We start from the raw sequence: 231,584 nt of genomic DNA, 5'->3' as shown, positions 1-231,584 counted from the left end.
TGACCTGTCATTATACACTTTTCCTGCTATCTCTCAGTGAAAATTCCCTGTGACTTTTTGTTTCAAGTTCCTGGGTGTCAATGTCCTTGAAGACCAAACATGGCCCCAACATATTGATGCAGCTTTCAAGACGGCAAGACCGCGGTTACATTTCATCCCGAGTTTGAGGAAATTCGGTTTGTCACCTAAAGTACTGGCAAATTTCTACAGGTGTACCGTGGAGAGCATTCTGCATACACCGTCTGGTTATGGGCGGCGGCTACTGCACAGGATCGAAGTAAGTTGCAGAAAGTTGCAAAATTAGTTTGCTCCATCATGGGCACGAGCCCCCGTAGTATCCAGGACATCTTCAAGGAGCAGTGTCTCAGAAAGGCGGCGTCCATCGTTACGGACCCCCATCGCCCAAGACACGCCCTCTTCTCGTTGTGACCATCGGGAAGGAGGTACAGAAGCCTGAAGGCACACACTTAGCGATTACATCGAATATAGAAATCTACAGCACATTAAAGGTCCTTCGGCCCACGATGTTGCGCCGACCATGTAACTTCCTCTAGAAACTGCCTGGAATTACCCTACCGCATAGCCCTCTATTTTTCTAAGGTACATGTACCGATCCAAGAGTCTAGTAAAAGACCCTATTGCACCCGCCTTCACCAGAGTCGTCAGCAGTGCACCAGTGTCTGTGTGAAAAACGTACCCCTGCCATCCCCTCTGTACCTACTACCAAGCACCTTAAATCTATACTCCCCCCCACACCCCGTGTTAGCCATTTCAGTCCTGGGAAAAAGCCTCTGGCTGTCCACCCGATCAATGCCTCTATTCAAGAAAGGGAGTAGGGGTAGCCCAGGGTATTATAGGTCAGTGAGTCTTACTTTAGTAGTTAGTAAGTTGATGGAAAACATCCTGAGAGGCAGGATTTATGAACATTTGGAGAGGCATAATATGATTAGGAATAGTCAGCATGGCTTTGTCAAAGTCAGGTTGTGCCTTAGGAGCCTGATTGAATTTTTTGAGGATGTGACTAAACACATTGATGAAGGTAGAGCAGTAGATGTAGTGTATATGGATTTCAGTAAGGCATTTGATAAGGTACCCCATGCAAGGCTTATTGAGAAAGTAAGAAGGCATGGGATCCAGGGGGACATTGCTTTGTGGATCCAGAACTGGCTTGCCCACAGAAGGCAAAGAGTGGTTGTAGATGGGTCATATTCTGCATGGAGGCCGGTGACCAGTGGTGTGCCTCAGGGATCTGTTCTGGGACCCCTACTCTTTGTGATTTTTATAAATGACCTCGATGAGGAATTGGAGGGATGGATTAGTAAATTTGCTGATGACACAAAGGTTGGGGGTGGTGTGGATAGTGTGGAGGGCTGTCAGAGGTTACAACGGGACATTAATAGGATGCAAAACTGGGCTGAGAAGTGGCAGATGGAGTTCAACCCAGATAAGGTGGTTCATTTTGGTAGGTCAAATATGATGACAGAATATAGTATTAATGGTAAGACTCTTGGCAGTGTGGTGGATCAGAGGGATCTTGGGGTCCCAGTCCATAGGACACTCAAAGCTGTTACGCAGGTTGACTCTGTGGTTAAGAAGGCGTACGGTGCATTGGCCTTCATCAATCGTGGGATTAAGTTTAGGAGCCGAGAGGTAATGTTGCAGCTATATAGGACCCTGGTCAGACCCCATCTGGAGTACTGTGCTTAATTCTGGTCGCCTCACTACAGGAAGGACGTGGACACCGTAGAAAGGGTGCAGAGGAGATTTACAAGGAAGTTGCCTGGATTGGGGAGCATGCCTTATGAGAATAGGTTGAGTGAACTCGGCCTTTTCTCCTTGGAGCGACGGAGGATGAGAGATGACCTGATAGAGGTGTATAAGATGATGAGAGGCATTGATCGTGTGGATAGTCAGAGGCTTTTCCCCAGGGCTGAACTGGCTAGCACAAGATGGCATGGTTTTAAGGTGCTTGGAAGTAGGTACAGAGGAGATGTCAGGGGTAAGTTTTTTACGCAGAGAGTGGTGAGTGCGTGGAATGGGCTGCTGGCAACGGTGGTGGAGGCGGAAACGATAGGGTCTTTTAAGAGACTCCTGGATGGCTACTTGGAGCTTCGAAAAATAGAGGGCTACGGGTAAAGCCTAGGTAGTTCTACGGTACGGACATGTTCGGCAGAGCTTTGTGGGCCGAAGGGCCTGTATTGTGCTGTATGCTTTCTATGTTTCTAAGTAAGTTTTTTTACGCAGAGAGTGGTGAGTGCGTGGAACGGGCTTCCGGCGGCTGCGGTGGAGGTGGAAACGATAGGGTCTTTTAAGAGACTCCCGGTTATTCAAGTGAAATGAAATCTGATTCTGATTCTGTATCAAATAGAAAGCAAACCCTGATCAGCTGTGTACATCACCGTAGGGAGAATATCAGATCCTTATCACTTAGCAGGGTTTGTTAACATAAGTATGCACATGAAATTTTTGCAATGGACAGGCTCTTAAAACACATATGAGATAGCTGCTAGGTTTATCCTGATTGTTTCAGGTGCCTCCTGTTCACGGCACTAAGACCATAAGACAAATCCCACCACCACCTCCCCTCTTCTATTCCCCACTCCGGCCATTTACCTCTTCTCACCTGCTTTACCACTTCCCCCTGGATCCCCTCCTCCTTTCCTTTCTCCTATGGTCCACTCTCCTCTCCTATCAGGTTTCTTCTTCTCCAATGCTTTACTTTTCCCACCTTGTCACCTTGTCGTGGTGGAGAAGCTTGTGTGGTCCTGTGATCCCGAAAGCAATGCCGTCTGGAGCTATGCTCCTGGTAGGGTCACCCATGGCGGTAAGGTCGAGGGTGAGGTCCCTGACAAAGAACAATCCAACCAAGACCTCAGTGGTGAAACAGGCGGACGAAGTTATTTCAAACTCAATGGCTGTGAAGGCGGATGAAGGCTGTAACAAATTCATCATCTCCAAACGTCGTGGTTTCCATGCCATTGGAAACAGTTGGTTGATTTGTGAAGTATCGTGTGCTTCTTGGAGTGCAACATCAAGTACACGTTAAACAAATACATGCACACTCTGTGGGCCACTTCTTCAGAACAAAGACCATCATCCTCGGCCTCGAGGGATAGCCACGACTTTTCCCACCCACTAGGCTTCACCTATCACATTATAACTAGCCTCTTTCCCCTCTCCCCACCTTTTTATTCTGGTGTCTGCCCACTTTCTTTCCATTCTGAGGAAGGGTATTCAGAGTAAATACAAAGAAACATAAATAAAATCAAAGAAAAACACACGCAACAAGATGAACAAACAACCAATGTGCAAAAGACAACAAATTGTGCAAATAGAAAATAATAATAATAATAATTAAATAAACGATAAATAGCGAGAACGTGAGATAATGGTCCTTAAAAGTGATCCATAGATTGTGGGAACATTCTGCTGCCTTCTCCCCGTAACATTTGATGCCCTTACTAATCAAGAACTATCAAACTCTGCTTTAAATATGCTCAATAATTTGGCCTCCACAGCCACCTCTGGCAATGAATTCCGCAGATCCACTACAATCGCTACAACCTTTCATTCTGTAAATGTCCCCTGCTCCCTCTCCAATACCAGCACATACTTTGTTAGATAAGGGGCCCAAAACTGCTCACAATTCTTCAAGAGCAGTCTGACCAACGCTTCATAAAGCCTCAGCAATGCATCCTTGCTCTTATATTCTAGTCCTCTTGAAATGAGAGCTAATATTGCATTTGCCTTTCTTACCAATCCGTAAGAGATCTTTAGGGAATCCTGCATGAGGACTCCCAAGTCCCTTTGCATCTCTGAATTCTGAAATTTCACCCCCTCCCATTCCCCACTCTGACCTTGTACTTCTTCTTACCTGCTTATGACTTCCCGCTGTCCCCTCCTCCTTCCCCTTCTCCTATTGTCCACTCTCCTCTCCTATCTCCTTTCTTTTCCAGCCCTTGACCTTTCCCACCCACCTGGCTTCACCCATCATTTTCCAGCTAGCCTCCTTCCCCTCGCCCCACCTTTTGAATCAGGCACCTTCCCCCTACCCCTTCCCTCCCAGTCCTGAAGAAGGATCTCGGGACAAAACGTCGACTGTTTACTCTTTTCCAAAATGCTGCCTGACCTGCTGAGTTCCTCCAGCATTTTGTGTGTGTTGCTTTGGACTTCTGCAATCTGCAGATTTTCTCTTGTTTCTGAATTTACTCCCCGTTTAGAAGCAAGGTATTGATTTCTCTCTACATGTGGAAGAATAAACTTTAGTAACTGGAGCGAAAAAAAAGATGCTGGAAATTTAAAACCAAATCTGATGTTGGAATCACTCAGCAGGTCGAGCAGAATCCGTGCGGAGAAAGACAGCTGGTGTTTCAGGCTAAGATCTTCCCTCAGACCTTGAAAGCTGCCATGTAGAGAAATGGAAGGTTGGTTTAAGATTGTCACATGTACCTAGGCGCAGTGAAAAGCTTTTGCTTGCGTGTCATCCCTAGACAGATCATTTCATAAACAAGTACAGGCAAGAAGGGAAACACAGAATGCAGAATATTTTGTACGATCTCCCCGTGACCGCGTGGGATTAAATCGGGGGGTTGCTGAGCGGTGTGGCATGGCTAGAAGGGCAGGTAGGGCCTGTTCCGTGGTCTACCTCAGTGAGTAAATATAGGCGGCACAGTAGCATAGCACTTAGCGCATCGTTCTACAGCGCGAGCAATCACCAATTGGGGTTCAATTCCCGCTGCTGTCTGTAAGGATTGTGTCCATTCTTCTCATGACTATGTGGGTTTCCTCCAAGTGCTCTGGTTTCACCTCTCACTCCAAAGGCGTAAGGGTTAGGTTTAGTAAGTTGTGGCATGGGCATGTTATTTGGCGCCGGAAGCGTGGTGACACTTGCAAGCTGCCCAGCACATCCTTGGACCGTGTTGGTCATTGACACAAAACGGCACATTTCACTGTGTGTTTTGATGTACATGTGACAAATAGAGCAAAATTTTATCTTTACAGTTACAGAGAAAATCCAGTGCAGGTAGAAGAATAAACTGAAAGGGCCAAGGCACGGCAGCTTGAGAAATCAAGAGTTATCTTCCGAGTGTGGGAGGTCTGTTAAGAGTCTGATAGCAGTAGGTGTGATGGTACACCTTCATAGGTTTTTGTATAGTCATAGTCATACTTTATTGATCCCGAGGAAAATTGGTTTTCGTTACAGTTGCACAAACCAAGAATAGAGTATAAATAAAGCAATATGATACCATAAATAATTAAATAGTAATATGTAAATTATGCCAGGAAATAAGTCCAGGACCAGCCTATTGGCTCAGGGTGTCTGACCCTCCAAGGGAGGAGTTGTAAAGTTTGATGGCCACAGGCAGGAATGACTTCCTATGACGCTCTGTGTTGCATCTCGATGGAATGAGTCTCTGGCTGAATGTACTCCTGTGCCCAACCAGTACATTATGGGAGACAGTATCCAAGATGGCATGCAACTTGGACAGAATCCTCTTTTCAGACACCACTGTCAGAAAGTCCAGTTCCATCCCCACAACATCACTGGCCTTACGAATGAGTTTGTTGATTCTGTTGGTGTCTGCTACCCTCAGCCTGCTGTCCCAGCTCACAACGGCAAACAGGATCGCACTGGCCACCACAGACTCATGTAACATCCTCAGCATCTTCCGGCAGATGTTAAAGGACCTCAGTCTCCTCAGGAAATAGAGATGGCTCTGACCCTTCTTGTAAACAGCCTCAGTGTTCTTTGACCAGTCCAGTTTATTGTCAATTCGTATCCCCAGGTATTTGTAATCCTCCACCATGTCCACACTGACCCCCTGGATCTCCTGCCTGACAGGAGAAGGGAGAATGACTGGGTTGGAAGGAGTCTTTGATTATGCAACCTGTTTTCCCAGGGCAGCAGGAGGTGCAGGCAGAGTCAGTAACAGCTGTTAGCATGATGGATGGAGAGAACAGAAGGGACGTCTGTAATTGGAGCAGATTTCTGCCTATCACCCTTCACCCCTCCGTACATCTACCACCTCTCTTCATGCCATCTATCTCCACCCCGCCCGATTGACAAATCCTCTCCCCCCACAGATGTTGCTTGACCTGCTGAGCTCTAGGAACTTGTTTTTCTGCTTCTGATTCCAGCGTCAGCCGTCCCTCATGCCTCCATCGAGCTGTAGTAACGGTACTTCAACTTCTCTTCACGTGTACAACAGCACCCGCCTACACACCGTGCGTCACACTTGTCCAAAGGCTTTCCTATACAGAATGTTGTTGAATCACAAGTTCAGGACCTTTTGATTTCTCACCCAGATCCCAACTCTGGATTGATAACAGGGTTAGAAGTTTTCTATAGTACGAATTACAGTTCAGTAGGCAATTAAAAAGCTGATAGAAATCTCAAGCAAATGTAATATTCTTCGAAGTTCAAAAGTTAAATGTAAATTTATTACCAAAGCACAGATAGGTCACCATATACAACCCTGGAATTTATTTTCTTTTGAGCATTCACAGTAAATAGAAAGAAACACAATAGAATCAAAGAAAGACCTCGCACGACAGAGAACGACAAACAGCCACTGTGCAAAAGATAACAAACTATGCAAGTACAAAAAGAAAAGAAAAGAATAAATAAATAAGCAATAAATATGCAGAACACGAGTTGTAGGATCCTTAAAAGTGAGTCCGTAGGTTGTGAAATCAGTTCAGGGTTAGGGTGAGTGAAGTTATCCACACTGGTTCAAGAGCCTGATGGTTCAGGGATAATAACCGTTCTGAACCTGGAGTGTGAGGTTTGAGGCTCCTGTGCCTTCTTCCTCATGGCAGCATGGGTAGGAATTCTTGATGATAGATGCTGCTTTCCTGCGTCACTGCTCCATGTAAATATGCTCAATGCTTAGAATGCTTGACAGCAATTAATATATAAATACTTTGACCTAGAAATTCTTTGATACCTGGAAGAATGTGCTAAGTGGTTTAATGTGGCAGGCCACACTGCTGTGAAATTCTATTTGGACACCAGGCGCAAGCCCCCGTGCAAGTAATGTGGCATGCCACAGTCATTGTCCCTGAAGGGTTTCTCTACATTAATCTTACTCTTTAAGCACAATCCGAGGCCCATATATCGATCAATGCAAACCAGGGCATTGGCACCGTTGTCTGTTGACAGGGCAGATGCATCATGGTTCAGGATGGTAAAGTGCACGTTTTATTGTGCGCACAGTATTCTCCAATCTTATTTCACCAGTGAGTTTTCTGAAAATTTGTATATCAAACATAAATGTTTATAAATATAGAATGCATCCTGAAGCTTCGGAAAACCCAAACTCTACACCTCCCGCTCCCTCAGTAAAGCCTCTCCCACCCTGGACATTGTCCCTTCTTCCCCCCTTTCTCCCTCCCATTGGTCAGAAGAATTGAGCGAGGCTGGATCGCCTGGGTGCCGAGCCAGTTTGGAGATGTTGAGAACTGCTCCTTTGGCAGCGAAATCCAGGTCCGGAGCGACTCACGGGGCCAGGTCCTAGTGGAAGGTTCGGACAATTTAAACACCAACCCAGCTGGTCTGGGTGCTCCTCTCTCCAGGACGCTAAGGGTGTGCTTTATGTCTGCAAGCTTTGCGGTGATCTGCTCCACTAGTTTGATGAACTGAATACTGAAGCTTTGGAACTACTCCGGGAATTTGGATCTGAGGACTCAGTTTAGTTCGGAATGCTGTTGTTATTGCTTGCTTCTATTGGTTATTGATTTGTTTTGTGTGTGTTTTTTTTCTCTTTCTCTGTCGGCACGGGGGGTTGCTCTTATATTTTTTAATTGGGTTCTTTTGGTTTCCTTGCTTTGCGACTGCCTGTAAGCAAACAAATCTCAAGGTTGTACAATTTATACATTCTTTGATAATAAATGTACTTTGAAACTTGAAACACAAACCATTAGGCACAAGAACAACTATGGTGACATATACATACCTTGGTAATAAATTTAAACTGAACTTTTTTGAAATTTGGGCTGCTATCACTACTATAAGACTATGAAAGAGTTCCCTAGTACAATAAGATTGACTCTTAATCTTATAATCTGCTTTATTATGGCCTTGCAGCTCATTGTCCGCCTGCACTGAACCTTCTCTGTAACTGTAACACTTTATTCTGTATTCTCTTATTGTTTCACCTTGCACTATGTCAACATAACAATGTTTTGAAATCATCTATATTGAAGGCATAAAAACAAAGTTTTCACTGTACCTCAGTAAATCAGAATCAGGTTTATTATCACTGACCTATGTCGTGAAATTTGTTATTTTCTACATGTGTCAGTATTTACCAGTTTTAATTTTCTTTGAATGTAGTAGAGGGGGCTGTAAAAACAGAACAATCCACAGTTGTCAACAAGATAAAGGCTTTGGTTTAAAACTGCACATATTCAGAACTGCCAAAGTGGATGTCAGTTCCACAGTGTGACGAGGGAGGAGGCGGCCAGTTTCTCCATCATTACAACTGTTAGTTCAGCAGGGCACTGAATATTAACTGCTTTAATTGGGCCCGTTCTCCTGCAGTCACTGCTGGCAAGTAATACAGTACACTATTTCTTACACTGCTGTGTTCCATTATAAAATTCCCTAAAGCAACAACTTACTGTCTGAACAAAATGCAGCGTTCTGGGAGAACTCAGCGGGTCAAACAGCATCTATGGAGGCAGGAGGCTTAAGCTGGAATTTCAGGCTGAGTCCCTGCGTGGCGTGAAGCATCCTGTGCCATGGCTTCCTGAGCAGATTGTCATAAATATTTGTCAGACCATAATACGTTGGAGCAGAATTAGGCCATTTGGCCCATCGAGTCTGCACCTCCATTTCATCATGGCTGATCCATTTCCCTCTCAGCCCCAATCTCCTGCCTTCTCCCCACAACCTTTCACACCCTGACTAATCGAGAAAGTATCAACCTCCACCTTAAAAGCACCCAGTGACTTGGCCTCCTCAGCTGCCTGTGGAAACAAATTCCACTGATTCGCCACTCTCTGGATAAAGAAATTTCACCTCATCTCTGTTCTAAAAGGGTGCCCTTCTGTTCTGAAGCTGTGTCTGGTCTTAGACTCTCCTACAAAAAAAATATCCTCTTCATATCCACTCTGTCGAGGCCTTTCAATATTCAGTAGGTTTCATTCAGATTCCACACCACCCCCAACCATTCTTCTAAACTCCAGTGAATACAGACCCAGAGTCATCAATCACTGCTCATACATTAACCCTTTCATTTCTAGAATAATCTTCATGAACCTCCTCTGAACCCTCTCCAACGTCAGCAAATCCTTTCTTAAATAAGTGGCCCAAAACTGCTCACAATACTCCACGTGAGGCCTCAACCTGACATCCTTGCTTTTATATTCTAGTCCTCTTGTCTTAACTAGAACAAGGACCAAAGCCTTGCTTAGTTGGCAATGATGGATGCCCTCTCATTGCACTGTCTGAGCTTCATTCCCAATGCGCACAGGCATCAAGAATCAGAATTGGGTTTACCTGTCATAAAGTTTGTTGTCTTGTGGCAGCAGTACATTGCAAGACATAAAAATATTACTAACCTGCAAAAAGAAATATTTAAAATATAAATAAGTAGTTCAAAAAGAGCACAAAGGTGAGGTAATGTTCAGGGGTACAGGAACCTTTCAAAAATCTGATGACAGAAGAATCAGAAAATTGTCATAAAATTTGTAATTTTGTGGCTGCAGGACACCACAAGATAAAACATCACTATAAGATACAATAAAAGAAAGAGGCACTGCCTATATAAAGTATTCACCACCTTTAGAAGTTTGCTTTTATTTTGTTTTACAACATTGAATCACAGTGGAGTTAATGTGGCTTTTCTTGACACTGATTAACAGAAAAAAGAGATTCTTTTGTGACAAAGTGAAAACAAATCTCTACAAAGTGATCTTTACAAATCTCTACAAGCTTAATTACAAATATAAAACACAAAACAATTGATTGCATAAGTATTTATCCCCTTTAATATGGCACATCAAGTCATCACTGGTGCAGCCAGTTGGTTTTGGAAGTCAGATCATTAGTTAAGTGGAGATCACCTGTGTGCAGTCCAGGTGTTTCAACTGATTGTAGTAAAAATACACCTGTATCCAGAAGGCCCAACTGCTGGTGAGTCAGTATCCTGGCAAAAACTACACCATGAAGACAAGAGAACACTCCAAGCAACTCCACATAAAGGTTATTGAAAATCACAAGTCAGGAGATGGATACAAGAACATTTCCAAGTCACTAAATATCCCTTGGTGTACAGTTAAGTCAATCACAATAAATGGAAAGAACATGGCACAGCTGTAATTCTGCCTAAAGCAGGCCATCCTCAAAAACTGAATGACCCTGTAAGACGACGACTAGTGAGGGAGGTCACCAAGAGACCTATGTCAACGCTGGAGGAGTTACAAGCGTCAGTGGCTGAGATGGGAGGGGCTGCACATACAACAACTCCTGCCTGGGTGCTCCATCATTTCCAACTTTATGGGAGAGTGACAAAGCAAAAGCCACCATTTGGAAAAAAAAAACTCACATGAAATCTTGGCTAGAGTTTGCCAGAAGGCACGTGGGAGACTCTGAAGTCAGCTGGAAGAAGGTTCTATGGTCTGATGAAACCAAAATTGAGCTTTTTGGCCATCGGAGTAAATGATATTCTTGACGTAAGCCAAATACCACACATCATCAAAAACAGACCATTCCTACCGTGAATCATGGTGGTAGCTGTATCATGCTGTGGGCATGATTCACTGCAGCAGGCCCTGGAAGGCTTGTGAATGTAGAGGGCAAAATGAATGCTGCAAAGTACAGGGAAATCCTCATGCAGACTGCAAGAGAATTGTGTCTTGGGAGATTTGTTTTCCAGCAAGATAATGACTCCAAGCATAAAACCAAAGCTACACAGGCATGGGTTAAAAACAAAGTTAATGTCCTGTGGTGGCCAAGTCAGTGTCCAAACCTCAGTCCAATTGAGAATTTATGGCTGGACTTGAAAAGGGCCGTTCACTCACGATCCCTATGACAGAGCCTGAGCAGTTTTGAAAAGAAGAATAGGGAAACATGCAGTGGATAACTAAGGAAATAAAAGAAGGCATCAAACTAAAAGCTCGTGCATACAAAAGTTACCAAGAATAGTGGGAAACTGGAAGACTGGAAAAACTTTAAAAAGCAATAAGAACCACAAAGCGAGCAGTAAAGAAACGGAGGCTAGATTATGAAAATAAACTAGCACAAAATACAAAAACAGATAGGAAAAGTTTTAATAATAATAATATAAAGCAGAAAAGAGTGGCTAAAGTGAACGTAGGTCCCTTGGAGGACGAGAAGGGGAAATTGATATTGGGTAATGAGGAAATGGCCGTGACCTTGAATGACTATTTTGTGTCAGTCTTCACGGTGGAGGACACATCTAACATGCCAAAGAAAGATGTTAGGATGCAATGGAAGGTGAGGACCTCGATACAATAGCTGTCACTAAAGAGATAGTGCTAAGCAAACTTGTGGGCCTGAAGATGGATAAGTCCGCTGGTCCTGATGGAATGTATCACAGGGTACTGGAAGAAATGGCTGAAGTTATATTAAAGGCTTTGGTGATAATTTACCAAAATTCTCTGGACTCTGGGCAGGTCCCGGTGGATTGGAAGACAGCAAATATAATGCCACTGTTCAAAAAATTATGTAGGCAAAAGGCAGGTAACTATAGGCCAGTTAGTTTAACATTTATAGTTGGAAAAAGCATGGATTCAGCAAAGGGAGGTCCTGTTTGACAAACCTACTGGAATTCTTTGAGGATATAACAAGCGCAATGGATAGAAGGAAACAGATGGATGTTATTTACTTGGATTTCCTGAAGGTGTTTGATAAGGTGCCACATGAAAGACTTATCTATAAGATAAGGATGTTTAGAGTTGGGGGTGATGTATTAGCATGGATCGAAAATTGGTTAACCAATTAAAAATGAAAGCAGGGAATTAGGATACGTGGATGTGTCTCTGGTTGGCAATCAGAGGTGAGCAGTGTGCCGCAGGGTCGGTGCTAGGCTCCCAACTGTGCACGATATACATTAACAATCTGGAAGAGGGGACCGAGTGTAGTATATCTAAGTTTGTTGATGATACTAAATTGAGTGGAAAAGTAAATTGTGCAAAGGATACAGAGAGTCTGCAGAGAGATATAGATTAAGAGGGTCTGGCAGATGGAGTACAATGTTGGTAAGTGTGAGGTCATCCACTTTGGAAGGAAAAATGGAAGAACAGATTATTATTTAAATGATTAAAAAACAGCAGCATGCTGCTTTGCAGAGGGACAGTGCTTGTGCATGAATCACAAGAGGTTGGTTTGCAAGTGCAGCAGTCTATCAAGAAGGCAAATGGGATGTTGGCCTTCATCGCTAGAGGGATTGAGTTTAAGAGCAGGGAGGTCATGCTGCAACCGTACAGGGTACGGGTGAGGCCACACCTGGAGTACTGCATGCAGTTCTGGTTCCCTTACTTGAGGAAGGATATACTGCCTTTGGAGGTAGTTCACAAGGTTGATTCCAGAGATGAGGGGTTAGACTATGAAGAGAGATTGGGACTGTGCCCACTGGAATTCAGAAGAATAAGAGAGCTTATTGACACATATAAAATTATGAAAGGAATAGATAAGATAGAGGCAGGAAAGTTGTTTCCACTAGTAGTTGAGACTAGAACTAGGGGACATAGCCTCAAGATTCGGGGGGAGTAGATTTTGGACAGAGATGAGGAACTACTTTTCCCAGAGAGTGGTGAATCTGTGGAATTCTCTGCCCAATGAAGTAGTGGAGGCTACCTCAGTAAATATATTTAAGACAAGGTTGGATAGATTTTTGCATAGTAGGGGAATTTGGGGTTATGGGGAAAAGGCAGGTAGGTGGAGATGAGTCCATCGCCAGATCAGCCATGATCTTATTGAATAGCAGAGCAGGCTTGATGGGCCAGATGGCCTATTCCTGCTTGTATTTCTTATGTTCTTGTGTTCAGATGTGTAAACCTGGTAGAGACCTATCCACACAGACTCAAGGCTGTAATTGCTGCCACAGGTGCATCTAATAAATACTGACTTTTATGGGAGTGAGTAATCATGCATCAATTATTTTGTGTTTAATTTATTGTAGTAAATTTAGACCAATTTGTAAACATTTGTTTTCACTTTGACACGAAAGAATCTTTTTCTGTTGATCAGTGTCAAAAAAGCCACATTTAAATCCATTGTGATTCAATGTTGTAAAACAATTAAACATGAACATTTCCAAGGGAGGTGAGTACTTTTTATAGGTACTGTAGCTAGATAATTAAGAAGAGGAATAGCAAGATATTGTTCATGGGTTCATGGATTGTTCAGAAATCTAATAGCAGAGGGGAAGAAACTGTTGCTAAAACATAGAGTGTGGATCTTCAGGCTCCTCTGAGGACAAGACGCTCACCCATTATCCTGTAGACTGTGCTTTCACAAAGAAGATCTGGAAGAAGATGCAGTGGTCCGTGTTGTGGTTTATCCTGAGTAGCAGCATAACAGAGGACTCTGTACCCTATGGGAAACATATCCACAGACATCAGGTGCTGCTGGAAGATCATCAGCTTGATGAAGGCTTCATTATGATCGAAACGTGTTGGCCCACCAGTACAATGCTATGGTGTGCAAATCAATGCCATTGATTTGTACATTCCAGGCTGCAGGAGGACATGCTAAAGAATGCATGGAAAAGTGCAGACAATGGAAGAAGTTGTGGGGAAAGACTGCAGTCTAGATTCCTGCCACCATTGGGCACTGAGGGATTGCGTCCCGTGCCAAAGTCTCGCAAACATTTCAAGGGTGCACTGTACATAGAGGCCAAACAAGTGGCATTGGTCCTTTGTACATAGAATGTACTGTTAGATCCTGATACCTTGGTGATCCAAAGGTTCTTCAAAAGTCAAGAATGAGGCATAAAACTCATCGCTTATGTTGTTTTTTTTTCAAATGTAGCAAGAACAAAAGACGGGCAAAGAAAGAAATGAAACAACAAAGGAAAACACAGTTATATTTTTCTTGCACTCAGATGAGAGATAAGCAAAATTCCAGTGATAACTATTAATCTATAAAATAACCAGTGGTGTGGCACCTGTTACAGAAAACTAAGAACCTTCTAGAAAAATACAGAAGCCGTAATTGCTGGAAAATTCACTAAACAATCACATATATAGGTGATTATATAATACAAGCACGGATAGGAAAATTAAACTACAAAAAAAAATTCTTCACCCTAAACACAATGGATTGTGCAAATGCTGGAAATTCAGAGAAAAGCACACAAAATGCTAGAGGAACTCAACAGGTCCAGTGGTATCTATGGAGAGGAATAAACAGCTGAGATCTTTCATCTGCCAGAATTTTGTGTGTGTAATTCTACACTCTAATTCAACAATACTATCTTGACTACTCTAAGAAAGTCAAGCACTATTTTGTATTTCATGTAGGTATTTTTTATAAGTACATTTTATTTTTTGAAAAAAATAAGAACTTATTCCCCTTGCTGTGTACGCTTAGCTGGCTGTAATGGATTACCAAGTCCCTACTATTAAAAGATGCAAAACATCAAAATGAACCATCAGGGAATTAATTGCATGGTCGGAATCTGATTACATTATCGGCATCCCTTAACGAAATTAATTTGTACCGTTTATGTCCAGACGATTCCCCCACTCAAAACGAGTGTTCAAGATGAAATTGGGGGCATGGTAATACATCGTATCCTACCAGGGGCTTCATACAAACAATAAGCAGAAAAACATTAAGAAACACTGGGCTAACTTTCACGTCTAACATTGCAAAGTAATTATGTTGTAAAATGTCCAATTCCATAAATCACTGCATTCATGTTTGCTTCAGGGCATTTGAGATGAATAGTATTAATAAGATGCCAAATATGAGAAGCTCTTACTTCATCTTTGTCAAAAATAAGAATTCAACAAAGAAAAAGTCATTTTCAATTAAAATTGTCTCAACCCCCACACAATTCTGGGTCATTGTGTGAACACAAGGGTAATACACAGTAACACTGGGGTGAAGCTACCCTAGTGCCCTCTAGCAACCTTGTTTCTCTTTTATTGTCATTGTTTTTGCTGTAATGTTAGCAAAACTCCTGGCATTTGCCCTTAAGGGTGGATGTGTAGAGGATGTTTCCTATCGAGGGGTGTTTAGAACCAGAGGACACTGCCTCAGTATGGAATGATTTCGCTCTAGAACCAAAATGAGGAGGAATTTCTTTAGCCAGAGGGTGGTGAATCTGCGGAATTCATTGTCGCAGACAGCTGTGGAGGCTGAGTCATTGGGTATATGTAAAGCAGAGGTTGATAGGTTCTTGATTTGTCAGAGTGTTGAAGGTCACGGAGAGGAGAGAGAACGGGGCTGAGAGAGACAATAAATCAGCCATATGGAATGATGGGGCAGACTTGATGGGCTGAATGGACTAATTCTGTTCCTATGTCTCATGGTCTTATGGTCAAATCCCACTACTGTCTGTAAGGAGCTTATACGTTCACCCCGTGAATGTGTGGGTTTCCTTTGGGTACTCCAGTTTCTTCCCACACTCCAAAGTCGTACAGTTCAGGTGACTGAGTTGTGGGCATGCCATGCCATGGAACCAGAGTGTAGGAACAGATGTAGGGGAGAAGGAAGAGAAAGAAAATAGTAAAGTTGTTTGCACCGTTAGTGATAAACAGAGAGTAAGAGGTGGAAAATTTCTTAAATGGATTTATTTTAATGCGAGGAGCAGTATAAGAAAGGTGGATGAGTTTAGAGCATGGATTGATACCTGGGAGTATGATGTTGTAGCTATTAGTGAAACATGGTTGCAGGAGGGGCGTGATTGGCAACTAAATATTCCTGGATTTCATTGCTTCAGGTGTGATAGAATCGGAGGGACAAAAGGGGGAGGTGTTGCATTGCTTGTCAGAGAAAATATTACAGCGGTGCTCTGGCAGGATAGATTAGAGGGCTCATCTAGGGAGGCTATTTGGGTGGAATTGAGGAATGGGAAAGGTGTAGTAACACTTATAGGGGTGTATTATAGACCACCTAATGGGGAGCAAGAAGTGGAGGAGCAAATTTGTAAGGAGATAGCAGATATTTGTAGTAAGCACAAGTTTGTGATTGTGGGAGATTTTAATTTTCCACACATTGACTGGGAAGCCCATTCTGTAAAAGGGCTGGATGGTTTGGAGTTTGTAAAATGTGTGCAGGATAGTTTTTTGCAGCAATACATAGAGGTACCAACTAGAGAAGTGTTGGATCTCCTTTTAGGGAATGAGATAGGTCAGGTGTTGGAGGTATGTGTTGGGGAGCACTTCGGGTCCAGTGATAACAATGCCATTAGTTTCAATATAATTATGGAGAAGGATAAGTCCGGACCCAGGGTTGAGATTTTTGATTGGAGAAAGGCTAACTTTGAGAAGATGCAAAAGGATTTAGAAGGAGTGGATTGGGACAAATTGTTTTATGGGAAGGATGTAATAGAGAAATGGAGGTCATTTAAAGATGAAATTTTGAGGATACAGAATCTTTATGTTCCTGTTAAGTTGAAGGGAAAGGTTAAAAGTTTGAGAGAGCCATGGTTTTCAAGGGATATTGGAAACTTGGTTCGGAAAAAGAGAGATATCTACAATAAAAATAGGCAGCATGGAGTAAGTGAGGTGCTTGAGGAATATAAAGAATGTAAAAAGAATCTTAAGAAAGAAATTAGAAAAACTAAAAGAAGATATGAGGTTGCTTTGGCAAGTAAGGTGAAAATAAATCCTAAGGGTTTTACAGTTATATTAATATGAAAAGGATAGTGAGGGATAAAATTGGTCCCTTAGAGAATCAGAGTGGACAGCTATGTGTGGAACCAAAAGGGATGGGGGAGATTTTGAACAATTTCTTTTCTTTGGTATTCACTAAGGAGAAGGATATTGAATTGTGTAAGGTAAGGGAAACAGGTAGGGAAGTTATGGAAACTATGATGATTTAAGAAGAGGAAGTGCTGGCGCTTTTAAGGAATATAAAAGTGGATAAGTGTCCGGGTCCTGACAGGATATTCCCTAGGACCTTGAGGGAAGTTAGTGTAGAAATAGCAGGGGCTCTGACAGGAATATTTCAAATGCCATCAGAAATGGGGATGGTGCCGGAGGATTGGCGTATTGCTCATGTTGTTCTATTGTTTAAAAAGTGTTCTAAGAGTAAACCTAGCAATTATCAGCCTGTGAGTTTGACGTCAGTGGTGGGTAAATTGATGGAAAGTATTCTTAGAGATGGTATATTTAATCATCTGGATCAACATGGATTTGTGTGTGGAAGGTCATTTTTGTCAAATCTTATTGAATTTTTTGAAGAGGTTACTAGGAAAGTTGACGAGGGTAAAGTGGTGGATGTTGTCTATATGGACTTCAGTAAGGCCTTTGACAATGTTCCACATGGAAGGTTAGTTAGGAAGGTTCAATCGTTAGGTATTAATATTGAAGTAGTAAAATGGATTCAGCAGTGGCTGGATAGGAGACGCCAGAGAGTAGTGGTGGATAATTGTTTGTCAAGTTGGAGGCCAGTGACTAGTGGTGTGCCTCAGGGATCTGTACTGGGTCCAATGTTGTTTGTCATATACATTAATGATCAGGATGATGGGGTGATAAATTGGATTAGTAAGTATGCAGATGATACTAAGATAGGTGGTGTTGTGGATAATGAAGTAGGTTTTCAAAGCTTGCAGAGAGATTTAGGCCAGTTAGAAGACTGGGCTGAAAGATGGCAGATGCAGTTTAATGCTGTAGAATGTGAGGTGCTACATTTTGGTAGGACTAATCAAAATAGGACATACATGGTAAATAGTAGGGCATTGAAGAATGCAGTAGAACAGAGGGATCTAGGAATAATGGTGCATAGTTCCCTGAAGGTGGAATCTCATGTGGATAGGGTGGTGAAGAAAGCTTTTGGTATGCTGGCCTTTATAAATCAGAGCATTGAGTATAGAAGTTGAGATGAAATTGTATAAGGCGTTGGTAAGGCCAAATTTGGAGTATTGTGTACAGTTCTGGTCACTGAATTATAGGAAAGATGTCAACAAAATAGAGAGAGTACAGAGAAGATTTACTAGAATGTTACCTGGATTTCAGTACCTAAGTTACAGAGAAAGGTTGAACAAGTTGGGTCTTTATTCTTTGGAGCATAGAAGGTTGAGGGGGGACTTGATAGAGGTATTTAAAATTATGAGGGGGATAGATAGAGTTGACGTGGATAGGCTTTTTCCATTGAGAGTAGGGGAGATTCAAACAAGAGGACATGAGTTGAGAGTTAGGGGACAAAAGTTTAGAGGTAACATGAGGGGGAACTTCTTTACTCAGAGAGTGGTAGCTGTGTGGAACGAGCTTCCAGCAGAAGTGGTGGAGGCGGGTTCTATATTGTCAATTAAAGTAAAATTGGATAGCTATATGGACAGGAAAGGAATGGAGGGTTATGGGCTGAGTGCAGGTCGGTGGGACTAGGTGAGAGTAAGCGTTCAGCATGGACTAGAAGGGCTGAGATGGCCTGTTTCCATGCTGTAATTGTTATATGGTTATACATAGTTATATGGTTATATGTTGGCACTGGAAGTGTGGCAACACTTGTGGGCTCCACCCCACCCCCAACACAATTCCTCCTGATCTGATGTGACGCATTTCACTGTATGTTTCATTGTACATGCAACAGATAAAACTAATCTTTGTCTTTGTAGCTGGATGTTGTAGTTCCATGTGAACTCATCATCTGGCTCTGCTTTCCATCTTCTCTCTTGGCCACCCCACGACTTGTCTGATATTTCCTACATTGCCTAGCTATCAGCAACATGCTAAAATGAAAATCAAATGAGCTCCTGTAGTGTATTTAATATTTAAGTAATATTGTAAATGTACTGTTTGATTAAACATTCTTTGTTGTTTACATAATTCATTAGGGGTTATATGTAAAAGTGCGTGAATTGCATACATCATAATACCACCATGTTATAGGCCTCTTCCTAAAGAAAAGAAACTAAGTACACACGTAGAACCCCAAGGCATTCTACAAGAATGTGAAGAGCATGAGGATAAGACATGAGAGAATAGGACCAATCAAGTGTGACAGTGGAAAAGTGTGTATGGAACTGGAGGAGATAGCAGAGGTACTTAATGAATACTTTGCTTCAGTATTCACTACGGAAAAGGAACTTGGCAATTGTAGGGATGACTTACAGCGGACTGAAAAACTTGAACATATAGATATTAAGAAAGAGGATGTGCTGGAGCTTTTGGAAAGCATCAAGTTGGATAAGTCACCGGGACCAGATGAGTTGTACCCCAGGCTACTGTGGGAGGTGAGGGAGGAGATTGCTGAGCCTCTGACGATGATCTTTGCATCATCAATGGGGACAGGAGAGGTTCTGGATGATTGGAGGGTTGTGGATGTTGTTCCCTTATTCAAGAAAGGGAGTAGAGATAGCCCAGGAAATTATAGACCAGTGAGTCCTACTTCAGTGGTTGGTAATTTGATAGAAAAGATCCTGAGAGGCAGAATTTATGAATATTTGGAGAGGCATAATGTGATTAGGAATAGTAAGCATAGCTGTAAAAAGCAGGTCTTGCTTTACGAGCCTGATTGAATTTTTTGAGGATATGACTAAACACGTTGATAGAGGTAGCGCAGTAGATGGAGTTTATATGGATTTCAGCAAGGCATTTGATAAGGTACCCCATGCAAGGCTAATTGAGAAAGTAAGGAGGCATGGGATCCAAGTGGATCCAGAATTGGCTTGCCCACAGAAGGCAAAGAATGGTTGTAGATGGGTCATATTCTGCATGGAGGTTGAGACCAGTGGTGTGCCTCAGGGATCTGTTCTGGGACCCCTACTCTTCGTGATTTTTATAAATGACCTGGATGAGGAAGTGGAGGGATGGGTTAGTAAATTTGCTGATGACACAAAGGTTGGGGGTGGTGTGGATCGTGTGGAGGACTGTCAGAGGTTACAGCGGGACATTGATAGGACGCAAAACTGGGCTGAGAAGTGGCAGGTGGAGTTCAACCCAGATAAGTATGAGGTGGTTCATTTTGGTAGGTCAAATATGATTGCAGAATATAGTATTAATGGTAAGATTCTTGGCAGTGAGGAGGATCAGGGGGATCTTGGGGTCTGAGTCCATAGGACACTCAAAGCTGCTGCACAGGTTGACTCTGTGGTTAAGAAGGCATATGGTGCATTGGCCTTCATCAATCGTGGGACTGAGTTTAGGAGACGACAGGTAATATTGCAGCTATATAGGACCCTGGTCAAACCCCACTTGGAGTACTGTGCTCAGTTCTGGTTGCCTCACTACAGGAAGGATGTGGAAACCATAGAAAGGGTGCAGAGGAGATTTACAAGGATGTTGCCTGGATTAGGAGGCATGCCTTATGAGAATAGGTTGAGTGAAATCAGACTTTTCTCCTTGGAGCGATGGAGGATGAGAAGTGACCTGATAGAGGTGTATAAGATGATGAGAGGCATTGATCATGTGGATAACCAGAAGCTTTTTCCCAGGGCTGAAATGGCTAGCACGAGAGGGCACAGTTTTAAGGTGCTTGGAAGTAGGTACAGAGGAGACGTCAGAGGTAAGTTTTTTATGCAGAGAGTGGTGAGTGCGTGGAATGGGCTGCCGGTGGCGATGATGGAGGTGGATACGATAGGGTCTTTTAAGAGACTCCTGGATAGGTACATGAAGCTTAGAAAACTAGAGGGCGAAGGGTAACCCTAGGCAATTTCTAAGGTAAGGACATGTTCAGCACAGCTTTGTGGGCTGAAGGGCCTGTATTGTGCGTCGGGTTTCTATACTTCAATGTATCCCAGCTCCCATGTTTTCCTTTCAATTAGTTTTCAGAATTGCAAAATATAACAGAGGTGATACGGAAGTTTTAAAGCAAACCCGAGATGAGGACCTGCCTGTTGAAGTACAGCACATGTTTCTTTGGAACGGAGCAGACAGTCGAGTTTAAAAAAAAGGCCGAAAATTGATGAAATTCATGGGTTCCTATGCAGTATGTACCGGGTAATAATAATAATAACTTTAAAAAAACAGAAATGGCTGGCTACATCATAAAGATAGATGTGCTCAACTGCACAACAGATAACTGGCTGTTATATACTAAATAAATTGAGCAAATTTTCAAGCAAATGAAATAGCCAGTGAAGATCGAGTTCCAGTGTTACTGAGTACAATTGGTGGAAAAGAATACAGTTTGCTTCGGCATTTAACTGCTCCAAGCAAAGCAGCTGATATGAGCTTTGCTAACATCATGAACATACTACAGGAATACTTAGATCCAAAACTATTGTTGACTGCATAACACCCTTAGTATCATAAGTGGAATCAAAAGGAAGGGGACTCTGTTTCAGCATACGTGACCAAATTGAAGAAATTGTCCTAGCAATGTTAGTTCTGTGATGGGCCTAATGACGCACTGAGAAATTCAAAGTAAATGTTATCATATACAACCCTGAGATTCATTTTCCTTTGGGCATACTCAACAAATCTATAGAATAGTAACTGTAACAGGATTAATGAAACAGCAACCAGAGTGCAGAAGACAACAACTGTGCAAATGCAAATTCAAATAAATAGCAATAAATAACAAGAACTTGAGATAATGGAATAGAGTCCTTAAAGTAAGATTATTGGTTGTAGAAACATTTCAATAATAGGGCACATGACTGTAGTTATCCCCTGATAATTGAAGGATAGTAACTGTTCTTGAACCTGGTGATGTGAGTCCTGAGGCTCTTGGACATCCTACCTGATGGCAGCAGTGAGAAGAGAACATAACCTGGGTGGTGGGGATTTCTGAAGACGGATACTGCTTTCTTATGGCCGTGTTTCATGCTTGGTTTATGGAATCTTACAAGAAATCAATCAAAACAGGCTCCTATCTGAAGCACAACTGACATTTAAAAGAGCAGTTGAACTCACTGTATCAATGGAGGTAGCAGCCAGAGGCACAATTGAGTTGCAGTCAGGAAAGAAGGTGAGCATGGACAAAATTATAATGTCTAAACAGAAACCTGCCTGGCCAAACAGACCGTGTTATCGTTGAGGCAGGGGCTCACATACACAAGGCCAAAGGAGGTTTAAGGGTAAAACTTGTATAAAATGTAACAAAGTAAGACACAAGCAAAGAGCATGTCAGAGAGACGTAAATAAATGGATTGCACAGGGAAGAAATAAAGATAAAAAGGCAAACTGCAGTTTCACAAAGAGCACTAATCTGCATGCTGTTGATGAAAAATCTGATAATGATTAGGTCAACGGCAGATGCAATCTCAAAGTTCTCCACAGGGCTTTAGACCACCTGGACAACACAAGCACCTACGTCAGGATGCTGTTCATTGAATATAGCTCAGCATTTAATGCCATCATTCCCACAATCCTGATTGAGAAGTTGCAGAACCTGGGCCTCTGTACCTCCCTCTGCAATTGGATCCTCGACTTCCTAACTATAAGACCACAATCTATGTGGATTGGTGATAACATATCCTCCTCGCTGACAATCAACACTGGCGCACCTCAGGGGTGTCTGCTCTACTCTCTATATACAGAAGTATGTGTGGATAGGTATAGCTCAAATACCATCTATAAATTTGCTGACAATACACACATTGTTGGTAGAATCTCAGGTGGTGACAAGAGGGCGTACAGGAGTGAGATATGCCAACTAGTGGAGTGGTGCCACAGCAACAACCTGGCACTCAACGTCAGTAAGATGGAAGAGCTGACTGTGGACTTCAGGAAGGGTAAGACAAAGGAACACATATCAATCCTCATAGAGGGATCAGAAGTGGAGAGAGTGAGCAGCTTCAAGTTCCTGGGTGTCAAGATCTCTGAGGATCTTACCTGGTCCCAACATATTGATGTAGTTGTAAAGAAGACAAGACAACGGCTATACTTTATTAGGGGTTTGAAGAGATTTGGCATGTCAACAAATACACTCAAAAACTTCTATAGTTGTACTATGGAGAGCATTCTGACAGGCTGCATCACTGTCTGGTATGGGGGGGCTACTGCACAGGACTGAAATAAGCTGCAGAAGGTTGTAAATCTAGTCAGCTCCATCTTGGGTACTAGCCTACAAAGTAACCAGGACATCTTTAGCGAGCAGTGTCTTAGAAAGGCAGCGTCCATTATTAAGGATCTCCAGCACCCAGGGCATGTCCTTTTCTCACTGTTACCATCAGGTAGGAGATACAGAAGCCTGAAGGCACACACTCAGCGATTCAGGAACAGCTTCTTCCCCTCTGCCATCCGATTCCTAAATGGATATTCAATCTTTGGGGACTACTTCACTTTTTTTTTAATACACAGTACTTCTGTTTTTGCATATATTTTAAAAATCTATTTAATATATGTAATTGATTTACTTGGATACTTATTATTATTATTTTTCTCTTTCTCTGCTAGATTATGTATTGCTTTGAAACGCTGCTGCTAAGTTAACAAATTTCATGTCACATGCTGGTGATAATAAACCTGATTCTGATTCTGAATCATTTGCATGCCTCATCCCCTGCCGTAGAGTCAACTGAAAGTCAACTAAGAAGGGCACTGTATAATGCCACAGCAGTGTTCATGAGTGGCACTGGAAAACTCAAGTATATCAAGGGTAAAATAGTGTTAAATGAAAATGCCACACTCAAGCTTTACAAAGCCTGTCCGTTATCTTATACCATCTGTGATAAGGTAGCCAGTGATCTAGATTGCATGGAGGCTGAAGGAATTCTTTCCAAGTTTGAATGGAGTCCATGGGCAATGCCAGTGGTCCCAGAAGCCAAGAAAGATGGGTCTGTAAGGATCTGTGGTGATTTTAAGGTTACCATGAATCTAGTACTAAAAGTAGATTAAGATACTCTGCCTAGGATAGAGGATACCTTTACAAACCTTTCCACTGGGAAACAGTTCGGCAAAGTGGACTTGGCTGAGGCCTACCTGTAGATGGAGGTAGAAGAAGAGTCACCATAAACGGGGGCTACAGGCATCAGAAAACTGAGTGACTGTCAGGAGAGGGAAGGAAAATGCCCGGATAGTGGAGAGCACCCCTGTGGCCGTCCCCCTCAGCAACAAATATCTTGTAACACACATCAAAGTTGCTGGTGAACGCAGCAGGCCTTGTTCTGGATGCTGTTGAGGGGGATGACCTGACAGGGGACGGCCACGGTGACCGGGTCTCTGGCACTGAGCCTGGCGCTGTTGTGCAGGAGGGAAAGAGGGAGAAGAGGAATGCGGTAGTCATAGGGGATTCCATAGTCAGGGAAACAGACAGGAGATTCTGTGAGTCTGACAGAGATACCCGCATGGTGTGTTGCCTCCCAGGTGACAGGGTACAGGATGTCTCGGATCGGGTCCAGAATATTCTGAAGGGGGAGGGTGAGCAGCCAGTTGTCTTGGTACATGTTGGTACCAATGACATAGATAGGACAAAGGAGGAGGTTCTGAAGAGAGATTTCCGGGAGTTAGGAAGGAAGCTGAGAAGCAGGACCTTCAAGGTAGTAATCTCGGGATTGCTACCTGTGCCACGTGCTAGCGAGGGCAAGAATAGTCAGATCAGGCAGATGAATGTGTGGCTGAGAGACTGGTGCAGGGGGCGGGCTTCAGATTCTTGGATAATTGGGATCTCTTCTGGGGGAAGTATGACCTGTTCAAAAAGGACAGGTTGCACCTGAACCTGAAGTGGACCAATATCCTGGCGGGAAGGTTTAATAGAGCTGTTAGGGAGGGTTTAAACTAATTTGGCAGGGGGATGGGAACCGGAATGATAGAGCGGAGGAAGGGGAAAACAGAAATAAATCTAAGATAGTGAGCAGTAAAGATGTCAGGAAAGACAGGCAGGTGATGGGGCAGATCTGTAGCCCCATCATGCAATAAAGCATGATGGGGCAATAAAGTGCAATAAAGTTGCAGTGAAATCAAAGCGAAAAGTACCAAATACTGGATTTAAGGTGTTATACTTAAATGCACACAGCATAAGGAATAAGGTGGATGATCTTGTCGTACAGCTGCAGATTGGCAGGTATGATATTGTGGCCATCACTGAGACGTGGCTAAAGGATGCATGTCTCTGGGAGCCGAACGTCCAAGGATACACGATGTATCCGAAGGATAGGCAGGTAGGCAGAGGGGGTGGCGTGGCTTTATTGGTAAGAAATGATATCAAATCATTAGAAAGAGGTGATATAGGATCGGAAGGTGCAGAATCTTTATGGGTTGAGCTGAGAAATCACAGGGGTAAAAGGACCCTGATGGCAGTTATATACAGGCCTCCAAACAGCTGCAGTGATGTGGACTACAAATTACAACAGGAAATAGAAAAGGCTTGCCAGAAGGGCAGTGTTATGATAATTGTGGGGGATTTTAACATGCCAGTGGATTGGGAAAATCAGGTCAGCACTGGATCTCAAGAGAGAGAATTTGTGGAATGTCTGTGAGATGGCTTTTTAGAACAGCTTGTTGTTGAGCCCACTAGAGGATCGGCTGTACTGGATTGGGTATTGTGTAATGAACCAGAGGTGATTAGAGAGATTGAGGTGAAGGAACCCTTAGGAGGCAGTGCTTCATCGGGCCGCTTCTTTTTACATTGTACATCAACGATTTGGATTATGGAATAGATGGCTTTGTGGCTAAGTTTGCTGACGATACGAAGATAGGTGGAGGGGCCAGTAGTGCTGAGGAAACGGAGAGTCTGCAGAGAGACTTGGGTAGATTGGAAAAATGGGCAAAGAAGTGGCAAATGAAATACAATGTTGGAAAGTGTATGGTTATGCACTTTGGTAGAAGAAATAAACGGGCAGACTGTTATTTAAATGGGGAAAGAATTCAAAGTTCTGAGATGCAACAGGACTTGGGAGTCCTCATACAGGATACCCTTAAGGTTAATCTCCAGGTTGTGTTGGTAGTGAAGAAGGCAAATGCAATGTTGGCATTCATTTCTAGAGGAATAGAGTATAGGAGCAGGGATGTGATGTTGAGGCTCTATAAGGCACTGATGAGACCTCAGTTGGAGTACTGTGGGCAGTTTTGGTCTCCTTATTTAAGAAAGGATGTGCTGACGTTGGAGAGGGTACAGAGAAGATTCACTAGAATGATTCCGGGAATGAGAGGGTTAACATATGAGGAACGTTTGTCCGCTCTTGGACTGTATTCCTTGGAGTTTAGAAGAATGAGGGGAGACCTCATAGAAACATTTCAAATGTTGAAAGGCATGGACAGAATGAATGTGGCAAAGTTGTTTCCCATGATGGGGGAGTCTAGTACAAGAGGGCATGACTTAAGGATTGAAGGGCACCCATTCAGAACAGAAATGCAAAGAAATTTTTTTAGTCAGAGGGTGGTGAATCTATGGAATTTGTTGCCACGGGCAGCAGTGGAGGCCAAGTCATTGGGTGTATTTAAGGCAGAGATTGATAGGTATCTGAGTAGCCAGGGCATCAAAGGTTATGGTGAGAAGGCGGGGGAGTGGGATTAAATGGGAGAATGGATCAGCTCATAATAAAATGCTGGAGCAGACTCGATGGGCCGAATGGCCGACTTCTGCTCCTTTGTCTTATAGTCTTATGGTCTTAATGGGCCAAATAGCCTTCATCGACTCTTGTGTCTTATGGTCTTATAACAGAAAGCACAGCTTCATGTTAAGGGGGCAGTGTATTCTTGCCAGTTAATCATCCAGATGCAAAGACCCGATTTTGCAAAGAAGTCAGCTTCCCCTTTCCTGTTCAACCATTGGAAGAGAGAAAGACTGACCCTGCTCCCATTCGACGTTCTTCTCTCTATTTCAGAGGCAGACTACACCGTGCTGAAGTGATTTTTGTTATAGCACATTTATCACTGCTGAGTGCAAATGAATTTTAGGCAATCCTCCTTTATCTAAGCTGTTTGTTCTGCCCCAAAATATGTCTCTTCTTCCAGCCCACTGATCTCAGTAACTACTCTGCATTTGATTTTGCATCATCAAAATCGGGCACATGTCTCCTCCTTACAATCATCAGTATATTCCTGCAAACTGTTGCCAAAAATTATTGCAACTTCATCTGTTAAAAAGCTCTGAGCATTGAGAGCCCTGTGCTGGTTCCCTGCCAGCGTTCTATTTCAGTGAAATAAGCTCCATCTTGAGAAGTCTGATTGAATTTTATTTTGGTTGGGTATTTTAATTATTTATAAAAGAAATTAATTATCCCCCAGTTTAACAGCGTAAATACTTCTCCACAGAGAAATGACATTTCTTGTGAAGACTTAACAATGCACAAAAGGTTGAAAATGAGGATAATTTTTCAAAAGCTCACAATTACCCATGTCAGAAAGAAATGAGCACACTGCCTGGAATTTTCATCCATTGATTTTTAGCAGAGAGGGAGCACAGTCAGAGCTTCCCTGAATATGGGTAAAACTGTTCAACGGCAGGAGGTTACATCACTCAATAGATCACAGGCAATCTCTCCCCACCAACAAAGATATGTATTTAAGACCATAAGATACGGTGGCAAAGTTAGGCCACTCGGCCCATCGAGTCTGCTCCACCATTGCTGATTTATTATCCCTCTCAATCCCATTCTTCTCACATAACCTTTGACATCCTCACTATTCAAAAGTCTATCAACCTCTACTTTAAATACAACCAATAATTTGGTTTTTACAGCTGTCTGAATTCCACAAATTCACTGCCCTTTGGCAAAAGAAATTCCTCTTTATTTCTATTCTAAAGGCATTATTCTATCCTGCAACCGTACTCCACTACAGGAAACATCCTCTCCACGTTCACTCTATATAGGGCTTCCAATGTTCGATAGGGTTCAATGAGATCCTCCTCCATTCTTCTAAAGTCCAGTGAGTACAGGCCCAGAGCTATCAAACGTTTCTCATTCATTAACACTTTACATCTACATGAGGTACTGCCTCAAGACGGCAACATCTATCATCAAAGATCTCCACCATGCCATCTTCTCACACCTACCATCAGGCAAGAGGTACTGAAGCCTGAAGTTCTACACCACCAGGTTCAAGAACAGCTACTTCCCTTCAGCCATTCAGCTCCACCAAATGACTGCTTCAGTACAGCAACATTATGACCACTTTGCTCCACAATGGATTTTGCGATTTTTTTTGTTCTAATTGTGTTCTTTCTAGTATGCTTTATGTGTAATTTATGATTTTCTTGCTAACGTTATGTACCTAATGCTAGGTGATGGTGATGCTGTTGCAAATAAGCTTTTCATTGCACCTGTGCATACATGGACTTGTGCAGATCATCAGGCAGGCACCACCTGAACCTTGCTGGGACCAGGGTCCTGGTGAATTGCGTAACTTGGGCTGCAGGTAGGACTCAAAATCTAAAGAGTAGGGAGGTGGATTCAACTCCTTGTAAATGTATGGATAAAATAAAAAGGATGGAGAGTGCAGGAAAGGTTGCTGAAGTCTCCAGAATAAACAATAAGACAAAAAGTTTAGAAAAGGATTTAGAAGCAGTGAAATTGTTTTGAAATGTAAAGACTTTTGCATGTGACTGTTCCAGCATTTTACAGTAAACTGTTCCGTTGTTAAACTCCATCCTGGTAACTTCAGAGATGTTTTAACCGGATTGAAAGAAGCCATGAGCACCCCCAGTCAGAAACTACTGTTGGATCCTGATGCTTTTGTGATCCAAAGGTTATTTGGAAGTCGAAAATGAGGCAGAAAACGTGTTGCTTACAATCATTTTATTAAGTGCTGCAAGAGCAAAGAAGAGGAAGAAGCATGCCATGAGACAAAGAACAGAGCAAAACCAGAAGTAGTGTGGTCTTCTCATACCAGACTGACGACATCAGTAGCAATACATACAAATGCTGGAGGAACTCAGCAGGCCAGGCAGCATCTATGGAAAAGAGTAAGTAGTCGACGTTTCAGGCCAAGACTCTTCATCAGAACTGTCCAGATTTCCAGCACCTGCAGAATTTCTCGTGTTGCTGATAACAGTAATTCCTTTGATAACAATAAAGTAGTCATGTCAAATAATATGACACCCGCCTTTGAAAACAAGAAGTTTCCAGAAAATTACAGAGGCAACTATATCCAATGAAAAATACACTGAACAATTAGATGTACAGAATGTAGGTGACATTGTATTTTATAAAAATGCAAACAAGTTAAGCTACAAGAAGATAACAATTCTACACCCCAATCTAACAGGCCATTATTCATAAACATAAGAGATTCTGCAGATGCTGGAAATCCAGAGCAACACCCACAAAATGCTGGAGGAACTCAGCAGGTCAGGCAACATCTATAGAAATTAATAAACAGTCGAGGTTTCAGGCTGAGATGCTTCATCAGGATGGAGAAGTAAGGGGGAAGGTGACAGAATAAAATGGTGGGGGGCAGGTAAGAAGGACAGCTTGAAGGTGATAGGTGAAACCAGGTGGGCAGGAAAGATAAAGGGCTGAAGAGGAAGGTGTCTGATAGGAGAGCAGAGTGGACCTTAGGAGAAAGTGAGAGAGGAGAGAGGAGGTGATCCAGGGGTGGTGATAGATAAGTGAGAATAGGTAAGGGGCCAGAATGGGGAATAGAAGAAAAGGGGAGGGGGAGGGAACAGTATCTGAATCATGAGTACTTGTATGCTTGATTAACTGAGCCTGAGGGATTTTTAACTTTGAGATTCAATCCAATATTGATTAGACCAGGTCCAATCCTAATTGTAGCTCTTTTGACTTGTGGCAATCAAGTGTTGACAGCAGAAATTACTTGTCTTCATCAGAGACAAGCCAGCACTCAATTGCAGGAGCACAATTCATTCCAACGATCACAATGATGAAATGATGATCCTTCATTACTAACTTGAAAATGGTTTTTACTTCTCCAATTACTTAGAAAAATTGAAAAATTACAATGTCAAGTAGTAAGGTTAAAGCTTTTGCATTACCAGTTTCAAAGGCAAGATGTGCAGGGGAAAGTTATCCTCTAGGCTGCAGTGGCTTCTTTTACAATATAATTAGTGGAGTTAATTATTTAAAGTTTCGATCTTTGCTTCACTTGAATGATTCTGTTGCGTTTTCTTTTCTCTCCTGTAGAGGTCTTCTTCTTTCTTGGGATATTTTTGGTCCTTTTTGGCTTGAAATAGATGTTGATTCAGTTTCTGCTAGAGAGGTGGTCCAGTTCAATGTTCATTGGAACATCCAGGACTGATACATATAATCACAGCCAGAAAGGAGGTGATAAGTTCCGTTTCCCCTCTCCAAAACAACATTGCCTGAAACCAAGTTCAAGTTTATTGACATTTCATCGGTATACGTGTACACCACCAAACAAAACAAAGTTTCTCCTGACCAAGTGCACAACTCAGTATGTATATCTCACATACAACATATGAATAAACAAGTAAATTAACGAATAATAAGGTGTATTTACATCACAAGTTAAAACGTAAACAGAATAACACTACTGGTACTACATGGATGGTGAAACCCTGGTGGTCACAAGGAGTTCAGTAGTCTCACAGCCTGGGGGAAGAAGCTGTTTCCCATCGTAAAATCCTTATCTGAAGGCTACTGATGGTAGGGGTCAAAGAGATTGTTGGACGGATGGGAGGGATCATCTACAATGCTAAGGGCTCTACATACACAGTACTCCTGGTAATTATCTTGGATGGGTGGAAGAGATATCCCAACGATCCCCTCAATGCTCCCCACAATCCTTTGTAGGGTCTCCTAGTCAGCTGCATTGCGACTCCCATACCAGACAGTGATGCAGCTGGTCAGATAATTCTTGATGGTGCTCCTGCAAAAATAGGTTGGAATGTGGAGGGGTCACTATTTGCATCAATCTCCTCAGGAAATGGAGATGTTGCTGTGCTTTCTTGTCTAAAGAGGTGGTGTTGAGGAACCACATGAGATCATCCATTATGTGCACTCCTCGAATGATTTTTGGGTTTAAAACACATACATTTAACAATTGACTTTGGCTCCCAGTCTTCACATCTGAAAATGTATTGTGCATTTTATTTGGGCCGCAGCTCTGAACAATGGGTTCCTAAAAGCTGTGAGTCCCAGTCCAGAAAATGCTGATTAAAATACATTTGGATGTCTGTGGTGTGAATATGAATCAGGTGGTGTGAAGGTTGTATGTAGTTTCAAAGAAAGCATTGTCCATACATTGTAAATATGGAGTTGTCCTTTGATGTTTGGCACATAAAATATCAAGCTCCATGTTGGGCCAGTGAGACATATCAACTGAAAGCATCTCCCTACGTTGCCTGCTGTACCTTGTTGTGTCGAATAAAGAAGCTGCTTTGTATCTACCAGTAATTCACGCAATAACAGTTACCCCCAGAAACTTGATGTTCCTAGCTCTCTCCTAGGAGAAGCTGTGTACGTGCAGTGAGGAGCGGCCAGCCTGCACGATCCTAAATTCCACAATCATCTCTTTATTCTTATTCACGTTAAGACTGAAGTTGTTGTGCTCGCACCATTTTACCAGCCACTCTAGCTTCTCTCTGTAATCTGGAAATCTATGCCTGATCACTACCAGTAAGTGACACTGTATGATCGCATTTTCGATTGTACTCTGAAATTCATTTCCACTGAAGCTGATGAAATGGATTTTGGAAATGAAGTTCATGCACTTGCCAATATTTAGCTCTGCACTCTGGGGATGAATTTTTATGTTAAAATAGATTTTATCAGTCTTATAAATTTTAGAATAATAATTCCCCCCCCTCCCATTTTGACAAAGGGTCTTCAATTTGTATCATTAACTCTGTTTCTCTATTCACAGATGCAGCTTGACTCAGTGAGATCTTCCAGCATATTTTTGTTCTTATAAGTTTCATCATGCAGCAATCATCCACTAAATTGCATTTTTCTGGTGAAATATTTACTTTCATCAAGGCAGTTATATAAGTCATTGGTGAGGCTATACTTGGAATATCGTGCAAAGTTTCTGGTCATCTGTTTTAGGAAAGGCATTATCAAGCTGGAGAGGGTGCAGAAGGGATTTATGAGAATGCTGCCTGGACACGAAATCGTGAGTTAGAGGGAGAGTTGGGCCACATTGCACCTTTATTCCCTGGAATGAATCAGAATCAGGCATTAATATCACTGGCATGCAGTATGTCACAAAATTTGTTGTTTTGCGGTATAATGCAATACATAATCATAAAAAAGCTATAAATTACATGAGAAGTATATTTAAAATTTCTATTAAATTAATGCAAAAAGAGAGGATGAATAGTGAGGTAGAGTTCATGGATTCATTGTCCATTCAGTAATCTGATAATGGAAAGGAGGAAGCTGTTCCTGAAATGTTGAGTGTGTATCTTCTTCAGGCTCTTGTACCACCTTCCTGATGGTAGCAATGAGAAGAGTGTATGTCCTAGGTGATGGGGGTCTTTGATCATGGATGCCACCCTTCTGAGGCATCACCTTTTGAAAGTGTTGTGGACACCAGGGAGGCTAGTGCTCCTGATGGAGCTGTCAGAGTTCACAACTTCCTGCAGCTTTTTTTGATCCTGTGCAGAGGCCCCTCCATACCAGACGGTGATGCATCCAGTTAGGATGCTCTCCGAATCTGTAGAAATTTGTGTCTTTGGTGTCATACTGTCTCCTCAAACTCCTAATGAAATATAGCCACAGTTGTGCCTTCTTTGTAATTGCGTCAGTATGTTGGGCCCAAGATAGATCTTCAGAGATGTTGACACCAGGAACTTGAAACTTCTCACCTTTTTCTCTGCTGATCCCTCGACGAGGACTGGTGTGTCTTTCCTCGACTTCCCCCTCCTGAAATCCACAATCCCTGGTCTTATTGATGTTGAGTGCATGATTAGAGTTGTGACACACTCAACCAGCTGATGTATCTCGCTCCTGTGCGCCTCCTCAACACCATCCGAAATTCTGCCAACAATAGTTGTTCATCAGCAAATTTATAGATGGCATTTGTGCTGTGCCCAGCCACACATTTGTGGTGTAGAGAGAGTAGAGCAGTGAGCTAAGCACGCATACTTGAGGTGCATCCATGTTGACTGTCAGCAAGGAGGAGATGTTATTTCCAATCCACACAGACCGTGAGGAAGTCATGGATCCAGTGGCAGATAGAGGTTCAAAGGCCCAGGTTTTGGAGTTCATTGATTAGAACTGAATGTATGATGGTATTGCACGCTGAGCTGTAATCAATAAATAGCAGCCTGAGGTAGGTATTGTGGAGTGGAGAGACAATGAGACCACATCCACTGTAGACCTATTGTGGCATCAGGCAAATTGCAGTGGGTCCAGGTCCTTGCTGAGGCAGGAGCTGATTCTAGGCATGACCAACCTCTCAAAACACTTCATCACAGTAGATGTGAGTGCCAATGGGCACCAGCTGTTGAGGCAGCTCACTCTGTTCTTCCTGGGCAGTGTATGATTGTCATCCTTATGAAGCAGGTGGGAGCCTCTGATTGTAGCAATGACAGATTGAAAATGTCTTTAAACACACCCACTAGTGTTCAGAGATCTACGAGGTACATCATCCGGGCCTATCACTTCGCGAGGCTTCACACTCTTGAAAGATTTCATGATGTCCGCCTCTGAGACATAGATCACATGGTCACCAGATGCTGCAGGGATTTGCACAGATGTAGCTTCATCTTCCCTTTGAAAACAATCATAAAAGGTGTTGCGTTCATCTGGGAGTGAAGCATTACAGACTTTCATGATGCTAGGTTTCACTTTGTGGGAAATGATGGCCTGCAAACCCTGCTAGAGCTGACGTGCATCCAATTTCATCTCTAGCCTCAACTGGAATTAATTTCTTTGCTCATTAAATAGCCTTCCATAGGTCATACCTGCACTTCTTGTATGGTTCTGGATCACCAGTCTTGAATACCATAGATCTAGACTATGAATCTCCTGGCTCATCCACATCTGACAACTGTGGCATATTCAGATTCAATGGTGAATCCCTGAATATGGTCCAATCCATTGACTCAAAGCAGTCCTGTAAGTCAGTGGTCCCCAACCTCCGAGCTGCGGACCGGTACATAGCCATGAAGAATGCAGTGGTGCAGTGGTAGCCGGAACGCACCCAGCACATCCCAGGCAGCACCTAATTAATTAGCTTGTTTATTTCGGCTTTTTTCTTAAAGATGCGCTGGGTGCGTTCTGACTACCGCTGCACCGCTGCATTCTTTGCGGCAATGTATCTGTCCACGGCCCAGAGGTTGGGGACCACTGCTGTAAGTGCTCCACCACCTCTTTTGACCATAGCTTCTTGGTCCTCACCACTGGTTCTTTGGTGGCAGTGACGGCACACCGGCCTACAGGGTTTTTAGTTTCTGTCTATATGCTTGCAGTAGAAGTACAGCCAGGTGATAGGACTTTCTAAAGTGTGAACATGGAATGGCTTGGTAAGTGTTCTTGATGGTGGTGAAACAGTGGTGAAGTGTATTGGGTCTTCTGGTTCTATACACGATGTGTTGATCGTAGTTGTTCAGGGACTTCGTCAAGCTGGCCTGGTAAAAATCTCCTGCAATGATCAGGAGGGTATCAGGGTGCCTTGGTTTGTGTCTGCTGATCGCTGTGCTCGACTCTTACAGTGCCTCCCTGACGCTGACCTGAGGTAAAATGTACACCACTACCAGGACAATGGTGGAAGACTCCCTTGGCAGATAAAAAGGATGTCACTTGACTGCTAGATGTTCCAGGTTTACTGAGCAGGACTACTGAGACAGAACCACCGCACCTGTGCACCTTGAGGAGTTAAACATAAAGCATACTTCACCTTTAAAAGAGCTACCCTGTCTTTGTGGAAAATGGTGAAGCCATCGGACTCCAGCACTGCATCCAAAATTGCTGGTGTGAGCCATGTTTCCCTGAAACAAAGTTCACAGCAGTCCCTGATGTCCATCTGGTACAGCCATCTTGCTCTGAGGTCTTCAGTTTTATTTTCTAGAGACCGTATATTCACCAGCAAGACAGTCAGGAGTGAGGATCTAAAGCCTCTGTGTTTCAATTGTACCCTGTAGGCCAGTGTGCCGTCACAGCCTCCATTTTTGTAAAGGGGAACTGCACTCACAACCTGAGTCTGCAATCCAGGATCTATTGATTTTGAGTATCGATAGATTTTTTAAACTGTCTTAAAATGATGTTGCTTACTGAAGTACCCAGGGCTGACCTGAGGATTTCAGCTGTGGTAGGCCTGAACGGGAATATTTGATGATTCCCATCGGTGTTGTATGCAGTGAGTTGTCACTTTATCAGGGTTATCAATGATCAGGCAGGAGAATGAGAGGTGACCTCATGAATCAGTTGGGCTGAATGGCCTGTTATGTGCTGTACACTCTATGACTCCGTGACTTTGCTTTATTTTTGAGTTGTGTTTACTGGGGTTCACAGATAGAATACACTTAAATTAACCGTACTGTTTGCTGAAAGAACAAACATTGGTATCAAGTAGACTGATTAATATATCCCCCACCCTATTTTCCACACTGACGTTTTACTTCCCATTTGTCTATTACTTCCCCCGGGTTCTGTCCTCCTTCCCTTTCTCCCATTGTCTACTCTCCTCTCCTATCAGATTCTTTCTTTTCCAACCCTTGAACTTTCCCAACTACCTGGCTTCACCTGTCACCTTCCAGCTAGCCACCTTCTCCTTTCCCCACCTTTTTATTCTGGCGTCTTTCCCCTTCCTTCTCAGTCTTGGTCCAAAACATTGACTGTTCATTTCCAGAGAGGCTGCCTGACCTGCTGAGTTCCTCCAGCATTTTCTAAGTGTTGCTTTTGATTAACACACCTCCTCTCCCATATCTTAGTCTCCTTCCAACTCAGTTATTGACACAACGGTGCCAGTAAATGAGTGGTTATTTCAGAGATTTTAGAATATCCTGTTTTATTCCATGGGTGACTCCATTCCATGAATTAAATTTTTGCATTTCACTTTTAGAAATCAGTGTCAGAATCAGGTTTAATATCACTGGCATGTGTCATGAAATTTGTTAACTTTGCAGCAGCAATACAATGTAATACATAATAACAGAAACCAAAACTGTGAATTACAGTAAGTACTGTATATATATATATATAAAATAGTTTAATTGAATAAGTAGTGCCAAAATAGAAATAAAAAAGTAGTGAGGTAGTTCATGGGCTCAATGTCCAATCAGAAATCGGATGGCAGAGGGGAAGAAGCTGTTCCTGAATCACTGAATCAGAATCACCAGCATGTATTGTGAGGTTTGTTAACTTAGCAGCAGCAGTTCAATGCAATACATGATATTTTTAAGAAAAAATAAGTAAATAAATTGCAGTATACGTATATTGAATGGATTAAAAATAGTGCAAAAAACAGAAATAATATACATTAAAAAAAGTGAAGTAGCGTTCATGGGTTGAATGTCCATTCGGAAATCGGATGGCAGAGGGGGAGAAGCTGTTCCTGAATCATTGAGTGAGTGCCTTCAGGCTCCATTACCACCTCCCTGATGATTACGATGAGAATAAGGCATGACCTGGGTGATGGGGGTCCTTAATGATGGACGTGGCTCTTCTGAAGCACCATTCCTTGAAGATGTTTTAGATATCAACTCTGCTGAAGGCTAGATCTGTGGCGTTCAAGTCTGGCAACCCAGGCCTGTACCAGAAAACCAGGTATGATTTTCAGAGGGCTACTTCACAGGCGAGGAGACAATTTTGAATGAGGTTGGAGGCGACATCGGATGCACGGCAACTCTGGCAGGGTATGCAAGCCATTACTTCCTACAAAGCCAAACCCAATAGCATGAATGGCAGCAATCTTCACTACCAGACGAACTCAATGCCTTCTATGCTTGCTTTGAAAGGGAGAACACAACTACAACTGTGAAGATCCCTGCTTCATATGATGACTCTGTGATCTCCGTCTCAGAGGCCAATGTTAAGTCTGTCTTTAAAGAGAGTGAACCCTCACATGGCAGAAGGTCTGGATGGAGTACCTGGTAAAGCTCTGAAAACCTGTGACAACCAACTAGCGGGAGTATTCAAGGACATTTTCAACCTCTTGCTGCTATGGGCGGAAGTTCCCACTTGTTTCAAAAAAAGCAACTATTATACCAGTGCCTAAGAAGAATAATGTGGGCTGCCTTAATGACTATTGCCCGGTAGCACTCACATCGACAGTGATGAAATGCTTTGAGAGGTTGGACATGACTAGACTGAAATCCTGCCTCAGCAAGGAACTGGACCCATTGCAATTTGCCTATCGTCACAATAGGTCAATGACAGGTGCAATCTCAAAGATTTTCCACACGGCTTTAGACCACCTGGACAATACAAACACCTACGTCAGGATGCTGTTCATCGACTATAGCTCAGCATTTAATACCATCATTCCCACCATCTTGCTTGAGAAGTTGCAGAACCTGGGCCTCTGTACCTCCCTCCGCAATTGGGTCCTCAACTTCTTAACCAGAAAACCACAATCTGTGCAGATTGGTGATAACATCTCCTCTTTGCTGACAATCAACACGGGAACACCTCAGGGGTGTGTGCTTAGCCCACTGCTCTACTCTCTATATACACATGTCTGAGTGGCTAGGCATAGCTCAAATACCATCTATAAATTTGCTGACAATACACACATTGTTGGTAGAATCTCAGGTGGTGACGAGAGGGCGTACAGGAGTGAGATATGCCAACTGGTGGAGTGGTACCGCAGCAACAACCTGGCACTCAATGTCAGTAAGACGAAAGAGCTGATTGTGGACTTCAGGAAGGGTAAGACGAATAGAGGGATCAGAAGTGGAGAGAGTGAGCAGCTTCAAGTTCCTGGCTGTCAAGATCAATAACCTGCTCCCAACATATCGATGTAGTTATAAAGAAGGCAAGACAGCAGCTATACTTTATTAGGAGTTTGAAGAGATTTGGCATGTCAACAAATACACTCAAAAACTTCTATAGATGTACTGTGGAGAGCATTCTGACAGGCTGCATCACTGTCTGGTATGGGGGGGCTACTGCACAGGACCAAAATAAGCTGCAGAAGGTTGTAAATCTAGTCAGCTCCATCTTGGGTACCAGCCTACAAAGTACCCAGGACGTCTTTAGGAAGCGGTGTCTCAGAAAGGCGGTGTCCATTATTAAGAACCTCCAGCACTTGGACATGCTCTTTTCTCACTGTTACCTTCAGGAAGGAGGTACAGAAGCCTGAAGGCACACACTCAGTGATTCAGGAACAGCTTCTTCCACTCTGCCATCCGATTCCTAAATGAACATTGAATCTTTGGACACTACCTCACTGTTTTTAATACAGTATACAGTATTTCTGTTTTTGCACTTTTTAGAAATCTATTCAATATACATAATTTATTTATTTGTTTATTGATTATTATTTTTTAAATTTGATTTATTATTATTAATGTTTTTTTCTCTCTGCTAGATTATGTATTGCATTGAACTGCTGCTGCTAAGTTGACAAATTTCACATCACATGCCGGTGATAATAAACCTGATTCTGATACTATGGAGGCTAGAACTCAGGATGAAACTGACTAATTTTACAACTTCCTGTAGCCTCTTTCAGTTCTGTGCAGTGGCCCCCACTCCCCCCCCCCACTTATACCAGACAGTGATGCAACCTGGCAAATTGCTTTCCATGGTACATCCATATAAGTTTTCAAGTATTTTGGGTGACAAACCAAATCTCTTCAAACTCCTAATGAGATATAGCTGCTGTCTTGCCTTCTTTATAGCTGCATCAATGTGTTGGGACCAGGTTAAATCCTCAGAGATCTTGACAATCAGGAACTTGAAATTGCTCACTCTCTCCACTTCTGATTCTCCTATGGGAGTTGGTTTGTGTTCCCTCATCTTGCCTTTTCTGAATTCCACAATCAGCTCTTTCATTTTACTGGCATTGAATACAAGGTTATTGATGCGACACCACCCCACGAGCCGGTATATCTCGCTCCCGCGCTCCCTCTCATCTTCATATGGTTATACCATCAGCAAATTTATAGATGGTGCTTGAGCAATACCTAGCCACACAGACATGGGTATACAGGGTGTAGAGCAGTGGGCTAAGCACACACCCCTGAGGTGCGCCTGTGCTGGTCGTCAGCGAGGAGGAGATATTATCACTAATCTGCACAAATAGTGGTTTTCTGGTTAAGAGTGTGTGCCTTCAGGCTTCTGTATTTCCTTCCTGATGGTAACAATGAAAAGAGGGCTTGTCCTTTGTAATAGGGATCCTTAATGATGGACGCTGCCTTTTTGAGGCATCACTCCCTGAAGATGTCCTGGATACTATGGAGGCTGGTGCCCCTGATGCAGCTGCTATCCAATTGGAACATGCTATTCAACCACTTCAGTCGAAAAATTTGCCAAAGAACAATCACATGGTCATGGATAGAGAAAAAAATAAGATCCAGATTAAAGACAGAAGGAAGACTATGATTGTCAAATGGCACATAATGATGATGGTACTATTCGATGGTACTATTCAACGGCACACTAACTCGGTGATCTTTAGCATTCATTCCCTGCCCATACTGTCCTCTCCATGTTAATTCTGATCATGTTGTTCATTTGCCTTTTAAAGAAACCTACCTGACTTTAACCAAATTGACTTCAGGTGCAAGAGTGTGTTGCAGGCATTAAATAGACCACTACTCCCATTCCATAGCAATCAAACATTGCTTGAACATAACAGGCACATTGATTGTACTGGTCTCCATTGCAGCCATCAGCAACTCTGCCTTTTTTATATGTTAACAGGATTGGTTTGTTCAAAACCACAAAATAATATTTATTGAACATATACTGCTTTACTCATTTGTAAGAGGCATTTACCTGAGGCCCCAATTAACTATTTTGGCAGATATGGATTTTAGAAATACTCTTTAAGGAAGTAGCTTGTTAATATTTTATATCTAATAGAATAATTATGTTTTTATTTATAACTGCAGTCCAATTGTTCAATTGGCAATGTGAAAAATAGAATAATTTAATATTTTAGCTAACAGCCAGATATTATACTTCTCATAAGATGGCAGTGCGTTCGGTTGCCGCAGCCTCAACAGGGTCAACCAAATGTGTTATTGTCCTTTTTCAAATGCTCTTTTTTTACGTTTGCAAGACCCTGCCTGGACCTTAAGAACTTAAGTTACTGCAAGTCTAGCCCATCAGTGAGTTGCTTGTTGGTGGAGAAACTGAAGAAGTTGAATGTGGTGTGGACCGGCTGTGCCTGTACCAGAGAGTCGTCAGAGGAGTTGGTGCGTGAAGGCGGTGTGCAGTCTAAGAGCAAGTGATCATCTTCGTCACGTTTCTTGTAATTGCATGGTCCTGTTGGACATTGTTATTAGGGAACGCTGCAAGTCCGATTCACTGATTTATTGGCAGACGGCAGGGGTTAATGGCGGGGGAGCTGCATAGCCTTTGTTGTTGTGAGGACTAGGCCTTAAACCACAGTGTCGCCTGTCAACAGCCCCCCGGGAGAGGCATCAGAGTCAGTGCACTCCACCAGAGGTGGCACTGTGCGTTATCCAAGTTGGGGTCGGTGCTGCCCCCAGTGTTGGCTCAGCAGAAGACAAGCCAGATTGTGTTTGACTGCAGACTGCTGCAACATTCATAGGCTCAGGGTCTTGGACTATTTCTTTTTTTTACGACTATTTTACTGATATCTTATATGTGTTTGTTATCTTATATATGTCTATATATGGCTTGTGTTGTGCATGATTGTTGGTACCGTGTAATGCACCTTGGCTGTGCAGGAACGTTGTTCCTTTTTGTTTATTCATGGATTTTCACGCATGGTTGAATGACAATTAAACTTGAACTTAAAATTGTTGATGAGATGGGTTCCAAAATACTGTGATGCTCCAGGGGGAGTGGGGGGTGGGATTGTGGTCGACAGCCCATTCCAGCATTTCGAATGACCAGCATTGTTTAGGTTCTGGTATTAAAATGGTTTTGTGAAATTATGGTGGGAAGTTCCAGTTCATTTATTGTTCCATTTTAGCTTGGGTTATGCAGTTATTCATTTATGTATTTGTGGGTCACCATGACTATAACTGGGGTGTGTGATGGTCACCACCCCTGTCTGTACGACATTGAGTTATGGCGTCCAACCTGTTTGTGTGTGGACGACGTCGCCGTCTTCTGCTCTGATCCGAGGTCAGTTCGCAGGCTGATCAGCATCTGCGAACAGTTCGAGCTAGCGACGGGGGCCAGGCTCAACCGCACGAAGAGCGAAGCCATGCTCTTCGGCAACTGGCCAGACCGATCCAGCGTCCCCTTCACCATCAGGTCTGACCACATGAAGGTGTTGGGGATCTGGTTCGGAGGGACCGAGGCGTGCAACAAGAACTGGCGGGAGCGGACTGCCAAGGTGAAACAGAAACTGGGACTGTGGGGAGCGCGCTCCCTGTCGATAACGGGCAAGAACCTGGTCATCAGGTGTGAGGTGCTCTCAGGGCTGCTGTACTTGGCGCAGGTCTGGCCCGTCCCCCGCTTCTACAGCTCGGAAATCACCCGAGCTGTCTTCAGATTCGTCTGGGGATCCAAGATGGAGCGGGTGAGACGGACCGCCATGCACAAGTCCCTGGACAATGGGGGCAAGAACGTCCCCAATGTCGCCCTCACCCTGATGGCCAGCTTCGTGTGTGGCTGCATCAGGTTGTGCGTGGATCCCAGATACGTGGGCACAAAGTACTACTATGTGCCCAGGTTCTACCTGTCGCCCTGGCTACGAAGGATGGGTCTGGCCCCACTCCCGCGCAACACCCCCGTCAGCTGGTCGTTGCCCCCTTACCTGTCCTTCGTAGAAAAATTCTTCAAGACCAACGCATTTGACCACAGGGCCATCAGGCAGTGGTCGGCACGTAGTGTCCTGCAGGCACTGCAGAAGAAGGACGTGATGGACACAGTGGCGTGGTTCCCTAAGCAGACCGTCCAGTTCTTCTGGCAAAATGCCTCATCGCCAGATCTCACCAACAGGCACAAAGACCTCGCCTGGCTGGCGGTGAGAGGGGCCCTCCCAGTCAGATCCCTCCTGTACGCCCGGAACAGTTCCTCCACACCCCACTGCCCACGGGAGGACTGTAATGGGGTGGAGTCGGTGGCTCACCTCTTTGCACACTGTGGGTTCACAAAGAAGGTGTGGAAGAGAATGGAAGGGACAGTACTAAGATTCATGCCCAGCAGCTGCGTTACCGAGGACTCCGTGATCTACGGGCTGTTCCCGGGGACGCACACGGAGACCAACATCCGGTGCTGCTGGCAGATCATCAATTCGGTGAAAGACGCTCTTTGGTTGGCCCGAAACTTGATGGTCTGCCAGCTGACGGAGATGTCCGTGACTGAATGCTGCCGACTGGCACACTCTCGTCTGCAGGAGTACGTTCTGAGGGATGCACTCAAACTTGGTGCAGCCACCGCGAAGGCCCGGTGGGGAAGGACCACAGTTTAACGTTCATCACCCGTTGGAGGGGGAGAGGTTGGGTGGGGAGGAGACCTACCCTCATCAGTGGTGTGGACAGATAATCAACATGGTGCCCAAGGAGTGGGTGCAATTGTTAATTTGGGAAAGTATTAGAGCCATTGCCTGCCTTTATTGTTGAAAATTTTGATTGTTAATAAGTCTTAACACTTGACCAAGGGTTGAGAGTAAACGCATGATTTACTGTAAACATCTTTCATTTGTAAATGAACAGAGTCAACGCAAAATTTTATTGTTAATAACTGTATTGAATAAGGACTCACAGTCAACGAATGGTTTTCTTTTCCTGTATGTAATTATTTTTATTTTGTAATAATTCTGAATAAAGTATTTTTGGAAAAAAAAAAAAATTGATGTTGAGTTTAACGAGCTTCCTCGTCTGTCATTATGGACCAAACGCTCGCCATATTGGTGTCAGGAGTGGGATCCAAAATTGACGAGATTGAAGAGCTAGGACTACGATGTCCGAAAGCGTGCCTTAAGACATGAGGAATAAGTCGAGGTATTGAGCAGTATGCCTCCCCCACACCCGCACTCCCGGCCCGGGGCTCATGAAGGCAGAACCCAGAGGAGAACCTGGGAACCGAGAATTGTGCCTTCCCAGGGAACCCCGGCGGAGCAAGCGTACCCAGGCTCCCCAACCCAGGGAACAAAACGGAGCATATCAGTCACCATCCTCGGGACTCGAACCGGGTGACGCAAGTCACCGCAGCTGTGGGAGGATGGGCACTATGGCAGATTCCGGAACGAGAGGAAGACCAACGGGCCGCGACGATTTGCGCCTCAAGGTCCACCCTGAAGCTCCCCAGATACAACAGAACCACCCGCCTGGAGCCGTACCTGGTGCAAGTCAAACTTGCCGTATGGCATAACGGACGGAGCCCACCGACACGACGGTAAACCTTGCCCTGACACTGGAGGGGGAAGCCCTGCACACCCTTCTCGACTTAACGCCGGCAGAGCAGCGCGACTACAGAGCCCTCGTAGCGGCGCTGGAGCAGCGTTTTGAACAGAGGCCGGTGGATGAGGCAATGAGGGAAGAACTGGGCAGCAGACGGTGCTGTATTGGAGCAAACTTGGTGGCGATTGCAGCAGATCTCTGCTACTGTGCTTGGCATAGCCACCCCCAGTTTTCTCTTGTAGCCCAGGAAGAGCTTTTGCCCTCCACGCCTTTGTAAAGTGTTGATGCTGGAGTGCCTTGTTCACCTGAAATCACCATCATCGCTGCCGGAGGCACTGGAAGGGGCGGAGAGGGCAGAATCAATTTTAGACCCCAAGGTTTCCCAGCGTCACCTGAGACCTCCAGCAGAATCGCTCCGTTGCAGCCTCCCCGGATGGTCCGCTTGGGCGAAGAACAAGGCTTACAGGTATATGTGCACTGCATGGTGGAGGGCAACGCGTGCCCTACGTTGGTGGACAGGGGGTCAACCATCACCATCATCCATCTAGGTGTCCTCTCCAACAAGGACCAGCCATCCCCGCCTGGGTGGACAAGAACAGTGGTCCGGCTGGCTATGGTCACTGGTGACTGTGTTGCGATGTGAGGGAAGAGGTGGCTGCGTATCGCAGTGGGGAAAAGTACAGTGGACATCTGGGAATCCTGTATCATTGGGCTGGACCTGCTGTCCAGCTAGGGGTGTTGGGGGGGGGCGGTGTGGATGTGGTGGGACCACACTCTACCTCAGCGGCGAAACTGTGGCTCTCCGGCAGGGCAGCTCCAGGAAGCAGACCAGGTGGGCGCAGCAACATCCACCACTGGTTACCCTCGCACAGCACATCGTGCCCCTGTTATACCGCATCAGGGCAGCGCGACAACATTAGCAGCACTACAACGGTGTCCTCCAACGAGACCATCCAGGTAGAGCGAGGGCTGTGGCAGTGGAACAGTGATGGGTTGGATTAGGAGCAGCAGCGGAGGCTGAAAGATCTCCTGGACCAGCACCTCAACATCTTCGCAGCCAGGGACAAGGACAGCAGATGCACGAGTCAGGTCGAAAACTACATTAACACAGCGAATGCCCAGCCCATCCGCTTGCGGCCCCGTCGCCTGGCCCTCACAAAGCAGCGGATCAAAGAGATGGTAGCAACTGGCATCATCAGGTACTCTGACAGCCCATGGGCAGCCCAAGCAGTGTTGATCAGGAAGGAAGAAGGGTCATGGCGGTTCTGCGTAGACTACGGCTGGCTCAATGCCGTGACCTAAAAGAACTCCTTCTGTCATGGTCCTGATCGTTAATCCCCCATCTTGCTCCTAATCTCCTGTAATTATGCCTTGATTCCGATCGTTAATTTCCCATTTACTGCTAATTTGCTTTGATGACAGCACACCTGGTTGCCATCAAGAACTGCAGTATAAGAACCCCGGCATTATAACCACTAGTCGCCAGTTCGTTGGTCTTTTTTCCCGTGAGATAACTATGTTCCATGACTGCTTAGAACCGTTTGTTCTAAGTCTAGCTCCTGTTTCAAGGTTTACCTATGAGACTCCGTTTCTCTGAGTCAAGGCTCTGTGTCAAGAATCCTCCCATTTGCTGTTGGGCGTTTACGCCCGTGTAAGCATCTAGACTCAATCTCCATGCCTGTGTCCTGCACTTGGGTTCGCTTCCTACACTCTTGTAACACCTTCTGGTTGCCTGGAAATGATGATGCCCTGGACGGTATCACGGGTTCGACCTGGTTCAGCCCTCTCCATCTCCGCATTGCGGTGGCAGTGTGACACCCGGGGGTGGGGGCCGTGGCCAACAGCCCATCCCTGCATTTCTAATGACTAGCACTGTTTATGGTTCTTGTGTTAAAATGCTTTTGTGGAATTATGGTGGGAAGTTCCAGTTCATCTATTGTTCCATTTTAGCTTGGGTTATACAGTTATTCGCTTGTGTATTTGTGGGTCACCCCTAACTGTAACCGGGGTGTGTGATGGCCACCACCCCCGTCTGTACGAGACTGAGCTGTTCTCTCTCCGTTTTGTGTTTATCACAATAAAACTGTTGTTGAGTTTAACAAGCTTCCTCGTCTGTCATTACGGACCAAATTCTCGCCACAATACTAATCCTTCCCCTTTCTATAGTGTAAGGGGTTTCTTCTTTTATGTTACTGCGAAGGCTAACAAAATAGCTTCTTTGTTATGTTATAATAAAAGTGGCTTTTCTGTAATAATAACTGCAATGTAAGGAGTTCTCTCTCTCTCTGCTTGTTTGGGTTATATTATTGATAAGAGGAGGAACAAACCAATTGGGATAGATGTTATTCTTTCTTGTGTGTCTGTAAGCTATTGTTTTTCGCGGGCGTTGGGGGAGAAGGCGGATGGGGACAGAGTGAGGAGACACGATGCTGTAAACTGGGTGACAGAATGGACCCCAAGCGGGAGTCCGAGGCCCAGGGTCCTCGGCGAGGAGAGGAGATGAAGACAGACTCGTGTGGAGCATCTGGTCGACCACAGTGGTTGGTCCCAGGCGGCGGGTCGAGGAGGTCAGAGGGGATCGAATGGTGGAAAGGAGACTTTTGTTAATTGAGCTCCAACTGTTGTGCATGAAGTGGTTGAACTTTGATAAGTTTGGCGCCTTTTACTTTCCTTTTATATCTTATCTCTATTAATTACATAGTTCCATTAAGATCTATAAAGTGTAATCATTCAATCGTATATGGTGTATTGTCTGTTATTTGGCGGGATGGGGTACATCACACAGCATCCACACAAACTTAATTACCCAGTTTGGCGGGGCTGAAGTCTGCTCCCCCTAGACGAAAGTGAGCTGAGCAAGCCTGAGGCTTACCAGGGGGCTACAATAGCAAACTGTTTCTTAGATGAGAGTGAGGTTGGGAGGGCTGGGTTGAGGATGTGATAGAAAGGGAACTCTGAGTTTACACAGAAATTGAGAGATCATTCCAAGGTACCATTGACCATTCTAAGACCAAGAAATTGTAAAATCTCAAAATGCCAGATTAATTCTTGTGATTAGGGTGTGGCACAGTAGCACCTCTCCAGAGACCTTGTTCAAACCTGATCTCCAGTGATGTCCATGTGGAGGTTGCAATCTCTCCATGTGACTGTGTAGGTTTCATCTGGGTACTCTGGTGTCTAAAGTCAAAGTCATACAGACAAGCTCAATGAGAAACTTTCCAGCAACATTTTCACAAGCACATCGCATTGGAGACAGACTTGCAAAAAAATCATATATTAAACACAAACAATACAAAATTATACAGGAGAAAAGCAATTAGAACAAACACAAAGTCCATTGTAACTTTTCATTAATTTCCAGGAACAAGACATCGTTGGGAGGTTCAGATTTAATGCCCATTTCTAATTGCCCTTGAGTTTCAACAGCTCCTTGAATCAGTTCAGTTTTTCTGGTGAAGGTGCTTTCACAGTTTTAAAAGACCACTACAGTAGGCACCTGAAAGCCTTGGAACAATACTACCTGAGATCCTCCAAAATATTATGATGATCAACTGGAAGAACAGATGTACTAACACCAGTGTACATGAACATCATCTCCACCATGATAAAGCAACACCATCTCCAATGAATAAGTGATATCAACCAGGATGCCTAACTCACCTCTCCCCAAACAGATCCTTTGCTCTCAGTTGAAGGAGGGTCAGTGAGCCCCTGGTGGACAAAGGAAACGCTTCAAAGATAACATCAAAATCAGCCTGAAGACATTCAACATTACATCTAAAAACTGGGAGACATTACACTCAATAGATACATCCGGAGGAAATCTGTTCAAGAGGGAGCTGTGCCCCATGAGAACATCTTCTGCTTCGCCACAAGGAACAAGTGGCAGCTGTGAAAGGAGAGACTGGTCAATCAAAAGACCCAACCTCTGACCACAGTCACCAATTACCCTTGCCCACACTACACCAGAATATGTGGATCCCAGGTCAGCCACCTGAGGATCTACCAATAGATAACCACGTAGGAAAACATCAAACTCAACTCAAGTGATCATACTGCTACCAGGTAAAGCTCTTGGCTTTAGACTGGTGAGTGGCAGGGAGAGCAATGTGCAGTGCTTGTGTTTCTACAATGTAATAATGGAAATGCACTTTCTTGCTCTTCCAAGAGTCTATGACTCAACTTAGTTCCAATTCCATTTTGAATTTCATTTTTACACTGTTGCAGAAAAGGCACCTTCTGGAGACACAACAGAATGAGTCATCATGGACATGTTGTTGAGGTCGTGCAGGATGCTGCATTGTCCCTTTGTTTGTTCCTGTGCTCAAATTCTGTCAGAGGAAGGCTGTCCAGCAGAGCAGATAGAGAGATTATTCACTCCTGAGCACACCGTCCATCCCCAAGACTGACATCAGCAGTATTGACAGAGTCCCCAAGTACAACACATTTCCAGCCAAAATATTGCATGGAAGGAAAGACGGTTATTTACACAACACACACAAAATGCTGGAGGTACTCAGCAGGCCAGGCAGCATCTGTGGAAAAGAGTACAGTCGACGTTTCAGGCCGAGACTCTTCATCAGGACTGGGAAAAAAGAGGAGGAGTCAGAGGAAGAAGGTGGGGAGAGAGGAGGAAAAAACACAAGGTGACAGGTGAAATGAAGAGGGTGGGGAGGAGTGAAGTGAAGAGCTGGGAAGTTGATTAGGGAAAGAGATACAGGGCTGAGAAGGGGGAGTCTGTTAGGAGAGGGCAGAATGCCATGGAAGAAAGAAAGGTTGGGGGGGGGGACCAGAGGGAGTTGATGGGCAGGTAAGGATATAGGGTGAGTGAGGGAAATAGGGATGGGGACATGACCGGAAGTTTGAGAAGTCAATGTTCATACCATCCGGTTGGAGGCTACCCAAATGGAATATAAGGTGTTGCTCCTCCAACCTGAGTGTGGCCTCATCGTGATGTGATGGAGTCGGGATAGGAATGGGAAGTGGAATTAAAATGGGTGGCCACTGGAAGATCCCGCCTTTTCTGGCAGACAGAGCGTAGGCGTTCAGTGAAGCGGTCTCCTAATCTACGTCGGGTCTCACTGATATACAGGAGGCCACACCAGGAACACCGGACACAGCATATGACTTCAACAGGCTCACAGGTGAAGTGTTGCTTCACCTGGAAGGACTGGTTAGGGCCTGAATGGTAGTGAGGGAGGAGGTGTAGGGGCAGGTGTAGCACTTGTTCCACTTGCAGGGATGTGCCAGGAGGGAGATCAGTGGGGAGGGATGAATGGACAAGGGAGTCATGTAGGAAGCAATCCCTGCGGAAAGCAGAAAGTTGGGGGGGGGTAGGGAGGGAAAGATGTGCTTGGTGGTGGGATGCAGTTGGAGGTGCCGGAAGTTTTGGAGAATTATGTGCTGGATGCAGAGGATGGTGGATGGTAAGTGAGGACAAGAGGAACCCTATATCTGGTGGGGTGGTAGGATGATGGGGTGAGGGCAGGCGTGTGCAGAATGGAAGAGATACGGTTGAGGGCAGCATTGATGGTGGAGGAAGGGAAGCACAACGAGTTAGGAGATTAGTTTCTGTGTACTTGTTCATTCGTGTAATGAGAATATTACAGCGCTGAATAATCTGGGTGATTGAATTTCACACGGGAGATATACACACACACACATGCACAACAACAAACACAAACAGTAGCAAATAGACACAGAAAAAAACCCACCCACATACACCCCCCAACACACACACACACACACACACAACATGGCAAACACATGCAAAAGCACAGACACGCACTTTCTCTCTCTCACACACACACACGAGTGGCAAACACATACAGAAACAAAAATAAACACAAACACACACCCTGTCTCATATACTGTATGCAGACACACACACACACACACACACACACACACACACACAAACTCATATTCCTGCATGTGCACATCTGTGTGTGTGCACACACACACACACAAATGCATACCGTCTCTCTCACACACTCACACGTGCACGCATTCCTTGAACACAAATACACATCAGAGAAACTCAAGTCAAATTAATCAGGTCAGATGACATGGTTTCTAACTTCTCCTAATGATGTTACCTCATCAAAGACAAGTCACTGTTCGAATCCTCGGAGGTGAAGGTAGCAGCTGTGGTGAGGAGAGATGAAAGTGCTAAGGGTCTCATTCAAGCTGTTTAAGAACATCAGCGACAGGATGGAGAAGGAGAATCATTCCAGTAAGGAGACACTGTGGAGAGAGTACAGGGGAGAGGGCTGGACGTCGTAGTTCCTGATTACTCATACCAGTTATAAATATTGCACGAGGAATTTTCATTCAGGGGTTTATTTGAGTTGCAATATGCATAACCAAGGGAGAGAGAGAAAGCTCTTTAGAAAGATTTGAGATAAAGTTGTTGTCAGGTTTGAGCAGCAAAGGAAAATCACTTTCACCATTTAACTGAAACTTTTCTTCAATTATGCAGTCAAACATGAATGGTTCAATATGGAAAGATGCAAAATAAGGTGTAGAAAACAAATTTAGTCCAAAACTTCCAATTTTTATTCATCTCCAAAGACGCTTTCTGACTTGCGGATCTCCTCCAGAATTTTGTGTGTGTGTTGTTCAGACATTTCAACTTTACCGTGGCATTGAAAGCTCAATTAAACCTCATGAAATTTAGATTAGATGGCATGGCAGCGTAGTGTTCAGTATAATGCTAATTCAGTGCCAGCAACCCAAGTTCAATGCTACAATGTTTGGAAAGGTTCAAAGTAAATTGAATTAGCTACTGTAATGATCAATAAAAGTGGGTATTGGCTCAGACTTACACCAGTTCCTTGCGAAATTCAAAATATTCCCCAAAGATGTGCCACAGCATAGTGGTTAGTGTAACGTTAATAGTAGTGCAATCGCTCGAGTCGAGTATGATGTTCTCCTAAAGTGGTGTCTGTTGGTGGGTCCCTGGGTGGCTGCAGAGGCCGATCTGAGATTCATATTAGCTGAGATGTTAGGGTATATTCCCTGAGTGGAGAATGCCTGTGCATGACTTTGTTTAACATGGGGAGGTTGATGCATGGACTACCACATAGTTCTTGGCAGACTGCGGACCCTTCATTGCTGCAAGCTTCCTCCGCCTTCGCTTCCATTGTGATGTGCAATCATCTTTCACCAGCTCCACTGTTCAGGGCTCTGTCTGGAACCTCCCCCTGGATGGGTAACCTGACCAGGAACTAAGCACCGCATAGTTAAGCTCCAGATAGAACATAGAACATAGAATAGTACAGCACAGTACAGGCCCTTCGGCCCACAATGTTGTGCCAACCCTCAAACCCTGCCTCCCATATAAGCCCCCACCATAAATTCCTCCATATACCTGTCTAGTAGTCTCTTAAACTTCACTAGTGTATCTGCCTCCACCACTGACTCAGGCAGTGCATTCCACGCACCAACCACTCTCTGAGTAAAAAACCTTCCTCTAATATCCCCCTTGAACTTCCCACCCCTTACCTTAAAGCCATGTCCTCTTGTATTGAGCAGTGGTGCCCTGGGGAAGAGGCACTGGCTATCCACTCTATCTTTTCCTCTTATTATCTTGTACACCTCTATCATGTCTCCTCTCATCCTCCTTCTCTCCAAAGGGTAAATCCCTAGCTCCCTTAATCTCTGATCATAATGCATACTTTCTAAACCAGGCAGCATCCTGGTAAATCTCCTCTGTATGCTTCCATATCCTTCCTATAGTGAAGTGACTAGAACTGGACACAGATGACACTATTCTTGGGACCTCAGAAACACGCAAGCCTCTCCAGCATGATCCTTGGATGAGATATTATAGCACCAGTGACACGGGTTCATTCCCGCCCCGGTCTGTAAGGAATTTGTACGTTTTCCCTGTGACCATGTAGGTTTTCCCTGGGTGCACTGGTTTCCTCCCATATTCCGAAGACATGGGTGTAATTGTGTGGTCTGGGCTTGCTGGGCCAGAACGGCCTGTTACCATGCTGTATCCCGAAATAAAATATTGAAATAAAGTATAACATTTCAGAGCTATTTTCTAGTTGATGAAAAGTTGAAGATTTTGTTAGTTAAAGTGATTTCTGTTGATGTCAGTGTGAAAGGCTACAACAGAGTAGTAGCTGGAAAGGTTCTGAAGGGACTTCAATATTAAACAGAGCGAGGGAGCAAATCTTAAAGCTTCTGTCAGCTTCTCAGAGGAGCGGCAGTAACTTCACCATTGTTACATGCTCCCCCTGCTGATTCGAGTCTCTGCCAGAAGTCGGAGAGAAATAACAAAGTCCCTATGGGACAGATTCAGGGGTTTGTGCTAGCCTCGGGGCAGCATTTTTGCATGGACTGCCAGAGCTCCACCAGCAATTTGAGAATTTGCAAAAAAATTGAAAAGTTGCCAAAGTCCGGACTTGGAACTCCCAATGAGGTTGGGTTCGGAGGCCTCTTGCCAGCTGAGAAGCCTCAACTCCAGCGGGATTATGTGGCACAGGAGTTAGTATTTCTGTCCAACAGCTCCAGGAACCTTGTATGCTGTCAGTGTGAAGTTCTCCTGGCAACCACAGGGGTTTCCCCCAGATATTCTGGTTTCCTCCCACATCCCAAGGCAGTACTAGCTGTTAATTGGCTCCAGTAGATTACCTCTGATGGAGGTGGATAGTAGGGGTAATGAATCAGTGTCAATGAACAGGTGAGAGTGAATAGGCTACAGGGAAATAACTGGGGGAGAGAGAGAGTACTGAGATTGTTCCACAAGTTGGCATCAACTTGAAGGGCTGAATGGCCACCTGTGTAAAATATGAGAAATAGTGACTATAAATTACTTCTGAAAGTCTCTGTTGTGAGAGGTGGAAATGGGTATCACCAGCCAGCAGGGTTCTGGTGAAGCTGTATCCACTGATCCCCTGTACAGTGCTTGGAATGGATTACAGGAACGTTGATGAACTCCAACTGCACCATCGACTTCCGAGGACGATGGAGAGTGGAAGCTAAGGGCCCAAGTCCTTCTATGAAATATTAAGTATTGTGTTCAGTTCTGGTCGCCTCATGATAGGAAAGTTGTGGAAGATTTAGAGAGGGTGCAGAGATTTATCAGGATGCTGCTTGGATTGGAGAGCAAGTCTTATGAAGAAAGGTTGAGCGAACTAGAGCTTTTTTTTTTGGACTGAAGGAGGATAAGAGGCGACTTGATAGAGGTGTACAAGATGATAAGAACTATTGACAGAGTCGATGGTCAACACTATTTTCCCAGGCTGGAAATGGATAAAAAAAGTATCAGTTAAACTTGATTGGAGGAAAGTATAGGGGGTAAACTCAGTGAGATGTTGCTGTAACGTGGGAACAAGCCCTCAGCCCCCTGCCCCACCTCTCGCATCCACCTCTATTATCACTCAGTCCACTACACCAAACTATTTTCCCTCTTGCTTCCCTATAAACTCACCCTCCCCTGATTCTCCTATGAGCTGCTCAGTTAACCTACCAGTCAACACATTTCCAAAACTTCTACCAATGTGCTTTTGAAAGTATCCTGACCATCACGGTCTGGTTCAGCAATTTGAATACACAGGGACACAAAAAGCTGCAGAGAGTAGCGGATTGAGAATCAGAATCAGGTTTAACATCACTGGCGTTTGTCGTGATCTTTGTTAACTTTACAGCAGCAGTACAATGAAATACATGATAAATAAATACAGAGAACAAAAAAACTGAGCTACATTAAGTTAATATATGTCTATTAAATAGCTAAGTTAAAACAAGTAGAGCAAAACACAGTAGTAAAAAAGTAATGAGGTAGTGTTCACGGGTTCAATGTCCGTTTAGGAATCGGACAGCAGAGGGGAAGAAGCTGTTCCTGAACCACTGAGTGTGTGCCTTCAGGCTTCTGTACCTCCTTCCTGATGGTAGCAATGAGAAGAGGGCATGTTCTGGTGACGGGGGTCCTTAATGATGATGCCACCTTTCTGAAGCACCACTCTTTGAAGATGTCCTGGATACTACGGAGGCTAGTGCCCATGTTTACAGCTCTCTGCAGCTTACTTCAATTCTGTGCAGTAGCCCCCAACTCCCTCAATATATATATATATTGAGTGTTTTAGGTGACATACCAAATCTCCTCAAACTCCGAATGAAATATAGTCGCTGTCTTGCCTTCTTTATAACTACATCAATATGTTGGGACCAGGTTAGATCCTCAGAGATCTTGACACCCAGGAACTTGAAACTGCTCACTCTCTCCACTTCTGATCCCTCTATGAGGATTGGTATGTGTTCCCTTGTCTTACCTTTCCTGAAGTCCACAATCAGCTCTTTGGTCTTGCTGACGTTGAATGCAAGGTTTGCTGTGACACCACTCAACTAATTGGTGTATCTCGCTAACGTACGCCCTTTCGTGACCATCTGGAATTCTGTTAACAGTGGTTGTACCATCAGCAAGTTTATAGATGCCATTTGAACTATGCCTAGCCATACAGTCACGAGTGAAGAGAGAGTAGAGCAGTGGGCAAAGCACACATCCCTGTGGTGCACCAGTGTTGATTGTCCGTGCAATGTCGGTGTTATTTCCAATCCTCACAGACTGTGGTCTTCCAGTTAGGAAGTCGAGAATCCAGTTGCAAAGGGAGATACAGAGGCCTAGGTTCTGTAGCTTTTTGGTCAGTACTGTAGGAATGATGATATTAAATGCTGAGCTATAGTCAATGAACAGCATCCTGACATAGGTGTTTGCATTGTCCAGGTGATCCAAGGCTGCCTGGAGAGCCATTGAGATTGCGTCTGCTGTAGACCTCTCGTGGCGATAGGCAAATTGCAGTGGGTCCAGGTCCTTCCTGAGACAGGTGTTCATTCTAGCCATGATCGACATTTCAAAACATTTCATCACTGTAGATGTGAGTGCTACTGGATGATTGGTGTTGAGGCAGCTCACAATGCTCTTCTTGGGCACTGATATAATCGCTGGCCTTTTGAAGCAGGTGGGAACTTCCAACTGTAGCAGAGAGGGATTGAAAATGTCTTTGAATACCCCTGCCAGATGGTTGGCACAGGTTTCCAGAGCCTTACGAGGTACCTCATTGGGCTCTGCTGTCTTGCCTTTCACCTTCCTGATGTCAGTCTCCAAGACAGAGGTCACAGGATCATCAGATGCTGCAGGGATCCTCATAGCTGTGGTTTTCACTCTCCCTTTCCAAGCGAGCATACAAGGCATTGAGTTCATCTGGCAGTGAAGAATTGCTGCTACTCATGATGTTGGGTTTTGCTTTAGGAAGTAATGGCCTGCAAACACTGCCAGAGCTGACGTGCATCTGATGTCACCTCTAATCTCTCCTGGAATTGTTTCTTGGCTCTTGAAATAGCCCTCCGCCAGTGATGTATTGGGAAGGATTCAGCCCATTATACATCCCTGCCTTCTATTGGAAGTATCTACATGAGGCACTGGAACTGTGACCGTGCAACACTGAGCACTGTGCGACTGTGCCAACACCTAACCTGGCAAACCTGTTTACATTGAAGCAGGCATTGCAACACTTCAGACCAGCTGAGCTGACAGTACGATAGCCTTTGTCCCTGGTGCACTGCACAGTTAGTGTCCAATTGAAGAGATATCAACACTATAGACCAAGCTCGCACTTGCCATAAAAACATCCAGAGACTGAGCGGCTGTTAACGAGCGCTCACACGTCTGAGCGTGAAGAGGCTTACACATGAGGTGGCAGTCATGCAGACTCAGTGCCCCAGTGGAATTCCTGGCTGCTTCACGGTCTGATGATCAACAACCCTGAAGGAAGCAGCAGCATTCAAAACAGCAGGCCACCGCACGACTGTGAAAACTACTTTGAATATCACTTAGACCTGCCTAACAAACAACAGCATACCCTCTACTGCTCAGAATCAGGTATGTCGTGAAATTTGTTGTTTTGCAGCAGTACATTGCAATACATAAAATAAACTATAAACTATGATATATATATATATATATATATATAAAAGAGAGTGAGAGAGAGATTCACCCCCTTGGAAGTTTTCATGTTTTATTGGTTTACAGCATTGAATCACAATGGATTTAATTTGGCTTTTTTGCCACTGATCAACACAAAACGACTCTTTTGAGTCAAAGTGAAAACAGATCTCCACAAAGTGATCTAAATTAATTACAAATATAAAACACAAAATAATTGATTGCAGAAGTGTTCACCCCCTTTAATATGACACACCAAGTCATCACTGGTGCTGCTAATTGGTTTTTGAAGTCACATCATTAGTTAAGTGGAGATCACCTATGTGCAGTCAAGGTGTTTCAATTGATTGTAGTAAAAATACACCTGTATCTGGAAGGTCCAACTGCTTTAACATGGGTAGACTGTATCAGGAAAGTTGAGGAGAAATGTAAAAAGTAATAAATGTGGTGAGAGGTTTGACTGGTAGGGAATGGGGAGCAAGTTGTTCAGCGTTGAAGAGAATGTATGTGGCTTTAGTAAGATCTGTGTTGGACTATGGAAATATAGTATATGGATCAGCAGCTAGGTCTCTTGTAAGGAAACTGGATGTGATTCAGGCTCAGGCCTTGAGAGTGTGCAGTGGGGCTTTTAAAACATCACCAGTATCAGCCCTACAGGTAGAAATGGGAGTAATGCCTTTGGAACTAAGAAGAATGCAATTGATGGCAAACTACTGGGCTAATTTGCAGGGACACAATGATTCTCACCCTGCAAAAGGAGTGTTGCTGGAGTGCTGGGTAAATGGGAGGTCTCAGAGGGATACCTTTAGTCGGGTAGGCAATGATATTGCTAAAGAATGTGGAGTGTTTGATCTAAAGATAAGTCCTTCAGTATTTTATCTGGTTGTAGCTCCATGGAAGCTTGTATGGCCTGACATAGACTGGCATTTGTTAGAGGTAAAAAGGAAAGGAAAATATAAAACTGATTTGGTAAGTGCATTTAACTGTCATGTGATGGAAAAGTATAGTGATTATACTCAGATTTATACAAATGATGCGAAGGAACCTGAAAGAGAAGTGACAGGGGTTGGGGTGGCTATACCAGCAAAAGATATTGGAATCAGCAGAAGAACACCTAATAAGTTAGGGGTGTTTAATGTGGAGATACTGGCAGTGTTGGTTGCGTTGCAATGGGTGGAGAAAGCTAGACAAGTCAAAGTGTTGATATGCTCAGATTCATCCTCAGTTCTGGCAAGTTTAATTTTCACTCAAACAGTTGGCAAGATGTACTTTATGAAGTCCTTCAGTCAGTCACAACAATTGCAAATCAGGGAGGTCAGGTAAAATTTCTATGGGTTCCAGCACATGTAGGGGTGAAGGGGAATGAGAGGGTGGATGAGTTGGCAAAGAGGGCGTTAAAGAAAGAAAGGATAGAAATGCACATTCGTGTCAGTAAAGCAGAGGTTAAGTATGTAATCTGGGAAAAAATCAACCAAATGTGGCAAGAAAGATGGGACAGGGAGGGGAAAGGGAGGCATTTATATCAAATACAAAAAAGTGTTGCAGGTACTAGGGTAGGTAGTGGATACAGAAGAGAGGAGACTGTATGGACTAGGTTAAGGCTGAGGCACTGTGCATTAAACAAAACATTGGAAATGATAGGGAAACACCAGACAGGATTGTGTGAGGAATGTCAAGAAGAGGAGTCAGTAGAACATGTAGTTCTGAGTTGCAGAATGTGTGAGATACAGACAGATGATGAGAAATAATCTAAGGGAATTGGGGGTGCAGGAATTCACATTAAAAGGGTAGCTGGGCTTGGGTGAGAGAGCACAGGTCAGGGTATTTTTAGCTTTCTTAAGGGGTACAGGTTTTTTTTAATAGGATATGACGGATAAGCAGGAATAGGGTACTAGGATGGCCAAAGATGGGAGGATAAAGTGAAGGTTATGGTATATGTGTGTATGATTGGGTGAAGGGATTTAGAATGCAAGTTTATTGCACACTCCGGAGCAGAAGTGGCGGTAATGCACCATTTAGCTGGGTGCCAACCGCCGTAAAACAAGACGGAGAAGAAGAAGAAGGTTCAACTGCTGTTGAGTCAGTATCCCGGCAAAAACTACACCATGAAAACAAAAGAACACTCCAAGCAACTCCACTAAAAGGTTATTGAAAAGCACAAGTCAGGAGATGGATATAAGAAAATTTCCAAGTTACTAAATATCCCTTGGAGTACAGTTAAGTCAATCATCAAGAAATGGAAAGAACATGGCACAGCTGTAAATCTGCCTTAATGCCTCCACAATCTCTTCAGCTACTGTTTTCAGAACCCTGGGGTGTAGTTCATCTGGTCCAGGTGACTTAGCTACCTTCAGCTTCCCAAACACCTTCTCCTTATTAATAGCAATTACACTCACTTCTGGCCCCGACACTCTTGAAGTTCTGAAATACTGCTAGTGTCTTCCACTGTGAAAACTGATGCAAAATACTTATTAAGTTCGACTGCTATTTCTGTGACCCCATTACTACTTCTCCAGCATCGTTTTCCAGTGATCCGATATCCACTCTCACCCCTCTTTAACTTTATTTCAGAACCAGAATCAGGTTTATTATTACCAACATATGATTGTGTGTAACTTGGTTGGAACCCTAATACTTGGTGCTGATGTGAGTGGTAATGGTTTCCCTGGCTGTTTAGTTACATGCTGATCATTATAATTTATCATTTAATACAGCAATAACACAGTGGCATGACTACTTAAGGAATGAAGAGACAGGAGGAATAGACCACATAGTCAGTTTCACCATTCAATAAGAATTTGAAAATCACAAATTGTTGCTGTATATAGTCACATGGTGGGCACTATGGTCAGCATGGACTTGTTGGGCTGATTGGTCTGTTTCTGTGGTGTATTGCTCTATGAACTCTATGGAGTCCATTTATCCCATAACGTCAGTACCAGCACTATGGCCCATTGGTTTAGCTAGTTCCATACGATCTGATCCTGGTCTCAGCACCACTTTCCTTGGATTCCGTTCGAATCTTCTGTCATTCAAAAATCTGAGTAGGTCAGCCTTGAATATATCCATTATCTGCATCACCATAGCTCTCCAGCATAAAGAATTCCAAAGATTAACAGATCTTAAAGAGAAGAATTTCCTCTTCATCTCCATCCATTATTCTGAAGTTATCCAGCTATCTCCAAAGGAGAAACCTACACTCAATGGTCACTTTATTAGCTACCTCCTGTACCTAATAAAATGGCCACTGTGTGTGTGTTTGTTGTAGCTCATCTACTTTAAGGTACAATGTGTGGTGCGTTCTGACAAGCTCTTCTGCACACTACTGTTGTAACACATGATTATTTGAGTTACTGTCACCTTCCTGTCAGCTTGAACCAGTCTGGCCATTCTCCTCTGACCTCTCTCATTAGCAAGGCACTTTCTCCCACAGAACTACCGCTCACTGGATGATTTTATTTGTTTTTCGCACTATTCTCTGTAAACTCTAGAGACTGTTGTGTGTGAAAATTCCAGGAGATCAGCAGTTTCTGAGATACTCAAACCACACCTTCTGGCACCAACAATCATTCCACGGTCAAAGTCACTTAGAATACATTGCTCCCCTCTTCTGATGGTTAGCCAGAACAACAACTGAACCTCTTGACCATGTCTGCATGCTTTTATGCACTGAGTTGCTGACTCGTGATTGGCTGTTTAGGTATTTGCATTAACGAGCATTTCTACAGATGTATCTAATAAAGTGGCCCTGAGTGTATATTTTTACCAGAGGATTAGAAGAGACTGCAGATGCCAGTATCTAGAGCAATAAACTGGGGCTAGAAACTAGAATCTAGGTTGGCACAGTAGAAGATCAGCTAGCATAACACTTTACAGTGATACGTATTCAATTCCTGTTGCTGTCTATAAGGAGATTGTACATTCTCCCTGTGACCATGTGAAATTCTTTCGGGTACTCTCACATTCCAAAGACATATGCGTTAGGGTTAGTAAGTTACAGTCATGCTATGTTGATGCCAGAAGCATGGCAACACTTGGGGGCTGCCCCCTTCACATCCTCAGACGCATTTCGCAGTGAGGTTTCAATGTTTCAATGTACATGCGACAAAGGAAGCTAATTTTTAGAATGTTTATAATCTTAAACAATCTGCTGGAGGAACTCAATGGGTCGAGCAGCGTCTGCTGCTATTTCGGGTTGATGCAAGGTTTGAATGCAAAACAAGATATAATTAACTAAAGGAAAATTAGAACCCAAGAGAAATCTAGCAAGCAGCCTAAGAAGGAATTTAGAAGCTTCTACAGACAGAGGAAAAAGAAAAGATTATCTGAGGTTTGTGTAGAAGTTATTTATTAATTGAGATACAATGTGGAGTCCATCCTTCCTCCCTTCGAGCAGCACCGCCCAACGATCCCCAATTTAACCCTAGCCTAATCACTGGACAATTTACAATGACCAATTAACATACTAACCAGTATACCTTTGGACTGTGGGAGGAAACTGGAGCACCAGGAGAAAATCCACATATTCCACAGAGAGGACGTATAGACTCCTTGCAGGTGATGTCAGAATTGAACTCCAACACCCCAAGCTGTAGTAGAGTCGCGCTAACCGCTATGCCACCGTGGTGCCCAAATTATATTGGTGAATATGGAATTGGAAAAAAAATAAACAACTGTTTTCTGTCCACAGTCATGATTGAATGGTGGAACAGACTCGACAGGCCAAATGGCCTAATATTGCTTCTATGTGCTTTATGCTCTTACAGTCTAATTAAGAGTACACACCATTTCTATCTAAATTGGTCCCAAAATTCAATTGTGTTGTGATTGTACTAGACATAATTTGAAAACACGACACATAAAGGACCTTAATGAAAAAATTAGCAGAGTATCTGAGTAAGAATCCAAAATGCGTCAGTGTATAAAAGGGCTGAAGTCTTCATTAAATGCATTTGGAAAAGTTCTTTTCCCTGTATATGCATGACACAATGGCTTTAATTGCATTGAAACACATCAGTGCACCAGTGACAGATGACAACACCATAACAGAATGATGCAAAATTCCCTTGTCCCTTATCATTTCAGAAACATAGTTTCTTTTTTCCAAATGTAGGTAGCGTACTTTGCAGAAGCTTAAAGGTGTAGTTCAAACCTTTCACTTCAGAAATTTCCAAATTGTGGACGCCTTTTTGCAAAACCTTTGCAAATTCCAATTTAATTTCAGGTTAAATAAAGGTTCCTCTGAGGCTGCTAAACAAGATAACTTATGGTATTACAGGAACAATACTAGCATGGACAGAAGATCAGGTCAAGAAAAGGTTTATGAGAATGATCCCAGGAATGAAAGGGTTAACGTATGAGGAGCATTTGATGGCTATGGGCCTACTGAATGTTGAAACACCTGGAGAGAGTGGATGTGGAAAGGATGTTTCCTACAGTAGGGCCACAGGCCATAGCCTCAGAGTACAAGGATGTCCATTTTGAACAGAGATGAGGAGGAATTTCTTTAGCCAGAGGATGATGCATCTGTGGAATTCATTGCCATAGACAGATGTGAAGGCCATTGGGTATACTTAAAGCAGAGGTTGATAGGTTCATGATTAATAAGGGTGTCAAAGGTTCTGGGGAGAAGCCAGGAGAACAGAGTTGAGAGGAAAAAAATCTGCCATGATTTAATGACGGAGAAACCCAATGGGCTGAATGGCTTAATTCTGCTCCTGAGATTTATGGTCTTATGATCTCAGGGTATGTCACTAAAAACTAGCAGTTAACCAAGCATTTGGCTGTCTGCCCCATCTCCCAAATCGACGTATGATCATCCTCTTGTGATGTAGTTTGGGATGTTAACCCTTTCAGAGACGTTTGTTAAATTCCAGTTGTTATTGAATTGTTTATAATGAAGCAATAGTCTGGTTGCTGGAGAAATAATTAGAAGATGGCTAGTATTGGCAAATATAAAAAATTAATTCCATTTACAAAGGCAGAACTGTGACCTCCAATGACCTAGGTCTTAATAATGGTGATTGTACATAATTACATCAGTAACAGTATGAATTATCAATGGTATAAACTCATTCTATATGTACCCTTATGTGGATTCAGATACACACTTGATCTTGTTTTATGAAGGTATGCCCTTAAAGGTTCAGACAAATCTTAATAGAAACCCGGATATTTGACTATGTTTTATCAGCCATACATCAAAGGTTTAATGAAACTATTGCCTGCTTTATGTGTAAAGCCTCAGATGATAAATTACGTAATTATAATCTCAATGTTACTTATCTTAGCCTAAAGGTAATTCACCAGTTGCTTGGAAATCGCTATTGGTTAAATATAATTTATTCAATTAATTTCAGCTGACATCCTGATCAGTTTGACTGTTATAAAACTCCTAAAAGCCAGAAATAAACAAGTATTTCAGGTCACTGAAATTCTTTTCAATATCATAAATAAGGTATGTTTCAAAACTGTGTATAAATGTCACAGCCACAAAATTCCTGCATAAATACTTTAATCATGACAGCATTCCCTTTATTTTTCCCATTCATAGTTATCAGCCACTGTCTTGCCCATGTGTGTTCTGTGAATTAGCAGTCCCATACAAACCATGATATAATTAGGTATAAGAGCTGTTGATGGTGAACAAAGGCAAATACAATAAGTTCAAAGTACATTTATTATGAAAGTATGTATACTATATACAACCATTAGATTTATCTCCTTACAGGAGAGGTTTTCACTGTGACATCTAGGCATTGTCCATAGTTGAAATTTCATGATATAATCCCACGAATATGAACCAACATTTTTGCAATGAACAGCCATTCCACAACATCAACGATCATGGATCAACTCTATTCACCATATACATTTACATGTATTAGGAATTAGCTGTGGTGGGTTGCAGAGCATAACATGCAACAAAAAACAACATTCAATAATTATAAAGAATAAAGAATTATATATAAAATCAAGTTAGGTATTAATATGTGGATATGAAAAAAATTGTGAATAAATAGATAAATTCCAGCAAGTATTTACAAGTTTACAAATTTCATGACCTATGTGGGTGATATTAAATCTGATTCTGTAAGCACCATTATAAAATGTGGTTTAAAATGTATTCAGTACCGGGCAGTGATGGGGGCATGTTAGACACGTAGGATACGACCAAAGGGAAAACATGGCTGGAGTTCCTTAGCACTTTCGTGCAAGAGGATTTATCCAGTGTGTCAAAAAATCAATCATATAAAAATTAGCAAAAATAGCGAAAATAAACTGCTACTATTTAGAAAAAGATACCTACCAGAAAAGACAATAACACCTCCATACTTTATCCTGGCAGCCCAATCTCACTCCCCTACCGAGAGCAATGAACCCATTTTTTTAGGCACCAGGATGTAGCATCTTTAATTACCAACCAAGTTAATTTAAGACTCCACATGAAGTAGAATATGATGCAACCCACAATGTAGTTACAATCATATTACAAAATGAACAGAAGTATCAACCTTAAAAATAATATACAAACGACATATACATAGTTACACATCCCCAGCACTAGATAAATGGAGCATTCCACTGTGTATGGTGGGAAAGGCACCATAAAACCAGCCCATTATGAGAATATACCTGGGAAGACGCTGAAGTGCGTACACTCAGCATAGCGACAGCAGAATTGTAAGGCAATATTTGTGTGTCTGTGTCTGTGTGCGTGTGAAGGGTGTGAGTATGTAAATACGGATGTATAAGAAGTGTGTTTACTGAGCGCTGTCCGTCACAGAGTAATAGATAGGGAGGGGAGAGGAGGTAACTAGAATGGTTGATCAGATTAACTGCCTAGGGGAAGAAACTTTTAAGATGTCATGAAGTTTTTGGTATAGCAGTCCTGTAATGCTTTCCAGAAGGGAGCTTTTGGAAAAGATAGTTTTCTGGGTGGGTAGTGTCTGCAATGATTTTCTTGCCTTATTCCTTGTCCTGAACACATAAAAGTCCTACAGTGATTGTAGACTGCAGACAATGACCTTTTCTGTTGCCCATCAGATGGTAAGGAAGAATTATTCTCTCATTAGGTAATTTAATGTCTTGGGTGGTTGTGAATGATAGAAGAACAACCTGGAGATAGAAATCCTTTCCTTACTGGCCCATTCCTGCTTCTGGTCTATTCAAGTTCAGACATTCCATAGAGGCAGGCCCGATACCCAAGGTTCATAAGCTGAAATATCATATAGATATTTATTCTGAGCGTTCTCTGAAATCAAGCAACCCCTGAAATCATTAATGATGGAAGTCTTTGGCCAGAAATATTGGGTAATGCAGTCAAGAAACAAACATTAGGAATATAATTTAAAAAGGTGCCCAGCTTAAAGACATCAGACAAGGACATGGCTACCTAGAAAAAATCCTTTTAGAATCTTTGTAGGTGCTAATCTGGATTCCTTAATGAGGTTATAGTTTCCTCTAGGAAGACACAAGAGAGCTGGAATCTGCAAGCAAAACATGACCTGTTGGAGGAATTCAGCGGGCTAGGCAACATCTCTCAGGGGAGGAGGAATTGACCTGATGCAATGTGTCAGCTGTTCCTCTCCCCCTACAAACACAGTTCTGCCTGCTGGGTTCCTCCCACAGAATGCATGTTGCTTGTGAGAGTTTACTCTGGTTCTTGACTAAAAGGTAGCTGTTTGACCAAGTACTTATCTCCATCCAAGTACAGTGGTCCCTGGAGAAAACCTGGGTACGGTGGTCCCTGGAGAAAACCCTACATTTCCAGTGATGCAGTGCGCACTGCCGTCAGCCTCATCATTGACATGATCATCGAAGTTCCCTGATGGCTGGAATGAAGTTACCTGCTTCCATCCCCAATTCAGCCACTTCCTTCTCCTGGTGAGCCATTTACTCTGCTTAAATAATGGGGCAGGAATAGAGTTTGGTCCCTCTACAGGGGCGACATCTTCATTTATTGTGAATGTGGAGGTAGACCTCCTCAGGACACAGAAGCATAAGAAATTGAGTTGGAATAGCCACTTCCTCCTTTGTGTCTCTTATGCCATTTAATAAGATCTTGGCTGATTTTTTTTTTACCACAGCAATACTTCCCTGCACATCCTCATACAGTATATTGACCTCACCATCTGCTTCATTGTGGACCTGCACTTTATCGTCTACCTTCGCTGCACTCTCTCTGCTGCTGCAACGCTATTTTTTGCATTCCGTTATTGCTTTTCCCTTGTACTACCGCGATGTACAGTTGAGGTGATATGATCTGTACGGATGGCATGCTAAACAAAATACCTCACTCTACCTCGGTACATGTGACAATAATAAACCAATTTACCAATTTACCAATTTCCTTAGCTTCTAGCATTCTATCAATCTGCAAACAATCAGGGTAAGACCGAGTGACCTACTAGTTTTGGGCAAAATGTCTTAACCCAAACAACTGAGTAACTTTTGCAATTGTATTCAAATATAAAATGTATTTTATATCTAAAAGCATGTCTATTTAAAACATACATAAATATAGGCAATGTCCATTCTTGTGGCTCCAAAGCCCTCATAATTTGCAAAATTACAAATAAGAAATCAGTTTGAAACAGCAATATAATCTTTGCATTTCACAGTTAGATCGTAGGCTTCTGACGCATTCAAAGTATGAGCTTTAGAGATACAGTATGTTGAACTTACTGGTATTGGTGTTTGATTACTAATTTTAAAAGCAAGCCTGTTAGTGCTTGACAATGGGACACTATTGTTGTTTGACTAGGTACTAATTTCACATAACCAGACAAATGTCATTTAATAGGATCTTTCTCTATTTTACAATTACTAACTACAAGGCTGTTGCATAATGATTAAGTTAAGGATGCATTAACTGAGAGAGAGAGAAGGAATTACCTGTTTATGGTGCTTCTGTCCTCTTGAAATGAAGACGTAGCTCTGTTGCCTGGTGTGTGGAAATTTTGAATACTAATTCTACTGCATTTCTTCATACTGAAATAAAATATAGAACCCTATAGGACAGAACAGACCTTTTGACCCATGACATTGTGTTAATCTTTTAACCCACTCAAGGGACAATCTAACTTTTTTCTCCCACTTAGCCCTCCATTTGTTTTATTTCTCTTAAATGTTCCCAGTGTATCTGCCTCTAAAATCACCACTGTGAGGGAAGAATTATTTTTCTCAGGATGAAGATACTCAGTGTCTCATCTTGCAGAGCTCTCTGGGGTAGTAAATTCACAAGCCTCCTTTTCTCAGAGTGCTGGTATACTAAGAGAAATGGAGTTTGAAATGAACCATCAGCCATGTGTTGAGGTATAGAATCTCTGTGATTTTATTTAAGGAAGATTGGACTATTAATTAATTGACCTTGAGTTGAAGTCCCATCATAGTTGCTGTAGAATTGAAACTCAGTCAAAACTGCCCAATGCATCACTGGCAGCAGCCTACCTGCCATCAATGACATTTATACAGAAAGGTGCTGGGAAAAGGCTAGTAGCATCATGAAGGATCCCATACACCCCGCATATGGACTGTTTGTCCCACTCTCATCAGGAAGGAGGCTTCATAGCAACAATACCAGGACCACCAGACTCAAAAACAGTTACTTTCCCCAAGCAGTAAAGCTGATCAGCACCTCCATTTACTAACCCACTCCTCCACAAACCATACCACCACCACTTAATAATTTCCCGTCAGTCACCTATGTACAGACACTACTGTGCCTAGTGTCACTTTATGGACATACAATCAATCTATGTATGTATCTTGTGCAGTTCTATTTATTGTGTTTTTTTAATTGTGTTCTTTATCTCATTGTGTTTTTGTGCTGCATTGGATCCCGAGTTACAATAATCTCATTCTCCTACGCACTCGTGTACTGGAAATGACATTAAACAATCCTGAACTTTGAATCAGTAATGATAAGCAAAGAAGCAACTGGATTGTAGCAAAAGGCACTATGGCAGCATAGTGGTTAGTACAAAGGTATTTCAGCTCGGAGTTTGGAGTTGAATTCCAGCACTGACTGCAGGGAGTTTCTACGTTCTTCCCATGAAAACGTTGGTCTCCGCCAGGTGTTCCAGTTACCTCCCACAGTCCAAAGACGTACCGGTTGATAGTTTAATTGGACATTGTAAGCTGTCCTGTGATTAGTCTGGGGTTAAATATAGGAGGGTTGCTGGGCGGCGCAGCTTGTTGAGCCGAAGGGCCTGTTCCATGCTGTATCTCTAAATATATAAATAAGTTTCCATCCTTCTGCTTCAGAGGAGGAAACGTATCATTCTGGTCCACAGGCCTCTCCAGACCCACCAGTGTTGGCTGTTAAACACTCTGTGAAATAGCCCATCAGATCCCACAGTTCAATCTCCCCAAAAGCTGAAAAGACTAAGTGGGGAAACAGATCTCTAGCCTGAGAAACAGTGTAAAACATGATCAGAACTGTTATGATATGCCAAATGGCTTTTTTATTTTTGCATGAAGTCTTACAGTATAATCAATACTAAAGTTGCTGGGATTAGTTAACAATGAGTGTCATGGCAGACTTCATTCAGTGAGGATTGATAATATCTCCTCCTTGCTGACCATCAACGCAGGTCCACCTCAAAACTGAGTGCTTAGCCCCCTGTTATACTCTCTATATATACAGTATATATGACTATATAACTCATACAAATTGACGACGACACCACTGCAGCTGGATGAAACACATATGATGATGCGTCAGCTTACCAGAGCAAGATAGGACAGGATTTTATTCAACAGATCATGGGCACTTTCTACCCCACTATCGGTGGTACCTACAGGAGATGCTGTGTCAAGAAGTCAACATCCAATGTCGAAGATCTCTACCACTGAGCCTACCACCTTCTTGCAGCTACCATCACGCAGGAGGTACAGAAGCCTGAAGTCCCACAAACCACCAGTTCAAGAACAGCTACTTCCCTTCAACTATTCAGCTCTGAAACCAACCCGCAAAACACTAATCACTACAGGTAAGCAACAACCTGATTATGTTGGGCTTACTTTTTGTTCTAATTGTATTCTTCCTTGTAAAAAATGTTTAATTCATACTTTTTCTTATGAATGCCACTTATCTGATGCAATGAGCCTGAGATGCTGCTGTAGGTAAGTTTTTCATTGCACCTGTGCATACATGTACTTGTGCTGGTAACAATAAACTCAACATTAACTTTGACTTTGACCAATAAGATTCCATAATCCATGATAATAGAAGGTTCAGAGAAGATTCACGAGAATGATTCCAGGAATTAAAGGGTTACTGTATGAGAAACGTCTGGCAGCTCTTGGGCTGTATTCCCTGGAGCTCAGGAGAATGAGGGAGGATCTCATAGAAACATTCTGAATGTTAAAAGGCCTGAACAGATTAGACATGGCAAAGTTATTTCCCATGGTAGGGGATTCTAGGACAAGAGGACATGACTTCAGGATTGAAGGATGTCCTTTTAGAACTGAGAAGCGGAGAAATTGCTTTAGTCAGAAGGTGGTAAGTCTGTGGAATTTGTTGCCACGAGTGGCTGTGGAGGCCAAGTCATTGGGTGCATTTAAGGCAGAGATAGATAGGTTCTTGATTAGCCAGGGCATCAAAGGGTATGAGGTGAAAGCAGGGAAGTGGGGATGACTGGAAGAATTGGATCAGCCCATGATTGAATGGCAGAGCAGACTCGATGGACCAAATGGCCCACTTCTGCTCCTATATCTTATGGTCTTATTATTTATTTATTTAGTGGCTCCTCAGTAAATTAATATTCAACAGCAAAATGATACCAATGTTAGTATATATATTTCTTATTTGCAAATTACTTCACAATAATTATTTGCTAAGTTTGCTCGGTTACAACAATGGAAATACATGGGGAAAAAGTAATTATTATCAGTAGCCAGTACTTGCAGACGTTGTAAGTACATCTCACAATTATTCTCGATCAATAGACATTGCCACGTGCAGCAGCTGAAGGTCCATAAGACCATAAAAACTAGGAGCAGAATTAGACCATTTGGCCCATCGAGTTTGCTCCACCATTCCATCATGGCTGCTCTATTTTCTCTTTCAACCCCATTCTCCTGCCCTTTCCCGGTAACCTTTGACACTCTAGATTAATCAAGAACCTATTTACCTCCACTTTTACCCAGTGATTGGCCTCCACTGCCATCCGTGTTAATGAATTTCACAGATTCACTGCCCTCTGGCTAAAGAAATTCCTCCTCATTTCTGTTCTAAAAGGGCGTTCTTGTACTATGAGACATTGTCCTCTGGTCCAGGACACTCACATTCCCATATTTCTTATTTGCAAACTAGTTCACAATAATTAAGTATTTGTTAAGTTTGTCAGGAATTAGTGAATCAGCTGCAACAATAGAAATATACAGTGAGGAAAATATGTTTATGATCAGTAATTCACTCTTGTGATATTTTCTAATGAAGTACTCTGGTTGCAACATACCAAAATGCTGACCTGAGGTCAAATGGGAGTTTTATACTGAAATTTAACTATTGATCCTTGGTTGATACAGGCCATGGCTTTTCCAGAGTACTTGTCTGCCCAATCTGTAAATAACAGTTATCAATCTATTCAACAGGCCAAAGCAATTACAGTTGATGTAAATAAATTATCAGTGAAAGTAGTGAAGTTATTCCTATCTAAAGTCAAGCAAAATGTTCAACCCTGAAATAATCCTTCTTATGAGATAGTCATAGATTCATAGAGTAGTACCACACAGAAACAAGCCCCTTGGCCCATCTGAACTATTAGTCTGCGTAGTCCTATCGACCTGCACCCGGCTCATAGCCCTCCGATCAATGTTCCTATCCAAATTTCACTTAAGTGTTGAAATCGAACCTGCATCCAGCCCTTCCGCTGGCAGCTTATTTCACACTCTGAGTGAAGAAGTCCCCACTCATGTTCCCTTTAAACATTTCATCTTTCATCCTTAACCCATGACCTCATTTTCAGTGGAAAATGTCTGCTTGTATTTACGCTATCTATACCCCTCATTATTCTGTATATAATGTTACATACCTCGTGGGTATCTTGTGACTGTCTTATGACCATGATGTAATTGAGTATCTTGTGAGCATGATGTAGTGGTCTTGTGACGGTGGGGTGATGTAATTTTCCCGCCAGTGTCGGGTCACGTGATGACATGTTGTCTACAGGTATATAAAGGGAAACCCCTGTTGTCACGCACTTTAGTTCATCAATTAATTCGTTATGCTGCGTATTCGTCTCATGGCACAGTTTCGTTTTAAAGTGGAGTTTTACTTTCTATTGTTAGGTAAAATCATTGTGCTGGCAGTTTCGCCAATCGCTGCCATTTTTTGTGTGTTGCACCCTTGATTTGCCTTTACAGTCTAGTATTGGAGAGTGAAGACCTTACTAAAGTACAGGAACCTGAAAAATTGAGTAGAGTTGGTATCATTTGGTGGTTTCATAAAGGATCGAACTTATTGAATCTTCATTCAGGAATAGTGGCCTGCATCTGAGATAATTCCTGCAAGATCAGGAAGGTTTGTTTAGTGATCACTCGCCAGGAAAAGGTTTAAGCTGTTTTATTTCCTTCATCGTGAATCCTTTAGATGGAATCAGCAGTAACGTCACATCTTCGAAGAAATCCATTTCCAAAGAAGTCTCTCCTTACTGACTATAAATCACTTGCACTTCCGAATTTACCACTTTAAGACTGTGTTTGAATTTATCACTTTATGAACTGTTCCAGAGTTGCCGTATAGCAGTTAACTTACGGTTAAGTTAGTTGTTTGAATACTTTTCACTATTGTTGAGCAGAGTTTAATAAATGTTTATGTTCGTTTATAAAACCTGACTAAATTTTATATTCATTGTTGCTGGACACGTGACAATATGTTCCTTAAGGTTGCTATAGCTGAGGGTGGTAATGGGGACAAGCTCGCATTACCTATTAAATGTTCCCAATGGCGTGCATCTCAAATAGCCCCTGACAACCAAGTCCAACTCCTGGTCTTCACGTGTGGCTTTGCTACTGAGCCTGGTGGAACCATTTCTACTGACAGGACAAGGGACAAAGGCAGGTTACTGGCGCCTTAAAACCAGTTGCTTTGGGGAGATGGGGCTTGTCAGACATGGTGGGCAGCTCACTTAGGAGAAGGGAAACTCTGATCTCACATCTCCGCTGCCTTGCAGCTATACTCACTCATGGGGAAGGCTTCAGGAGTAAACTCTGAGGGAAAAAGCTGGAGCTGGAGTCCCTAAGGCAGTCTTACGTTGAGTTCAACACTGACTGGCAACACTTGCGACACTGCTGGTGCCAAACTGTCTCTACCTCTGCCATTCCTTTGGGATCATCAGCTGTGTAGAGAAGGGGAGCTTGCTGCATGAGCAACAGCTTGCTCTCTGTACTGTACTGCTCTGGCTTGAGTATCTAGACAGCTAGGACACAACATCCATAGAAACATAGAAAATAGGTGCAGGAGTAGGCCATTCAGCCCTTTGAGCCTGCACCGCCATTCAGTATGATCATGGCTGATCATCCAACTCAGAACCCTGTACCTGCCTTCTCTCCATACCCCCGATCCCTTTAGCCACAAGGGTCATATCTAACTCCCTCTTAAATATAGCCAATGAACTGGCCTCAACTGCTTCCTGTGGGAGAGAATTCCACAGATTCACCACTCTCTGTGTGAAGAAGTTTTTCCTCATCTCGGTCCTAAAAGGCTTCCCCTTTATCCTGAAACTGTGACCCCTCGTTCTGGACTTCCCCAACATCAGGAACAATCTTCCTACATCTAGCCTGTCGACCCTGATCAATGGAGGCCTCATAGATGCCTCCCTATACTTTGTATAGAACTCATGAACAGTTTTGAGCATTGATCTTTAATAATCTATGTAGCTTCCTCATCCGCAGGGTAATTTATAAATATAGCACCACAGACGCTAATTGAGGACCATTCCAAGTTGCTTAAAGCTGGCAGCTACACTGGGATTCTGTGAAAGAAAGCAATGCAATTTGAAATGCCATCAAACCATAAAACCATAAGTCACTGGAGTAGAAGTAGGCCATTCAGCCCATCCATTCTGCTCCACCATTTGACCATGGCTGATTTATTATCCTTCTCAATCCCATTCTCTTCCTTTGTTCCCATAACCTAACTCATTAAGAACCTAATGTCTAATGTCTACACAAAGTTAATAAAAAAACAATTTGTATGGCTTTCTACATCATCTATTGTTTATTAAAAATGATGAACACTCAGACATGATCTGGCAATTAAACTTACAAACATAGAGACATAGAAATGTAGAAGCATTTGGCCTTTTGGCCCATTGAGGATGGTCTTGTCAATCAAAATGAACGTCATTGATCATCGATCTCAATGCCATCCTGTGCTCTCTGCCATCTCCTCCCATTTGTCCAGAACTCTATCCCCTACCTAGATATATTTAGCATCTTGACTTCCACAGCCTTTGGTTGAAGAGAATTCTATAAACCTGCCATCCTTTGTGTATTTCTCCACTGTTCTACCATCAATCTGCTGCAACCCTCTATGTTAAATTGTTGTTTTAGGTAAAGAGATCAAAACCACACAAAAAAAAATTCCAGATGTGGTCTCACCAAGATACTGCATATATATGTCAAGACATCCTTGCTCCTCCGCACGAAACCTTTTGCAATTAAAGCCAGCACAACATTGGTCTTTGTAACTGCTTGCTAAATTTGCATGTTTGTTTTCAACAATTGGTGTACAAGGACAGTCAGGACTCCCTATACATTAACATTTCCCAATGTATCATCAGTTTAATAACACTGTGTTTCAGTTTCTTTTCTACTGAAATGGACAACTTTACATTTATACAAGTTACACTGCTTCTCCCATGTACTTGTCCACCCACATAATTTGTCTAAAATGCTCAGAAAGCTCTTTCCATCTTGTTTTATAAATCACAAGCAGCACATTAGCATAGAAGCCAGTGCAATGCTTTACAGATCGGGGTTCAATTCCCACCTGTAAGGAGTTTGCTTAATCATCCCATGAATGGGTGGGTTTCCTCTGATAGTCCAAAGACATACGGGTTAGGGTTAGTGAGTTGTAAGAATGCTATGTTGGCGATGGAAGTGCGGCACAATCCTCAACTGTGTTGGTTGTCGACATAAAACATCGTGTATCACTGTACATTTCAAAGTAAACATGACAAATAAACCTAATCTTTAAGTATTTATTTGTCAGTAACAAATTTGGGGATGTTATGATTGATTCTCTCAGCAAAATAATTTCATTTTGGTGGACACCATACTACACAATGAATGTTAACTTACAAACAAGGTTACACTTTCATGAATTAATATCGTTATTAGACATATGCAATCTAACCCAGAGAACAAGAAGACAACATAAATATTCTAGAGATATTTAAAATAATGTAATTTGTAACAAAGGAGGAAGGATAAAAGATTTGCAGCTTTTGTTTTAGTTCTAATTCCGCTGATAAATTTGCTGCATGTATATATCAGGCTGTGATAAAGAAGTTTCCATTGGAACCTTAATGTGCAGTTGAGTTTATATTCACAGAGGCTAATAGCATTTATGAATGCACACTCTGAAACAACTAGCTATAAACAGCATAAATATTGTTGTAAATGAGCTGATGTTGCAAGTATACTATGTCAGCTGATGGGAGGAAATAATACATATAATCCATTTTCTTACATCGCTATTTGAATTAGATCTAAACTATAAAATTTATTTTCAAATTAATTTTACTGCGACCTTTAGTGTAAATAGAAGCCACATAAAATAATTCCATGTGTCAATTGTGCCATCCATCACCTCTCCACTTAGGGTGTCTTGGTAGTATAGCAGTTAGTGTAAAAAGGTCCGTCATCTCTGGCAGTGTTCAGGGCTTCCTTTATCAGCTCACAGGGTCATCTTTCACTACTGTCAATCATGTAAGTCCCCAATGAAGACTCAGGAATACCATCACACACCGATGTAGAAAGATTCTTCATGGCTGTTTCTGTAACAATTTTGTTTGGCCAGTCAGGGTTGTTAGCCCTGAGCTGAACCCCCGAACCTGGAGGACCAGCAGAACCACTCTTTGACCTGTTTAGCATGGATGACCCTACCAAGAGCCGAAGCATAAAGCTTTAATTCCAGCCAACATAGCTCTCCAGGTCATTGAGGTAAGCAAGCCTGCCCCCAAACCCTACAACAAGGTTCTGGTCCCCTTGCAGGACAGCACCAGTGATTTGGGTTCTACTCCCACTCCTGTCTGTGAGAAGTTTATATATTCTGTCTGTGACTGCATAGGTTTCCTCTGAGTGCTCTGCTTTCCTCCCACAGTTCAAAAATGTACAGGTACTAGATTAACTGGTCACATGGATGTAATTGGGCAGCGTGGACTCATGGGCAGAAAGTGCCTGTTACTGTGCTGTCTCTCTACATGAAATAAATAAATCATTTATTATGTTATGGAAGATTTGTAATTCTAGTTCATATCAATAAACTGACCAGATCTCCAGAATGATGCAATTTACCTTTTTGTAGTGTTAATGTCTTCTGCAAGATTTGATGTTCTAATATTAATTGGTATAATAGGATCTTAAATCTGAATAAAACAGAACATATAAATATAAGGGATGAACAAATAAAACATATGATCACCAGCACTGGAAAAATTAAATAAGTGATTTTGAATTTACTTCAAATATATTTGCTCTAAAGGAAAAGAAATTTGCTCAGAAACATACACTTTATTATGTACACCCAATCATTAATGCAAATACCTAATCAGCCAATCATATGGCAGCAACTCAATGCATAAAAGCATGCAGACATGGTCAAGAGGTTCAGTTGTTCAGACCAAACATCAGAATGGGGAACAAATGTGATCTAAGTGACTTTAACTGTGAAATGATTGCTGGTGCCAGACGGGGTGGTCTGAGTATCTCAGAAACTGACAATCTCCTGGTATTTTCATACACAACAGTTTCTAGAGTTTACAGAGAATGATGCAAAAAAAATCCAGTGGGCAGCAGTTGTGTGTGTGAAAGTCCTAGAAGATCAGTAGCTTGAGATAGTCAAGCCACCCCATCTGGCACAAACAGTTAAAGTCACTTAGATCATATTTCCTCCCCTTTCTGATGTTTGGTCTGAATAACAACTGAATCACTTGACCACATCTCCATGCTATTATGAAAAGTAACCAAGCCTCAGCCCAAAACTGGACCATTTATTCCCCTCCATAGATGCTGCCCAAGCTGCTGAGTTCCTCCAGTATTTTGTGTGCCATTCTGGATTTCTGCAGAAACTCTCACTTAAAATTTATGAAAAGCTATACATAAACAAAGACTGACAAATAGCAAATGTTTGTTCCTCACAGCTATAACATTTCTGCTCAAGTCCACAGGTTTATTATCCCCTGCCAGATCTAATAAGGCAGAGGTTGAGCAAACAAGTTCCTTAGAGCAATTGCTGAGACTTCCAGTAAGTTCATGTTCTGTTGCTAATTTGGAGAGTCATGCCAAACCAGCTCTTAGTAAACTATCAGTGCATTTGGGACTGGTGTTTCGATATGCATGAGCTGACGTTCCAAACTTGCTGACAAAATCCAGTAACATCTGGGTCAATATTATCTCAAGTGTGGCAAAGCTGAGGATTAGAATTCAGTGGAGGATGAGGAGGAAATTTATGAAGGAAAAACTAAAGATTTAAACTACAAAGCAACAAACAAAGCCTCAATACAGATATCAAAATTAATCAATCTACATAAATGAACTTGGATTTCTTTCAGGCAAAGAGACAAGCAATAATGGGGAATAAGGAAATGGCAGCTATATTAAAAAAGTGTTTTATGTTCTGTGCAGCCAAAGACAAGCAAAATCTTCTATTGCACATTAAACAGGGTGGTGGTGAAGGTTTCTTACAGCATGCTGGCTTTCATCACTCAATGTCACAGCTGACTTAGTAACTTCTTCAGTTTTAACTTTCCTCACACTGGATAGTGATGAATCCAATTGCAGAGAAAAGTCACACAAAACTAGAGGAAAATATCCAAGGCTTTACTGGACTCTTTAACAAGCAATGGGCAGGTCCAAAAGAAAACTCACAGTCAAAGTCAAAATCAAAATAAAGAAAACATTAATTAAACAGTCAGATAGTAGCAACTCCTACCAACAAAGACACAGCTTCACTTACAAAGGAGAATCCACCCAAGGAACTTATATAGGGCTACTAACAAGACACAGATGACAACAATGAACTAATAATTAGCCTAATAGACAGGTGAGCAGGAAGCAGTTGGCCTTGTCAGCTCTGCCTCCCTCTGGTGGCCAGTTTGAGGTGTGGCACTTGGAGCACTGAGTATAGAGGTTGGAATGTCATGATGCAGATATTCAACTTGTTGATGAGGCCATATTTGGAATATCATGTTCAGTTTTGATCACCCAGCTGTAGGAAAGATGTCACTGAGCTGGAAAGAGTGAAGAGAAAATTTAAGAGAATGATGCTAGGACACGAGGGACTGAGTTATGGAGAGAGGTAGAGAGGTTGGGGCTTTATTCATTGGACCATAGGAAACTGAGGATCTTGTTGAGGTCTATAAAACATCTTGGGGCATAGATAGGGTGAATACGCACAGCCTTTTTCCCAGTGTGGGAGAGTCAAGAACTAGATGACGGAGGTTTAGGGTATGAGGGGAGAGATTTAAAAAGAAAATCTCTCTATCTAGAGCAGGGTTTCCCAACCTTTTTTATGCCATGGACCCCTACCATTAACTGGGCACCCCGGTCTAAAGAAGAAGAAAGCCCTTAACTCCGAGTGGAGTCATTGGAATGCTGTCATGATGGTGTTTTTTAGCAGGCTTTCTTAGTTTTACAAGGCCGAGTTGCTAGCTCGACATGCAACCCAGCACAGATGGAAAGCATGCAAGGGAGCCGGCTGGATTCAAACCCAGGAGCCTTCGCTCCAAAGTCCAGCGCTGATGCCACTATGCCACCTGCCGGCACCTGGTCTAAAGGGTGGTCAATATATGGAATGAGCTGCCAGAGTAAGTGGCTGAGGCAAAAATAGTAAAACTATTTAAAAGACATTTTTATACATACATGGATAGGAACAGTTTAGAGGGATATGGGCCAAATATAAGTAAATGGGAAAACCTTGTTGGGCACAATAGTCGGCATGGATGAGTTGGGCTGAAGGGCCTTATTTCTGTGCAGATTAAAGGTCAAAAGTTCAAAATACGTTTGTTATTAAAGTGCATATATGATATTCATTTTCTTGCAGGCATTCACAGTGGAACAAAGAAATACAATGGCATCAGTGAAAAACTACACACAAAGACTGATATACAACCAATCTGCAAAAGCAGAACAACTGTGCAAATGCTAAATAAATAAACAAACAAACAAACAAATAAATACATAAATAGATACATTAAATTAAATTAATAAATAATGCTGAGAACATGAGCTGTGGTTTTTGGATTTATTTTTAGATGGTTCCCTTATGTCTTTTGAACAATTATCTAATAAATATAATTTATCAAGTATACATTTTTTTAGATATCTACAAGTTAGAAATTTCTTAAGTACTACACTTTCTTCCTTTCCAATGCTTCCTCCTACATACATTTTAGATACTATAATTAACCTTAATCCATGTCAGAAAGGTGCATCGGCTATTATTTATAATATTATTATGAAACTTAGGAAAGCTCCATTTGATAAGATTAGGTCAGATTGGGAACAAGAATTGGGATCTATTATTTCCGTGGATGACTGGGGGCAGATTTTACAATTAGTCAATACTTCCTCTATCTGTGCTAAACATTCCCTAATTCAATTTAAAGCTGTTCATAGAGCACATATGTCCAAGGATAAATTAGCTCGCTTTTATTCTCATATTAATCCTTTTTGTGATAGATGTCCGGGGCAGATAGCTTCATTAACTCATATGTTTTGGTCTTGTTCTACTCTGGAAACTTTTTGGAGAGACATTTTTAATATTATTTCCAAGGTATTGAATACAGATATCTCTCCTCACCCTATTACTGCTATCTTTGGACTACCTAAAATTTCCAGTAATCTTTCTCCTTCAGCCCGTAGAATGATTGCATTTCTTACTTTAATGGCGAAAAGATGTATTTTACAACATTGGAAAGAGCTTAATGCTCCAACTACCTTTTTTGGTTTTCTCAGATGATATTATGCTTGAATTTGGAGAAAATTAGAAGCAATCTTTATGACTCTTCATTTAAATTTGAACAGACCTGGAGATCTTTTATTCAATATTTTCATTTAATGTAATATATACCCTTCTTGTTTTTTTTTACTGTTTTTAATGGAGGTCGGGATTGAGGACATGATTTTAAGTTTTTTAACTCTGTTTGGTTCCAAGTTAGCCCATTGCTTTGCTTTGCTTTTAGTTAGTTGCACGGTGGGGTTTTTTTTGGGGGTTTTTTTTTCCTTTTCTCTATTGATATATATAAAAATTAGTATAGTATTATGTTACCTTGGTACGCTATGTTTAAATTACATTGTTTGTATTTTTTTTTGTATTAATATCTCCTGTAATTTTATTATATTCTAACAGTGTATTAGTGCCTATATGGCTTACCTTTTTGTATACTTATTCAATAAAAAGATTTAAAAAGAAAGAGAACATGAGCTGTAGGCAACTGTGAAGTGAGTCTATTGGTCGTGGAATCAGTTCAGTGTTGATGTGAGTGAAGTTATCCACACTGGTTCAAGAGCAGGGTGCTTGAAACGTAATAACCATTCTTAAACCTGGTGTTGTGGGACATAAGTCTCCCGTACCTCCTTCCTCATAGCACCATTGAGAAGAGAGCATGACCCTACTCTATGACCCTAAGAACCTGCATCTATTTGGGAAGGCAACAGCTATGTTCATCTTTATTACAAAAGTATTGAAGTGCAGGATTAAAGAATCACTTATGCAACTTCCTAGAGCCTTGGTGAGTCCTTACTTATTTACTGACTTACTTACTGCCTGTTACACTGCTGGCATTTAGGGCAGCAATGAAGGTTTTCTTCATTGCTGTTTCTGTAACAATTTTGACTATTCAGGGTTGTTAGCCTTGAGCTGAACCCCTGAAATTGGAGGACTGGTGGACCACTCTTAGTCTGGTCGCTACCCTTTGACCTGTTTGACATGGGTGAGCCTACCAAGAATCAAAGCACTAACTCCAGCCAACAGCTCTCTGGGTCATTGAGGTACACAAGCTCCAAACCCTATGACAAGGGGTATGGTCCTCTAGGAGGCTTGGTGAGCTCACATTCACGGTGTTATGTGTGCTTTGGTCTCCTTATCCAGGAACGAATGAATTTGCTGATGTTCAACTGCAAAAATTGGAACAGGAATTGGGTTTATTACTGTCATAGGTACTGAGGTAAATAAAAAGCTTGTCCTTTATACTATTTATACAGATCAATTTATTGCACAGTTCAAGGTAGTACAAGGTAAAACAATAACAGAGTGCTGAATAAAGTGTAACAACTACAGAGAAAGTGCAGTACAGATAGACAATAAGGGCAAGATCATAATGATGCAGGTTCTGAGGTCAAGAGTCCATCGTATCATATTAGAAACCATTCAATAGTCTGATTGCAGTGGAGTAGAAGCTGCTCTTGAGCCTCTTGGTATGTGCTTTTAAGCTTTTGTATGGTCTTCCCAATGGGAGAGGGAAGGGAACATGTCTGCAATGGATGGATTCTTTGATTATTCCACTGCCTTATGGAAGCAGTGGGAAATATAGACAAATTGCATGCAGAGGAAGCTGGTTTCTATGATGTGCTATGCTGTGTGCGCAACCCTCTGCAGTTTCTTGGGCCACAGACAGAGCAGATGCTGTACCAAGACATGAAGCATCCAGATCTTCATCATGGCTTGTCACACCAGACAGCCAGCCAGTCTAGTGTTGTTTGGTAGAATTTGAGCAGGTCAGTGTCAGCTAAATCAGGTGAGAGTGGGCAGTTGCGCAGAACGTGTTCAATGTTCTGCACCCTTTCGCCACACTCACAGGATTTGCTGGTCTTTAAACCCCACTTCACCATATTGTCTCCCATCCTACAAACTCCCGCTCTCGCTCTGTTGAGAGTGCACCACTTCCGTCTGTCAAGCAGTGCCCCGTCTGGTAACATTTCTGTGGGGTCTTGCACTGTATTGTTTGGTGGGGTTCTGGCTTTTGTTTGTTGCCAGAGGTCAATCCTGTATATTTGGGGGGATGTTCTGTGCGGTAGTTCCTCTACTGTAGCAAAGCTTTTCCTCGATTTTAGGTGGTTGAAAATGCACATGCCATGGATCTGAGTTCCGTTTACCTTTTTCAATTTTTGTTGTAGTGTGTCTTCGGATCTCTGGGGGAGCAATGTCTGCAAGTCTGTAAATGATGTTAGTGGGTGTGGGGCTCAGTGTGCCCGTGATTATTCGGCAGGCTTCGTTAAGCAACAGGTCAATTTTCTTCACATGGGCTGATCTGCCCTACACAGGTGCACAGTATTCCGCAGGTGCATAGCAGAGTGCTAAGGCAGTTGATCTAAGTGTGTGAGCATTAGCTCCCCATTTCGTGCCTGCTAATTTTTTCAAGGGAGAATTGTGAGAGCCAACTTTCCCTCGGAGTTTTTGGATGTGGGTGGCAAATGAGAGCGTCCTATCCAGTGTCACGCCCAGGTAATCATAGAATGCTTTCTATGGCGTATTGATAATAATTGGTAAGGATCAAGAGAACCAAGCAAAACTTCTTTAGCCTGAGGAAGTTAGCAGCATTGGTGACCTTTCTTGGCCGTGCCGTCAATGTGGTTGGACCAAGACAGTATATTGGTGATGCTCACTCCAAGAAACTTAAAGCTCTCAATCCTATCAATCTCAACATTGTTGTTGCAGAAAAGAACATCAGGTCCCTTTCCTGAAGTTAAAATGTTCATTTATTTTTTTGACTTGGAGTGAAAGGATATTATTAGGACACCATGTTACTAAGCTCTCTTTCTCATTCCTGTACTCTGGCTTATTGCTATTTCAGATTTGGCTCACTACGGTGCTATCATATCATCTACAAACTTGCAAATGGAGTTAGAGCAGATACTGGCCACACAGTCATGACCGTTAGGTCAAGGGAATTGTTGTTTGAGGAGAAAGTGAGTATCCTTGTGCTATCTTCCATGGAAATTAGGAAAATGAGGTGTGACTGCATGGGGATGTATTTGGATAAAGACTAGCTAGTTGAGTGGTGTCACAGCAATAACATAGCACTCAATGTCAGTAAGACCAAAGAACTGATTGTGGACTTCAGAAATGGTAAGATGAGAGAACACACACCCATCCTCACAGAGGGATCAGAAGTGGGAGGAGTGAGCAATTTCAAGTTCCTGGGCATCAATATCTCTGAAGATCTAACCATATTGATGCAGCTACAAAGAAGGCCCAACAGCAGCTGCATTTCATTAGGAGTTTTAGGAGATTTGGTATGTCACCAAACACTATTAAATTTCTACAAATGTACTATGGAGAACATTCTAACTGGCTGCATCACCATCTGGTATGGGGGTGGAAGGGCTTCTGCACAGGATCAAAGTAAGCGGCAGAGAGTGGTAGACTTGGACAGGTCCATCATGGCACTAGCCTTTATAGTATCCAGAACATGTTCGAGGAGTGATGCCTCAAAAAGGCAGCGTCCATCAATTGGGACCCCCATCAGCTCGGACATAACTTGTTCTCATTGCTGCAATCAGGAAGGAGGTACAGCAGCCTGAAAGCACACACACAATTGTAACACCCTGGGAAAGGTTTCACTGCTGACGTAATGGTCTTTCTGTAGAAGCATGTTTGGGTTATGGTTAGAGATAATGGGTGCTTTGGAATGTGAGCCGTTCAATTACAGGAGTGTGTTTTCATGCCATGTGCCTGACACCAGGGTCACCTGGGTCTTTTGTTCGGTGGGACATGAAGAGAGAAGACGCCGCAGAGAAGAGGTCGTAGGACTCGACCCAGAGCAGAGCCATGATCTGATGAAGATCGAAGGAGGATCAGTGAAGGGGAAACTGCGAGCTCCAACTTGTGCACATTAGACCGTTTCATTAAAATGGGCCCTTTTCTTTTTTTTTCTTTTTATTTACTAACCCTTGATTTAGCTTTAAGAATTATAAAGAGTTGACCTGCATGTGCATGTAATAAAACAAGAGCTGTATAACTCATCTCCTTCTACCTCAGACCACGAACTTATCAACCACCCATCTGTGGACACTTTCTGGAGGTCCAAGACCACTGGACTAAGTGTGTAAATGTAGGAGGGGACTATGTTGAAAAATAAATGTGCTAGGTTTTCTAAAATTGACTCCTTCTACCTTAAACCATGAACATATCAATCACCCCTCGTGTATATGTATGTGTGTGTGTATATATATATATATATATATATACACAACACACACACATATATACACACACACTTGTTGTAATTCCCAGGGTTTTCTTCCACTATTATTGTGTATAACATTGTATTGCTGCCATAAAGTTAGCAAATTTTCCAGCATATGCTTGTGATATTAAACTTGATTCTAATTCTGATTCTGGAAGTGTTTCTTCCAATTGAAGAAGTTGGAACCAAGAGCTGCAGTTTCAAATTAAAGAGAGAGATGAGAGAATTTACTTTACACATTTCATTTAATTCTCTATCCCAGTAGATTTATTGTTTGAATATAGTCAACACATGGTTGGTTGGATATTTTGGGAATGTTAATATTTTGAAATGTTTGTAATATGACAGGAAAGGGACCATTTCCCAGAAGCTACCTTGTTGCATAAAAAAAAACATGAAGACTGAAGAATTGGAAGCTACCGCACTTATCAAATACACATGGACCTTAATTGTCCCTTAGTGTTGTATCAGTCAGATTGACGTTGGTCTGGTGTATAACAAGCAGCTCCTGACTCCATTGCAGCCGACAGATTCTAAACTCTAATTGACAGCTTCAGTATAATTGCAGCCTCAGTTCCACCCCCCCCCCACCTAATCCAATTTCTTGGCAGTTTTTTTCTCCCCTTTTGTTGCTCATTGAGCAATTATGTAGCCATTTGTGTCGGTACTTCGAAAACTTAATCCCACTGGATGTCCCAGGCCGGTGATGAACAGATTTAGACTCAATGTTGGAATCAATTAGCAAAAACAATAGCAAAGTGCTGTTCAGACTGGAAGACTTAATATTTCAGATGGATTGAAGAAAAGGAGAGACAATTATTTTCTCCAAAAAAGGATTTGTGTGAACTGATAGATCTCGGTCTTAAAGGAAGAGCCAAATGAATGGAATTGGAACTAAAAAGTAAAATTAAATGATGAAAATTTCAAATGGATCATAGAGAAGTAGTTTGTGAGATACAATCTGAATGCCAGTTGGAAATCTAATTGTTGAAAATAAATATACATTTCATTTTCTCAATAACAAATTACAAGGCAATAGAGCTGTATTTTCAAAGATTTATACTAGATTTTTGTTTCTTAAGGCAGGATGGCATTTCCTTAGAGATTGTCCCATAAATTTACACTGTGGCCACTTTGTTATCTACCTCCTGTACCTAATAAAAAGGCCACTGAGTGTATGTTCGTTGTCTTCTGCTACTATGGCCCGTCCTCTTCAAGGATTGATATGTTGAGCAGTCAGAGATGCTTCTGCACACCAGTGTTGTAGCACATAGTTATTTGATTTACTGTCTTCTTCCTGTCAGCTTGAACCAGCCTAGCCATTCTCCTCTGATCTCTGTCATTAACAAGATGTTTTTTTCCCCAAAGATCTACCACTCACTGGATGTTTTTTTTTGTTTTTCACACCATTCTGTATATACACTAGAGACTGTTGTGCATGAAAATCCCAGGAGATCAGCAGTTTCTGAGATACTCAAACCACCCCATCCAGCACCAACAATCATCTAAAGTCAAAGTCATTTAGATCACATTGCTTCCCCATTTCTGATGTTTGGTTTGAACAACAACTGAACCTCTTGACCATGTCTGCATGCTTTTATGCTTTGAGTTGCTGCCACATGTTTGGCTGATGACATATTTGGATTAACAGGCAGCCGTACAGGTGTACCTATTAAAGTGACTACTGAGTGTATAAATGTAAAGGTTTATTTGTATTCTAAGTCGGAAAAATAGATGTGAGAGTACAGGTTTGTCCTTGTTTCTTTTCACAGCTTGTGGTGCATCGGGCGACATTTTTGCCATTCCCTTAGCATTTGACTGTTTTTTACAAGGCTGAGTTCCTTACCTGACGTTCAACCCAGCACAGACGGAGAGCGTGGAAGGACCTGGCTGGATTCGAACCATTCATCCCACCTCGAAGTGCAGTGCTGATTCCACTACACCACCGGCCAGCTAATGTCTGTCCTTGGCATTCTATTAATTAGGGCTCACCAGCAAGGTCCGTGAGTTATTATTCATCCTCAATTATCCCTGAACTGGGATCACAAATCTATATCTCAGACCAGCTGAGATTCAACCATATTGGTGAGTTTGAGTCAAATAAGTAGCACACTGCATAAGGAGAACAGATTACCTCCCCTGCTGGGAATTTGAAGGACATTAATAAAACCAATGGGCTTTTATAAAGTAGTTTCATTATCATTCGTGATTCTAGTTTTCATAAGAGAGGCGCCACGGTAACGTAGTGGTTAGTGTGCCGCTATTACAACTTGGGGCATCAGAGATCAGACTTCAGTTCCAGTGCCATTTGTAAGAAAGTTTGTACATCATTCACGTGAGTGCACGGGTTTCTTCCAGGTGCTCTGGTTTCCTCCCACAGTCCAAAAATATAATGGTTAGTAGGTAGATTGGTCATTATAAATTGTCCTGTGATTAGGATAGGTTAAATTGAGGGGTTGCTGGGCACCGCAGCTTGTTGGGCTGGGAGGGTATCTCTAAATAAAATCAATTCTAAATTTATTTAATTAATGCCATGGTGGGATCTGAAGATAACTCAATAATTATGATACCATGCATTGTATGATCCTGAGTAGTTCCACAAAAATATATACCAATATCAAGATCCAGTCAGAATTAATCAAGCAGTTGGCATGCCTTAGCAGCACAACTTTCCAGATGTCTGAGGTGGTGTAGAATTTTTAAACTTGTGTTCGTATAAGTACAAGATCTTAGAGCTAAATAAACAAACTGAAATCAAATACGAGTCCCATTTCCATGATCCGCTTGGGCTGCAAGCTTCTGGTTTAAGATGGTGCAAGTGAAGCCCAGTGACTACTTTCTGGTGGCAAACTCAACAAAGAATACAACTAAACAGTTTATTAGTAAAACTTTTTCTTGTAAAATTTATGGTAAACAATCATTGCAAACAATGGAGAGGGGAGGGAAGCTGAGGAAAAGTTGAGAGTCATATGGTGTGGGAGTGAGGCAACGTCGTGGCATATTCGAGGCAGAATCAGGGCAGGCAACATGAAGGAGAGGCAGAGCCGAGCCCGGCCACTTAAACCGAGAGTGAGGTTTGATCAATCTAAGCACCAGGCTATTTGGAAAGGTTGGATACAGGCTGAAATGTGGTGGCAGGCTCCAGGCCCAGAGTGTGTCGATGCGACGGGGCCTGAATCCTAGTGCAGGGTGTCAGGACAAGAGGCAAAAGCAGGGCCAGTTCTGCTCGCTGCCCTGCGATGTTTATTTGTTCTGCGCTGAACTGAGGCAGAAGCCATGGCCTGCTACAGCTTCTCCAGACTCCATATCTGAGGGCTGTGCAACGTCTGTTCGGCTCTGCGCTGAACTGAGGCTGAAGCTGTGGCCTGCTCCGGTTGTGACGGGCTTCGTGTCTATTGTTCTGAATGCTACTTGTTTACTTTTATTGTTTGCACTATTTGTTTTCTCCCTGCACATCAGGTGTTTGATGGTCTTTTTATGTTTTTTTCAGGATTTCTTTGTTTTGTGGCTGCCTGTAAGGAGTCAGACCTCACGGTTGTATAATATAAACATACATTGATAATAAATGTACTTTCAACTTTAAAGTTCAACATTCCTGTCAGTTAATTCAATGCACGTCCTCTCCGAGGATTGTCATCTTGTCATGGTGGAAATGCTGAGATCCCAAGAGTGATGCTGCCTGGAGTTTATCTCCAAGTAGGGTCATCCATGGGGGTAAGGTCAAATGGGAGGTTCCAGACAAAGAGCGAACCAATCAAGACCTCAGCGGTTGAGCTGGTGTCAGACGATGACACGTCACAATGGCAGTGAAGGTGGAGGAAGGCTGTAGCAGTGAAGGGTCCCCAGTCGTCTTGCATTCCATCCCGCTGGACCCTAGCACCGATCTGTCAAGGCCTGTGTGGTGGATGCGGGTCCATCAGCCTCCCCACGTTAAACAAAGTCACACACAGGCACTAGCAGAACATCATACTCGACTCGAGTGATCACACTAATACTGGTGCATATCAGTGATACTGGAAGCTGCAGTGTCTGACATTACTCATGAGGTACTGGTGTGAAGCAATTTGCCAGGTGTCTACAATGATAGGGAGTTTGCTGTGCAAGTTCAAGGCAGTGCTGACACAATGGAGAATTAGACTGAAAAGTAAATCTGGTTGCAAATAGATGTAGTAGGTCTTATTTGTGGAGTTTAGGGGCAACAATGAGCAGAGAGGAGAGATTTTAAAACAAAATACCATAGTTGCTCGAAATCAGAAATAAAAAGGGAAGTACCCAGCACCCCAGACAGCATACATGAAAAGAGAAACTGAACTAACTTTTATGCTCAATGGCCTTTTGACATAATTTGGAAAAAAATTACAAAATAAACCAAGACTTTAGCATAATGGTTAGCATAGTGCTATTGCAATACCAGTGACCAGGATTCAATTCCTGTTGCTATCTGAAGGAGTTTGTACATTCTCCCCATAACTGCATAGGTTTTATTCCACATTCTAAGGATTTACCAATTAGCAGGTTAATTGGTCACATGTGTGTGATTGAGCAATGCAGACTAATTGGACTGGAAAGGCCTGTTACCATGATGTATTAATCAATCAATCAAAGTTCAAAAGTTCAAAGTAAATTTATCATCAAAGTACGTATATATCACCATATACAACCCTGAGATTAATTTTCTTGCAGGCCTTCACAGTAAGTACAAAGAATCAATGAAAAACTGCACACAGCAAAGACAGATAAGAAAACAATGTGCAACAGACAACAAACTGTGCAAATAAAAAAGAAAAGAAACAAACAAGATAATAATAATAATAAATAAATAAGCAATAAGTATCGAGAATGAGTCCTTGAAAGTGAGTCCATAGATTGTGGGGACGGTTCAGGGATTGGGTGAGTGAAGTTGAGTGAAGTTATCTCCATGGTTCAAGAATCTGATGGTTGAAGGGTGATAACTGCTCCTGAACCTGGTGATGGCAGCAGTAAGAAGAGAGCACAGCCTGGATAGTGGGGGTCCTGTTTTCCTGTGACAATACATCAATCAATACATAGTTGATTAGTTAATTAGATAGATAGATAGATAGACCATAAGACCATAAGATAAAAGGAGCAGAAGTTGGCCATTCGGCCCATCGAGCCTGCTCCGCCATTCTATCATGAGCTGATCCATTCTCCCATTTAGTCCCACTCCCCCGCCTTCTCACCATAACCTTTGATGCCCTGGCTACTCAGATACCTATCAATCTCTGCCTTAAATACACCCAATGACTTGGCCTCCACTGCCGCCCATGGCAACAAATTCCATAGATTCACCACCCTTTGGCTAAAAAATTTTTTTCGCATCTCTGTTTCTGAATGGGCGCCCTTCAATCCTTAATTCATGTTGTCTCGTACTAGACTCCCCCATCATGGGAAACAACTTTGCCACATCCACTCTGTCCATGCCTTTCAACATTCAAAATGTTTCTATGAGTTCCCCCCTCATTCTTCTAAACTCCAAGGAGTACAGTCCAAGAGCGGACAAACGTTCCTCATGTGTTAACCCCTCATTCCCAGAATCATGCCAGTGAATCTTCTCTGAACCCTCTCCAACGTCACCACATCCTTTCTTAAATAAGGAGCCCAAAAACTGCACACAGTAGATAGATAGATAGATAAAACCTGTTTTAAGATTGAAGGAAAGGGGAGGAAGTATGAAGGCAATAAAAGAGTGTGAAGGAGAAAGGGTGTGAAGACAGTTGTGAGTGAGTGAGGGAGACCAGCGATGATATAGATAGGAAAAGGAGCTTGGCAAAGGAACTGAGCAAATAACAAAAGGTAGGTCTGGAGGAGGGATAATTGGTAAATTTGAAATAAGTGTGAAATGCGATAAACCATAAGGCATAGGAGCAGAATTAGGCTATTCAGCTGATCGAGTCTGGTCCACCGTTCCAATTTGGCTGATTTATTATCCCTCTCAATCCCAGTCTCCTGCCTTCTCCCCGTAACCTTTGGTGCCCTCACTAATCAAGAACCTGTCAACCTCCACCTTAAGTATATCCAACAATAATGTGCAATTGCCAGCGGAAAAGAGAAAGGAATGTGATATACCAAGGAAAATAAATTATTTAACTCAAGATTAAAGTAGGGGTCTAAGCCCATAGCCTTGAGGTGCACCTGTGTTGGTAGTCGGGATGGAGATGGAGTCTCCAAATGCATCACTGGTGAATTGGTTTATTACTGTCACAAGTACCAAGGTAATTGCAGACATCCCACCTCTCCCGGAAGTTCCGGGAGTCTCCCGCAAATTAATAGTGGCTCCCTGATGCCCGCAAATTATATACAATGTCCCGGAAATTGATTTTTTTGAGAGCAAGAGAGCGAGCGCAAGAGAGCGAGCACGAGTGAGAGCGACCACGAGAGAAAGAGCGCGAGAGCAAGAGAGCGCGAGAGAGAGTGAGAGCGAGAAAGCAAGAGCGAGAGAGAGAGAGCGCGAGAGAGCAAGCGTGAGAGAGCGAGCACGTGTGAGAGCAACCACGAGAGAGAACGAGAGAGCGCGCATGTGCGCGAGAGTGAGAAAGCAAGCTCGAGAGTGAGAGAGAGAGAGCGAGAGCAAGAGCGAGAAAGCAAGCGAGAGTGAGAGCGACCATGAGCGAGAGAGCATGCGCGATAGAGGGAGAGTGAGAGCAAGAGCAAGAGCGAGAGAGTTCCAAAAAAAGTCAGAGTGGCAGAGTGTTCCAAAACAGAAAATATGAAATGTACGTCACCCCAGACTACACTAAAGTGTACCCCTGCCTAACAGGGGTCAAAATAATGACAGTGTTGCTCACTGCACTGTTTGCAACAGTGACTTTTCTATTGCCCATGGTGGGTTAAGACTGTAAAAGACATGTTGAGATGAGTTTAACAGGTGTCATTCGTTCATTAGCATAGCTAACGTTATTTAAACTAGCTGGCTAGCTGCTAAGGAGCTACTCTATTGCAGACATCCCACCTCTCCTAGAAGTCTCCGGCAAATTGATGATGCTACCTCCCTGAAATGAGTTTTTGCAGGGTGGGATGTCTGTAATTGAATCCATGTATACCATCCATCAAGAGCATTTCATCTCATCAGTGCATTGAGATAGTACAAGGGAAAAGATCATTAACAGAGTGCAGAATTCAGTATTACAGTTACAGCGAAAGGGCAGGCAGACAAATAATGTGAAAGGCCATAAAGTAGATTATGTAGTCAAGAGTCCATCTTATCATGCTATGGTACCATGTTTCAGAGGATGTCACTGAGGGTCTGTGTTTACGGATTGGACTATGGACTGTGAAATCTTTCAGTCTTCTGGTGTTTATATTCTGTGTTTACGCCCTTTCTTACTCTGTTGCCAAGGGTAGGCCTCTATGTTCGAGTGGGATCTCTTTCTCTTGATGCTGTCAGAGGATGTTATCGAGATTCTGCACTTATGGATAGGACTATGGACTGTAGACTTGTATCAGTCTAATGGTTTTATACTCTGCATTTCTGCCGATTCTTTCCCGTTGGCACACTTTTTTAGTTTTTTTTTGTGGGAGGAGGGGTGTTGGGGGTTGATGATCATGTTGCTTTTCTCTATAGTATGGGGAGGTGTGGGTCTGATGTTTTTTCTTTGAATGACTCCATGATTTTCTTTGTTTTTCTCAGTACCTGGAGAAGATGAATCTCAGTTGTATACTGCATACATACCTTGATAATAAATGAACCTTTTCAATAATCTTATGATAGTGGGATAGAAGCTGTACTTGAGCAGGTGATAGGTGCGTTTATACTTCTGTATCTTCTGCATGACAGTGTTGGGGAGAAAGGAGAATGTCTTGGGTAGGTGTCATCACAGGGCACATAGCAGTGAGGTGGATGATGATTACTGAGGCAGCAAGAAGTACAGACAGAATCTATGCAAGAGAGTTGCTGAGCTGCTGCCCACGGCTGGGATACTTAGCCGGAACACCCGGAGGAAACTCACACTGTTATGGGAGAACGTACAAACTGCTTATAGACAGCAACGGGAATTGAGTTCTGGTGGCTGGCACAGCAACAGCACTATGTTAACCATTATGTTAAAGTATTGGTTTATTTGGGGTCTTTTTGTTTCAAATTATGTCAAAAGGTCATGACACAGAAACATTTTCTCTTTAATGGCAACATGAAACTTTCTCTTCTGATTTACGTTTTCTAAATGAGGTGAATTTTCTTGAGAGTGAAGCTCAGGGAGCTGATTGATTTGCTCAGGAGATTGTTTTCTCCTTTGCCTGTATTGCCCTTCAATCAGTTTAGCATATGCACAGTAGATTTGCCTAAGATGGATCAGAAAGCATTTTCAGGGAATTGTGGAGCATGAATTTTGAATGAGGTCTCATGAAGGAAGCGAGTCTACATCAGAACCATACATTTTTTATGACAGAGAAATGATATTCCAAAAGACTGGATACATGTTCAAGGAAATATTGTTTTGGGATAATGTTAAAGTTTGTCGTCTTTTGCGTCTTGGTTGCTTGCTGATTATGTGTAGTTTTTCATTGATTCTATTGTATTTCTCTGTTCTACTGTGAATGTCTGCAAGAAAATGAATCTCCGAGAAGAATTTGGTGACATATACATACTTTGATTATAAATTTACTTTGAACTTTGTCCAACAGGAACGAAACAGGCACATACTAGAAATGAAAATCAATGCATTTTTATTCCCTCAAGTTGATTCTCAGGGCAGACCAATCAGCTTCTTAAATCCAATCTGCTATTAGATAATAACTGGATGGTATCCCCATGCCAGCCCATTGTTCCATGACCCTTAAACTTGGCAATTAAAGAAAAACACCTGTGGTTGGTCATTATAGAAGAGTGAATGACGGCGTTGCTGAGGCAACTGACTCAGAATCAAGTTTATTATCACTGACATATGTTGCGGAATTTGTTGTTTTGTGGCAGCAGTACAGTGCAATACATAAAATGTGCTATAAATTGCAATAAAAATATTTTTAAGAACTAGATAAGAAAAAAAAGCAAAAAATTAGTGAAGTAGAGTTCACTGGTTCATTGTCCTTTCAGAAATCTGATTGTGAAAGGAAAGAAGCTGTTCCTAAAAGGCTGACGATATGCTTTCAAGTTTCTGTACCTCCTCTCTGATAGTAGTAATGAGAAGAGGGCATGTCCTGGATGGGGAGAATGTATGGATCTATTTCTTTTAGAGCAATAACCTCCCCCCTTAGCATTATGAATTAATCTGTTGTACGCATGTCTCTCTCTCTCCGTCTCTCCACACACCAGTTAAAGCATCACGTGTGTGCTTTTTATTTAATAGATATATAGTTGTGCACAGACACAAAAAATTGGTGACAAGTACAAACCTGCATGTCAGAGGATATCACGAACTGCACTGACAGTTACGGGACAAAATAGTAAGAGCTAAACAGCATGAAAAAGCCAAAGGACCCATGACTAATAGTGAAAAACGTGCTGAATTTAAAGTGAAAGTAACATGGCGATGGCTTCAGTCAGCAAGGTTGATGAATTTGATAGTGCTAATGAAGGCTGGGAGTCATATATCAAGATGGTGGAACTGTATTGTAAAGCAAACAATGTGGAGTAGCAAAATAAAGTCCCTACACTTCTTAGCTTAATGGGTGCAAGAACGTACAGTCGCTTACACAACTTAGTAAACCCTGCAAAGCTAACAAATAAGATGTTTGACAAAATTCTTACAATTTTACAAAATCACTTGAGCCCTAAACTGCTGGTAATAGCTGGGCGATTTAGATTTTACAAAAGGAAGCAGTCAAAAGATGAAAGCATTTCAGAATACATTGCAGAACTGCGCAGACTTTCCCAATACTGTGACTTTAGAGATGCATAAGGAACAGGCTTGTATGTGTTATGCATAGTCAAAGCTCTCAAAAGAGTCTATTATCCTTTATGTATTGAAAAGTGGAGGTCCAGCACTTCTTGGACGTGAATGGATGACATCAACAGGCAACTACAGCCCAAATGGTAGCACTAACCAGAGACTGGCACAGCTGCTTAATGCTAATGAGAAGGTGTTTGAGAAGGGAATAGATAAACAGATCGAAGGCTTGGCTACAAACTGCTTGGGATGCCAAAATGTTCAAAATGCATCCCCACAGGCAGTGCTACACCCATGTGAGAGTCCGTCTTCACCACGGCAAAGAGTGCATATTGCCTTTGCTCAGCCATTCATGGACTCCATGTTTCTGATTGCTGTGGATGCTCATTCAAAGTAGCCGAAGGTTATACCAATGAAGTCAACCACATCAACAAAGACTGTTCCCACTCTGAGGACTAACTTTGCCAGAAACGGCTTAACAGAACAAATTGAGAGTGACAATGGACCACAACACAAGTCAGAAGAATTATGACTGTTCCTGAAGAAAATGGCATCAGACATTTAAAGTCAACTCCTCACCACCCAGCAGCAAATGGGTGAGCTGAAAGGTTTATCCAAACTTTCAAGAAGTCCATTAAAGCAATGGACGAGGAGGACATTTCTCTACAGCACAAGGGGGACAACATACTTTTTGTGTTTTGGAACTCTGTTCATGCAATGACAAATCAAACACCTGCAATGCTGCTCACGTCCAGGAATCTGAGAACTCGCATATACCTCCTGAAGCCAGATCTATAGAGGGAAGTGCAGAATAAACTGTTCACTCAGTTGCCAAGTGAAGCAGCAAGAAGCTTCAAGATTGGACAGGAAGTCCTAGCACTTGATTACTGAGGGGTCAAGTGGACACCTGATAGGATAGCTACAAGAACAGGTACACTGTGCACACTGATGTACGCAGTGGATTTTGGAGATCAGTTATGTGGACCAGATACCGGATTCTCAACTAGAGAATACACCTGAGTCGACTGCATATAGCAAGATGGACACATAACAGCCCACTGACTTCTCTTTCAGAGATGGTGTCAGTGACAGCAACATGGCACCGGAAACTGAGAACGTTGTCTTAGAGAAGACACCTGCCAGACCTGATGCCACTCCACAAGCTCAGAGACGTGACAAGAATGCTATCATTGACAGGAAACCTGGCAAACCTGACGCCACTCCACAGGTCCAGAGGCACTATCCTGAAAGAAACAAAGCTCCACCCAAAAGACTGAACTTTTAGAACTGCGAAGTTAGTTATGGACTGTCATTGTGAAAACATGTTTATTAGGAATATGGGTTTATGAAAAGGAAATTGAATGTTTTGTACATATACAATTTTATATTGCATTATTCTCTCTGTGTCTCTGTCTCATATGCACACACCAGTTAAAGCCATCTCCCGCGTGTGCGTTCTTGATTTGATTGCTATGTAGTTGAGCACAGACGCAATAGTTGCCCCCGTTTTTGAGGCATCCATTAATTAGGCTGAGGCAACAGTTCCTTTGGAATGCTAGAAGGGGAGCGAGTATCTTGTGTTGGAATCGTGATGATGAAATTTATGGAGGCTGATCCGTTGAATGTTGAGGCTGGTTGGGTGGAAGTGGAGGACCTCAACTTTGTTTTGGTTGAAAGGAGAGCACAAGTGTGGGAAATTTAACAGAGGGAGTTTAGAGTCCTGCTCATCATGATAGAGAGGAAAGTTTGGCTGAGGCACACTGGTATGGACAACATTATCATCAGAAAAGTTGCAGCAGAATCTGTGGAACAGCAACAATGCAGGAGTGGAACCCGGTTACCTCTGTTCTCTTGGTCTCTACCCCATCAAAGATCTTCCCCGGGTTACATCACATCTCTGCACAGTTAAAGATGCCTATCTGTTTTTCCGTGAACCCATGGAAAGCATCCAGCCCAGTTGGGGTGAATGACCGAGTACTAAAGACCAGTGCTGATCAACTGGTTTAAGTGACAGAAACATAGAAAACCTACAACACAATACAGGCCCTTCGGCCCACAAAGCTGTGCTGAACATGTCCTTACCTTAGAAGTTACCTAGGGTTACCCATAGCCCTCTAATATTCTGAGCTCCATGTACCTATCCAGGAGTCTCTTAAGAGACCCTATCATATCCACCTCCACCACCGTCGCCAGCAGCCCATTCCACACACTCACATCTCCTCTGTACCCACTTCCAAGCAACTTAAAACTGTGCCGTCTCATGCTAACCATTTCAACCCTGGGAAAAAGCCTCTGACTATCCACACGATCAATGTCTGTCATCATCTTATACACCTCTATCAGATCACCTCTCATCCTCCGTCGCTCCAAGGAAAAAAGGCTGAGTTCACTCAACCTATTCTCATAAGGCGTGCTCCCCAATCCAGGCAACATCCTTGTAAATCTCCTCTGCATCCTTTCTATGGTTTCCACATCCTTCCTATAGTGAGGCGACCAGAAATGAGCACAGTACTCACTAAGTGGGGTCTGACCAGGGTCCTATATAACTGCAACATTACCTCTTGGCTCCTAAACTCAATCCCACGATTGATGAAGGCCAATGCAGTGTATGCCTTCTTAACCACAGAGTCAACTTGCACAGCAGCTTTGAGTGCCCTGTGGACTTGGGTCCCAAGATCCCTCTGATCCTCCACACTGCCAAAAGTCTTACCATTAATACTATATTCTGCCGTCATATTTGACCTAACAAAATGAACCACTTCACACTTATCTGGATTGAACTCCATCTGCCACTTCTCTTCTTCATCCTATCAATGTCCCACTGTAACCTCTAACAGCCCTCCACACTATCCACAACACCACCAACCTTCGTGTTATCAGCACATTTACTAATTCCCTCCACTTCTTCATCCAGTTCATTTATAAAAATCACGAAGAGTAGGGGCCCCAGAACATATCCCTGAGGCACACCACTGGTGACCGACCTCCATGCAGAATATGACCCGTCCACAACCACTCTTCGCCTTCTGTGGGCAAGCCAGTTCTGGATCCACATAGCAATGTCCCCTTGGATCCTATGTCTCCTTAATTTCTCAATAAGCCTTGCATGGGATACCTTGTCAAATGCCTTACTGAAATCCATCTACTGCTCTACCCTCATCAATGTGTTTAGTCACATCCTCAAAAAATTCAATCAGGCTCGTAAGGCATGACCTGCCTTTCACAAAGCCATGCTAACTATTCCTAATCATATTATGCCTCTCCAAATGTTCAAAAATCCTGCCACTCAGGATCTTCTCCATCGCAAACCTCCCCGCCAGGATATTGGTCCCCCTGCGATTCAAGTGTAACCCGTCCTTTTTGTACAGGTCGCTGCTGCCCCAGAAGAGGTCCCAATGATCCAGAAATCTGAATCCCTGCCCCCTGCTCCAATCCCTGAACCACACATTTATCCTCCACCTCACTCTATTCCTGTACTCACTCTCACGTGACACAGGCAATAATCCTGAGATGACTACCTCTGTGGTCTGCTTCTCATCTTGCTTCCTAACTCCCTGTAGTTTGCTTTCAGTTCCTCCTCCTTTTTCCTGCCTAAGTCGTTGGTATCAATATGTAGCATGACCGCTGGCTGTTCTCCTTCCCACTTCAGGATATGGTGGATGTGATCAGAAACATTCCAGACCCTGGCACCTGGGAGGCAAGCTGCCATTCGTGCTTCTTCCCTGCATCCACAGCATCGCCTGTCTGACCCCCTAACTATAGAGTCCCCTGTCACTGCTGCCATCCTCTTCCTTTCCCTACCCTTCTGAGCCACAGGGCCAGGCTCTGTGCCAGAGGTGCAGCCATTGTTGCTTCCCCCAGGTAGGCCCCCCCCCCCTCAGCAGTACTCATGCAGGAATACTTATTCTCAAGGGATACAGCCATAGGGGTGTTCACAGAGATCTTTAACCTCTTACTTCAGCAGTGTGAGGTATCCACCGGCTTCAGGCAGGCTTTAATTATACTGGTGCCTAAGAACAACCTGGTAACTTGTCTCAATGACTATCATCCCACAGCATTTACATCCACTGTGATGAAGTGTTTTGAGAGGTTGATGATGAAATATAACCTGACTGAGAAGTGACTTGGATCTGCTCCACTTTGCCTACAGACACGGCAGATCATCAACAGATGCCATCTCACTGGCTCTTCACTCAACCCTGAAACATCTGGACAGCAAGGATGCAAACATCAGGGTGCTCTTTCTCGACTACAGCTGGGTATTCAATACTATCACAGACATCCCACCTCTCCCGGAAGTTCCGCGAGTATCCTGTATATTAATAGTGGCTCCCTGATGCCCACAAATTATATACAATATCACGGAAATCAATTTTTTTGAGAGCGAGCGAGCGAGAGAGCGCAAGAAAGAGACAGAGCACACGAGCGAGAGAGAGAGAGAAAGCAAGCGACAGCGACCATGAGAGAGAGGGAGAGAGCGAGAGCGCCATGGGAGAGTGTTGCAAAAAAAGAAAATATAAAACATACATCACCCCAGACGTCCCTATAGTGTACCCCTGCCTAATAGTGGTTAAAAATAATGACAGTGTTGCTCGCTGCGCTGTTTGCAACAGTAACTTTTCTATTGCCCATGGTGGGTTAAGACTGTAAAAGACATGTTGAGGTGAGTTTAACAGGTGTTATTCGTTCATTAGCATAGCTAACATTATTTAAACTAGCTGGCTGGCTGCTAAGGAGCTACTCTATTGCAGACATCCCACCTCTCCCGGAAATTGATGGCGCTACCTCCCTGTAATGAGTTTTTGCAGGGTGCGATGTCTGCTGTCATCCCCTCAGAACTAGTCAATAAGCGCCACGGCCGTTGCCTCAATACCTTCTTGTGCAATTGGATCCTCAATTTCCTCACCTTGTTGACTCCAGTCAGTTCAGATTGGCAAGAACGTTTCCTGAACAATATCTGTCAGCACAGGTGCAGCGGAAACTGACAATGTTGTATGCTCTTGACTGTGTGGTTAAGCACAGCTCCAGTGCCATATTTAAGTTTTCTGATGACACCACTGTCGCTGGCCAAATCAAAGATGAAGACAATTCAGGTATAGGAGAGAGACTGAAAATCTAGCTGAGTGGTGCCACAACAGCAACCTCTCACTCGACACAAAGCCAAGGAGCTGATTATTGACTTCAGGAGGAAGAAACTGGAGGACTGTGAGCCATTCCTCATTGGAGGATTGGTGGTGGAGGGGACAAACAGCTTTAAGTTCCTCAGTTTTATCATTTCAGAGGATCTGTCCTGGGCCCAGCATGTAAGTGCAGTTATGCATTTGTTGCAGGAAAGCAGCATCAATCATTAGGGACCCCCACCACCCTGGTCATGCTCTCTTCTCACTGCTGCCATCAGGAAGAAGGTACAGGAGCCTCAGGATTCATACCACCAGGCTCAGGGACGGTTATTACCCCACTACCTTGAACCAGAAGGGATAAGCTCACTTGCCCCATTACTGAACTCTTCCCACGACCTATAGGCTCACTTTCAAGAACTCTTCATCTCATGTTCTCAATATTTATTGCTTATTGATTAATTATTAAATCTTTTTTCTTTCTTTTTTGTATTTGCATAGTTTATTGTATTTTGCACACTGGTTGTCAGCCCTGTTGGTGCGGTCTTTTATTGATTCTATTATGGTTATTGGACTTATTGAGAATGCCTGTAAGAAAATGAATCTCAGGGTTGTATATGGTGACATATGTACTTCGATAATAAATTTACATTGAATTTTTCTGATTCTTCTAAAATTTCTCAGTTCTAATACAAGCAAAAATCTCCACAAATGTTACTTGCCCTTGTGAATACTGTACTTCTAGCAGTTTCTGTTTTAAATTTAGATTTCCCACATCTGCTCTGTTTTGGCTTTAATTACAGATGTATTCAGTTCTCTCTCTACTCAACTAGATAAAACATCATCTCTTGGGTACGAGAGCTCATTCAGCTGACCAGCTACCCTAAAGACATGGGAGGGAAATTGCTATGGCTCCTTGGTTATAACCTCCACCTTCTTGGAAGAGCTTTGGGTTGCAAATAATAAAACCCAATCACACAATGGAATTAGCAATTCTTGGACCAAATCAGCAAGAAGAGCTGTAGCTGAGATTTCAATAAAAAGATTAAGGAAGCATGTGTTGATGATTAGGGCAAAAATGGAAAGTTGAATTTCCAGCATCTGCAGATTTTCTCGTGTTTGAGTTGAAAGCAGAATATCTCTGTGAGTTGGAATGGCTGGAAATTGTGCTTTTATGAAGCAGGAAGTAAGGTTTGTGGAGCATTTCTGAATAGGGGATTGCTTGGGGATGTTTTATTTAACTGGGTCGGGAGTGGGAGAAGGTGTGGCGTAATATAGTGTTTATTTGAAATATAAACTTACAGAGGCGGAGAAATGTTACATGTGAAACAGGGCAGATTGTCTTTAGGAGAGATGAAGTGAGAAAGTGCTTCTCCATAGCAAGATAAAGGAAGAATGCTCTCTGAAGTTGGTCAGAGTTGCAGAATTGGAGGATGAAGTACATTTGTGTAAGACAAATTGTTTCCAAATCTTTGAATTTCAGGATGAAAGAAAATATATTGATATGGATGCAATTAGAAATGTGATGGAGGTTAGGGAGATACGATGTATCTCTATTGGTCCAAGATTGGAAAGGGAGTAAAGAGTAATTGGGTGGGCGACAAATCATGTGACTCAAAGCCCAAAGCCGAGCCGACCATATGACCAAACAGCTGCTCTATGTCACGTGAGTACAGACTGTCATGTGATCTGCCAGGTCAGGTTGCAGCCGAGGAGCGCGAGCGGCGTCTCTTGGGCAACGCGCGCTGACGTCCCGCCGCGAGGAGCGGCCACAGGGCTCAGGCCAGTGCGAGCCGGAGGGGAGTGCGGGTCCCGAGGCGCTCCCTCAACCCCCCAGCTGCCGATCCCTCAGCCCGCTCCTCCTCCTCCTGGGACTTTAGGGGGTGGGTGTAACCCCAGCCGTCGGACCCGCTCCCTCTCTGGCTATCCTTCCGCTCTTTCGGCCGCGAGTCCCCGGGCGACGCCGGTGTCCGGCGGCAGCGTTCACTCTCCGGAGCCATCTCGGTGCTGGGCGGCGGTTTCTCATGCCAGCTGTCGTGTGGAAACCCGGTGTCCTTCCCCGCACCGCGTTTCATCACCCCTTCCCATCGGATCACTCGCCTCCCGAACCTAGACCTCTCACCTTCTGCCTCTTGAGCCACACTGACTGTCGTTTCAGTAATAGTTGTATTTAAACACAAGATATGTGCATGTTCCCGTGGACTCCACCCTTCTCTGCATCTACCCCCCGCCAAGATCATTCTATTCTGACTGATGCTCATTTCTTTCCCTGTCTATGTGCTGTACAACCCTTCAAGATACATCATATCTTCATTTCTCTTGCTCATTCCTTTCTCCGTATCTGTGGTCTACGATCTTCCAAGATTTTTGTGCACCTCAAATTGTCTTGCGCATCTTCTCTCTCCCCCCCCCCCCGCCCCCCGTGGCCTGTTATCCAACATGGTGTTTCAAGGTGTTTGTACATTTGCATCTGTTTCTGTTCCCTTTCCCTGTTTCAGTGCTCTACGCACTCCAAGGAAGTTTGTGCATCTTCTGCCTAACATTTATTCCGTTCCCTGTATATGCGGTGGATAACCCTTACGATGTTGAACATCTCTATTTCTATCTCTTGCTCATCCGTTTCTCCGTACGTGTGTACAATCTTCCAGTGTTTTCGTGTATTTCTAATTCTGTCTCCCTGTGTTTGTGGTCTGCAATCCTCTAAGGTGTTTGAGCACCTCCAGTGGTATCTATTTGTCCTTCATTTCCCTGCTTTAAGTGATTCCAGCCCTCCAAGACCTTGTACATTTCCAATTCTGGTCTGTAGTTCATCCTTTTTCCAGTATCACTGATGTACAATCTTCCATAATATCTGTGGCTTATCCCTGATTTTACTGACATCATTGGCTTTTTGGTGCAGAGGTTTTGGAATTTCCCTACCTTTTCAAGATGTATTTGAAATCCATTCTTTGATCACAATTTTGGTCATCTGCTCCAATATTTCATTCAGTGGCTCAATGCCCTTTTAAAAGTGGTGTCACCACCATAGTCTGGTTTTATTAAATAGTTGCATTATTCTATTTGCCCACATTATATTATCATCCATGTACTGTGTTAAATAACAGCTTAAAATGTCATAGGCATTCACAGAGTAGACGCAGGATTTGGTATATCATATTAACTGCAAAAGTATCTTGTTTACATTAAACATTGCCTTATGTCACTTTGAAGTTCAGGTTTGCATTCCTGATTACAGACGTACATAGCATACAATATAGATTTATTCTCTGTACCACCAAAATAAGTTTGTGTTTCTGTGTTGAAGATTGTAGAAATGCATTTTTGAAATTATGCTATTTATCTTCAAAATATGAAGTGACTGATTAACTGTGGCTTCACCTTGTACACCACTGCATACAAGCTAAATTGAGTTCTGTAATGTTCTTGCAAGCAAATCAGTATCCAAGTACAGGTTAAGTTGCTTTGAGTGAATAGGTGCTGTAGAATCTGGAAGTGACTGTAGCCCCTAAGGAATTAAAACGTTTTGGATATTTTTCATTCTGGAAGCTACAATTCATGGTTTTCATTCATAGTCTAAATTGAAGTTTCATATTGGAGGCTACATAGCATCCACAACAGGCCCACCAGACCCAAGAACAGTTACTTTTCCCAAGCAGTAAGGCTGATCAATACCTGCGCGAACTAACTCCACTATTTTAAATTTAAATAACTACTTTATTATTTCCATCAATCTCCTTGTGTACAGCCTAGCATCACTTTATGGACATACAATCAATCTATGTATGTGTGCTATCTTGTGTATTTATATCTACTTCTCTTTAATTGTTATGTTCCTTATGTTTTTGTGTTTATTTGTGCTACATTGGATCCAAAGTAACAAATATTTTGTTCTCTTTTACACTCGTGTACTGGAAATTATACTAAACAATTTTGAATCCAGAATATCTCAGCTTGTCATTATGAATGTCCCAGCAGTGCACAGTCCTGTAGATAAAACTGAATAACACTGCAGCCAGAAGGAAAAATGAGATGCCCAACACTGCCTTCTGTCTTTATTATCATGAGTTAAGAGGTAGAATAGTGAGCAAAATGGATTATTCTGAAATATTCCAGCACACTTGTCATTAGGCTTCCATATTCTATCTTCCACCTGAAACTGATCCAGAAACAGCACCCCACCTCCATGTAATCTCCTTGTACTTCTCACTGCCTCAGTAAAGCAGCCAGCATAATCAAAGACGCCATCCATGCTGGACATTATTTCTTCCCCACCCCCACCCTGCCCAATTGGTAGAAGATGCAAACATTTGAAAGTACATATCACCAGACTCAAGAACTGAGTCTACCCCACTGTTATAAGACTATTGAATGGCTCCTAGTGCAATAAAATGGACTCGACCTCACTGTGACATTGAACTTTATTGTGTGCCTGCATTGCCCCTTTTCTGTAGCTGTTGCACTTTATTTCCCATTCTGTTACCTTGTACCTTTTTTAAAAAATCTTTTGCTACCTCAATGCACTGTGCAATGATTTGGTCTGTATGGACAATGTGGGATAGCATGGTTATCTCACGGTTAGTGCATCAACTTGTGTTGGTTTATGGTTAGGTAATGTCAATTTTCTTGCTCATTTCCAATTTTTATGCTCTTGCCATGCTCCTTACATTTGTAACCCTCTCCATTGGTTCTTGCACATCCATTGTTTTAATCTCAACATACAGTTCGCAGCAGCTCTCCATCTTGAGTTTTCTTCTTTTTAGGATCCTCTTAAAACTATTTGCTTTGTCTCAATATTATGGTTGTATGTCAATTTTTTTAAATGACAGGTATCTTGGATTGATTTACTTTCATTAAAGGTTAATATGACAAATCATCTCTCCTGTATGTTTCATAAACAAAATAACGCAAGTATGATCTTTCAGCAGGTAATTATATGCCTGTTGAATCAAATTTGCAGCACTGGGTAGCAATGGGTTCTCAGTGGGTGGAAAAATCAAGCCTATTAATGAACAAGTATAAATTAAACAAGCAATCCAATTCCATTTTTAGTGTCCCAATGCACATATCCAAATCCAATCTTTGTTCCCATTGACCTATAATTTTATAATTATTGAAACATTTAATTGTTTTTTTAGGTGTGTACTTGAGAAAAGTAGCCATGATTCACTTGAGAGTTATTGCTGCAAAATGTAAACCACAGGTCATCAATAGGTTTGCCCAGAATAATGCAGCAGTATTTCTGAGAAGTCTCTGCAGTTTTTCTGGAACTTCAGAATCTTCGCTCAATGGAAGTAATTCAAATTACCTTGAGGAAATGTTTGATGCCTGGCTTGAAAATCCTAAAAGTGTACATAAGGTAAGAACTGCTGTTGGTTTCCCAAGTTTTAAAAAAACTGTTTTTATTCCTTTGAATATTTTTGTAATTGAGAAGTTTTGGCTAACTTGAAGAGTAATTTGTTAATTAGTTAATTTTACTTGTGTTGGTGAAGGGACACATTTCAGTATTCATTATTGTCATTTAGGCTGTAGATGAACCTTCCAAAAGCTTTAACAATGATAATATTTTGCTGATATTTTAACGTAGTTTACGTTATTGTGAGGAATGGAGTTAAAGTGCAGTTTATCATATACTGAGCAGTGAAAAATAGAATGACATTGCATGACCAAGATAATGTAAAGGAGCAGCTTCAATGAATCACCTCCTGAGTTACTACTCCGGAGTTCCCCTTTGCTTAAACCGGTTGTTAATGGTTTTGTCATGACTGTCATCTGTAATTTTGCACATAACTCTGAAGTTTGAACCCTGATTTATAGAGTTAGCTGTACTGTGGTTATGATGCTTGACAGTGTAGCTCTGTTGTGATTTTCACAAAAAGCCAGGAGACCATATTATTGCTGTGATTGGAGACTGTTGTACACTCATCTTGTCAAGACCTGCCAGTGAGTCTTTTTCTGAGCCATTTGCGAGATAATCTTGGGATTGCTTCTGCCTCAGGAAGACTTCTGTTCAGATTGTTTTGAAGTATTTGTATGGAGGTCTCTTCTTTCTGCTTTGCCACAAATTCCCTATACAAGTTCTGTTTTGGGAGATAGTGGTTTTCCAACTAAAATTCTGCTGATATTGTTTTCCACATCAGTTCTTATTCAGTCTTTTCTGGCCTACATTGGCTACAATTTTCCCTGTCTCTAATTTAGAATTCTCCTCCATGTATTTAAATTCCTTTGTTGTTCTGGCCCAACCTATTACTTTGGTAATAAATTCACTTAGAGCTTTGAGCTCAGTGACATTCTCAACAACTCATTGGTCCCACAGGCCTGGAAACATTTGTTAACGTAATCTCTATATTACTATCTGCTTGATCAGTTTGAGCTTTAACATTTCTGAACAAGCCATATTCGATGTGATCTGGGTAATCTTACCTGTTCCGCACAAGTCGTCTTGGCAGTACAGAAAAAGAATGTTGGGGGTAATACACACAGAATGCTGGAGGAACTCGGCAGGTCAGGACCGGATGAAGGCTGTCGGCTCAGAATGTTGAGTCCTGTTGAAGGGTCTTGGCCTGGAATATTAACTGTTTATTCATTTCCATGGATGCTGCCTGACCTGCTGAGTTCCTCCAGCTTCTTTTGTGTATTGCTCTGGGTTTCCAGCAACTGCAGAATTGCTTGTATTTAAAGTAAAAAAAAAAGTCAGTACCTTTCTTCAGCATTTGTGAATGAATTCAGAGGTTGTATGACTCAAGACCGCAATACTTTGAAGTGAAACTATATATTGGCATCTTTCAACACTTTAGCACCTCTTTTTAATTTCAATGTACACATTTTGTTTAAAAATGATTATATTTAAGCTGTAGAAATCCACAGGCTAGCGGCAAACATTATGTTCTGAATTCCCATAGTTATGCATTCCCATACAGAAGTATGGAATGCACCGACTGCTTACTTGGTTTCTGCACTTGCCATCAAGTCCAGGGACATTCTGTAATAACTGTCTGAGGGGGTCTTTAGTTTAAACGTATAACATAGCCCCATTTGCTGATGTTCATTAAAATGTTGAGAGCTTTAAAAATAATGCTGCTGTTTTAACTAAATTTATTTAACTTTCATTTTTTGTTATCTCTGATTATTTGGAAATGGTGCAAAGGTTTTTGATGCCAGAAACTATCAGAGGGTGACTCTTGACTATGACCAAGGTAGTTAGGAGTCGTGAGACCTTGGAGGTTGCTGTAGCCACAGGACACATGCAGACAGGGTCGTTTAGTGGTTAGCATAGTGTTTTATAGTGCCAGTGACCCAGGTTCATTTCTCACCACTGTTTGGAAGGAGCTTTTTTTTTTTGCGGGTGCTCCAGTTTATTCCCACATTCCAAAGATGTGTGGGTTAGTAGGGTAATTGGTCACATGGGTGTAATTGGGTTGCACGGATTTGTTGAGCTGGAAGGTCCTGTTACTGTGCTGTATCTCTAAAATAAAACAATACACTCCAGTTGGAGGGCAAGGTAACCCACTACCTGGGCCCTCATGCTGCCATGTGTCAAGTGCTTCAAAAGCAAGGCCACAAGATGTAGTATTTTGCTGATAGAAAGATTAGCTGATAGTGCTCTAATATGAAAAAACTGATCAATGGCACTTTACTAATATTAGAAGTTGCATCTTTCTGTTGATATTTTAAAAAACATGTAAAAAGATGTGCACAAAATTTTGTCTTTCTTTGAACTGGTGCAGGATAATGTCAAGAGGTTTACTGTTGGTTCCTCACATTCTTCATTTAGGATTGCTTGGATAGCTGGCGTTAGTCATTTTACATTATACCAATGTGGAAATATAAGATAATCCATTGCGCTTGAAACTTAGTGCTGGACTTGCAGATTTTTTATGCACTTTGCTTCTTTTAAGATGTCATTTAATGGTATAATAAATACTCCAGTGTGCTTGAAGGAGAAAGAGAACTGGACCCCTCCAAAGTATGAGCATAGGAAACTTGGTCCCTAGTAAGTTTGAAGGGAATGCAAGAACCAGCACCCAAAGAGCCAGATGCAAAACCATCACAATTTCTGAACAGGTAGCAGAATATCAGACTTTCTGTGCTTGGTGTGGTTTCATGTATCCCAGCAAAGTGATGTTTCCAGTTTGATGGGAGTTCAGGAAAAGGGATCCTGGTGACTTTGAAGACAGCTGGCAAAACCGGGCTCTGAGTTTGAGGTTAGTAGACCCTCCTTTGAGTGGGGTTGACCATGGATGTTGCATCCTAGCTGTCTATGCAAGCCAGGGCAGTATGATATGGAGACCAGGCTGTTACCCATGCGGCAGGTTCCCCTTCTCCACGCAGCTGTTGGATCCAAATGAACAGCAGACAGCAATGCAGTTTGGTACCAACGGCGTCGCAGGAGTTGCTAGTCAGCATTAAACTCAGCTCAATAAGCACTGAGTTTCAGAGAAGCAGGGGAATTAACAATATTTTGGTGATGTTAATGATTTTAATTAATACACATTTAATTTTAAATGGACTTTATTGTTTAATGACAGGCCATTCACCTGAATTTCTAACTTATCTAACCTCCTTATCTGTAGCTGGACCTGCTCAGTGTTCTTTAAACTTCACTTTTCCAGTATTTGCAAATTTGCTTTTCACTTATTGTTTATATCTCTGCTCATAAGTGTTCATTTTAACTGAATAAAAACATTGAAGATAGCTAGGGCACTTGATTTGATCTTGCTATCTCTTTGTTTTTTTAAATCATTTTAACTTTTAAGTGTTTAGGTACATAAACTGGCTCAATAAATGATAAGAATGTCTGATAAGTGCAAGTAGCATAGATTAAATTCAATGTTCAAACAAGAGTGTTGTGTTTCAGTAGCATTATGATTCATGGTACCAAGCCAATTTTGCCACTATCATTGGTAACATGTTAAAGTAGGGGTTCCCAACTTGGGGTCCATGGAGCTGAGAACCCCTGTGTTAAAGCATTGTCATGAATATTATGGGATTCATGTCTGGTCTTGTGAGTTTGGGGTTGAAGAAACAAGGGTCTGTCAACAAGCTTGTTGTTCTTTCAGTGGAATTGCATGTTACACTTATTTGTCACTGGGGAAAGTTAAGTTTTAAAAATTTTCTTGTCTTGCACCTTTCCTGCCCTACACTTTTGTTTGCTGCATGCTGCCATTGCTTGCTTTGCTATTTTTCCACACTTCTAGTTCTGTATTCATGACCCTTTATATTGGAGAGAGAATGATGCATAAAGACATTTTCCTCCTGAATTTGGAAGCTTGGTCATGTGATGCTACATAATTGAGTTAAGAATTGGAATGGACCTCATTGGCCAAGCAAAGAGAAATCCTCAGCCTGGGGCTGTTTCTTGATTTTTTTTCAACTGTTGAGTACTGTAAATTGGCACCTTGTAGTCTTAAAATAATTTATTAACTTCGGGGATGTTTGCAGCAGTGCTGTTAGATTGCAGCTTAATTGCAGCAATTTACAGCTCTTCATTATTTGTAAGTTGGTGTCAATATCAGCTATTATTTTATTCTCATCAGGGTTTCTTATTATCCTTCTGAGAATGTTGGTCAATGCCGATTATGGTTAGTGCTACTGGTTTGCACTGAAAGAACTCTAGGGTTGTACAGTCTGGTTTATTGTTCACAGCATCAGATTAAGACAGATTAAGTATTCCAGTGTGACTTTAGTGATTATTGTTCTATTGGCAAATACGGATCTTGTAAATTATGCTGCTTTGTTATATGTTCCCATTTACATTGTTATTTTTTCCCATAAATATTTGACAAATTGCTTTGTAGAATTTAAGTTTTACATTTTATGTTGTTTTCTGGATCACTTGGACAATAGCAATACCTTCTTATTCCTCCTGTTTATTGATATGCAAGACCCAGTAAAGTGCCTTGGAAAGTGTTTTAGTAATGGACAGCGCCAACATCACCAACATTGTAAAGCAGACTGCAGAGTGGCTGAAGAAGATCGACAAAACCAGATTCCCTGGTAAATTTAAGACATGGCTGTATCAATATGGTCTTCTACCAAGTCTGCTCTGGCTTTTCATGGTGTGCAAGTTCCCCATGACCACTGTTCAAGGGATCATGAGGAAAGTCGACAAGTACCGTTGGAGGTGGCTGGGGATCCCCCCAAGATTTTCTTCGCTGGAGCCCTACATAAGATCAGGCCAGCTACAGCTACCTTTGTCATTGGTAGTGGAGAAATTCAAGGTGGCAAAGTGTAGAGTCGTGTTAACACTGAGGGGCTCTGATGACAAGCTAATAAACCAAGTAGGAGTCACAACAAGAGCAGGAAGAAAGTGGGCCAACAATTCGGCCATAGACCAGCTGTGAGCTCCCTGCAATTGAAAGGTGTCATCAGCAACCCATGCCTGAGACAGCAAGGCCTTGGCTCTGCCCACTTCCAACAATGGGGGAGTGCAAGTGCAAGGGTCCAGGCAGAGGTACGGAACCACAAGGATGAAAGGTGGGTATCGAAAGCAGTAGCGTTGGGGTCACAGGGTGCCTGGATAAAATGGGATCTCCCCAAGCACAAGATCACTTGGGCAGAGCTTTGGAGACTGGAGCTCTTCTGCATTTCTTTCCTCCTGCAGTCTGTGTATGACACTCCCCCTTACACCATAACAACTGCACACATTAGGGCTGAGAGAGGATCCTAACTGCAAGCTTTGTGGTCAGCAGGGTTCACTGGCACATGTACTATCAGGATGCAAAACAGCTTTAACACAAGTTCGGTATAGGTGGTACCACGACAAGGTTCTTCTGTACCCTGCTGACACACTGGAGCAGGAGAGATTTAAAAAGAGAACAGTTAGCAGAGAGGCAAACAGGGCAGTCATCTTCATTAAGGAGAGGACCACGCCAGTCATAACAAAGAGGCTTAAATCCAATCTGCTGCAAACTACCAAATCATAGGAGATGAGGGTCAATGTGGGGAGGAAGCTGCGGTTTCCAGAGGTGGTGCAAACCACACTTCGACTAAACATCGTACTGGGGTCCACCGAAGACAAAAAAAAATCATTCTAGTGGAGCCCACAGTACCCTGGGAGGAAGGATGCGAGGAGGTTCATGAAAGGAAGGCCCTGAGGTAACAGTCCTTAGTCCAGGAGTGCAGGGACAAAGAATGGCAGATGTGGCTATTCCCCGTGGAGATTGGCTGTAGAGGGCTCCCAGCAAGGTCAGCATTGAGGTTGCTGTTTGTGTTGGGCCTTGATGAAACGAGCAAGAGCCAAGCAGCTCGCAGGATGGAAGATAAAGCAGAAAGAGCTTCTTGCTGGATGTGGAGCAGGCAAAAGGAATTGAGCAGGAAGTCAGGAGCAGATGGGCGATGACTTGGCCACTACTGCTGACCCTCCAACTGGAGAGAGTAGTGGTTACGGGTCAAAACACTCTATGAAGGTTGGGCACCACCTGGTGACATCTGCTCCTGGACAAAGACTGCAGTTACCTCATCAGCTAACTGAAGAGAGCACCCAGGTGTATGATGCAAGTCTTTGCAGAAAATAAGTTTTACATTTTGCATTATATTTTCTGGATCACCTGGACAATAGCAATATCTATTTAAAGCTGCTGTTTATTGATTACAGCTCAGCATTCAATACAATCATACCCTTAGTACTAATCAACAAGCGCTAAACCTGGGCCTCTAACTCTCTCTGCAATTGGATCCTTGACTTCCTCACCAAGAGACAACAGTCAGTGCGGATCGGAAATAGCATCTCCTTCTCACTCACATTCAACACTGGTGCGCCTCAAGGGTGCGTGCTTAGCCCTCTGCTCTATTCTCTCTACACCTACGATTGCATGATTAGGCACAGCTCAAATGGCATCTATAAATTTACCAATGATACAACTATTGCTGGCAAAATTTCAGATGGTGATGAGAAGGTGTACAGGAGTGAGATAGATTGGCTGGTTTAGTGGCATTGCAACAACAACCTTGTACCCAATATCAGTACTGAAGAATTGATTGTGGACTTCAGGAAGGGGAAGTTGAGGGAGCATGCACCAGTCCTCATCGAGGCATCAGCAGTAGAAAGGGTGAGCAGTTTCAAGTTCCTCGGTGTCAACATCTCAGAAGATCTATCCTGGACTCAACATATTGATGCAATTACAAAGAATAGACAGCAGCTATATTTCATTAGGAGTTTGAGGAGACTTGGTAAAAGATCTTAAGACATAGGAACAGAATTTGGCTTTTTGGCCCATTGAATTTGCTCCACCATTGCTTCATGGCTGATCCATTTTTCCTCTCAAACCCAATCTCTTGCCTTCCTCCTGTATCCCTTCATGCCCTGACCAATCAAGGATCTATCAACCTCTGCCTTAAATATATACGTAGCCCCCTGGTAAGCCTCAGGCTTGCTCAGCTCACTTTCGTCTAGGGGAAGCAGCCTTTGGCCCCGCCAAACTGGGTAATTAAGTTTGTGTGGATGCTGTGTGATGTACCCCATCCCGCCAAATAACAGACAATACACCATATACGATTGAATGATTACAATTTATAGATATTACTGGAACTATGTAATTAATAGAGATAAAATATAACAGGAAAGTAAAAGGTGCCAAACTTATCAAAATTCAACCTCTTCGTGCACAAACAGTTGGAGCTCTAGTAATGGTCCTCTTTTCACCATTCGATCCCCTCTGACCACCTTGACCCGCCACCTGGGACCAACCACGGTGGTCGACCAGACGCTCCACATGAGTCTGTCTTTGTCTCCTCTCCTCGCCGAAGACCCTGGACCTCGGACTCTGGCTTGGGGTCTGCCTCGTCGGCCAGCTCATAGCATCGTCTCCACTCTCTCTCTCCCCATTGCGCCTTCTGCCCAAAAACCCGCGCATCACAATAGCTTACAGACACACAAGAAAGAATAACATCTATCCCAATTGGTTAGCAACTGAATACAACTCCCCCTATAACCCAAACAAGCTGCTAGTGAGAGAACTTTCTCAGCAGTTAACATAACAAAGAAGCCATTTTGATTAGCCTACGCAGTAACATAAAAGAAGAAACCCCTTACATACATAAAGACTTGGCCTCAACAGCTGCCTGTGGCAATGACTTCCATAGATTCACCTCTCTGTGTTTAAAAAAAAAAAAAAAAAAAAAAAAATATATTCCTCTTCATTTCTGTTCAACCAGCATGTCCCCTCTATTCTGAGGCTGTGTCCTCTAGTCTTAGATTCTCCCACCAAGGGAAACATCTTCTCCACATCTACTGTATCAAGGCCTTTCGCCATTCAATAGGTTTCAATTAGGTCACTGCTCATTCTTCTGAATTCCCTCAAATACAGGCACAGAATCATCAAATGCTCTTCATGTGACAAGCCATTCAATCCTCGAATCATTTTTGTGAACCTCCTTTGAGCCCCCTCCAGTTTCCGCACATCCTTTCTAAGATAAGGGGCCTAAAACTGCAAACAATACTCCAGATGAGGTCTCACCAATGCTTTATAAAGTCTCAACATTACATACTTGCTTTAGTATTCTAGTCCTCTGGAAGTGAATGCTAACATTGCATTTGCCTTCCTTACCACAACCTCAACCTGCAAATTAACCTTTAGGGAATCCTGCACAAGGATTCCCAAGTCCCTTTGCACCTCAGATTTTTGTATTTTCTCTCCATTTAGAAAATAGTCAATCCTTTCATTTCCAAGTCTATAGAGAAGTTACAGACTATTGCTTGTGATGAACAAGGTATTTAGTTGTTTTCCTTGTTTCATTGGCCACAAACCAGAAGTTGCTGTGATTCACCTTTGGCATCTTATTGGTATTTATAGTTTTTTAAAATTATTTATTGCAATGTATTGCTGCCACAAAACAGCAAATTACATGACGTATGCCAGTGATATTGAACCTAATTCTGATTCTATTTTTCCTTGTAGTCTTGGGATGCATATTTCCAAAATTCCAACATGATTGTATCAGGAACATTGTCAGATAGTCTATCCCCAAAGGGAAGCCTTCAATCTCATCAAGGGAGAATGGCAGCCTCCACAAAAGTTGAGAAACTGATTGAAGATCATCTAGCTGTACAGTCATTGATTCGAGCGTATCAGGTAAGATTTTTCTGCATTGGATACATCTTTGAACTACAAATTTTTCTGACTCAATTAACAATATTTGCCAAAATGGAGCAACAGTGATGTTCTTTAATAGCAGGTTACACATTAGTTTTATGTAAAGTTGATGACCTTTATTTTTCACTATGCAAGCCCAATGGTCTTTTTCCTAAGTGTTATTATGGTTATAAAGAAGGTTCTTTTATTATTTTTTCTATCAGTTTTTTTTGTTTAGTTTCACTATTATCAACAACTTGCATTTATACAGTTCATTTTAAGGTACACTGTACATTATAGAGATAGTCACACCCCAAAATCGATGTTGAGCAAAAGGGAGGAAATATTTTCTTAAAGTTTTATGGGTGATATTGAAATGTTATAGAGGATGGAAGGCTGACATGAAGTTGTTAAGGGAATACCAGTACACAAGATATAGATATTGAAGGAGTCACCGTCAGTGTGGGACAGGGGATGAAAGTTGTTTACAGGAGGCTGTAATGAGGAAAATCAGGTTACATGGAAGCCAGTGAGAGTCAGGGAGGACAAAACACCGGATGAGTTATGGTACAGACAGTTTGGAAATACTCAAAGTTAGAGGGTGGGAGGGAGTCAAATCACAACTAATGAAGATAACATATGGGGTAAATTCCTATATCAGATATCACACACTTTTAATACATGTTAAAACTTTTCTGCTTCGAATCAATAATGTACGTGAACTTATATTGTTGAAGAATATCTTTCCCGTTGTAGTAATGTGAGAGCGTGAAGGATAAAAGTAGGAGTAGGTAAATAGTTCCCTCATGCCTACTGTGCCATCGCCTAACTAATTTTTACCCTTGGTGTCATTTTCTTGCACTGACTGTGCTTTAATGTGAGCAGTTGTACACAATTCTGTTTGAAAGCATGCTGTAAATTTGAACATTTGTTCTTGCAGATTGAAAAATATCTCCCTCTTTTGTAACATGCCTATCATCTGAATTTTTTTCTTCTCACCTGCGTTTCACCTTCCTTGGTGCCCCTTCTTCCCTTTCTCCCACAGTTCACTGTCCTCTTCTATCATATTCTTCTTTCTCCAGCTCTTTACCTTTTCCACCTATCATCTCCCAGCTTCTTACTTCATTTCCTTCCCAACCCCCCTTCCGATACACACCTGGCTTCACCTATCACCTAGCTTGTACACCTTCCCTACCCCCTCAACCCCACCTTCTTTAATCTGGCTTCTTCCCCGTTGCTTTTACAGGCCTGATGAAGGGGCTTAGCCTGAAACATTGACTGTTTACTTCCATAGGTGGTGTGTGATCTGCTGAGTTTCCCCAACCTTCTGTGCATGTTGCTCTGGATTTCCAGCATTTGCACAATTTATTGTGCTTATCCCTTCCTCTTTTGCAACATGCTTTTCAAAATGTGGAAATTAGCAATGTCAGCAACACAATGCATCAGCCAGCTAAACAGAGAATATCATTCTCCGTTACAAGCCCCGTTATATCTAGGAAAACCAATAGTAGCAGTCATGTGGATAGGGTAATTCTTTACTTCCAACTTTCACTTTAAAACATCAGCATTGAAAGGCACAAAGAATTTCTGAAACAGGAACCTGTGGTTGCTAAATTTGTTGGGTGATAGGAATAAATATTGATGTTGCATCCAGGTGTTGTGTATACGGGCAAATGGTTTGTTCACCTGTAGGCGCATGGAATTACTTCGAGTTAAATAGAATCAGAGCTGTTAGGCACAGTTGCACTGGATTGGTCTGGCTCAGCAAGCATTCTATTGTGTTAAATAGAAGTAAATTAAAACTTAGATGCAGTTGCTGCAGGTATGATGGAACTTACGAGTTCAGCTTCCTGTTCGGGATCATCTAGTAGTGTCAAGAATTATCCATATAATTTCATTCATTAATATAACTCCTTTAGCTCTTTGACACTATTACTACAAAGCTTCCTCTCAGCTCAGTGATGTTGAAATTTGCAGAATTTCCTACTTGTAGGTATTACTATTCCAGCTATTATTAAACTTATAAATGATTCAACAGAAGTTCAAGCTTTATGTGCATGTTAATTTAATGCATCACTTGGTTTTAAGTGTTTGCTTCATTGAAGTGAATTAGACTTTGTTAAAATTTATCACTACAAAGGGAAAAGTGAGAGTTTGATGCCCAGTGTATTTTTCTAGCCTTAGTTGTGCAGAAATGATCAAAATTTTTTTGCTATACAGGCTTTGATTATGTGTGTTGTCGGTGCCACAGTAACGTAACGGTTAATGTGACACTATTACAGCTCCGGGCATCAGAGTACGGAATTCATTTCCAGCACTGTCTATAGGAAGTCTGTATGTCCTTCCCATGAGTGTGTGGGTTTCCTCCCACATTCCAATGATGTACCATTGGTTAATTAACCATTGTAAATAGTCCTGTGATTAGGCTACTGTTAAATAGCTGGGTGGTGCAGCTTATTGGGCCAAAGGGCCTGTTCCATGCTGTATCTCCCAATTAAAATAAAAACAGTTAAGCACTACTGACGTTTTTAAAATTGGACTGTAAATAGTCAGTAATGAATTTTGGCTATCAGCCAAGTTTGCTATGTAACTTTGTAAATATTCTATATGTCACTGTACCACTAAGAATACAGGAAGACTGTATCTTGAGGCTAATCAATGTCCTTATGAAGTTAGTATTGCTTCAAGTTATTGTAGAGTACATGGGTTAATTTAATTGCACTTGCTAAAATTATGTCCCAGTTACTGAAATTTTGGAGCATGAATTGTACATACACAACTCCTGACAACTCGGGACCCACTCCTGTGACCATGGTGATTACGTCCTTGTGTAAGTTGTTCTGTTTGAACTTTATGCATAGGAAGGCGTGAAAGGTAAATGCTTTATGCTGCTGCCTCATTGTTTTGTCTTGATCAGAATATCACGATGCATTGGAGTGCAATATATGTATTTTAATGGAAAATTGCTCTTAGACTTGATGGTTCATAAAGCTAGTGAATTCCTGATTTAGAAGATTCATGAGTGATCTAACCTGGATAGGTTCCATTCAAGCTGTGGAAGTGGTAAAACCGCACAATTGTAAAGGCTGGTTCTTTCTCCTCCCTTTCCCTACAACTTCCTTTTACAGATCCGTGGACATCACGTGGCTCAGCTAGATCCATTGGGAATCCTAGATGCAGACCTGGACTCATGTGTTCCAATTGATTTAATCACTTCCTTGGATAAACTTGGTAAGGATTAGCTGATTATACAAGTGCATTTTTTTTTTTACTCTGAGTTAAGGAATTGTACAGCACAGAAACAGGCCTTTTCATCCATTGCATCCATACCAACCTTTTTGCTCATCTACACTGGGGCCTTATCCTTCTATGCCTTCCTACACAAGTACCTGTCTTAATGTTTCTTAAGCATAGCAATTGTATCTGCCTGTACCACCTCCAATGGCAGTGAGTTCCATGAATCAACTGTATATAAAGAAAATCAAATCTATCTTCTCACGTTAAACCTATGTCATCTTGTTTTTAATATCTCTATCATGGGTAAAATATTCTTATTACTTGTTCTTTCTATACTACTTACAATTCTGTATACCTCTATCAGATCACCCCTTCAGCCACCTTTATTCCAGGGAAAATAAGCCCAGTTTATCCAAGTTATCCTTAAGACTCAAGTTCTCCAATCCAAGCAGCTTCACAGTGAATCTCTTCTGAATTTTTTCCAGCAATCAATTCCTCCAGGAACTTGAAGCAATCAGAACTGCGTACAAAGTGTAGTCTAAACAATGTTTTGCAAAGTTGCGACATAACATTCCAACTTTTAAAATCTTATTGGCTGTATCTCCTCCATTTTCTGTATGTCTGCACTCACCCCATCCTCCTCCTGTCACAACAGAGATAAGGTTCCCCTCATCCTTGCTTACCACCAATTGCCTCCATATCCAGCACATCATTCTTCACAATTTCCGCCATCTCCAGTGCAATCCTACTACTAAGCACATCTTTCCTTTCCCCACCCCCCCCCATCCTCTGTTTTCTGTAGGAATTGCTCTCTACATGACTCTCTCAAAGTATATTTATTATCAAAGTACATATGTCACCATATACAACCCTGAGATTCATTTTCTTGCGGATATACACAGTAAATCCAAGAAACACAATGGACTTCAGTGAAAGACCACACCCAACAGGGTGATTAATGTGCAAAAGGCAATAAACTGTGCAAATACAACAGAGGAAAAAAAGCAATAAATATTGAGAATATGAGATGACTCCTTGAAAGTGAGTCCATTTGTTGTAGGAACATTTAAGTGATAGGGTAAGTGAAGTTGAGTGTAGTTATCCTGTCTGGTTCTGGATCTTGATGGTTGAGGGGTAATAACTGTTCCTGAACTTGGTGGTGTGGGTCCTGAGGCTCCACTTATCACTCCCCACTGATTTCCCTCCTGGCACTTAACCCTGCAAGCAGGACAAACGCTACACCTCCCTGTACGCCACCTCCCTCGTTGTCATTCAGGGCCCCAAATAGTCCTTCCAGCTGCAGTTGCACTTGACCTGTGACTCTTTTGAGGTCATCTCAAGGTATGTGGCCTCCTTTACACTGGTAAACCTGATGTAGATTGGTGTACTGCTTTGCTGAGCACTTTCACTCTGTCCACCACAAAAAGTCTGATCTCACGGTTACCCACTTCAATTCAACTTCCTGTTCCTGTAAAGGTGGTTATGTCCATGACCTCTTATACTGCCATGATGCGGCAAAATTCAGGTAGCCTCCAACCTGATAGCATGGAAATTAATTTTTGTAATTACTCACCCTCCCTCCTCCTTTCATTTACCATTCCCCATTCTGCTCACTCCTTCTCTTCTTAAAGTCATCACCTCCCTTTGGTTTCCCTCCTCCTTTCCTTTCTTCCATGGTTCTCTGTCCTATCCTGTTAGATTATTTCTTCTTCAGTCCTTTACCTCTTCCACCTTTCACCTCCTAGCTTCTTAATTCATCCCCACCTTCCTTCTCACCAAGTCCGACCTAGCATCTGCTTGTACTCCTTCCCCTCTTCCCAGCTTTCTAAGGTGGCTTTTGTCCCCTTCCTTTCTAGTCCTGATGAAGGGTTTCAGCCTGAAACATTGGCTGTTTATTCCCCTCCATAGATGCTTCCTGACCTGTGGAGTTCCTCCAGCATTTAGTGTGTGTTGCTTTTATATTCTATGCTCTAGCTTAGGAAGGCAAGTCTCCCCACGTATCATCTTCACCATCCTAACAATCTTTGTCATCACCTTTTGAGAATTACAGAGCTGAACTTTACGAACTTCTGTTAATCAACATTTTGTAACGTTCCCGCCATATATTGTATATGTCCTACCCTATCTGACTTCCCAAAATGTAATACTTTGCACTTGACGTTACATCCCACCTGCCAATATTCTGCCCAATCTCTATCAGCTCTTGACACCAAGACTGAACAACTTAACACAACATCATGACTCTTTGAGTATTTAATGGCATCAGTTTTCTCAATATTTCAATAAAAATTATCCTTTTTTTTTGCATTATGCCAGTACTTAGCAGGATTGTTACTTTTGATAATAAGCCTTTAAAGCCAGAAGGTTCTATTTCAAATGCTAAAGATTTTTTGAACACACATTTTTACCTGGATAAAGTAATACTTGAATTTCGATCAGTATAAACTCAATTTATTTCAAAAGATGACAAATACAACTGAAAGCTGTATGCATGCAATTCTAATGAACACCCACTCATTAGCTATGTTGTCATTTGGGCCTCATAAAATTTAACCAGCTTGTTTCACCTCATTTGCTTCGTCACTGCATAGTGACTCATAATCATCTGTGCAGTGACTAATTGGTTGCAAGGGTATACAGTTATTTATTGTGTAAAATGAATTTTATTAACCAGCTGGGCATACAGCAGTCTTTTTTTGTCTTGGCTTTGCACAGGTTCCATTTATGTCTTTTTTGAAGCTTGCATAGATACCAACTGCAAGTGCATTTTCATTGCATTTGCATTTTTCTGTTGTGTCTTGTGATCTTGTAGTAAACAGAAAACAGTTTGTCTGGCTTGCAGTCTCATTAGATATGCAGATTTAACCAGATAAGTTAAGATGTGATGGTAAGTAAATTTATTTAAGGTGTGGTCTGTATTTTTAAATATGCTTAATTCTTTGCATACCCATCAGCAGTGATGCATCTATCATTGGCTGGAGTACCATCTAACTCAGCTCACAAAAGCTATCCATGATAGAATTATAAGTATATGTTAAATTGAAGAACTGTTATTTTAGTTTGCATGGATAATGTATCCACATTTACAGGTGATACAAGTTGGTTTTATTTTGAATTAGAATCAGAATTATGACTGTCTTATTTGACATGAAATTTGTTTTGCGGCAGCATTAAAGTGCAAAGATTTAAAATTACATTTAATTACGAAAGACGTAGAACAGTACACTACTGGTCCTTCGGCTTACGATATTGTGCAACCTTTTAACCTACTCTAAGATCAGTCTAACCCTTCCTTTCTACGTAGCTTTTCATTTTTCTTTCACTTGTGGCTATATGAGTCTTTTAGTCAAGTTTATTATCATTTAACTATATACACGTATATAATGTATATAGAAACGAGACGTTTCTCCAAGCCAGGGTGTAAAGCACGGTAGCATACATAACACGTGATAACTTGTGAAGGTAAGGATAAAATCTACAGATGAGTTACCTATAAATAACAAACCAAAGTGAATTAACATTAAATAATATAAGGTATGGAACAGGTTAACCAGTGACACTTTAAATACGATGCAGTAGAAAGTTCAGAAGCCTAATGACCTGAGGGAAGAAATTGTTTCTTATCCTAACCATTCTTGTCTTTATTCATCAGAGGCTTCTGCTTGATGGTAGAAAGTCAAAGAGGATGCTGGGTCATGGCTGGGATCCTTAATAATACTAAGGGCCCTGCATATACAGCACTCCTGATAAATGTCCCCGATGAATGGTAGGGTGACCGTTATGATCTTCTCCGCTGTTCTCATGTTAGGGACATTCTTAAACATCCCAAATGTATATATTTCATTTGTGTAATGTTTTCAAAAAGGACGATGCTGTAGAGATTTCAGAGAGCTGGCTTGGAACTATGTGCCTAGTCCTGGGTGTCTTCCTGGAGATGTTTCTACTTGTAGGAGTGGTTTGGCATTGCAAGCCAGTAAAGTGCACTGACTAGCTTATTTCCAGCAGTTGGAATGGAGACGGTGAATGGTAAATGGACCTTTATAACCCACAGGAGAAGAATCAGCTTAGTGAAAAAAGCGGTTCCAAAATGCAGCCAAATTCAATTTTGTATGTAAAATTTAGCCTTGTCATATTTTGGTTTAATTGAATTCAGATTTATATAATTGAAAAGCTGAGCATTACATATTTTGATTTTTGTTTGTAAAAAAGGGTTTATTTATATAGTGGCAAGAGAGGCAAATGTATTTTATATGTTTATTAGATAGCTTTTAGAATTGGGTTGTATATCATCTCCTTTAGTTGAGTGTTGCATTGAAACTGTTTCAATTCCATGGTGTGTCTTAAGCATCTATCATGCCATTTTGTTCGTGGTTTCAAGGGCAGCTTTTTCCTTTCCTTTTTGAAGTGTTTCATTAAGCACAACTTTCTTTAATCTATACTATCGATTCAGTTTATACTATTTTTTAATATTTATTATGTTATCATTAGCCCTTGGACTTCTGACTTTCTCAGATGGTTGTCGGTCATTACAACCTTTATCTCCTCAAACAGATTGGTGTTCTTCTAAAATTACTTACTTTTTCATAATCAATCATTTCTTCTATAACAATCAGTGGGAAAAATTTGCTTAAAGAAAGTAAGGAGGCATGGGATCCAAGGGGACATTGCTTTGTGGATCCAGAACTGGCTTGCCCACAGAAGGCAAAGAGAGGTTGTAGATGGGTGATATTCTGCATGGAAGTTGAGACCTGTGGTGTGCCTCAGGGATCTGTTCTGGGACCCCTACTCTTCGTGATTTTTATAAATGACCTGGATGAGGAAGTGGAGGGATGGGTTAGTAAATTTGCTGATGACACAAAGGTTGGGAGTGTTGTGGATAGTGTGGAGGGCTGTCAGAGGTTACAGTGGGACATTGATAGGATGCAAAACTGGGTTGAGAAGTGGCAGATGGAGTTCAACTCAGGTAAGTGTGAGGTGGATCATTTTGGTAGGTCAAGCATGATGGCAGAATATAGTATTAATGGTAAGACTCTGCAGTGTGGAGGATCAGGGGGATCTTGGGGTCCAAATCCATAGGACACTCAAAGCTGCTGCACAGATTGACTCTGTGGTTAAGAAGGCATACAGTGCTCAGTTCTGGTTGTCTTACTACAGGAAGGATGTGGAAACCATAGAAATGGTGCAGAGGAGATTTACAAGGATGTTTCCTGGATTGGAGAGCACGCCTTAGTATGAGAATAGGCTTTTTCTCCTTGGAGCGACGGAGGATGAGAGGTGACCTGATAGGGGTGTATAAGATGATGAGGGTCATTGATCATGTGGATAGTCAAAGGCTTTTTCCCAGGGCTGAAATGGCTAGCATGAGAGGGCACAGTTGTAAGGTGCTTGGAAATAGGTACAGAGGAGATGTGAGGGGTAAGTTTTTTACGCAGAGAGTGGTGAGTGTGTGGAATGGGCTGCCGGTGACAGTGGTGGAGGCGGATACGATAGGGTCTTTTAAGAGACTCCTGGATAGGTACATAGAGCTTAAAAAATAGAGGGCTATGGGTGACCCTAGGTAATTTCTAAGGTAAGGACATGTTCAGCACAGCTTTGTGGGTGGAAGGGCCTGTATTGTGCTGTAGGTTTTTCTATGTTTCTATCTGTAACTATGCTTATACACAAATAACAGCTTATGAAATGTCATCCATAACTTTTGTCAAGGTAAACTTCATCCTTTTGGTCAAATTTAAGGCCAACTGCAAATGAATATGTAAATTATTAGAAAAGAATGAGACTTCTTTTGTTTCAGATTTTAATTTGAACCCCAAAATCATAGCAGCACACAAGAAAGAAGTTCAGCACATCGTGCCTCTGACAGCTTTTGAAAGATTTGTTCAATTAGTCCGACTGCCAAGCAATTTTGTTCTTGTTCTAGAGATGCCTCTTAATTTGTTTATATCCAATTCCCCTTGGAAATTACTTGATTTTCAACCACTGCCTCCCCCCATACTTTTGGGTAGAGTAATACTGTGGAAAAAATAGCAATCCTGATGGATGTGGAAGCAACGGCTGGGAATTGGGTGTTTTCTTAGTTGTTGCTCATGTCACTGGTATTTTAAATACCTTTTGATTAAAAAGTATATATTTAGGTCAATGCTTTGTTAAGACGATAACCATTTATAATCAGAAACTGACATCTATCACTATAGTTTTGCCAGTTTTAATTCACTGGATTTTTTTTTCATAATTTTGATTGAGAAAATGTTCAGGAATTGCATAAGAATTTAAAAAAAAAATGAAAAGGACGACATTAAAAACATGTTTTAGGAATAGTTTCTTACACTATGTCATCAGATTTCTGAACAGTCTATGAACCCATGAAAGCTATCTTGTTTGTTTTTTGCACTTAATTGTTTTAAACTTGCGGTAATTTTTATGTCTTGCACCATGGCTGCTGCTGCAAACCAACAAATTTCACAACATATGTTAGTGATAATATACCTAAGAGGAATAAACGGTCAATGTTTCAGGCTAAGACCCTTCATCAGGGTCTTGGCCCAAAGAGTCAACTGTTTATTCCCCTCCATAGTTGCTGTCTGACCAGCTGAGTTCCTCCATTTTGTTGTGTTACTCTGGATTTCCAGTATCTTCAGAATCACTTGTGTTTATAATAAACCTGTTTCTGAATCTGAAATACCTAATGTTCAGGCAAAGCAGTACACTGGGGTAGATTCTCTACTTGGAATTGAAAATTGTACTGTTTCGATAATGAGCAGATTTGTAATGAGAATTTTGTGCCTAGACAGCAAGTTGCAAATCAACTCTGCTGTGTGACATTAATTGCATAAATACTTATAAATTTGAGACTTGTAATCATAAGTGTTTGACCTTGTGTTAAACCATTGTAAACTTGAGATGATCTGTTTATTTCATGCAGTTGGTATGCTGTTTTCTGCCCTTTGGTTTTACTTCACTCTGTGTTGATCTTCAGTGTATAGTGGAGGTACAGTGAAGGGCCCATTTATAATGGTAATTTTTAAAAAGTTTGACCTCATTTTAAATCTGCATTGATGTGCAGTAATAAATATTGTTAAAATATTAAACTAATTTAGCTATCTTATGGCAAGATCTTTTTGTACTTGATCACGTAATCAAATTAAGACTTTGTGAAAGTATAGCAATTAATATCCAAAGTAAAAATTCTCCCTCAGGATGCCTTTTATTAAGTTTCCAGTAATTGAACTGTATTAGTGGATTTAATTACATGCACTGTAATTTGAAATAAAATGCAAATACAGTATCACACATGTCAACATTATTCTATAGATTTTAAATTGCAATTCATAGATCTTTGACCCTCTTTTTCCTCAGTGTTTCCGCTGAACAGTGCCATTATAATTATAACAAAGAGAAAGAAAATAAAATGAAATTACCAGGTGTTCATTCTGTCAGACAAAATGAAAATCTAATGATAACAAGACTTTTTTCACAGTTTTTAAAGGTTACCTTTCAACAAAACTATTCCTTCGGTGATTCTTTCAGTCTTTTTATTACCATGTTTGTATGCATGAAACATAATTGGCAGCGATTCTCAATTTTTAAAATATTTTTTTCTTATGGTCTAGCTGTTCTGAGAAGCTCCAGAGTAATTGATTCTCTGCTACAAACCATATTGAATATTAAATTCAAGATTGTTCGGTGTTTTCATTTCTATGAAAATTCTCAAATTGAAATGCCAGGGTAAAGTTCTGTTTTAACCTGTGCTGTGGGAATTTATAATTTTGGCTTGCTTTTTCCTCATGGTCCTGAAAACTACTTTGTGTTCAGTTCAGTTTCATGTCATGTTGGAATTCTATTGGCAATGAGAATACCATTCCTCAGGAATTGCTAATACTTCAATGTCTATTAGAAGAATGCATCATAACAGCATGACGAAGCTAAAAATCCATGCCATTAAGATCTTAATATTATCATGTTGCATGCCTTAGTGTGTATCATGCTGAAAATCAGGAGTGTGAGGATCATTTTCTTTTAACAGTAACTGGTAGACTGCCTTTTTTTTCAAATTGACTAAGTTTGTTGGAGTAATTAGACCTCTTTCCCAGTATGTTGTCACAATTCTATTGATTCCATTCATGGTACAATGTTTGTGCCATTGATTACTTATATACCGGATATGTTATGTTATGCTATATTACAGTTTGTCCACAGCAGATGCTTGGTGCCCAGAGATTTTTTTTCTAATGATTAAATTTTATAAATTATTGAGCTTCTACTTAAGTTGTACCTCCCTCTGCAACTGGATCCTTGATTTCCTCATTAGGAGATCAGTCAGTGCAGATTGGAAATAGTGTCTCCTCGTTGCTGACATTCAACACGGATGTAACTCAGGAAGTAATTGATTATGGACTTCAGGAAGGGAAAGTCAGGAGAACACACCAGTCCTCATCGAGGAGTCGTCACTGGAAAGGGAGAGTAGCTTCAAGATCCTGGGCATCAATATCTGAGGATCTATTCTAAACCCAATATATTGATGCACCAATGAAGAAGATACACCAGCGGCAGTACTTCATTTGGAGTTTGAGGAGATTTGGTCTGCCACCAAAGAGCCTAGCAAATTTCTATAGATGTACCACACTCAACTTTTTAGGAATAGTTTCGTCCCCTCAGCGATCAGATTTCTGATTGGTCAATGAACACTACATCGCTATTTTGCTCTCTTTTTGTACTTTATTTGTTATTAATTTTATTTCTTATTGCAACTTGATGCTTCTGCCTTGAGCGCTACCACAAACCATATCGACTCCAATATTATTCCTTGCTCAGAGTGACAGTTTTGCTGTATATTTATAACATTGGCAACTGATTGTATTGTGGGAAATTACTAAGTGCATCCTTTTTGGATCTTGTCAGTTGCCATTTTACTTCAGGTGTCCCTTAGTCCCAAAATACACAACCATTTATAACTGGTGCATGAATGGATTGGCCTCTCTGGGTTCCTGTCATTGCACAGTGCTGATTTGCTTTTCAAACTTCTCACTTAGTGAAGCATTTCCCTTCAATTTTCAGCAAGACCTGTAATGTATTCAGAATACTGATAAGTGGCAAGCAACATTCATTCCAGAAGTGTGCCAGGAAGGGAATATTCCCATTAAATACACTGATGCCATGAGCAGTATGAGCAGAATTAGGCTGTTCAGCCCATCAGGTCCTCTCCACCATTTGATCATGGCTGATTTACTTTCTCTATCAACCTCATTCTCCTGCCTTCTCCCTGTAACCTTTGCTGTTACTATTCAAGAGTATATCACCATTTGCTTTAAATACAGCTTGGTTTTCACAGCTGTATGTACCAATGAATTCCACAGATTTGCCACCCTCTGGCAAAAGAAACTACTCTTCATCTCTGTTCTAATGGAATGTCCTCCTATTCTGAGGGTGTGTCCTCTGTCCTAGACTCTCCTACTATTGGAAACATCCTCTCCATGTCCACTGTATCTAGGCCTTTCAATATTTGGTAAATTTCAATGAGATTCTCCGCCTTACATTTAATGTACTCCCAATGAGTACAGGCCCAGAGCCATCAAATGCTCCTTGTATGTTAACCCTTTCATTCCCAGGATCATTCTAGTAAACCTTGTCTGGATGCTCTGCAATGCCGGTACATCCATTCTTAGAGATGGGGTGCAGAACTGCTCAGCAGACTCCAAATGTGGTCTGACAAATGACTTGTACAGCATCAGAATCACTTCCTCACTCTTTCCTTAGATAAGCAAACCAGATCTGTACAGAATGTTCCAAGTGTGAATTCACCACAGCTCTATATAGCTCCCATAAGAAGTCTTTTGTGCTTAAATATTTTTGAAAGAAGGGCTGACATACATGTTACAAGTGACAATCCCCCACCCCACATACATACATACTCACTTGTTCACTCTTTTCCTAAGAACTAGATGTGCAATTTTCAATAATGTAAAATTACATCACCTATGCATGTGTTAAGGAATGAGAGTTGAAATAGATGTTGATTTATTTATATTTTCTACACAAATTCTGTGAGAATGAGTTTAATTCTGTATCAGAAATTTTTTTGTTAGTAATTTGTGAAGCCTGTCAGGGTGAATTTTGGTCACCCAAATGGCCATAACACAGGAATCTCCTATAATTTACGGTATATTCCCACTAATTTTTGTGTATTACGCTCCCAGGGCCCACCAATGACTTTGTATCTCACTATTTAAAATATTATCTGATTTTCTTTCTTCTCTACCAAATACACAACTTTACATCCTTGCTCATTCACTTTGTGGCTGTGACCTTTTTAAGCACCATTCCCTATTGTAGTACACTGTTGTTACTCTGGACAAGGGGTTGTATTGCAAATTGGCAATGCAACGTTGCTCACCTAATTATAAAACAAGTCTAGTATTAAGCTGACTGCAATCGAGTTTGTTGTCCGAAAAGTATAGCTGCATTGGCGGTCCTTGTTGTGCATCATAACCTCAAATGGATCTCTACTCACTTATACTTTGATCTTGCAGGCAGTCATGTTATTAACATTGACACAACCCGGATTGTGCACCTAGTAGTTGTCATGAATACATTTTTTAAGTAATTCAGTGTCTGTGAGACCATTTGGGACAGCTGCGGTCATGAAGGATGTGATAATTATGCAGAGTCATAGTCACAAATTTGCTGTATTAAAAGGCACACATTTTCTGTAAAAGGTCACTCAGCTACTGCAAAATATAATGTTGATACAGGAATTTACTAATTTTGTTTTCAGTGTAGTGGCATAGTAGCTTAGCAGTTTACAGCATCAATGATTACTAATTGGGGGTTGATTCCTGCCTCTATCTGTAAGGAGGTTGTACGTTCTCCCTTGACCACATCAGCTTCCTCTGGGTACGTTCCAAAGACATACAGTTAGGGTTAGTAAGTTGGAGGCATACTATGCTGGCGCCGGAAGAGTGGTGATATGTGTGGCTGCATGCAGCACGGTCCTTGCTGATCTGCTTTGATGCAGATGATGCATTTCACAGTATGTTTTGGTGTACATATGACAAATAAAGTTAATCTTTAATCTTTTCTGTTTTATGACTTGGCTGGCTTTAAAGTTTGACTTTCAAATCTGCTTCCTTCATATTTTGGTAATTGACTTATCATTGTAATATGTACCAAGGTACAGTGAAAAACATGCCATCCATACAGATGAATTCACAATAGTACACCATGGAAATACAAGGGAAAAGTAATAAAAGCAATAATATGCAGTATAAAATGTTATGGTTACAGAGAAAATACAGTGCAGACAGACAGTAAGGTGCAAGGCCATGATTAAGTAGATTGAGGTCAAGAATTCATCTTATCATATTAGGAGACAGTTCAATTGTCTTTTCACGGTGATATCGAAGTTGTCCTTGAGCCTAGTGGTACATGTTGTCAGGCTTTTGGTTCTTCTGCCTAATGGGAGGGGTAGAAGAGAGAGTGGTCAGGATGGGAGAGGTTTTTTTATTGTGCTGACTGCTTTACTGAGGCAGTGAGAAGTGTAGTCAGAGTCCATGGAGAGACAACTAGTTTTCATGTGCTGAGCTGTGTCCACAATTCTGCAGATTCTTGCAGGTTTGGACAGAGTAGTTACCATACCAAGATGTGAAGCATCTGAATAGGATGCTTTCTATGGTGCAGTTATAAAAATTGGCCAATGGGGGCATGCCCAATTTCCCTGGCCTCCTTTTGGCCATGGTGTTCATGTGGTTGGTTCAGAACAAGCGATTGGTGATGTTTACACTCAGGAATTTGAAGTTCTCAACCACCTCCACCTCAGCACCGATGATGTAAATGAGAGTGTGTGCACCTCCCCACTTCTTGAAGCTAATGACTGACTTTTTTGTTTTATTGACATTGAGGGAAAAGTTGCTGTCATTGGAGACGTTTCAAAGGAATTTTATGAAAATGACTCCAGGATTGAAAGGCTTGTCATATGGGGAGCTTTTGTTGGTTCTGGGCCTGTACTTACTGGAACTCAGAAGAATGAAGGGCGACTTCATTGAAACCTATCGAATGTTGGAAGGCCTCAATAGGGTGGATGTGGAGAGGATATTTCCTATGGTGGGGGGGAGTCTAAGACTAGAGGACACTGACTCGGAATAGAGGGGTGTCCTTTTAGAAAAGAGATGAGAAGGGATGAGTATTTTCTTTAATCAGAGTGGTGAATCTGTGGAATTTGTTGCCACAGGTGGCTGTGGAGGTCGTCATTGGGTATATTCAAGGCAGAGGCTGATAGATTCTTGATTAGTCAGGACATGAAGGGATACATGGAGAAGGCAGGAGTTTGGGGCTGAGAGGGAAATAGATCAGCCATGATAAAATGGCAGAGCAGACTTGATGGGCCAAATGGTGCTATATTTTATGGTCTTATGGTTATGACATTTTGCTACTAGGCTCGCTATCATCTTCCTCTACTATGACACATCATTAAATGATTTTCTGTGTTGTCATCTGCAAGCTTGTAAGCTGGGTCAGACCAGAATGTGGTCACAGTCATGTGTACAGTGAGTAGAGTTGGGGGGGGGGTGGTTAAGGATGCAGCCCTGTGAGGAACCAGTATTGAGGATAATTATGCTGGAGGTGTTGCTGCCTATTCTTACTGATTACAGTCTGTTCGCAGGTCAATGATCCGTTTACAAAGAGGGGTGTTGAATTGTAGGTCTTGGAGTTTGGGGGTATTTGCTTGGAATTATAGTATTGATTGCAGAACTATAGTTAGTAATTACAGTAATCTGACATTGGTGCATTGAAAGTAAATAGGTAGCATTTATCATCAATGCTATCCAGTTTTGATGTCAACAAAATTTATGACCCAAAATCAGTGATAGTCAGGCCACTCACCTCTTTACCCTGAATCCTCCTCCTCAAAACTGAAATATTTGAATATAGCTTTATGCTTACTCTGAAATGTTTCTACTTATGGTGTAGTTGCATTTGATCACTTTAGTTCTTACTTTAGTTTTTACAGTTGTAACAATAAAGCTTTGAGGTTCATTTGAGGCAATTCTGTGGTGGACAAGTGAGGTTGGGCAAGATACAGTGCTGGCATCAAGGCAGAGGTGGTTTGCCAGCACAGATCAGAAAGTATTAGCAGTGTTTTCACATCCATGCAGTTTTTTTAACCTTCAGCATAATACTCTATCTATAGCTTGTGATTCAATCTTGTTTCTCAAACTATTTTAGAATAATTTGTTTCAAAATCCTTCACCTTTTGAAAATTCTCAGTTTTTTTTTAAAAGGAATTGATGAGATTTCATCGAGCTTCCTAGCAGGAAGGTTTTGTTAATGCTTCACGGTGGGTTATGAACTACAGTTGCAGGGGGATGGGAACCAGGGTGGCAGAACAGTTAATGGAGAGGTTATGGAGGTAGATGTTGGTAACACCTCAGACAAAGTTAGGAATTAAAAGGTTGAGCATGGTGTGACTAGTGTCCTGAACTAAGTATATTTCAATGCACGAAGTATCGTAGGAAAGGCAGATAATAGTGCTGAAGGTGAGTAGCTGGGTTACAAACAGAGGCAATGTGCAGTGCGGAGAGGCGGTTGATAGGGCATAATTGTGGTCAACAGAATGAGTTGCAATGTAAAAGGCAGACAAAATCAAAAATGGTGAATACAGGACGTAAGGTGTTGTATTTGAATGTGCGCAGTATACAGAGTAAGGTAGATGAACTTGCAGCACAGTTGCAGATTCGCAGGTATGATGTTATATGCATCACTGAATCATGACTGGAAGAAGATTATAGCTGGGAGCTTAATGTCCAAGGATACAAATTGTACCGAAAGGACAAGCAGGAGTCAGAGGGGTTGACCTGGCTCTTGTTGGTGGAAAAATGAAATCAAATCATTAGAAAGAGGTGACATAGGATCAGAAGGTGTTGAATTATTGTGGCTAGAGCTAAGGAACTGCAAGGGTGAAACAACCCTGATGGGAGTTGTATACAGACCCCCAAACAGTAATAAGGATGTGGTCTACAAATTACAATGGGAGATAGAAAATGCATGGCAAAAGGGCAATGTTACATTAGTCATGGGGGACTTCAATATGCATGTAGATTTGGAAAATCAGGTTGGTAGTGGGTTACAGGAGGGGGAATTTCTAGAGTGCCTACAAGATGGCTTTTTAGAACAGCTCATGGCTGAGCCCACTAGAGGATCAGCTATTCTCGATTGAATGTTGTGCAATGTATCAGAATTGATTATAGAGAGCTTAAGGTAAAGGAACCCTTAAGGGAAAGTGATCATAATATGATCAAATTCACCCTGAAATTTGAGGAGAAGCTGAAGTCGGATATATCAGTATTACATTGCAGTAAAGGAAATTACAGATACATGAGAGAGGAGTTGACCAGAATTGATTGGAAAAGAATACTGGCAGGGATGATGGCAAAGCAGCAATGGCTGGAATTTCTGGAAGCAATTCAGAAGACACAGGATAGATACATCCCAGAGAAGAAATAGTATTGTAAAGGAAAGATGACACAGCCGTGGCTAACAAGAGAAGTAAAAGCCAAAGAGAGGGCATGTAATAGAGCAAAAATTGGTGGGAAGTCAGAGGATTGGGAAATTTTTAAAAACCAACAGACGGCAACTAAAAAGTCATTAAGAAGGTAAAGATTGAATACAAAACTAAGCTAGCCAATAATATTAAAGAAGATACAAAAAGTTTCTTCAGATGAGGTGTAAAGGAGAGGCTAGACTGCTGGAAAATTATACTGGAGAGGTAGTAATGGGGGACAAGGAAATGGCGGACGATCTGAGTAAGTATTTTGCATCAGTCTTCCTGGTGGAAGACACTAGCAGGTTGGTGGAAGCTCCAGGTGTCAGTGGTCATGAAGTGTGTGAAGTTACCGTAACTAGCAAGAAGATTCTTGGGAAACTGAAAGGTCTGAAGGTACATAAGTCATCTGGACCAAATGGTGTAAAGGGACTTTGGAGTCCTTGTGCAGGATTCCCTAAAGACTAATTTGCAGGTTGAGTCAGTAGTGAGGAAGGCAAATGCAATGTTAGCATTCAGTTCAAGAGGACTAGAATATAAAAGCAAGGATGTAATGTTGAGACTTTATAAAGCACTGGTGAGGCCTCACTTGGAGTATTGTGAGCAGTTTTTGGCCCCCTTGGAAATGATGTACTGAGACTGGAGAGGTTTCAAAGGAGGTTCATGAAAATGATTCCAAGATTGAATAGCTTATCGTATGAAGAATATTTGATGCCTCTGGGCCTGTATTTGCTGGAATTCAGAAGAATGAGGGATGACCTCATTGAAACCTATCAAATGGTAAAAAGCTTTGATGGTGTGGATGTGGAGAGGATGTTTCCTATGTGAGAGAGTTTAAGACCAGAGAACACAGCTTCAGAATAGAGGGGCATCGTTTTAGAATGGAGATGAGGCAGAATTTTTTTGCCAGAAAGTGGTGAATCTGTGGAATTCTCTGCCACAGGTAGCTGTGGAGGCCAAGTCTTCATGTATATTTAAGGCAGAGCTTGATAGATTCTTGATTGGTCAGAGCATGAATGGATACAGGGAGAAGACAGGAGATGGGGAGCTGAGAGGAAAATTGGGTCAGCTATGATGAAATCACGGAGCAGATTCAATGGGCCAAATGGCCTAATTTTGCTCCTATGGCTTATGGTCATGTATGTACAAAGAAACACAATGGAATCAATGAAAAACCACACATAACGAAACAAACAGCCAATGTGCAAAATACGACAAACTGCAAATACAAAAAGAGAAAAAACAAACATAATAATAAATGAGCAATAAATATAAAGAATATGAGATGAAAGGTTCTTAAAAATGAATCCATAGGTCATGGGAACAGTTCAGTATTAGGATGAGTGAAGTTGAATGAAGTTGTCCCCTCTGGTTCAAGAGCCTGATGGTTGAGGGGTAATAAATGTTCCTCAACAGTTTCCAATTACAGTGATCTTTTCGTGTTTAGATCAGTTTAAGAAAGTGAATTTCCATTGAAGTATTTCAATTCCTACAGATTAAAACAGACTCTAAATCATGATAAGTGATCTGGCACAATGTCCCTTCGGCTGAGAAAACAGGATCGCTCAGATTCATAAACAAGAGAAAATCTGCAGATGCTGGTAATCCAAGCAACACACACACAAAATGCTGAAGGAACTCAGCAGGCTAGACAGCATCTATGGAAGAGAGTGCAGTCGATGTTTTGGGTGAGACCCTTCATCAGCACTGGAGAAAAAAGATGAATCAGAGTAAGAAGATGGGGGAAGGGGAGAAATTGCGACGAGCCCACACTCAGGTTGGAGGAGCAACACCTCCTATTCTGTCTGGGTAGCCTCCAACCTGATGGCATGAACATCAATTTCTCAAACTTCCAGTAATGACCCCATTTCCCATTTCCCATTTCCCATTCCCCATTCCCACTTCCTCTCACTTTATCTCCTTACCTGCCCATCACCTCCCTCTGGTGCTCCTCTCCTTTTTCTTTCTTCCATGGCTTTCTGTCCTCTCCTATCAGGTGCCCCCTTCTCTGGCCCTGTTTCTGTTTCACCCATTAACTTCGTAGCTTTTTACTTCACCCCTCTCTCCTCCCGGTTTCACCTGTTACCTCGTGTTTCTTCCTCCCTGCCACCCACCTTCTTACTCTGACTCTTTTTTTCTCTTCAGTCCTGATGAAGAGTCTCGGCCCAAAACATCGGCTGTACTCTTTTCCATAGATGCTGTCTGGCCTGCTGAATTCCTCCAGCATTTTGTGTCTCTCTCGAATTCATAGTATTTGTCTTTTTTGACCTTGACTTTGGTTATCTAAGTTTTAGAAGTATATCTTTATTAAAGTCACTGACATGATATTACTTAATTTATTAAAAACAGTTTGGCCTCTTAATTCCTTTGTACAGTTCTGATTTAATCTATGTAAAATGTTTTTATTGTCATTCCCACTCTCAATTCTGCAGGGTTTTATGGACTGCATGAATCTGATTTGGATAAAGTTTTTCGACTTCCTACAACAACCTTCATTGGGGGTAATGAGCAGTCAGTCTCATTGCGTGAAATCATAAGAAGATTAGAGGTGAGCACGTAATGAAACCTGAATGATTTTCTATATTTTAGAAGTGAAAGGGCTCTCTATGGTTCACCATGTAATCTAGTAGCCAACTGTAAAGCCTTGTATGCCGTTAGCAACACTGTGTATCTAATATAGTAGAATCCTCCAAGTTGCTTGACAGGAGAATTAGCAAGCTAAGCATGGAATTGCACGTATGAGGGCAGGTGATGAAAATGTGGTTAAAGCAAGAGTTTTTAAGGAATAAAAAGCAAAAAGAAGAGATGGAGGTGATAAGTGAAGAAGAGAGGGCTTATTCTGTCCCTTGTTACCCTTGTATCAGATGAGTCCATACACGTTGATGCTTTGCAATTGTTTAGGTATTAGTTGAGATACTAATGTAGAATCACAATTCAGCTGGTGTAGCTGCAATCATATCTGGGCTTTATTTTTCTTGTAAAGAGAATTGACAGTGCCCTGGCATGGTCTAGAGACTTAATTTGAGGAGTGTATGTAAGACCCAGCATTATCAAGTTTAGCTTAATTGAAAGCTATTCAGATGACTGAAAAAGCACCTTTCACTTTGGACCAAGTGGAGAATATTTTGAATTTCTTTTTTTTTTTTTTTTTTTTGAATCAGGAGACTTACTGCAGGCACATTGGCTTGGAGTTCATGTTTATAAATGATGTAGAACAGTGCCAGTGGATCAGGCAGAAGTTTGAGACTCCAAATATTTTGCAGTTCACTAACAAGGAGAAAAGAAGGCTTTTGGCTCGTTTGATCCGTTCAACAAGGTACGAATTGTTTTAATATTGCAAATATTCTTGTTAGTTATCAAGCTTTTGTTTTGATCCAATAGTGAATGAGCAGCTATTTGCAGTTTATTTCTTTTTATTGATTGTGTAATCAATATGTGCTATTAGTAATAAGTTATATGGGAATGAAGATTGCGAAGGGAATCCAAATTTCTGCATTCTTTTTAGACCCAGCATTCATGGAACCAAATTATTATTTGAAGCCATATGGCTGTGCAAAGGGCCACCTATTTCAGACATGCAGGTGACCTGCAAGATTAGTTAGTTCCCACTCTCAAATTGGGACCAACTTTCTGTAACCAGTGATAATTAGATCTTTATGGTTAAAAGGTTTGAAGAATTTCTTGCAAGGAAATGGTCATCTGAGAAGCGGTTTGGTGTGGAAGGATGTGAGGTGTTAATTCCAGCCTTAAAGACCATCATTGACGTGTCTATTTCCATGGGAGTAGATAACGTGATCATGGGAATGCCACACAGGTAAGAGATTTTTTTCATTTTCTTGAAGCATTTTGTGTCTACTCAAGCATATCTTTTTCAAAAAGTATTGTACATAATCAGCAGGAAGGTTCTCCAGCCTTTTCCCCCCTCTGCCATGGTCCTCAACAGATCTGTTGCTTACATTGGCAGTGGTATTTTAAATGTTGCTGTTTGTATAATGGCCAGGCTCACCACGTTCTCATGATTGGATTTGCATGCCCACCTGCTCTTATCAGCAGATAAGAGAATCTGCCTTCTTTTACCAGCTCAGTTCTGGACGACGACATCATTATGTGCCATGTCAAATGACAGGGTGATCCTGGTCTTTCCATAACCATGATTGTTCTTGGCAAACTTTTTTACAGGAGTGGTTTGCCATTGCCCTGGCAGTGTCTCTACAAGACAGATGACCCCACACATTATCAATACTCTTCAAAGATTGTTTGCTTGGTGTCAGTGGTTGCATAACCAGGACTTGTGACATGCACCTGCTGCTTATGACCACCCACCACCTGCTCCCATGCCTTCATGTGACCCTGATAGAGAGGTGGGGCTAAGCAGTTGATACACCTTGCCCAAGGGTGACCTGCGGGCTACAGAAGGGAAGGAGCTTCTTATACCTCCTTTGGTAGAGATGAATCTCCACTCCGCCACTTATATGGGCAAATGAACTTAATTGCTTGGAGCAGTTTACACCAGATGGCCATTTCTGTGGTGTGTTCTGATCATGTGACCTATGTGCAGTAATTGTTCTACCCTTGCACCTGTTGAGCAGAACTCTGCAAAAACAATAAACTTCCTGTGTGTTTTATTGGTATTTTTAATTTGTATGTAGGGTTGGAATATGATTTTTAAGAATGCTATAATTGAAAACATTGACATTGCAGCATAACAGATTTTTTTGCTTACTGAACTAATAAAGGATTTGTTAAACTGTTTCATTTACGCTTGATTTGGAATTTTATTGTTGAAGCTCTTTCCACTATTTTTCTCGGTATCAACTCTAATTTTGCATATCAAGACTGTTTACCGAAATTGGCAAAGATGTAACGTTTCAAAATTGCTAATTTATTGAAATTTTGATATTTTATCGGAATAGTTTATATAGCATGCATTTCTATGCTTTTCCCATATCTGTACAGTTTTTTTCTTTCTCATAGTTAGTAAATTACTTCTGAAACCTATTGTTTCTGGGAGCTCAAGAGGCAATGTATTCCAAATCTTAATCATTAAATCCATAGGTATTTTTCTTTGATGCCTCTTTACCAAATCACTGAAAAGTTGTGTGTCTTGTTATTGATCTTTCAACCATTCCCAAGTTTCTCTTGAATTATCAAAATGTTGCTTTTTCTGTGCAAAGCAGGACAACCACAGTCTGTCTAATTTAATTATCATTTAAATTATAATTGAAAATGTTCAATTCTTTTTGTACAATTATAGTTGTTTTTTTACCTCACATTTGGATCTCAGTATGACAGAATATTGTTTCTGTGAGAGGTCTAACCCAACTGGGATTTTCTTCTGGATTCCCCAGTATTAGTGCTGATAGTTGCCAGGAAACTCAAGACTTCAATTTTCAGATGGGAATTCTATTAATTTCAGTATTTGTTTAGAGGTACAACACAATAACAGGCCCTTCTGGCCCAACAAACCTATGCCACCCAATTACACCCATATGATTGATTAATCTGTTCACCTGTGTGCCTTTGGAATGTGGGATGAAACCAGAGCACCCAGAGGAAGCCCACACAGGAAGAACGTACAAACTCCTTACAGATGGTGGCAGAATTAAACCCATATCACTGGTACTATAATAGCGATCTGTAACTTCTATGGTGTAGCACTTCCTTTGAGAACATTTTGAATTTTGCAAGGAACTGGAGAGAGTCTGAGCCAATAGCCTCCTTATTGATCATTACTCCAGTTAATTAGAATTACTTTTAACCTCTGAAATATTTAAGAATTTTTTTCTCTATTCAAAATTAGTTTCTTTTTTTTCTGTCCCTGTCTTTTGTGAATGAAGCATATAACCAGTGCAGACAGAGAGAAACATTCTCATTGCTGAGGTGTCACGAATTAGAGTGAAAGTGATTTAAGGAATTTCTCTTGTACAGGATGTGATTAGTGTGTGACATGCACTGCTTATGATGGTAAAAGGCAGATCCAGTTGGAGCATTCAGAAGCAATGTGACCAGATTGTTCTTAGAGTTGACGGAAACTTAGTGGGACAAATGTCTTCCTTGTATGTTGTAATCTTTCTGTAATTCAATAAATATTATACATTCTGGAATATTAGACATTTGACCTTAGAATAAGGATTTTCAATTCTATAGTTTTCTTTCTTTCTCTTCTATTTTATTGAAAAATATTTGAAAAATAATTTTTGTACATTAAAAAAGTTGAAACCTTTCCAGAGGCCGGTTAAATGTGTTGGCTAATGTCATCCGGAAGGATTTGGAACAGATTTTCTGCCAATTTGACCCAAAATTGGAAGCTTCAGAGGAGGTGAGCATCAAACGTTTTAGATACTGTCTAATTTTTGCGGTTACATTTAAAATCTTGTTTTGCCATTTTCAAAATAAGCACATACTTTCACTTCAAATTATGTACAGTACACTTAAGAAATTTGTATATGTTGCAACCCACTCAAGACCATTTAGAATAGGGGTTTCCAACCTAGGCTTCATGAACCCCTTACTTAATGGTATTGGTTCATGGCATAAAAAAGGTTGAGAACTCTGATTTAGAATTTGAAACTTGTGTTTTATTGCAATCTATTTTAATTTAAAATTTCAGATGAGAGACTTGCATTACATAGTTCTTTTCAAATCATCCCAAAGCGTTTTGCAGTTAACTTTTGAATTGTAGTCACAGACAATACTGTAGCCAGTTTATGCATAGTGAAGCCCAATAAATGCCAGTATTATAGTGATCAGTTTATCAATTTTGAAAATTTTTTTTTGGAACTAGTTATTTGGTAGGTCACTGGGTATTTACTCCCAGCTCTCCGAAACAGTGCCGTAGATTTTTGTGCAGTTAAATTTAGGTTATGTATAAAATGTTATAAATGATAGAATAAAGCAATCACAATTATACTAGCCTCAAATTAAATTTATTATCAAAGTACATACACGTTACCTTGTACAACCCTGAGATTCATTTCCTTGAAGGCTTACTTAATAAATCCACAATAGAATAATAGCTATAATAGAATCAATTGATCAGCGCACCAACTTGGACATTCAACTAGTGTGCAAAAGACAAACTGCAAATACAAAAAGATAATAATAAATAAGCAGTAACTATTGAGAACATGAGATGAAGTGTCCTTGAAGGTGAGTCCATAGGTTGTAGGAACATTTCAATGTTGAAGTGAGAGCTGAATGAAGTTATCCTCTTTAGCTCAAGAGCCTGATGGTTGAGGGATAATATATTCCTGAACCTGGGTGATGTGGGTCCTGAGACTTCTGTATCACCTTCCTGATTACAGTAGTGAGAAAAGAGCAAGTCCTGGGTGGTGGGTGGCCCTGATGGTGAACAACAGAAAATCTGCAGATGCTGGAAGTCTGCACAACACATACCAAATACTGGAGGAACTCAGCAGGCCAGGTAGCAACTATGGAAAAGAGTAAACGTTTTGGGCAGAGACCCTTCATCAGGACACTTCATGAGCTTTGATGATGGATGTTACTTTCCTGTGACAGTGTTTCATATAGATGTGTTCAATGGTGGTGAGGGTTTTATCCACGATTGACTGGGCCATTTCCACTTTCAAATCTCTTACTAGCTCTTCCTTTGGTTAGTCCTGACGAAGGTTCTCTGCCCGAAACGTCGACTGTACCTCTTCCTAGAGATGCTGCCTGGCCTGCTGCGTTCACCAGCAGCTTTGATGTGTGTTGCTTGAAATTCCAGCGTCTGCAGATTTCCTCGTGTTTCCATTACTTTTTGTAGGATCTCCCATTCAAGGGCTTTGATGCAGTTTATCAATATACTGTCCATTACACATATAGAAGTCTGCCAAAGTTTTAGATGTCATGCCAAATCTTCGCAAACTCCTAAGAAAATAGAGGCACGACTGTGCTTTCTTCATAATTGCACTTACATGCTAGGCCCAGAACAGGTCCTCCGAAATAATCACAGCGATGAATTTAAAGTCGTTGACCCTCTCCATCTCAGATCCTCAGATAAGGACTGGCTCATGGACTGTGGTTACCTCCTCCTGAAGTCTATAATCAGCTCCTTGGTCTTGCTGACTTTGAGTAAGAGGTTTTTTGTTATGACATCACTTAGTCAGATTTTCAGTCTCCCTCCTATATGCTGATTCATCGCCACCTTCAAGGTAACTTTAAAAATAAACATCTAAGAGCAATCAGAATGTCTCTTGTGTGGTTCTTATTTTGTTTGAGGACTAATCAATAGCATTGTTTTCAATGAGGATTTATTTATCTGAAACTTCTTTTGACATTCAGGGTTCAGGAGATGTTAAGTACCACCTTGGTGTATATCAGGAAAGAGTCAATCGAACAACTAACAAACATATAGCTATGTCACTAGTGGCAAATCCTTCGCATTTGGAAGCAGTCAATCCGGTGGTACAGGGTAAAACCAAAGCAGAGCAGTTTTACCGCGGAGATACCACAGGCAAAAAGGTACGATATTTAACAAAGATCCAAATAGCTTCCTAGATTAGTAATCTTAATTAAATACACTCTTTGCTGCTAGGGGCTTAAAAGTTCTGACTTTATGGTCAGAATTTAATTCAAAGTTGAAATCCAAATCTTTAGTAATTTGCATTTGTTTTGGGTCTTTAATGTGATGCAGTTTCATTGACAAGAATTTTAGTCTTTTAAACTGAAATGCTTGCACTTGGTAACATTAATTGAAGTGAAAGTTGAGAGAAAACAGTCTAAAATATTTATGAATATTATTTTGCAACTATATGGAGAACAAATATTTAGAAGTTTGTTTATGGTAACTAAGCATGAATTTGGAAATTATGAAAGCTGGTTTGAAAATGATTCGGGTGGCATCTTCAAATGAGATCCCTTATGTATTATAACATTCTTTCCATATCTTTTGAAATTGTAATTAATATTTCATTATTTTTGATAACATTAGTAATATCACATTGGACAAAATGAAACCTTATTTCCCAGACAGTTTGTTTTTTTTTTCAAACAATCAGCCAATTAACAGTTATGATCTGTTGAAATATATATCTACAAAGTTAGTTCAGAAGTTAGCTTACTTATGCCCATTACCCCTACTGGGGCGTAGGCTGCCGGCAGCACCTTACCAGAGTCCTCTGTCTTGGGTCAGTCTTTCTAGTTGTCCTCAGACGTAGCCCATCAAAGATCCTTCCCCTCCCAGGGATAAGGTCTTTGGAACTTCTGCTGCTGTTTCTTTAGGGCTGGGTTTTTACAGGATGGTGTTGCTAGCCCAATGCTCAAACCATCTCCTCTCGCAGCTGGATATCTGTGAAGGAGTAACAGAAGTTTAGGACAAGTGATATATAGAACATAGAACACTACAACACAGTACAGGCCCTTAGGCCTACCATGTTATGCTGACCTTTTATTCTACTCTAAGATTAATGTAACCCTTCCCTTACGTACCCCTCCATTTTTTAAATTTATCATCCACATGCCTATCTAAGAGCTTCTTAAATGCCCGGACATGTACAGCGCGTTATCAGAGGAAGCTCTTTTTGTTGCTTAAAATATTAATGAGTAATAACTAAAGGCTATGTTAATCTTTCTTCATCACTATTCCCCTAAAACTACCATTTTCCAAGAAGAAAATGTTAATACAGCCAAAAATGCCAATGTGATATATTGAATCACGGTAGTCAAGATGACAACAAAACTTGATTTAACACTTACTTATTTAATTGAAGTAAAATTTGACCTTCTTTCAAGGGAATTATTTTTGGAGGATTCCCAGGTGTGATCTTTCATTAGATCCTCCCTTTTTTACAAAAGCCGAATTTATATACATATAAATGAGCATTTGTGAGACCAGCAGGATAGATTTTCCTGACTGTTGTGAGGCCGCAGGCATTGTGTGCTGCCTGGAACTCAGTTGGTTTTGCTTTTCCAACTGTCCAGGTTACCAACACTTCGCCTGCCACAATCTGGGGAGCATTAAATCAGTTTACTAAATTTGAAGGGTATGATTTGTTTGATTAGCAAGAATCTTACTTGCCTAATTCAAAGGTAAGATTAATATGTTAAGAAAGAGCCAAGCTAAATATATAAAACTAGAATAGGAAGGCAGTTGGCATAAAAAGGAACCCACTAATCTTCCATCGGTATGCAAGTATTAAGTGTGCAAGTGAGCCTTATTGGAGACAAATGTTGCTGAATGGAAGCAAAAGACACATAAACGAGTCCATATTCCTTTATTGTTCTTTTTTTTATTCTTGAGTTTTCTGTATTCAGCCTGATTATCACTTTATATACCAACCTTTTGAAGCTGTTGGGTAACCCTTCAAACAAATAGATCCCTCTTGGTAGATAATCTTTCAAAAATGGTTACCACTGGAGAAAATGTAAAAGTAACTTGAATTGTATATTAATAAAGGAATGATATCATAGACTTGTTAAAGGTAGTTGTGTTTGATTAACCTGACTGAATTTTTGACAAGTTAGCAGTAATACAATAGATGTTCATGTGGATTTTCTGAAGGTATTGATGAAGTCAATGGAAAGCTCTTCTATCAGCATTCTTGCAATGGCCTTGAGCCTTCACAAACAGTTTTATTTTAATAAAGGTATTAATCGGGTTAAATAATTCTTACCTTTCTTTAAAGGGTTGAAAGGTTGAAGGTTGTAACAATTCATTCACCAATTTCTAAGGAATGTGGTGACTAATTCAAAGAAATTTTAAATTTTAAGGTGATGTCCATCCTTCTACATGGTGATGCTGCTTTTGCTGGCCAGGGCATTGTGTATGAGACATTTCATCTGAGTGATCTGCCATCGTATACCACACACGGTACAATCCATGTAGTTGTAAACAACCAGGTAAGAAAAGGTGCATTTGACTTAATCTACAGTAGAATATGACACAGAGAAGTTAGTGAGGTGCTGCATTATTTTCAACCAGTGAAATGCATTCAAGTAGATTTTACTGTCATGTGCATAAATTACCGTGAGGTATTAGCACAATAAAAAACTTGCTTGTATCACAGGCACATGAGTGCAGACAACACACTGAATATAAATTATACAAGATAAGAGAGAGAGTAAAAAGAATTGTGAGAAAACAAGTCTTTAATGCAGAAAACAAACACAATAAAATATAAATCCACGGTAGTGCAAGGGGTGGTCCGTAGTGTTCCATTGCGATGTGAAGGTCAGCCTTGTGCAGTTTAGTTCAACCTGCTGGTTCATATCTGTTGTTAATGTTGAAAGTAATTTGTTACTTTGTAGATTGGGTTTACCACAGATCCTCGTGTGGCTCGTTCATCTCCTTACCCTACTGACGTTGCTCGTGTTGTGAATGCACCGATCTTTCATGTAAATGCTGATGACCCAGAAGCAGTGATCTATGTGTGCAAAGTGGCTGCAGAGTGGAGGAGCACATTCAATAAGGATGTTGTAATCGATCTGGTAATTCCATCTTTTGTCCAATGCAGGGCATATTAATGAGGGTGTTGGATAACAGGCTTTTTAAAACAGTCTGAATGGCAACTATACCTGTATTTTAATTTATGTTCTGAATAACATAATGTCAGTTATATTGCAGATGGTTATATCCTTTTTATTGTTACTAATAGGTGTGCTATCGGAGAAGAGGACACAATGAAGTGGATGAGCCCATGTTTACACAGCCTCTCATGTATAAAGAAATCCACCGACAAGTGCCCGTTCTCAAGAAGTATGCGGATAAACTAATATCAGAAGAGGTTCTGACACTACAGGAGTATGAGGTCTGCATATTTTTGGTTACCTGTTACATCTGAAACTTTTGGTGATCTTGTTAAAGGTAGCATCCATATATGGGGCTGCTTTTGGCTTTAAAGTATGTTAATCTAATTCTAGTGTGTGACTTGCTTTGTGATCTGTGTTTGCAATTCATTCTCAAAATGCCATATTGCTCAATAATGCCGGCCTATGGAGTAGTGGCATTAGGACTAGACTTTGAGGCAAGTGGTCCCAGGTTTGAATCTGACTAGCTCCTTGCAGCACGTTTTCCATCCGTGCAAGGTTGAGCATCGAGTTAGCAACAGACAAAATGCTGAAGAAATGGCAAAGTTGCTCCCGATGCACCACATGGTGCAAAGAGGAATAGCAAGTTCCTTGATGATATCAAATTAACCAGAAGGGTTTGACATGATCTAGTATCTCCTGCTTAACAGTGATCTTTCTGCCCTATGTTCTTGTAGTGGACACTGGACCTCCTTTCAGATCGTGCCTCTTCATTGAACAAGTGAAAGACCCACAAATGGAGCTATGTAAAACCAAAAAATAACTGGCAGGGGAATCTTGCATGTTTCCCTAATTTGCAGTGCCACTAGGCAACCAGTAATATTTTAAGATGATAAAGTTGTCAGTAGTGTTTATGATTAATGACTTGTGTAAATTGTGATGATCAATTTAATGATTATTGCATTAGTTACTTAAGAAATTATGAATTCATATTATTGTTTAACAGTTTTCTTTTGATATTAGCAACTTATGATCTTTACAAGCTAACATGCAGATCTTCTAGCTAGTTTAATGTACATATATGAATGTGTTTTGCAGGAAGAAGTTGCAGATTATGACAGGATTTGTGAAGAAGCTTATACCAGAGCAAAAGATGAGAAAATTCTTCAAATTAAAGAGTGGCTCGATTCCCCTTGGCCAGGTGGGCAATATATGCAAATATTAAAGGATGAGAATGAAATGGAAGGGGAGAGTAACTGAGACTTGATCTAAAGAAGTATGAGGGGTGATTGATAAATTTGTGGCCTAAGGTAGAAGGAGTCAATGTTAGAAAACCTAGCACATTTATTTTTCAACATAGTCCCCTCCTACATTTACACACTTAGTCCAGCAGTCGTGGAGCATACGGATCCCTTCTTTGTAGAAGTTGGAGTCTTGGACCTCCAGAAAGTGGTCCACAGCAGGGGTGATGATAAGTTTGTGGCCTAAGGTAGAAGAAGATGAGTTATACAGCTCTCGTTACATGCACGTGCAATTCAGCCCTTCGAGTGATTATGCAGAAAGTTTGAAGTTAATAGCTCATCTCCTTCTACCTTAGGCCGCGAACTGATCAATCACCCCTTGTATATTGAATAAACTGTTCTCTTTTTGCAAGAGTGTTGAAATAGGCAAGTAACGCACAAGTAGAAGTGCACAGTTTTATGAATCAGCGATTTATAAAAAAAATAAATATATTATCATCATTTTTTTTTTGTCTCAGGTTTCTTCACTCTGACTGGTGAGCCGAAAAGTATGACTTGTCCTCCAACCGGTCTTTCCCTGGACATTCTGGAGCATATTGGGAATGTAGCCAGTTCAGTGCCAGTCAAAAATTTTATTATTCATAGAGGTATGTGTCTTTATTGGTGAATTACATTTTTGATGAGACAATGTGGTATATGACAATGTTTTAATATAGTTCATGATATGTAGAAGGGCAATACATAATTGCTATTAATTGTGGAGTGGTAATATTTTCAGTTGCTTATACAGTGGATTCTGCTTAATTGGCCATTGGTTATTCGGGGCAGCTGCTTATTTGGGACGTTCTTAAAGAACAAAAACAAATTGAGAAAATAACCAGGATTCCCTTAGTTTATTTGGGACACTATGCTGCTTAATTGAGATATGTAGCTGATGCCAAACATTATCTGTCTGGCATCAGTTGTATGCATGTTGTACGGTTGTTAAACACCACACCATGCTTGAAGCAAACAGTTTTTAAATAGTGTCACTTACATGTTTGTATTGGTCAGTGCATGCACCATCTGTTATTCAGGGCAGCATAAATAAGTTATCTCATATTGAACTGCATTTAAACATAAGCTTACCACAGTTGGATCAGCTGGGTGTCACCACTGACGTAATATTAACATCAGTGCATTTTGAGTAGAGTAGGGTTCATGTTTCCTTGTCAGTCATTTTGTATATGATCTAATAGATGCATATTATGGGATGTCTGGAGATCATAACCACTTCTTCCAGTCTTGATCATGCTGTATTTATTTTGGTGAAAAATCTAAGATAGAGAAATATAATTGCAACCAACATTTAGAAATTATGTTTAGACATACTGTATATAAATGGTGGCATCCGTTAGTCTCGCGAGACCATGGATCTGTTCCTGGAAACTCTTGCTTCAGTCTGTATTAGAGCAGCATCTGTTGTGGCTGTAGAGGCCCACACGGGAGTGACAGTCTCGACTGCAGCGACTGCGCTTGAAGGCGCTATCCTCCAGTGTTGTCTTGGTGCTGTTTTTCTGATGAGTGCGCTTTTCTTCAGCTGCAAGCCTCAGTTTCTCTTCTCTTTTTAGACCTCTGCGTATTTCCAGCCTCCAGTGAGAGCGATGGCTTGCAATGTCCTCCCACCTCTCGATGTTCATGTTCAGTGACTTCATGTCTCTCTTGCAGACATCTTTGAAATGAAGATGGGGCTGCCCTTGTGCTCTCTTGTGGAGGTCAGTTCCCTGTACAGCAGGTCTTTCGGGATCCTCCCGTCTGACATGCGGTGTACATGGCCCAGCCAGAAGAGATGGCGTTGTTGGAGCAGGGCGAAGAGGCCGGGTATCTGGGCGCAGGCCAGAACCTCATTGTTGGTGACTCAGTCAATCCACTTGATGTCCAGGATGCGTCTCAGGCTGTGAAGGTGGAAGGCGTTGAGACGCCACTCTTGTCTGTAGTAGAGGCTCCAGGTCTCGCTGCAGTAAAGCAGTGTGCTGAGGACACAGGCCCTGTAGACTGCAACCTTGGTGTGCATTGTCAGCTTTCTGTTGACTCTCTTTGTCAGCCCGGCGAATGTTGAGGCTGCTCGTCCGTTCCGTCTGTTGATCTCGGGGTCTAGGGAGAGACTGTCCATGACGGTGGAGCCAAGGTATGTAAACTCGTGAACTACCTCCAGCTCGTAGTTGTTAATGGTAATGGCAGGGGGGTGCTCAACGCCTTGGCCCAACATGTTGGTCTTCTTCAGGCTGATAGTCAAGCTGAAGTCCTGGCAGGCTCTTGAGAAGCTGTCCATGAGGCGTTGCAGTTACTCTTCAGAGTGTGTTGCCAGTGCCGCATCATCTGCAAACAACATGTCCCTGATGAGTACTTCACGAGCCTTGGTTTTCGCCCTCAGCCAGGACAGACTGAACAGCCTCCCGTCCGATCTGGTGTGGAGGTAGACACCATCAGTTGATGTTCCAAAGGCATGCTTCAGCATGACTGCGAAGAAGATGCCGAACAGGGTGGAGGCAAGCACACAGCCCCGCTTCACGCCGCTGCGGATGTTGAACGTCTCCGAAGAAGAGCCGTCGAACTGAATGACGCCCTTCATGTCTGTGTGGAATGTCTGAACTATCCTGAGGAGCCTTGGGGGACAATCAATCCTGGCGAGGATTTTGAACAGGCCGTCTCTGCTCACAAGGTCGAAAACCTTCGTGAGGTCAATGAAAGCGACATAAAGTGGTTGCCTTTGCTCTCTGCACTCCTCTTGTAGCTGTCGAAGGGAGAAGATCATGTTGATTGTGGAGCGTTCTGACCTGAAACCACACTAAGACTCGAGATATAACCTTTCGGCTATTTTCTGCAGTCTATTCAGGACCACGCGGGCGAAGACCTTCCCAATGATGCTCAGCAAGGAGATTCCTCTGTAGTTGTTACAGTCGCTTCTGTCCCCTGTGTTCTTATGTAGGATGACAATGTTGCAGTCTCTCATGTCTTGCGACACTGCCTCCTCTATCCAGTACTGGCACAGTAATTCATGCAGGTGGTTTAGCAGGACGCCCTTTGCGCATTTGATGGCCTCTAATGGAATGCCATCCAATCCTGGTGCCTTCCCAGTGGGCAGGCTGTCGATGGCTTTACTCAGCTCTTCGGCAGTTGGCAATGCATCAAGTTCCTCCATGACAGGCAGGCATTCTACGGCATCCAGTGTGCTGTCCGAGATGCTGTTTTCTCTGGAGAAGAGTTCAGAGTAATGCTCCACCCATCTCTCCATCTGCTTGCCTTTGTCATTGATGGTCTCACCTGTTATGTTTTTCAATGGTGCTGTCTTGCTCTGGGTTGGCCCGATGGCTTTCTTGATCCCCTGGTACACTCCATGGATGTTGCCTGTGTCAAATGATGACCGAATGCTTTCGCATAGTTGTAGCCAGTAGTCATTTGCACAGCGTCTGGCTGTTTCCTGGGCCTTTGCTTCTTGCTGTACTTAGCGCTTGCAGTGTTGCCTGGGTGGGGTGGCGTTTGTGCTCTAGTAGTGCAACATGCTTTACCTCGATGACAATGGTGAGTTTGCTTGAGCTCGGTTCAAACCAGTCCTGTGTCTTGCCCTGTTTCTTCCCGAAGGCCTTGAGTGCAATGCTGTGGATAGTGTCCCTGAGAGAGTCCCACCTCTGCTGAGCATCTTCTTCCGGTGAGTCTGCAAGGAGAGCATCCTCCAGTGACTTGATGAACTCCGCCACTTTGTCTGAGTGCTGCGTCTTACTGGCATTGATGCGCTGCTTGCCTGGAGGCTTGGCATAGTGCACCTTCTATGGCTGAAGTCTGATCTTGCAGCAAACCAGAGAATGATCCATGTCGCAGTTAGCACTCTGAAAGGAGCAACTCATGAGCACGTTTCTCAGGTGACGGCGTCTTGTGATTATCAGGTCTAGCTGGTGCCAGTGTTTGGAGCGGGGATGCCACCAAGACACTTTGTGCTGAGCTTTGGTCTGGTAGTAGGTGTTGGTGACACACAATTCATGGGAGCATGCAAAGCTTGAGCAGTCGTTGCCCGTTGTCATTCATGCTGCCAATCCCATACTGCCCCAGGCAGCTTGGCCAGGAGTCGTGGTTGGGGCCCACTCTGGCGTTGAAGTCGCCAAGTAGCAGCAACTGTCCCTGACTTGGGATCTCCTGTATCATCATTGAGAGCCGGTCGTAGAGCTCGTCCTTTGCGTCTTGTGTAGAGTAGAGGGTTGGGGCATGGACACTGACAAGGTTGACAGGCCCGTCGGATGTGTGGAATTGAAGTGAGAAAATCTACTCCGTCCCTTTTTCGCTAGGCTCTACCATCTTCAGCAGCGAGTTCTTCATGGCAAAGCCGCCACCATGCTCTCTGGTCTCGTCTGAGCCCTTCCCCTGCCAGAAGAAGATATAGTCTCTCTCACGTAGGGTTCCGGATTCTGCGAGACGTGACCCTTGGAGCGTTGTGATCACCACTTGGAGTCTCAACAGTTCATTGTTAATCACTGCTGTCTTGCATGTGTCACTGATCTCCCGAAGGTCATCTGATATACCAGTTGTCATGGTCCGTATGTTCCAGCATCCTAGTCTGAGTGCTGGCTTCTTTTTTTGTCTTCTAGTTGTGCTTGGTGCGGAGCTTACAGTCTGCAGTTCGGGCTACTTGTATCCCTAAGCCCCAAGTACCCAGTGGAGCGGGCGGACTGTGGCGGGACAGCACCTAATTGGCTGCGGGCTGCCCTGCTTGAGGCAGGCAGTAACTGTCCAGTGAGACACGATGGTCTCTCCCTCCATCGAAAGCAACCCCTGGCGCCTTGCTCTATGCCAATCGAGCAAAGGCTTATAACTGGTAGACTGCTGCTTTCCGTGTTGTGCCATCGCGGTGAGGCAACTCTGGAGTGTCCTCTCCAGAGCGCAGGCCTGGGCAAAGTTGTATGGAAGACCGGTAGTTGCCCATGCAGCAAGTCTCCCCTATCCACACGACATGTTGTCCAAGGGAAGGGCAAGGGCCGATACAGCCTGGCACCAGTGTCTTCGCAGGAGTTGCCGGAACGAGGTTGAAGGCAATGTCAGACTGCCTTAGGGACTCCAGCTCCGGATTTGTCCTCAGGGTTTACTCCCGAAGCCTTTCCCATGAGTGAGTATGACCGCAAGGCGGCGATGGTTTGAATTCAGAGTTTACGTTCTCTTAGATGAACTGTCTCCCCAGGTTGACGAGCTCCATCTACCCGAAGCACTGGTTTTAAGGCGCCAGGACCCACCTGCGCCCCTTCTCCTGTCGATAGAAACAGTTCCGCCAGGCTTGGAGGCTAAACCACACGAGAAGGCCAGGAGCTGGACTTGGTTGTCAGAGTCTATTTAAGGTGCATGCCATGAGGAGCACTTTTAGGTAGTGGGAGCTTGTCCCCACTACCACTCCTCGGCTTGACAACCTTGGAACTATAAAGATATATAAATTACAGAGGCACTATATAAATTATCTAGTGCCTCTGAAATGCTCTGCCAACCTGAGAATTTTTCTGTGAAACATTAAAATTGATCTTTAAAATACTCTCATCGGGGGACGACTTCCGGGTCATCAAGGGAATGGCGGTGTAAGGAAAAGGTCTCTCGGCCAAAAAGAAGGTAAACTGCCCCAAAATCGAATTTAGACAAATACTTAATTTTGTATGACTATATTAATAAAAGGGGCAAGGATGATGTCTAAGAACAAGATTAAAAAGTCCTTTCCGAAGGCTGATAAACATAAAGAGACGCAGCAAGGTGACGGGCCTAGCTCCCCCACGGCAAGCCAGGATGGAAATAATGAGCAGGAATCGGTGACTCTGTCTTTGATTCTCGAAGAGATTCGCGAGTTCTGACAAGATAACAAACAGCTGGAGGATATTAAAGGAGAGATAGTAAAAACTAACTCGAGGATAGATGAAGCTGAAGCGAGGATTGTAGGAATTGAGGAGAGGCTGCAAAATGCAGAGGAAGTAATAGCAGAAATGCTAAAGCTACAAGAGCAGCTCCAGTGGAAACTAATAGATCAAGAAGGCTGCTCAAGAAGGGAAAATGTGAGGATTTACGGAGTTCCCGAAGGAACTGAAGGTAAACCCGGATTGATGATTCCCTTCGTGGAGAAGCTACTTAGAGAGAACCTTGATATACCAGCCGCAAAAGACCTACAGATAGAAAGGGCTCACCGCGTGTTGGCACCACAGCCTCCGGCAGGTACCGAGCCCAGATTGATTCTGGTCAGATTTCTCAGTTACAGAATGAAGGAAGAGGTGCTTAAACGAGCATGGCAAAAGAAAGGTTTCATGTGGAACAACTGTAAAATCAGTTTAGACCACGACTACGCACCGGGGATTCTTGCCAGACGGAAGGAATATGCGGAAACACAGAGGGTCCTGAAGGAAAACAACATCAGATTTCAGACCCTGTATCCAGCTTGGCTGAAAGTCTCTTATGACGAAGGGACAAAAACTTACACTACAGTGGAGGAGGCAATGTTGGACTTGGCGGACCGGGGACTACCTATTAAAGTTATCACCCAACCGGAGTCACTACTGGAGAGGATTCGGCAGAAGTCGTGGCAGTCAGTGGGGCGAGGACGCTCCACACGAACCAGAGTGTCAAACTACAAGGAAAAGCTGCAAATATTCAGACGCGAATGTACAGAGAATACAGACTAATTAAGAGAAATGACTGAAAAGAGCAATTCGGACTTAAAGGTAAAATGAAAGCTGGTATCTGAAAATAAACTAGACAGAATAACTTGAATGATAGCAATATGGTCGAGACATAAATAGGAGAAAATTCTCTATGATTATTCAAACTGCTGAGGGCCCTCTAACACAGGGTGAAGATAGAGGTTATCCCTCTGAACTGAGGTGGGTCGGTGCTTAGGCCTCACTGTGGGAAGTCGGGAAAAATTTTCAAATGTGATGGGTTCAAAAATGTCTAGGGTGTGGTTATATATTTTGCTTTACTGTTGAGAAGGGATTGCTTACTGTTTGGTTAGAAAAAGAGTTTTTTTTCTACTAGAGAAAAAATGCAAATTGAATTGGTAAAAATAATTTCCTATAATGTTAATGGGGTTTTGAATCCAATTAAAAGAAATAAGATTATGTCTAAATTGAAAAAAGAGAGGGCACAAATAGCTTTCCTCCAGGAAACACATATGAGCCAATCTGAACATGGAAAATTAAAAAGAATGGGCTTTAAGCATGTATTTTATTCATCATATAAATTGAGCCACAAAAGAGGGGTGGCTACTTTAATATCAAGTACTCTTAATTATGAATATATTTCAGAGACTAATGACAAAGGTGGAAGATTTGTAAAAATTACAGGAAGAATAGAAGGTACAGAAATAACACTGCTGAATGTTTATGCTCCTCCAGGTAGCGAATGGTCATTTTATAGACACATTTTTGACCTAATGGTCAGTTCTCAAGGGGTAGTAATTTGTGGAGGGGATTTTAATATTAGATTAAATCCTGCAAGATTCTTCAAGAATAGTTACTCAGAATAAACCTCTGACTCGGAAAATGAATTTATTGATGGAGGAGTTGGGAATTACACCCCACTAGTAAAGATTATACACATTACTCTTTCCCTCATTCAGCCTATTCAAGGATAGAGTATTTCTTTATCTTTAATACAGATAGACTCAGGATAAAAGACTGTAATACTGCAACAATTGATCTGTTGGATCATAGCCCAGTCTCTGTCTCTCATCCTGGAAAGGAAAATGAGGAAAACACTATGGAGGCTAAACTCACATATACTCAATAACCCAAAAGTAATGGAGAGATTAAGGGGAGAAATCAAAGACCTTAATGATACGAGAGAAACATCACCAGTGATCTTATGGGATACATTAAAAGCTGTACTGAGAGGGAAAATTATGGGATACATTGAAAGCTGTACTGAGAGGGAAAATTATTTCCATTACCACTCACGTGAAAAAAATCAATACACAAAAATTAGCAGACCTTCAAGGAAAATTAAAACAACTTCAAGTTGTAGATAGCAACAAAAGTAATTCAAATTTAAAACAGGAAATTAGGAAATTGCAAAGTGAAATTGATGATATTTATACGTTGGAAACTCAAAGAAATTTTCTTTACCTGAGACAAAAGAATTATGAAGTAGGAGGTAAATCAGCTAGTTTACTAGCATATAAGTTACGAAAACAACAAGCAGTCAATACAATTCATAAAATAAAGAATCCAAAGACAAAGCTTGTGGAACGAGTACAATAGGGAAAATTCAAGAGAGTTTTGAAACATATTATCGAGAGCTGTACTCCCAACCCCGGGCCTCCAGTGAACCCTATATAGACAGTTTATTGAATTCTTTAGATCTACCTAAACTTACAGATTTACAAAATGAAAGTCTATTAGAACCAGTAACTGCCAAAGAACTAAATGTGGCCATCTCTAGGTTAAAGGCCGGAAAGTCCCTGGGTTCAGATGGGTTTACCTCAGAGTGGTACAAATCCCTGAAGTCACAGTTAGCCCCATTACTACTTAACACCTTTAATTGGATCTTACAGAGAAGAGAAACTCCACCTTCCTGGAGAGAAGCGATTATTTCAGTTATTCCTAAAGAGGGTAAAGATAAATTAGAATGTGGCAATTATTGGCCAATTAGTGTTCTTAATTTAGATTACAAACTATTTACATCTATATTAGCGAGCAGATTGGAAAAGCTCTTACCTGGCCTAATCCATTTAGACCAGACTGGATGTATTCAACAAAGACAAACACAGGACAACATAAGGAGAACTCTACACATATTAGAACAGGTTAATAAGAGCGAGACAGAGACAATGGTAGTAGGATTAGACGCTGAGAAAGCTTTTGATTTGTTTAGTTGGGCATTCCTAAAAAGAGTGTTAGGAAGATTCGGCTTTCAAGAAAAGTTTATTAAAGTAATCCAGACTCTATATGACAGCCCTACAGCTCGAATTAAGATAAATGGGGACCTCTCTGACTCCTTTATTTTAGAGAGAGGCACTGGACAGGGATGCCCAATTTCTCCTCTCCTTTTTGCGCTATATATTGAACCACTTGCCCAACTAATAAGACAGAGCGAAATCGTAAGAGGTATCAAGGTGGCAGGGATTGAACAGAAAGTGGCGTTATTCGCAGATGATGTTTTAGTCTATCTGAGTGAACCAGAAAAATCATTTATAGGGTTGTTTACATTGTTGGATGACTTTGGGAAAATATCAGGTTATAAAATAAATGTAAAGAAAACGCGGGTTATGTCCCTAAATTATACACCATCCAAAAAATTGCAGGATACATATGATCTTAAGTGGGAAGCTAAATCATTAAAATATTTAGGAATAACCCTGCCGAAGGATCTTTCAACGCTGTCACAGGTAAATTATGGGTCATTAATCTCAGAGATAAAAGCAGATATGCATAGATGGAATCTTATCCCCTTTTTAAGTTTAAATTCAAGGATAAATACTATAAAAATGAATATTCTTCCTCGGTTACTGTATCTTTTCCGTACTTTACCTGTGGAGGTGGATGATAATCAATTCAGGGAACGGGACAAATGGATTTCTCGCTTCATTTGGCAAGGAAAGAAACCTAGAATTTGATATAACACCTTACAATTAGGGAAGGAAGGAGGAGGTATGGTTCTTCCTTGCCTGAGAAATTATTTTTATGCCTCACAGATAACCCCTCTGTTATATTGGTGTAATAGGGAATATAAGGCTAGATGAAAGGAAATAGAATTTGGATTGGTTGACAGTTTTCCTCTACAGGCCTCAATAGCTGACAAAGGATTGATGGCCCATTTGGAAAAATTTAAAAACAGTTGGATAAATCTTACATTAAAAATATGGCAGAAGGTGGTTAATTCATGTGGAATTAATAACATGCTAAAACTCTTCAGAAGGTGTGCATATGATACTGAATTCCTTCCCAACAGAGGAGATAAAAGATTTGAATTATGGATAAAGAAAGGTCTTAAAACCTACCTCTCATTTATACATAAAAGAGTATTGCAAAGTTTCCAAATCCTGCAGGACAAACATGGCCTAGAACACAATGACTTTTTTAGGTACCTTCAAGTACGAAATTATGTTAACCAGAGTTGTAGATATACAGACCTATCAACAGCAGAATTAGAATATTTCAAGATTCTTAATTCGGCTTGCGGTTCAATACCTAGTAAATCAGTTTCTCGATTATATAATGCACTCTCCCATGCTAAAAATGTAAACACATTGTATATTAAAGAGAAGTGGGAGAAAGAAGCGGGGTTGGTTCTTTCAGAGGAGGCATGGGGGAAAATATGCAGCTTTCAGTGGTCTTCGACTAATTCTTTGACTTGGAGAGAACATTGTTGGAAAAATATTATAAGATACTTTAAGACCCCATATCAGGAAAAATATAAAGATACAAACGTGACGTGTTGGAGAAAGTGCGGCTCCAAGGAGGCAAATCATTTCCATATTTTCTGGGATTGTCCTAATTAAGTCTATATTGGGAAGGTATTCATAGAACATTAGTTAAGGTATTTAGGACCCAGATACCTCTGAACTTTGAGACGCTCTATTTGGGGCATGTATTGTTTCTTGAACAGAAGGAAGACATAAAGTTGCTGCAGGCCCTTTTAGCGGCAAGTAAGAAATCAATCACTAGAAAGTGGCTAAATCCAATACCACCTACATTAGAAGATTGGCACAAAATTATCTTGGAAATATTTAAAATGGAAAAGTTGACTTCCTGAGAATTCAAAAAGAAAAATTTTATCAAATCTGGAATAAATGGATTGAATATATAACCCCAATGCGAGCAGACTTTAGATGAATCTCCTAATGATTTATACTGCTCTTCTCATCAATACAGTAATATTGCTAATGTAAGCACCCCTAGTCTAAATGTTTACTGTTTTTGTCTTTTTTTTGTTTGGAAAATAGAGAATTAATACAAGTAAAGGAAAAGATTTGGGTAAGGGATAAAAAATGATAAAATTAAGTAAATAAGTACATAGGGATCAGATAATTATGTTTGGGGGCAGGAGCAAGCATGAACAAGTTAGGATATAAACACCTGTAATGGTTGTTACATAGGCTTACACACAATATTTTGGACCAAAAGAAGTGATCCAGAAGAGATGTATGGAAACTATTACTAATCCACTATTATTACTACTTTCCTTAACAATTAACACCATTACTTAGCCTAATAGATTAGAATTTCTACTGTACATAATTATCTATTTAAGTGTCTAATTTCTTTTTATACCATCTCAGTGTACTTAAGAATATATAAATAATTATAGTTTTATACATTAAAAAAATGGAAAAGGTTATACATGTGAAAAAAGTACATGATACTTGTGAATTCCTTATCCAAATAAAAATAAAATTTAAAAAAAAATACTCTCATCATTTGGAAATGAGTATTTTAACTTAAATTTAAAAAAAAATAGGATCTATTACATTTATGAAATTTTGTATTTAATTCTTGGCATTGATCTTAAATACATGTTCCAATTTTTTTCTCAGGCTCAGTAAAATAGTTAAAGGCTTAATTTAACATGGTGTGCTTTCTTTCCTGGTCTACTCTCCGTGAGGTGATTAACTACTCAGTCAGCTTGATGACCTTACAGCTCTTAGACTGATACCAGACGACTAATAGTGGAAAAAGAGGTCACTAGGGCTGAGGGCAGCTTCCTTTAGAAGCTACCAGGGAGCACTGTTATTGCCCCGACTGTAAAACAGGAGCTAATTGCAAGGCAGTAGGGGAGGGAAAGATGCCAGTGCTAAGAAACTAAATTTCTACAATTTTATTTGTACTGGTGTCAGAGCTACAATTTATTGCAAGTTTTCAGTTTTGCTTGGAAAGATTGTTCATCTGCATTACTGCTGAAGTAGTAAATTTGATATGGTGTCAATAAGTGTTTGGTTTATGAATGAAAGGTTTACTCGGGTTCAATGAAATTACTCTTCCTATTTTACTGTGCGTACATTGTTCCAGGTGGAGATGTAAACAGCGGCCCATCCTTAGTGGTAATTGTCTGTTATTCTAATCACAGACTTATTTCCAGGAAACCATTACAGCTTCATACCATGAGAAATTCTCCAGAGTAATATTTCACCAAAATCACATTTTCCTCTGCACATTTTGGATCTATAGTATGGAACTAAAATATACTGGCTCTTGTAATGCATGAAATAGAAGGACTATATAATATGAGAAGACTGTAGGATACAACTGAGTCAATCTCTAGAAATTCAAATTAAGCACTCAGGGTTTTATTACTTCTGGGAAGCAATACGATTAAATAAATGTTTTGAATACATGTCCAAGGGAGCCATAGTTCTCCTAAAGCTATTATCCTGTTTGTTATTCATCTGACATATTTTGCACAGACTATTTTAGCATTGACATATAACAACCAATGGCTGTTTATTAATTATGTTACTTATTTTCATGTGCTTAACAAGATATTAAAACCCTCCTTAATAATACTATTTGAAGAACATTTCTGTATGAGCTTTCATTAGATTTTATTGTACATTTAAGCATATGCTACTAATAAATTTGACAGACTGACTTTATTATTTGAATTCAAATGGTACCGAAAGCATTTGTGATTTACAACAATATTATGTAATCACAGCACTCTAAATGCCTCTGCTCTGCAGTGATCATTGAGCATGGATATTTATCAGCATGTCATCTATTCACATTGCCTGTTCCATATTCTGAAAATGTTTGTTGGAAGCTTATTCCATACTCAGTTGTCCTTCAATACCGATAATTTCAACAAATTTTAATTTTTTTTGTTTGTGATATGGGCAATATTTTAAATTCTAAATTTGGACTGTGCTTAAAATTGATTTTGTATGGGTACCCAAAAGGCTTAGATAGTAATTCCATTGATGGCTCAGTGTTGGAACATTCACTGACATAAACACAAGAGATTCTACAGATGCTAGAAATCTTGAACAAAATGCGCAATGTTTTTAAAAGCAAAATAAGTACTATTCATAATTTAAAAACTATTTACAAGAATAAACTGTTCAATACCTTTTCATTCTTTATGTTCATAGTCAATGCTTTCTGTAGTGTTCTATTACATTCACACACATCAATAACACTGCTGCCATTGATGTAGCACTCTGGGGTGGTGTAATAATGGAGGGGCTTCCTCTCTCAACCTATCCCCTCCCCACTCCAGTAGAAAAAGAATCTTATACTGTGGTCTTTCTCCACCGAGCCCTTGCAAAGGTTGCATCAAGTTTCAGTGCATCCCTCAGCACATCCTCCTGCAGCCTGGAATGTGCCAGTTGGCAACATTTTTCCTGGACATCTCGATATAATACACCAAAATGCTGGAGGAGCCCATCCTCTATGAAGGGAATAAACAGTTCACTTTCCAGTCAAGGTCCTTTGTCAGGATTGGAAAGGAAGGATTAGAAGCCAGAATAAAGAAGGGAAGGAGTACAAGCTGGCAGGTGATAGGTGAGGTGAGGCGAGGTGAGGGGAAGGTCAGTGGGGGAGGGAGATTAAGTAAGAAGCTGGGAGGTGATAGATGGAAGAAGTAATGGGCTGAAGAAGAGTATTACTGGAAGACATTGCCTTGAATACAGCTGATTTTTTCTCAGCTGTGTTGTGACTGACTGAGTCTACAGAAGTTGTAAATGGAAGATATAACATCTTTATTAAATACAGCATATCTGGATAGAATCTAGATTTCTTCCTGATGCTGTTCTGTAGTTTTTGAATATTAAGCTATCATTTCATTGACTTACAATCACCCTCTTAATTTTAACATTTTTGAATATTGGCAGGTAGTTTTGAAGAATGATGTATTTACAGTGTAGCATATCCCAACTTGCAGAATTCCTTTAAGTATTCATTACTGAATGACAGCTGGTCAAAAGCTTCCTAGCATAAACTCCAGACATGCAAAATATACCATATTAGTTACAGTGTTGAGGGATAGCTCTCTAAATGTACAACGAGCCAAAATGTTAAGTGACAAAACAGACCTGAACTTTGAACTTTGCATTAAGTAGTAGGGATATGCCTTTAGTATGCATTAATACAGGAGGTGGCCACTTAATGTTGTCTCTGTTTGCATCTGGAAGTTTTCAATGATCATTAATTAACACGAGCATTCATCTATTGTCTTCCTTCACATGAGGGGTTCCCGATATTTTCTATGCCATGGACCAATACAATGGTCCGTGAACCCCAGGTTGGGAACCCTAGCTCTACATAGTATCAATGATATGGAATTAGAATGCTCCACCCCATTGTAGGTTTCAATGGCCTGTGAGGTACCAGTTGAATTTAAATTGTGAACAGATTTTATCTTTTCTAGGCTGGTTCTCATTTTAATTAATTATCTGCTCTCTATAATTTCATAACTCCAGAATAATCACCAACAAGCTACACAGTTTATTAGGGGGAAAGAGAATATAATATTTGACGTCAATGTTCTCTGTAGCTACAGTGGTTATCCAGTCACCTATGACAGAAGAGTATATGTGGTTGTTGGGTGAGGGCAAAATTGAGTGCTACAGTGTTCAACATGTTGGTTAGTTCTGCCTGTCGTATATGCTGAAACATGTTTTAATTCCCAGAGAGCTGAGCCTGTTTATGGGATGGAACCTTGCACAAACCTCAATTTTAGAAGAGGAGTAAAGGAAGAAATGTGCAAGTTGCTGAGTGTCATCTATATACTGGCATATATTGATGATGGAAGCATCTATATTTCATTAGCAGTTTAAGATTTGGTATGTCACCAAAAACACTTGCAACTTTCTACAGATGTACTGTGGAGAGCATTCTAACTGGCTGTATCACCATTTGGTATGGGGACGCCACTGCACAGAATCAAAGTAAGGTGCAAAGAATTGTAAAATTAGCCAGCTCCATCACGAGCACTGGTCTCCATAGTATCTAGGTCATCTTCAAGGAGTGGTGCCTCAGAAAAGTGGCATCCATCATTTCATGACATATGCCAGTGATATTAAACATAACTCAGATTAAAGCCACCAAAAGCAATTGTGGAAATGTTTTGTGAATCAATGTTTACCATTTATAAAGATTAACTTAAAGAAAATTGTTTTAATATGTAGTCATAATTGCTATTCTACTTTAAATGCTTTACACTGATTTCTGCTTGGCACGAGGAACCTTGATCCATATACTGTATCTGCAAAAGTTGACATTTTTTTTTATCTCTTATAACTTGTAATTGGATTCTTACTACTCAGGGATCCTTAAGGATTTTGACATACAGGAGCATTTCTCCACAGTTGTTCTTGAATATTAACCATTTAAACTGGTTATATTTTAGCTAAGCCTCTCTTGAAATTAGCATATATTTCACTTATTGTGCTGTGCAGAGAAGACATATGCCTGTGCCTAGAGCTTTTTAGATGGTCTCAGGACATCCAGTCAATTACATGCAGTATTTTTCTATAGTTAATTGTGACTGGCAGCCTGTATCCACCAAGGAACTGCAAACAGCAAAAAGGATCAGTGATTAGTTAATGTGCAGTTGGTGATGTTGGCTGAAGGAAGAAGGAAATATGCTTTGAGATCCTCTAAATCTAGTCGACTGTACAATATATTAATTTTCCCCCATGCACTGCTTCAGCACTGAGCTCAAATTCTATCTCCTATCATCTAATTTCTGGAGAGGATTTCGAATCTGACTCACCATGAACAAGCCGCCACTAAGAAAGGTGAGCCATGTACAATTTAAAAATAAAACAATAATCTAACATTATGAAATTAATGAATCATAGGCTTTGACAAACTAGAATTAAAAGGTTAGGAAAAATCTAGTATTGATCATTGTGGCATCTGTATTAATTTCATGAACACTTTGTTAATTACCTAAACAGCTCTTTATACTTTTTTCAGGTTTGTCTCGGATTTTGAATGGACGAGCAGAGATGATCAAGAATCAAGTGGTTGATTGGGCCCTGGCAGAGTACATGGCATTTGGTTCTCTACTGAAAGAAGGAATTCATGTTAGGCTTAGTGGACAAGATGTTGAACGAGGTACCTTCAGGTAAACATTTTGCAGAATCCCAGCACACCTACTTCCCTTTTTGTGTTAAGTCCCACCGAAAGCGGCTAGAATCATTTGTCTGGTGTTGCCTTTTGAAGGTCATGTCATGATCTAGTCCTCATGTTCTATAATTCAGGAATGTAGAATATTGTGATTCACAGATTGGGGGCTGATGTATCCGCACTGAATGTTGAAAGGCCTAGATAGAGTGAATGTGGAGAGCATGTTTCCTACAGTGGGGGAGGCTTAAGACCAGAGGGCACAGCCTCAAAGTAGAGGGACGTCCATTTAGAATGGAGATGAGGTGGAATTTTCTTTAGCCAGATGGTGGTGAGTTGGTGGAATTTGTTGCCACAGTGACCATGGAGGCCAGGTCACTGGGTGCACTTGAGACCGGAGGTTGATAGGTTTTTGACTAGTCAGGGTATGAAAGGTTATGGGAAGAAGGCAGGAGATGGGTTGAGAAGGAAATGGATCAGTCATGATGAAACGGAGAAGCATACTTGATAGGCCGAATGGCCTAATTCTGCTCCTGTGTCTGATCAACATATATAAAATACTGAAGGAACTCAGCAGGCCAGGCAGCATCTACAGACAAGAGTACAGCAGTGCCCGAAATGTTGACCATACTCTCTTCCATAGATGCTGCCTTGCTGCTGAGTTCCCCAGCATTTTGTGTGTTGCTCGGATTTCCAGCATCTGCAGATTTTTTCTTGTTTCTGCACCTATATCTTATGATTTTATGGTCTGACAAATACGTGTGACAATCTGCTCAGGAAATCATTGCGCAGGATCCCCCCACTCCCTTCTCCCGAAGAATGTCCTGTAATGCAGTCTCTTGAAGGCAGAGGTTGATGGATTTTTAATTAATCAGGGCATGAAGAATTACAGAGAGAAGGCAGGGAACTGGAGCTGAGAGGAAAACAGGTCATCCATGGTGAAATGGTGGAGAAGACTCTATGGACAAAGTGGTCTAATTTCTGCTCCTATATCTTATGAACTTGAAACATGCTAGAAATTGTCATTTATCATCAGTAAATAGTTATCCTGATATTATATAATTATTCATTATATAAATATTATTCATTGTGTTATGAAATGTAACACTTTAGCAACTATGCAATAACTATAAAAGTCTCTACTCCATAAAAAAAGCTAAGTTCTGAACTGATATTTGTTCAAAGTATGTGAGTTTTGTTTACAAAATTAAACACATTTGATACATTTATTCTTAGCACTACTAGTTAACTAATTTTTAAACAAATCCTCACACCTTACTTTCAGACTTACCAGGAACTAAATAAATTTGTCAAGCTGTTTATGCCTAAGTTTTGGGTTGCATGATATTTTACCTTTCAATGGAATTGGATCTGTGTTTTGATGGGCTATAAGCATGTATGTAAAGATTCCGTTTGAGGCACTTCTAGAATCATTGAAGAAAACTAATTTCAGGTACTTAATGCACACCAAGGAAAACAGTTCAATTTGAGCCAAGTTATAGACATGATTTAATTGTTGAACAATGTAAAAATTGACTAAAATCTTTCAACCTCTTTTTCGTTGCATATCCTAAAACACATTATCAATTATGCCTTGGCCTTTCACTTCCAGAAAATTAAATTAAAATTAAGTCACGTATAAATAGAAAATGCTGAAAGATGCCAATGGGTCAGGCAACATTTGTGGAAATATGAGCAGTTAACGTTTTGGATCTGAATCTTTCGTAAGAACTGAGAAAAGGAGAAAAAAAATTGGTCTCTGTAGCAGAGAAGTTAGGAGAGAACAATGGATGGAACAGAGGCAATTTCCCAGATTGGTTGAAATAATGAGGTATTTAAGCTCCTTTTTCTGTGTACTGTGATAGTAAAGATATAAAGTCTGTCATGTTTCCCCCCGGGATCAATAAAGTATGACTATGACTATGTGTATAGTCTTGCTTGCTGAACACATTCCAGTGGCCAAATGAAAGAAAATGGATGAAAATAACTGGCAAACAAAAATAACAAGTCCTGATACAAACAAAGAAAAAGCAAGATATCTCAAGTTGGAGAGCTTGATGTTAAGTCCTGCAGACTGCGACATGCACAGGTGAAAGATGAGATTGTTCCTCAAGCTGGCTTTTGGACCACATGTAGCAGCTGGGAGACCAGAGAAAAAGAGCAGGAATAGCATGGTGAATTAAAATGGCAACTTGATGCTTACATTCACTGAGCACAAGTGTTTCACAAGGCAATTGCAGCATCTGCAGCTTTTTCATTAAATATTTTCATTTAAGAATATTGTTTTTTTTTAAACTTTCAAATTAGTTGCAGGCAGAAGGGCTTATTCCTACTTATGTCCTATAAGATGAGCCAAATTTAACCAGTTAAAATTGTTATGGCGATTAATTAAATTAATATTTTTCATTTGATAGTTCTGTTTTTTGGTCGTCAAGTTGTTTTGCAGGTAAATAAATGATGTATTAGTATTTTAAAATCTGAGCCTCTATTACATTAAATGCAGAAGTGAAATCTTTTGATCACAGTACATTATTTGCTGCTCACTAGAGTGCATCTTGTCTAGATTTTATTGTCAAATATTATTGCTTTCACAGCCACCGCCATCATGTTTTACATGATCAAGAGGTAGATAAGAAGACTTGTGTGCCCATGAATCATATGTGGCCAAACCAAGCTCCTTACACAGTTTGTAACAGTTCACTTTCTGAATTTGGTGTCTTGGGTATGTGAAATGCTTTTAATATTTGTTTTTGCTATTGACTACAAGAAGTACTGGACTCTTACTTTTTTTTAAAAACTGTCATGACAGCAATCTGTACAAGCTTATGCATATTCAGAGATTTAATTATGATTGCTTGGGTGGGATTGTGTTTATTCATAGGAAAAGTTAATTTATGAAGCCATTTTCTGTTTTGTAAAGATGACAAATCATTCCTTTTATATTTATGTGAATGTAATTTCTTTTTTAATATTAACAATATTTGATTTAAATTACTGCAATGATTTCCTTAAATATGTTATGACACTAGTATAAGAAGTAATAGTGATGCAACCTTATCTTTATTTCTATAAAATGTATTCTTTTTCTGCAGTGTCATTTTATTCTATTTGCTTTATGTACAAATAAAATTGCCCCTATGACTGTTGCTTATTAGTACTGAGTTAGAAATAGTTTCACCCTGAGGTCATTCTCACTAGTTTGAGACTGCTTAATCTCATTTCACAAGAGTCTGTTCACTTTGACCCAGTACATAATCCACTAAACTAGAAATAATATTCTGCTGTATAATCTATTATACCATTCATTTCCCTTTAACTCTTCCTAATTAAAAACATGCAGTGCATTTTTAGTTATTTTTACAAATAAACTTTCACTTGGATTGGCATTGATTCTAATTAGTGTATTAACATTAAGTGGTTCTATTATAGGCAAGAGTCCAGAGCTTCAAGTTGTCTTGCTGACCTGAAAAAATCTGGGGAAAATACAATGCTAAAATTATCTGAGTATGCCTGAGGTTAGGTGCTTAAGCATGTCAGCTGTTTTGTTTCAATTTGAAGCTGTTGGATCCACCATACTTTGCCACAGTTTTTTTATTATAATTAAAAATAGTAATATTATACCCAGATTTTTGACATTTTAATTAGTTCTGCCATTTTCTTACACTTTCTTTGTTATATACTACTTTGAGTATTTCTATATACTTTGCTTTATAATAATGTGTTCTATTTCTATAATGCTTCTGTATTGACTGAAAAACTGTTACGTTATTATGTTCGTTTCTCTGTCTTGAGATACATTTGTTTACACTTTTGCTGATAAATGTACTTCTAAAAAATTGAATTTTAATCATTAGTTTTTATTTACAGACAATTTTGGGTGCTGTACCACATCCATAAACATAATGAACATTTTACTCCTGGTAGAAGCACTTTACTGCAAGAGTATTTATATTTTGTGACTTTTCAGTGTTGGCAGTGGAATTAATCAATCCTCAGATTATTGCAGAAGACTTTGTATTTAAGTGAATTTCAAGAATCAATTATAGATATTTTTGGGCTTTTCCCAAATGGTTTACTACTTTGCTGACGTCAAATTCCATGAACATTGTGAAGTAACCCAGTGAAATGGAATTAGAATGGAGTTGTGGGAATTTCCATGGTTCTCTTGTGTGTCAAATAAGCAGGCACAAGGCAAAGACAATTGCAAAAATATTTAGAAATGGTTAGGCTTCCAGATGTTACTCTGTAATACTGTCATCTATTTAGAAATTGGATGCTTTCTGTCATGCGAGTGTTGAGTGCAAAATGAGCCCTTGTACTTATCAAACTCTCTAGTGGGACAATTTTCTGCAATGGCTGATGTGTACTGATCTAAGTAAAATCTCACTTGTAACAGAACTGCAAATCTAGCTGATGTGCAAGATTTTGGGGAGAGATTCTGTTTTTTGGACATTTTCACAATAATTAGTTCTGAAAGAGGTGGCTGAAGAGGTCATGGAGGCATTAATAATGATGTTTCAAGAATCACTAGATTCTGGAATGGTTCCAGAAGACTGGAAAATTGCATATGTCACTCCATTGTTCAAGAAGGGAGAGAGGCAGAAGAAAGAAAACTCTTGGCCAGTTTGACCTCAGTGGTTGGGAAGATGTTGGAGTGAATTACCAACGATGAGTCGGTACTTGGAGGCACGTGATAAAGTAGGCTTGGTCAGCATGGTTTCCTCAAGGGGAAAATCTTGCTTGACAAAACTGTTGAAATTCTTTGAAGAAATAATACACAGAATAGACAAATGAAAATCAGTTGATGTTGTGTACTTGGATTTTCAGAAGGACTTTGACAAGATGCCACACCTGAGACTGGTTAACAAGCTACGTATCCATGGTATTACAGGAAAGATTCAAGCATGGATAAAGCAGTGGCTGATTGGCAGGAGGCAAAGAGCAGAAATAAAGGGAGCCTTTTCTGACTGGCTGCGGGTGACTGTTGGTGTTCCACAAGGGTCTGTGTTGGGACCGATTCTTTTTATGTTATATGTCAGTGATTTGGATGATGGAATTGATGGCTTTGTTGAAAAGTTTACAGATGATATGAGGATAGGTGGAGGGGCAGGTAGTTTTGAGGAATTAGAGAGGCTACAGAAGGACTTAGGTTAGGAGAATGGGCAAAGAAATGGCAAATAGAATACGGTGTCAGGAAGTGTATGGTCATGCACTTTGGTGGAAGAAATGAAAGGGTTGATTATTTTCTAAATGGAGAGAAAATATGAAAAAACTGAGGTGCAAGCGGATTTGGGAGTCCTTGAGCAGGATTCCCTAAAGGTTAATTTGCAGGTTGAATCTGTAGAGAGGAAAGCAAATGCAATGTTAGCATTTATTTCAAGAGGACTAGAATATTAAAGCAAAGATGTTGAGATTTTATAAAGCTCTGGTGAGGCCTCACTCGATGTATTGCGTGCAGTTTTGGGCCTCTTGTCTTAGAAAGCTAAATCTGGAAAGGGTTCATATGAGGTTCACAAAAATGATTCCAGGATTGAATTGTCATCTGAAGAGCATTGGATGGCTCTGGGCATGTATTCACTGGAATTCAGAAGAATGAAGGGTGACCTCATTGAAACCTTTCGAATAGTAAAAGGCCTTGATAGTGTGGATGTGGAGATGATGATTCCTATGGTGGGAGAGTCTAAGACCAGGAGGACATAGCCTCAGAATAGAGGGGTGTCCTTTTAGAACAGAGGTGAAGAGGAATTTCTTTAACCAGAGAGTGGCAAATCTGTGGAATTCTTTGCCACAGGCAGCTATGGTGGTTAAGTCTTTGCGTATAAGGCAGAGAAAGATAGATTCTTGATCAATCAGGGCATGAAGGGATATGGGGAGAAGGCATGAGAATGGGGCTGAGGAGGAAACTGGATCAACCATGATAAATGGCAGAGCAGATTCGATGGGCCAAATGGCCTAATTCTGCTCCCATATCTTGTGGTCTTGTGTATTTTAGTATCCCTGAGAAGTGATGTTAAATAGGTTATATAGCCGAACACCCCCGAATGATCTCCCTCAAGTTCCTTGTTTGTATGAAAAGCATTTTAATGCAGGATAAGTTCACAGGATAAACTCAGTTTGGTTTTTGATATGATACTTTCCAATAAATTGGATAGCTGGTCTCATTCCTACCATGACTCCATCCCTATCCCAAGCACTGATGTTACTTCAAGAATAGCCAAATGATTAATAATTCCTCCACCTGTTATCCTGAAATGATATTCCTAGGCATGGGGTCATTTTCCACATGTCTGCTGAGAATATTCAGACCAACCATTTCATGTATTGCTTCTTTCACCATCACTACATTAGACTGCTCTCTGGCCTTTAGTCCAGGGTAAGGTACATTTCTCAAATTGGGGATAAATTCTGGAAAGAGGGAATGGAAACACAAATTGCAGATACTGGAAATCTTAAATAGAACTACAGAATACTTGGAACACCTTGCAAGTCACATTTCCTTCAGAATTCAATACCCCAATTCAAACCCCTTTCAAGACAAGTGCCTTATCAACAGAACAACCTCAAGCTAATTACGAGCTGAGCTTTCTACTCTGTTACAGATATTGCTACTTTTTAACTTGGTCTGCTTTTTTGCTTTGGTTCTGCCGATGACACCTTTTCCAGTTTTTTCATTACTCTTCATATTCTAATATACTTTCATTGAAATCTCTCATCTTCTTTAACTTTTAACTTGTGCAAAAATCTGCCATCTGTACCCATTATGTTCCACCAATCATCCTTGTCTTTGTACTTGTTTTCACTTCTCTGCAAGCTAATTTCAAATTCTCAGTCTTGTTAATCAAAAACATCTCTAAGTTCTGAGGTAGGATCTCAGACCCAGAACATTAACTGACTTTTTTTGCCATAGATCCTTGTCTGACCTTAGTTTTCCAGCATTTTCTGTTTTCTTTCAATTTTGTTACCTTTGCTTTATCCTTTAATATCTGAAACATCTTTCAGATTTCCAACCATGTGTTTCCTCTGCGCCCGCATAACTGCATTTGACCTCACCAATGCTTTTTATTGTGAGTGGTTCTGGTCACCTGCTTACAGGAAATATACCTGTTGTGTACGTGGCTGATTTACACAGCAAAGCTATAAATAAAACGCTGGAGACAAGAGCTAAATCAACAGGGTTCATTACTAACTAAAACCGAACTGAACACGCAACTATACAGATCCCTACGCCCTTAATAGCACATGCTCAATAAGATGTATTAGTACAACACGAAGTAGTCCTATATTATACAGTAGGTTATATGGTACAATATCAATAATGAGGGATTGAGACACAAAAGGTGAACAAACTTAAAGGTCGATGGGACTAGGCAGAATAACAGTTTAGCATAGCTGGAGGGATCTTCTGCAATGGTCTGGATCATCCAACTTTCTTCCAGGATCTTTGACCTCTGCCTTGTCCAATTTTGGGATTTATGATCTCACTTGTCTTGCTATCTGGCATTCAATCCCAGTGCTCAATACCCTTAAGGTAGCCAAATGTAGTTACGTAGGCACAGTCATTCTCTTACAATATGCTATGCTGTGATAATCTATTACTCTGATCCAAACATTAACATGTCCTCAGTGTATCTCTGTTTCCATCCCTCACCCCATAATCTGCATTTCTTTCCACTATTAGTCTAGAAAGACACATTTGTTCTACCTAAAGTAATTTTCTTATAACATGCATACATTTTCACTTGCCACCTCTTTTAATACCCATTCCAGGACCACCAGATTCAAAAACAGTTACTTTCCCCAAGAAGTAAAGCTGATTAACACCTCCACCCATTAACTCACCCCTCCACAACCCCCCACCACCACTACTTCATCATTTCCAGTCAGTCACCTTATATACAGACACTCTTGTGCCTAGTATCACTTTATGGATATACAATCAATCTATGTTAATAAGCTTTCTTGTGTATTTATATTGATTATGTTTTTTTTTATTATAGTGTTCTTTGTCTTAAATGTTTTTTTTGTGCTGCATTGAATCTGGAGTAACCATTATTTTGTTTTCCTTTGCACTTGTGTACTGGAAGTGACATTGAGCAATCTTGAAACTTTTTAAATAGGAGGAAGATTACATCCTGACTTTCATTTTGATTCCATTCCAAATTCCTTCCTTGTTTTCACCTTGTGTTGAGACATTTTTGGCAATAAAACAGATGATGCTGGAAACACAGTATTTCGGATAGCATCTGCAGAAAGAGAAACAAAGTTAATGTTTTAGGTCCCAGACCCTTTGTCAAAAGGCTAAGAGCTGTCATGGACTCAGTGAGCCAAATGACTTCCATCTATGCCATAAAGAATGAGTGCAAGCATACTTAATCACAGTGCAGAAATAACACCATCAAATATTTTCCTTATTTTTCAGGACAAGGCTAGTAATTCTTGCTCACCAACTAATTGTCCTTAAGAAGAGAGTGGTGAGCTGCCACTTTGAACTGCTGACCTTCAGAACTATTCTGAGATAATGCAGTGTATTTGGTGCCCAGAATGTGGTCTTCATTATGCTTTGTAACTCCAAAACATAAAACGAATGGAAAGAAAAACACAGAGCTGAGGATAATGTGTCCTTAGTTTGATTTTACTTCGAGTGAGGTGCGCACATATGATGTGGCATTCACATACTTTTACATATAACCTGTAATGAATTATGTAAACAACAAAGAATGCTTAATCAAACAATACATTCACAATATTACTCAAATATTAAGCGATCAACACTCCTCCCTGCTTAGGAATAAACTCCCAATCAATATAGAATGCATCTCAACTTAAAAAATACACACACAAAATAATATAACTACTGTATAAATATCCACGGCATATTAAATTTTATATTGTCCCATTCAGGCCTAAAGATTTAATCACTATGGAGAATTTCTTACTTTTGTGGGTAATGTCTTTCTTGCAGAGGTCACTCTGCTTGGCAGCTGAAATACGTGGCTCTGAAACAATCTCAGGTTCTGGGGCTTCCTCCGTGGTGATTGTAGAAGTTGACTCTGGGACTACAGGAAGTGGTTCTGACAGTACAGGAAAACCTTTTTTGGATGTGTTGGCATCCTGACAGTGTATGACAAGCTGCTGGATCAGCTGATCTATCTCAGGACACTAGACAAAGCTTTAAGCCAATACTTTCATTTTGAACACGGCTAGGTGACTGGTGTGTAACACCTCCAGCACTTCAGCTCCCAGCTTGGATGGTACAACAACTTTCCATCCCCACATAAGGCAACCTCCATTAAGGGCAAATTTTTCCTGGCATTGGTAAAAGTGGGGGAACTGGGATTTCTACTACACATTCCAGCCATTTTGGATGGCCTTGTAGACCTGAGACAGTGTGGGTATTTTCTAGTTTCCCTTTGGATCATCTCTGTTGTAATAGGAGTATCTATTTGCATTAAGGAGAATACGTACTACAAGAAGAGTTCCCTCTTTTCTAAACTTTTCAGGTATTTTCTTTTCCAAAGGTAAATGGGGCAATTAATCAGCATTTCCATGATTTGTTATCCTCTTGAATTCAATCTTGTAAATGTGTCCTCCAAGAAAGAGCCCATCTCTGAATTTGTACTACTGCTGTTAGTGGAACACCCTTCTGAGGACTGAAAATGGACACTAGTGGTTGATGATCAGTAACATGGGTAAATTCTCTCCCATATAAATACTGGTTTCAACAGATTCAATAGTTGCATTTAATATCAGAGAAATGTATGCAATATACATCCTGGAATTCTTGTTCTACACAGACATCCATGAAAATAGAAGAGTGCCCTAAAGAATGAGTGACAATTAAAACGTTAGAACACCAAAGCCCCACTACTCCCTCCTTCCCACACACAAGTAGCAGCAAAGTAACGACCCTCCCTGCCTGCAGCCAGCATCTGCACCCTCCACCCACCAAGCCTCCAATTAAAAACTACAGTACAACAAAAACTAATTATTCACCCGACAATTTGACATACCACAGGCTGGCTCTCTCTCCCTAATAAAGGGAAAAAGAGGTGTCCCCTTTCACAGTGAGAGGTGAGAGGTGAGACGTAACAGAACAACTTGCTGTTTTACAGTGTTAAAAGTGTCGTGCTGCTTTTTTCCCCAAGCTCTCCACCTGGGAAAATTAGCAACCATCCCTCCCTCATCAACGAGAGAGAGAGTGCAATTTGCTGAGTACAGAGCCTCTGACAGCTGATCTGCTGGTCCTGACGTTCCATTTTTGTTTCACGATGCTTCAGTCGGTAGCATCGGCTTAGAAGCAGCCTGTCCACAGGGCCACCAAACCTCGAAATCCTGAAGGTTTGCTTGTCTTCTAGGCCGCATTCTTAGTTAAAGCATTTTCTGCTCCAAACCAGAGTCAAGGCCTCTCTGTCAATCTGTGTGTAATTTTTCACATAAGGGAACGTCTTGCAAAAGCTATGGTGTGTTCACTTCCATCACTCCCATCAACATGTGACATGACTGCACCTATACCATAAAGTGAGGCATCAGAGGCAAGCTTCATTGGACAATGTTGATCATAATGTGTGAGTACGGAGTCTAATGTCACCATTCCATTTGTCTTTTGGAAGGCCACTTCACACTGCTTTGTCCATTGTCATTTCTTCTTGATCTCTAGTAATGAATTCAAGGGGTGGAGCACAATAACCAGGTTGGGCAGGAACCTGTTATAATAATTGACAAGTCCTAAAAAGAACTAGCAATGTGACATGTCCTTTAGCCACAGGGCATTCACCACTGCTTGAATTTTCTCAGCACACTTGTGTGGTGCTTATGCATCAATGGTGTGACCACAGTAAGTGATGCTTGGTTTAAAGAATTCACACTTGTCGTGTCGTGCTTTTAAATCCATAATCTTCTAATCTTGTTAACACAGTCTTAAGATTTTAGAAAAGTTCCTCGTCATCCTTACAAGTAATGAATTATGTAAACAAAGAATGCATAATCAAAGAATATATGTAAAATATTACTGAAATATTAAATATACAAGTCTTCTCTACATTGGTGGCCCCAGAAGCACATTTGGTTCTGCTTTGCAGAAGCACTTCAGTTAGCCCATTGGCATGACCACAAGCATCCCACTTTCACTCTGACCTATTTGTCTGTGGTCCCCTGCGCTGTTCCAGTGAGGTTCAACAGAATCTTAATGAACAACACCATCTTCTATCAGGGTATGTTGCAGCCTTCTGGACTTGATATCAGAACTGGCCAGTTCTTGCTTTAGGTTATCCAATAATAATATTTACCCAGTTTTTCCAGTTTCCAATGTAACCATTACTTATTGGTACATATTTTGTCTCCTACCAGAGCCAAAGCTGTCATTCATCCTGTTTTCATTGAGACAGTCCAGAAATAACTATTGGCCCCAAAAGATTATTATTTTTGAAAAATTTTGGAGAGTTTATCACAATGAAAGACCAGTCATACTCATCCTTTCTGAAGGGAATTTAATTTGGTCTAGTTTTGATTTTTGGAAAACAAATCCACCCATGAGATTAAAAATCTTAATATGGAGCACAATCTGTCAATTACCTGTACTTGCATCCAGATTTCTAAAAGGCAAATGCAAATCTGCCTTTTAACTCTAATTGTTTCATTACTCTTGGCTGCCATTACGCATATAATTTCTTTCTTGGATCAGGAGTCTTACAACTCAAGCCTTTAGAAGCTTGAGATCCAGACTAATTGAAAGTATTGCAAACTTTGGTTACAGAGTCGTAGAGTCATAGAAAAGTACAGCACAGAAGCAGGCCCTTCATCTCATCTAGTCCATGCCAAACCATTTGAACTGCCTTTTTCCATTGACCTGCGCTGGGTCCATAGGCCTCCATATCCCTTCCACCCATGTACATATCCAAGCTTCTCTTAAACATTGAAATCGAGTTTGCATGCACCACTTGTGATGGCAGCTTGTTCCACATTCTCACGACCCTCTGAGTGAAGAAGTTTCCCCTCATGTTTATCTTAAACTTTTCACCTTTCACCCTTAACCCATGACCAGTTTTGGTATACACTCTGTGGTCACTTCTTCAGGTAGAAGAGTGGAATCCAAGGTGGTCTACTGCTGCTGTAGCCCAACCACTGCAAGGTTTGATGTGTGTGTGTGTGTATATGTGTATTCGGGTATGCTCTTCTGCACACCAACATTATAACACATGGTTATTTGAGTTGCTGTTGCCATCCTGTCAGCTTGAACCAGTTTAGCCATTCTCCTCTGATCTCTCTCATTAATAGTGTGTTTTCACCCATTGAACCTCCATTCACTGGATTTTTTTTTTTGTTTCTCGCACCATTCTCTGTAAACTCTAAAGAATGTTGTATGTAAAAAATCAGAGGAGATCAGCAGTATCTCAGGTACTCATCACCCTTTCTGGCACCAACACTTATTCCATCATCAAAGTTACATAGACTTTGGCCTGAACAATAACTGAACCTCTTGACCATGTCTGCACACTTTTAGGCATTGAGTTGCTGCCACGTTTGGCTGATTAGATATTTGTATCGACAAGCAGGTGTACCTTAAAGTTACCACTGGCATTGTTTAAACTGCAGTGGAAATCGAAGGTGTTTTCCAAAAACAAACTTTTGTGAGGAGGAAGAAAAATTCCCTAGCCAGCACAAAAATGTTAATGGATAGCAGCCAAGTTCAATGTCATATCTCAGCGTGAGAATTTTATTAAAGTAATACAAGCATTACATTGAAAAGTACTGGGTCAGAACAGGATAATGGGATATGCTAAATTGAGATGTGAGCATGATTTATTAAACTCCTGTTCGAGAAGGAAGAAAAAATTCAGCAGCTAAACCCCAGAGTTTAACCTTTATGATGGCAAATTTTTGGACACAGTAATCCAGGACAAAACTAAATCACTTGAATAGTGTGAATTAATTAATGGAATTTTAACTATCCTGAGTTTTTAAATTAGGAAGCAGCACTGATAGTGGTGGTAATACTGATTATAGTGTATGAGCACCCAACAGGTCCCAGGTGCCTCATAAAAGGTTTGTCAGCAAGTTTGAAGCCCGTGGAATAAAACAGGCAGTGGCACCATGGATAATATACTGGAAAGCATTTGTGGTAAATGATAATTGTTGAACTGGAGATCAGAGCTTGCCTCATTCCTGTAATGAGCTGGAATTAGATGTTCATAAGACAATTTCAAATACTGAAGGTACTAGATTAAATACGAAGAAGTGGACATTAAGGGGATGTGTACTGGCTGAGGGAATGGTTGGATGAAATTTATCAAAGTGCAAAAGTGATAGGAAGATTGAAACTGAGTAATTTTGTATGAATAGTATATTTCTCGAGTAGTTTCAATATAAGAGTGAGAGTGTGGAAATGCATTATTTTTTGTTGGCAGGCAGTTTCAGTGAATGCTTTAATAAGTCATTGGATCTTGAGCATACATAAGCGGACCTTTGAACCTTCATAAGACAATGAGCAATGCACGATTAGTATTGAATGTTGGTGGCAGAACTTGAGGAAGGGAGTGGAGAGCTTGTTCGGCATGCAGGAAAGATTCCAAGAAACTTGTTACAGGAAGCTGGAAAAATACTTGGATTGTTCTCCACTACAGAAAGATTCAGAGAAGTATTAAAAATAATGAGGGATCTGGATGCAAAAGCGAACAAACTTAAAAGATTAGAAACCAAAATGTCTAGATTTAAAGTGACTGTCAAAAGAGCCAAAGGTGACTTGGAGAAAAATCTTTCCACACAATATCTAGGTAACAAAGGAAGATAGATTTTATCATGGTTTTCACAAGAAATTGGATCTGTACTTGAAGGAAGAAAATTTGCAGGATATGAGAAACGGGTACGGAAGTTAGACAAGATGCCTGAATGGTCTTCATTGCTGTACTCATTATATGTATCTGATTTTGTAGTTGCTTATTTTTTTTAAATAAGCAGATTTTTAAAATTTATGTTGTTGAAAATTAAAACCATTGCACTCCATATGGTAAGATATTGTTGTAGGAAGAAAGATACTTGTAGAATCAGGAAATTTAACCATTGTTTGCACTTTTTGAAAAATGATTTAAAGATTTGCAATTATTTCAACTTTCAAGGGATTCCACTGTGGTTTAGTATTTGCAGTTGTGAAGCTGTGTTACCTCACAAATAAACGTTTCTGGATGTTCTGATAATTGTTTCATGCCTAAGAATGAATGCTGCATATTTGTTTTGTTGCTGTGCAGATACACTACAGAATAATCAGAATCAGGTTGAATATTACTAGCATCAATTATGAAATTTATTTAGCAGCAGCAGTACAGCGCAATACAGAAAAACTATAAGTTATAATAGCATACGGTATGTGCCCTCAGATTCAATAAAACAACCTTCGTTATCTTGATTTTTTTAAAATTAGTTTTTGGGATCAGTGTGTCACTAGCAGGACATCATTTATCATTTACCCTTAAATGCTCTTGAGGAAGTGATGATGAGCTGCTGCAGGTGATCTACTGAAGGCACTCCCACGGTGTGTTGGGTGTGCAGTTCAAGGATTTAGACCCAGCAACAAAAAAAAACTATTATAGGTAGTGATTTAAAACTCGTTATAACCTTTTAAAAGTCATAAATGTGTATTGTACTTGAATTGATTTGTACTTATTTTCTAAATCTAGGCTTTGAGCTTGGGTTTGCAATGGCAAGTCCGAACGCTTTAGTCTGTTGGGAGGCTCAATTTGGTGATTTTAGCAACACTGCACAGTGCATTCTGGATCAGTTTGTGAGCTCAGGCCAAGCAAAATGGGTCAGAAATAATGGAATTGTGCTCCTACTACCCCACGGAATGGAGGGGATGGTAAGGATGATTTACATATACTAAACATCTGTATTAATGAGTAAAGGTGGTAAAAGTGTCAACATTTATTAGTGGTTTTTATTCAAATCTGTCTTTGTGCTGGAGCATGGGGATTGAGCAGCTGCCAATGTCCCAACGCTTAGCTGGAATTGACAGTTCTGCTTTCAATTCCAAGTTTTCACCTCTCAGAACTTCGATGAATTTTGGACATCTGCATTGATGTTGTTTAAGTTGGAAGTGCATATTAGTATTTGATATTTGGAACACTTTTAAAAATCCACATCTAATAAACTGCTGCCTGTCACAATATAAATAGCTAACCTTTAAAAATGTGCACTCTTTAAAAAATACGTATTCATATCAAAAAGTTTGTCACTACCCCTTAAATAATAGGCATGTAAATCTTAGCAGATCCTAAAAATACCTTATACTTATAACCATAGGAGCATAATTAGGCCATTCAGGCCATCCAGTATGTTCTGCCATTCCAACATGGCTGATTTATTATCCCTCTCAACCCCATTTCCTACCTTCTCATAACTTTTGACACCCTTACTAGTCAAGACCCTATCAACCTCCACTTTAAATATACCCAATGATATGCCCTCCATGGCCATCTGTAGCAATGAATTCCACAGTTTCACCACTTCCTGGTTAAAGAAGTTCCTCCTCAGGAATAACAGGATAGAAACTTGAGCCTGGTGGAGTGTTTTTTTTTTTTAAATCATTTATATTCTACTGGTTGTTGTTTGACCACCAACATGAGCAAGTGTCTGAGAATGAGAACCCACAGAAATATGGCGTCTAAGTTACCTTGAACCCTGCTCCTTGGTCTTCGTGAACAGCTTTTACAATGCCAACCATTGCAACCTCAGTATCCACTAAGGACCAGGGCCCCACACAATCTTTGTTATATAAGTACATGGGCATTTTTATTTTATAATGTTCAATTCCTGAATTTTTTCCATCTGAAATATGAAATCTTGTGGAAATATGTCTGTTACTGTTTGATTGCAGTAGTTTCAAAGCTATTTAAAAAATCTTGACTATCAATTTATTAATGAAGCCAAAGGAAAGCTAATTTGTATAATTGCAAGCGGGTTTGTGTAATTAGCTCTAATTTGCATTGGTTGCTGAAATCTTTTTAATTAATATTGAAAGTACCATTAGCTTGACTGAAATTCTAACGATATAATCCTTCGTTTGATTAATCTAAAATGAGTACAGATTTAGGCAATACTGTTGCTCCCGACGTGGCCTTCTATACATTGGGGAGACCCGACGCAGACTGGGAGATCATTTCGCTGAACACCTACGCTCTGTCCACCAGAGAAAGCAGGACCTTCCAGTGGCCACTCATTTTAATTCCGCATCCCATTCCCATTCTGATATGTCTATCCACGGCCTCCTCTACTGTAAAGATGAAGCCACACTCGGGTTGGAGGAACAACACCTTATATTCCGTCTGGGTGGCCTCCAACCTGATACCATGAACATTGACTTCTCAAACTTCAGCTAATGCCCCAGCTCCCCCTCATACCCCATCCATTATTTATTTATATACACACACATTCTTTTCTCTCTCTCCTTTTTTTCCTTCTGTCCCTCTCACTACCCCTTGCCCATCCTCTGGGTTTCCCCCCCCCCCCTTTTCTTTCTCCCTGGGCCTCCTGTCCCATGAGCTCTCATATCCCTTTTGCCAATCACCTGTCCAGCTCTTGGCTCCATCCCTCCCCCTCCTGTCTTCTCCTATCATTTTGGATCTCCCCCTCCCCCTCCCACTTTCATATCCCTTACTCACTCTTCCTTCAGTTAGTCCTGATGGAGGGTCTCGGCCCGAAACGTGGACTGTACCTCTTCCTAAAGATGCTGCCTGGCCTGCTGCGTTCACCAGCAACTTTTATGTGTGTTGCTTGAAATTCCAGCATCTGCAGATTTCCTCGTGTTTGCTGTTGAACATTTCTGCTGATTTACATTAGGAAAGATAGTAAAGTACACCAGCTAAAGACATTTGAATACTTTAAGATTTTCCAAAAACCTTGAACCACAAAAAGACCCTTTTCTCAAATTTTAATAACCATGAAAGTGTGTTCTTGGTTGTTGAAATTAATTTTGTAATGTTTATGGATGTCATTTCAAACTTCTGAGTATGCTTCTTGCTGAGGGACCATAGTGACTTTTTTAAATGTTGTAGTAATGTACAGTGTGAATGCTGTTTGAATGTTTTTTAAGGTGAGTGTATTTTTCCATCCTGCAAAATATTGTGCTACTTATATGGTCTCTAGCAGGATCCCAAGAGCAGCTGTGAAAGAAACACATGAGTATGGAAACAACTTTAATGGAGTGGAAAGCTGTTCATTGACACAAGAGATTCTACAGATGCTGGAAATCCAGAGCAACACAAAACAAAATACTGGAGGAACTCAGCAGTTCAGGCAGCATTTATGGAAAGGAGTAAAGAGTCGATGTTTCAGGCCAAGACCCTTCATCAACACTATTTATTCTTTCTGTTTACCCTTCATCAGAATCTATTCCTTTCTATACATGCTGCTTGACCTGCTGAGTTCCTCCAGTATCTTGCATATGTTGTATTGTTCATTGTGTTTATTTCACAATTCAGCTTACCTGTTCTAGAATACAGAAATAGACCTTTTAAAGGTTAGCCTTTTCTTGAACTTATGAATTGAGCTATTTGTAATTCTTGTATCAGCAACTTCTCAGTTTCATTCCAAAGTGTTCCCTGAAGGGAGCTGGACCCGTGTTAAGTGGTGGAAATGTGGAAAAAGAATAAAATTGCTTATTTTTCTGAAGTCAAAATCTGTCCCTGTTTAGAATCATGTTTATGAAATATTACTTAGAAGTTTGTTCTGGAATGTCAATAGATAGCTTAAATATTTTAGATGTTATATTGGAGCCTATCCTTCATCCTCATTGCTCACATTTTCTCAACTTCCTCAGCTTTGGCCCTTAAAATAAAGCTTGTATTATCCTGCTCAAAAACTCACTCTCTTATCCCTTGTCCTTGTTTCCCATCCTTTTTGCCCTTTAAATACAACTTTTCCTCTCATACCCTTAAGGTTTAGCACCAGAACACAAGGCAACACAACTGCTATGGTCTTAATTTGACAAATATAGTTTGAGTAAGTACAGCAATACCTTACCCATGTCCATTCAGTAATATCTAATAATGTGGTCATAAAAACAATGTCGGACTTTTCTGTACATCAGCTGCTATTGCTGACTATTGTTGTTTAACTCTGTCTTCGTGAGAGTACCATCATCATCGCACTTTAGCACGCTATTCACGGTTTTCTGTCATGCTCTTTGTGTCTTCTGCCACGCTCTTCAGGGTCTTCTACCTTTGCATTTCCTCCGGGTGTGTTTTCATCAGCTGTGGTCAGGTTTGGTATGGCCGGCTAGTGTTCCTCTCTTAGGTTCTCTGTAATTATATGGTTACCGGGCACACTTGATCCCCTACTCTGTCTGTGGGAGCAACAAGAGGGTGAGTTATATGCTTTAACCTGAGTCTAGTGTTTCCACTGGCTGCCTCGCTGAGTTTGCACACAGAAACACGTATCATTGGTTAAGAGTACCATCTGTGGTCCTATCCTCCTGGGGGCAAACCCTGGCCTTTACGACAGCACCCTCACCATGACTTGGTCGCCGTGCTGTGGATGGACTATCTCCTTTCCCTCTGGCTCTCTCTGATTAACAATGCGCTGCTGTTGTCTTGCTCGGTCCTTCAACACTTTAAGTTGGTTACAAACGTCTTTCACATACTGTGTCATTCTGCCCCTGTAAGCCGTGGGCTCACAGCAACCCGTAATTACCCCATAAGGGAGTTGCATTGCTCACCCTATCAATAATTTGTAGTGGCTGAAACCCAATGTGCAGTTTGGTGTTGCTCGTAATCTCATCAGGATTCCTGGTAATACACCAACCCATGTCTTTCCTGTCTCAGCTATAGTTTTACCTAAGGTATTCTTGATCGTTCGGTTGATCCTTTCTACCATTCCTGAACTTGTGGGTGGTAGAGTACTTGGAACTGTTGTCGAATCCCAAACAATCAGTACATTTCCTTCATCACTTCCCCTGTGAAATGTGCTCCCTGATCCGAGTCCACCTGAACTGTGGTTCCCCACCTTGGGAGGAATTCCTAAAAGAGAATCTGTTCAGCGGTGCTGGCAGTGCAGTCCCTTGTTGGGAAAGCCTCTACCCACCCAGTGAAGTGATCCATAATTACTTGACAGTAGCATTCCCCCCCTCCTGCTTTTGGGTAGGGGCCCTGTGAAGTTCATCTGTATATTTTCCCAGGGTCCCCTTGGCTGTGGTTGATCCGCCATCTGTAGATTTCTGCCCTTACCAGTGTTATGCTGGGATCAAATGATACAACGGCGGCAGAATTTCTCAACATCCCTACCCATCCCTGGCCACCACCAGTCCTGCTGGAGGGCTATGAATATGTTCTGCCTCCCCTGATGTATCACCCCATGATATAATTTCAGCATTATCTGCCGAATACATGGTGGTGCCACCCGTCCTTCCTCCCCATGTGTCCAGCTCCCATCTGGTCCCTCCTTTCTTCGCCATTTCTCCTTCTCTTCTGCCTCCACCTCTTCATATAATTTTACTAAGCTGGCTTATGTTGTTTCTTCCTGCACACTTGCAATTTCAGTTGCCTCCTGTTCCTCTGCTGCCTTATTGGCAGTAATGCCTGCCCTCGAAGGTATTGGAAAAACTTTTATGTTCCGGAGACATGCCATTCAGGATTGTTGCAGGGCCCGCCACTATGGAATGCAATCTCGGCATGATCTTAAGGGCGATATAGCCTATTGTTAATGGATATGATCCACAGGGCTTCTTTAGTAGCCATATAGCTGAGTTAGTAGTTGCCGCAGTCTCTGAGTATCCCCAGGTGTTTTAGTTCCTTCATTTTACTCTGAACAGCGCCAGTGCGTCAGTTTTTATAGGGTACTGTTTATGGAGTTAATTCAGACCCTCCTCTATTTTAACTGGGTTTATTTTTACTCAACCACAATCTTGCTTGCGTCTAGGCTACACTGCTTGGAACAGCTAGCTTCAGTCCCTAACGAACGGGGTAGCTGCGACAGTGCTAGCCAGGTTGTGTATTCTACTGTTTATACATGTCCTCTGCCTTTGACTTGTCCATATTATTTCTCCCTTTCCTGAATCAAGAACAACCCCTGCTTCCCTTAGGATGTCTATTCCAAGGATGGTGCCCTCATTATTTGGACAGACCCAGCTGCACTCCCACGATTTTGAGTATTTGTGACTCGCTTCTTTCTGCCTTCACTGTTTTCCCTCCTACACCCCGAATATAAATAGCTTGTCCGGTTGTTGACAGCGGTAGATCTGTTATCAATACCGATGCCCCTGTGTCCACTAATATATTGCATAGCCGCCCCCCCAAACAATGCTGCTGTGTACATCTGCCGGTCACCAGCACTGGCAGTGGGGGCCGCCGCCACATGCTTTTCTGACCTAGCAGCCGTCTTTACTAGCTCTGTGATTTGATCGGCAGCCAGATTGGCCAGACTGGGCATCCATGGGGGTGAGAGATTGTGTCTGCTGTGACTTTCACCTGTTTTTCTTTCCTTTTTTTGGGACACTGCCCCCAACCATGTCCCTATAGACCACACCTGTAGCATATCAACTTCTTTACCCTCCCACGTCTATTCTGGCAATTCCTTGCTTCGTGCCCTGGCTGCTGGCAAGCAAAACAAACTGTATGGGACATCACAGCAGTTACATCCACTATCGCCACTTCACAATTTCTCTTGCACTTTCTCTGGTCTATCTCACTGGCCCATGAAACTATCACAGAGTAGGTCGACCCCACCGTTATGCCTAAACCTAAAACTTCCTGGTGAGCTGAGCTTAGGCCTTCCTTCATCATTTTCAAGGTCGTCCCTCCCTGGATTATCCAACCTGGAATACTCCTTATACACTCGATATTTACGTTCTGCATAATCCGTGGCTGTCTCATCAGCTCTGAGTCACTGCCGTAATCGCTCCTCGGTTATTCTTGTCTCCCCTCAGTCGCTGCCTCATTTCCCCTTTTAAAAGAAGTGATATCTTTCTTCATTGCTGGCGCTCCCAGTATTTGCCCATGTACCGTCCCGAACCACCTGGCCCATACTGTCCCACATGTTCCTTGGGCGCTTCACTTTTACCAACATGTGTATATCTTTGGGGTGCATCTGGTGAATTTCAACCATTTCCTCAAGCTTACGCCAGAATTCCAAATTCCCACATGCAACTTTAAGTGAGGGCAACTCAGACAAAATGCTCTGTTTCTCCCCGGGGGTGAAGGGCTTACGAATGGTCGTAATCAAGGTCAAGGGCAGCCTTGGATCATCAGGGTTCTCGTCCTGACGTTGCTTGATCTCAATAGGTGCCATCCCGACAGACATATCTGGGTAAAACCTCTCCCTAAAATATCTTCACACTAATTACCACACTATGCAAAATATAAAAGACGGGTACCAGTTAAACAGCACATACTTAAAACTGGAGCATGTACTCCTCAGTCTGCCACTTTTGAGCATCTGAACTTGTGATGCCTGCTGTATTCCTTTGCATCACACTTGCAAAACCTGTACACTAAAATGCAGCTCCCCGAACGAGTATAGACGCCCTCACTGTGGCGTCTTGAACCGTCGTAACCATCCTTCGCAACTGGTGGCTCCGTCTCACCAAGTTTCCTCACTTACATAAACGCACATGCACGCGCACACTCTACGTTTATATCTACCAGTTTAGCTCTCTGCGTCCGTGATACCTCATGTTCCCGTGTACCACTGACCGGAACAGATCCAAGTGTGAGTGCTAATTTTTAAAAATACTCACCCACTTAGACTGTTAAGAACGCTGGCCACACGATGGGTCATGAAGGCATCCCACTCCTGACATCAAATGTGGTTGCGTGAATGAAATAGAAAGAATTACTGGTAGATACAAAGCAGCTTTATTCGACAAAACAAGACACAGCAGGCATCATATGGAGACGCTTTCAGTGGAAAGGTCTGCTGGCCCAACGTGGGGCTCAATGCTTATTTGCTAAACACAAAGGACAATTCCATATTTACAAAGTGTAGACAGTGCTTTCTTTTGAAACTACATACAAATTTCACACCTTCTGATTCGGATCTCTCCCACAGACGCCAGCAGCGTCTGGACTGGGACCCACAGCTTTTAGGAATGTATTATGTATTAGGTACAGAGGAGATGTCAGGGGTAAGTTTTTTACACAGAGAATGGAAGTGTGTGGAATGGGCTGCTGGCGGCGGCGGTGGAGGCGGAAATGATAGGGTATTTTAAGAGACTCCTGGATTGATAAATGGAGCTTAGAAAAGTAGAAGGCTATGGATAAGCCTAGGTAGTTCTAAGATAAGGACATATTCAGCACAGCTTTGTGGGCCGAAGGGCCTGTATTGTGCTGTAGGTTTTCTGTGTTTCTATGTATTGTCCCAAGCTGAATCCACAATACATTATCAAGGAACAGAAGACTGGTAGCCAAAGCCATTTGCTAAATGTAAATGACCTAAACCCAAAAATCACTCTGGGGTGCATTTTGAACCTTGTGGCATCCCGAACAGCTTCTCATCAAGTCATCAATCTTTTTTTATTCCAGGCCACCACATATAGCTCTGGGTGACACTCTTCTCTTGCCTGTTCCCAGGTGACCTTCATGCAGATTTTCTGACACTCTGGTGTGCAGTTTAGAGGAAACCGCAACACAAGATCCACACATCAAGCGTTCTTTGACATATTGACAGTTGGTCTTGTCTCACTGAGAACTCTGAAAACATAGGGTTACCATGAGTTGGCCACCCTTCCATGGTGATTTCATAGACCTTTGACAATGTCGGGTCATTCATTGTTTCCCTTTGTATTTCTGATGCGGTGTGTAACACTTCTGCTGCTCACAGTATTGAGACTTCCTTCTTCTGTTGCAAGTAGTGGAAGATGTGACAAGCCATCAGCTTTGCTATGTTGTTTGGTACCATTGAACTCTATGTCATAAGAGTAGGCTGCTAGGAATAGTGTCCAACGTTGTAACTGGGTAGCAGTCATCACTGGAATACCCTTCCTGTTGTGTTTGGTCTCCATATGTCATATTTACTTTCAGTTTGTCTTTGGGAGACATTTTTTCACCTTTAACATCACTGACATCTTCCCTAATGGTATCTTAGAAAACAGTCTGTTATAGTCAGCCTCTGGAATTATGGACAAAGCTAACCCTGTATCCAGCTCATTTTCAGTTTTACTCTGGACACCTCTGTAGTGACCCAGATAATTTTGTGATCAGCTCCAGTTATGCTATGCAGTTGTAGGCATGACAGTTCACCTTTGTCAGATACTGTGTTGCCTGATTCTGTTTTATATTTGGTAACTTTATGCATTTGCTTGGTTTTGTGTTTTGAGACTTTTCACTTTGTTGTATTTTTTTGTTTGCCTTGCACGTTCTCTCTATGTGACCTTGTCTGTGACACTTTCTGCAGACTTTTTCTTTGAACCAACAGTCATTTGCACCATGGTAAAAGATTTGCCACATCGGTAACATTTTTGGCTTTTTGCACCATTCAGAGACATTTTGTGCATTTCACATTCTAACCTCCTTTTCTGTAGTTCTGCTGCATCCTTTGCTGCAGTCTCTAATGATATTGCAATGGTCAATGCCCTTTCTAAGGTTAGGTCTCTTTCAAACAGTAGCCTCTTTTGTGTGCTTTAACTATGTAAGCCACATCACATACAAACCTGTCTCTTAATGCATCAGAATGTCTGTAGCTAAAGTCACGGTACTTGGATGTTTGCACAGTTCTGCAATGCATTCTGAAATGCTTTCATCTTTTGACTGGTTCCTTTTTTAAAATCGAAATCTCTCAGCTATTACCAGCAGCTTAGGGCTCAATGATTTGGTAAAATTGTAAGAATGTCATCAAACATCTTGCTGGTTTTACAGAAGTTACTAGGTTGCAGAAGAGACTGTATGTCCTTGCACCCATTAAACTAAAAAAAGCGTACAAACTTTGTTTTGCTCCTCCCCGTTACTCACATTACAATATAGTTCCACCTTCTCAATATGACTCCCAGCCTTCATTAGCACTTTCAAATTCATCAACTTCCCGAACTGAAGCCATCGCTATGTTTTTTTTTACTTTAAATTCAGAGCGTCTTTCATTTTTCTCATGGGCTTTTCTTGCTATTTAACACTCACTGTAATTGTCATTGCAGTTGATGATATTTTCTGATATTCAGGTTTGTACCAATTTTTTTTATCTCTGTGCACAACTACATATCAATTAAATAAAAGCATGCACATGGGTGATGCTTTAACTGGTGTATTCACGTTGCAGCGAGAGCGAATACAATCCGCATGCGTAGACAACAGTGCATATGCTGACAACACATCAATACGTAGTGCCTGGGGGTGGGGATCATTGCTGTGTAAGAATTATATCCATACATTGGACACCGTTCCTGCTCTTGTTCCTTCCTAATTCCTGCATAAAATCCTCAAACCCCAGGGATTAAGAATGGCTTCTTCCTCCTTTTCCAGTCCTGATGAAGGGTCATGGCTCAAAACATCAGCTGTTTACCCCACTCCATAAATCCTGCCTGACCTGCATTTTTTTCCTGAGTTCCTCCAGCATTTTTGTGTGTCAATCTTTTTTTTCTCACTCCTCCTAGGTTTTCCCAATCTTGACCAGTGTGATCCTTCTAAGATTACCTTCAGGATTGCTTTTAGGACTCATTTAGGGTTTCATCCCTGTATTACTTTTGAAATGAAACCTCATGCCCTAGAGACTAAATTTTATCACACAAATTTTGGTGTGTACCCTGGCAATATATAGAAGACATTAATGTTATTTTAAATTATTTGGCTCATTTGCAAGAATCATCTGACTTTGGGTTTGGAAGAACTCAGAAAATAATTTTTAATAGCTAGTTTAAACAATGATACAGGGTACATTAACAAATCTGTCTCACGTAGAAAGTTCATTTTTATCATAGTACATAATTTGCCTCTGGAGAATGGTGAATCACAGATTACTTGTCTCCATTAAAGAAAAATTGCATACAACTTGAATGCTGTAACAAAATTTTAACTATCAGATATTTAAGGGAAAAAAAAGTACAAGAGATTCAGCAGATGCTGGAAATACTGAGCAAAACACACACAAATTGCTTTAGGCACTCAGCAGGTCAGGTAGCATCTATGGAGATGAATAAACTGTTGATGTTCCGGGACCTCACTCTTATTCATCAGTATTCATTTTATAGTAATAATGTATTGCCTTCTGTTGGAAGGTCTTGGAAAATTGTGATCTGTTGTCAAAGATATTATGTCCAACACCAAGTTTGTTTTTGAGAATTTACCCAACTCAAATTGTACACCAGCCAGTATCTGTTGGGTTCCCATTTACAGCAATAATTAAATTTTCCAATTATATTTTCCAGGGGCCAGAACACTCTTCAGCCAGACCAGAACGTTTCTTGCAAATGAGCAATGAAGATTCTGATGTATATCCTGTGAGTTGTGTACCATGAACATTCTGCACTGTTACAATATCTCTGGGAGATATAATAGATGTAACTCGGTGTTTCTTCCTTTTAAAAAAAAAAGTAGGAATATACGAAAGTGGTGTTCGCTTTTAGGCATAACTATTTAAGGCCCAATCTGAATCAGGCATAATTCAGGTTACTTTTGTGTAAAATAAAGAGCTGGAAAACAAGGCTGGTCAGGCAGCACCTGTGAAAAGAGAGTTACATTTAACATTGGAGATCCGGTATCTGAACTGACAAAGGTTGATGCTTTCTGGGTTAAATTGGTCTAATTTGATTTAGTATGTTAGTAATATTAACTTAATTGAAAAATTCCATCTTGAAGTTCTAAAGGATGAGTAATTGACAAAACAAATATCAAAAGGCAATGTATTTTTTAAACAAAACACTCCATATTGTGACAGTATTTAACTGTATGAGAACATTGTCCTGATTTTTTCAATTCAGCGAGGGTAAGCTCTGCTTACAACAAAATAGTGTGCTAGAATGTTGAGCAGCATCTGTTGGTGGGTGGGGATCAATTGTGGAAAGGAATTGTCAAAATGTTTTGGGTTAAGACCTTGCATCTGGGTGTTCCTATACTGTTGGTGAAATAACACTGATATATTACAGCTAGAACATTTTTTTTCTTAAATATAGCAACAACATGGATATTTTTATCCATGTTCAAAGATGAGGTATGGTGTAAATAAATTTGTTAAATATTTCTGGAAAACTGAGACATTTTCAATGTGAGTGGTGCATAAATTCTTTTAATCTTTTCTTCAGGGTTATACAGAAGAGTTTGAAGTAAAGCAGCTGTTTGATTGCAATTGGATTGTAGTAAACTGCTCCACACCAGCAAACTACTTCCATGTGCTGAGGAGGCAGATCCTACTACCATTTAGGAAACCGGTATGAAAACTCTTCTCAGTCAATTATACTTTTGCAAATTGTTTAAAGAATTTTAAAAATTTCAGTCAGCCCACAAACTGATGTGATTGCACACACTGGCATTCTGTAAGTTATGAATTTTTATAAACCAGATTATCTCTCTAGTTCGGATTCATTTTAGAAACACGTGTACAAGCATGATTGGGTTATTTGGCTCTTCAGTTCTGCTCCGCTATTTAAAATGTTCATGACTAGCTCTGCCTCTTCACATGCTGTCTGATGCTCTTCTGTAATCTGTCATTCTCTAACCTTGAATGTATTCAGCTGTCTGAGATTAAAAATTGCAACAACTCATCAGCCTTTTAGTAAAGGATTTATTCTTCTTGGTCTTTAAGATGGCCTGTCCTGCATTTAGAGGACTGTATATGTCCAAAGGTGTGAGTGTGGAATGGGGCTTGTTTTGTGCTTGTATTCTGTCTTGTTCTACTGGGTATTGTTGACGCTGGAATGTGTGTTGACACTTGTGGGCTGCCTTCAGCACACCCTTGATGTGTTCATTGTTAATGCAATCGATGTACTTCACTGTACATTCTAATGTGCACGTTACAAATAAGTTTGAATCTTGGATCTTATCTTGAGACTGTGGTCCCTTCTAGATCCTCTACCTGCAAGAAACAGCTTCTCGGCATTTGTGTAAATAGCTTCCCTAACTTGGTATATCTCAATGAGATCACCTCTCCGTTTTCTAAACTCTGGCAAATACGGGACAGCCTTATCTTAGGGCATCTCCTCAGCTTAGGAATCAATTTACAGACAGTGCACTATCTTCAAAGGAAATATATCCTTTGGGTATGGAGACCAAAACTCCATATACACTACACCATATGGATTCTTACCAAAGCCATGTGATCATAGCAAAGCTTTCTTTTGCATTTCAGACATCCTGCACGTAGCCTAACATATCATTTACCTTCCTAGTCTCTTGCTGCACCTGCCTGTTTACTACATATGTTTTTTTTATTTTCAGTTGATCATTTTCACGCCAAAATCTTTACTTAGACACCCGGATGCCAAGTCACATTTTGATGAAATGCTAACAGGTAATTTATTTTAATATCATAGTGTATTGTAATTGACTTTGAAGAGAATTGTAAAACTTTAGTGACATTTTGTGATGGAATTTCACTGAAGATTTCATTGTTTTTTTTAATTGAATGTTTTGATAATACTGAAAGTAGAGGAGCATAATATGTTAAAAATACAAAACACTTTTTACCATCAGTTAGGGATGGTCTGATTGAGAGGTGATCTGATAGAAGTGTTTAAGATATATATAAGAGAATGAGTTGTTGAGTCCTTGACTTTGACTTCAGCTGCTGGACTCCCTGGTCTCATTCCAAAGTAAGGGATTTAAGTGCAAGAATGATGCATTGTTTTTAAATTGGGGATGTAATTTTTGAAGGAATCTTGGATATCAAAGCCATTGTTTGCAGCAGTTTCAAATGAGTTATCATTGTCATATTTTGTATTTGTAGGTACAACATTCCAACGAATCATTCCTGACATAGAGCTCGCAGCACAGAATCCAAATGAAGTGAAGAGACTGATTTTCTGCACCGGCAAAGTTTATTATGAGCTTGCAAAAGAGAGGATGAACAGAAATTTGGAAGATAAAGTGGCAATCATCAGACTAGAGCAGGTATACCTAGGAATGGAGTGTAATGAAATCAGAAAGCTGCAATTACAGTAAATTCGCAACAGAAGAAGAAAATGGTGGATGCACTCAGTAACTCAGGCAACATTTATGGAAACAGAGCCAGTTAAATGTTTCGGGGCCAAGACCCTTTGTCACAAATGAGGAAAGACAGAAAACAAATTGGGTTTAAATTAGAGAGGATGAGGAGGGATGGTTAGCATAAAGTGGTTATCCCTGATAGGGTAAGCTAGGGTTGCCATGGTGATAAGCTCTTGATGAAGTTATATGATTGATAATTAATGAGAACAATAGGCATGTGAATGGGATTGAGAGGGATAATAAATCAGCCGTAATGGAATAGCAGAGCAGACTCAAAAGGTCAAATGGCCTAATTCTGCTTATACAGTATGTCTTATGGACTAACAGTTATAGAGAGGCTAAAGGAATCTAAAAGCAGCAAATCCCTGACCTGTAGGTAATGTCCAGCAGGTCAAGCCATGCTAGTTGGAGACAGGAAAACTTAGCTAATGTAGAGATAGTTGACCAACGGTAATGCTGGCCAGTTCTGATATAAGCAGAGAAAATGCAAATTTCCTGTAGTTGTTGAACTCGTTATTGAGTCCCAAAAGCTACACTATACCCACCTGGAAATTGAATGTAGCCATGAAGTACAAATGAGTCACCACTTCAGAAAGGACAGTTTGGGTGTCTAGATGGTGGAAATGTAAGTGTTAGTCCTACACCTTTATCTCTTCCACTTCCCATATCTAGAGATGACAAAAGGGAACTTGACCTGAAATGTTCTGCAGATGCTACCTGACCTACTGAGTGTTTTCAGCATTTCTGTTTCAGATTTTCAGCATCTGCAGTCCAGAATGGGCAAGTTATAAAGAATGACTGGAATGGAGATTTCAGATGTAAATGACAATATAGATCTACTATGTGTATATATCTGTTTTGGGAAAATATAACTTGTAATCACTAATTAACTAAGTGCCTTCACACTTCCATACCTCCTTCCTGATGGTAGCAATGAGAACAAGGCATGGCCTGAGTGGTGGGGTGGTGGGGGGGGGGGTCCTTAATGAAGGATGCTGCATTTTTGAGGCATTGCTCCTTGAAGATATCCGTCAGCCCCATTTTCCTGCTTTTTCCCTGTAATCTTTAACACCACTACTAATGAAGAACCTATCTACCACCGCCTGAAAATACCCAATGACTGTCTCAACAGCCATCTGTAGCAATGAATTCCGCAGATTCACCTCCATCTTGCTAAAGAAATTCTACCTAATCTCTGTAAAGATTATTTTTATCTTTCTCAACTAGTTTATAAACTAGAATTTTTCCCATTTTCTATCTTTCTCAATTGAGAAAAGCATGGACAGCAGGTTTATTACTTTACTACAAATAAATAAGGTAGCTTTTTGCATTTGCTATTTGTAGTTTAGGCATCTGGGTTGAGAAAACAGAAGTCTTGCCGGTATTGTTTTAATTTGGTTGGGAATGAGATGTGTGTCGTGAAGCATATTTAACTTGCTGTTTGTTTATTGCATCTTATTTGCACAGAACATTGCAATAAAGCTTAGTCCGAAGTGTCACGTATACGCAACCCTGTAAAAGTATCAGCAGCAATAGAACACACCTGGAGTCTGGTTTTGTTATTAACAAAACACTACTTTATTAGTAACTACGTCATATAGTAACTTTAACCAGGTAAATCAAGAGTTAACGGTGTTACGCATATATAGGTGTACATATATAAATCCCCAAACTGCTTCAGAGCAAGGGTGGTAAGAGTTACAGTCTTACGATGATATGTAAGAAAGTTCAGTTCAATTTTCAGGTTAATTAATGCGAGATACTGGTAATCCAAAGGCAAATGTTGTGAGAAGGCAATTACGTTGATATTCCAGATTCCACGGCAGCAATACAAAACAACAATAGCAGTAGGTTTTATCTCCGAAGTTGTTCCACTCCACACTCGAAGTATCACCAACAGTAGCTTATCACAAAGGGGACCACCTTCAATGGAACAACCACCCAGGCAAGGGTAGACACATCGGTAGATTCCACATGGTTACCCAAAACACTCAACGTGATAGCCACTTACCCAGTTCTACGACATACAAAATAACTCCAACAGTGATTTGCCACAGGGGTGCCTTTCTTCAGTGAACTACCACATCCAGACAAGGGTAAGCACACACGCAATATTCACAAAGGTTTTCCCCTTACCAGAGAACTCACTCCTGTGGATTAACTATGTGACAATCATACTTTCGTATTGGAGTGGAATGAAACTCACCCTTATGGGCTACTAGGAGAGAGTTCAAACAGTGAACTCTTTGTCACTAGGTTTCTTCTGTTTCAAACCTTCCTCTCCCCTCCTCTTTCTCTCTGCAAACTTCTTCTAGTTGCAATACTTTGTGAGAGTTGTTTATCAATACTCTGGATCAATCTCAACTCATTCCTTTTGGGTTACTGAAAGTTTAAACCAGCGACCTCGCTCACTGGTGTCTTTCATTGATCGAAACCATCTTGACTCTGAACTGTGTGTGTCTGTATGTGTCTGTAAGAGGATCATCTGACCTTGCTTATTCAAAACAAGCCGCGAGAAACCACAAACATTCATTGTCCATCAAACAACTCCACCTCTCTCACTGTAGTAACCAAGCAATTTTGTAGTCAGTAGAAATCCAAAAGTGTCCCAAAAGTCAGTCTCATTCTCTTGGCGTTTTAAAGTAACAGTCCACAGAAAAAATGAACCCTAGGACTATATAACAGGAGTCATAAAGATGACTACTATATAGGAAATGAAAATAGCAAAAGTTGTTTCAGTTGCTTTCCAGCTGTTGGCTGAGACACATGGCAAGAGATTTTCTCCAGAGAGAGTACATTCTACCACTCCAAACATCATGAATTCAAATAGGTTCATTGTTAATCCATTTAGATAGAAGGAGGATAAAACTGTATCAAAGTCTTCATTTCCACTAACTTTGAATTTTCGTAAGTGGGCTTTCCACTTGTCTGTTTACCCAACAAAAAGTTGTGTGGAACAGAATTTTATTCTAAAATGATTAGATTGATTGACAAGAACAAATTAAAGTAAGGCAGGACGAGCCTTAGAGTGGACAGAGTTAGAGTGGGCATTTCAAAGCTTGAGTGAGAGAAGGCAAAAAAGTTATAGGTAGCATTTTTTCCAACCTTCCCCCACAGTTTATGTTATTCCTCCTTTATATTTGCTCAGTTAGAACAGTAGAGATGCCTGGCAAGATAGTAGAATGCTCCTCTAGCAGACTGTAGGAAGGCAGGGAGACCACCAGTGTCTCTGACTACACCTGCGAGAAGAATAGCCGGCTGCAGCTTCTGACACTCTGCAATAAGGAGCTGGAGCTGGAACTGGGTAAACTGGATAATTCAGGAGACTGAAGAGGTGATGGATAGGACCTATAGAGAGGTAGTTACACTCAAGATACAGGACACAGGAAACTGGGTGATAGTCAGGAAGGGGAAAAGGAATAAACAGCCAATGCAAAGTACCCTTGCGGCCATCCCCCTCAACAACAAGTATACTAGTTTGGATACTGTTGGGAGGAGGGGGCGTGGCCAAAAAGAGGCAAGCTGTGGTGATAGGGGACTTGTTAGTTAGGGGAACAGAAAGGAGGTTCTGTGAACCTGAATGAGATTTCTGCATGGTATTTTGCCTCCTGGGTGTCAGGGACATCTTGGATTGATTACTTAACATTCTTAAGTGGGAGGTGAACAGTCAGAGGTTGTGTTCCATGTAGGTACCAGTGACATAGGTAGGAAGAGTGACAAGGTTCTACAAAGCGAGTTTGGGGAATATCGTGCTAAGTTAAAGGGCAGAACCTCCAGGGCCGTGATCTCAGGATTGCTATCTGTGCCACTTGCTAGTGAGGCCAGAAATAAAAATTATGCAGTTTAACACATGGCTAATGAGTTGGTGTAGGAGGGAGGGCATAAGATTTTTAGATCATTGGACTCTCTTCCAGGGAAGATGGAGCCTGTACAGAAGAGATGATTTGCACCTGAACTGTAAGGGGACTATTATCTTAGTGGAATGCACAGTGTGGTTTTAAACTAGAGTTGCAGCGTGAAGGGAACCAGAAGTGCCAGAACAGTTATTGGAGAGGTTGTGTAGGCAGATGTTGTTAAGACCTCAAAGTTAGGAATCAAAAAGTTGAGCAAGGTGTGACCATGTATTTCAATGCAAGAAGTATTGTAGGAAAGGCTGATGAGCTCAGGGCGTGAATCAATACATGGAATTATGATATTGTAGCTATTAGTGCAACTTGGTTGCAGGAGGGGCAGGACTGGCAGCTCAGTATTCCGGGGTTCCATTGTTTTAGACACGACAGAGCAGGAGGGATTAAAGGAGGAGGGATGGCGATAGTGGTCAGGGAAAATGTCATGGCTGTGCTCTATCAGGACAGACTGGAGAACTCATCTAGTGTGATGTTGTGGGTGAAGTTGAGAAATAGGAAAGGTATGGCCACATTAATGGGGCTATATTACAGGCCACCCAACAGACGGAGGGATTTGGAAGAACAAATTTGCAGAGAGATCGCAGACTATTGCAACATGGATAAGGTTATTATCGTAGGTAATTATAACTGTACAGATATTGACTGGGACTCCCAAAATATAAAAGGACTAGATATGATAGAGTTTGTCAAATGTGTTCACGAAAGTTTTCTTAATCAGTACAAAGAAGTCCCGGTGAGAGTATGTGAGATACTTGATCAGCTATTAGGAAATGAGACAGGGCGGGTGATAGATGTTTGTGTAGGAGAATACTTTGCATATAGTGATTGCAATGCCATTAGTTTCAAAATAAATATGCAAAAAGAAAGGTCTGGTCCATGGGTTGAGATTCTAAATTGGGGAAAGGCCAATTTTGATGTTATTAGAAATGATCTGTCAAGTGTGGATTGGGAGAAGCAGTTTTCTGGCAAACTTGTACTTGTTAAGTGGGACACGTTCAAAAGTATAATTTTGAGAGCACGAAGCTTGTATGCATTTGTCAGAATAAAAGGTAAAGATAATGTGTAGGGAGCCTTGGTTTTCAAGAGGTAGTGGCAACAAATTCCACAGATTTACCACCCTCTGACTAAAGTAATTTCTCCACAGCTCAGTTTTAAATGGACGTCCTTCAATCCTGAAGTTGTGCCCTCTTGTCCTAGAATCCCCTACCATGGGAAGTAACTTTGCATATCTAATCTGTTCAGGCCTTTAACATTCGGAATGTTACTATGAGATTCCCCCCCCCTCATTCTCCTGAACTCCAGGAAATACAGCCCAGGAGCTGCCAGACGTTCCTCATATGGTAACCCTTTCATTCCTGGAACCATTCTCATGAATCTTCTCTGAACCCTCTCCAACTTCAGTATATCCTTTCTAAAATAAAGAGCCCAAAACTACATACAATACTCCAAGTGTGGTCTCACGATTGCCTTATAGAGCCTCACCATCACATCCTGCTCTTATATTCTATACCTCTAGAAATGAATGCCAACATTGCATTCGCCTTCTTCACAGCCAACTCAACCTAGAGGGTATCTTGCACAAGGACTCCCAAGTCCCTTTGCATCTCTGCATTTTGAATTCTCTCCCTATCTAAATAATAATCTACCCATTTATTTCTTACACCAAAGTGTATGACCATACATATTCCAACATTGCATTTCATTTGCCACTTCTTTGCCCAAGACAAGGTGAAGGAGAGTCATAAGGAATTCTACAGATGTGATAAGAGCAAAAGATTAGCAAGGGACAAAATTGGTCCTCTGGAAGATCAGAACGGTAATGGTAATCTGTGTGTGGAGCCAGAATAGATGGAGGAGATCTTAAGTACATTTTTTTGCATCTGTATTTATTCGGAAGAACATAGAATCTAGAGAAGTGGCATCAACTTCATGACCCTATACAGATTACAGAGGAGGAGGTCTTTATTGTCCTGAGGCAAATTAGGGTGGATAAATCCCCAGGGCCTGATGAGAGTTCCCTCTGCAGGAGGCAAGTGCAGAAATTGCTGGGGCCCTAGCAGAGATATTTAAAACATCCTTAGCAACAGGTGAGGTACAGGAGGATTGGAGGATAGCAAATGTTCTGCTGTTCAAGAAAGTGCTGTTAAAATAAACCAGGAAATTACAGGCTGGTGGGCCTGACATCAGCAGAGGGAAAGTTATTGGAAGGCATTCTGAGGGACCAGATATATAAGTATTTGGATAGAGATGGACTGATCAAGAGTAGTCATCATGGCTTTGTGCATGTCTAACCAATCTTACTGAGCCTTTTAAAGAAGTTACCAGGAAAGCTGATGAGGGCAAAGCAGTGGATGCTGTCTACCTCAATTTTTGGTAAGGCATTTGACAAGATTCTGCATGGGAGTTTGGTCAAGAAGGTTCAGTCACTCGGCATTCAAGATGAGGTAGTAAATTGGATTGGACATTGGCTTTGTGGGAAAAGCCAGAGAGCGGTAGTAGATGGTTGCCTCTCTGACTGGAGGCCTGTGACTAGTGGAGTACCACAGGGATCAGTGCTAGGTCCATTGTTCTTTGTCCTCTGTCAGTGATCTGGATGATAATGTGATTAACTGGTTCAGCAAATTTGCAGGTAACACCAAGATTTGGGGTGTATTGAAACATAGAACATAGAACCATAGAAAACCTACAACACGATACAGGCCCTTCGGCCCACAAAGCTGTGCCAAACATGTCCTTACCTTAGAACTACCTAGGCTTACCCATAGCCCTCTATTTTTCTAAACTCCATGTATCCATCCAGGAGTCTCTTAAAAGACCCTATCGTTTCCACCTCCACCACCACCGCCACCGCCAGCAGCCCATTCTACACACTCACCACTCTCTGCGTAAAAAAAAAAAAAAACTTACCCCTGACATCTTCTCTGTACCTACTTTCAAGCACTTAAAACTATGCCCTCTTGTGCTAGCCATTTCAGCCCTGGGGAAAAAGCCTCTGACTATCCACATGATCAATGTCACTCATTATCTTGTACACCTCTATCAGGTCACCTCTTATCCTCCGTCGCTCCAAGGAGAAAAGGCCGAGTTCACTCAACCTGTTCTCATAAGGCCTGCTCCCCAATCCAGGAAACATCCTTGTAAATCTCCTCTGCACCCCTTCTATGGTTTCCACATCCTTCCTATAGTGAGGTGACCAGAACTGAGCACAGTATTCCAAGTTGGGTCTGACCAGGGTCCTATATAGCTGCAACATTACCTCTCAGCGCCTAAACTTAATCCCACGATTGGTGAAGGCCAGTACACCGTATGCCTTCTTAACTACAGAGTCAACCTGCTTAGCAGCTTTGAGTGTCCTGTGCGCTCAGACCCCAAGATCCCTCTGATCCTCCACACTGCCAAGAGTCTTGCCATTAATGCTATATTCTGCCATCATATTGGACAGTGAGTAAGGCTATCATAACTTCCAGCAGAATCTGGACCAGCTGGAAAACTGGGCTAAAAAATGGCAGATGCAATTTAATGCAGACAAGTGTAAGGTGTTGCATTTCAGTAAGACCAACCAGGATAGGTCGTACATAGTGAATTATCAGGCAGTAGAACAAAGCGATCTGGGAATACAGGTCCATAATCTTTTGAAGGTGGCATCACAGGTAAATGGGATCCTAAAGAAAGCTTTTAGCACATTGGCCTTCATAAATCAAAGTATTGAGTACAGGAGGTAGGATGTTATGTTGAAGTTGTAAATGACATTGGTGAGGCCTAACTTGGAGTGCTGTGTGCAGTTTTGGTTACCTACCTACAGGAAAGATGTGAATAAGGTGGAAAGAACACAGAGAAAATTTACAAGGACATTGCCAGGTCTGGAAGTCCCAAGTTGTAAGGAAAGATTGAATAGGGCAGGACTTTATTCCTTGGAATGTGGAAGATTGAGAGGATATTTGATATAGGTATACAAAATTAGGGGTATAAATATGGTAAATGCAAGCAGACTTTTTCCACTGAGGTTGGATGGGACTACAACCAGAGGTCATGGTTAAGGGTGAAATGTATTTCCTAGGAAGGAAATAAAACTGATAACATTAGTTACTGATTTTAATTTCTCCCCACAGTTGTATCAGTTATCATGTCTTCTGTTTGCAGTTGTCCCCATTCCCATATGACCTGTTGAAAAAAGAAATTGACAGATATCCTGACGCTGACATTGTCTGGTGCCAAGAAGAACACAAAAACATGGGGTACTACAACTATGTGAAGCCTCGATTCAAGACATTGTCACAGTATGAAAAATCAGTTCGGTAAGCACCTAGGTTTAAGCTTATAATTAAATTTCCTTCTTTTGCCGTAAGAAAAAGCTAACTGATGCAAACTAGAGAATGGATCTTGATTAGATTAGGTTTATTAATCACTTGTATATCGAAGCATACAGTAAAATCCATCATTTTTATTACTAATTAACAAATCTGAGCATGTACTGGGGCAACCCCCAGCGTCGCCATGCTTGCTGCGCCACATAGCATGACAACATTATGCAGCAGAACAACATGTAGTTGATATACAACAAGACAACAACAACAGCAAAACAAATCTTTCCTACCCCCTACCCCCACCCCGACCCCTCATCCTTGGGGCCTGCCGATTATGATCCTTGGTCTTGGAGATCATGATCTTCGTCGTCAGTGCCTTCCAACCTGACCTCCATCCTCAGAGAATCGCTGGAATCTGACATTTGGACCTGCTGTTGACCAATCCTTCAGATTGGTATATGCAGCATGAAGCCCAGTTGGCAAGGTAAAAACTCAATTCCCTTGGTTCACATTCCTTGGAAACATAGTAAAATGTTTACCTTGTTGTAACTCATAACAGTATTGGATCATTTGGCCCATCAAGTCCATGCCATCTCCCAGCAGAATGATTCCATTACTTCCATTCCTTCTTCCCTTCTGTCTCTGTGCCCCTGCAACCTGTTCTCTCACACACATGCCCATCAACACTCTTTGATTCTTCTGGCTATTAACTATATTAAGAAGAATGTAGTGGCTAATTAAGTTTACCTCCATGTCTTTGTGGAAGGAAACCAGAACATCCTGAGGAGGCTCACATGGTCGAGGCGAGAATGCAAAAACTCTGCACTGACATCTTTCTCACCCAGCATCAAACCTGGGTCACTGGAGCTGTGAACCAAAGTAAATGCCATGGGATGTTTACTGCCCACTTGAAAGACATGTCCTCAGTTTAACACCTCTTCCAAAAGACATGTAACAGTGCATTAAAAATGGCAGCCTAAATATTTGCCATGGGTCTTGAACCTAGAATTTTGAGACATACAGGCAGGAGTACAAGCCATTGAGGCACATAATGAAATGTGATTTATTGAAATGTCGTCATGTGCTAGAGCTAGATTGCAAGTTTAACCATTTGTTCTCTCTGCAATTACAAGTGTTAATATTTGAGCACGAGCTACAGCACAGTACAGGCCCTTCAGCCCACAATGTTGTGCCTATCTTATAACCTACTTAAGATCAATCTACCCCTTCCCTCCCACGTAGCCTTCCATTTTTCTATCATCCATGTGCCTACTTAAGAGTTTCTTATGTCCCTAATGTATCTGCCTCTACCACCAACCCTGGCGGTGGCGTCTATGCACTCACCACTCTGTATATAAAGGCTTGCCTCTGACATCCTGCATATACTTTCCTCCAATCACTTTAAAATTATGCCCCTTTGTGTTAGCCATTTCTGCCTTGGGATAATGTCTCTGGCTGTTCCTTTGATCTATACCTGTTGTACACCTCTATCAAGTCTCTTGTCATCCTCCTTCCTTCCAGAGAGAAAAGTCCATGCTCACTCAATCTATTCCATTTAGTGCTGGCAGTTTTGCCCACACAGTATCCCCTAACTATCTCCAATTTAAAGAATGTTGATTAGAATCCAGGATCGTGTTTTAGTTAGTGTTATTTGATAAAACATTTTACCAATATCCTTCTATGTAGGTTAAAAATAAAACTATGCGATTTTTCAGGTAAAAAACCTACAAACCCCATTTCCAGAAAAGTTGGGATACTTTCCAAAATGCAATAAAAACAAAAATCTGTGGTATGTTAATTCACGTGAATCTTTATTTAACTGACAAAAGTACAAAGAAAAGATTTTCAATAGTTTTACTGACCAACTTAATTGTATTTTGTAAGTATACACAAATTTAGAATTTGATGGCTGCAACACACTCAACAAAAGTTGGGACAGAGGCATGTTTACCATTGTGTTACATCACCTTTCCTTTTAATAACACTTTTTAATCGTTTTGAAACTGAGGATACTAATTGTAGTAGATTTGCAAATGGAAATTTTGTCCATTCTTGCTTGATATAAGACTTCAGCTGCTCAGCAGTCTGTGGTCTCTGTTGTCTGATTCTCCTCTTCATGATGCGCCATACATTTTCAATAGGAGATAGATCTGGACTGGCAGCAGGCCAGTCAAGCACACGCACTCTGTGTCTACAAAGCCACGCTGTTGTAGCCCGTGCAGAATGTGGACTGGCATTGTCCTGCTGAAATAAGCATGAACGTCCCGGAAAGAGACGTCGCCTTGATGGCAACATATGTCTCTCTAAAATCCAAATATACGCCTCAGAGTCAATGGTACCTTCACATACATGCAACTCACCCATACCATGGGCACTGATGCACCCCCATACCATCACAGATGCTGGCTTTTGCACCTTTCGCTGATAACAATCTGGATAGTCGTTTTCATCTTTGGTATGGAGAACTGGATGCCCTTTTTTTCCGAAAACTAGCTGAAATGTGGACTCATCTGACCATAGCGCACAGTTTCACAGTCTTTCGGTCCACCTGAGATGAGCTCGGGCCCAGAGAACTCACCGGCGTTTCTGTATAGAGTTGATGTATGGCTTCCTCCTTGCGTAATACAATTTCAAGTTGCAATTCTGGATGCAGCGACGGACTGTGTTGAGTGACAATGGTTTTCCAAAGTACTCCTGAGCCCAGGTGACTATAATTGTCACAGTAGCATGACGGTTTCTTAGGCAGTGCCACCCATCCTTGCTTGCAAAGACTGAGCCTTTGATGAACGCTACTTTTATACCCAGTCATGATACCTCACCTGCTACTAATTAGCCTGCTTAATGTGGAGTCTTCCAAACCGGTGCTACTTGAATATTCTGTGCACTTTTCAATCTTATTTTAACTGTCCCAACTTTTGTTGAGTGTGTTGCAGCTATCAAATTCTAAATTTGTGTATATTTACAAAATACAATTAAGTTGGTCAGTAAAACTATTGAAAATCTTTTCTTTGTACTGTTGTCAGTTAAATAAAGGTTCACGTGAATTAACATATCACAGATTTTTGTTTTTATTGCATTTTGGAAAATATCCCAACTTTTCTGGAAATGGGGTTTGTATTTTTTTAGTTCTGTTCATATGCACTCAGTGGCCACTTTATTAGGTATAGGAGATTCATGGTCTGCTTCTGTAGACTATCCACTTCAAGGTTCAATGTGTGATGCACTTAGAGATGCTGTAATGCACACTGTTGTTACTGTTGCCCTCTTGTCAGCTTGAACCAGTCTGGGCATTCTCCTCTGACCTCTCTCATTAACAAGGTGTTTGTCCCCATAGAACTGCCACTCCTTTTTTTTTTGCACCATTCTCTGTAAACTCTAGAAACTGTTTGGAAAATCTCAGGAGATCTGCAGTTTCTGAGATACTCAAACCGCCTGATCAGAGTTCAAAGTGTGTGTACATTATGCAACCTTGAGATTCGTCTCTTAGCTAGCAGCCACATAACAAAGAGAACCATCAAACACCCAAAGTGCGGAGGAAAATAAAACAAATGCAAACAATAAGCAAGCAAATAGCGTTCTGAACTGAAGTCCACAAAGAAAGTCTGTCCATATACATTTAGTTCAACGCAGAACCAACCTGTCCTTTGCCCCAGGCCCCAATAACCTGACCTTTTCAATCTGGCCGGCGCCTAAATCGTTGTCCAAACATCGGGTTCAGTCGCCTCGATAAGTTCTGGCACCAATGATCATTTCACAGTCAAAGTCACTTAATGCCTATTTATTCCCTATTCTAATGTTTTCTCTGAACAACACTGAACCCCTTGACCATGTCTGCATGCTTTTATGTATTGAGCTGCTGCCACATGATTGGCTGATTAGGTAATTGCATTACTGAGCAGGGTGTACAGATATACCTTAGAAAGTGGCCACTGAGTGTGCTTGGAGTGAGAATCAAAATCTGCCATTTGAATTGATTTTATCTTCCCATAGGTATGTTGGTCGTGAACCTGCAGCTGCACCTGCCACAGGTAACAAGAATACACATCTTGGAGAGCTACAGCAAATCATGGACAACTCTTTCAATCTCAAAGCATCTGGGGATATGTTTTAGGTCAAATGGAAGAAGTGGCCATATGATAGGTTTTATTTCAGGGAAACTATACCTTACTGTGCTGTAAAAAAAAAATACTGCAAGTAATTACTGTTGATTTGTATTGTCTTTATCGCTGTTATTCATATAAATGAATCATTTATCGTTTTTACTTTGCTACTTGGGAGTTAAAACTGCTTTATATGCAAATTGGGGACTAGGCAGGACGTATTCTTCAGTCAATTTATCTATTATAGTTACCATTTTGGGGCTGGCTTAAATAACAGACCATATTAATATTAGCACTGTGCTTCCTTGTAAAAAGATCTTTAATTATACATACAACATTTGAACTTTGCCCGTACAGAAAAGCAACATTGTGTGCCACATTGCTGATAATTAAGGAATATTATATCAGTATTATAATAACAGGATACTTTCCTCAGACTATGGAGGCTGCAAATAATGATTTTAAAATGTAACATCTTGCATATACTGTATATTTAGGGGACTGACGTAAATACTCTTTTTTTTGTGTGGAAGAATCTATCATCAATGCAAGCACAGTTATTCAGGGAGGGGTAAGAGTTTATTTTTAAAAAGTCAGGCAAGGGAATTGCCATCAAATCACTATACAGAATCATTCCGTACAGTGGTTTTCTTTAAACCCTTACCGCTCCCTCTTAATAGAGAAATAGGGACCAGTGAAACACCTTCAATAGATAATAAACTATTGTATGTAATTGTGAATTCAGTTCATTCTGTTAGCAAAATTGACCTGATGAATGCTAGCATCAGATGTCAGTGTATATTCATCACCTTTGTCTTTGGAAGAAATCCCGCAAATCATTTACTCTAGTATTTTACTTCTAAATTAGATGCATAAATGTATTTCTGAGTGAGGCAATCTCATGCTCAAAAACAAAATTGGGGATGGTTTTGACTAGCTTTATTGGAGAGGTGCTAACTATCCCTTGTTAATGTACAAAAACATTAGGTCAGTATTCAAACTTGGAAACTTGGTTGAGCCTGTTATCTAGGAACAAAATGATGTCTGTTTTGGGTCTGTAGATCTTGCACCTACAGAGGAATATGATCACAGTTAATTCTATGTAATTGGTTACTGCTGTAGCAGCAGAGATGGGTGAAGGTTAATTGGATGGGGAGTGGCTGCAAAACTTTATGCTGACCTGTCACAGCATGGGGCTGTAAATGTAATCTCACAGTACACGTAAGGATTGGAATACAATTCTGGATATTTTAATTCCCAATGTCACCCTCAACTAACATTGACTAACCTCGAACAGCAAAATAATTGTTTAATCTGCTGCAGAGCTCTTACAGTAATGAGTTGCTTCATCTTATGAGAAAGGTCCAAAATAGAAATTTGACGGAAAAGCTATCCAAACTGTTACTGCAGTGTCTGCTTCTAGTGGTATGGAGATGATTAAATCCAGGTGACACTTTCTGAAAATTAGTGCTTTGCTATATCAGTTAACATTGTAGTCTTGAATGCAATGCAAAATAAAAATGAATTTAGATAGTATACTATATCCTTTGTTTGCTAATTTTAGCAAAAGGTTGATGTAAATATAGTGATTTTAATGGTTTAAAAGGAAACGTGCATACAAGTTGGTAAAGATATGTCAAAGATTCCATTGAGGCTCTTCAATGTATGAATGGCAAGTGAGAGCTAAGAATAAATATGCATGTGTAGGTGACAAAGAAACAACTGACAGGCATTTTTACACTAAAAGATTGATGCAGCCATGTAGGGTGTGCAGTGTATTTCCACTGGTGTTGGGGAAATGGACAATTTAAAAGCTGTATTTCTGCTGATTGTCTATACACGTAGAGCCAGCTGTTCAAATTGTGATTATTCAGCTATGAGATCTATCTGTATCAAGCTATTGGTCAACCCTTTTCTTCTTGTGCATTAAAGTCTGTTTTTGTTTAATCATTTCTAGTTGATTATTTTAACATATGCCAGCCATGATATCTGGAAAGAAAGCACTGTGGTGGCCTAATATCTGAATAGAAACATTCTTGCATTAGTTTTCCTCCAGAAAATAGACAAAGCCGAAATGAAATAAAAGGAAAGTTCCTCATCCATTTTAACATGTCCATCCAAAATAAAACTTCTATCTGGAAGTTTTGACATGAAGCCATTCCCTACTTGTGAAATCAGTGCGCTTTCTGGATACTGTTTACAACCGTATGTTGGATGTTGGATTCATCTTGTCTGCAAAACTTATCACAGTTATACTGAAATGCAAACAAAGGTCACAGAAACATGATTGATGCCAAAACCTGCAGTTTCCAGAAATCAATGTATCATGTCAATTACAGTAATTGAGCTTGGCCTCAGAATCAAAACTCCTTTAAATTAGATAGTATTTTTCCCCTATAATTATTTTATTTCAAAAAATAGTTTTAATATTGAAACTCTCATAAAGGTGGATATGGAAGCATGAAAAATTGGTTATTCTAATCATGTACAAGATCGTGCAACATTATAAATTGTAAATAAGCTAGTCTTGAATATTTGGGACACATTATTTGGAAGACAACATAAAGTAGGAAGCTTAACAGAAAAGAAGTGTACTAAAGGAAATGTGTCAAATGAGATTAAATATAGTTATAAGACTACATTTTTATCTTGTTAAATATTTTATTACTAATAAGTGTTAAATATAATTAAAAAATAAAATACCATTAGGTTTTAGATTTACAAAATTACAAATAATTTTTTTTCTTCATTTCAGTCTACTTCAAATTTTTGGCTTTAATGAAAAACTTTTTAGTGCCAGGAAATGAATAATACATCCAGCATTCAGAGAAGACCTTTTGCAGTATAAAGGCAAGTGAGTCATTAAGCAACCCTTTTCTGTAAGTTACTCAGTTGTCAATAGATTACACTTAGTGGTTTACCTGTTAACGGTGGTATTCCCAAATCTTTTAGAATTTACCCTTTTGGATGAATCAAGCCATGAAAAGGAAAGGTCTTGAGTTTGTGTGAAGTTTGTACATATCTTATTTTAGAAGACTTATACAATGAACTAACAAGAAATACTTGTTTATAATATCCTCCTTAAAAACATTTAAATGTCAAGGACTTGCTTTGAAGAACACTAGAAAAAAAGATTGTAAGAGAGTTGCAGTTGAAGCTTTAATGATACTAAATGCCAGGGTGAAAATCAGTGCATTTCAAATAGACATTTTCTTTGTTATTTTTGAATGATGATCTTGTTATAGTATCTGCCAAAACTGTTATTTCTGCCATTGTTCAAATTAAACAACACTGGATTTGGAGGGAGAAAAAGCTTTGAACAAGTTGGTTGCTATGTAATTGAAATGATACTTCCCTTAGAGAAACAAGATCATAGATACTGGAATCTGCAGTAAAGAAAAACACACTGCTTTAGGAACTCAGCATATCAACCTGTATCTGTGGTGGGGGGATCATCAAAGATTCTACATCAGGTCTTCTCCCTACACTCAAAATTCACTGGGACCGTTTCTGACACTTAGTCTTTCTGAATCTTTCTCCAACCCAAGAGACCAACTATCAATGACACTTTAAACCCAATGACTGCCAATACTTCTCTTGCTCATCAAGGAGGTCGGTTGTTAGACATAACCTAGTGAATAAACATTAACAGAAATCTGTTAAAACATAAAAATAGTAGAAAGAGACATCCAGTTTAAGATGGTGCTGATGCCCAGCGACTACTTATAGGTGGGAAACAAAATAAAGAAAACTACTAAATACTTTATTAATAATGATCACTGCTAACAATGGAGAGGTGGGGTCGAGGTGACCTCGAGAGTGAGAAAAGACCTGATGTTTGATTGATTTAACACCAGGCTGAATTGGATAGGTTAAGTATGGGCCAAATTGTGGCGGTAGGGTCCAGGGCCTAAAGCAGTTTGAGAACAAGGAACAATCCGATGTTTGGATGATTTAGGTGCTGGGCCAGATTGAAGGGGTCAGGAGGCCAGGGATGGGCCAGTTAGGCAAGCTGCTCTGCCATGTCTACTCAGCTCTGCTCTGAACTGAGGCTGTGTCCTGCTCTGGCTGCAGTGATACCTGGTTTTCTTTCTTTCATAAAATATCAGTTCTGAATGATATTTTGTTCACTTTTATTGTTTGCAAGATTAGTTTGTTTTTTTCTCTCTACACATTGAGTGTTTGACAGGTTTTTAAAAATAGGTTCTTTTGGGGTTTCTTTGTTTTGTGCCTGCCTGTAAAGAGACAAATCTCGAGGTTGTGTAATGTATACATGCTTTGATAATAAATGTACTTTGAACCTTAAAACAAAATTTAGCAATTTGAAAAGTAAATCAGTACCATCATTAAAGTCGAATTATTTTCCAAATCTCTAAAGGTTTACACTAGGTGGTTTCCCAGATATTAATTTAGAAATGTTAAGGGGACTATTAATGTGAACAAATTACTTATTTCTCACGGGGATTAATGTGAAACATCTGAAAAGTAATTATAGCAAAGTTGACCATTTTTGTTTTGGTTTAGTACCTCATAAAAGGCAGCATCGCAGTTAGCGCAACGCTATTACAACTCCAGCAATCACTGACATGGTTTTGGCTCCACTGCTGCATGTAAGCAGTTCATGCGTTCTCCATGTGACCACGTGGGTTTCCTCCGGGTGCTCTAGATTTCACCCACATCACAGGGGTTAACATAGGCCAGTCATGTCATCATACCTCTTGGTACATTAATTGGTTATTGTGAAAATGTACCATGATTAGGCTAGGATTAAATTGGGGGATTGCTGGGCAGCACAGCTCGAAGGGTCAGAAGGGCCTACTTTACGCTGTGTCTCAATAAAAGAAGTTAAATAATAACAACAAAAAATGGCAGCAATTTCATCAATGAAAAATACCTAAGTTTGGTTTGTATAAGCTTATCCATTTAGACATAACTCATCAAAGCATCCCAATGAAAAGATGAATTAAGTGAGCCCTGGGCCCCTCTTGAGTAATGTTATGTAACAGTAACAAACACATTGCAGGCAACTACAGTATACTTGGCTTAATGCGCAAAGTCTTTGAGGATAGGTATTCAGAAGTAACTCTGCCCTCTAACAACAATATCCATGGGAACAAGTGAGCACAACAAAGCAATAATAACAAGATGCGCATGATCAGGGACACGGTGCTTGAAATGATGGCAAGAATTCCGGCACCATCTGTAAGGACTTTGTACGTTCTCCCTGTGAACTGCATGGGTTTCCTCCAAGTGTTCCAGTTTCCTTCCGCAGACTAGTCAGTTGGTTAACTGGTCATTGTAACTCGTCCTGTGATTAGGCTAGCATGAAATAAGTGGGTTGCTGGTGGTGCAGCTCATTGGGGTGAAAGAGCCGGTTCTGCACTGTATCTCTGAATGAATGACTATACAGTACTGTACAAAAGTCTTAGGCACATATATAGCTAAGGTGCCTAAGACTTGCACAGTACTGTATTTGAAAACGTCAAGCTGAAAGCAAGTTTGTAAATCTGGCAGGAACTAAGGATATTGAGAATGGTGAGAGTGGGGTACTGCGGGAGGAATGTGGAGCATTTGGCAGAGGAAGAGTGCCAGGACAGGAGGGTGGTGAAGGTGCAGTCACAGCCAGCTCTGAGACACCAGGTAAGGTCATATGATTCCAAACAATTGGTTTATTGATCATTATAGCTTGTCTTTCTGGTGCTTCCCTCTCCCTTCCCATTTTCCGAACCAGGATTTACATCTCCCTGCCCCATTCCCAATCTCAGTCCCCAATAGAGACCTATATCAGAATCAGGTTTATCTTCATTCACATGTCATGAAATTAGGTCAGGGTTAATTGGGGTTATCAGGGGTTGCTGGGGTGTTGCAGCTTGAAAGGCCAAAAGGACCCACTCCGCCCTGTAGTACTAAATAAGACCATAAGACAAAGGAGCAGAAGTCGGCCATTCGGCCCATCAAGTCTGCTCCGCCATTTTATCATGAGCTGATCCATTCTCCCATTTTGTCCCACTCCTCTGCTTTCTCACCATAACCTTTGATGCCCTGGCTACTCAGATACCTATCAATCTCTGCCTTAACTACACCCAATGACTTGGCCTCCACTGCCGCCCGTGGCAACAAATTCCATAGATTCACCACTTTCTGGCGAAAAAAATTTCTTTGCATTTCTGTTCTGAATGAACGCCCTTCAATCCTTAAGTCATGCCCTCTTGTACTAGACTCCTCCATCATGGGAAACAACTTCGCCACATCTACTCTGTCCATGCCTTTCAACATTTGAAATGTTTCTATGAGGTCTCCCCTCATTCTTCTAAACTCCAAGGAATACAGTCCAAATAAATAAATAAAATAGTCATACTTTATTGATCCTGGGGGAAATTGGTTTTCGTTACAGTTGCACCATAAATAATAAATAGTAATAAAACCATAAATAGTTAAATAGTAATATGTAAATTATGCCAGGAAATAAATCCAGGACCAGCCTATTGGATCAGGGTGTCTGACCCTCCAAGGGAGGAGTTGTAAAGTTTGATGGCCACAGGCAGGAATGACTTCCTATGACGCTCTGTGTTGCATCTCGGTGGAATGAGTCTCTGGCTGAATGTACTCCTGTGCCCACCCAGTACATTATGTAGTGGATGGGAGACATTGTCCAAAATGGCATGCAACTTGGACAGCATCCTCTTTTCAGACACCACCGTCAGAGAGTCTAGTTCCATCCCCACAACATCACTGGCCTTATGAATGAGTTTGTTGATTCTGTTGGTGTCTGCTACCCTCAGCCTACCGCCCCAGCACACAACAGCAAACATGATAGCACTGGCCACCACAGGCTCATAGAAAATCCTCAGCATCGTCCGGCAGATGTTAAAGGACCTCAGTCTCCTCAGGAAATAGAGACGGCTATTCCCTTAAAATATTCCTTTGCCAGCGTTATCACATGAATGGACAAAGGTATTAGCCAGGTGCATGGTTAAACAGGTAATTAGTATGCATTTAATAACTACTCGTATCTTCTATTTATTGTTAGCACATAAAACATTTTCCTCAACTTTTAGGAAAAGATTCACTCCACAGCTCACCAGCTCTGCACTGACATGGTAACTATTCACAAACATTCTATTATCAATGGAGCAGGTTACCTGATTCAAACCCTGCAAAAGATATCACATAAATCAGCAGAGTTGCTAACAAATTTTATCACAGGAATTGGAACTATCAAATGTAAATTTAATAACACCCCACTATAGGAATGGTGTTGAGCTTTAGAGAGGGTGCAGAAGAAGCTTACCAGAAACTGTCTGGATTGGACAAACTAGGGATGTTTTCTCTGGAGCGCTGGAGGCTGAGAGAGGCATAGGTAGAGTAGATGGCCAGTTGCTTTGTTCCAAAGATGAAACATCTAATACCAGAGGGTATGCATTTCAGGTGAAGGGTAATTTTAAAGGAGATGTAAGGGACAAGCTTTTAAGACAGAGTGGTGGCTGCCTGGAATTTGCTGGGATGGTGGTAGAGACTTTTAGAGATATTTAGATAGGAACGTGAATGTGAGGAAAGTGGAAGGAAATGGATATTGTGTAAGCGAATGGAATTAGTTTAGTTGGCCATTGGATTAGTAATTTATTTGGTTCGGCACAACATTGTGGGCCAAGGTCCTTGTTCCTGTTCCTGTACTGTTCTCTGTTCTATGTTCTGACATGAACTGTTAGCAACAGTAGACAAAGACCAGCAAGAAAAGCCAAAATAAATTTAATAAATATTAAAGCTGTAAAAATGCATGATAATATTGAATAACAATGTACAAAGAATCTTGTACAGTTTTGAGAATAAATGTACAGTAGATTATTTTTAATATATGATGGAGGAACTCAGCAGGCCAGGCAGCATCTATGGAAAAAAGTAGATGCCATTTCGGACCAAAACCCTTCAGCAGGACTGGAGAAAAAAAGCTGAGGAGTAGATTTGAAAGGTGGGGGAAGGGGAGAGAGAAAAGCCAGACGATAGGTGAAACTTGGAGAGGGAGGGATGAAGCAAACAGCTAGGAAGTTGATTGGTGAAAGAAAAGGCCATGGGAGAAAGAAAAAAGGGGGAGGAGGAGCACAAGAGGGAGGCAATGGTCAGGCAAGGAGATAACATGAAAGAGGGACAAGGGGATGGGAAATGGTGAAGTGGGGGGAGGCATTACTGGAAGTTTGAGAAATCGATGTTCATGCCATCAGGTTTGAGGCTACCCAAACAGAATATAAGGTGTTGTTCCTCCAACCTAAGTGTGGCCTTATCCTGACAGTGGATGAGGCTATGGATGGACATATTGGAATGGGAATGGGAAGTGGAATTAAAATGGATGGGGCCACTGGGAGATCCCACTTTTTCTGGAGAACAGAGTGTAGATGCTCGGCGAAGTGGTCTCCCAATCTACGTCGGGTCTCACCGACATACAAGAGCCCACACCGGGAGCACTGAACATAGTATATGACCCCAACAGATTCTCAGATGAAATGTCGCCTGACCTGGAAGGACTGCTTGGGGCACTGAATGGTAGTGCGAGAGGAAGTGTAGGGTAGGTGTAGCACTTGTTCTGCTTGCAAGGATAAGTGCCAGGAGGGAGATCAGTGAGGAGGGATGAATGAACAAGGGAGTCACGCAGGGAGCTATCCCTGCAGAAAGCAGAAATTGGGGGGGAGGGAAAGATCTGTTTGGTGGGATCCAATTGGAGGTGGTGGAAATTTCAGAGAATTATTGATGTTTCGTGCCAAGACACTTCATCAGGACTGGAAGGGAAGGGGGAAGAAGCAGGAATAAGACGGCGGGGGAGTACAAGTTGGCAGGTGATAGGTGTGAGGAAAGGTGGGTGGCTGAGGGAAGGGAAGGTCTGAATAAATAATCTGATAGGAGAGGTCTCACCAGCGCCTTATAGAGCCTCAACATCACATCCCTGCTCCTATACTCTATTCCTCTAGAAATGAATGCCAACATTGCATTCGCCTTCTTCACCGCCGACTCAACCTGGAGGTTAACCTTAAGGGTATCCTGTACGAGGACTCCCAAGTCCCGTTGCATCTCAGAACTATGAATTCTTTCCCCATTTGAAAGGCATGTACGGAGTGGATGTGGCAAAGTTGTTTCCCATGATGGGGGAGTCTAGTACAAGAGGGCATGACTTAAGGATTGAAGGGTGCCCATTCAGAACAGAAATGCGAAGAAATTTTTTTAGTCAGAGGGTGGTGAATCTATGGAATTTGTTGCCACGGGCAGCAGTGGAGGCCAAGTCATTGGGTGTATTTAAGGCAGAGATTGATAGGTATCTGAGTAGCCAGGGCATCAAAGGTTATGGTGAGAAAGCGGGGGGAGTGGGACAAAAATGGGAGAATGGATCAGCTCATGATAAAATAGTGGAGCAGCCTCGATGGGCCGAATGGCCGACTTCTGCTCCTTTGTCTTATGGTCTTAATAGAGACTGGACCATGGGAGAAAGGGAAAGAGGAGTAGCACCAGATGGAGGTGATGGGCAGGTGAGGATAAAAGAAGGGGTAAGAGCCTTCATTGTGTACAACGTTTTGTGTGTGTTGCTCAGAATTTCCAGCATCTGCAGAATCTCTTGTGTTTATTATTGTTGTAGTTCTCTTTGTAGAACTAGGAAAATGTTGTTGAAGTGTTACTAGATTTAACTTAAGAACAGATGCATATTTGTTGCCTTAAAAATATTAAATTTATACACAAAAACATCCAGCAGTTGTTTTACATTGCTGATTTATGAAATCTATTGCATGTATAGCTGGACCTTGAGTCCAGTATTAATGTAATCCATACCAAATTAAACCAGCATTTTGTGTGTGTTACTCTGGATTCCCAGCATCTGCAAAATCTCTTACATTTATGCCGATCTCGTAGGCCTCCCTAGGTCAGAATCGACCATGAATGTAGCATTCTAGCTGTCTAGGTACGCAGGCAGGGCGGTACTGTGTGGAGAGCAAGCTGTTGCCCACTCCACACATCTAATGAATCCAGAGGAATAGCAGAGAACAATACGGTTTGGTACCAGCAGCTTCGTAGGAGTTGCCAGTCAGCATTGAACTCAATGTAGGACTGCTTCCGGGATACCAGCTTCGGACTTTTCCCTTGGAATTTACTCCGGAACCCTTCCCCATGAGTGAGTATAGCCATAAGGCAATCAGGTTTGTGATCAGCATTTTCCTTCGCCTAGATTAGCTGCCAACCGTGGCTGTTGAGCCCCATCTACCCAAAGCAACTGGTTTTAAGGCAGCAGTAATCCACCTTTTCCCTTCTCCTGTCAGTAGAAATGATTCTGCCAGGCTTAGTAACTAAGCCACACTGGGAGGCCAGGAGTTGGACGTGGTTGTCAGAGGCGATTTGAAGTGCACACCATTGGGGTGTTTAATAGGTAATGGAGCTTACTCCATTACCACCTCCTTCACTTGGCTATAACAACCTTAAAGAATCTTATGTCTATCTAGGAATTTCTTAAAATAATCTATATTGTAAATAATACAGATTTTCATGTTGTGTATAGTAAATCTGGTTAGAAAGCTTTCCATATATTGCCTTTGAAATGAAGGTGCTGGTGATGGGGTTTGATATCACAGAGAAATGAAATGGCTGCATAGGTGCTGCTATAAACATTGATCCAAGTGGTTGTAAGCTCTTCTAATTCCACTGTCCTCCTTAATGTTACTGTATCCCCAGAAGCACACAGCAACCTTGTAATAAACTCCTAACCATCTGTCATTCTCCATGTATTAAATATACCATGTTGTAATTAAACAGATGAAGATTAAATATTCAAGATCCATATTTTGTTGAATAGAGGCATGAAAGGGAATGGGTAATTTAATGAATAAATCTGTTACTTCTTTCCCCACAATGTGGAAAAACAATACATGTCATCAGAGGGAACCTGTTCCGTATTTCATTCACCTAGGCAAAAAGCTGTGAACCAGAGTTTATGTGCTATGAATGATAACATCTTTATACAGCTTAAAATGCAGATGGGACGGTTGTTTGAATTTTAAAATATAATTCGTGTCCATCAAAAGTACTTTGAACATGAAAGGAAGAGTTGCTCTGTGTTGCCATGGAAATTGACATGTTGACTGCATGATTGAAAAGATCAGAGTTCATTCTGACATATGTTTAGTAAACCGTAAAGTAACACCAAAGGAGAATAAATTACTTTGATTTTAACAGCTAATATAATGACCTGCAAGTCAAAACTAAACCAAATGTTTGATCAAATCAAACATTACTGGTAAACTAGATAATTGAGCAAAACAGTCAGGATGATCTGTGCTTTGGTAAGATGTACTGTTGGCAGTATCCTGACAGGTTCCATCATGGTCTGGTATAGCAACTCAAATGCACAAAAATACAAGAATCTGCAGAGAGTAGTGGACTCTTGCCTAATACATCATGAGCATATCTTCACATTCAGTGGTATTTACAGGAAGCACTGCCTCAAGAAAGCAACATCTATCATCAAAGATACCCACCATCTGGACCATTCCATTTTTTGAAGCTACCGTTGGGCAGGAGGTACACAAGCTTGAAGACCCACATCACCAAGTTCAAGAACAGCTGCTTCCCTTCAATCATTCAGTTCTTGAACCAACTTCTATGCCACTAATCACCAGAGTTTAGCAAAACTATGATCACTTTGAACTAAAATGGACATATTTTCTCACTGTGTTCTTTCTTGTAAAAATGCATGTAGTTTAATTTGTTTTTTTTTGTGTATGCTACTTATATGATGCTATGCGCCTGTGATGCTGCTGTAAGCTTTTCATTGTCCTTGTGCATTTGACATTAAACTCAACCTTGACCTTAAAGCTTGACCTATGGCTCAAGAAAATAAGATGCCACAGTAGTGTAGTGGTTAGCATGACATTATTACAGTTCGGTGCATCGGAATCTGGAGTTCAATCCCAACATCCTCTGCAAGGAGTATCTGTATGTCTTTCCTGTGACATGAGTAGATTTTCTACGGATCCTCTAGTTTGCTCACACAGTCCAAAGACATACCAGGTCATTGTAACCTGTCCTGTGATTAGATTAGAGTTAAATGAGGGTTGGCTGGGTTTACTGGGCAGTGCGCCTCAAAGGACTGGTAGTGCCTATTCTGCTCCATGTCTCTAAATAGAATAAAATCTTAAAATTCTGAATTTCAATGGCAGCCCTTTTTGAAGGTGTGGTTTTGCCCAAATTCCCTCATACACTGTAACACAGATTTCTTCTTCAACAATTCTTCAACTTTATACATTTTCAAGAAGAAAAATTCAAGCAAGAAATTTGTTGGATTGATGTTTATTTGTTGAGAATTATCGTATGGTATAACCACAAAAACTATTAGGTACTGTGAATTAAGTTTTAAAATGTTGACTATTCTGAAACAGATTTATATTCAGTGACCATTTCATTAGGTACCTCCAATATGTTAGCTGCTGTAGCCCATCCCTTTGAAGGTTTGACATGTTGTGCATTCAGAGATGGTCTTCTACACACCACTGTTGTAATGTGTGGTAATTTGCCTTTTTGTCATCTTGAATCAGTCTGGCCATTCTCTTCTGACCTCTCTCATTAACAAGGTGTTTTCTCCTTCAAAACTGCTGTTCACTGAATTTGTTCACACCATATTCTGTAAACTCTTGATACTGTTATACCAGTTTAAGATGGCACTGTCAAAGTCATTTAGTTCACATTTCTTCCCAATTCTTGTTTTGTCTGAATAATAACTGAAACTCTAGATCATGCTTTTATGCATTGAAATGCTACCACATGATTGGCTGATTAGATATTTGCATTAATGAACAGGTGTACCTAATAAAGTGGCCACTGAGTGTAAATGAGTTGGGTTCTGTAACTTATGGATCTACTTCCTTTAGAGCAATGACAACCCCCCATCGCCTTAGTATTACACATTGATCTGTTGTTTGTGCATGCGCTATTGTCTAGGCCAGTGCGTTGTTGTCTCCCTCTCCCCCCTTTCCCCTCTACCCACTCCCCCTTCCACCCCTCCTCCTACTCTCCCCAACTTCCTCCTCCCTCTCACCCTCCCTCCTTCCTGCCCTTTCCCTCTTCCCCTTCCTGCCCTTTCTCCCTCTCTCCACCCTCTGTCCCCACCTCTCTCCCACTCCCCCTTCCACTCTCCCTAATCCTTCTCTCGCCAACCCCTTTCCCCCACCCCTCTCCCCCACCTCTCCCCCACCTCTCTCCCCACCTCTCCCCATCCCCTCCCCACCCCTTCCCCCTCCCTTCCTCTCTCCCCTTCCCTCCCTCTTCCCCTCTCCCTCTTTCCTCTTTTCCAACCCTCCTCCCTGCTCCCCCCACTGTCCTCCTCCCCACCCCGTCTCCCCAAAGCCTTCTTCCCTCTCCCCGTCCTCCTTCCCTCTCCCCGTCCTCCTTCCTGCTCTCTCCCCCTCCCCATTCCTGCTCTCCCCTCTCCCCACACTCCCCACCCCCTCCCCAACCCCCCTCTCCTCACCCCTCCCCTCCTCTCTCCCTCTCCCCTCCCCTCTCCCTCTCCCCCTCTCCCCTCCCCTCTCCCTCTCCCCTCCCCTCCTCTCTCCCTCTCCCCTTCCCTCCCTCTTCACCCCTCTCCCCTCCCCCTCTCCCCCCACCCCCCTCTCCCCTCTCTCCCCCTCCTCTCTCCCCACCCCTCTCCCCCACACCCTCCTCTTTCCCACCCCTCCCCTCCCTCTCCCCTTACCCCTCCTCCCTCTTCCCCCCTTCTGCCCACGTCCCCAAATCTCCCACTCTACCCCTCCTCCTCCCCTCCTACTCCTCCTCCTCCCCTCCTCCTCCTCTCCTCCCCCTTTCCCCCCACCCCAGGCTTGTATGCGTGTGGCATGCACAGTCAAAGCACTCAAAAGAGGCTACTGTCTGAAAGAGACCTAACCTTAGAACCGGCATTGACCATTGCAATATTGTTAGAGACTGCGGCAAAGGATGCAAAGAACTGTATAGCATAACTGAAGCAGATCACAAAGTCATCTGGGTCACAATAGAGGTGTCCAATGTAAACAAAAGGGTTGTAGGATACAGGGTCAGCTTTGCCCATAATTCCAGAGGCAGACTACCACAGACTACTCTTTTCTAAAGTACCATGAGAGAAGACCTCATTGAGGCTAAAGACTTGCACAGGCAAAAACATGTCTCCCAAAGGCAAACTGAAAGTAAATATGACATATGGAGGCCAAACACAACAGTTAGAGCTTTGTGTTGAAAGGTGGAAGGCCAGCACTTTTTGGATGTGAATAGTTGAGAAAAATCCAACTAGACTGACACTCAATCAAAGCTTTCAGTGTGGCATCAACAGGCAACAGCTGCCCAAATAGTAGCACTAACCAGAGACTGATACAGCTGCTTAATGCTAATGAGAAGAGGATTAGTAAATTCAAGGGCATGAAGGCCAGAATTGAACTGGATGAAACAGCAATATTAAGATTTAATAAAGCGCGCTCAGTGCCTTACGCACTATGCCCTAAGGTAGATGCAGAACTGCAGAGGTTGGAGGCGTCTGGAATTCTCTTCAAGGTTGAGTAAAGTGATTGGGTCACGCCCATTGTCCCAGAGAAAGAGAAGGCCGGAACTATTTGCGTATGTAGGGATTTCAACGTGAGCATCAGTCCGGTGCTGCATACTGTTCAGTATCCCCTGCCACGAATAGAAGACATTTTTCCATCTTTGGCAGGCAGGGAGAGGTTTTCAAAGATTGATTGTCACAAGCCCATCTGCAAAAGGAGTTTGAGGAGTCAAACAGGAAGTTCCTCACAATCAACACTCACAAGGTTCAGTAAAATCATCTCGTCTTTGGCATCGCATCAGTTCCAGCAATTTGGCAAAGAGCAATGGACCAAGTGCTCCAAGATATCCCACAAACACAATGTTACCTCGCTGACATCATCGTACCTGGCAAAAATGATGAAGAGCACTTCCAGAACCTTGGTAAAGTACTTACAAGGCTGAGTGAGTATGGTCTGTGTGCAGAGAGAGAAATGAGTTTTTCAAGAATGAAATCTCATATTGTGGACATGTTAATGACAAGCTTACATAAGTCACAAAAGAAGACTGAAGCAATGCTACAGGCACCCAAACTGGAAAATATGTCACAACTCAGGTCATACTTGGGCCTTGTAAACCGAGAGTGAGAACAAGAAACTTACGAAACCTGATGCCTCTCTACAGGTCCAGAGGCGCTGTCCTGAAAGAAACAGAGCACCACCCAAAAGTCTTTGGAACGGAGAAGTTGTTATGGACTGTTATTGTGAAAACATGATTATTTGGAATATGGGTTTATGAGAGGGAAATTGAATGTTTTGTACATATACAGTTTTATGGTGCATTAATTAAAAGGCAGAGGAAGTGTAATGTATGGATCTATTTCTTTTAGAGCAATAACCCCCCACCCTTAGAATTACGTATTGACCTGTTGTCTGCATGTGTGCTGATATTCCAACTGTCTCAAAGTTCAAGTTTCTTGACGTAGGCATACATACACAGGGTATAAATGCCTATGGTTCCGGAAGGTTGTCATAGCCAGAGAGGTAGTGGGGATAAGCTCACATTACCTACTAAATACTCCCAACAAAGTGAGCCTCAAATAGCTTCTGACAACCAAGTCCAGCTCCTAGTCTTTACCTGTGGCTTAGCTACTAAGCCTGGTGGAACCATTTCTACTGACAGGGCAAGGGGCAAAGGTGGGTTAGTGGCACCTTAAACCTGTTGCTTCAAGCAGATGGGGCTCATTAGCCATGGTTGGTGGCTTACCTAGGAGAAGGAAAACTCTGATCTCAAACCTCCACTGCCTTGCAGCTCATGGGGAAGGCTTTGGGAGTAAACCCCAAGGAAAAAGCCAGAGCTGGTGTCCCTGAGGCAGTCCTACAATCAGTTCAACTCTGACTGGCAACTCCTGTGGTGCCTGTGGTGCCAAACTGTATCAGTCTTCACTTTTCCTTTGGATTCATCAGCTGCGTGGAGAGGGAGGGCTCTTGCTTGCGTACTGACTTGCATATCACATAGGAAGCTAGGACGCAATAGTCATGGTCAACCCCAACTAGCAGAGGGCCTCAACTGCCCTGAAAATCAGCTTTTTGCAGTAGCAGCACAGTACGAATACAGTACAAACACAAGGGAAACACACACAAAATGCTGGAGGGACTCAGCAGGTCAGGCAGTACGAGGGATGTGGATAAACAGTTAATGTTTCAGGCTGAGACCCTTCAGCAGGACCGGAAAGGAAGGGAGAAGATGCTAGAACAAGAAAGTGGGGGAAGGGAAGGAGTACAAGCTGGCAGGTTATAGGCAAAGCTGGGTAGGTGGGGGAGTCGGAATGAAGTAAGAATCTGGGAGGTGATAGCGGAAAAGGTAAAGGAATCTGACAGGGGAGACTTCATTTCCCCCCTCTCCCACCTACCTGGCTTTACTTAAAGGGGAGGAGGAGGAGCACCAGGGGCAGGTGATAGGCATATGAGGAGAAGAGGCAAGTGGGGGCAGAGTGAGGCATTGAAAAAGAGGGGAGGAGGAGGGGGTAAAAATTACTGGAAGAAGGAGAAATTGATATTCATGCCATCATGAATACCATTACGGAATATGAGGGTGTTGCTCCTCCAAGCTGAGAGTGGCCTCATCATGATAGAAGAGGATTACATTATGGGAACACTCAGTCCTCTTTTATTGTCATTTAGAAATGCATACATACATTAAGAAATGATACAATGTTCCTCCAGAGTGAAATCACAGAAAACAGGACAAACCGAAGACTAACACTGACAGAACCACATAATTATAACATATAGTTACAACAGTGCAAAGCAATACCATAATTTGATAAAGAACAGACCATGGGCACGGTAAAAAAAGTCTCAAGTCCCGATCGACTCCCGAGTCCCCGATAGCAGGCGGCAAAAGGGAGAAACTCCCTGCCATAAACCTTCAAGGCACCAACAACTGCTGATATCTTGGAAGCAGCCGACCACAGCCGACACCGAGTCCGTCCATCCGAAAACTTCGAGCCTCCAACCAGCCCCTTCGATACAGCCTCCCGAGCGCTATCCTCTGCCCGGCGCCTTTGACCTTGCCCCAGCCGCTGAAACAAACAAAGCCGAGGATTCGGGGCCTCCTGCTCCGGAGATTCCGGTTACCACACAGTAGCAGCGGCAGCGAAGAGGGCATTTCAGAAGTTTCTCCAGATGTTCCTCCGTACTCTCACGTCTGTCTCCATCAAATCAGAATTGTGCATGGTCCCCTACTTGACAGATTACAGATATCAATCACTGGAGAGGCCGCGCACGCTGCATCGTGCCGCCATCTTCTCCTCCTCCTTCAGAAGGACATCGATCAACAAGTACTTTATACTTTATTGTCACCAAACAATTGGTACTAGAATGTACAATCATCACAGCGATATTTGATTCTGCGTTTCCCACTCCCTGGATTACAAATATTAAATATTAAAAATATTAAAAATAGTAAAAATTAGTAAATATTAAAAATTTAAATTATAAATCATAAATAGAAAATAGAAAAATGGAAAGTAAGGTACTGCAAAAAAACTGAAATGCAGGTCTGGATATTTGGAGGGTACGGCCCAGATCCGGGTCAGGATCCATTCAGTAGTCTTATCACAGTTGGAAAGAAGCTTTTCCCAAATCTGGCCGTACGAGTCTTCAAGCTCCTGAGCCTTCTCCCGGAGGGAGGAGGGACGAAAAGTGTGTTGGCTGGGTGGGTCATGTCCTTGATTATCCTGGCAGCACTGCTCCGACAGCGTGCGGTGTAAAGTGAGCCCACGAATGGAAGATTGGTTTGTGTGATGTGCTGCGCCGTGTTCACAATCTTCTGCAGCTTCTTTCAGTCTTGGACAGGACAACTTCCATACCAGGTTATGATGCACCCTAGAAGAATGCTTTCTACAGTGCATCTATAAAAATTAGTGAGGGTTTTAGACAGGCCAAATGTCTTTAGTTTTCTCAGGAAGTAAAGGCGCTGGTAGGCCTTCTTGGCAGTGAACTCTGCTCGGTTGGACCAAGTCAGGTCATTTGTGATATTGACCCTGAGGAACTTAAAGCTTTTGACCTGTTCCACTTGCGCACCACCAAAGTAAATTGGGTCATGCGGTTCGCTACTCCCTCTGAAGTCAACAACCAATTCCCTCGTCTTGCTGACATTGAGGGATAGGTTATTGTCTTCACACCATGCCACCAGGTTCTTAATTTTCTCTCAGTACTCAAACTCATCATTACCCGAGATACGGCCTACAATTGTTGTGTCATCAGCAAACTTATATATTGAGCTTGATGGAAATTTGGCTACACATCATGAATGTACAGTGAGTACAGCAGGGGGCTGAGTACACAGCCTTGTGGGGCACCAGTGCTCAGAGTGATTGTAGAGGAGAGCTTGTCCCCTATTTTTACAGCCTGGGTCCTGCCTGTGAGGAAGTTGAAGATCCAGCTGCAGATCCGAGTGCTAAGGCCCAGGTTCCGGAGCTTAGGAATCAGTTTATTTGGAATGATGGTATTAAAGGCAGAGCTGTAGTTGATGAAAAGGAGCCTTACGTATGCGTCTTTATTCTCCAGGTGTTCTAAGGAGGAATGTAGGGACAGAGAGATGGCCTCTGACGTTGACCTGTTGCTCCGGTAGGCGAATTGCAAAGCGTCAAGGTTGACTGGTAGGCTGTGGTTGATGTGTGCCAAAACCAGTCTTTCAAAGCACTTCATAGCAATTGATGTCAGAGCCACAGGTGAGATTGGGAATGTGGATTTAACTTACAATGATTGGTCACTGGGAAATATTGCATTTTGCAGATGGAACAAAGATGCTCATCAAAGCAATCCCCCAATCTCTGTTGGATCTCAGCAATGAAAAGCAGGCTACGTTGGGAGCACCAATTAGACGACCTCAACAAATTCATATGTAAAGTGTTGCCTCACCTGAAAGGACTGTTTAGGGGTGAGGAAGGAAGTGTATGGGCAGGTGTACACTTCTTCCACTTGCAGGGTTAAGTGCCAGCAGGGGAATTAGTGGGGAGGGATAAATGGACAAGGGAATCACGGAAGGATATATCCATGCGAAAAGTGGAGAGTTGGTGTGGGGAAGGTAAAGATATATTTGGAGATGGGGTCCCACTGAAGATGGCAAAAGTTGGGGAGATTGATATGTTGGATGTAGAGGCTCATGGGGTGGCAGGTAAGGACAAGAGGAACCCTATCCCTGTTACCGCGGTGGGAAGACGGGGTGAGTGCCAATGTCTCGGATGTAGGAGATGCTGGTGAGGGCAGCACCAGTGGTGGAAGACGAGAAACCCAGTCCTCTAACGTCCTGGAAAGGAAAGGTTCATTCTGGAAACAGATGTGGTGGAGACGAAAGAACAGATAACGGGAATGGCATTCTTACAGGAGACAGGGTGAAAGAGGTAGAGAAAAGATAGCTATGGGAATTGGTAGTTTTATAGAAGATATCAGTAGACAGTTTGTTTTCAGAGATGGAGACAGAGAGATTGAGAAAGATAAAAGGGGTGTCAGAAATGGGCCAAGTGGATTTAAGGGCAGGGTGGAAATTGGAAGCAAAGTTGATGAAATTGATAAGCTCAGCATGGGCACATGAAGCAGCACAAATACAGTCATCAGTGTAGCACAGGAAGAGTCGGGGAGGCTTGGAACATGGACTGTTCCATGTAGCTAACAAAAAGGCAGGCATAGCTGGGGCCCATGCGGGTTCCCATGGCTACCCCTTGAGTTAGGAGAAAGTGGGGGGAGCTAAAAGAAATCATTGAGAGTGAGGACCAGTTCTGCCAGAGGTGAGTGGTGGTGGAGAGGAACTGGCTGGGTCTGTTGCCAAGAAACAAGCTGTGAGCTTTATGGCCTTCTAGATTGGGGATAGAAAGTGTTGAGGGACAGGATGTCCACAACACAAGAAATTCTGCAGATGCTGAAAACCCAGAACACACACAAACTGCAGGAGGAACTCAACAGGTCCGGCAGCATCTGTGGAGAAGAACAAACAGTCAAGGTTTCAGGTGGACACTCTTCATCACAACTAACATAAATTTTTCTCACTGTAAATTTAATCTTATTCTCCATATCGATTGATCTTTGGTTATGAAATGTAACCTGGTTGAGGCATAGATATGAAGATGACAGGTTTCAATAGGTACATTTCATGTCAGAGAAATGTATACAATATACATCCTGAAATTCTTTTTCTTTGCAAATATCTATGAAAACAGAGGACTGCCCCAAAGAATGAATGACAGTTAAATGTTAGAACCCCAAAGCCTCTCCCCCTCACCGCTCCCCCTCCCAGGCATAAGCAGCGGCAAAACAACGATCCCCCCTCCCCCACCAGCAAAAAAGCATTGGCACCCCCACCAAGCACTCAAGCGTGCAGCAAAGCATCAATAAAGACACAGACTTGCAGTACCCCAAAGACTACTCGTTCACCCAGTAATTTGACATATCATAGGCTCTCTCTCTCTCCCTAATAAGGGAAAAAGTGGTGTCCCTGTTTCACAGCAAGAGGGAAGACATAACAGACAACTTGCTGATTTATGGTGTTAAAAAGTGTTGCGTCGCTTTTTCCAAGCTTTGTGCCCAAAGAACTCGGGTCTCTAGACACACAGTCAGCAGCCAGCTCACTGTTTATCATCTTCTGCCTCCCATGACGCATTAGGCGATGCCACCGGCCTTGAATCTGCCCGCCCCCAGAGCCATGGAAATCCGGCACCCTTAACGCACGCTAGTCTTCCAGGCCGCGCCCTTGGCATATTGAAAAGCGGCCAGTCATGAGGCCCCGAGAGTGAGTTTCATTTCTGCAAAGAACCAAAGTCAGCGTGTAACTCCAGGTCAGGGTCTTCAAAATAACCTTGAAAAGGGAAAAAAGGGGATATCAAAGGTAGAAATAGAGCTGTTTCTGAAAATGCAAACAAGGCTGTTAGGCGCCATCGTCCTCCTTAGCTCCATATTTGTCCTAAACTTGATACCTCTAGTTACACAAACTGTTTAAGATGACTCCCTAAACCAACATTACTGTATCACACTAAAATACTGTAAATGCATGACTCAATGCAATTACTGAAGCTGATAAATCATCATTCAGTGAGAGTTCCTTTGCCAGTCCTATTCACAGGGTAGTGCAAAACCTCAAAAAACAGGATGAAGTGAAATTAATCTCTGAACTTAGATTGCTATATCACAAAAAACTAACTTGACCTGGAGGTATTGGAAGCTGACACTAGATTCCTGAAGTCAAGCATTCCGTTCCCCAACAGTAATATGCCTCACCTTGCCAAGCAGAATATCTTAAACACAAGAGATTCTGTAGATGCTGGAAATCTAGAGCAACACATACAAATTGTTGGAAAAGCTCAGCAGGTCAGGCAGCATCTATGGAGAGGAATATACAGTCAATATTTGTAGCCGAAACCTTTCAAAAGCATTGGAAAGGAAGGGGAAAGAAGCCAGAATCAGGTACTAGGGAGAGAACATCTATCAGTTGTGAACATGTTGGACCATCCAAACCCAAGCAAGACAGTTTACATTATTTGTAACTTCTTCAGCTGATGTTGTAAATCTCAACAAATCATCATCAGAATGGCAGGCACTTTATCAAATTATTTTGTGTGGACTGCACTGTGGAATCTGAATTTTGCTTATCCATGGTCTCCTATCACAATAAGGCCAGATGCAAAAACAAGTAGAAACTAAAATATTCATAATATTTATTATTGCCCAGCATTTTGAACTATTTGTTTAAAGTCAGAGTTTTTAGCTTGTTGCCAGAGCGGCGGTGGAAGTGAGGACATGTGGAGCACAAATGGAAGATGGGATGGGAGCTCCCTTCAGATGTGTCCACAGGATTAATGACTTCAAACCTAGTTGTTAGATGGTCAAGAAGTCCCAACCACCAGGTTCAGGAACATCAAGTCCCACACCATCAGGTTCAGGAACATCAGGTCCCACACCAACAGGTTCAGGAACATCAGGTCCCACACCAACAGGTTCAGGAACATCAGGTCCCACACCATCAGGTTCAGGAACAACAGGTCCCACACCATCAGGTTCAGGAACATCAGGCCGCACATCACCAGGTTCAGGAAAATCAGGCCCCACACCACCAGGTTCAGGAACATCAGGCCACACACCACCAGGTTCAGGAACATTAGGCCCCACACCATCAGGTTCAGGAACATCAGGTCCCACACCACCCAGTTCAGGAACATCAGGTCCCACATCATCAGGTTCAGGAACATCAGGTCCCACACCAACAGGTTCAGGAACATCAGGTCCCACACCAACAGGTTCAGGAACATCAGGTCCCACACCATCAGGTTCAGGAACAACAGGTCCCACACCATCAGGTTCAGGAACATCAGGCCGCACATCACCAGGTTCAGGAACATCAGGCCCCACACCACCAGGTTCAGGAACATCAGGTCCCACGCCACCAGGTTCAGGAAAATCAGGCCCCACACCACCAGGTTCAGGAACATCAGGCCACACACCACCAGGTTCAGGAACATTAGGCCCCACACCATCAGGTTCAGGAACATCAGGTCCCACACCACCCAGTTCAGGAACATCAGGTCCCACATCATCAGGTTCAGGAACATCAGGTCCCACATCATCAGTTTCAGGAACATCAGGTGTTACACCACCAGGTTCAGGAACATCAGGTCCCACATCATCAGTTTCAGGAACATCAGGTGTTACACCACCAGGTTCAGGAACATTAGATACTACGCCACCAGGTTCAGGAACATCAGGTCCCACACCACCAGGTTCAGGAACATCAGGTCCCACATCATCAAGTTCAGGAACATCAGGTCCCACATCATCAAGTTCAGGAACAGTTGTTATCCTTCAACCGTCAGGCTCCTGAACCGGCATGGGTAACTTCACTCACTTGAACTCTGATCTGATTCCACAACTTACAAACTCACTTTCAAGAACTCTATAACTCATGTTCTCAGAATTATTTATTTATTTTTATTATTATTTGCAGAATTTGTCTTCTTTTGCATATTGGTTATTTGTCTGTCTTTGTTTATGTATAGTTTTCATAAATTCTATTTCACTTCTTTACATGCCTGTAAATGCTTGCAAGAAAATAAATCTCAAGGAAGTATATGGTGATAATAAATTTACTTTGACTTTGACTATAAAATTTACAAGTTAAGTCTCTCTTGTTATTTTTCAATGTCTAATAAAGCTTCAGCCATTCTTTATCAATTATGTGAGAGGAGTGAGCACAAGCACTAGGATCTCCACCTACTGTAGCAAAATTCAAATTAATCTAACAGTGAAACCTTGATTATTCAATATAACTGGCAGCAAAGGGAATTAATGTGCTTCTTGGGTATTTGCTCAGCTGTAGTAATTCATTACTTCATAGGAGATGAATTTGGAATTTACTCCCAATGGCCACTTTATTAGGTACACATGTACACTTGTTCATTAATGCAAATATCTACTCAGCCAATCATGTGGCAGCAACTCAAAGTATAAAGTATGTAGACGTAGTCAAGAGGCTCAGTTGTTCAGATCAGACATCAGAACGGGGAAGAATTGTGATCTTGGTGACTTTCACTGTGGAATGAATGTTGGTGCTGGATGGTTTGGCTTGAGTATCTCAGAAACTGCTGATCTCCTGGGATTTTCATGCTTAACGGTCTCTAGTGGTTACAGAGAATGGTGAGAAAAGCTAAAAACATCTAGTGAGTGCTCCGTAGTTCTGTGGGTGAAGCTGCCTTCTTAGTAAGAGAGATCGGAGGAGAATGGCCGGACTGGTTCAAACTGACAGGAAGGTGACAGTAACTCAAACAACCATGTGTTACTACAGTGGTGTGCAGAAGAGCATCTCTGAATACACAACATGTCGAACAGTGAAGTGGATGGACTATAGCAGACCACGAACATACACTCAGTGGCCACTTCATTAGGTAGAGGAGGTCTCCAACAGAGTGTTTACTGAGTATATTTTCACTCTCTCATGCCTTGGAATAAGAAATCCATATGAAAGTAGTTCAACTTAAAAGGCAAGAATAAGAATTTATCAGCTAATCATCCCCATACATGGGAAAATTCAAAGGTAAAGATAATTTAACTCTGCCATAGATGGTCCCAAGTCCGGTCGTGAAAGGAGGAGGTTTGGGCATGGGACTGGCAACCCCATCTTGTGAAAACACAGAGCTACGGAAATGCCAACAGAAGCTCCAAAGGCTTCATCCCTGGGAGAGAGAGGATCTTTGCCTAGAAGACATATGAAGTTGTGCAGTGAAATGCATGAGTCCATGGAAGCCACAGGACTGATCAACCTTCTACCATCTAGGACTAAGCACCAGACTGGCCCAGAACAGGGGACTCTGGTGAGCTGCTGCCAACATCTTATGACCTTGTAGGAGTGGCGGGCTTATCTAACCAACTACTAAATTAAGGTAATTTGCTTGGAAGGTTTTAATGTATTGGAGGTGTAGCTAAAGTGTCAATTACTGCAATTTTAAATATTTGTTTTATTTTTCACAAGCGAAATGCATTGCTTGCATCAATGACCAAGATAGTCCAATGATGTGCTGGGGGCTGCCTACATATATCACCAAGCTTTCGGTGCCAGCATAGGATGGATGCCCACAACGTATTAACCGTAACAGGTACATCTTTGGCGTGTGGACAGAAATCAAAGAGGAAACCCACACATTCACAGGAGGAGCATACAAACTCCTTACAGAGAGTGACGGTGAATAAACCCAGATTCTAATCGCTATGTACCGTGATGCACTCCATAACAAAGCTTAATTTCTTATCCATGGGAGGAGTTCAGGTAAATTCTGTCTCTTCCATAACAATCAAACCAAACCTGGACTTCAACATCCTTCCGTGGGTCTGTCCTTGCCAGATACTAAATGGTTATGTGCATCAGTGTTTCTGTTCATTAGCTTTTGACAGACTAGCTCTTATTCCCAACTGATTCTATAGTTAGTAGCATTACTCCTCATTGGCGTTTGCGGCCCTGCTGTGTTCCGTCAGAATTTGTCAATTTAATTCCAATGGTGTATTATTGATGTTGGAAGGGCTACTTACAAATCAAAGTACTGAGAGTATCACAGACACCAGGGAAAATGTAATGAAGCCCCTTCAGGGTGGGTTTTTGGACATCTGTACTGTTTGATCACTACGGTACACAATATCCTGAGCCAAGAATATTCTCCAATGCATTTTTTTTTGTTGCATCTGCTGTCATTCCTTCAGTACTTGTGGTGAATTAATATGTGTTTTTCCAGCATACCACTAAACTGTATTAGATCAGGTGCAGCAATCTAGTGAAATGCAATTTTATGTTTGGAAACCTGATGGAACCTGAACTCCCTCCACCATGAAATGGAGCACGGGATTTTACTTGATGACATAACTCACAGTGAAGCATACTGACTGAGATGGGAAAATCTATTCAGAGCAGCATGGTCATGCGGCGGTTAGTGCATCACTTCACAGCACCACCAATTGTTCATCAGAATTCATTTCTTGCCACTGTCTGCAAGGAGTTTGTGCATTCTCCCTGTGACCGTGTTGGTTTCCTCCCACACTCAAAAGACGCATGGTTAGAATTAGTGAGTTATGGGCTTGCTATGTTGATACCTGAAGCACAATCCTCACCGATTTGATTTGAGACAAATAATGCATTTCACTATATGTTCCAATGTATATGTGGCAAATAAATTTAATCTTTAATATTTTTAAAAAAATTGACTACATCCTTTAAACCCCCAGCCAATTGTGTCATAGCGTCTTTTAAATCCTCTTGAAAGAGTATTTGGAGCCTTGGTGCAAGACTTGGTACAGATATAGACGGTAGGATTAATCTAATACCACATGAGGATGTCAACCTAGATTTCTATGCTCAAGTCTTTGGAATGTGGTTTGAATCCATAAACTCCTGATTCAGAGGTAAGATCTTGTGAGTTACATATGGTCCCATTATGTCTGAAAGTTTTCTAGATTTTATATCTTATGGGCCAAGTTCAAGTTCATTGTCATGGGTGTACAATCACAGTTCCAAGTTCAAAGTAAATTTATTATTAACGTGTGAGTTACCATACACCACCTTGAGATTCATTTTCTTCCAGGCATTTACAGGGAAAAAAAACTGCAATAGAATTTCATGAAAAACTAGACAAAAACTAACAATCATTGTGCAAAAGAAGACAAATTGTGCAAGTGAAAATAATACTGAGAACATGAGTTGCAAAGAGTTCCTGTAAGTGAGTCTGTAGATCACAGAATCAGATCAGAGTGGTGGTGAGTGAAGTTATCCACCAATGGTTCAGGGCCCAACGGTAGTTTCAATTGTTCCATTTAATATCAGAAAATGTATACAATATACAACCTGAAATTCTTGTTCTCCGCAGACATCCAAGTAAACAGGAGAGTGCCCCAAAGAATGACTGACAGTAAAAACGTTGGAACCCCAAAGTCCCACCACTCCCCACTCCCACACACAAGCAGCAGCAAAGCAACAACCCTCCAACGTACTTCAGCAAAAAAAATCAGCACCCTCCACCCACCAAGCAATGCCCCCAAGAAAGCCCATGATCTGCACGACAACAAAAACTAATCGTTCACCCGACAATTCGACGTACCACAAGCTCTCTCACCCTAATAACGGGACAGAGAGGTGTCACCCTTTCACAGTGAGAGGGGAGACAGAAACAAAGCAACTCGCTGATTTAGCGTGCTAAAGTCTGCCACATCACTTTTTTTCTGAGTTCTCCAACTCAAGAATCAGCAAAAAACTCTCCCCCACCAACGAGAGAAAGAGAGAGTGTGCGATTTGCTGAGTACAGAACCTCTGACAGCAGATCCACTGTTCCCGATGTTCTGTTTTCTCCTGCAACACTTCATTTGGCAGCACCAGCATAAATTCAGCTCGTCCCCAGGGCCACAAAACCTCGAAATCCTGAAGATGCACTCGTCTTCTAGGCTGCATCCTTGAGATATCGAGGAACGGCTGTAAAGAACCAAAGCTTGAGTGTAGATTTAGGTCAGGGTCTTTGACAGAACCCCATCCACCTTGAAAAAGAAAAAGAGAGACATTAAAGGTAAAAAATTAAGCTGTTTCTGCAGGTGATCTCGAGGAAGTCACTGTTGAGTGTCATCATAGCTTCACCCATTCACCCATCGAATGTAGGGTAATAACTGGCCCTGAGCCTGGTGATATAGAACCTAAGGGTTTTATCTCTCCTGCCCAAAGATAGTAGCAAGATGAGAGCAAGGCCTGGATGGTGGGGGTCCCTGATGATGGGTATTGTTTTCTTGTGGCAGCACTCCATGTATGGTCATGGTGGTGGTTGTCCGTTGTGTCTGTGTGGGAGAGTTTTTAACGTGGAAAAGCCATTGCACTGGGGCAGTTCCACTCTCTTGACTACAGAAGTCTGGGTCCAGTGGTACGAACAAGCGTCACAAACTAAGATCTTCCTTGGTTGTAGTAGATGACCATGATGTGTTCTGTGTCTTGTCATGCCCTTCGATCTCCATGGGGTGTTGCAATACTGCCTTCCTGGCCATTGGATCTCACTGTAGATCTCATCTGCCCAATCTGTTGGAACTGACTTTACATGTTAGGACAGGCATGTCCCTAGCTCACCGGAGTACGAAGCCGCCAGCTACCCACACTTGGTTTAGCCCACCTGTTGAAGCAATGTGCCTGGGTGTGACCTCTGTCATATGCAAACAGCTACTTAGAGCCACAGGTGAGAGCTGAGTGTATGGTCATGGAAAGACCATGATCACCATGTCATACAACATGGCACATAATGAATGAATGAATATGGGTATCTTCAAGTACCCTTATTGTGAGGAGGTTAACTGTATCAACCTACACTTCAACAACGAGCTTAGTCTCTCCTGTGAGGTCAAGCTCATAATACCCACTATTTAAGTGGTATAACCCCCTTCCCTATCATGAATGAGGCACTACCAGTAAATGAAGTAGCTTAAGCGTAGTTTATTTCAGGTTTTAATGACACATTTAAATTTAGCCAAATAATTTTTGACACACGCTTGAAACTCTCAGGATTTCTAACCTATAGAAGATTTTTAAAGACTTATAAACAGCAAAGGATTACCAAACAGGTACATTTCAGTATAGGAACTGTAGTGAAATAGGCTTTTTGATTTTGTGTTTTATATTCAATGTTCTTGCTCTTTTTATGTTGTTGTTTGTGGATAAAGGTAAGGGGGTTTGACGTTTGATGTTTTTCTTTGAATGAGTTGGTTCCATGGCTCTTGGCTCCATCCCTCCCCCTCCTGTCTTCTCCTATCATTTCGGATCTCCCCCTCCCCCTCCCACTTTCAAATCTCTTACTAGCTCTTCTTTCAGTTAGTCCTGACGAAGGGTCTGGGCCCAAAACATTGACTGTACCTCTTCCTAGAGATGCTGCGTTCACCGACAACTTTGATGCGTGTTGCTTGAAATTCCAGCATCTGCAGTTTTCCTCGTGTTTGTGTTCCATGGTTCTTCTTTGTTTTGTGACTGTGGGGAAGATGAATTTCAGGGTTGTATACTGCTTACATTGAGAATTAATGTACTTTGAATCTTTGACTTTGACTCTATATCTTCATATTACTACAAACTAAAAGGACATACCCACGTTGCAAACAAAGGAAAAACCCAAAGTTCTGGTTCTTCCTTCTGTCATTCATCTCATCATTCTTCTTTTTCTTCTTCTTCTTGTAATTTATATTGGCGGTTGGCAGAACAGCATTACCACCACCTACTGAGTTGGAGTGTGGAGCAAAGGGACAGGAAGTATACCCACTAAATTCCCAGCCCTCCCAAAATAATCTCAAATATCAGTAAGTCTAATGCTTTTCAGAAAAGATAAATACACACTTATATACATTACAATAGCAGTGATATCCTAATGAATGTTCCATGTTAAACTGTGTCTGTCCCAAAGATATCAATTTAGCAATTTCATGTTTCCTTTCAACCTCACCTTGTCATTCCTAACATTTTCTCACATTGAAACTGTTGTGCCTCTAATTGGTGTCGCCTGCATACAATGTTTTTCAGTTACGTTCATCAGGCCAGGTGAATGTGATGTTTAATTAGGCCAAAGTGGCCCCCATTGCTTCTCTTGACTAAATCATGGGCCAACGAGAATGTCACTGTTCATTGGTTACCGCAAGAGGCTGAGCGAAGAATATTGGTGAAAAGTTTAACTTGGTCAGGAACAACTCATTAACCTCTGGAAAGGTCATGATGCTGCAGTAGAAAGCCGAGGCTGGTAATTAGCCCCTTGGGTCCTGGAAAATGAAAATTCATCACAAACTCATGAACTACCTCTCTATTTTGCTCTCTTCTTGCACTATTTATTTATTTTTAAAATATATTTCTTATTGTAACTTATAGTAATCTTTGCACTGTACTGCTACTGCAAAACAACCAATTTCACAATGTATGCCAGTGATAATATTCTGATAAATGGGGGCATTTACTCTACTGTCTCCACCAACAACTCCCCTTCACATGAAGCCCTTCAATGCCTCCACTGGAGAAGTAAAATGTGTTCTTTTACCTCGTCCTCTCAACCATTCATGGAGTCAAGTAACACTTCCAGATGAAGCAGCTCTTGCCACATTTTATTATTCATTCAAGGGATGTGGGCTTCCCAAGCCAAGCCAGCATTTAATTGCTCATCCCAGAGATAGAGTGTTGAACCGCTCCATCCTGTCTACCAAGCAACCCATTTATTTAACCCTAGCCTCATCACAAGACAATTTACAATGACCAATTAACCCTACTAGCCAGTACATCAATGGACCGTGGGAGGAAAGTGGAGCACCTACAGGAATCCATGTGCACAGGGGAAGAATGCATCATTTCCTTACAGAGGACGCCAGAATTGAACTCCAAACTCCGACGCCCTGAGCTGTAAAAGCATTGTGCTAACCACTACACTACTGTGGTGCCTATGAGAAGGAGGTGGTGAGATGCTTTCTTGAACCACTGCAGTCCTTGAGGTGCAGGTGGACCCACAGTACTGTTAGTGAGAGAGTTCCAGGACTTTGACTCAGTGACGGTGAAGGAACAGTGATATACGTTCAGTGGCCACTATATTAGTTACCTCCTATACCTAATAAAGTGGCCACTGTGTGTATTTCTGTATGCTCATGGTCTCCTGCTGCTGTAGCTCGTCTGCTTTAAGATTTGAGTGGTTGGGCATTCAGAGATGTTCTTCTGCACAGCACTGTTGTAATGCATGTTTACTTGAGTTACTCTCATCTTCCTCTCAGTTTGAACCAGTCTGGCTATTCTCATCTGACCTCTCTAATTAACAAAGTGTTCTGACCCACAGAACTGCCGCTCAGCTAAACGCTTTTTGTTTATCGCACCATTCTCTGTAAACTCCAGAGACTGCTGTGTTTGAGAATTCCAGGGGATCAGCAGTTTCTAAGACACTCAAACCACCCCATCTGGCACCAACATTCATTCTGCAGTCAACATCACTTTAAATCACATTTCTTCCTCATTCTCATGTTTGGTCTGAACAACTGCTGAAGCTTTTGACCATGTCTGCATGTTTTTATGCACCGAGTTGCTGCCACCTGATTGATGATTAGATTTGCGTTAATGAATCGGTGTTCAGGTGTACCCAATAAGGCAGCCACTGAGTGTATACATTTTACTTTGAAGATTGAACTTAATTGAGTCTTGTCTCCTTCTGACTCCAACACAAGGACACTGGTAGAATTGTTATTGTCTGTGAGCTCCAGTACTTCAACTAGGGGTGCCCCAGTAACATAGCATTAGCACAAAGCTATTACATCTCAGGATGGCAGAGTTCAGATTTCAATTCTGGCACTGTCTCTAATGAGCTCGTACATTTTCCCCATGACTGTGTGGGTTTCCTCTGGGTGCTCCAGTTTCTTCCCACATTCCAAAGACATACCGATCAGTAGGTTAATTGGTCATTGTAAACTGCTCTGTGATTGGGCCAGGGTTAAATCAGTGGTTGCTAGGTGAGGCAGCTCGTTGGGCCAGAAGGGCCTGATCCACTCTATGTCTCTAAATAAAAATTTAAAACATTTAAAAACTCCTCTTTATGTCTGCAAAGTGAAAACAAGTTTTCTCAGCCTCCGTGCAGATAATTCATCATACAGATAGCCACAAGGGGGGACTCGCATCTCGAGCGAGCACAGCTCCAGTTCCCAGCCTGTCACTTCATTGACAACACCTTTGTGTTTCCCTTTCCGCACTATCAATCACATATTGTTCCAAATGATGGCTCGTGTGCCTTCAGTTACAATGCTGCAAGTTCTGGGAATTCCTTCCTTCAAGAACTCTTCAACTTTCTCCTGCTTAAAGATGCGTCTTATAACCCACTTCCTTGACAAATCTCTTGGGTCCTTGACAAATGTATCAATCATCATTTTACTACCTTTAGACGTCTACTTACTGCCTGTAAGGTGTTTGTACATTCTCTCCATGACCATGTAGGTTTCTTCTCACATTCCAAAGATGTATGGTTCGGTTTAGTGAGTAGTGAGCACGCTGTGCTGGCACTGGAAGTGTGGTGACACTTCTGGCAGCTGCCCAGCACAATCCTCACTGATTTCATTTGAGGCAAATGACATGTATGTTTCAATGTACTGCACAAAAAAGCTTATCTTTAATCTTTATTTGTTTTAAGTATCATGCTACATTAGAAGATATATAAGTTTAGATTAGATTAGCTTTATTTGTCACTCATACTTGCTGTCTTGTAAGAGCGAGGACCAGGTGGCCTCAAGCCGCTGTGCCACCAGTTTACAGCTGCCAGGAGAGAGGTGTTGAAGCCGGTGCACTCCACTGGGGCTGGTGTGGCGCGGCACCCAGGCCGGAGTCGCTGCTGCTCCCCAGTGTTCGCTCGGCAGAAGGCAAGCTGTATTGCGGTTGACTGCAAATTTCTGCGGCATTCATGGATTAGGTCTGGACTTTCTTTTGCGTGGCTATCTTTACGTGCTTGCCATCTTGTATGTGCTAAGTGTGCTTTGTGCTGTGTGACTGGGGCGGCATGGCAGTGTAGTGGTTAGCTCTTTGCTTTACAGTACAGGCAACTCGGGTTCAATTCCTGCTGCTGTCCGTAAGGTGTTTGGAATTCTTGCCATGACCACATGGGTTCCTGCTGGGTGCTCCAGTTTCCTCCCACAGTCCAAAGATGTACTCGTTGGTAGGTTAATTGGGCATTGTGAATATTGAAAGGCATGGACAGAGTGGATGCGGCAAAGTTGTTTCCCATGATGGGGGAGTCTAGTACGAGACAACATGACTTAAGGATTGAAGGGCGCGCATTCAGAATAGAAATGCGAAGAAATTTTTTTAGCCAGAGGGTGGTCAATCTATGGAATTTGTTGCCACGAGCGGCAGTGGAGGCCAAGTCATTGGGTGTACTTAAGGCAGAGATTGATAGGTATCTGAATAGCCAGGGCATCAAAGGTTATGGTGAGAAGGCAGGGGAGTGGGACTAAATGGGAGAATGGATCAGCTCATGATAAAATGGTGGAGCAGACTCAATGAACCGAATGGCCGACTTCTGCTCCTTTGTCTTATGGTCTTATGGTCCAGTGATTAGGCTAGGGTTAAATCGGAGGATTGCTGGTTAGCACGGCTCAAAGGGCCAGAAGGGCCTGCTCTGTGCTGTATCTCAATAAATAAATAAATACTGTGTTTTGCACCTTGGCCCTGGAGTAATGCTGTCTCGTTTGGCTGGATTCATGGATATTCACGTATGGTTGAATGACAGTTAAACTTGAATTGAATTGAATCATCAAAACATTGAAACATACAGTGAAATGCCTCATTTGGATCAACAACCAACACAGTCTGAGGATGTACTGGGGCAGCCCGCAAGTGTTGCCACGCTTTCAGTGCCAGCATAGCATGCTCACAACTAACTAATGCTCACCTGGACATCCATTGGAATGGGAGGAAAATGGAACACCTGCAGGAAACTCACTCAGTCACGGGAAGAACGTCCAAACTCCTTACAGACAGTGGTTGGAATTGTATCCCAATCTCACGGCTGGCACTGTAAAACATCACTCTAGTCATAACACTACCATGCCACCACTGAAAGATATATGCAGTGTTGGAATGGTAACCTGGTGATGCTTCATCCTGTTCTATAGCTACAGTACAATGGATTATTGTATATAATTAGCACACTGGTTTCATAAATCAAAGCAGTGAGTACAGGGGTTGAGATGTCATGTTGAAGTTGTATAAGATGTTGGTGAGGCCTAATTTGGAGAATTATGCGCAGTTCTGGTCACCAACCTACAGGAACAACAGAAAGAGTGCAGAGAACATCTACAAGGGTGTTCTCGAGGCTTGAGGACCTGAGTTATAGGGGAAGGTTAAATAAGTTAGGACTTTATTCCCTGGAGTGTAGGAGAACGAGGGGAGACTAGAGACTCTCACTGAGGTTGGTGAGATTAGAACTAAAGGTAATGGGTTAAGGGTAAAAGGTGAGCTGTCTAAAGGGGAACTTTTCTGAAGCACCTTCAATAACTCCAAAAGACTGAAGTTTGGTAAAATACTGAAAGGCTTTTATTCGCTGTATAATACGACCTCCATGGTGAGTGTCTGCCCCCGGACTGAGGGGGAGAGGGCAAGACGAAATCACCTTTATTCAGGAATCTGTGGGAGGAACCACAGGGGCAGTCAGCAGAGGGGCGTGTCCAGACAGTTAACCCAGCTACAACATATATATATGGTTTACCACATTTTCCGCTTAGAGGACGGTGGGAGTGTGAATCAAACTGTGGAAGATGTGGGTTCAATTTCAACATTTAAGAC

General features: G+C 41.5%; 1 protein-coding gene across 1 annotated transcript; it reads left to right on the top strand.

Annotated features, from left to right (window-relative positions):
* The first annotated feature begins 98,413 nt into the window (after positions 1-98,413).
* On the top strand, positions 98,414-199,696 carry ogdhl (oxoglutarate dehydrogenase L). Its single transcript, XM_072282823.1, has 23 exons — positions 98,414-98,605; positions 101,858-102,078; positions 110,618-110,791; positions 113,920-114,022; positions 130,991-131,106; positions 131,720-131,874; positions 132,226-132,372; positions 134,787-134,877; positions 136,842-137,021; positions 139,269-139,397; positions 139,806-139,985; positions 140,153-140,305; positions 141,123-141,225; positions 141,784-141,912; positions 157,174-157,324; positions 159,918-160,045; positions 171,993-172,171; positions 182,657-182,728; positions 183,530-183,655; positions 184,662-184,734; positions 185,170-185,333; positions 193,478-193,632; positions 197,632-199,696. Exons 2-23 carry the CDS (start codon positions 101,881-101,883, stop codon positions 197,750-197,752), a joined length of 3,027 nt encoding a protein of 1,008 aa, XP_072138924.1. The 5' UTR covers positions 98,414-98,605; positions 101,858-101,880; the 3' UTR covers positions 197,753-199,696.
* Positions 199,697-231,584: the final 31,888 nt, after the last annotated feature.

The sequence above is a fragment of the Mobula birostris genome, chromosome 18 (genome assembly GCF_030028105.1).
Source record: "Mobula birostris isolate sMobBir1 chromosome 18, sMobBir1.hap1, whole genome shotgun sequence".
Classification (NCBI taxonomy): Eukaryota; Metazoa; Chordata; class Chondrichthyes; order Myliobatiformes; family Myliobatidae; genus Mobula; species Mobula birostris.
Note: the sequence above shows the minus strand (reverse complement) of the source record. Positions and strands in the feature narration are given on the sequence as shown.

Excerpts from the sequence above, each read along its gene's own strand:
- ogdhl (XM_072282823.1), top strand. The coding sequence starts at position 101,881 with ATGATTCACTTGAGAGTTATTGCTGCAAAATGTAAACCACAGGTCATC. Across the intron at positions 172,172-182,656 it reads CCCACGGAATGGAGGGGATG|GGGCCAGAACACTCTTCAGC; the intron begins GTAAGGATGATT and ends TATATTTTCCAG. Across the intron at positions 185,334-193,477 it reads CAATCATCAGACTAGAGCAG|TTGTCCCCATTCCCATATGA; the intron begins GTATACCTAGGA and ends TTCTGTTTGCAG.